The sequence below is a fragment of the Periplaneta americana genome, chromosome 7 (assembly GCF_040183065.1).
Source record: "Periplaneta americana isolate PAMFEO1 chromosome 7, P.americana_PAMFEO1_priV1, whole genome shotgun sequence".
Taxonomy (NCBI): Eukaryota; Metazoa; Arthropoda; class Insecta; order Blattodea; family Blattidae; genus Periplaneta; species Periplaneta americana.
The window spans coordinates 130178862-130467219 of NC_091123.1; the positions used below are offsets into that span (position 1 = coordinate 130178862).

General features: G+C 35.3%; 1 protein-coding gene across 1 annotated transcript; it reads right to left on the reverse strand.

Annotated features, from left to right (window-relative positions):
* Positions 1-43970: 43970 nt before the first annotated feature.
* LOC138703448 (serine protease inhibitor 88Ea-like) lies at positions 43971-172828 on the reverse strand. Its single transcript, XM_069831311.1, has 6 exons — positions 172553-172828; positions 67515-67820; positions 58357-58656; positions 56898-57033; positions 53873-54099; positions 43971-48265 (listed from the first exon to the last, which is right to left on the reverse strand). Exons 1-6 carry the CDS (start codon positions 172565-172567, stop codon positions 47978-47980), a joined length of 1272 nt encoding a protein of 423 aa, XP_069687412.1. The 5' UTR covers positions 172568-172828; the 3' UTR covers positions 43971-47977.
* Positions 172829-288358: the final 115530 nt, after the last annotated feature.

The window sequence follows — 288358 nt, forward strand, 5'->3', positions numbered from 1 at the left end:
ATCAATAAAATAAAATTAATTATCCATTTTTTTATCTGACACTATATCACAAAACCAATTTATTTGTTATTATGTATAATATACTCGTATTTTATTGTTATCGAGACTTAATGACTGAAGCATTTTTGAGAGTACATTGTGCCTTCTTCACATACGTCTGCAGTAACATAAACCAATGTATATACAGTATTATTAATAACTAGCCGTATCCGTGCGCTCCGCTGCACCCGTTAGAAATAAATATAAAGTAATTACATCATTAAAATAGAACATTTGATCCAGCGAACATTCGTGTTTGATAGAAGGATAAATCGTTTAATACGTTACTTAATTTAAATTGCATCCACATAATTAAAATGCGATCATTTTTGTCCAGAGACCACTCATTTGGTGCAATGACAATTCCTTTAACATGTTTCTTAATTTTTATTACATGCAACCATAGTTTAATGAACATTGACATCATTTAGAGTTAATGGGTATACTTTATTTTACTCGTTATATGTTTCCATTTAATTATGGTAATAATTTCATTTTAACCCTTGTTTTCTACGTATTCAGTAAATGGCGCTTGGCCCACTATGGTTCTGAACCCTTCAAATAACTTAAATTTTATTATATAATATTACATTACATTATAAATTATATTATATTATATTACATTACATTACATTACATTACATTACATTACATTACATTATATTATATTATATTATATTATATTATATTATATTATATTATATTATATTATATTATATTATATTATATTATATCAGAAGTTACTGTAATAACATTATAGCATTATGTCCATCTAGAGAAACTACACTTTCCAATGGTGAAATAATAATTAATTATACAAATCGGTTAATTTAACTTCCGATATTACTTCATACAAACACAGAAACATTCTCTGTAGACTATCTTTCATAGCTTTCGAGTGTTGCTGTCCAAGGCCCCTTATAGACGAAGTCATTTGTTTTTTAATTCATTACACGGCCTTAGATGGCAGTTATTTTTATTTTAAAACTCATTTATCTCATTAAATATCAGTCCTATCAAATTTTTTCAAGGAATAAAACTTATCGCAAATTATTTTTAAAGAAACTGTTGTTATGTAACATTTTTCACAAAAATCAATAATAAGCGAGATATTTCGATTTATTTAATTCAGGCCCTCTTATAACCCCCCCCCTTTTAAATAATATATCTTGAATGCTATATAGCCTAAAATCTAAGTTACAACGAAATTTTTATTCTAATTTTCATCGAAATCCGTTCAGCCATTATCGCGTGAAAAGGTAACAAACATTAAGACAGACAGACATACAAACAAAAATTTCAAAAAAGCGATTTTCGGTTTCAGGGTGGTTAATTATATATGTTAGGACCAATTATTTTTGGAAAATCGAAAATTACCAGAAAAATTTCGGCTACAGATTTATTATTATTATAGATGTGTGTTAGGCGGAGATTCTGCTATTAATATTTTATGACATTATTGAACCAATATGAATTCACTTGTACCTCATTATGGCTTACTTATATATATTACGTATATTTTAACTAGTACACTTATTACTCTAAAATCCACGCACATCTAGCAAAAAGTGATTAACACATAATTTGCATTCGGGTACACGCTATAGTATACCATTTCCGCGACCACTGCGAAATAATTGCGACCGGTTCTGATAATAAAATTGCAACGTTACCGTATCCGACACCACATGGCTAACCTGTACGTCGCGCATGCGCAAAAAAAGCGTCTTCTGGTGCCAGATTTCCCTCGCTACTTTCATTTACTCTCGTCTTGTCCCCATTATTGTCTTGTTTGGATAATGAGAACGGCTATCAGGCCTTGTTTAAAAGTAAGTAAAGTAAGATGTAAAATGCTTAAACGATATGTACAAGAAAATAATTACACATTATAAGTTAGCCTAGGTAATGGAAACTTGATCTTAACAAGAACTAAAAGTGACAGGGGATTTGAGGAAATTTCTGTGATTAAGTGTAACGTCTAAACAGGTACTAGGTTTATGGAATTAGAATAAATGAATACACTGAGACAAGGATGTGAGATGTCCCCATCTTTATTTAAGATCTATTTGGACACAGCTTTATCACATTGGAATGATTCATGTCGAAATGTGGGAATTAGAGTGGAAGATCGATTTATTCATTCATTACTCTTCGCCGATGATCAGACAAATCATTGCACAAGATCGAGATAATATTAAATTTATGATGAGAAAACTGATTGTTATAATTCGGCAGGCCTTGTGGTAAATTTCACAAAGACAAAATATCTAGTAAATGGTGGGATGGCAGGAATTTGAAATTCTCTAATGGCATAGTGAGATCGATTTATTCATTCATTACACTTCGCCGATGATCAGACAAACATTGCACAAGATCGAGATGATATTAAATTTATGATGAGAAAACTAATTGATTGTTATAACTCGACAGGCCTTGTGGTAAATTTCACAAAGACAAAATATCTAGTAAATGGTGGGCTGGCAGGAATTTGAAATTCTCTAATGGCATAGTGAAGTCAGTACATCAATTTAAATATTTGCGGTCGGTTCTCCATCAATCTGGTACATGCTTTAAAGATGTGGAAAGTCATATCATACAAGCAAGAAATGCTATAAAACAACTTAATGGTGTGCTTTGGAATAGAGATGTTAGAATGGAGACAAAGAAAATGATACTTGATGTAGCCTAATTGTAGAGAGTATCTTGACTTATGGAGGAGAGAGCTGGACTCTGAAAGAAAGACAAAACGACCGTGTTAGATCTGTGGAAATGGATGGACTAAGAAGGCGTCTATGCATATCCCGTCTCCAGAGGGTCAGAAATGACACGATTTTGGAAAAGTGGAACATACAAGAAGATGTGACCGACCGTTTGGTATGTCGAAGACTTCAATGGTTTGGACATGTTCAGAGGATGACCGAGGAGCGATGCCTAAAAAAAGTTTTGAATTGGTCACCCCCAGAGAGGAGAAGAAATGGACGGTCTAGACCAGGCCTGCACAAACGGCGCTCATCGAGTGCGGCCGCTCCTTCGGAGCGGGAGAGCTGTCCAAACAGCTCGCCAGAAAGTTACGTCGGAATGACGTATGCCTGCTATAGGTAGAGGATAGTCCACGCAGCTATCTGGTGTAGTATGTATTATCAGTAGCTATTTTACTTTGCCTATCTACGGCTACATAATGGAGGAATCTAAAAGAAGGAAAAGTGATCATCCGGCAAATTCTTTCAATATTGCATGAGAGAATGCTTATTTTTTCACAGCAGCTGGAGTCAATACTTATCTGCCACGAAAGTTTGAAAGAAAGAGGAAAACATAATATAATGCGTCATTAATAGTCCACACATAGAGATACGATGGTTTGTTGGTGAAGATCGCAGTAAAAATGTTCAGGAGTTGAAAGTTGCATTATTACATGAGGTAGGCCACGTTAGAATTTATTAACCTTCAACAATTTATAAATATCTCTCTTCAGGGAAAAGGCCAGCTCATTGTTGATGTGTTGAATAAATTACGGGATTTCAGTCGTAAACTTGCACTTTTCGTAAGTCAGTTTCGGGAAGGTAATATGGCTCACTTTTGAACGATAGAATCTGCTCGTGATGAAGCCATGTTAAACGATTATGTTCAAATATTAATTGAAATTCAAAATGAATTTAATTCTAGGTTCCAAGATCTTGTCTTAAATGGAAAGAAGTTTAAAGTTATAATAATAAATTCCTTCAACACCAGTTGAAACAGTGTCATACATAACATTTAAGTGTGTTTAAATGCAACAGGCTCAAAATTCCGGCACACGGGCGACGCTGATATAACCTTGGCAGTTGCGAGCATCGTTAAATAAAACATAACATTTAACGATTTACAACTTGAACTTATTGATCTTCAATGTGACCTAAGGGCTAAAGACCCTATGAATAATACCCGTACCACTAGCCTGGTTGAGTTTTACAGGACTAAACCTTAGCAATAATATCCACGGCTACACAGGCTGGCTGTGAAAATAATTGCTATGTTTGGCTCAACATACGTATTTGTGAGCAATTGTTTTCTATAATCAACTTTAATAAAGGCAGGCATCGAACATCTGTAACTGGTGTTTCATTATGATCAGTAGGCTACTGTTCCTTTCATGTACTGATAAATAAAAATATAACAGAATGATATTGCACATTTAAATAGCTATAGAATTTCTATTATTTCTGTAAAATAAATATTTCTTTATTAATTAATAGTCCAAGATAGTTTTGTAAACACTGAACGGAAATTCATTTCATGAACACCTTGTGTACATTTTGTACGAGATCACCCCTTCTTCCAGTCTACCCTTATACAGAGCGCAGCCAATATCTGCATTCCGCTCATGAGCTGTGAGCCGGCTCGGAGAGCGCAAACCTTGTGCAGGCCTGGTCTAGACTTACATGGAGAGGAGGAGTTGCTGAGGCCATGGAAGCTAGAGGGTTGGAAAATGGATCTAGGGATGACCGACTACAATGGAAAAGGAGAATAAAAGGCAACTGCTGAAAGTGGAAACGCCTATAAAAGTAAAGGATGTAATAATTGAATACAATTTTCTGTATGATGGAATTGTGCCTAATAAATGGAGTGAAATAAGCTACGATTGAATAATACTCAATCCAAATAATAATAAAAAAGCATTAAAATTTAATTTAATATTCAAACAGCACAAATAAAGAGCCACAGACAATTAAAAATGATAGGTCGCTACTACTTGCGGTATATCTTGAGCGATAGCAATCATTGTATTGTCCACGGTCACCGCGTCTGGCCGCGAAACCAGGTGGCCCGGGTTCGAATCCCGGTCGGGGCAAGTTACCTGGTTGAGGTTTTTTCCGGGATTTTTTCTCAACCCAATACGAGCAAATGCTAGGTAACTTTCGGTGCTGGACCCCGGGCTCATTTCACCTTCATTTCATTCAGACGCTAAATAACCTAGACGTTGATACAGCGTCGTAAAGTAACCCAATAAAATAAAAAATCATTATATTAATATGTATACCTATATTTATATTTAGAGTTATTGAATTTCAAATAGTAAAGTACAAATATAAAATAACACAAAACTCAGCACAATAATAATAACCTAAAAATAAGAAAATACACGATCCTTTCCCTAAAGGTTCCAAATGATACTTAAACTACATAATATATTCGGAAAACATTTCAAAATAAATAACATTACAATATTGAAGAGCTCCACTTTCACAAAGTTGTGGAAAACAACGGAAACATTTTTTAAAATTCAAAGTTGAACTAAGCTCCTTTCCTTTTAGTATCTCGCAGGTACCTAGGAATTTGATTTTATCATTCACTCATTTATTACAATCTGCAATTTAGGCGGGTTAAATATAAACATATAATGGAGCTGCTCCGTTTTTTCAATACGTAATGTCATTAAATTTCAGGGGGTTACTCTCCGAGATATTTCAAACAAAAAAGTTTAATACAATTTTGCTAGTTTTTGCTTCCTTTCCGAGATTGTTTTTCTATGAAACAGTACATAGCGTGTTTTGGGAAAGTCATTGATTTAATTTCCAAACTGTTCACTCAATTTAAGAGAGCGGTGTATATTATAAATGTTACATTTGTTCGGATCGAATTTCAGTACGTTTAAAGGACAAAACTAAAATTCGTTCAATCATTTATTATCATAATGCACAGCTCTCTTAAATTGACTGAGCATATAGAGAATTAAATTGATGGCTTTCCCAAAACACGCTATGAAATATTTCATATAGAGCAATTTTTATCTCGGAAAGAATGCAAGATGAGTAAAATTGTATTATACAGTTTTTTAATGTCTAAAAATTAACCCCCTCAAATTAATTACATTATTTACGTTTCATTCTGTATAGTGGGTTTTTGTAATACCGATAGGGCTGTGTAACATTAGATATAATGTCGATTTTCGTCACCATTGGCTTGATTTTATCATCGCTTCAATAGACTGGGTTACATCATTATTATTTATGGAAATGTCGGAGAAAATCATCGTTCACGTAAAGAAGGAAAGGTATTTGGGACGAGATAAGTGGGCAAAGTTTCCACAGTGATAACGTCGGGTCTCTAAAGACAGTGAGCTGTGCTGCGTAAAGGATACAAGTTTCACAGGTAATAATTTTCGTGAATAGTCCTTTTCTTAATTGAGGAATGACTTTATCAATGCTAATTAAATGTGAATTGGTGTAAAAAATTAAAAACCATAGAAATATTAATCACTTTTTTGTGACAACTGAAGTACGAAACTATTATATTTCTATTCTGTCGAAACCTCACGGTTAGATTACCCTCTTTAAATATATAAATAATAGTATAACTCTCATGTTATAACAATAGGGTAAACTTGGTAAACGTGACTACAAGGTAATATGGGCACATTTAAGCAAATGCCCATATTTCAGAAAAAGGTAGTGATTTAGAACATCCGCACCGCGGCGTTGGCAATGCTCAAGTATCATGGCGAGTGTGTGAGATGCTTGTGTTGTTGTATGGTGCCATCGGAAGAGCAAACAGACCAAATATAACGTAAGTACAACTATTTACAACTTAAATTTAGGGTTGTTGCTATATTTTAGTTATCTCACATAAGATTTAACAAGCAGAATTAATCAATTTTACCTTAAACTTACAAGTGATTGAAATCTTATATCAGTGTAGAGTCCGTTGGCGGGAGGGGCGATCTCGTTCTTTCTCGGTTCAATAGCAGTAATACCAACTACTGAAAATTGTCACTAGAGCAAAAATGGGCAGGGGTATTAAAGGTAATACAGGCAGTATCGAAATGATGCGATATTTTCTTTTCGTGAGGGAGTTAGAGTGTAGTTTATTATTTCACTGTCTTGCACTAATCATTACGTTATTTTATACCGTTGAATTATTGCGTTATACTGCTTCAAAATAAGTTAAATATATATTTTTTTTCAGATCATGCAGAAAAAATGTGCAGGAGGAGGGACTACCCGCCAGAAATGGGACGTAGTTAATATGTCTAGGGCAGTTATGTCAGTTAGAAATGGCGATTGCAGCCAATCACAAGCTTCCAAAGTTTATAATGTGCTACGCCAAACTTTGCAACATTATTTATTGAAGGATGAATTGAAGGTGCCGAAACTTGGACGAAAATCAGAAATAGGGGTGGAAGCAGAAAATGACCTAGAAAGATACCTAATTTTGCGTCAGGAATTTGGGTTCGGACTCACACGGACCGAGCTAAGGTGTCTGGCATTTGACTTCATGGAGAAGCTAGGAGTTGATCACAGGTTTAGTAAGGTCAATAAAATGGCAGAATGGGAGTGTATGTACTCATTCTTAAAACAACATCCCCGCTGACTGTTCGGAAAGAAGAGAACTTGTCGATAAATAGAGCTCTAGGCATGAACAGAAATAGCGTGAGGAAGTTTTTCGAAATACTCGAAAATAAAATGACGGAGCTAAATCTGCGAAACAAGCCGGATAGATTTTTCAACGCCGATGAATCCGAACTGCAAATGAATACAAGGGGTAGTCATGTTCTGTGTCAGAAAGGAAAGAAGAATGTACACTCCATTAGTCCAAAAGAAAAGGGGGAAACTGTTACTGTGCTGGCATGCTGCAATGCCAGTGGAAATTTCATGCCACCCAGTATAATTTTTAAAGGAAAAAGGATTCAGGTTGAATATCAGGTGCAACTTCCTCCAGGAAGTCACTTTTACACAAGTGACAGTGGCTACATTAATTCGGAGATATTTTTCAATTTCATCAAAGAGTTCATCACTTTTTTCAAAATAAGTCGTGCTGATCCTGCAGTACTTGTGGTTGATGGCCATGATTCACATAGTAGAAATATTGACATGCTTGAACACTGTGTTGACAACGGTCTAATCCTGCTATGTTTGCCTCCACACACAACACATTGGTTGCAACCCACAGACAAGTCGTTCTTCAAGCCATTGAAAAAATATTATTACGAAGAAGCAGCTGCTTTTGTGAGAAACCATGGTCGCTAATTTACGAAAATAGAATTCTGTTCCATCATCTGCAAGGCCTGGATGAAATCAGCTACAGCCGGAAGTGCTGTGAACGGCTTCAGAGCGACAGGCATTTGGCCTACAAACATGGGTGAAATCCCTGATTGCGCTTATATTGGGGACTCGATAGCTAACCCTGACCAGAATCCAACAACTCATTCAGCTGATGACCCTATTCCAGGACCATCCTCTCGTCCTACACCACATTTCAGTTCATCTTCCTTCCATGAACCTGTTACATGCAACATAAGCAAAGTCACAGCATCAAATGCCTCATCTTCCGTCATTTCTGAACCCTCGCGGTCAACAGCATCGCTTTTGAAGGAGCTAAGTCCAGTTCCAACATTGAAAACAACCTGCAGTAATCGCGGGAAACGCAAGAACATTGCAAGAGAACTGACAAGCGCAGAAAGTCTGGCTTCTGCAAGGAAGAGAATTGCCAACGGAAGTTCTAATGTAGGTGTTGGGGCAAAACGCAGAGCAACAAAAAGTGCCGGCAATTCCAGCGTATCCTGCCTTTGTCCTGTTTGTGGCGGTAACTGCTATGACGAAAATCAAGGACAGAAGTGGGTGCAGTGTTGTGGCTCATGTTCATCTTGGTTCCATGAGGAGTGTGTCGAGTTGGAAGATAATTCCTTCTATTGTAATGAGTGTAGAAAATGAACCATGTCCAAATCCTCATTATTTGTTACTTTTTCATTAGCTGTAATGTGTGTAAATTTAACAGTTTATCTGATGTTCACCAGTCAAATGGTTTTGACTTTTTTAAAGGAAAATAGGACACTTTTTTCGTGTGATACAATTAGTTCAATTACAACTGTTTCATTGTTCTATTTATCATTTGCCAAACAAGTAATTTGTGTTAAAGTGTATCTGTGATTGGAAAAGATAGACACAAAGACGTCAGTTTTTCTTATTTTTCTTTTAAAGCATCCTGCCCATATTGTCGGGAATTGTGCTCATATTACCTAAGTTATTAGTCAAATATGGGCAGTTGCAGCATCTGCTGCGGAGGTGCTTCATACCCATACTTAGAATCATTAGACGTTTGTTCATGCACCAATAGTAGGATCATAGTCACAAGTTTCAAATGTCATAATTTGAGCAAAACAGATAGTGTTTTAGTGTGTTTTACTTTCATTTTAATGTTTTTATGACCATATTTGCCAAGCTTACCCTATATTAATTTATAATTACATCGAATTCACGAGTTCCTTTCTGCAAACTAGTGATGGAGCACGGTCGACTTGATGCTCCCTTCGCTTCTTTGTATACGGCCTTGACAATAGTAATATTATTTTGAAATTGGTTTGTTTCTCAATTCCACCACAAGGCGCTGTCTCCAAAGGTGTAGTGTCTACAGCAGAAATAATCAATATGAATTAAAATAAATGATTAAAGAGTAATAATAACATTTATAAATAATAAATAAGAATAGTAATATACGTTACAAGAGCGGTATGTTGAAGTTTTCATGGTCGAGGAAAAGATTGAAAAAGCGAAACGTAGTTAAGCTTTTTTAATTTCCGAGAACATGAAAACAAACATACCGCTCGTGTATCGTACATTATTTTGTGCGAAATCGTTTATTACATACCTGAAAGACTAATTTCTAATTAGTTGCAATGAAATCTCCATGTTGGATTCTGTTTAATGACGGCAACTTCGGAAAACCAAAATGCCTTTCTTCAACATTGTTGCTATAAAACGTTTTCTGTGTTTACTATACTCCAGCAGGTCATGATATACATCTGTCTTTTTTCCCCCCCAGTCTAAAAATGCGAACTTAAAACAAACGGTAAGGTTATGTAATGATTTGTTTTTCATTTTAATATTTTAACAATATTATTTATATAACATATTGCAGTAATAACATCCGCATCTGGAATCTTGTTGATTTTTTCACGGCTTCCTTAATGTTACTTGAATCAGGAATGCAATAAGTTTCGTGGAGTAGTAGACTTTACTTAATTTTTGCAAATATTTAAAAACAATAATTAACATTGCAATTTAGGTGAAATTGCAGTGGTAAGTTTCCAATTTATAATTATTACTATGTTAAACGTCTCTAAAAATAATATGTTAAAAGTCTAAAGCAGTAAAATGAATGTCGCGCTTAAGCGGTAAGAAGAGGGGAAATGTTATGTGTGTTACGTTGGGAATACTGAATGTGGTATTTCACACTTACCGCGCATTGGTACTGTGCGGAAAACAAGCAAATACGCACGATCTCGCACAAAATAATAAGTACTATTATGTTTATTTCTCTTAATTATGGTAAAAGCGTGAGTTTAAAAGCAGGGAAGGTAACACATAGTAACCTGTTCAGTTTAAGTAACATGATGACAGAGGCATAATTTTGTAGTTCATTCGCTGATGTTTCAAAGTAATCACTTGGATAATTATTTACAATAGCTTGTACTAAGTTTTATAATTTCACTCACTGCACTGATACATTCCACTTGATATTGCAGATTCAAGAATCATAGTTTCAAGATTTTGCGACTCAGTGGATTATAAGCCGCATTCTTCGAAGGAACAAGCTTTTCAGTTAAAGCTGCTTCAATGTTATCTAGAAGTGGCCAAACAAATTTCACAGTAATGATATTAGCAAGTCCGTTTTGGCCGTCTTCATCACAAATTGGCATTGCAAGAGACGGCATCTACACAATAACGGCTCAATTTCTGAACACAAATTTTCTAATATATTCTTGTTTGGTATTCTCCTTCATTGATTAAGCAGCTGATCTAGAATAAATTTTGCATGAATACTGCCTTCATCGGTGTCTTTCTTTACATTTTCCAGTTCTTTATGTAACCGATCTCTTTCAATTAGTTGGAGTTTTTCCGTTGTTTTCGTTATCTCATCTTGCTTTTCTTGTAACACCTGATTAAGTTGTGTAATTTTCACATGCAATCTGTTAATGATTTCTTTTTAGCTCCACAAAGTTGACAACGTCAGTTTGTGTCGCTTTAGGCCATTTTCAACTGGCAATAAGGGAATGTTATTAACTGATGCTGAGCCACTCGGAACATCTTGTTCAAATAGAGACCAATATTACTAAAAGATTTGCGTTTCTTGGGTGTAGGGAGATCAGTTTTAGTAACTGTTCGTCATGGTCTTTTGATATGTCACTTTATACCTAGGAATATGAGGGAATATTGTTGTAACAGCATTGGTTTTAAAATTCTAAATTTCCTATTATTAAAACAATCTTCTTCCCTAATGGGGAACAAGTCTTGGCGTGAAATCACTTTAAGCCATTTTAGCATCTTTCCCTTACTTACTTACTTACTTACTTACTTACTTACTTACTTACGGCTTTTAAGGAACACGGAGGTTCATTGCCGCCCTCACATAAGCCCGCCATTGGTCTCTATCCTGTGCAAGATTAATCCACTCTCTATCATCATATTCCACCTCCCTCAAAACCATTTTAATATTATCCTCCCATCTACGTCTCGGCCTCCCCAAAGGTCTTATTCCCTCTGGGCTCCCAATTAACACCTTATATACATTTCTGAATTCGCCCACACATGCTACATGCCCTGTCCATCTCATAGGTCTGGATTTAATGTTCCTAATTATGTCAGGTGAAGAATACAATGCGTGCATATCTGCGTTATGTAACTTCCTCCAATTTACTCTAATTCCATCGCTCTTAGCCCATATATTTTCCTAAGAACCTTATTCTCAAACACCCTTAATCTCTGTTCCTCTCTCAAAATGAGAGTTCAAATTTCACAACCATACAGAACAACCGGTAATATAACTGTTTTTATAGATTTTAACTATCCGACTTTTTGACAGCAGACTAGATGACAAAAGCTTCTCAACTGAATAAGAGGCATTTCTCATGTTTATTCTGCGTTTAATTTTTTCCTGAGTGATATTTATATTTGTTACTGTTGCTCCAAGATATTTGAATTTTTGTCCACACCTGTGGAGTAACGGTTAGCGTGTCTAGCCGCGAAACCAGGTGACCCGGGTTCGATTCCCGATCGGGACAAGTTACCTGGTTGAGGTTTTTTCCGAGGTTTTCCTCAACCCAATATGAGCAAATCCTGGATAACTTTCGGTGTTGGACCCCGGACTCATTTCACCGGCATTATCACCTTCATCTTATTCAGACGCTAAATAGCCTAAGATGTTGATAAAACGTCGTAAAATAACCTACTAAAATAAAATATTTGAATTTTCCCACCTCTTCCAAAGATACAACTCCAATTTTTATATTTCTATTTCGTACAATATTCTGGTCATGAAATATCATCTTTCCTTGTCACTCGGAAATTAGTGGAATGATATTGCTCCTCCACTCTTTTTTTCTATTCGAAGTACACAATGGTACACAACAATATGTCATTTTGAATCATATCACAATAAAGTCACACACCAGTAGAAAGAAGCGCAATATTACTAATTATAATCGTACAAGAAACCATATACACATCCTTCAGTGAACCTTAGCAGTCAGTGCCATCTGGCGGGAATTTCATATTTTCTCGATTACAGCTTTAACACAGGGATCAAAATGAATTGTCAAGGTCTGTAAAGGAGAAGCGAAGCGAGCATCAAGTCGGCCGTGGATGGAGGAAATAAATTGAATACGGATATATTGATATTGCAATATATTGCAAACCTAATTTTGATAAGCAATAAATATCACAGAAAATATGTCGATATATCGAACGATTATCGATATATCGCTATTCTATAACCAAATTGCATCTTCAGGCTACATTTACTGTATTACAATAAAATTACTTAAATTTTAATATTCCTTTTTACCATTGAAATTAACATCATAACAGTCAAAAGCATAAATGTAAAATTGTAAACATTAACAATACATTTTCAGTACCATATGATGTAGGTCCTAACCTAAATCAAAATTACAGTGGAGGGAAGGGAGCTTAAATGACATAATGGGAAAGAGTTAAGTGAACTCTGCATGGTTAAGTATTTGATATTGGAACACGATTCAATTATTCTAATTTTATGTAGGATTCAATCCAGGACACAGATTAATGCGCTTTTCTACCTAACAACGAAATAATTTTTAAATATAAGTAAATAGAACTTGTAATTGTTTTTAAATGCAAGTAAACCGTACTTAGAATGTTACAAGTTTTAACAAACTTCACAGTTGATATAATTCTTCTACCTGTATAGTAAATTCCTATTGGAAGGTATTGTTACACTCCAACATTCCAAACAACAATGGTGATGATTATAGGGATAGAATCTTTATGCATTACTCGTAAATGATATAAGAAAACAATGTCAGCACTAGTTTGTGCATAGAAATCATATGTCACATCGATATTAAATCCTTGTTTCTGTTTCCATTTCAGAATATAGAAATAAAAGTTTGATACCTGTTTTGAGTTCAGACGGTTCCCTTTCAGGATGGGAGTTGCTCCTGCCTTGGAGAACATTAATAACAATATTAAAACAGTAGTAGATAAACCAGTAAAGCGATCGGTTTGGAAGTAAATCCCGAAAAGACGAAGTATATGATTATGTCTCGTGACCAGAATATTGTACGAAATGGAAATATAAAAATTGGAGATTTATCCTTCGAAGAGGTGGAAAAATTCAAATACCTTGGAGCAACAGTAACAAATATAAATGACACTCAGGAGGAAATTAAACGCAGAATAAATATGGAAAATGCGTGTTGTTATTCGGTTGATAAGCTCTTATCATCCAATCTGCTGTCCAAAAATCTGAAAGTTAGAATTTATAAAACAGTTATATTACCGGTTCTTCTGTATGGCTGTGAAACTTGGACTCTCACTCTGAGAGAGGAACATAGGTTAAGGGTGTTTGAGAATAAGGTGCTTAGGAAAATATTTGGGGCTAAGCGGGATGAAGCTACAGGAGAATGGAGAAAGTTACACAACACATAACTGCACGCATTGTATTCTTCACCTGACATAATTAGGAACTTAAAATCCAGACGTTTGAGATGGGCAGGGCATGTAGCACGTATGGGCGAATCCAAATGCATATAGAGTGTTAGTTGGGAGACCGGAGGGAAAAAGACCTTTAGGGAGGCCGAGACGTAGATGGGAGGATAATATTAAAATGGATTTTAGGGAGGTGGGATGTGATGATAGAAACTGGATTAATCTTGCACAGGATAGGGACCGATGGCGGGCTTATGTGAGGGCGGCAATGAACCTTCGGGTTCCTTAAAAGCCATTTGTAAATAAGTAAGTAGTAGATAAACCTCCTATCTGTCTTACGTTCGCACACGCCTGCATTTTGAATTTGGTGTTGCATATTAAACAGTTTGAATTCGAATTCCAATCCAGCCAATTAGAACAAGATATTGAGTGAGGTTGCACAATTATGTAACTGTCCACCTTCAGTGGCGCCATCTCTCGGGAATTATCGGAGTTGTCTATTGTGGATTTTGTTGTTGATAATGATAATAATTCCACAAAAAATCTATAAATTTATGAGAAAACCGATATGTTATACGATATATTGAATCAAAATTTCGATATCGATATATCGCTATATCGAAACGAAAATATGATTATTTCGTAAAAACCGATATATCGTTCCCATCTCTACTGCAAACTACATTCCGTTGCAAAAAAGCACGGAAGTTCCTAAATTATTTGTTGATATGGCATATCTCCGGAGTGAAAATAAATGATACAGAAATCCATACGCTGATTCCATGAGATATCTAAGAATAAATTAAATTTAAAAAATTATGCAAATTGTCAATTGAAATTTCGGTATTTGTAAGGACAATGAAAGACACTTGTTAGACAAAATAACAATAAAATTAATTTATCTGAACCGCTTAAAATATTAGCTATAAAAGTAATTTATAACTCATACCTGTTAATTAATTAATTAATTAATTAATTAATTAATTAATTAATTCAGTGTTCTGCCAAAGAGTGGGTCTTTCACTGCAAACCCATATTTCTAAAATCGTTTATATTTTATTCCTTTCTCTTTGTCCCCGCATATGAGCTATGGATTATCTTAATGTCGTCTATCATCTGATACTTTCTTCTGCCCCGGACTCTTCTCCCGTTTACCATTCCTTCCAGTGAACCTTCAGTAGGCTGTTTCTTCTCAGCTAGTGACCCAACCAATTCATTTTTCTCTTCCTGATCATTTTCAACATCATTCTTTCTTCACCCACTCTAACACAGCTTCATTTCTTATTCTGTCTGTCCACTTCACATGCTCCATCATTCTCCATATCTACATTTCAAATGCTTCTATTCGCTTCTCTTCACTTCGTCGTAATGTCCATGTTTCTGCCCCATACAATGCTACCCTCCACACAAAGCACTTCACTAGTCTCTTCCTTAGTTCTTTTTCCAGAGGTTTGCAGAAGACGCTCCTTTTTCTGTTAAAAGCTTCTTTTGCCATTGCTATTCTCCTTTTGACTTCCTGGCAGCAGCTCATGTTACTGCTTATAGTACATCCCAAGTATCTGCTCTGTCCACTTGCTCTGCTGCCTCATTTAGAATTCACAATTTTACCTTATTAATTTTCCTTCCTATGGCCATGGTCTTCGTCTTATTTGCATTTATCTTCATCCCATACTGTTCACAGCTGTCATTTAGATCCAGTAGCATATCCCTTAGCATCATCTCCTCTTCTGCTAACAACGCCATATCATCAGCAAATCTTATGCATTCTATTCTTCTTCCTCCTACTATCACTTCTTCCATATTCTGGAAACTGTTTTTCACTAAATTCTCCAAGTAGCTGTTCAACAGGTTAGGTGATAAAGGGCATCCTTGTACTCCTCTCCCTATTTCATTTTTTTCTGGCATTTCTTCTCCTATCCTGACTTTGACTTGTTGTTTCTTATAAAGATTACTGAATAGCCTTCTATCTTTCCAATATATCATCATCTGGAATCTTTTTCCGTGGGAAGACTCGTCATGCCATGTTTGCAGTTTTTCTTGGAAAAGGTAAATGCGGTAGCTTCCGCACATCACTCTCTCTTTTGCATCTCGAAAGATCCCAGGGAGCTCCAGCGTGGAGGTGAGGAGACTGGATTTGACTAATTTGACCCTCCGGGCTTCACCGAAGTTCATCGCAAGAATTAAGTATCAATTCTATCAGGGTTTTGACCCGATCAGAGATCGGAAAATCCCAGTTAGCCTTTGTCCCAGGTCCTAAAATGGTGACTTTCTTTGCAGAAACTAGCATTATTCTTCCAACATCAAACATTACAGGATCCCAACGACCTTGACAACATTTTTAAATTGTGGCTATGTCTAGATGAAAATGTTCTCCCTGTTCATCACTAATAGCACCCAAATTTTCAGAAAAATATGTCTCAGTGAGAATAGAGAAAATGCACTTTCAGTGACATTCTATAGTTCATTTTTATAACATTGTATTAATATGCCTACTAAATATTTATATTGCAAAGAAATATTTCCACCGCTGCCTTAAAAGGATGCCAGGCCACCAGTATTGCATTTGTTAACTTACTTCCAAAAACGTCGTCTTTCAAAAGCTTCCTTATCTATGGGCCAATGAAAATATAAGGACCTTTTCGTATTAATTCTACAAAATAGAAGTAACATAGCCTTAGTATTTACTGTATTTGATACTAATTTTACCATAGTCAGGAATCGAATATAAGTGAAAACTGAGACCAGACAGGCTAATTTGAACAACATATTCGGTTTCTACATATAAAATTTGACAACAAACAACCATTAGTTTCCTGTAGATAAAAATCGTGTTTCCTAGTGTTATCAAGAGTAATCTCACTAGAGGTTTTGAATTATTCGGAGAAAATCACAACCCGAGTGCGATTTAATTGACTATTAGCCTACACGATTAGAAGAAAGTATATAAAAATTAGAAGAAATAAAGTGCTCTAATACAATAAAATATTAGTAGACTTACTAAAATTCTATTTCACTAATGTTAGCTTCACCAAAACGTTTGAACGGAGCCACCATTTTCGGTTGACTATCTATGCGGTAAACAAATGACGATCGCAAAGGATGTTTTATAGTAACATAAAGAATTTTCAGTTTGAAATGTTGGAAGACAAAGAAACAAATCCTAGGTAAGTGATAAAAACAAACAAATGCTAGGGAAGTGATAAAAATAAACAAATGCTAGGGAAGTGATAAAATTATAGCGGTAAACAGTCATGATTGTTTGAAACACATCCTTTCGTACCGTTTTATTGGTCAAACGTAGTGTGGCGTAGTAAACGTGTAATAGTCAACTTAAAATAAGATTATTTTGTCGCTGTGAGTGTTTAAAAATCTTTCTACATTGCTATATCAGCAATAAAATTTCATATTACTCGCTAAGCTAACACGAAAAAAATCTAGATCTAGCGGCAAAACCTGAATTGGGAACACTATTCCCAGCCATGTGCCGGTTGTATTATCATCTTCGTTCCCCTAGCACTTATCATATCATTCAGTTTCGAGGTTTCATGGTTCAAGCTCTCTTAAAGTAAAATAAAGAATAATGCGATCAGAGGAACAACAATAATAAAAACTGCGGATTTTTGTCCCCCGTTACTCTACTAGTAGTAGTGGTAATAGTATTATTAATAGCAGTAGTGGCAATAATACTAATACTAGTAGTAGTAATATAATTATTAGTAGTAAGAATGTTAGATCTAGGACCTAGTAGTATGAGTAGTAGTAATAGTACTATTAATAGTAGTAGTGGCAATAGTACTGATACTAGTAGTAGTAATATAATTAGTAATAATATTAGCACTAACAATATTAGATCTAGGACTTTGTAGTTTGAGTAGTAGTAATATTAGTAATAATGGTAGTAGTAACAGTACTATTAATAGCAGTAATGGCAATAGTAATGATACTAGTAGTAGTAATATAATTAGTAATAGTATCAGTAGCAACAATATTAGATCTAGGATCTAGTAGTAATATTAGTAATAATAGTAGTAGTAAGAGTACTATTAATAGCAGTAGTGGCAATAGTATTAATACTAGTAGTTGTAATATAATTAGTAATAGTATAAGTAGCAACAATATTAGATCTAGGACCTAGTATTTTGAGTAATAATATTAGTACTAATAGTACTATTAATATCAGTAGTGGCAATAGTACTGATATTAGTAGCAGTAATATAATTAGTAATAGTATTAGTAAAAGGGTGTTTGAGAATAAAGTGCTTAGGAAAATGTTTGGGGCTAAGGGGGATGAAGTTACAGGAGAATGGAGGAAGTTACACAACGCAGAACTGCACGCATTGTATTTTTCACCTGACATAATTAGGAACATTAAATCCAGGGCATGTAGCACGTATGGGCAAATCCAGAAATGAATATAGAGTGTTAGTTGGGAGGCCGGAGGGAAAAAGACCTTTGGTGAGGCCGAGACGTAGATGGGAAGATAATATTAAAATGGATTTGAGGGAGGTGGGATATGATGATAGAAACTGGATTAATCTTTCTCAGGATAGGGACCGATGGCGGGCTTATGTGAGGGTGGCAATGAACCTCAAAGTCCTTAACAGCTAGTAAGTAAGTATTAGTAGCAACAATATTATATCTAAGACCTAGTAGTTTGAGTAGTAGTATATTAGTAATAATATTAGTAGTAACAGTACTATTATTAGCAGTAGTGGCATTAGTACTGATACTAGTAGTAGTAATATAATTAATAATAGTATTAGTAGTAGGGGAGACTGTTGTACCTTTATCATAGTGTACCTTTGAACATTTTTTGTTCTTAAATTTTTGCTGCTACCTAGAGGACTCAAAATGAAGTAGATTGTAGAGAAAGCCGCTAAGTTGCTCTGATCATAGTTTCAGTTTGATTTACTGCAAAGTGTGAGTTCTGTGGACAAAAGAAGTTTTTTTAGTACCAAAAGTAAACATTTCGTTCATTGCTATATGTTTTCTAACACAAAACCAGATTGTATTTGTTAATATCTTTCAAGTACGGTGTGTTCCCTATCATCTGGTGAATAATAACATATTTTAATTTCCTATGATTTTTTTTTTCGAATCTCTAGTTTGTTTAAAAGTGCACCCTCTTGTACCTTTGAACACAAAACATCTTGTACCATGGAACATGTTCCAAAGTAAACGATACTATCAGTTTTTCTTCTTCTTTTATTTTAAGATCATGTCACGAAGTAAGTCTGAAGTTAAGAGGTCCCCAGTTGATCCGGATGCCTTGAAGAAAGCTTTTGAAGCAGTTATTGCTTCTCCAGGAAATAAAATCTCAATCAGAGAAGCCTGCTCTGGTTTATGATGGCAAATACATTTTAAATATTATTGTCAGTTTTTACAGCTATATTCCCACTATATTCCATGTGTTCCAACTTGCAAGAGGGTATGATCCAAGGTACATGAGCCTGTTGTACCTTTGAACACATTACACATCCCTACATTTTATTTTTTCAATCCTTAATAGATCTGTAAAACAGGAAAATACATACAGGAAATTGTAAAGGAATCTTCAATAATTATTTCAAGCATTTTTTCATTTAAAAATTTCATTTCCCAAAATTAAAAAAAAAAATAAAATTTGAAAAATGTTTAAAGGCACAACAGTCTCCGCTAATAATTTTAGAACTAGGGCCTAGTGGTATGAGTAGTAGTAATAGTAATAATAGTAGTAATAGTAGTATCAATATGAATAGTAGCAATACTCGGTCCTGTTGCATAAAATTTCTAATGTCATTAGTGTTAATCCTGTGGGAATGTCACTAGATACAGTAAAATACTGCAAATAATGATGTTCACAAAAACGTTACAATTATGGTTGAAGAAACTGTGATGTTCATAGGAAACCTGTACTAACATTCTCTCCGTTCACTGCAGAATAGAACTCTTCTAGATCTTAAGTCATGATATTCGACATGGAAAACAGACGAGCTATCCGTGCGTTGAAAGTAAATAGGGCACAAGGAATAGTTGCAGATTTGATTACTCTTTCTATTAATCCTATGCACATCTCGAGCAACTGTTAGAAGAAAGGGTAACAGTCGTGGACGTTAATGGGAAAGTAGCAATGCAGCTGTAACTTAGATGCGCTTTGTTGTGCAGCATAAAGTGCGTTCTCTAGCTTCATCGAATGAGAAGGGGCAGCGATTGTCTGTCAGTTGTTCTTGTATTCAATAGCAACGTCAACAGTTTGTTAGTAGAGCATGCTGCTTGTGAAATGCATCTAGATCTCATTGCTCGATAAACAGAATGCACTTTTCTGAACATCCTTTCGTTATTAAACAATGATGAAAGCTTTTATTTAATATTTGTCTCTATATGAAAGTAACTTCTGTAATTGATCTAAATTCCAAACAGTTTAGCTTGTGTACAAAAGTTGCGTAAATAATTATTATTTTCATGCTGTCTTGTGTTGTTGCATACGAGTATGTACATATTATACAGAGTGTTCCAAAGTGGTGATCAATAATTTACAGATGAAAAGTACAAACTAAAATAAACAAAAAAGCTCCACGCAAATTAAACGTTAGGCAGATGAGGGCCTGTAACGTGGCCTCCTAGATCGGATTTAAATTCGGTGATCTAGCCGCATTGGTTTTGTACATCCCTAAGCGAAATAGAAACGAAGTTCTTCTAGATCAGGCATGTCAGAAATCAGACTCTAAATGTGCAGTTATGTGCGCGGATCGCCGGTCTGTGCAGGTTGCATCAATCAAGCGTTGCTCTTACCCGTTCTTAGCTGGAAGGGTGTACAATAATCTATTCTGCGCTTCTAGGGTTGGATTAAATAGACACTTGGACATTATAAACATAGTTAGCAGAACGAAAAAAAAAAACACAGTTATTATCAGTGTCTATATTTGACAATTGTAATACAAGAAACTTTAGGCTTACTCAGTTATACTTCAGAAAGAAGTGATTTGTAAAGCATAATTTATTAATATGATTTTATACAGTTTTTCAAGAAAAAGAATATTGCATTAATTTCGAAAAACAACAAGAAAAGAAAAAATATTTCATTTTACGTAGTAGGTACTAATTATTTTAAAGTAATAGACCCTACTCTTTCATTGTTCCTCAAGCATTATTATCTACTGTGACCATTGGTGCACAAATGTTGAAGAAAATATTATACTCCCAATTAATTACATGCAGTAGGACATTGTGAAGTTTTTACATTGAAATCATTTCTTTGCTGTATGTCAATATAAATTAATATTAATATTAATAAATATAAATTAAGCTTAGAATTTAAATTCACATATAGTTTATTTGAAGACGTTGAGAGCAAGTAACGAAAAGTTGGGAGCGTTACTCAAAGAAATTAAAAGTGTAGTTCACAAGCTGTGAAGCGACAGTATTCTCTTTATGTCAGATTTAAATATTTATTAATATAAGTATACTGAATTAATATTGTGACGTGAGATGGAAAATTTGCCATTATATATTTTTCCAGAAAATTTTTCCGCCTTCCTAATAGTTGTTTTCTTTTCTCCTTACAACCTCAAGAGCCTCACATGTATTCCTCACAATATTCTCATCACTTACCAGTTTATGAAATGAAAGTCGTAAGTCGTCTAACCTTTGATGCCTGTGTTAGTATAGACTCCAAAACAACGTCATTGTCAAGTACGTTTTGCTGTGAGAGTTCTGATTAAGAAATAAGCGTTGGCAATATCATATTTTGAGAACTTTACTAATCTGATCTAAATTGTCACCTCACAACACTATTACCTCGACAGAGGCTGATGAAAGCCTTTCATTTTAAAATAATAATTATTGTTGGCTGAGAAAAACATTATAACAATTATATGATTCGTAATTTCTCTTCTCCGTTATCTGTGAACTCCTCGCTTTATTTATCATAACTCATTCACAGACACAGCCAAATCGGCACTCGTACTGAAACTGTGTTACTGAAACAAAAGCTGCTGCAGGTATTGTATAGCCCTATCGCGTTCCCCTCCAAGGCGATACACTCCCTCCAGGTAGGGGAATAGAGAGTGCACATCGCACAGAGACAGTTGCACAATGTGCAGGGTTTTGACATGCCTCATCTAGATACTCGTTGATGTAAAGACAGCAGCTACTTCCGAAATATTGTGGAAGGAATGAAATCAATAATCTATACCTCCCCTCCCTTATGCCCATGCCTGCAACAGGTGACATCATCCTATATTGTCTGGAGTCTCTTCATTTTCCATTCGGACAATATCCACTATGCTAATGAGCCACAGTATACGAATATATGTATTATCGCCCTCTTGTTCCTACTCCTTTTCCTATATCTGCTTTTGCCCGCCATTTAACTCTCCCCCTCTTCTTCACCTTCTCTCTTTTCCTACGTCTCCTCTTACAATTCCTCTAATATTCTCTTCCATTTTTAGCACTTTTCTCTCCCACCCCTCTTTTCCCGCTTCTCTTCTTCTTCTAGCTCTTTCTCTCCCTGCTTCTGGCCTACATTCTTCTGCTTACCTTTTTTTCATTTCTCATAATCCTCTTTCATCAGTTACTCTTCTGCATGCTCTTCCTCTTTCTTTTTTACTCTCCTTGCTTCTCTTTTGTCTTCTTATTCTCTTACTGATATGCATCTTTCTGTTTATCCTCTTATTCCCGTTTATTCTGTTGCTCTTTCCGCTTAAGGAAGCAATGAATAATTTATAAAAGGAAAGGAGTTCTGAAATACCTAATAAGAGCGTATAAACAAGAAAAATTATGTAAAGAAGAAAATATGTAGAGATGAAAGAATATAAAAATTTAACGAAGGAAATATTAATATGTGGAAGGAAAAAAGATTGTAAATTGGAAAATAATATAATACCTAGACCAGAGTGCTGCATTGGAGTTAAATCGCTCGCTTGAACTCGGTCGAGTGTCGCACCCTCGAGTGAGATACGATCGGTCGTGATATGCTCGTAATAAATAGAAGCACAGTACAAGGTCATCTCACCGATATGTCTTATCTTGTATTGAAGGTGACAGATAAGATACACATATGTTTTGCTCACACGGTAAAAATAACGCTTTATTTTCTGCGTTTATGACAAACGTTTAATGGAACAGTCAATGGAACGTACCAAAACAGGAACATGAAGTTATAAATAAAATAGTATGAAAAAGTTCGACATACAGTTATTATTGCTAATCAATAATTATTCAATATTTGATTTACCACATATATAATATGATAGGTCCATACATAGTGTTCCGCCTATATACTGCGACAATGTAGAAACGTTTTACAAAATATTATTGATATAGCAGGAGATTAATAACAATATTAGTACAGAGATAACGTCATAGAAAATATAATAAAACGAATAATCATACTGCGCAACTGTTACAGACGCAAAGATTGATACACTAATTATTTATTAGAGATTATTATTATTATTATTATTATTATTATTATTATTATTATTACTATTATTACTAGAAAACTTGATACAGTTCTTGCATTATCGTGATTGTGTTCTCCGTTTATGATAATTACATTTACATCGAATAGCATCTATCAGATGTGGCAAAAACAAAATCCTGTGGGGGGGGGGGGGAAACATTTACGTACAACATTTATATTACATTTTAAAGCAAGTTTTGTAGTTGTACTATGGAGAGGTTAGTTAATCACTGCAAAGTTTTGAAATTATAAAAATCTGTGATGTTACTACACAGTTCATCACTGTAACAAGAACGAATGTCTAACGCTCGGCTTATACCGTTCGAGCATTTATCGCTCGTGACAATTTTACCCATCATGCATGTGCGCTACCTATCGGATTATGCTATGAACTACTTGGCGCTCGAGCGAAAACGTCCGATGCAGATCTCTGACTTAGACGTAACGAAGAGAGCCAGTGCGGATTGAAACAAGGCTGTACGGAAGAAAGCACAATAGATAAGAATGAAGAAAGTGCACGATAGAAATATGAAGTGCAGAAGAAAGGATACACAGAAGAAACTGCGGAAGTAAGGGATTGTGGATTAATGTGCACAAGGAAGGTGTTATGGATTAAAATACAGAGTTAAGAAATTTACTGATTAAAGTAAAGAATTATGGAATACGGATTCAAATGCAGAATTAAGGGAAAAGGGAAAAAAGTGTAGCATTCAGGGAAAGCGGAAGAAAATGCAGAAGGAAAGAAATACGGAAGGAAGTGCAGAAGAAATTGAATACAGACAAAAGTGAAGAAAGAAGTGACTACAGAAGAAATGCAGAATAAATTGAATACAAAAGAAATTGCAGAAGAAATTGAATACAGAAGAAAATACAATACAGAAGGAAGTGCGGAGAGAAGAGAATACGGATGAAACTGCAGAAATAAAATAGAGCATAAACTGCAGCCAAGAAGTTAAAAGAAGGATAGCAATGGCCAAGGAAGCTTTTAATATAAGAAGCATCTTCTGCGGACCTCTTGAAAAAGAACTAAGGAAGAGACTAGAGAAGTGCTTCATGTGGAGTGTGCCATTGTATGGGGGGCAGAAACATGGACATTACGACGAAGTGAAGAGAATCATTTGAAATATGGATTTGGAGAAGAATGGACCATGTGAAATGGACAGACAGAATAAGAAAAGAAGCTGTGTTGGAAAGAGTGGGTGAAGAAAGAATAATGCTGAAACTGATCAGAAAGAGAAAAAGAAATGATTGGTTAGGTCACTAGCTGAGAAGAAACTGCATACTGAAGGATATACTGCAAGGAATGGTGAACGGGAGAAGAGTTCGGGGCAAAAGAAAATATCAAATGATAGACGACATTAAGATACATGAATCATAAGCGAAGACTAAGAGGAAGACAGAAAATAGGAAATATTGGAGAATGCTGAATTTGCAGTGAAAGACCTGCCCTTGGACAGAACACTTATGTATGTAATGTATGTATGTTTGTATGTGTGCATTAATGTTATGTTTTATTTAACGACGCTCGCAACTGCCGCCCCTGAGCACGAGTTCTGCTCTTTCAGGGGCGATCTAAAGTTTTTCTGTATATATAATATTTTATGTTACGATTATTAGAAAAATAATAAATAAATAAATAAATAAATAAATAAATATCAGCGTCGCCGGATGTGCCGGAATTTTGTCCCGCAGGAGTTCTTTAACATGTCATTAAATCTACTGGGATAAGGCTGTCGCATTTAAGCACACTTAAATGCCATCGACCTGGCCCGGGATCGAACCCGCAACCTTGGGCATAGAAGGTCAGCGATATACCAACTCGCCAATCAGGTCGACATGTATGTATTAATAGAATAGAGAAGGAAATTTGTAATGAAGGAAATACGGGGAAAAAAATGCAGAATTGAGGGAATACGAATTAAATGCAGCAGGAAAGTAAGACGGAAGAAAGTTCGGAATTAAGAGAATACGGAAGAAATTGCAGAATTTACGGCAATAGGAAGGGAATTGCAAAATTGAGGGAATATGCAAAGCAATGTAGAAAGATGGAGCTAAGGAACTAAAGGCATACAGCAGAATGAAATAAAATATAGGATGATACTGAAGTTGAAGTTATGATTAAAAATATAAGGAACTGAAGTCGAACTTCATACAGAAAAAAAAAAAAGTATTTTCGCCCGAATTATTCTCGTTCCTTTAATTTGTCTTCAGTTACATATTTACTGTATGCATCCAACTTTTTCAACTGATTCGCTTCATCTTCCCTACCTTCTTTCTCCCCCCCCCCCTCTCTATCAGTAAAGTAGGTTACGAGAACACTCAGCTAACGGTGATGAGTGGACGCTTAAATTGTGTATGGTCCTGCCATCTAGCGGACACTGTTCATTTTTGCTGGCCTTTGGTGGGATCGATAATGGTGGTTCAGTCGAGTAAGAACACTGATACTGGCCGTGCCAATGAAAATTTATTAGGAATCTTGTCATAGCTCCCACCTAGCACCAGAGGTGAAAATTATTCCACCACTATTTGATAAGGCAAAAAAAAAATGCTCTTTCCTTTTGGAAATTCCATTCTTGCATTATAAGAAAGATTACACTTTTTACTGATTGCTGAGACGTCACCCATGGTTGTAGATTGCAGGGAATGACGTAAATGATTATTGTAATTTTGGAAATGAACCCCGTAACTCGCTTTCTGAAAAAAAAAAAAAAAAAAAAAAAAAAAAAAAAGACAAAACAAAATGTAAGTTGTAGATTTCTTGAAATAACACTTTATTTATAATATTTTATTCAAGTATTGAAATTTCGAGTTCAGGAGTATACAGGGTGATTCAGACTACCCGTAACAGTAATTTATTTCGGAAACTAGTGCAGGAAAATTTTCGAGGCAAAAATATTTACAACTAAACCACATGTGAACTTTCACTAGAACTTGATTTCATCAATCAGCTCTGACAGGAAATAGGGTCAGTGGCGTATCACTTTAACATTTCAAATGGGAGTCGGGATCAAATAAGGTATCATTTGATAGAGCTCTTCAAAACAAACAACTTTCACAGGAAACGTTTTTATTACCGTAATTCCTACTCTCTCAATGAGAAAACGTCCGAAAATGCAATGGGTAATTCGGACCAACCGTAAGTCATTTATTTCGGAAACTAGTGCATGGAAATTTTCGAGACAAAAATATTTATAACTAAACCACATGTGACCTTTCATTAGAACTTGATTTCATCAATCAGCCTTAACAGGAAGTAGGGTCAGTGGCGTATCACTTTAAAATTTAAAATGGGAGTCGGGTCAAATAGGGTAGTGTCAAAGAGTGTGTGTATTCTGAAATTGAGTTGTGTGTTGAGAATTTCGTTGGGGTGTGTTTTCGTGTGTCTGTATATTTCATATTGACACTACACTATACCACATGAACACACCCTCACATGAAACAAAACAAGAGGCGCCAAGACCAACAACGACCAGTTCTGAGGATGACCCATAAATAAGTCGAAATATGTAAACAAGGTATGTTAGAATTTAACACAAGAAAGTCTTATCATACATATTCCGAAGTGATACAGTGTTAAAAGTTGCGTAATTAAGATGTATTACATTTTGTCACTCCAACATTTTGTCACCGATTCACTTTGGTCACCACCATATATTATCGCCAAGTCACTTTTGTCACCACCATATTTTGTCACCAAGAAGCTCTATCAAATGGTACCCTATTTGACCCGACTCCCATTTTAAATTTTTAAGTGATACGCCACTGACCCTACTTCCTGTTAAGGCTGATTGATGAAATCAAGTTCTAATGAAAGTTCACATGTGGTTTAGTTATAAATACTTTTGTCTCGAAAATTTTAATGCACTAGTTTCCGAAATAAATTACTTACGGGTGGTCCGAATTACCCATTGCATTTTCGTACGTTTTCTCATTGAAAGAGTAGGAATAAATAAAACGTTTCCTATGAAAGTTGTTTGTTTTGAAGAGCTCTATCAAATGATACCTTATTTGATCCCGACTCCCATTTGAAATTTTAAAGTGATTCGCCACTGACCCTACTTCCTGTTAGAGCTGATTGATGAAATCAAGCTCAAGCGAAAGTTCACACGTGGTTTAGTTATAAATATGTTTGTCTCGGAAATTTTCATGCACTTTTTTCCGAAATAAATTACTGTTAAGGGTGGTCTGAATCACCCTGTATTAATATTCTTTCCATATCATATTTCTACTCGAGGAAAATTAATGTTGTAATAAAGAAAATGGTGGTAAATAATTTTGTAAGAAAAGATTAGTGTGTAATTTTTACCTGCACATTCCAATTTTCCAGCTTCTCTTTAATGATACTAAAATCAATATAATTATAAGAAAGGAGTCAAAAAGAAATGTGAAACTTGCACAGTTATAACCAGACATCGGATTCTAGGGCAAATGCCTATTTTGTTTCTTTAGGAGAAAAGTAAAAATAATTATTAATATTTGTGTTTCATGGAAATTGAAAGGTATTCAAAGAGTTTTATAGTGCCCTAAAATGCCCTAAAACGGTTATTAGAGCCTAATTTGTTAATATTCGCCTAAAAATGCCTAACTCACTGTAAAGTTTCGCATTTTACTCTTACTTTTTATAATTTATACATGCATTCACTGCGAAATTCAAGGCATTTAAAAAGTGGAAAGTTTGCTTCACACCGGCCATGAAACCATTGATAAAGGAAACAAAATGTTTTGAATCTCACGACACTCGCAATAGATTTCACCGAATTTAACATGTTTGGAGGCATAAATTCCGACAAAGAACCAACCTTAGTTTTGAAGCAGGCAACAATCACAACATGTGCTGCTACCGATTCAGAGATATACTATACTATAAAAATGACTGTTTTCGGTCTGAAACCGATTAGCTGTACTGCCCTTCAGAGTGTCATTAAATCACAATTTTTGGAGAAAGAGTGTTTTTGAAATATTTATGAAAAGTCGTAAAACTGCGAATTAGTAGGGTAAACCGTTACAAAATATTTAAAAGAATGGCCTTCCTAGTGTTAACACTACCAGGAAATGCAACAATAAGTGGAACTTTGTATTTTTGTCCAATTGAATCTCAATAACAACGGTTCATTTGAATGCTCGTTAACAGTTGCTCTTTCCCTCACCTTATTTGTGTTGAGAAGTTTTGAGTGGTAGGACGTTTTCCTGTGAAGTTTAACGCGATAATGCCGAAAAATATAAGTGCAAAATCTACATTGATCCGGCAATGGCTAACAGAATATTCAGAATTCACTTATGATGGAAAAATAATATTCTGCAAGATTTGTAGCAAACAGGTATGTAACAATAGTTGAAATATATAAATTCTATTAATTTTAATGAGTAGGCCTATAATATTTATACATTGACTGAGCTATCCTGAGGTATAATTCTTTTTAAGACCACTACACTTTAACCTTTTAAATTCCGATAGTTAAAGTATTTGCAGGTCATTAAAATTTTGATTGTTCGAACCCACTAACTTTGTGATAGAAATACGGCAATACAACAATTAGGATTTTATTTTAATTCAGTTTACTTTACATTTTTAGATTTCGCAAGAAAAGAAGTGCCACCTAAAGCAGCATGTGCAAGGAGCGGCTCATAAGGCTAAAGCTCAGCAGAAAAATCAACTGCAACAAACTTTACTAACACAGCCTACTTCATCCAATCTCAGCAGCAATTTCTATGCTGATTTAACCAGAGCGTTTGTTGCTGCTAACATTCCCTGGAATGCAATTGAAAATCCGGTTTTAACACAGTTTTTACAAAAATACTGCAAACAAAATATCCCATCTGAGTCGACCCTAAGAAAAAATTACTTAGACAGAATATACAATGAAACTTTAGCTTCCATTCGGGAGGATATAGGCGATTCTTACATATGGGTCTCTGTGGATGAAACCTCAGATCCTATGAATAGGTATATAGCAAATATGGTAGTAGGAAAACTTAGTCCTGATGGACCTTCGATTCCACACCGCGTATGTGTTAAGGAACTTCCGAAAGTGAATAGCCAAGCCATTGCTTATTTTGTAAATAAAGGCCTACAGTCTTTATACTCAGGTAATATAGACGATTCTAAAGTTCTGTTGTTTTGTACTGATGCTGCCTCATACATGGTTGCTGCAGCTCCACTTCTTAAAACATTTTATCCTAACCTCACGCATGTAACCTGTCTAGCACATGGCCTTCACAGGGTTTCTGAAACAATCCGGAATGAATTTCCTCTTGTCAATTCGTTTATTTCTAACACAAAAAAATGTTGTTGTAAAGCCCCATCCAGGATTTCAATATTCAGAGAGAACTTTCCAGATATCCCACTCCCACCTCAGCCGGTTGTTACACGATGGGGAACCTGGATTCAGTCAGTGGTGTATTATTCTAAGTATTTTAAAGAAGTGGTCACAGTTATTGATAAATTACCTGAAACTGATAGTGCAGCGTGTGTGAAAGCAGTGAAAGATTGTCTGAATTACTCACGAGTGAAAAACGATATTGCCTACATAACATCAAACTTTTCTTTCATACCTGCAAGCATTGAACAATTAGAACGTGAAAAACAATCTCTTTGTAGCCAAATAGCAATAGTAAAGGAAGCTCAAGTGAACATACATTCTGCTTTGGGCGAAACTGGGAAAAAAAAAAGTTAAAAATAAGTGGGACAACGTATTAAATAAGAATGTAGGGTTTTCATTGTTGGAAAAAGTATCAAGAGTGATATCGGGGGAAAGTGTAAATGTTCCAGTAAGTATTGATGTTTCTATTGCACCTAATTTAAAATTTGCGCCTCTCACATCAGTTTCGGTTGAAAGAAGTTTTTCTGCTTTCAAAATGATTCTCAGTGACAAAAGGCAAAGGTTAACTGTGGAGAATTTAGAAAAAATTCTGGTGGTGTATGTGCAGATAATTATAATAAAGTCTGAGCATGGAACTGAATTTCAATAACTTAAAATGAGTAATCTTGATATCAATAATCATTATTTCATTAGTTTCAATATATTAAATTTGTGCAGCTCTGTTGATAAATATAATATAGTATTCTTTTTTAATGTTTAAACATACGTTTTGTGCGTATTTTAGTGTATAACTAAAAATTTCAGTGAAAGAAATAAGTATGATACCTTGATGTGCCTAAAATGCCTATTTTCATTCAAATAGAGCCTAATTTTACAAATTTTGAGCTTAATTTAGGCGCCTAAAACTGCAATTTTTAGTGCCTAAAAATCCGATGTCTAGCTTATAACAAACAATAAATTACCACACTTTTACTCTACTGAACCACCATTACCGATCCCACCAAAGGCCAACAGAAATGCACAATTCTACAGTGGAGCAAAAAAGGTTTTCGACAAGGACGTTCTTCTTCTGATAGACATTTCACTGTGAACATTTTAATAGAAAAGCACAGAGAATTAAATGTTGAAATTAATTGATCATTCCTTGACTTTGTTAAAGCTTGACAACATAAACAGAAACATTCTTTTAGAGGTACTGTACCATGATAATACACTTATTTATGGCTTTTAGAGAACCCGGAGATTCATTGCCGCTCTCACATAAGCCCACCTCGAAGATTGGAGTTAGCTCATCCATAACATTTTATATAGGTATCATCAAGGGCAGCGACACGAAGGGGGGAAATTGTGGAGGCGAATAGTGATGACTGATGAGGAAATTAAATTGGTGGCAAAATATGGTGGTGACAAAAGTGATTTGGTGATAAAATAAAGTGGTGACGAAAGTGAATAGGTGACAAAATGTTGCACTGACAAAATGTAATACATCTTAATTACTCAACTTTTAACACTGTATCACTTCGGAATATGTATGATAAGACTTTGTGTTAAATTCTAACGTATCTTGTTTACATGTTTCGACCATTTATGGGTCATCCTCAGAACTGGTCGTTGTTGGTCTTGGCGCCTCTTGTTTTCTTTCCTGTGAGGGTGTGTTCGTGTGGTATAGTGTAGTGTCAATATGAAATATACAGACACACGAAAACACACCCCAACGAAATTCTCAACACACAACTCAATTTCAGAACACACACACTCTTTGACACTACACTACACCACACGAACACACCCTCACAGGAAACAAAACAAGAGGCGCCAAGACCAACAACGAGCAGTTCTGAAGATGACCCATAAATGGGTCGAAACATGTAAACAAGGTACGTTAGAATTTAACACAAGAAAGTCTTATCATACATATTCCAAAATGTAATATGTGACGAAATCACCGGGTGACGAAAAATTGATGAAAATTCCGGATCGCGACATTCTTTCATTTTTCATTCTGTTCGTAGGAGTGTTTTAAACTTTAACTATATCATGTATGTACGTGTAACCATCGTTGTCAAATATTAACAGATTTCCGAAAAGAAATGTAATTCACATGTGGCATAGGACTTTCTTGTTGAATTAGAATTTTAAGTATACATTTTACAGTAAATGGCTTATTATTTTTTATTTTGAATTTATGCAACTACAGGGACATCATTTTATTTTTACTTCAATTTTTATTGTACCTGAGTTTTTGAATGTACTTCACTCCAACCCCTCCTACTAGTAAACTTCCAACCGTTCACCACACAGAGCCGAGGGCGCGTAAGCAGTATTGAGTTAGTGAGTATAGTACGTTCCAGAAATATGTTCGCGTTTTCCAGTCACGAAAGAGCTTTCAATTTTGAATCATATTTTCGCACAGGTACTGTCGTCCGTTTGCCTACGTCGTATCCCGGTTTCCCACACCTGCTTCTGTTCGCCCCTCTGTAAAGTCTATTAGCTGGGCTATCTTAGCTCTTTTCTGAAAACATTAATTTCTGTTAGGAATTGAACGTCTACGTAATATTATACAAGTGTTTAAAATAACTTAAATAAAAGGACCTCGTTAAGTAATTAACTGTCACATGATCCCCCCCTTTTCTATGACCCTGCGACAAAACCACTTGAACGGACAGTAGATATAATTTCTGAGTAATTTTATCTTCTCGGATCGATCAGAAGTGAAGATTGAATTTACAGTACGTAAGGTACTCTTTTATAGAGTAGGTACAGAATTATTTCAACATGAGTTACTCGCACGAAGGACGAAACTGGTAATTGGAATTAGGTACAATAGTCTACAGTGTGATAATACACACAAAAGAACTGAAGCCTGTATCGAAATGAACGGCCACCATTTTCAAAAATGTGTTTAAATATCCATATTATGATTATTTTTCAATTTAACTTCATTCCCTATATTGTACGCTAATGTGCTGTAACAGTACAATATACATTGCATAATTAATACGTCCGAATGGATAGCTCAGTTCGTGAGTAAAAACACTAAGTGTTGATACAGTACCGTATTTTGATTAAACAAAAACCTAAAGAAAATGATCAAATTCAAAATTGCGATATTTCCTAGTTTACATAAATGGATAAACTACTTATCTTCCCTCCTTCACCTAGTAAAGTGATTTGTATTTTACGCCAGTATCATCGAATTCCAGACGTGGAAGGGGTAGCAAACGGTGTTTCCTATTTCAATCGTTAATAGAAAGGTATAGCCAGATTAATATTAAAAATGTTAGTAAAAATAAAATGATGTCCCTGTACTTCTTCAGAATTATTTGCATGGAAATACATAACTTAATCAGACACAAAATTAATATTGGAAAGCAACGTAGTTTATTCCAACTAGTCTAACTCCTCAATTTCTCTGAATTATTTTGCATGGATGCACATGTGAGTAATTAAACACAAACGAAAATATATGTAATGCTCGGGAAAAGTGGCACAAGTCAAAAATGTTAATTTTACAGGAGAAGAAAGAAAACTGTCTTCACACTGGTTCATGTCGATTTTGTTTTCTTCTGTACGAATTATTGTAATGGGAGAAATACTTATGTCTCTTTTCCCAAGTGAGCAGATGTTCAAGTTGTCAATAAATTACCTACCTACTTACTTACTTACTTACTTACTTACTTACTTACTTACTTACTTACTTACTTATTGGCTTTTAAGGAACCCGGAGGTTCATTGCCGCCCTCACATAAGCCCGCCATTGGTCCCTATCCTGAGCAAGATTAATCCATTCTCTATCATCATATCTCACCTCCCTCAAATCCGTTTTAATATTATCTTCCCATCTACGTCTCGGCCTCCCCAAAGTTCTTTTTCCCTCCGACCTCCCAACTAACACTCTATATGCATTTCTGGATTCGCCCATTCGTCATACATGCCCTGCCCATTACAACTGATTTTATTCTTTTATGAATAAAGAATCCTGTTCCTAATTGGTGATTATCGTTTCCTTTCCCATAATACAACAAATAATCTCCTATTTGTGTTATGCCGTTCCCATCTGACCTAACCTCCTGTACTCCCACAAAGTCTATTATCTAGCTAATTCTTTTGCTACTAATGTTACCCCTCCTGTTCTGTGGTCGTGCCAGAGAATCAGTCCCATTCCGAGGCTTATTTGAAGGATTCGTAACAAGTTTTTTTTATGGTGATGGGTTGTTAGCCCTTCGCCCAACCCCCAAGCTGGAGGACCACCACTCATCGGCTGTCTGCCACTGCTTATTCAATATATTCACAGCTACCCTCCATATCTGGAGGCCGTCTCCTCGATCCGCAACCTGAGGACGCGCCATGCCTTGGTCGTAGGGACGCATGGAGTCAATAAATTAATAAAAAGTATTTGTGGGAACTGACTTATGCCACTTTTCCCAAGCACTGCAGATATCTGAAGGCTGCCTCAACGACAGTAACTCCTCAATATTATGTTAGTTCATAGTGGTATCTTCAGATCTGTCACCTGGTCGTCTGATTCACTATGGGAATATAGGGGAATAGATCTTGAATATCTTTGAATTTCGAAGGATTAAATCAGAGCTGTTATGAGTATTTTAGTCCCAATGGGATTTGTTCACATGATCGACCACGTTTCTTTAAAAGAACCTACTAGGAAATCATCATTGCAGGCGTACTTTACAAACATAGTATCTGAATTTCTCTGCGTGAACTTAAATATGTAAACAGTCGAAAACAGAAGTCCAGTCACATCATCATGTTTAGTTGTCTTTCTTATCAACTTAACTGGTTTGTACACAGTCACAAAGTCATCTTTCGTCATTACTATAATATGAAATAGCTTCCTTTTTTTTAAATTTGAGTAAAATTCGAATCGCCATCCTTCTGGATCGTTAACAGCTTAGGTTCGATTCCTTGCAAACTTTTAAATTTTAGCAAATTCATGATCAGAGGGCAGGTGTGTGTGTACTGATTTGAAAGCGGTGCTCAATATTCTCAACGAACGAGGTGTATCCACAATGCAGTTATGTTCCAGTTCTTGTTTCGCCCTGGACAGTAATCTGAACAAACAACAAGGTAACACATGAATAATAGAATGCTCTCTTACATGTGAGCTACAAATTCAGCATCAAAACAATCCTATGCCACAATAACTATTTATTATCGTTATCTTACATCCAGATTATTACATTGGAACTCCACAAATAGACGCTAAATCTCGTATACTTCACGATACAAGGAAAGTCAACGCATCCTGTTCCGTGCTGCACAGGGCTAACCAGTTGAACCAGTGCAGAAGTGTGCAGATACTCGTACACGTTGGCAGCACGGCAGGGAACAAAAAATGTGTAGGCTACTTATGTTGAAGCAGAAGTTATAACTATTGGAACGATTTAAAAAAGGTGAATCAATCAGAGCCATCCCTCAAGAATTTGACATTTCGATCAGAACAGTGCATAGCATAAAACAAAATTCATCTAATTACGAGGCATTCTGTAGTGATTATAAGAAGCTTTGTTATTATCAGTTGATTGTAGGTTGAAAACAAAGCTTATTTTGTGTATTTCCTAAATTTAATCAATAAGGATGATTTATGTTCTCTCTTGAAGGGTGTACACCATTTTAAAATAATTTAATACATAAACACAACTATTACAAGAAATGCTCAATAAGTTTTTGAAGCTTTATTCTCTTCGGCTCTAATCAACAATAGGCCCTAACAAAAATTCAGGTTACCAGGCGACGATAGAAAAGAAATGAATGTGGTGTATAAACAATCGAATGTTGTTTCATATTCAATAGTATAAAAATACAGGGGTGCCATTTGAAATTTCAAAGTGGGAGTGGCTGGGGGTGGGAGGTGAAATCTAAAATGCAATTAAGCCTTCTTTAAGACTTCCCCCTTGATACCTAAAATTGCGTGTTTTTTTTTTTAATTGAATTCAATTAATTAACTAGTTATTTAGAGTGGGAAGTTTTGAAATGAAAGCCCCGTATGTAGATATATTTAGAGAGTTTTTCCTCCAGAAGTTTGTTTTATGTTTCAGATGTATCACGTATATATTATACTTAATCACGGATATGTTTTGTTATATATTTTGCATATACTACAATATATTATTTAAAATTATGTACGTTAATTATTTATGTTTCGGTCCTCACACCATAAAAAAAACATTGTACAGCCCTTATGTTTACCAATGTCCGCAGTACTCCGTAGGAAGACAGAGTTCGTACCTCGTCTTGCACACGGACCATTGCTGTGTCTATTTGTGGAGTTCCACTGTACTCTGTTAGTTGCAGCTGTGTCTTCCCATTCATTTGGTACGAATTCACCTGAACTCTCTGCATCAATATCAATAGTTTCTTCATCATTTCCACACACACATAACTTGCTTTCATAAGGTCGCAACTTTTTCTACATCGATCCTCATTCCCCGCCATCTTAAATCGAAGTGGCATAGGATTATATAAATCAAAAAGTATCAACCTAGTACAGGAATCTAAAACAAACAAAACTGTTTTGCTACGCAATCTGTTGTCAACACTATGAAGGTAGCAAAATCTCAATTTTTGCCAAAATGTGGCATAGGACTATCTGATCCCAAGCCCTTCAATTGCCGTCACAAATTTTTTCCTAAGTCCCAGTTTTATAAGCATAGGAAGGTGAATATATCGTGTGATCAAAATATATTTTCGGTCTTTCCCACCAGAACGGTTTTACAATAAGTCCAAAAGATGATAAAATAATTCAGAAGCTAATATGCAGTGTGAATCAAGTTGCGTCTTACAGATCTGCAAATATGCTATAGGGGGAGTTGTTGTTTTTATTGTTGTTGTTGTTTAACAGTTCTGAACTTCACAAGTGATACCAACAAGGCACCACTTATAAGGCAACTAAACTATAAGATAATGGGGTAGGGATGACCAGTTCCTTTCCCTCTCCATTGCATACATCGCTGACTAGCTACTGTCGGTGACTCAGGAGAAGACGAGAGCGGACTGAGGAGGAAGGGATGTGAACAGATAACGTACGACAACACGTGCAATATTTGTACTGCAGTAAGCGGAAACATTAGGTCTCCTTCAGTTCAACTTAGCTTTAATTTCCATACGCATTGTTACTCATGTTTCCTGCACGAGTAATAACCTGGCTACTGGGATGCTTATCTGAGCGATGTTTATAATAATCAACAGCGATAGTCAAGAAAGTTACACATTCTTTCCGCTCGTCTTCTCCTGAGTAACGGACAGTACATATTACACTAATCAGACTTCAGATATATACAAACAATTGTTCTTCCTCTGACACATATCGTCAAGTGAGATGTGCTGACTGATAATAATAGATGTAGGGAGAGTTATTAACAGGGCCCGTATTTTGATGATGTCGTTTGTTTTTTTTTTTTCCCTCATGCAGTATGCATTGCTGTCAAGTATTATAATCCTGAACACGAACCTCTGGTTATAAAAATACTAATTCTGTTGTGCATTTTTTCGTCCTATTTTCTATTTTTGATGTTTTAGGTCTTTTTTGGTCATTGTTTTCGCATTTTACTTCCTTTTCTGGTCCTTCTCTGTCTTTTTTGTTTTGTTTTTTTTTTTTTTTTTGCAAAATATTAAATTAATTAAAATTATTAAATTGTTTAAAATTTATTTTTAATCTAATGAAATAAATGGAAGTTTGGTCAGTGGCTGAACAATGTACATGTTGAGAGTCTGTGTCTTACCTATACTTACTGTTGTCGCTCCAACCAATTCTCCCATTTCCAACCTAAAACAATATGCCGCTCGACAATATAAATACATGTTGAAGTAGTTATTTTAGATACTTTCTGTCGCGTCAAGCGTTTGATTCGTTATTTTCACTGTCACAGATTTTCAGAGAGGAATGTTTGGTGTTCAGGTTTCATAGTTTCATTCAGCCATGCCTTAAAAAAAAGCCATCTAAATCTTGTCATTTAAGGTAGGCCTATATGTACGCCTTTACATACAAAAAATTTTGTTTTGTATAATTTTTCTCTGTAAAATTTTTATACAATTGAGAATGGTACCAGAAAGAGACTGAAGTGAACAGATCCCTTGAAATTATGTCTGAATTGTTTTTAAAATTATTTTGTTTATAAGTTTGACATGCAACTTGAAACATGATAGCTCATGCAGTTTTTAAGATAGAGCCACAGTTTTTTCACTGTCTTATAGCTAAAACTATTCTTTCATGCCTGACATAGAGATATTTTTTATTTTTATTTACATTAATTAAATATTACCATATATGTAACTTACAATAATACTTTATGTTGCATAAATCATGTAAAAAATCCATAGATAATTATTTATTATATTAATGTTATTTTCCTTATTATCAGGCACTGGGGGACATTTCAAGCTTCAAAATGACACCAATATCGTCTTGTTATCACAATATTTGGTTGAGATATCGTGTTTGAAAGAATTAAATATTCTAAAATTACTATTTACAGGAAATGAGCCACAAACTTTCAGAGCCTAGAAGACTTCATCATCATATGTCACCCCTTAAGCAGCTTCATGTCGGTCCAGTTTCAGCTTCTTTCTGCCTCTCAAATACCTCCGCCTTGTTTTAACTTCAGGTGTTGAATGTTTTTTTTTTTTTTGGCATTTTTGTCCCTATTTACATTGATGCATCAAATCCAGCGATGGTGTTTGTCCCAGGGTTTATGCCCATCCTCCTCAGAATTGTAATTTATACTTTTGGACTCTTATTAAAATGACGTACAACATCATTGACACACAAATTTACAGTTTTATGACTAACAGTAAAAGATTATAAATTACTTCATTATGTAAAAAAGTTTTTTCAATCTAATGAGCATGCCCAGATATCTATGCATCTATTTCGGGACTAGAAAGAAGTTTATTTTACAAGCAATGCTGGACGAGGGGATTGACTGCTACGAAGATCACTCCAAAAGTAATGCACTTCAAAATTTCAGTAATTCAGGCCCAAGAATATATAACAAATTTATATTTAAATATCCTAATCTTGTCAATTCTAATAGTTCTAGTATTAAATTTAAAAAGTTATGTATGGATTTTATAAAAATTGAAAAATTGTAAATTTAAATTTATGTACTATAATTGCAAATTGTATTGTATAATTATTAATTATAATTGTATTGTATAATTATTAATTTCAATTCAGGAATCCGCCCCTGAGCACGAGTTCTATTCTTTCAGGGGCGAGCTAAAGTTTCTCTGTATATTTTATAATTTATTTACAATTATTAGCAAAATAATAAATAAATAAATAAATAAAAAGTAAGTGACCGTCGCTGATGACGCAGCATTTTGGAAAATGGGACTTATCTGAAAAACCATAAGGCGTAAATCGAAAATTCTTATATCAAATTAAAGAGGAGAAAATTCTCTATTAAAATAGTTATATTTTGAAAATTCTAATTTTTCATCATTTTTTGCGTTTTGTGGATGTACATATACCTTAAGACAGATTGTATCTGAATTTGGAGATGATGTCTTCTCTACGGACGGTGAAGTATTATTTTGTAAGTTGTGCGAAACAAAGGTATCGGCTGAAAGAAAATTCACTGTTCAACAACATGTGGGTCGCGATAAGTATATGCGGGCAGTGCAACCCGCAAGTAAGAAGAAATCCACGCAACTTTTACTGCAACAAAGTGTAACCTTGAAAGAGAACAAATCGTCAGATTTTTACAGAAACTTTTGTGAAGCATTTGATACAAGACCGATTATTTAGTCCTGACAGCTCAGCGACGCGAAAGAGGGGAAGTAATCGGAGTAGTGGGGAGAGCTCCGGAGTAGAGATAGGGGCGAGCGGTCGGTAAAGGAATGCAGTAGAGCTTAATTGTACTAGAAACATACCGCTCTACAGCACGCATGACATCCGATCGCTCCGAATACAAGCGAGTGACTAACCCAAACACCACTTGGGGGTAACTAAATGGACTCGCCTGACCCAGGCGCACATCTCCGGCGACTGTCAAGAATAAATAATCGTACTGTACTTCCTGCATTGAAGAAGATCTCACTGCCAGTAATTTTGCGCATTTCAAGTTCAAGTATGCTCCAGTTATATCAGCGGATGTGGAAAGGCGTTTCTCACAGTACAAAAATGTTCTTTCCGACAACTGGCGTTCCCTAAATTTCGAGAATTTCCGCATGCTGGTGGTTACCTATTGCAGTAATTCTGAAATAAGGCAATATTTTTTATACGTGCTCTTTGCTACAACATACAAATTCGTGAGTTTAAATTAATATTAATTTTTAATTTCAGTTCTAACATTACAGAAGTAAGAACTGTGCTGTACTGCTTTATCTTAAAATGAAGACAAAACTTTTAAGTCATTTTTAGATCATTATATTGATTTTTAGATAATTTTTTAGATATTTTTAGGTCATCAAAATTCGGGTCCTGGTTATTAAATTTAATTAAACTGCGTTAAGTTCTGTAATCCATTTATTATTACTGTTACGCACATAAGATATTTCATTACAATAGATTAGATCATTTTGCAATTCGTTTTTGTGTTTGTAGAAATTCTAGTCGTAGTTGTGTACAGTATATTATCAAATTAATTAATTAATGTACATGTCAATTACAAATAAATTATGTTTACGTATTGTTCATTAAAATTATTTTAAAATTAATTGTTAAGATAGGAGATGGGTGAAATTTTGGCCATTTTTGGTCAAAAATTTGTTCTTCATTTTATTGCATAAAATTAATCTATAGATCCCATGTATGAATTTTAAAAGTTTCAGCCCCCTCTGACGCTTGGAACTGTCACTGATTACGCCATCTTTAAATCGCTGCGCTCTTTAAATGCCTAGCACGTATATTTTAAAAGTGATTTTTCTCAAATTAAATTTTTTGCTCCTTTCTGTACTACAGTATATGAAAAATCCAAAGGTTTCTACAATTTTGAAGTTATCATGCTGAAAATTTTTCTGCATGTTCTATAAACTATAGTTAATAATTTACAGCTTCAGATTTGTGATGTGTTAATTACTTTTTAATTAAAGAATAATTTGTATAACAATTGGTACTAGAAAATTAAAAAATAACTTTTAATAAAATAATTTTCTTTTATTCTAAGGATACATTTCTAAAATATGGATCCTTTGTGCTTTTGTAGGTACAGCAAAGATACTGTAACTTTTTTTTCTAGACCGTATAGGGGAGAGTTGGGTAGTATCGGACATCGGGTAATATCGGACAGTGAGTTTCTTTTATCTACCACCAGATAATAGTACCTGAATGACATGGTTACGTTTCTGTTATGTCGCTACAGAAACGTAACCATGTCATTCGGTTCTACCGTCTGGTGGTAGACGAAAAAAACGCACTATCCGATATTACCCGATATCCGATACTACCCAACTCTCCCCTACTTAAAATTTGTACGAGGAGATAGTGCGTCAAAAAGACAGTTCTTACCAAGAACGTCAAAAAGACAGTTCTTACCAAGAACAGTAAAGTAACCCAATTTTAACGATACAACAGGCCAACACAGCCAACCATATATGTGAAAAAGTAATATAGTGTATACAGTGTTTTACAGTGTTCTTATAGTGTATATATTTATTTGTTTTTTATTTGTTTATAATTATGTGTTATAATGTTTTTAACATAATTTTATTGTCCTATACGGGTTTTTCAAAAGATAGAACTTAACAGAATCACAATAACCAACCACATACTGCTTATAGTAAACTAAGAAATCATGAAAGGCCATACACAAGTGAACAACCCACAACATAATTAAGAAGCTAAGGCCTCACAACACACAATGACATAGGCCCCATATCTGAAGATGACACACACCGAGTGTCGAAAACGTTCATATAAATCCAAATATTAAGATAAGCACAGGTGGTAAACAAAAATTGATATTATAATACAGTGAGCTTATCGGCATCTCCAAAATGAAACTAAATATCTGGTTTATATGCAAGAAAATTTATAGCATGTATTGTATATATCGTATATGGAATACTGTATGTGGGCCAAAAGTGAACCAATTAGCCCAAAAACTACAGAAGTTGGAAATTTCACCCATCTCCTCCCATAATGAAAGAAACCATTCATAATACATAACGTGCTTAAAAATATGTAGTAATTACTGACAATTCATCAACCACTAACTCCGTAAATTAAACGTTTCTCCTATTCTATACCATTATGTAAACCAAAGATTTATTGACAATGATAACTCAAGTCATCCGTTTTGCTTTATTACTAATCCAAGTGCAAGGAAAATAACAGCTACTTACACGGTTTAATATTTGCAGTATAACGCACACTCATTCTTATACTGTCACGTATGATATCGCCATTGGACTTCGTAATCCAAGCGGAGAAAACAATTTGCTATTACAATGTCACAACACAGAATATTTGAGATGGGTTTCCAGAACTATTCAGTCTTTATTTTTTCTTAAATTAACGTTACAATAGTAAAGCTATTTACTGCTGTATACTTACACCCATTACATTGAATATTTGAAACATGTAGTTACTGGAAGGATGTGGTACTACCATCGCACATTCATACAAAACACATTCATTCAGCTGCCTAATTTTAGTGTTTTTGTGCATGTATAAGTATCTATACGGTTACGTTTCATTATACTAAAATGTTACAACATTCTTAGGGAGTCTGAATAAACAGAATTTTGACTGCAAGATCTTATATTTAACTAACTTCTTTTCTTTATTTCTGATTTGGGATGTAAGTGGTATAGAACGTATAACTTGTTAAGTAATTGTATGAGTGTTAGTGACGTACACACTTGGACAAAAACTTAACGTTGCTAGACAAAATACCTGGTGTAATTTTATCGATAATGTTGCCTGTAGTACATTTTTATTTTGATTAGGATAATTGAAAATATTGTGTTGACAGTAACTAAAGTTGTAATTGAAACATAATGTACTGAGAACAATTAAAAGTAGTAGCTAACTGAAGATACTGTATAGAGAGCAACTAAAAGGAGTAACTGAAAATATTGCAACGAAAGTAAGAGTAGCAACTGCAGATAACTGTGTTAAGAGTAGTAACTGAAGTTACTGTACTGAGAGAAACTAAAAGTAGTAACTGAAGTTACTATATTGAGAGCAACTAAAAGTAAAAACTGAAGTTAATATATTGAGAGAAACTAAATTTAGCAACTGAAGTTACTTTACTAACAGCAGTTAAAAGTAGTAAATGAAGTTACTATATTGAGAGCAACTAAGATAGTAACTGAAGTTACTATATTGAGAGCAACTAAGATAGTAACTGAAGTTACTATATTGAGAGCAATTAAGATAGTAACTGAAGTTACTATATTGAGAGCAACTAAGGTAGTAACTGAAGTTAATGTACTGAGAGCAACTAAATTTAGTAACTGATGATACTGTACTGAGAACAATATTAAAAGTAGTAACTGGAGATACTGTGCCGAGAGCAACTAAAAGTAGTAACTGAAGTTACTTTACTGAAAGTATAACTGAAATTGTGCTGAGGGCAACTAAACTTAGTAACTGAAGATACTGTACTGAGAGCAATTAAAATAGTAATTGAAGTTACTGTACTGAGAGCAAATGAAAATAGAACTGAAGTTACTATATTGAGAGAAACTAGGCCTAAATGTAGTAGACCTGACTGAAGTTACTATACAGAAAACAATTAAATTTAGTAACTGAAGATACTGTACTGAGAGAAATTAAAAGTAGTGACTGAAAATCCTGCAAATAAAAGTAGTAACTGAAATTATTATACTGTGAGCAAATAAAAGTAATATAAGTTACCGTACTACATTGAGGGCAACTAAAACTAGTATAACTGAAGTTACTATATTGAGAGCAACTACAAGTAGTAACTAAAGATACTTTGCTGAGAGTAACTGAAAGTAGTAACTGAAATTTTATTATTGTACTGAGAGCAACTAAAAGTAGTGCAGTTAAAGTTACTGTACTGAGAGAAATTAAATTAGTAACTGAAGATACTGTGCTGAGAGCAACTAAAAGTAGTCTACTAACTAACATTATTGTACTGAAAGCAACTAAAAATAGTAACTAAAAATCTATCTCTAAATCCAAATTATGTGGCCAATACCAGTGAAGAAGTTAAAAGGAAGGTGTAGTTCTTGAAGGAAAAGTGTGAAAGTGTGAAGGTTCTGATGTAGAATATATTGCAGACAAAGTTGACAAAAATATATGAGGTAAAAATGACATATTGTATTTTGTCCAAATCTGTACATGTATTGAATAGGAACATATTGTATAAACTTAGTTCATGTAAATCTCACAAAATAACAATTCTCAAAAACAGATTATAGCAAGTTTGAAAGTAAGTGGAAAAAATAAGGAATTGCTATTATTTGCAGTTACACAGGATGAAAGGGAACGTGTTCTTTCCTTTTTTAAATATGATTTCTACATGCATGATGACCTGAAAGAATAAGAGAATTTTGTTACTTCGCAGACGGTTAAAAATATACAGTTTTGATTGTTATGTAAAGCATTATTTTTTTAGGTAGTGTATAGTAAGCTATTAGCGACCATGTTTTAGTGATCTCTAATTCGTGTGAATTAATACGTTTTCTTCCATCCTGTCTAAAATGTGAAGAATAATGTTAATTTTAATCATGAAACTGAATATCTCTGTGGAGTTACAGAAACATAACCATAAAAATCAGTACGTTGTTACATTTCTTTATTTATGAAAGAATGGAATAAATATTTTTCAGTTTTTTACGTTATTTACTCCTTACCACAAATTTGTGAAGTTTGCTTTTCTGCTTAAAGAAATTAAACATTTCAACTGTTTTATTAATAATGTGTTTCGTCTACATCGTCATGGGATACGGTATCTGATTTAAATGTAAGTTAAATGAAATTTAGTTTTCCCCCCTTAAATTATTCAGTAAATTGAATATTATTGTTTACTAAGAGTTTAAAAAGTGCTTTAGAAGATTACTAATGTTTCTATTTCATGCAAATAAAATTGCAAAATATATTAAAGCTGAAACCGAATAAAACAGTGTTTCTGATGTCGCACTTGAAACAGCACAGAAAGAGCTTCCTTGTAGGTGCTTTCATCTTTAATATACACACTTTACAAGTAAGCACCAATGTCTTAAGGAGGTAACAATAAAATACAAACAGTCGAAGGGCGACACATGAGCAGAAGCGAAGCGTATATTAAAAACCTGATCACATATATAACAGATTGATTAGCCTAATGGACTTTCAAGGCAACCACTTTTTATACATTTCACTATGCTGCTATCTAGCGGCTGCAGAAGAAGTCACGTTATAACCCTTATGAAACTGCATGGAGCAACTACACTTCCATCTAGCGGTCATTACCAAAATATACCTTTTCGACGGTGGAGGCTCTGGTGGTTGTTCTCATTTTATGTTGCTATTTCATAACATGGGAATGGCCAATCTGATATATATGTGATCAGGGTTAAAAGCTATTAAATTAATTATATTTACTAAAAATTATTAATTAATAATTTTAGTCTTATAATTGTTTACACAAATATATTTCTTAATTTATACATTTATTTCAAGAAGAAGTGATTTCGCTGTAAAGCATACTCCAAAGGTTCGCTGTTATTTGATATCAGAAGCTGTATACAGATAACAACAACTTTAAGGGGAGTTGGTTGTAACAGAGTCAAATACTGCAATTTTTTATTTGCTTATATTAAAGAGAGTTCTTTTCTGAACAAATTCATATTTAATTTATGTATATTCCGAGAATTTTGAAATAATAAATGTGCTTATTCAAATTGGGCACCATAATGACCAATAATATACATTTAAGTTTAAACGTTGTTTTTCAAAACTTACATTGTCCAAATTATTAGTACACTTTATAGAAAAACAGCTATTTGAACTAAACTTATGAAATTATCAGGCTAGCTCTCAAGATGTGTAATAGGTGCTACCTTTTCAAAATTATTTTAAAATATTACAATTATTCTGAGAGAAACAAATTTATATTATTTTAAAAATCCAAATATGTCCCACGACCATTCGTTTTGGTGAAGAGTGCCTTCACTACTACTTCTAAGTCTATGTTATTAAAGTTCATTTGAAATCTGGAAAGTAGGAAGAGAGAAAATTATTTACCAGTGCATATGCATGTACTGTAATTATTAATGATAACTTAATTTTATTGTGTTAATCATGTTTGTTTTCCAAGAACTAAAACAATGTATCAGAACTTTTAGTACAGAGAATAGCTTTTAACTGTCCCGGAGAGTTGCCGTTTCTCGCTCCCAGGCGACCTTGTGATTAACACGCTGATGACGCAGTTCCCGGTTGGCGATCTCAGTGCTAGACTGGCTACCGTACGGGGTGGATGCTTACTCCAAGGCTCTTTAGTGTCTGAGGTGTGCTTAATTATTTGTATGAAGTTAATGATTAGTGTCAGAAGTGTTTAGTTCCAATGCCATTTTCATTACTTAAGCGCGTGTATATTTATAATACTAACGCCTACATAAAATACAGGAAATCTTGTGCGAAAACGCGATGCAAGATTCGACAGAAACTTCCAAACAGGACCGTACCTTGTGTAAAAACAATAAAAAAAAATCTAGCTAAAAATTCAGAGACAGGTTCAATAAATGATCGTAAAAGACTGCATATGAGCTGAAGTGGAGTCAATCAGTGCTGCTGAACTTGTGAAAGTTAATAATAATTTTATAAGAAGGTGTCAGTAATGTGTAGCAGTCAACGGGGGACATTTTGAGCATAAAATATGAGCTGGGCAAGTGCAAAGAAATATACATTGCTTGCCTGCCAGGTGGGAGACAGTTGCTCTAAGGCCGCGACCAGGAAATTCCAAATCTCCGAGACAGTTAAAAGATATTCCCTGCATAATATTTAAAGAGTAGAAAGAGGATATAGTAGACAAAAAAAGAAACATTGGTTATATTATAACCTAAACTGTAACAAAATAAAATATACAATAATTACATTTTCACAACTTTTGCATCGCTTACCAACCGACTCCCCTTAACGAAGTTGCATAAAGAATGACGGAATAACAAAAAAATGTTTATATTTTAGACTTTCATGTAGGCTTGAACGAATAATAATCTTTATGCTCGACCATGCCGAAATGTAGTAATTACACACCTGGTAGCAGCCCTTTAATGGACCTCGTTAAAATACAACTATTCATTAAAGTTCAGTTCTTCAACCAATCAGAAAACACCATTATACCAATATGAAAGCGCAAGTATCGATTATTCTCGGACATGCAATCGAAAGACAACTAGCGAAACGTCACGGAGGCTGGAAATCCAATACTGTCGCAGAAGGTTAAGTTCTGTTACTATAATAATTAGCGTTAATTGTGAATAATATTCAAATAAATTCAATTTGTCATCTCGTTTTTCAATGTCTAAATCAATTTCAAGGTATATCAAGATTAATGTTCATTTTACTCTCTAGATTATATCAATGTCAATGACATTTGCTCCTCGGAAAAAATCAGTACTTTCGCGTCTGCGCACATCTCACAATTTACGAGATATTGCACAAGGTCAGTTCCGCTCCCCAGTCAGACAAGAATAACATGAATACATATTAATAATTTCAAGTTAGAAATATGATCGAGCATAAAAAGCCGTATGAAACTTGCCTATAATGGTAATTAAGACGCTCGTATGAAAATTATGAAACTCGCTTGCGCTCGTTTCATAAACATACTCGCGTCTTAATTACTACCATTATAGGCTCGTTGCATAATGTACTATTATTTAACTGTAATCTACTTCTTAGCGCCTTCCAGCATATACGAAACAAATGTTAGGAAAATTAATGCTCAGATATATTTTGTAAATCTAATTGAGTCGTATATTTTTGTACTCCCTAGTAAATGTTTCTTCATAACACCGCTTCGTCACTGCACATGAGTCTTACAACTAAAATAGATATAAAAAAATCTGTCCCAGACAGATAATTCACGTTTAAAGTTTTTTTGAGGTATTGACCCCAAGTTTTCTTGGTTATAAATTAAATATGAACATTGAACACTTCGTCCATTTCCAGCTTTCTGCACTCTCTTTCGCGAAACAGTCTCTTTCAAGTTTTATACTCGTACTCTCGTCACTTTGAGAGTGTTCTTCTCTCAAGTGAGCTTCGTCTCCTGATTGTAGTCTCTCTGAAAGCCTCTTCGGAAGACACGAGTTGGAGATGATTAATTGTATGGAGACCTATAGACGCCCATAAACAGGATGTTCCTCGCAGTCTTGTCGTAGACGAGGTACACGAAGGGATGGTTGGCGATGAAGCGGGCAGGTGTCAGAGGTCGCGAAGAGCGGAAGGAGAAGATCGCAGTGGCGGCAGCTGCAACTGTGCCCTGTTCGTCCAATGCGATCTTGGCCTTGTGCACAGCGTCGTCCAGACGGGGGCCTGCGGTGCCAGTGAAGCCAGACAGGTCAGATGTGGCCTGGAACAGGTCTCCAACTCCCAGACGTTCCAGGATCTGTAGAGAAAAGAGCAGATATAGACATACATAATATTTCACGATTGAACAATTTCTGCTTGGGTGAAGACAAGACGCAAATTCTATTATTATGCAACGAAATATATGAGAAAGGTGAAGGGCCTGGAGATTTTACGGAGGCAGTGTTGATTCCAATACCGAAGAAAAATAATGCCAATAAATGTAATGAGTTCAGGACTATCAGCCTAATATCGCACTCGGCGAAAATTTTCTTGCGAATACTGAATCGATGTTTATATTTTAAGCTGGAAGAAGAGTTGGAAGAAGAGCAGTTTGGCTTCAGGAAGGAAAAGGTACAAGAGATCCAATTGGACTGCTACGAACAATCGGCGAAGATACCTAAAGATTTTTTTTTCTATTGCAAGCAAAAATTACATACAATAACAAAGATTTTACAATACTATTGCAATACTCTTATATGAATATTCTTCAAAATTCGAAATTGATTACAAATCTGATAGTCAAATAGTCTACATATTACAAATTATTGTATAATTACAAGGTAACTGGGTCACACCCGAAAAAGCAAGATGCTTGAGGTCGGGTGTGACCAATAATGAAAAGTGGATAAAAGAAAAAAAAAATAAATAAAATAACATTAACAATAATAATAATATAATAATAATAATAATCCGATTAAAATTGTTAAATGTAATTACACATAAAGTTTAAAAAGAATAAGAAAAAAAAACAAAAACACATAAACAAAAACGGTACCATAGCCTATACATGAACATACTAAGTTAAGAATACAACATTGTTAAAGTGACAGAAAAAAATAAATAAAGAATAAGATTTTAAAGGTTTATAATTTTAAAAACAGTTCAAGCACTTGTTTTTCTGAATAATGTATTGTTTAATAATTTTATTTTAGGATTCCTCTTTATAAAATCATTAATATAATCTTGGACCGTAATTAGAACTGTGCCTTAGACCTGCTTCAGTCTTACATTTTGGTTCAATGAGGGGAAGCGAAATATTGTATCTTCTTGTGTTGTGACCATGATCGGATGATATAAACTTAGCTTGATATTTATGGTAGTGATTCAGAATAGTGTGCAGTACATATAAATTTGCTTGATATTTAAAACATTAAATTCTTTATATATGAGATGAGTTTAGAGAAGAATAAAGAAGTGTATGTAGTATATGGAGACTTGGAAAAGGCTTTTGACAGAGTGAATTGAAATAAACTGATGGGGAGCCCAAAGAAAATTGGTGTGGATTGGAAAGAGAGAAGACAGTTCAGTAATCTTTATATCATACAACGAGTCAAAGTCAGGATAGGAGAAGAAATGTCAGACTGAAGTAAAATTGGGAGAGGAGTAAGTCAAGGATGTCCCTTATCACCTACCCCGTTCAATATCTACTTGGAGGATTTAGTAAAGAATTGTTTTCAGTACATGGGAGAGTGATAGTAGGAGAAAGAAGAATAAAGTGGATACGATTTGCTGCTGATATACCGTCGTTAGCAGAAGAGGAGATGATACTACAGCATATGCTACTGGAGCTAAATGAAGTTATGAGCAGTATGGGATGAAGATAAATGTAAATAAGACGAAGCGCATGGTCATAAGGATAATACAGAAGATAAAGTTGCGAATTCTAAATGAGGCAGTAGAGCAAGTGGACAGCTTCAAATAATTGGAGTGTACCATAAGCAGTAACATGAGCTGCTAACAAGAAGTCAAAAGGAGGATAGCAATAGCCAAGGAAGCTTTCAATAGAAAAAGGAGCATCTTCTGCGCACCTCTGGAAAAAGAACTAAAGAAGAGACTAGTGAAGTGCTTTGTATGGAGTGTGGCACTGTATGGGGCAGAAACATGGACATAACTACGAAGTGAAGAGAAGCGAATAGAAGCATTTGAAATGTGGATAAGGAGAAGAATGGAACGTGTGAAGTGGACAGACAGAATAAGAAATGAAACTGTTGGAAAGAGTGGGTGAAGAAAGAATGATGCTGAAACTGATCAAGAAGAGGAAATGGGATTGGTTGGGTCACTGGCTGAGAAGAAACTGCCTACTGAAGGATGCACTGGAAGGAATGGTGAACGGAGAAGAATTCGGGGCAGAAGAAGATATCAGATGATAGACAAATTAAGATATGTGGTCCACACCTGTGGAGTAACGGTTAGCGCATCTGGCCGCGAAACCAGGTGGCCCGGTTTCGATTCCCGGTTGGGGCAAGTTACCTGGTTGAGGTCTTTTCCGGGGTTTTTCCTCAACTCAATATGAGCTAATGCTGGGTAACTATCGGTGTTGGACCCCGGACTCATTTCACCGTCATTATCACCATCTCATTCAGACGCTAAATAACCTAAGATGTTGGTAAAGCGTCGTAAAATAACCTACTAAAATAAAAAAAATGAAGATATATATGGATCATACGAAGAGACAAAAGGAAGGCAGAAAATAGGAAAGATTGGAGAAAGCTGGGTTTGCAGTGAAAGACCTGCCCTTGGGCAGAACACTAAATGAATGAATGAGAACGATTTCAGTTATCATTGCAAATTTACATACCGTATTTACTCGGAAATAAGACCCTATCGATTATAAGACCCTCCTAATTTTTTAAGTATTTTTTTATAAAAACATTTTGTATTCTAATACTAGACCCGTAAGAAAATACCGATAATAGAGTTCTAGTGTCGTATTCTAAGTGAAACAGAAACTGTAAGTTTTCCAGAAAATCGTTGTCAAGAGAATACAGTAGAGACGCATTAATTGTACAATGAAAAGTATGCTCATCTTCCTGAAATTAATTTTTCACTAGTCTCCTTTTTAATTGTCCTAATACGTGTCCTTATTTTCCATTACCTTCCGTTAACGCCCAATTCGAATTCTATTTTTATCCCATTCATAAATGTTCATATATCATACTACAAGTACACCCACAGGTAAAATGTGTCTGGAAATTATGTTTATATTCTCAAGAGTCTCCATTTTTAAAGCTTCACTTGGTGACGCACATAAGTCCTTTTTCCTTTAAATGGAACAACTGGATCGAGTAGCAGAAGGAACTCTTGCACGTATCACTAAAACAAGATCTTGACACTTGTCTGGCACAAACTCTGCAAATACATACAAGAGACTGCACTACCGCTCCTTTTAATTATGTCATGGACCGGTCTCATCTGCTTGCATGCATCGATCCTCTGTCTCTTGAAGAATCCGCGGCTGGAGTTGTTAATCAAGCTGAATTAGAGATCCAGATTTGCATGTTTGACTATATATCGGGGAATATCGCCATCTTTCACGGTGGACGTTTTGTAACAAGTCAATTGAATGGGCTTCATTGTCTAAAAGCGATGCTTGTCTACTTCAAAACCCAGTACCGAAATTCTTTCACTAGAGAGCAACGAATACCTAACACATCTGGCACTTGCCACTGGACTTCCACTACTAGGAGAGATATATGTAAACATTTCTTCTATTCTTCATTAACATCAGTGCTTCAAATTCAGGTTATTTTGTATTTCCTTTTCCAGAAATTACATTAACAATGAATGACATTTTACAAATAGCTGAATGTGATCGAACATAAGAATTAAATTCCATGCAAGAAAAAACATGAGACTAATACGAATACAGTTAAAATTAAAGATTATATCGACGTTGTAAAAATATAATCTCCATATAAAGTGCAAATACGAAAATAAATACAACAGATGATGGCCTAAACAAGTCTGACGCATACAATAGATGAAACTTGTTAATAAAAACACGAAGAAAAAACATCATGAAAATGACACCGAAGAAGAAACAGGAAAAGGATAGTAATGTATCTGAAGGTACACAAAAATAAACAATGATGAAAATCAGAAAGAAGAAAAAGCAGGAAAAGGTTGCTAATGTATGTGAAGGTTATCGGGAAGACACAGTAATGAAAATGAGAATGAAGAAAAAGCGGGAGAAGAATGATAATGTATCAGAAGGTACACGGGAAGAGACAATAATGAAAATTACGGGAAAAAAGCAGGAGAAGGATGATGTATATCAAGATAAACGGGAAGAGATAATAATGAAAATGAAAATGATGAAAGAAGCAGGATAAGAATAATAATGTATCTGATGATAAACGGAAAGAGAAATAATGAAAATGAGAATGATGAAAAAGCAAAAGGATGATAATGTAAGTTATATTAAGATAAACGGAAAGAGATAATAATGAAAATGATAATGATGAAAAAAGAAGGAGAAAGATGATAATGTATCTGAAGATAAACAGAAAGAAACAATAATGAAAATGAGGATGATGAAAAAGCAGCGTAAGAATGATAATGTATCTGAAGATAAAAGGGAAGAGACAATAATGAAAATGATCGATGAAAAAAGCGGGAGAAAGATGATAATGTATCTGAAGACAAACAGAAAGAAACAATAATGAAAATGAGACTGATGAAAAAGCAGGATAAGAATGATAATGTATCTGAAGGCAAACGGAAACAGACAATAATGAAAATGAGAATGAGGAAAAGAGTAGAAGGATGATGATGATGTTAATTAAAATAAACGGAAAGAGGCAATAATGAAAATGGGAATGGTGAAAAAGCAGGAGAAAGATGTTAATGTATCTGAAGACAAACGGGAAGAGACAATAATGAAAATGAGAATGATGAAAAAAGCAGGAGAAGAATGTTAATGTAGGCTATATATGAAGATGCAATGCTGAAAATAAGAATAAAGAAGCAAGAAAAGGATGATAATGGAGAAACTATAAAATATATGAAAATTGTGAAGCAAAGAGGGATGAAGAAAAGTAATGGTAATTTGGAGAAATTTTTAGAATTCTAATATCATGTAATCTCTAATATTCTTTTACCCTTAAAACTCAAGAATAATGATATTTTACAAACAATTTTAAATTAGTATAACTCTGAAAATATTGAGATTAAGACAAAGGTTTATATGACATTTTTTGCTCAGAATGTCTTCGGAAATAAGTTCCGTAAGGGATGGTAAATCCTCTTGAATCACCCTGTATTATTTCATTCTATTGTGTTAGGGTTAGTGATTGATTGTATCCTTTTTCTCGGTATGATACAAACACATGTTGTCATCAATATCACTGTTTTGTTACCTTACATAAACATTGCAGTTTAATTATCTATTATTTACACGTGCATACATCTTCTATTTTAAAGTCAATTTATTTCATACTTTGTACTTATAGTTGTCCCCTCCAGTTGACGTTACATTTTCACTGCGCTTTTCCTTTGAATTGAATGCCGATAAACTCTGCTATAATTAAGTGCTAACAGAGGCCCAGAAAGAAGTAGAAATGAGGTGAGATGTCACAGTGTTTCTGACTTGATCTGTGAGTTCAATATCTTAGAAAGCATGATGACTGAATATCAAATAAAACAATATATTATTATATCTGTGAGTTCAAATTCAGTATTAAATTTGATCTTAAAAGTTTCACTTTGAACAACTCTACTTTTAGTTACGAAATGTCCTGAAGAATAAAATGAAAATTACGAGAAGTTTGAGAAAGACGAATAAGAGGATCAGGAAAAGGGTAGAAAGAAGTCATGTGACGCAGAATTCTGTGAGAATGATGGTGTGATTTGTGTTGCTACTTACTGGTCTGAGCTCCAGAGACTGCTCGACGGTGAACTTGGGAATAGAGACTTCTACAGCACGGGGCAGGTCGTCTTCGATGATCTCTTGCAAGCTCTCCACGGACAGCTCCTTGACGACGGCCTCGATGCCGTTGGCCTTTGCGTAGGGTGGAAGGATGATAAACATGCTCACTTCGTTACCCTTGTAGGGCAGCTCCAGCACATGGGCGCCCAGGCGCTCTGACACGACTGTGAACACGAGCATTCAAACACATTACACTCTATTCAAATATGTTAACTCCTCTTCTAAAGTAACCTACACAGTAGAGATGAACAACGATCGAGAAAGCGAGACTAACAGCGCCCGCAAAGCCGAAAACCCGCACGACAATGTTGTATTACGTCGCGTCTTGACGTAAAGACTACTGAGTCTTCCGAGACTCAATATTGATCATCTCCCGAAGTCCCGAAGTCACGCAGCCTTCAAGCAGCCTTCAATCGCCACAGCTGTTTATACCTGACTGAACTTTTATCTACTTTTGCAACTGTTGTATATGTATAAACAATCAAGTACCCTATTTGAAACATCTCTACCTTTCAATGTATAATAATCCGTTCCCAAGTCTTTATCTAATTACTAGGCCCTTATTAAAAGGCTAGGAATTTTCTTTTCATATGTTTAAGATCAAGTGTGCAATCTCAATAAAAAGATATTAATGTCATGTTTTATGTTTCTTATAAATGCAAATTTATTTGAGAATTTTTTTTCTATTTATATAACCATAAATAATATCATATAATAGAACCAGAACATTTTGATAACTAAGATACTGTTCTGTTTTGTCTTTTTATCTCATTTTAAACATTTATAATGTTATTTATTTCAATGATGTATGTTATTCAAAGTTACAAAATCTTTCCACGCCGACCAAATGCTATTTCGAGAATAGCGAACGAGACTCGAAGCGCACAAGAGTTACGAGCCGAGACTCGAAAGACAAATGCAACGAACACAGCGAGCGAGAGCGGCAGTTAGTTTTATTCATCTCTACTACATAGGCTCTGATTTTACTGTGTCTGTCGTACACGACACTTTGATTTGTTGTGATAATAGTCCTCGTCGTCATTTTAAGATTGGTTCTTTGGCCCATTCGGATGTTCTTATTGTGATGATGATAATAAATACAGGATGTATATGAACTATCTCCTCAAACTTTGTAGAGTTGTAGAGGACTTGAAACTAAACAGGTTTCCTAAATACTGTACAGTCTGAAGCGAAATATTATGAAGTTGCAGAATAAATAAGAAAACACGTGTCAGAGAATATGTATTAGTCGTGCTTCAATTTACACATTTACATTGTTTGTTTAGTCAACTGTCCGAAGATAGGTTGAACCTCATGACACCAATAAGGCATCACTAGTGAGGGCAACTAAGCCAGGAGATAATGGGGTAGGGTGGCCAGTTCCTATCCCCCTCCATTGGATATTTCGCTGAGTAGTAACATATTACACTAATCAGACTTCACATGTATACAAACAATTGTTCTTCCTCCAACACATATTGTTCAGTGAGATGTACTGCCTAAAGGTTCAAATTTACGATCACCAGTCTCGTCGCAAGAGACTATTTAGTGTGTGCTCGAAGACACTAACATTGAGCCTAATACACGCGGCTGCAGTAATTCTGTCGATGAGGATACTTTCTGTCTCAATAGATGTTTTATAAACGAGTATTTTCATGTTGTTCAATAAGAAGTCTTCTGGTGTGAGATCCGGCGACCTAGGAGGCCATGATACAGATCCACCTCGTCCAATCCAACGATAATCGCAAGTAATATCCAGATGAGTTCGTTTCTGCTGAGCAAAAATGAGGAGTAGCTTCATCATGAAGAAATCACGTATAATTTCTAAGTACAAAGGCCATATATTCTAGTATTTCTGTTAATACGTCCTTTAGGAATGAATAGTACTTCTGTGTGTTGAATGTTGTATGGTTCGGACACGCACGATCAAAATAAATTTCCCGATAAAGCCTTCGAGCTTCTCTACTCTTCCCCCAAGCAGCTCTGTTAGAGAGTAGAACATCCGTGTATTCAGCTGAGGTATGCCGTTCAATTTTACCGTACGGACACAAATGATTCCCAAATCTTGGTATGTTACGCTTTAAACACTGTGATCAGCAACGATTGTAATTATTGGTTTCCTAATGCGGTACAAGGAACCACATAACAGTTGAGTAAGCTGTTCATTTACTTTGAACTTAATTCTGTAACTTCGTAAGAACGCACTCCCGACTTATACAATATTTGCAAAACTTGTTTAGTTTGAAGTCCTCTACAACTCTAAAAAGTTTGAGGAGGTTGTTCATACAAACCCTGAATTCAATTCGGCCACCTATCTGGATTAAGTATGACAGCCGAGAGGCTGTAAAACATTAGGGGTAACCATTGACGAGGTGGGGATGCCGTGAGAATATACGAACCTTCAGAAGAAGCTGAACTCTCTGACCATGTTGTCGGTATGGTGTAAAGTCATTCACTACAACAGCACCAGACAACACAAGACGAGGGATATTCATTTCCTCTGGAAGGGACATATCTCTGCTTTTCAAGGCTTTTAGAAGACAACGAGTAACGTCCAAAGTAATTATAAATAACAAGATTATACAACAGATGTGTTTCTATTGTCAAGTTTACACAACTGTACCTTCAAAATTAACAGTCTATGACTTAATTGGTTCTACAAATAAGATCGATTAATTGATAAAACTGAGATCTTCACTAAAAATCGTCAAGTATTTCTCACTCAAGTATTTATTATTAGCATATTTTAACGTAGATCATATTCCCCAACGTGTAATCTTGATACTTCAACTTAAGTTATTGATTGGTATAATGATTTCACCATTACTCCATTATCCAGTAATCACCTTACTCTCTGAATAACTTTTTTTAGTTTGTCAGACATGTACAATAGAAGCTTAGTTTATTAAAAGACAGATTGGGTTGCTAAACATGTGTATCAATTCTAGGCTACAGAACTTACTGTGATTGAAGGTGCCCTTCTGCTTCATCATGTCGACGAGAGTCTGCTTGGAGTGTGACACGTAGAACACTTCCTTGTGCGTGTGCTCAGGCAAAAACTGCGATTGCCACAGTCCCTTGAAGTAGGCAGCATTAGCCTGAAATCGTAATTTCGTTTTAATGGACATGGAAGATGCACACTTAATTTATATTTGACTACATGGTGAAAATTGTGGATATATAGGGGAAGGTCTCCCAATACCGGACACTTAGGCCTTTTGAACAATTGTGGAAGATTTAAGTAACTCTTTGCAATAAAAATACTGCAGAATGATCGATTGACTTTTATTCTTGTAATCTTGATGAATTGAGTGATCTAAATTTAAGACAAATTACATAAACAATTAAAATTGAACAACCCTGATACAACAGTACAGCAAAAAATGGATCCCAGTATCGGACATAGAGTAAACATTATTTGTCATACTATTTAATACAAATACAAGCAACTAAAATTAAGGAATCACTGGCATGAAAGTATTTTCAATCGTAAGTGAACATTTTTTTATATTTATGAACAAAAAGGAAGAACATAGGCCTACGCATATTGAATATACACACAATACAATTTATAAAACAATCCTTTGCCACACTATCTCAAGACATTGATATATATGGGACAATTATTGGATTTACTAACAATGATGACAAAACAAAAAACCAATATTACCTGAATCGGTACAGTCCACATACTCCCAAATGGTTATCTAAATGTGTTAAATAATCTTTATCTAGTTCCTCAGAAAATGTCACATCAAACCTTCCCATTTTGGCAGCACAATAATTGAATTCTCTGATTTTAGTTCCTTAACTCCCCGCTGAGGTACTTAGAAACAGAGAAATGAGCAGCCGCCTTTCTGATGGTCATTCTCTCTTCATCACTTTCTGCAATGTACATTTCATATCCTCCCACTTCCCTCTCTTATTCGTTTGCATGTCAGAACAAAGATTTAGAAATAAGAAACAGGCCATAAAATCTTATTCTTAATGATATTCTCTTGTCCGATAATGGGTGAACATATACTGTCCGATACTGGGTAACTCGCGCTCTAAAGTAAAGCTTCTGGTTTCCACATCATACTCACTCCAAAATCAAATCCAATTATATAGTACGTAGCCCTTTCAATATACATCTCAAGAACTATATATAAGAAATGCTACATTCACCTCAAGATGTAGTAGCGAGTGTAGAAACTTACACACAGCACTTGGAAAACATATATCCATCGCAGGAAAACACCCATACAATATACTGTAACTGTTGAATGCAGTGAATCACAATACTCTGTAATGATTCATAGAAGCCGTCTACCATCTATCGGGCATAGCAATAACTACGTTTGTCCGATGCTGGGAGCTGTCCGGGCTGGGGAAAAATACAGACAATAGGACTGTTGTAAAAGTATAGTACATCGTCTTACCAGCACGAGTTCAGTGTCGTGGTTGATCTTCTCCTGCGGGATGAGGTCCTGAATCTGGCGCTTGGTCTGTGTCTCTACCCAGTTGTTGATAACCTCCCTCGCGGCCTCGGGGTCGGCGTGGAAGTCCAGGCTCTGAACCTCGTCCTCGAACAGATGCGCCAGGCACTCCCTCAGTTTGAGCGTGTTAGCCACGAACAGCTTGTTGGCGGACCGCAGTTCGTAGCTCTCCGACCCGTTGATCTGCCTCATGTTTTGGAAGTACTTCTCGAACTTGTACGCCATCATCATGCTCATCTTGTTCTGTGGAACACGCGTTATTGTTATGATTATGACTAGAATACTACTACTATTACTGCATCCACTCCTCAGACATATACGATACACATTTGGAACCACAAGTCGTCGGTATACAGAACGGTTTGTAGCTTTCGGGGCCGTCAGAACACGGATCCTTACTGTGAGAACTTAAGCATAATCGCGGAGTGAAACAGACACCGAGGAACGATGAGTCATGCCAGTCAGTCCATCATTATGCATTTAGTTTAGAATTAATTTACAGAGTTCACGTGTTATTCAGTTCTGTGTTAAAACTGTTACCATTGTGCTCAAGGCTCATTGTAACTTATGCCACGATATATTATTTATTTATTATTTATTTATCTATTCTGGTGTAGTTAAGGCCATCAGGCCTTCTCTTCCACAACACTAAGAATACAAATACAATAATAGAAATAAACAGAAAAAAATACACTATATACAAAGTAAAGCTATACAAGAAATAAAGAGAGAGAGAAAAAGCACTATAAACAAAGTAAAGCCACACACAAATATACACAGGTTGCAGTCACACAAACTTTAAATGAGTGATTAAGTATCATAATTAATTTTATCCTAACTAATTAACTAACGTAAACAAGAAACTTGCAATTTTAATCTAGATTAAAAAAGAAAAAAACACAAATCAATACTTCTAGCAATACCTAAAAACATTAACTAAGACAAAATTTTCCAATTTAATTTTGAATTGTGATAAAGTCCGGCAGTCCCTGACGTCATTAGGTAACGAATTCCAGAGGCGAGGTATTTCTACAGTATAGGACGATGAGTATAAAGACGTTCTATGATGAGGGATAGAAAGAAGTGCTTGATGTCGGCTTCGAAGAGTTGTAATAAATTGAAAGCGCGATAACAGATAATTCGGAGTAGAAGTATGCATGATTCTAAACAGAAGAGACAGTGAATGTATTGTTCTTCGTTCTTTCAGACGCACCCATGAAAGCAACTGGAGGGAAGGTGTTATATGGTCAAATTTACGAGTATTGCAGATGAATCGTATGCACACATTATGAACTCATTGTAGTCTCTCAGCTAAGAGTGAACTTACATTAGTTAGCAAGGAATCGCAATAATCAAAATGGGGCATTACAAGCGTCTGAATAAGATTCTTTTTTAGACTAAGTGGTAGAAATTCTTTCATATGGAACAAGGAGTGAAGTTGAGAAAATATTTTTTTGCAATATAAGACATAGTCTAGAAAGAGTTTTCATGTACGATACATAATATGTGGAAACGAGGTCGTACAGAACAGTGGTCTGTTCAGTTTCCTCGTGTACAGTTCGAAGACTTCTTTCAACGCCCACTTAACAGATTTACGCCTTTCTATCCAAGCAACTCTGACCACCTCCTCAAGTGCTGAACAATTGCCACATTTTTGTCAACTTTCGACCCCTCAATGACTGCTACTTCATTTTATTCATAGATGTGACAACTCTCCCTCCACATGGATATGAAGGAAAGCGTCAGTTTTTCTAAACGAAGGTATGACTGGTAAATCTGTATTTGCAACTCTCACCAAGCTTAAATTTTTACCACGATTTATAGTAGTTTAGAGTGCAATACTGAAGTTGTGAAATAGTTTTCGTAATCTTTCGGTCTAACTAATAAAATCTCTTACACAGATGTTTAAGTGACTTATACAGTGGATAGCTCGTTTATAAGTGAAGTGCAAATTCCTGTCTAATAATCACTATATGAGCTGTTGTGAGCAGAAGTGGTGTAAGTCAAAAATGAGTAATGAGGGTTAAAGTAAACATTCCGTAAAATACAGCGCAAAATAGCAATTAATATTGAATTTATTTAAACTATTAGTAGTCAGTGGATAGCATGAAGGACGTATTAATTGCTTCTTTGCTCTGTATTTTACAGAATTTTTACTTTAAACCTCATTACCCAATTTTGACTTACACCACTTCTGCTCTGAACGGCTCACATTATGTCGTCTATAACAATACCATTGTTATAGAACTACGTCATAGTTTCGTCATTATTTTTTACGAAAGGCAGCAGAATAACTGAGATGCTTTACTGCATCCGATAGTGTGCGCTAGCGTACCGTGACAAGTATCGATAATACAACTGGGCCAGATGGATTACCAAACTATATTTTGATCAAAGAGTACAGTAATATTATTCTAATTATTCTGTGCTCTTTGATTAGTTGTTCTGTGGTTACAAGGCAACCATCATCATAAAATGACAAATGATACGAACAGCTGTTAGCAACCCCGAGCCATAAGGTTGAAACGGTGGAACCAAAAAGGTGTACTAGTATGGCCGACAAATTACCCATAGTTCATCTCTTTTTCCGGTGTGTTCATCAGCTGTTTTGTTCATATTATTACGATTACAAATTGTTTCGTGTTGTTGTGAATATTTCAGAAGCGTAGTCAAGCTCAGCAGATGTTTTTTTTTTTTTTTTTATAAATAAGCAAATATTCTGTTCAGCTCAACTGTAAAATATGTCCGTTGATATGTCTCCCTATGCTTTAATGTATAAAGGAATGCCAAAATCCTTCTTGATAAACGAATGTGGAAATGAAGTGTTCAGTCCATGTCACAACCATAACACTTTTAATAAATATACAATGAAATGTACATTGATATAATAATCTGCTAGTACTCCTGTTACCTCCATATCCATTCTAAACCGTTTACGTATGACCGAAACCGATAGTAGCATTTTAATATTTTACAATTGGCTGTATTTCGCGGTGGATTATGGGACATAAAAGGTGTAGTTTGATGTAATATCCTTCGCACCGATTTCAAGCATATTTGCCTGGATTACTCCCTCCTTTCTTTTTATCCTCTCAGACTTTTAGAGAGGTGGCCATTTTTTTTCTCTATATACAGCGCTTAAAGAGGGTGTTCCAAGTGTATAACTACAGCAAAGCAATTCCCATGTATAGTTACACACTGCTTATACATCTATTGCTTATGCATGGTTTATTAGTAATGTTTTCTGTCTCAACTCTGCATAAGTCTCGTATAAAAATTAGACATGGTTTATTAGTAAAACCGTTTGAGTGTACCAACATTTATAATTATTTATTTATTTTTATTTTCTAATGTTATTATAGTAATTACGTGTTATGTTCTCTTTAGTGAGGTTACCATATTGGCTGTAGTTTTGACATTTCATTTTAGTTTAGAAGTAAATAATAAAGTGGCTAATATAATTTTATTGAACAGTGTTTACACAAAGGACTATATTTCATGAAATTGAGAACACCTAATATATCAGACAAGACAAACTCTCTTAAGCTTTGGATGTAATGCAACAACACTGTACTGTAGTTACAGAGGTGGGACAAGGAACTGTTTCTATGCTGTTATATAATAATTATTTATCAGCCCGCATGGCGTAAAACCTAACGGGCAATGAATCCTTGCTCTTGGGTCGCGCTTCCGTAATGTAAAACAAGTGAACTATCTAGACCATTTGCAAACTCATTTTCTTATATCTAGACTTCGACATCTAATATAGCCAAATGACGATCTCTTGATAAACGTACCGGGCCTGATGTTTCGAAACTCTTCTTGTGGTTCTGTTGCCAATCCTTCATTATCATCGTATATAAATCTCATTCTATCACAATCAGGGTTGGGCTAGTAAATTGCCTGTATGTATTTTACGTAAAATACGTAATGTAGAAAACTTTTATACACGGAGTAATAAACTAACATTTGTTGATTTTGACAATCTAAACATCAATTACTTCATTCCTTTTAAGTCCTGATAAGAAAAATGTCTGTTTCAGCAGATTTTTTTTTTTTTTTTTTGTAATTTTATACTGTAGTTTTTACGTAGATTATAACATTTGTTCATAGTTACATTCATTCACTCATACTTAGAAAAACAGCAATGTTTTGCTTACTTTCAGTTTGTTGGAGAAATCGTATAACATCCTAACTAATTTGGGGGGGGGGATCTTATATATACATTATGAAACACAACTAATAATGAATAAACCTAACATTTAGCAACTAATATCACTTGTTAAATACATTTTGATAATAAAAATACAAACAATTAAACTAAATAGTTTTTATTGATTTCCCGAAAGTTTTGTTTTTGTCACTTCTGGGGTTTTAAAAATAAACTATTCTAGCGATAAAGGCATTTTTATAGTATAACAGTTTAAGATAAATATTATGATTTGAACATAACTATTCATTAAATGTAATAATTTTCCAAATTTTATGTGGTAAATGACTAATCATCAAACAGGTAGGAAGCATGGCTGAATAGACTTTTTGTATGTTAGAACATTAATAAACTTAATTTTTCAATCTTCGCTTCCACTGGCATTACTATCTTTGTTGGTCGTAGGCTATGTGTACAGTTCTGTGTAGAAACTTTAGACTTTATCCGGTATGAATTGCAAAATCTTTTTAAGGTCTCCAATTTTTTAACATTAATTGGTAGCCTCGAGTTGTATGCTATGTTTGTTGGCAGTTAACGGTAAATTTTCATCACAAACTGAACAAAGAAGGATTAAAAATAAAAGTTCTTCAAGTTTTTTTTTTTTTACGATTTTACATTGATTACGTCAATTACACATTATTCACGCGTATTTTACTGCAATATAAATAACCTTATTTTAAGCGTAAATTTCTAATCCTGATCTAGTACTTTTAGGGAGTTAAGTAGAAATTAAATTGCACTTGAATCAGTTATTTGTAATACCTTATTTCCAATAATTTTCTTTGCACTTGGTATGCACATCAATTCTGGATGTAGAAGTCTCCTTGTTGATTCTTGTTAAAACAACACGACTCCAAAAATAAAATAAACATTATGAGTAAATTCGCGAGATAAAGATAAATTACGTTTATAACTAGGCACATATACATCTAATTTCAAGGTTACACAGAACTAATAAAATGGTTTTTCATCTATACATGTCAAAAAAGCACGAATCCGAGAATGAAAGAATACATTATGATGAAATAAATTCATTCAATAAAGGTAAATTATTTCTATAATTTAGGCACTGATACACCTAGCGTGATGAGTAAACAGCGCTAATAAAATGGTTTTTCATAACAACACTAGTCCGAAAATAAAAAACATTGTAATGAAATTAATTCAAGTAATACAGATAAATTCTCCTATAGTTATAGGCTACACCCATCGTATGTATCTTCAAGATTACACAGCGCTAGTAAAATTGTTTTTGTCGATACTTTTTAAAACAACACGAATTCGAGATTTAAAAAATATGAGGAAATTAATTTTGATAATACAGATAATCTTCTTCTATAGGCCTGTTAGGTTCACTGATAATACATATTGTCTATGTTACATAGCGCTAACAAAGTTGTAGTAATGTACACTTTTTAAAACAACATGAGACCAAGAATAAAAAATAAAAAAAATGTTACAAAGAAATAAGAGGAGATAAAAGTTAAAATGTTTGTGTAATTAAAGGAACTTGCTCGTGTTTCTACTTTAAAAGTCACACGTGTTAATAGAGTTCTTTAAGTTGTTCATTATTAGTGCAGTTTAAAAAGCAATTTGAGTCCGAGAATAAAGAAACTAATTACTAAAAATGAACTCAAATAATGCAGATGAATTACTTCTGTAATGAGAGACACACGTGTTTCTATTGTCAAGGTTACGCAGCTCTAATGAAGTTGTTTATTGTTACTTCTTCAAAGAACATCGATACCATAACAAAAGCTAACATATGAAAAAAATAATTCAGGTAACAGAGGAAAATTACTTCTGCAATAACGGATATTACCTGCGTTTCTTGTTTCATAGTTTTACAGCGCTAACAAAACAAATATTATTTATTACTGGTAGTGTAGACGATTTTTTCCTCCCTCAAAACTAACATTGTGTGACTTAAGTTGTTCTACATACTGTAAGGTCGACTCACAAAATAAAAGGGCGGTTTTGACTTAAAATCGTCTACCATGTGCTCTTCTGAATTTATCAATAGTAATCTCACTAGACGTTTTGATTTATCTAGAGAAAATCAAAACTCGAGTGCGATTTAATTGACTATTACACGATTAGAAGAAAGTATACAAAGATTAGAAGTAACGAAGTACTCCACTACAATAAAATATTGACGTACGAAAATACAACTGTCTTCAAATGTATTATTGTACCATTTCAACATTACAAATATTACGCTAGATGCATGCTAGATGGCAGTAGTGAGCAATGCCTTCTGGTCGAGAAGTTCTCGATCTATTATACACGATGGCAATGTTACTAGTCATGAAGACTTTGTTGATTCAGTTTCATTTTTATTAAAATGCAACATTCCACTTCAATTATCCGAATCCCAGTAATCAACGTCACTTGACAGATGATTTTCAATAAATCTTAATATTAAACAATCTCTGATACGTGACTATCCATAATATCATATAGCAGAAGCTATAACATAACCTAACGAATATACACAAGTGTTAGAAAAGTTTTAATTAACGACGATGACATAAAAAATAAACATGAATAATTTTAAAAGGAATAATTATTGAGTGTACAATTTTCAAATTTGAATGTGGTTGGTGGTTCAATTGATGTTATATTGGACGTGTGCGTAATAGAAGTGGAACTCGTTGATTTAGGCCTACATGGTGTATTCAACTTATTCAGGATTTCCGAATGGTGCTCTTCATTTATTTGTAAATCGGATTTCAGAAGATGCATAGGTATGATCAGTGATTTTTATTAATTCTTGTTCTTGAATGCCAATGCGAGTCATATTTGAAACTTTTGTGCATCGACTGGAGTGGTTTGTAATTTTATATACATATATTTTTTTTTTACGTCCAGACCAGCGCAGTTTCAAATGTTGGCAAACAAAGAAACAAATGCTAGGGATGCGATAAAATTAAACAAATGCTAGGGACGCGATAAAATTAAACAAATGCTAGGGACGCGATAAAATTGTGCGATAAGCAGCCATGATTGGTTGAAATACGCCCTTTCGTACCGTTTTATTGGTCAAAAGTAGTATGACGTAGTAAGAGTGTAATAGTCAACATTAATCTCACTAGAGTTTTGATTTATCTAGAGAAAATCAAAACTCGAGTGGGATTTAATTGACTATTACACGATTAGGAGAAAGTATATAAAGATTAGAAGTAACAAAGTACTCCAATACAATAAAATATTAACTGACTTACGAAAATACAACTGTCTTCAAATGTATTATTGTACCATCTCAACATTACGCTAGATGGCAGTAGTGTGTTATGATTAGGTGTTTTCTTGTTATCAGTTGTGCCAACTATGGAATCTTCATTGAACTCTGTGGACGGTTACTAGTCAAGAAGGCTTTGTTGATTCAGTTTCATTTTTATTAAAACAGTTGCATTCCACATCAATCATCCGGATCCCAGTAATCAACGTCACTTGACAGATGATTTTCAATAAATCTTGGTATTAAACAATCTCTGATACGTGACTATCCATAATATCATATAGCAGAAGCTATAACAAACATAACCTAAATAATATAAAGGAGTGTTAGAAAAGTTTTAATTAGGGATGATGAAATAAACAAGAAACGTTTTAATTAACGATGATGAAATAAAAAATAAACATGAATAATTTTAAAGGAAACAATTATTGAAAGTACAATTTTCAAATTTCAATGTTTTAGTGGTTGATGGTTCAGTTGATGTTATATTGGACGTGTGCGTAAAAGAAGTGAACTCGTTGATGTATATGGTGTATCCCTCAACTTATTCAGGATTTCCGAATGGTGCTCTTCATTTATTTGTAAATAGGGTTTCAGGGAAGATGTATAGCTATGACCAGTGATCTTTATTAATTCGTGTTCTTAATTGCCAATGCGAGTCATATTTGAAAGTGCTGTGTATCGACTGGAGTGGTTTGTAATTTTCTGTTTTTTGACGTCCAGACCAGTGCAGTTTGAAAAGTTGGCAAACAAAGAAACAAATGCTAGGGTATTGATAAAAATAAACAAATGCTAGGGACGCGATAAAATTAAACAAATGCTAGGGACGCGATAAAATTGTGCGATAAGCAGCCATGATTGGTTGAAAGACGTCCTTTCGTACTGTTTTATTGGTCAAAAGTAGTATGACGTAGTAAAAGTGTGATAGTCATAACATCTTACTGTTATTATTTTCAACATGAAATATATTTCATTGATGTATGCAACCTGGATGCTGGAGAAGACATGAAGAAGAATGTAGAGTGTGAAATGGACAGATAGAATAAGAAATGAAGCTATGATAGAAAGATTGGGTGAAGAAAGAATAATGCTGAAACTAATCAAGAAGAGAATGAAATTGATTGGGTTACTGGCTAAGAAGAAATTATCTATTGAAGGATGCACTTGGAAGAAATGATGAACGGTAAAAAAGTACGGGACAGAAGAAGATATCAGACGATAAATAAGATAATGAAGGTATATGGCTCTTACACGAAGACGAAGAGGAAGACGGAAAATAGAAAAAATTGGACAATGCTGCGTTTGCTGTGAAGGACATACCCTTGACCACAAAACTGTGAATGAATATATTAAACCTTACCTTCATTATTCCGCACCATTTGATGGTGACTAAATAATCTTTCTAATTGAAAAATTACATTGAAATATTTTTATAGTTCTCAAGAAGAGGAAGATGATTTTTTAGACATGTCAACCATAGAGAACATCATAAATTTCTACTCCCGCCACTAATCCTTCAAAACTATTCAAAACTTTCCCCTATGCATTTATTGTATTCTGGACAGTAATTTTTTTTTGTATTTTTTGAGAACCATTGAATTAAGCAACTGACATTCCCATAATCTTTGCTAATATATTTTACGCACTAACCTGAGTCTCTGGAATCCTCAAAGCCTTTTTGAGGGACGCTTCTGTCTGATTTTCAGCCCCGAAATACGCGAGCAGAAGGGCGTTGTAGACACTGAAGGGTGAGAAGAACACGTTCCCCGTCGGGGTAGCTGCCACGGCCTCCCTCAGCATATCCATGCTAAACATCTGCTCTCCAGTGAACAGATCCTGGCGCGTGTTAGGGCTGTTGGAGAGATCATTCCCGAAGCACTGCTCCACGCCAGGGTCCGACACTGCTTGTAGTCCTGCCACCAGCACCGTGCCCAATATCGCCAGTTCGAAAATCATCTGCAAACACAACAAACATACATTCAGTCACCGCTCAACATTTAATTCAGTATTCATGTACTGATTGCTAATATTACCTCCATTCGGCTTTTTGCCATGTTCCAGTTCCTCTCCTCTGGGCATTTTTAACCAACATTAAAGCCTGCTCACTCATTTGATCCCCAAGCTGCTTCCTTTGTATTATTATTCAAGTTTTATATTGGTTAATACCGGCGGATAAAAGGGAAGCGGGTTTTCTTTCAGTAATTAACAGCGTCTGAGGGGATGGGAGTTTCTAGTTATGCGTTGTTATGTCCCTCTCCATTGTTAAACAATACAATCGTATGTGCCTAACCTATTACACAGGGTGGAATTGAAATACTCCTGCAGATTGAAAGGTACTGTAGGATACATATAAATGAATAGAAAACTTTGTTACGTTTTGTTATTAAATGCACGGTTAATTAGAAAATTACAGCAGTCTGGCAACATCGCCGCTAACATACTCCTCTCTTCTCGTAAGACTCATGTAAGAGGTCAGCGAACTCAGACTGTCTGCGTAGGTGAACTACCTCCACCTGCCTCTCTGCTCTGGTTACAACGTTGTAATTTTGTCGCGTTGTTCAGTGACTTGAAATTATGTAGGTAGTTTATAAATTAAATTTACACGAAATACGCCAGAGGGATAAATGATTCTTTATTAGATTTTCTTTCAATATGAACAAAAATGACGATGCTATTCGTAATAGTTACAGAATAAGGTGTTAGACATTTGGAAGGGGGGGACTTTTTTTGTGAGAAAACTATGCATTTCCCACTAATATGGTATTACACTCTTTTGTTACATACAACATGAGCTATTTGCTCTAAAAATCTGCAGGGTTATTTTACTACCATTCTGTATAAACAGAGCAGAAGAGAGCATGTTCCAACGTACACGAATATGTTGTACCATGAAACATTTTACATATCCCTTCATTTATTTTTTTTCATCCTTAATAGAACCGTAAAACAGGAAAATACCTATAGGAAGTTATAAAAGAATCTTCAGTAATTATTTCAAGAATTTTTTTCATTTAACAAATTAATTTCTCAAAATTAAAAAAAAAAAAATGTGAACAGTGACTCCGGGTATAAAAGTCTCCCCTAAAGTATACTACGTGCTCAGAACTCAGGAGGATAAAATAAATGCCCAATAATATGTAAATGTACGGTACATAACCTTCCGCCCCACAGTTTAGGAACTTCTGGTTGCTTACTGGGTCGTGCAATGAATTTATCATTGTCCTGGATTAAGGGAGTCGATCGATAGACACCGGTAGAGATGTGAGGCCGCACCTGGGCAAAACCCTGACGCAGAGAGTAAGTTGTCTGCAGGTATTGGGGTCAGCACACCCACATGGCATGACCTGCCAGCCCCACATCACAGCTGGGCCTTGCGACATACGTGCACTTGCATAAAATCCCCGCGCACCCGTATGGATCCTTCGGACGTAACACAGCCTAACCTAACACAATGCTCTTCATTTATCGTAACCTCTGATCTAAACACCTGTTCCAAAAGTGACGAACGTTGAACGTAGGTATAGTCCGGGTCAGCTTACTTAATACCGTAAGGGCGAAACCTAACTATTTTTCCCCCATTACTACATAAGCTAGTGGATTACGCTGATTTTCTCTTGCCAACTTCGTTTCTAATTTAGGTACTGAGAAATACTACAACTGGTAGTGATTTTATAACTGTTATGTTGGCACCAGTGACACAAGTTGTCAGTAGTTTAAATTCTGAAAATTCAACTTGTTCTAGATTTCTGAGCCCATTACTGGAAGCTAGTGGAATTTGAACATACTAATATTTAATTAATATCAGTATTAATATTAATACATAATAGTTATTGTGTGTGTTGCTTTGTGTTGTGGTTACAATTTCAAGATTAGAGTCAGGTAGGCTAAGTGTAAATAAATATAACATATTTCGTGTGATACACGCCCTTGAGTAATCGATAGAAATGTCATTTCACATTTTAATTAATTTCTTTCGTGTTTAGACTTTTATTACAGTAATGGAGTAAATATTCTAAGGCACACATTTCAAAATGGCGTTCGTTTTCGGAATTGATGCTAATCATTTCACGTGATCAAACAAAATACATTTTTAGGTTAGGTCTCGTGATTCGTAAACTATTTAATCAAAGCAATGAATTTCATGTTGTCAGACAAAATAAATTTTAATATTAGATCATACACTAATCTACTAACTACTAACATAATGTGCGAGAGTTTCAGAAGAAAAATATACTCTTTCACAAATTATTGAACCTTTTAGAAAACACCTCCCCAACATAAAGATGAGAAGTGGTAAATAAGCAAGACATCGTTATTGTTAATACTATATTATTATTATTATTATTATTATTATTATTATTATTATTATTATTATTATCATCATCATCATCATCATCATCATCGTCATCACCATCGTTATCATCTTGCTTAGAGGATTGTACAGCACAACCTGTATAAGTACCACAGAATACATAGTTCACACAGTAAATATTTTGGAATTTCATGGTTGGTATCAATGTTTTCTCCTCACATCGACTACTACAGTGACCTTGAAACCTGGCCGTCATGCGAAAACGAGATGCATCGTTTTCGAGTGGCTACCGAAGGAACCTTCTTGTCACAGACACCATCAAACTCAGTAACTAATGTTACGCCTTTTATTACAATTCGGCTGCCCTATATAATCATAATTTATGGGTGTTTATAGCTTCACAGTCTGTGGTGGTTTCGAATTCTGATAGTTCTCCGCTGTGATTCAAGAGGTAACGTTTTTAGCTAGAAATACTGCAGAATTGAGTTCGTTCTCCAGCAGGGAAATATTCATCTGCTTCCTATATGGACAGAGATTGCGCCCAGATTTGTCATACTTTAGTTCTGGCATATCGGAAAAGATTTTAGACACTGTTCTCTAAAATGTACTATGCGTGAAGAAGGAGATACTGTACATGGAAGATGAGTCACGTTCGTTCATATTGTGTATTTTGTAACTTTAATTTTGTATTCAAACACAAACTGCAGTATAAAACATATTTATAATGCGATAAGATTAATTATTTTATATTTAGGTTTTCAAGTTATTCATATTTTTGTGATATAGTACTATCAAATTAACTTAGTAATTTATTTCCGTGTTTCAAAATTATAAAATTCAGTGTAGTAACGTCAGGGGTTGTTTGGACATCAGATCAATAACAGTTGACATGAATGACTGACTGACTGACTGATAACCAACTAACAGGATTTTTTTGTCTTTGTTAACCTCCCCTGTTGTAGGTGCATGACAATATCTGTAGAGGATGAGATGATTCTATGCACCACACAGTATAGCTAGGTGGACACATTTTTTGTGGGCCTCCCAAAGCCTGGAGTCAGCAGAGTTCAGGGACCTCCACAGAGATACTCACAGAACAGAACGTTAACAAGGGACATCCATTCTTGTCTGAGGCGGGATTGGAAGCCACGCACTTTCGGTCGCGCCGTCTGGTCTAAGAGGAGCGCGCCTTAGACTTTGTGGCCACCGGGCCCGGCGTAACATAATTAATTAATCAATCGAATGTTTGACACACAAATTATACCGGTATCGAGAATCTAATTCTCAGTTAAGGGATATTCAGAATATTCGTTAGAATCTTGAAATTAATTTTTGGAACATCACAATAGTTGATGAATATATATCCTTAATGGACAAGCTGTAATAAGTGGGGACCGTATTGTCCCAAGGCGTACGCAGATAAGGTTAATTGTTCATAGACTAGCCTACAGTCCGCATTTCACGAGAAGATCCGAGCAAGGAATGAGAGTTTTTCCTCCACTCTTATAACCTATCCCCGACACTGAACCGGCCAGCCTTTGACTGAGCCTCATTTGTCCCAGCCGGCCAATGAAACCACTCCCATCCACCTGCGCCTTCAATAACGCTGAGTTACTGCTTACTCCCCTCTTACCCCGCAAGGACCATACTCTCCTCGCAGGGATCCTCTCGTGAAATTTGGAGAGTACGTATATTGGCATGACGTCATGCTTGATGTCAGGGAACACTTGCATCTTTTTTGTGCTGCAGTTGACGTTCTATTCATAATTAAATACTGGGCGTCGAAGACTGTTGAAAATGTATTTTAGTGAAAAAGATTGATACTACGATGGCCTTTCTTACAATTGAAATTATTTGTTAATTTATTTATTTCATTTATTTTTACGAGTACTGGCAGAGTTATGACCATAAGACCTTCTCTTCCACTCATGGTCTATAAAAATACTCTGCAAATATAACATCAATACAGAAAACAATGGAATAATAATAATCATCCGTGGCGTTACAGCCCATGAAGGGCCCAGACCGACCAACCGGCTGCTGGCCTCACCCCCACATGCCGAAGGAGAGGTGGACGATCATCCAACCAGAATGAGGTATCGTGTGGTTAGCACGATGATCCCCCCAGCCGTTATAGATGGCATTCGCAACCGAATTTCGCTACCTATCGATGCTGAGTGGGCACCAGTTCCATACACTGGTCGAAATTTCATGAGAAAATTTCTTCCCCCATGAGGACTCGAACCAGCGCGCATACCGTAGCGCGAGTCCTAGGCAGGATGCCTTAGACCACGACGCCACGGCGTGGGATTACAATGATAATAATAGTAAGAGTAAAATGTAGATGTGTTTAGTTACATGTGATTCTGAAAGTTGGACACTTCTTAGAATTCAGTGTTAAATAAGACAATTTAGATCGAAGGAATTGTATTAACATAATATAGGAAAACTGATGTAAGCTTATTAAAAATAAATATTCTACAAAAGTAATATTTGAAGAAAGATCATGCTCTAGAGACGAAAAGCAGTCTTTCTGATAATCGTCATTTGAAAGTAGCCAATGTCTGACAGTCGTTTACACTATGTAGGCCTACCCTAGATTACGCTATTCACACATTGATCAAGCATTAGTTACACTGTTGTACACAATTTATAAAATAAGTAGGCTATAGTATTATAAAAAAAAACCTTGCATTACAACACACAACACTGTGCATAAGCTTAATATTGTAAATAATGTTTGATCAATGTAGGCCTACATTCTTTATGATAGAGTAAATAGTAAAAATGGCGTATTCGATTGTACATAGTGTAAATAATGTAAATTGTAAATATTAGTGTAGTTGTTAAAGTGGTCCATGTTTTGTTCTGCCTCTCTTTACGAGACAAGTGTCGCGTGAGCCGTCAGTAAAGTACTTCGCTTGTTGGATACGCGCACGGTCCACTTAAAAACTCCAGTAATAGGTATTTAATCTTTGTAGTCCCCTCAGGCAAAGTACGGTCCCTAGCAATGAGAAATACGTTGCAACAATTTTGATACAGAGACGCTAACCTTGACGCGGGAGAGAGTAATCTTCTGAAGATGAGGCAATTCGTGTATTCGTGACACATAAATTTAGTCCAATAAACTTTTATGAGACATCCTATTCGTGTGGACGGCTCCAAGACCTTGGCTCTAAGTCACAACTGTTTCCGGTTCCTGTAAAATAACCCAGAGTTGTGTAATGTGTGATGTAACCGGTACTGGATGCACTGATGAGAATCTCTCTCGTCAGACACAGTCATCTCCCGGGAATCAAACCAGTGACTCCTACAACATTAGTGAATGTATATAATCAACCATCTTTTGCAATAAGCTACCAAAAAAAATACTATGACTTTACACAGTGTGTCAAGTTTCAGTCGATACGGTGGCTGATCAAAGGCTCCTTTCAAATAAAAACCCGCACCTAACGTAGAATGATCCACCCCTACCGAATTGAATATAGTCTAAACCGTTTATAGCGACATCGCTTTTAACGACGTATTGGCTATAACGGCGAAATCTAACGGTCCCATCTAAATCCTATATAAACACTGTATTTAAAAAATCGCTTAGTATGATATCGCTTATTACGACGTATCGTATAAAACGACGTATTTTTATCACATTTTCGGAGAAATTTATCGGGTATAACGTCCAATGTTTATTTTTGTTTGTTACGTATTAAGGGATTACTGACAACAATGTAACGCTTATTTTGAATCTCTTGTTTCCAGTTAGATGGTTAAAAAAACAGTCGTATGCATCTTGCCTATAATAGTAATTAAGACGCTCGTATGAAAATTATAAAACTCTCTTACTCTAGTTTCATACACATACTCGCATCTTAATTACTACCATTATAGGCTCGTTGCATAATATACTATAATAGTGTGATTTTATTTCTATTATTGTATTTGTATTTCTGGTGGTGTGGAAGAGAAGGCCTCGTTAACTACTCAAAATAAATAAATAAAATATGTATTTTCTCATTCGAGGAACTTAGTTTGTATCAAAACATGTAAATTAAAAATTTAAATAGACTTTAGAATAATTTGAGTTAATTTTCAATGATTATAAAGTATGTTCCTAAATTTATTTTAGTAAATTCTGCACTTTGTTAGAATTGATTTGGCGTGGAACACCAAAATATGAGTACTTTTAAGCCCATTTGTATAAAACTCCCTGACTAAAGATCAACTTTGATCGAAGATCGAAAAGTGAACCGAGTTCAGACACTTCTTCTATTGTATAAAACATTTCTGCGATCAAATTACCTTGGTTCAAATGCAATCTAAGTTCACGTGAAAAGGATTTGGCAACATCGCATAAACAGGTGAAATATGTGATGCGCGGACCATGTTGTACAGGTTTGTTCAGTGTTGCCAATTTAGCCACTTTAACTCTTTTTCAACAACAATTTCTTTTAACTTTTATATTGTTTAAATAGGGATTTAGCGACCTTTTTAGCACCCCATAGTGACAAAAATTTAATCTTTCTTTGTTGATAATGAGAAATCTAGCGACTTTACAACTACTTTTTGGCGACTTTCCGTACACTCTGTTGGAGACACTGGTTTGTTTTGTGCATTGTAACTAATGGAGGACAATAAGAAGGAGGTTGACCGTTCTCCAAATTGTTATCATGTTGTGGTGTTTGATACTGCTAAACATAATAGAGCTTCATAAAACGACAGTTTTCGTTTAGTAATACAGTTAATTAAATATTTATTAATGTACCTATCATATCCATTAATAATTAATGGTTGTTATAAACATAATATAATTATAGGTTATGTCATTTGATACTGCTGAACACGATAGAGCCTTATAAAATATAAGATTGTTTGTGTATTAAGGCAAGACAATGAAAAAAAAAATATATATATATATATACTGCATAAATATACATACCATATTTATTAATAATAATAATAATAATAATAATAATAATAATGGATATTTTATTTGCACAATCTGTCACTCGTATATTGAAACAGAAAAGAAATAACTGAACTTGGATCATCTAACTTAATCGGAAGAATTTCTTCAGTCAAAGTTGACATTAGTTTGAGACAAATTAATCTCAGATTAGACTTTATACAACACAAAATTCCAAGTTCAGCTAGAACAAGGATCAATTTAACCTCTGATCTAAGATTAAATGGTTTATACGATCAGCCCTTAATAGCATATCCCACAACTATAAATCTGGCATGATGCAGTAGAAAACTCAGTAGCGGAGGGTTATTCCACTGTGTGACGTATTTGATAGACACAAAGTGTTAAAAGTTTGAATATTTGAATACACGTAGTTTGACGTCAGCAGCGACGACAAACGTTATTTTCTGAGGTGGGGTAATAGCTGACTAGGCGAGAGATGTCAGGTTCCTTGCTGACTGTTGACTTCTCCCAAGGTCCCGCGAGCTGGAGAAAGCTGAACCTCGAGCATAGAGCTACGTATCTTCCATGAAAGGAATGTGACCTGGATACATCAGTCTGCATTGCGTACAGAGCTTTCCAATAACAATGCTACGATGAAGTGGGATAAGTAAAGACTCTCGTTCTTTAAATAATGCTTCGACAGGTCTTCTTTTATTGACCTTTTCTAACAGATTCATTTCACAGTGAATTAGATTATGATAAAGCAGTAACTGCCATAAATTTTGGAACTAAAACCGGGACATAATTAAAACACCCGGTCATTGTGCAAAATTCGATTTTTATTTCAGTAACTCTCTAGTGAGAGAGATAGTGACAAGTACAATCAAGTGTATTTCTTAGCATCGCCACAGATACACTTGATTGTACTTGTCACTATCTCTCTCACTAGAGAGTTATTGAAATTTATATTTTCCCCGCCATTCATAAAATATTTTGATATGATACCTCTTGCACAAAAGGGGAGATCTATAACTGAAACTTGATTAATATATTTCAGTATTATTTGTATTTATCCTGGTAATAATGAACAGATTGACTCGTAGACACTTTTGTTTTTGCAGCGATAACTTCCCATGATTGTATGAGAAGATTCGAAGAGAACGGCAGTTACGTAGACTTTCAGCTCCTCCCTACTACCATTAATGCATAGCACAATGTCAATACGGCGGTTGCTGTCGTATGCGATACATCGAACTTTTCTGTTGATTTTTGAGTTCGTCATTTTTTTTCTGGTTATTATATGCTTATTTAAGTTGTGTTAACTCTCGCTAGTGCTTTTATATTTTATTTTATCCGTCTTAGTATTTATTTTATTATTGTAAATATTTTTGTTTTATTATTATTATTATTATTATTAATGAATTAATTTATATTACTATCTTTGTATCATCTCCGTCACGGATATTCTATTATTATTATTATTATTATTATTATTATTATTATTATTATTATTATTATTATTATTATTATTATTATTATTTTTCTTGTTGTTATTGTTACTATTATTTCTAACATCAACTTTATTATTGATCCCTTTAAAATTTATGTAGACTATTGGACTGTACCCGAGCACGAGCATATGCTCATTTCGGGTATATATTCATATGTATCATTTCAAATGTAAATTTTGAATAAATTTGAATTGAATTGAATTTGAATTGGAATTAAAATAATTTTGCAAAGAAATTAACACAATATTACTTGCTTCTTTTTTCATAATCATACCATTCATATTTCTGAGATTTGCTTACAGCCCGCATGATGCATGGATATCTTTGTACCTACTGTACACGTAAAATTCAGAACTTGTGTTCAAATTGTAGTGGCGATGCAATATGCTTTCTTTAGTGTCTGCGCTTAACCGATTTCTTTCACCAGTCCATTGTGCTGCCATCAGAGAAAATTTGCGTTCAAGATTTGCATTGTGAGCAGGCACAACGAAAATATACTGACTGATTTCCAATGATTCTGAATACTGTTCTGTATGATTTACAAAAAATTTAAGCCACTTGTCTTGAATTTTTCCGCTTTCCCAGTCATGAACACCAAAGTTATTGAACCAAACAAACTGATCAAAAGCTTCAGATTCTGAAAGCTGCAAGCTGCACTTTTTTTTAGGTAAGTCAAGGTCTCTTCCATATCACTGTATCACTTCTATATCACTATTTAAAGTTTTCAACAAATTCGGCTAAATCACACAATCGATATATTGTAATAACCCTAAAATACAAAGAAGCTGTAAACCAACTCAAAATCGGGACATCTGACCGTCCATAACAAATTTGTCGGGACACCGGGACAGTGGATACAAAAGCGGTGACAATCCCGGAAAACCGGGACGTATGGCATCCCTGGGCATTTGTGGCTTTGTGGTTTTGTTAAATAAGCTTCCCACGTTACAACAATGCATTGTATACTTATTGTTTTCTATTTTTGTTAGTAATATTGTTTAAAAACCGCCTGGGGTAGTCCGATTACCCCGCTTCGTATGGTATGGTAAGTTTACTTCCTCTTCTACGAAATCTGTCACATTATTCCTAAATTGTATTTCAGTTGTTTTTATGTTGTACCGAAGGTTAATTGGGATTTCTCTGTCTCTGATCGGGTCAAAAAACCTGATAGAACTGATTAATTGATATTTAACCCTTGCGGTGTATTTCGGTCAAGATCGGAGGGCCATATGAGTCAAATCCACTCTCACCTGGGGAACTCTGGGATATAAGATGCGAAAGAGAGAGTGGTGTGCGGAAAGCAACTGGAAACAACCGCATTTATCTTTCCCAAGAAAAACTGCAAACATATAGGAAAAATTGGAGAATGCTGGGTCTGCAGTGAAAGACCTGCCCTTGGCCAGAAAACTATGTACTGCATATGTATGTGACCGATAGACGGAGAGACGGACAGACGGAAAGAGGGGCGGACGGATGGAAGACGGACAGAGATACAGAAGAACAGACAGAGACGGACAGATGGATGGACGGACAGACGAACAGACAGAGAGACAGGCGGACAGGCAGGCAGACAGACAAATAGACAGGTAGATAGGTATTTAGATATGAACAGATATACACAAATAATTTTGTATAATACATAAATAAAGATCAATCTGACTGATATTGTCCATGGTTTCCCTCAGTTACAAAGGCAAATGCAGAATTCGAAATGTACATACTTTGATTTAACACCGCCTTAATTACTATTATCATAAGTAAAGCCCGGATTTCTAAGCACAATCGAACAGTAAAATAAGCCAGTAAATAAGCACGAAAATGGTGAAAATAAGCACCAAAATAAGCAAAAACGAATACACAGAAACAGTAAAATAAGCACGAAAAATTATGAAAATAAGCAAAAACGAATATACAGAAATATATTATTCGTTTCGTAGAATGCTGATTGAGAGGTTTTTATGAGTGGCATTCCTTAACTACAACAGCGAGCAATCACACACACCTAATTGAACCAACGCGTGTTGCACAACTTGCACACTGCAGCTTGGTGCTCGGGGATTCACCATCCATCCACATAATATCATTCCGATAAGTGCGATAATCGATCGACTTGCCTAGTCGCAGAAGCTTGGCGGGGGATCCCAAGGTTCTCTCCTAATTAGAACTACGCAGTATTATTTCACAACATCCTGGGTCATATCCTAGCATTGCTTTCTTACGCATTCGACTGAAGTTAATTTTTTATTAGTCAAAAAAAGGGGGAATCAGTGATAAATGACGGCTAGGAATGAAATATGCACTTTTAAAATTACAGTTTTGGGTAAAATATGCTGTTTTAGTTAAAAATCGTAAAATAAGTAAGCAAAAACGTTTTCCTGCGAAATAAGCATTTATAAACACTAATAAACATAGTTAAAAATGCTTATCTACAGGGACATCATTTTATTTTTACTAACATTTCTAATATTAACCTGGCTATACCTTTGGACCAACGGTTGAGAATCGAAAACACCGTTTGCTACCCCCTTCCACGACTGAAGTTCGATGATACTGACGTAAAATACAAACAAAGTACTTTACTAGGTATAGGAGGGAAGAAAAGTAGATAAAATTACTCAGACATGCTATCTACTGCCCGCCCAAGTGGTTATATCCAAGGGTCGTAGAAGGGGGGGGGGGAAATCACGTGACAGTTAATTACTTAACGAGGCCCTTTCACTTCAGTTATTTTAAACAATTGTATAATATTACGTAGACGTCCAATTCCTAACAGAAATTAATGTTCTCAGAAAAGATCTAAGACAGCCCAGCCACTAGCCTTTACAGAGAGGCGAATAGAAGCTGGTGGGGGAAACCAGGATGCGACGTAAGCAAATGGACGACAGTACCTGTGCGAAAATGATTCAATATTGAAAGCTCTTTCGTCACTGGAAAACGCGAACATATTTTTGGAACGTACTGTTTACTATGGCCGTAAGGCTACTATGACTGTATATGCGGTCTTGGATCTGTGTCCAGGACGGTTGAACTTCATTAGTAGAAGGGGTGGGAGTGAAGTACATTAAAAAAAATCAGATACAATAAAAATTGAAGTAAAAATAAAATGATGTTTCTGTAGGTGTGTCTTACGAAGTATAACCAAATGTATAACCTTCCTGCTTACCTTAAAAGTGTGGAAAAGAATATGCATTTTGCTTAGAAATCCGGGCTTTAATCGTAGGATTAAAATAAAGTCTAGATCGGTTACATGAACACAAACCAATATGACACATGACAGTAGAAACATAGGCAACGACCTACCCAAAGATCCTACATACGTGATATGACCATTGTTGTTAAAGCGAGTATAAATAAGCTTAAAAAAATGTATGACTTTGGCGAAGAGTGAAATCTCAACCAACATTCTGAATGCACTTTGCCCTAAGTGACGGTCCGTTGCATTAAACAGTTAAGTCATTTCGTGTACGACTCGAGTTTCGCTTTCACTTGACCGAGGCTCTACGCTCTGTCTCCCGGGCCTCAATGCTTAACTCAGTGTCACCTTCTCGACATTGACTCGACTGCGTCAAGGGAAAGTGATTCACGCTCCGACAAACTCATGAGAAACGCTCTGTTCCTAAATAATGCTATACGACTTGGTGTTCTCTTAACTGCAAATATTTCGATCCATTTCCAGAACTCATTATCATCCTCTATTTCTTTTATACGTCATAGTGTGTCCACCGCTGTGGAGTAACGGTTAGCAAGCGTGACAGTGAAACTAGCGGGCCCAGGTTCAAATCCTGTTTGGGACGAATTACCTGGTTGAGATTTTTTCCGGTGTTTTTCCTCAACCCAATAAGAGGAAATGCTGGGTAACTTTCGGCACTGGACCCCGGACTCATTTCATTGGCATTATCACCTTCATCTCATCAGACGCTAGATAAACTTATAAGTTGATAAAGCGTTGTAAAGTAAACTAATTAAAGATCAATTTAGAGGATTAATTTACTTACTGCTGATAGTTTATGTGCGATTAACCAGTGTAATTTTCCGAACTTAAGATCTAGTTGTTTTCGTTTAGTCCAGACGCGGTTATTCCAACTTAGCCGACGATCTAAATGCATTCCTAAATATTTCACATCTTCACTTTTGGGGATAATTTGATTGTTGAGTTGTACAGGCTGACAGGAACTTCTTGGCAGTGTAAATGTCATATGTTGACTTTTGTTTTCATTGATTTTAACTCATTTCTTGAGCCCACTTTCTTATTAGATCAAATATTCTTGTACCTGTTATGACTCGATACTTGGATTATCGTAAACTGTTAAAGTAGTTGTGTCGTCTGCAAATGTGGATAAGATTGTGTCTAAACTAGTAGGCAGATCAGCAGTGTATAGGATATATAGTATTGGTCCAAGAACACAACCTTGCGGAATTCCTAATTATCCTATTAATATCTCAATTAGAAATTTGACTCGCTTTGCAAACTTACACAGGGTGCTAAAAAAAAAGTATCAAATATTTTAGGAGGTGATAGTATGCATCAAAACAAGAAAATAATGTATAATAAACATGGGTCCTACAACACATACTTTATGAGATCTGAACACTTGTTCATAGAAGGTGCTCAATGTGACGTTCATTCATGGCAATTCATTTTTCTACCCTACAATATAGCAGACTACCCCTGGTATGGAATACTGATACGTCGCAGGGAATACCGAAAACAAAAGTCTGGTTGCGGATATGAGCGGGGTTCATCAGAGATGGTGTTGTGAATTTTCGTAATCAGCATGTGTAGGCTGATGAAAATCCCCATGCAGTTGAAGAAACAAGGCATCAACACCGATTCTCAATCAACTTATGGGCAGGCGTTCTTGGTGATAGATTAATAGGAACATACGTACTACCAAAGAGATTAACTGGGGATAGTTATCAGGACTTTCTTATTAACGTATTAGAACAAATTTCAAAGAGTGCGTGATTCCTTACGCCGAAGGGCAGATAAATGCATATGAATGGACGTCACATCGAGCACCTCCTATGGTCAAGTGTTCAGGTCTCAGGAAGTATGTGTTGTAGGATCCATGTTTATTAGACATTATTTTCTTGTTTTATGCTTAGTAGCACCTCCTAAAATATTGGATACTTTTTTAACACTCTGTATAGGCCGCCTCTATTCTTTACTGGTCTGTAAAAGACGTAATAAATATTTTCTCTGATGAGGAAAGAACCTTGGGGCACTGGATGGACCTTCTAGTCCGAGTTTACAATTACAAGAACTGCTGGAATAACATGACTAATATTTGAGTATAGTGTCAATATTGCGTAGTTTCTCTTTTAATCCAACAGCGAATTCTTTGTCAGTGATTGTCAAGGAAGAACGTCCTCAATTTAAAAATCGACTCTTTATGCATATGAAGACCTCCCTCAAAGAACGTTGTATATCATAAGCAGGGAAAGGATTTATATGTAAATACATATTTACTTATAAAGCTAATATAATTTATATTTTGCATTATCTTTATGTTTCACAATGTGTAGGGTTGAAAAATCCTACTTTTATTTTCCATATTTTTCCATATTTTAGAGTTTAGTACATATTTTCGTTAATTTCCATATATTTTCCATATTTCATATAAAACAGTCCATATTATATTAGGTTTAACAATAAAACAAAACAAAATTCCATTAACTTTTAAAAATACATTTCAACAATAGAGATTTAAACACATGTTCAGTAATCCCTTTAACATCAGAGTTATTTGAAAATTAGCAGTCCTATCAACAATGGGAAAGTAAGTTACAAAACTGTATTAATTTAATTTAAAATTTTTAACAGACTTCAGTTGTGCAGCTCAACAGTTAAATGCCAGTCAGAGTACACATAGGTTCAGTTTTGTAAATCATACTATAAAGACGGTAAATATGCCAAAAGTACGTCATTCAGTCAATTTAAAATCAAAACTAACAAGTTACATTTCAGAATTTAAAGAAGATGGTTTATCAACTGACAATAAAATATTATTTTGTAATTTGTGTCAGTGTGCAGTATCATCTACACAAAAGTTCCTGGTGCAACAACACATTACAACTAGTAAACATCAGGCCAACAAACAACTAAATTCCAAGCAGAGACAATTGTTTTTAACACAACCAACAACATCGAATGTAAGATCTGAGTTTAACATCGACCTGTGCCGTTCTCTCATCTCTGCTGATATTCCTCTCTACAAACTAAAGAATAAGGTCTTCAGGGAATTCCTTGAAAAATATACTCAACATACAATCCCGGATGAGTCAACACTTAGGAAGACGTATGCTCCATCCATCTACGATGAGACAATACAGAAGATAAGAGATGAAATTAAAGATAGTTCAATTTGGGTTTCCATTGATGAGACTCCCGACAAAGAAGGTAGACTTGTTGGTAATGTAGTTATCGGTTTGTTAAGTGAACAATATTCTTTTACATTGTGATGTTCTAGAAAAGTGCAATAACAAAACTATAGTTAAACTGTTCAACGAAGCTATGGGTATCCTGTGGCCAAAGGGTATTATGTACGATAATGTGTTATTCTTTATTAGCGATGCTGCCCCTTATATGGTCAAAGCTGGACAAGCATTATCTGTTGTATATCCTAAATTGACTCATTTTACTTGTGTGGCGCATGCATTTCATCGTGTGGCAGAAGTGGTCAGAGACAATTTCCCTAAAGTAGATTTGTTGATTTCATCAGTGAAAAAAGTATTTCTCAAAGCTCCCAGTAGAGTTAACGTGTTGAAAGAAATGTACCCTGAAATTCCATTGCCACCAAAGCCAATTTTAACTAGATGGGGTACATGGCTAGAAGCAGTTGAATATTATGCCGAACATATAGACTCTATTAACAATGTTCTCCTTGCATTGGACTCTGAAGATGCAGTCTCAATTGATACTGCGAAAACAGTTACCTGTGACATAAGTGTGAAGAATGACTTAGCTCACATTCAGCATACATTTTCATGCATCATAAAAACGCTCAAAAGTCTCCAAAATAGGCACCTTTCACTATCTGAAAGTTTTGAAATTATAAATAGTACTGTGGAACAACTGAATCGTGGTAGAGGTAAAGTTGCAGATGCAGTAAGAGCTAAGGTGGACACTGTACTTTCAAAAAACCCTGGATATGAAGAACTACAAAAGGTTGTTGCTGTGATGAGTGGTGAATCAACAGTGAAGATTAACTTGGACTTATCCCCAGCAGACATTGTGAAATTGAATTATGTACCAGTTACTTCTTGTGACGTCGAACGCTCTTTTAGTCAGTATAAATCTATCCTCAGAGACAATAGAAGAAGATTCACTTTTCAGCACTTGAAAGAAATGTTTGTAACCTATTGTTATGGTAACAGACAATAAAAATTGTGTTTTGTTGAAACTACATTGGAAGATAAGGTACGTCCATTATATTTTTTGTTTAGTTTGATTAAAATGTACCAATATTTAACGTACATAGTCATTTTTTTATAATTTTAAGTCCATATTTAATTCCATATTTTGGTAAAAATCCATATTTAATTCCATATTTTGGTAAAAATAACTACATATATATTTACATATTTCATATATTTTTAGTCCATATAAATCCGTTCCCTGATCATAAGCAAAAGCTGTTGATATACAACGTTCTTTGAGGGAGGCCTTCATGTGCATAAAAGAGAATGGTTCACATAAAATTTTTTTCTACATGTAATGATGTATTTTTCAGTTTTATTTTCCTCCTGTCTTTTTCCTTACAGCTTAGTGACAATTGAGTTCAAGTATGTGTATGTTGTGCACGCAATCTTTATCTGGAGTCAGTTTCCCTCTACATGAATTAGTTGTAATAAAATACTTTTCGTGTCTTTTAATGCTTTTAATCCATGATCGTTTAATAATACCTACTTACCCACACGTATTTCATCACGGTGAAGAGATTGATTATGAGTCTGTGTGTAGTAATCAACCGATATGAGCAATTGTTAACATACTCAAATACCATAAACGTCACTGCATGTTAGTTTTAGTAGTTGATAACAAAAATCTAATACATGGTCCTTCGTCTTTCACATTCTTCACCAGCACATTTACCAGCTCATGTCTTCTACAACCACCAGTTAATCCAATAATTAGTACAACCTTTACCAATAAAAATTCATCATCAGCTTCTAAAAAGATTGTAAACTTCCTGCTTTGTGAAAATGTTAGATTTCTTTATTCTAAATCCGTCGCCCTTTCTTTCTAGAAATACAATTACATAAGAGTATTGACATTGTTTTTGTGGATGTCACATTCCGTAACGTGGAATAAATAATACGTCCACAGAGATGAACGTTTAGGCCTATAACAGACAAATACTCAAAGTAAGCTAGCAAAACTTTCTCATTTGTAATTTGTTGTAGGCTGCCTACAAAGACAAAGTATAAAATAAGAAACAATACAAGTCTATATACAAATATAGGCCTACAGTACATACATATATTCGAAAAATGTTGATAAAAATTAAAATTAATAATACAAATCAATTTATCTTTAAGATAATAAACTAAAATTTGCAATTAAACTAACTCAAATGTTTGACAATTGAAAAAGAAGCTCAAAAACAAGAGTACTGTCTATGAGTGGATGTAAATAGATTGGGAATAAGGAATTGTAGGGAGTTGGCGATGGATAGAGAAGGATGGAAGAGAGCCGTAGAGGAGGTTAAGGCCCACTTGGGCTGTAATACCAAATAAGAAGAAGAAGAAGAAAACAAGAGTAGGGAAAAAAAAAGAAATTTACATTTTATTACAACGATTCTTATAAATTTGGAAAAGACCCTTTATGACTAACAAAGCTGTAATTTTCAGGTTCTGGAGATCTAGCTGGAAAAGTTTCCAAATCTTCAGCTGTTTCGATATTGTGCTCCTAGAGCCAGCTAACATGCCATAGATATGACTCTTTTTGATGTGGTATTTTTCATGATAATACGGATTAATTGTAGGCTCATATATATATATATATATATATATATATATATATATATATATATATATATATATATATACCTATGCCGTTTTTCGTTATCTACATCTTTCCGTTGACAACTACTTTGCTCAAATCTAACAGTACCTAATTTCTTACCTTCGCACTATTAAAGAAGCGATTATACGCCAGTTCATAATTGCCTCTCGACGTTTCTGGTAAAAGGGATTTTCTTCGGAATCACTCACTTTAGGGAAAGAATAATTTGACTTGTAGCTAGGCCTATATAAATTTGTAAATATCGTAAACAGTATTAGGTTGCAATGTCACTCAATGTCATTTCAAAGTCTAGCCTATATTGAATTATTATACCTTTCTTTGAAAAAGAAACAGTAGTAAATATAAATTAATATGATTGTCCTATTTGAAGAGTTTTTTGTACCTATGACAAGTTGCATTAATTAGAATAACTATATATATTTTATATGAGTGTAAATAGTTCTAAAACCCCCTGGATACATTTTGAAAATGGTATATGTAGCTTATATTACATTGTGTTATTATTATTATTTTTTTTTATTTTTTTTATTTTTATTGTTTTAAGAAAAATTTTTGATTTAAGATTTATGCTATATATAATACATTTTTACTTTGATATTTCAATATTTCTTCCTTCATTTATTCATGTTTCTGTATTTATACAATATTTGCCTTTATCTCCACCTGTTGTACATATATGGTGCATGTATTAAATATCTATTGTTACAATTTATAAATTAATATAAACAAATAGATGTGTTAGATATTACATACATAATATTTTTTTAACATTACATTAAGATTAACTTTTTAACATTTCATTATAGGTATTGAATCTCAAGATTTTTTCTTTCAGATTTTTTATCTTGTTACATTAAAATTAATATTTAGTGTATATTGCTACATACAGTACAAATAAAATAGGCTATGTATTACTAATGTAGCGCACACCCATTTGAGCAAGCTCGTGTTTTGTAGTACTTTATAAATTTCATAAATAGCAATATAATATATTTGTAATTTATTTTTATTAAGTAATTAATATTGTTGTATCTTGGAGCAACAGTAACAAATACAAATGACACCCGGGAGGAAATTAAACGCAGAACAAATATGGGAAATACCTGCTATTATTCGGTCGAGAAGCTTTTGTCATCCAGTCTGCTCTCAAAAAATTGGAAAATTAGAATTTATAAAACTGTTATAACTTATTACCGGTTGTTCTGTATGGTTATGAAACTTGAACTCTCACTTTGAGAGAGGAACAGACATTAAGAGTGTTTAAGAATAAGGTTCTTAGGAAAATATTTGGGGCTAAGAGGGATGAAGTTACAGGAGAATGGAGAAAGTTACACAACGCAGAACTGCACGCATTGTATTCTTCACCTGACATAATTAGGAACATTAAATCCAGACGTTTGAGATGAGCAGGGCATGTAGCATGTATGGGCGAATACAGAAATGCTTATAGAGTGTTAGTTGGAAGACCGGAGGGAAAAAGACCTTTGGGGAGGCCAAGACGTAGATGGGTAGATAATATTGAAATGGATTTGAGGGAGATGGACTATGATGATAGAGGCTGGATTAATCTTGCACAGGATAGGGACCGATGGCGGGCTTATGTGAGGGCGACAATGAACCTGTTGGTTTCTTATAAACCATTTGTAAGTAAGTGGTCAATATAATAAGGTTCATTCTGTATATGTTCACATTTTGGAAAGAATGAATTATTTAATTAATTAATTAATGATCGAACGAACGAATGAATGAATGTATGGATAAATAAATAATGTTGAAACAGAACTTAGAGTTACCGGTGTTTGAAAGAAAATGTTTGTTGAATTGAAAGGAAAAGTTTGTCTTCAGCATATTTTGAAATCAATTATTTTCTCTCCTGATATATTCGAACTGATACGATTTTGTTTTGATTGTATCTTCAACTTTCACTATCTTAAAATAATCACGATGTTAGCAAATCAGCATCGCGGGCGTGTTCGTACTTCACTGCACGCGTTTTCAGTGCCTATGTTCTAACGTAGGAGTTGAATTCAACAGAGCGTTACGAACAATAAAACTAGAAAGTTTTACGATGTACGATGCACTATTGCTTTATGGTACTAAAGAAATTGTGTACAAGAGGAAATAGAAGCTCAGTGCAAGTTTATGTGCCGTGTAGAGACAGTCATTACACCATCACCTTCCCCACGCGATTATTTCTGTGAGAAAAACTTCACAATGTGCCGCAATAAGAGGGATTTTCGGTTCAGTAGACACTGGGTTGAGCTTAGGATGTTGCTGCATTTTTATGATAGCATTCTTCAAATGTTACCCACTTCTTAATGGGCATTGCCGTGAATGGTTCATAAACAGAGCAGTTTCTCGAGCACAACTACAGGGTGACCGGACTAAGGGAATCCATAAATAACAGCGTATAATGCAGAACTGTACATCATAATTTTGTAACGTAAAGCGCAATCGATAAAAAATCTCTCGGAGATTTATTCTTTACACCTGAAAGGTCATTGTTGCATCATCTGCCGCACAAGCGCAGAAACTGAATGAAAACAATCTTTACGAGATGAATGAAAACAGGTTATGCATCAGTCGTTTCCTTGTCAGTCGCGATGTGGACGCCACAGCGTAAAGTGCAGTGCGTGCTGACTTTCGTCGATATGGCGAATAATCTGAGCACCGAAATCAACTATATTTTGGCTATCGTCCGGTTTAAGATGATGGAGTTGAAGTTTGTAAGCGCGCAGACGGGGACGTTTGTGAAGAATGTCTTGAACTTTTGAACTATAAACTTACAATTCTCTACTAGGTAGTCTAATTGACTTACGTGCGCTTCTAGTGAATGACGGACGCACCTGAACCACAGCCTCTTCGGTCGCATGGTTTTAGGATGTTTCCCTGTTTTTTTTTTTAATCAAGCTTCCAGTCTCTCGCAGAGTTTTATTCCATTCGTAAATGGATTTGCCTGTTAGAGGTTTCGTTTCGTGCACGCGGCAGAACACGTGTGACTGATTAAATTATGTAAACCAGAGCATGCACCGCACTTTACGCTGTGGAGTCCATATCTCGACTGAATGGTGCATAATCTGCTCTCTACCTTGAAAGTGTGGCAGAAAAAAATCTTGGAGGGATTTTCTATAGATTGCGTTTTACGTTACAAAATTATAATGTACAATTCTCGCATTATACGCAATTATTTGTTTACCTTTAACCCGACCCTTTGTATTGTTGAAATATTTTGTGGATAACTGCAATCTGGTTAAGTTTATTGACCTCGTGCGTATATACAAAACTAATACTGTATGCCCTCTATGGGCGTATCTCGTAGATATCGTTATTACCGTGAAGGGTAGACCATTTAGTTCATCAGAGACTCTCCAGAATGCAACGTAGGCGGAGGATATGTATTACACTTTTAATGATGACGATGATGATGATGATGATGATGATGATGAATAAGAATTGTTGGGATGTCACAGGGAACCTGAAGTACCTGAAGAAAAGAACTGTGTTACCAAGACCACAGTCTTGGCCAACTCAAATTATAAATTCAGTGTGGATAGACCAGGATTTGTTCCACGCATGCGCTGATCCCTGAGGGGTTTTAAATTATCATAGGGCCAAAATAAGCACAGATTTAGGAAACTGAAAACAGAATTTCTATTTTTAATGGGTTTTTCGTTATTTTCACTGATCCATTAGCCTTAAGAATCTCGTATGATATTGATGAACAAGTACTTATATCTTTGAAAACATTAATTTTAGAACCCATGTTTATTAGACAATTCTTTGTTTTGTTTTGATGATAGTACCACTTTGTAAAATACTGAATGCTATCTTTTTAACACTGTGTAATTTATAATCAACGATGCCTTGGTTACTTACATAAAATAAATACAGTTTTTTTTTAATTAGTGTCATTCTTGTAATATATCAAATGTCGGTATTATATAATTATATAGGCTACTATCATGAGAAAATTCATTTACACATATTCGCTAACAAAATGAAACATCAACAGCAATAAGAGTGCTTGAAAACGGTCCTTCAGTTGCGTGTCTAGATAATTATTGGTGCTTCCGTGTTTGCTAATTAATTACAGAACACTCGTTAACAGAGAGATCAGTTTCTTCGTGGTTTGTACGATCGTTTCGCGTGCCCGACTCTTAATTAAGAAGCTTTACGTAGCAAGTTAATTTATAATCTTCTTTCACCGTATTCTCTTATTAGAAGAGAGACCAGGAAATATATTTATTGCAAGGGACAACAAAAAGCGATCGTTAACATATAGATAGACTGCCGTTAAATTTGTTACGTCTGTTTTAATGATCGGGATTGACACCTCCGTGTACAGACTCGTACATAAAGAAATGGCACTGCACTGCGTTCACAAAAATCTATAGAGCTGACGTGATACTATAGTCCTGTCGCTCTAATTTCCGGCAGCCAATCGCGTTGCAGGTCGGCTACATTTAAACGTGTGCGTCTTGTGATTCGCTGATTCATTTCTTAAGGCTCGATAAATACTTATTATAATCGCCATTTTAGCTCTTTTTTTTTTTGGCGTTCGCAGAAAGCATACGAAGACGTTATTTGCCGCTCAATTATTTGCTGAATTACATTGCGTTTGATTTATTATCATAGGAGCTACGACATGATAATGTTTAACGGTGTGGCAAATAGATTCCTCGTATGGTAGCTCGGCATTGTGAGAACAAAAATGGCGAACGATACTACATACCTACTACTACTAGTATATTTTATAGAGCCTTTACTTTCTAAGACGTAAGCAAAGGGACGGAGTCACGCCGAAAATAACAGCGTCGGGACTATAGATGAGTGGTTTGCGGTGTTTTGAATTGACGCTGTAATGAAGTTGTGATACAGATTGTTCGAAATTTGTAAAAATTGTCCGAGCGAGGTGGCTCAAATCGTAACGTTTGAGACTTGCATTCGGGAGGTTCCGGGTTCAAACCCCATGGCCGGTCAGTCTGACTAGGGATTTTCATGGTTTCCCTCAGTCAATGCCGGATTGGAAGTTTATATATTATGATCCATCACAGCTATAATCACAAATATCATAAACATTAACTCTAAATCTGAATCATTTAGTCCACACCTGTGGAGTAACGGTCAGCGCGTCTGGCCGCGAAACCAGGTGGCCCGGTTTCGATTCTCGGTCGGGGCAAGTTACCTGGTTGAGGTTTTGTCAGGGGTTTTCCCTCAACCCAATATGAGCAAATGCTGGGTAACTTTCGGTGCTGGACCCCAGACTCTTTTCACCAGCATTATCACCTTCATCTCATTCAGACGCTATATAACCTAAGATGTTGATAAAGCGTCGTAAAAAAACCTACTAAAATAAAATAACAATAAATCATTTACATCAGAGGTCGACATTTCTTGACTAGCGAGTCAACTCCTTAATACACAAGCAAGGTGGAGGGATAAGACATGATCTCCCTCTTTTAGACATCACTTGTTCGTTCAATGTTAAGCAGTTTGGGTATCTCGCACTCCTACCTTCCCCTTTGCTGTGTATTGTGAGTTGCATTTTATATGACGTAATCTTTGCCAACCACTGATTTACATAACACAAGCCATCTATAAAACATAATAGAACAGCAACTCAACAATAGTTAACGGTCTGCTGATATAACTTACTCAAAGATCATATACACGCGATATGTCCATAGGGAGGTGATAAGAATAAAGAAATGCTAGAGAGGTGATAAAATCAAATGTGATAAAAATTGTAGGATAAGCAGCCATCATTGGTTGAAACATATCCGTGCCGTTTTATTGGTCAAAAGTAGTATGACGTAGTAAAAGTGTAATGGTCACCACAAAATCACATTCCTAATTAATTATTTATTATTATAACGTCCCGCGCCGTGGCGTCGCGGTCTAAGGCATCCCGCCTAGACTCGCGTTACGGAATGCGCGCTGGTTCGAGTCCTCATGGGGGAAGAAATTTTCTCATGAAATTTCGGCCAGTGTATGGGACCGGTGCCCACCGAGCATCGTGATGCACTTGGGGAGCTACGATAGGTAGCAAAAATACGGTTTTGCAAACCAGCTATAACAGCTGGGGGGATCATCGTGCTAACCACACGATACCTCCATTCTGGTTGCATGATCGTCCACCTCAGCTTCGGCACGTGGGCGTGAGGCCAGCAGCCGGCTGGTCGGTCTTGGCCCTTCAAAGGGCTGTAGCGCCATGCATTTACTTTTTTTACTTTTACTTTAATTATTATAACTTCAAAAAATGACCTAAAACAGGGTGCCTAAATTCTTTTGCACTCCATGACTTTGTTCTTTATCTTAGATTCGTGGCATTCTATGAGATTTGTTTAAATGCATCTCAACTAACATATTTTTCCAATCATATAGCCTATCCATAGGCGATGAAGTAATGATAATGGGGCACTGGTGTAATGAAAGGCAGGACAGTTTAAAGCACAGGAAGAAAACCTGTCTCATAGCCATTTTGTCCAGCAAAGATCTCTGTCTGTCGGTCCGTCCGTCCGTCCAAGGCAGAGCATCTTAAACTGAAGGGAACAAGCCACAACATCCATGCCAGTTGCTAACCTTAGCACCTCATTCCAGTCAGTGGGAAAGTGAAATCGCTGTTATACGCGGGCGTGTGTGTGTGGCACACTTCACGAGTTTGGGGCACGCATTGTCGCTTGCCTACGCATTGCGTGCCCTAGAAAACATACAGAGTCTGTAAAATGCTTTCTCCCTTTGCTTGTATTCGCTAGAGTATGAAATTCTCATGTGACAAATTTTCCACATTTTCACTCAAACCAAGAACTGTTTCAAAGGACACACATCTTCTACGCTGTGCAAGTCATGGTCATGGTTTCAAATGTGTTTGTTACGTCTTAAGTAGCCCTACATGCCTATATAAGCGATTCTTATATTTTGAAAATATCCTCTTGTACTCCGTGAAAGTAACTGTTCAGCTTTTGAGAACCGAACCCAGGACGGGTCCTTGAACACTTAGCCATGCTTTGGCCCATTGTGCGCCCTTACATATGCACAGCTTGGAAAGCCGAGAACTTCATTTTACGTACGATATAATACCATCACAGTGTTCTGTTTGGTGCGAGGTTCTTCGATATTTGCACCGTGCTATAGATGTAAAGACGTCCGAAGATTTCGACCTACATATCCGACCAAACCTGAAGAATAAGTTTTCTTAGATCTTGCTAACGGACGCGACAGAGAAGTTACTGTTCGTTCACTGAAGTTTTAGTCATTGGGGAAGGGATAGTATCTGTACAGGTTGCAACCAGTGAAGCGTATCGATACGCGACAGTTACAAGAAACGAAGGGCCGCGAAACCAGGTGGCCCGGGTTCGAATTTCGGTCGGGGCAAATTATCTGTTTGAAGTTTTTTCGGGGTTTTCCCTCAACTCCATATGGGCAAATACTAGGTACCTATCGGTTCATTCATTCATTCATTCATTCATATTCCATAGACCTTACATGAGCAATGAAGCTTTAAGATGTGGAAGCTTTAAGATGTGGAATTTTACAATATTACAATTACAATTTTTACAAATTTTTACAATATTTTACAATTTTTACAGTTTTACAATTTAATAATTTTCTACAATGATGAGGTGAGGTCCGAGGATTCGCCAAAAGATTAGGGTACCCGGCATTTGCCTTTTGGTTGGGGAAAACCTCGGAAAACCCCAACCAGGTAATCAAATCAAAGGGGTGAAATGAAGTGATGCCGAGAACTCGCCGTAGACCTCGGACTCATTTCAACGGCATTATTACCTTCATCTCATTCAGACGCTAAATAACCTAAGATATTGATACAGCGTCGTAAAATAACCTATTAAAAATGTATTCTATTTTAATTTAAAACTGTCATTCCATTTTGAGCAAAGATCAACATTTTCTTCATTCCTCTTTGCTATTTTCTCTGAAGTCATATTTCTCCAAGCAAGAAATTTGATAAAATTAAGTATTTCATACAGGTCAAGCCCATCTGCATTGGGAGAAATAGTAATATACGTTACAAGAGCGGTATGTTGACGTTTTCATGTTCGAGGAAAAGATTGAAAAAGCGAAACGTAGTTGAGCTTTTTTAATTTCCGAGAACATGAAAACAAACATACCGCTCGTGTATCGTACATTATTTTGTGCGAAGATCGTTTATTACATATCTGAAAGACGAATTTCTAATTAGTTGCAATGAAATCTCCATGTTGGTTTCTGTTTAATGACGGCAACTTCGGAAAACCAAAATATCTTTCTTCAACATTGTTGCTATAAAATGTTTTCTGTGTTTACTATACTCCAGCAGGCCGTGATATACGTGTCTTTTTTTCCCCCAGTCTATAAATGCGAACTTAAAACAAACGGTAAGGTTATGTAATAATTTATTTTTCATTTTAATATTTTAACAATATTATTTATATAACATATTGCAGTAATAACATCCGCATCTGGAATCTTGTTGATTTTTTCACGGCTTCCTTAATGTTACTTGTATCAGGAATGCAATAAATTTCGTGGAGTAGTAGACTTTACTTAATTTTTGCAAATATTTAAAAACAATAATTAACATTGCAATTTAGGTGAAATTGCAGTGGTAAGTTTTCAATTTATAATTATTACTATGTTAAACGTCTCTAAAAATAATGTTAAAAGCCTAAAGCAGTAAAATGAATGTCGCGCTTAAGCGGTAAGAAGAGGGAAATTGTTATGTGTGTTACGTTGGGAATACTAAATGTGTTATTTCACACTTACCACGTATTGGTTCTGTGCGGAAAACAATCAAATATGCACGATCTCGCACAAAATAATAGATTGTCTCTTCAAAATTTTCTAGTTGTGGAAGACGTCTCAGCAATACAGATCCAGCAGATATGTTGTGAATAAATACCCCAGCCACTGAGATATTCAACATCTTCATAAAATTATAATAATTAACACTAAAAATTGGGGGATATCTGGGGATTATTAAATTCGGGGACATTCCGGGGACGAATTTTGTTCGGGGACAAAAAGCAAAATTCCGGGACTGTTCCCGGGAAACGGGAATGTCTGCTAACGTTACTTTAATCCCAACACGAAACTTAGTTTCAATTTGTAAGTAAAGAACTAACTAGCCTGTTCTTCAAAAAACGTGTTGCAACAGCGTTTGGCTTCTTAAGTGTCGTGTGCCGATACGCTTCACTGGCTGCAACCTATACAGAGACTACCCCTTTCCACTGGCTAAAACATCAGTGACGTGTAACTCCGAAACGTTGGATCTCTCTACATCTCTGACATAGAATGAATACCCGAAAACCTCGCACCATCTCTATTTCACTATTACCAGTCTGTAACTCTCCGAATATGATTAGTATTTCTGTTTGCAATTAGATATTAATGATTTCCAAGTCTAATCGGGATTATGGCTAGCTGATTTTGCTTTAATTTACTCCAACAAGGCAAATGGATCCTTTATCCTCAGTTCTATTATTATGCTGACTTGTTCATTGTCCTTGATGTAGGAAAAACAAGATGGTGTAATGGTTAGAACGTCATTTCATCCAGGATATCGCAGAGGATGAATCTGGTCAGAATGCTTGTGCAGAGATGAAGTGAAAGGTCTATGTTGAGGCAAACACTAAATTATTTTGCTTCATCTGTTCGTTTTTTAAACATCTGTTTAAATCATCCTGTCAGACATTCTACATCCAGCGTATTAAATTAGTATTAATGGAGTGAGAAGTAACATCTTTCACAGAGTGACGCACTGAAAGCTATAAGCAGTCAAGAAGGTTCAATAAGAGAGCATTTTCAGCTTAGGGTAGTGATTTCTTTGGTTTGTATTTTCTCCAATTGTCGTGTTTGTTGCTTTTCGCTAGTGTATCGCTCTTCTCATCGAATCTGCCCGAATTCGATCCCAGGTATTGTCACGGTGAAATTTGTGGTACACAAATCAGATGCAGAGGGCTATTCTTTGGGCTCCTGTTTACCTCTACCAACTGTTTCCACCTTCCCCTCATATTATCTATGTCTGCAATACAAGATGGGTCAAACGTTACTTTCCCCAAACTCTTCCTTACATTTAATTACATTCAATTTACATTTGACTACACATTCCTTTACATATTTTGTTCAAAATGGAGGCCCTGTTTCTCGATACACAATTTACAACGTTTTAGACACTGATTTACAGATGGCAAAACATAACTCACGATTTTCACGAATGACTGTTCGATTAACTGTTGCAACTGATGCAGATCCTGCGATTTCTGAGCAAAAACATAATTTTTTAGGATACCCTACATCGAAAAATCACATGGCGTCAGGTTGCATGATTTGGGTGAGCATTCTGTTGTGCCACGACGGCCAATCCATTCAAGAAATTGCTGGTCCAAGACGTCCCTCACTCCTACACCAAAATGAGATGGTGCTCCATCCTGTTGCCATGTTAAATGAATTTGGACAAACGAAGGCTGATTTCAAGACACGACATTGGGAAAACAGTTTACGCGCGAACATGGTTGTCAACCCACCACTTATTACATGAGCTATTCGTTCAGTGAAGTTATGACATATGTATATGTGTACAAGTATGAACCCTAAGAACGAATATTGAGGAAAGTGACTTTTGACCCACCTTGTAGTTCCAGCTGAAGTGCACTTGAAACAACAATCGATGTGTTACATTTGAAGGTGCAAAGTAATATCCCTTCCCCTCTCTTAGTGGCCAATGCAACGCTATCAACACAGCGACAACGGGGGTCAAAAAGAGATGTACTAGTCTATATATTTTGTCTTGGTTGGCGACTGTGTCTGCATTATTGTGAAGATAAATGTACTTATCGAAGGAAAAACATTTTTCTATAAAGATGTATACTTTTACAGACATTTATACATTTTAGACTACATATTTATTACGAAAGGAGTGAAGTATAACTGTTAACTCATAGTACAGAATGTTCAACGTAAATTTTAGAACCCTACTTCTTTCCTTCATATAATACACTGTAACGTCTTGTGGTATACATACGTAGACATTTGAAGGTATAAAACATCATTCAGAAACTGACACAAAAATTCTACTGAGGAAATTTGCTAATTATATCCATCACATACTATGTCTGCAGAGGAAAGGGTAAATTACTCTACTATTATGTGTATACTAATATGATCAAATTCATTACAATTTCATATTTCTTCTTCTATTCCTGAACGTAAAAGTACGCTTTTCTTGGTACACGTTCTATTGCATTTCTTTTAACATGGCATTGCCACGCTTTCTCACATAGCCTATTTGTAGCTCTTTCACTACATGCTTTACTCTTAATTTTCCATTTATTAAAATATCCTTATCTCCATCTAATTGTGTGAAAAATCTAACTTGTACCGCTTCAACCCTTTGTGTCTGTCTTACAATCATAGTGTCCAGTTTCGCTTCCATTGACTCCGTCTTGGGCATGAAAGGCAAAGGCAAAGGAAAAGGAAAGGAGATATCCCACCCATGTTCTTTTCACTTACACCGCTTTAGGAACAAACACACAGTAACGCACTGTGCATCAGTGGTAGATTTTAGGCGATCAGAGAAAACCGAAAGCTATGATGCCTGCCTTATACAATCCGTCACTCAGCAATGCTTGCCTTCCTTTGTACGCGTATCGGTCCGAAACGTAACTGTCTCTGCCAGAGAAGGTGGAGTGGGGATTAAGGGGTAGTCTGCAGTGACTCTGTTGAGTTATTAGCGTGCAGGCCTGCATTAACCAGTATTGGTTTTGGGAAGAAAAGAAAGAGAGGAATCCTTTGACATTGCGTTTAAAAGTTTAAGGACCTGGTGGAAGAAGAGCCTATCTCACTCTTCCATCAATTTTTTTCTGCAAAATATGGCAGCAGGCATAATCTAGAGCAGTGGTCGGGCAAAGATTAGGTCATATTAAAATGCAGCCTACAATACACAGCAAAGGGGAAGGTAGGAGGGGAGGATACCCGAATTGCTTAACATTGAATTAACAAATGATAGCTAAGGAAGATCATGCCTTACCTCTCCGCCCTAATTATGTATTAAGGGGTTCACTTGCAAGTCAAGAAATCCCGACCGGTGATCTAGAATGTACGTTCACGTGTTTTTTTTTTATAATATATGTCTAAACTTGTTATTTTTGTTATTGAAGAAGAGGAGTTAAACACATTGCTTCTCTTCTTTTTTGTTTTAGTTTGTTTATTTAATGACGCCGCATCAACTACTATGTTATTTAGCGTCGATGGAACTGGTGATAGCGAGATGGTATTTGAGTAGATGAGGCTGAGGATTCGCCATAATTAGCTGACATTTGCCTTACGGTTGGGGAAAACCTCGGAAAAACCCAACCAGGTTATCAACCCAAGCATGAATCGAACCCGCGCCCAAGCACAACTCCCGATCGGCAGGCAAGCGCCTTAGCATTTTATTCTATGTAGTGGGTTTTTAGGGTCTTTACATATATGCAAGAAGAGAAGTAATACATTTATCTTCAACCCACGAAATTGGATGTCTCTTATATATGTTATCCTGCATTATCTCACCTGTGGCTCTGTACCGTGCTAACCACAGGCTCAGGGGAGTCTGCAGTGTGTGCCTGCCTAGTGTTGATCAAAAGATACTCGCATACCCTCCCCTACACCGCACTGGACTGCAAATCAATAGGAAAGTTGGAGGTGAAACATGACTAAGAATGACTTTATGTACTATACATCCGAGCTACAATAATGAATGAAGTCTTCGCGGATGAGCCATTGTGTCTGTTAAATACGTTTCCACTTGATGACGAATGAGTCTTCGTCGATTTAGAAAGCTTCATTCTCTCTTGCTGCAATGTCTGCCAGCTGATGGGAACACGATACGGATAGAAAATGTAGTCTTTATGTGTCTTCAAATCTTGTAATGCAATACTGAGTTGAAAGAATGATGTACATGCCCTTGGAGGTTCATCATGGTCCGCTGTATAAATATCGTTACTGGAAACTAAAATGACAGCAAATGAGGTAAATTGTGGAGATGACAAGACGTGATCAGCGTGTTCAATAGGCAGGTATTCCCGATGCCGCAACACAATGCTCGTGGCTTATTAATTAATGGACGTGCAACAGTATTCTGCGATGAGTAAATGGCTATTGCATTCATCTAGCGCCTTTCACACCGCTATTCAACAGTAAAACGAAGTCCACATTGAAGAGTCGATAATTATTCACCTTGACATTTGAATAAGTTATATTATATCCTATTTAAATATCCCTTTGTATAACACTTTCAGGATAACACACTTTTAATTCCGTATAATAGGGGCTTTAGTCATGATGTACAGCTGAGGTATTCTTTGCTTTCTCTTGAAGAGAGCTTAGTTAGCGGATTAAACCCCGTGTTTAAATTTTATTCCTCAGTAAGCTGATTCGACAATAATTTTAAAATGGCCCCAGTCCGAAACTGGTTAACAAGATAACTTAATTAACGCGTGAAAGCATATTATATATTCCTAAGTAATTTGATATTTATAGAGATATCTTGGTTGTAATTGGTGAAACCACTGTATGGCAACTAATTTGGAAAGAAACGCATTTTTAGTTGAACGGCTGAGGCATTCGCTATCCACGCAGGTAACACTTAAGCACACTTAAATGCCACCGACCTGACCCGGGATCGAACCCGCAACCTTGGGCATAGAAGGCCAGCACTATATCAACTCTGCCAACCAGGCCGACTATAGTAACCTGTTCTCCAGTCCTAAATTGAAGAGTATGATGCCAAAACTCTCATAGTCCATTCGGCCATTTTTACGATTTATAAATTTATGTGATTATGTTTGAGACTTCTGTCATTTTTAAGCTTCTTTTCTTCCAAAACAACGCCAATTTTTGTTTAAAAGTTTATTGTCCTATGCCAGGCCAGCAGAACTCGCAAAGTAGGGGAACTACGACGTCAACCTCACTCCACTTCTATTGGGGATGATCGACTTCCGCCCCGAGAATGAATGTTGATGCAGCCGAGCGTAACAAGAACGCCGTGACCGCACAGGTAGATAAGGTGGATGGGGTAAAAGAGGGGAGGAAAGCAGTCGCTCTCAAGAGCTACAGTTCTGCAGGCCTGTCCTATGCCATATACTTATCTAAATTTATTATTATTATTATTATTATTATTATTATTATTATTATTATTATTATTATTATTATTATTGTAAAATAGTAATGTAGTTCTGAAGGATCCATATCAAAACTTTCGTATACAGAGTGATTCATGAGGATTTACCGTCCCTTTCGGAGCTTAGTTTCGAAGACATTCTGAGCAAAAAAGTCTCATATAAACATTTGTTCTAATCTCAATATTTTCAGACTTACACAAAATTTGAAATTGTTTGTAAAATACCATTATTCTTTAGTTTTAACGGTAAAAAATATTACAAATAAAGAATGAACTATTTAGGAGTATCATTCTTTAATTAGCTAGTATTCTGAAGCTAAAAATGTGTTGTGAATTCCATAGTTGCTTTCTACAGAATTTTTTTTCGATTTTTAACTACAAAATTATATTTTCTTACGCATTTACCACAACAATTGTTACAAATCACGCCACTCTTGTAAATTCTTCAAGACTGTATATAAAAATAAGATAAAGATAAAGATAAAGATAGCCTATTGTGTCCTATGAAGGGCAAAGGCCGCCTTAAATAAGGGCAAGCTCTATTTGTCTAACGTGATGAGCTAGTTCACGTTAGACGTGATATTTAAGTCTAAGAACTTTAATTTCCTTAACAATGATTCTCTCACTGCCTTTCACAACTTCTTATCTATGCACAAATGTCTCTCGAGTAGTTTCTACTTTCTTCTGTCTCTTGCCTCTCTGGACCATTGTTGACCTGCCTGTTCTCTGAAGAAGTCTGCCCATCTGTGCCGAGGTCTGCCTTGAAGTCTCCTTCCTATACGGGGGTCCCACATGGTAGCTCGGTATGTCCATCTGTCGCCTGGTAGCCTGGCCACGCGTCCACCCCATTTCCATTTGGATGTGATGGCTGCATGTGTGATGTCCTGTGTATCTGCCAGTTGGTACAGTGTCGCATTTGGGATTTTCTCCTTCAGTGATACGCCCATAATTTTGGGCATCATTTTCCTTTGACACGTTTGTAGTTTGGTCCTGTGTTTCCCTGTTAGCGACGATGTTTGGCACCCATAAAGTAATACAGGGTAAAAACAGGTCTCCAGTGCCTGTATTTTAGAGTTTCAGCTTAAGGTTTTGTCAAGCAGAATGAATTTAAGGGCCCAAAATGCCTTCCAGGACAGGGAGATCCTTCTATTTATTTCCTTTTTACTGTATATAAGACTGTATATAAGGATGCATAATAAAACTGTAAAGAATCAAGTTCGTAAAGTCCTATGATTTGTAACAATTTCTAGAGCAGCTAAGTTACAAGGATAAAAAAATAATGAGGTTAACAAATCCTAAGAATTGTTAATAATATAAAAAATGTTTTTATGGTTAAATATTTTTGTATAGACCTACACGTAGACTGACCATAAACAAATAGGATGGTGTGAAAATCACTTTTTTATATAGTGGTTTCGATTGTATGCCTTAATGCGTCGAAAAAGATATGTAAATTTGAGGTCGGATATAGACCCTACCAATAATGAATATGGTAGGCACGGATTCCAACGCTCCTACGGCCACATTCTGCTAAGCAAACGTAGGTAGCACGGTGACCGGGGAATTCCAAGCCAGTACTCGCTAGCATTCGCTATGAGAGAGATTTTAATCTGCTATTCATACCCACATATTTATGTATCCGTATGTGGAATGGTAAGATTAATCGTTTTGACAGACTGATCTTTGTTCCGTTTATTCAGCAGAACAATGTGAGCATTGCAATGACAACGGTACTCATACTGATAAGACTGAAGGGGTCACTGCGACATAACACTGCGACTTTGTGAATTATTATTATTATTATTATTATTATTATTATTATTATTATTATTATTTATTTTTTTACCTAAAGAGAATATCACATCCATAAAAAATATTTTCATGAATGAAGTTCTAGCAAGCCTGGTCTGGATTCCTCAGGTATCCTTTATAGAGGTCTTCCTTGTCGCCTGGAACCTTTCGATTTGCATTCTAATATTATTATAAGTATTCCGTTCTTACATTCTTAAAACGTGTCGAATCTAATTTTATAATTTCTGTATGTCTTGGATTGTATCAGTGACTAGCTCTTCTTTAAGTTCTTCAAAAATTTCCTCATTGTATCCATTCAAGTAGTGTGTATTTTATTGTTTATTTCCAAACTATCTCATTTTATTGAATAACTGTAAGGTTAATTAAATAATTACAACTTCATAGTTTTTCGGTGATATATGCTTTAAAAGAGTGTAATCAGGAATGAAAATATCTCATTTTAGGTGTTTGTTTTCTTGTTTGAGGACGTTTAATACATATGAAACTTTCAAATCTACTGTGGGCATAATTTATTAAGAACGAAGTCATTTGACAATTTATTTATTTTCAGAGCTATTTATTTATTTATTTATTTATTTATTTATTTATTTATTTATTTATTTATTTATTTATTTATTTGTTTGTTTGTTTGTTTGTTTGTTTGTTTGTGTGTTTTGTTTTGTTTTGTTTGTTTCTTTGTTTATTTAAATTCACACATTAAAATTTACTTATGTCGAGATGAACATCACTAAATTAAAAAATGAAATATACTCCACATGAAAGAACAGATCATGTCCAACCAATGCAGAAACTGACGAATGAATTACCGGAACAGTCATAGTTGCCTATATCCATGAAAATATTATTATTATTAGTAATATTATTATTATTATCATTATTATTATTATTATTATTATTATTATTATTATTATTATTATTTTATACACATAGTTCCGTGATGATATATAGAAACAAATACAGTCCGCGTCACCGTTTTTGGCGTGTGAAATAAGTAATGGGAACGTAAAGTGCGAATGTTTTACAATTGCCGCAGTCAGTCTGACAATTGTGTTTGGAAAATGGCTGATGTGACGTGTATAGGAAGTGGTACCATTCTCAGCTGCACTAACAACATGCTCACAAAATGTGCACTATATATCTAGGACACACGCCAAAAACACTGACGCTAGCTGTACCGGGTGATTCTTCTCAAAATTTAAAACAGAGTATATTTTCCATTTTGTTGAAATATATTCATATTTTTTTCATTAGAGATGATTTTGTAATTTTTACTTCTGAATGGAGAAAGTATTGCGATGTTGAGAAAAATAGATTTAGAGACCGAGATTGACTTGGATATAAATGTTTCTAGCAGCTCTGATATCGAAGGAGTAATTTTTGACTTAACCATCTGTCATTTCGTCTGTGTATAGCCATTTCTCCTGGACTGCGAGACAGATTTGGTAATATTCAATGTCTATCAGCCAGTTTCTTTTCATTATTCTAAAAATGCCTTGGAACTTTGTTATTTTGTTTGTTATTTTTGACCGTAATCCAATTAAACGTTGCAGGCCAGGTAGTTAAAAGATTTTACTTGTTCTACAATTTTATTTCCTATTATATTATTCTCTTTCTTTTCGTGGATATTTCAAGATAGTATTGATTACACAGATTTTATTCTATATAAATCAAATATATTATTTTGGGTTTCATCTACCGAAGGATTTGGTACAATAGCTTGATCTTCAGCACAAAATATTGGTTTTTATGTGTGCATTATTACGTAAATTTATTCCTCCCACAGTTAAGTCCCTCCATTTTATTATCTCATTATACAGGTTCAACCGTAAGTAAATAATTTTATGGGATTTTTCTTTGCGATATTTCAAACAAAAAAAGTCAAATGCAATAACATTTTTTTTTTTTTTTTTTTTTTTTTCGTTTTTGCTTCCTTTTCGAGATAAAAATTGTTTTATATGAAACATTTCATAGCGTATTTAGAGAACGCTAAGTCAATTTAAGAGAGCAGTGTATTAAGATAACAAATGATTGAAAGAATTTTAGTTCTGCCCTACAGATGTGCAGAAAATTGATCCGAACAAATGTAGTTTTTCGTTCTGAAAAGGAATTTTAAAATATTACATTTGTTCGGATTAAATTTCTGCGCTTTTAAAAGACAAAACCAAAATTCTTACAATAATTTATCAACAGTAATCTCACTAGACGTTTTGATTTATCTAGAGAAAATCAAAACTCGAGTGCGATTTAATTGACTATTACACGATTAGAAGAAAGTATATAAAGATTAGAAGTAACGAATTACTCCAATACAATAAAATATTAATTAACTTACGAAAATACAACTGTCTTCAAATGTATTATTGTACCATCTCAGCATTACAAATATTACGCTAGATGCATGTTAGATGGCAGTAGTGAGCAATGCCTTCTCGTCGAGAAGTTCTCGATCTATTATACACGATGGCAATGTTACTAGTCAAGAAGGCTTTGTTGATTCAGTTTCATTTTTATTAAAATGCAACATTCCACTTTAATTATCCGAATCCCAGTAATCAACGTCACTTGACAGATGATTTTCAATAAATCTTAATATTAGACAATCTCTGATACGTGACTATCCATAATATCATATAGCAGAAGCTATAGCATAATCTAACTAATATACACAAGTGTCAGAAAAGTTTTAATTAACAACGATGACATAAAAAATAAACATGAATAATTTTAAAAGGAATAATTATTGAATGTACAATTTTCAAATTTGAATGTGGTTGGTGGTTCAATTGATGTTATATTGGACGTGTGCGTAATAGAAGTGGAACTCGTTGATTTAGGCCTACATGGTGTATTCAACTTATTCAGGATTTCCGAATGGTGCTCTTCATTTATTTGTAAATCGGATTTCAGAAGATGCATAGGTATGATCAGTGATTTTTATTAATTCTTGTTCTTGAATGCCAATGCGAGTCATATTTGAAACTGCTGTGCATCGACTGGAGTGGTTTGTAATTTTATATAACTTATATATATATATATATATATATATATATATTTTTTTTTTTTTTTTTTTTTGACGTCCAAACCAGAGCAGTTTCAAATGTTGGTAAACAAAGAAACAAATGCTAGGGACGCAATAAAATTAAACAAATGCTAGGGACGCGATAAAATTGTGCGATAAGCAGCCATGATTGGTTGAAATACTTCCTTTCGTACCGTTTTATTGGTCAAAAGTAGTATGACGTAGTAAGAGTGTAATAGTCACCATAATACACTGTTCTCTTAAATTGAAGGAGCATATTGGGAATTAAATTAATGACTTTTCCAAAACACGCTATGAAATGTTTCATATCAAACAATTTTTATTTCGAGCAAAATTGTATTAAACATTTTTTGTTCCAAATATCTCCAAGAACAACCCCCTGAATTGAATGATATTACTTACGGTTCAACCTCTATATACATTAAATAAAACTGGACAAGGACTACATCCTTGTTTCACTCCTTGATTGTTTGCACGTAATTTGTGCTTAATTGATGTCCTGTTTCGGAAGGAAAAAATCATGATTTTATATGAACTTTTAATTGCTTCTACAAGATACTTAGGAATTTCGTTTTATTAAAAATACGTTAATAATTTTATGTCAACTTCATCATAGTCTTCAGCATAATCTATGAATAGTCTACGTGTTTCGTTATTAAATAAAATCTACAGTAATCCATGCTATCTTCAGTTATATTACTCTGCAGTGATAGCTCTGAATTAGTATATTTTATCACCAGCACGAGGCAAAATCTATTCATGCTGGAATTATAGACGTGTTTATGCTTGAACACGTTTTAGACCATTGTTCCCGAATATGAAAATTAATCTTGATAGTACCACTAATTGGAGTCGTAACGCATTGTGAAACACAATACGTTTGGTACGTGAGCGGTCATATTGTCTACGTTAGCTAAACCAAGCAAGCATTGTTATGGAGGAATCGCTGACAAGAACAAGGTAAACGTCAGTTAAGTTTCTGACGTAGAACATCCATTGTGGTATTATTATCCAAGATTCCGTAACAACCTTCAGCTATGAATGTGGTAAATGTGACGAAAGGATTTGTGAATTAGAGGAACAATACATTGATAACAAAGCGAACATTCCGGTAATAATATTAAATTGATGTGATATTTTTTCTTCTGAATATAGAAATCTTACATTTAGAACATGATAGATCACAATTTTTATTCCACTAAATTTTAAATGGATATAAACACTGAAAATTAAATCCAAGCTGTCGCGATGTGAAGTTAGACGAGCAAAAATTTAGTTGCGCAAGCCAAAATCGCCTCTAAAGCCTTGGTTTTTCTGAACCGACGCATGCGAGTTGCGAGGCTCGCCTCGCACAAATCCGGACTATACAAGAGACAGTGAGTGGTTTCTATAGCTGCGAGGTACGCAGACCTCGCACCTCGCAGCCGTAGAAATCACTATCTCTCGTGTAGTCCGGTTTTGTGCGAGGCGGGCCTCGCAACTCGCATGCGTCGGTTCAGAAAAATCAAGGCTTTAGAGCAGGGCTATATAAAAAGAGTCAATGACTTATTGTCAACTGTTCGTTATTAGAAAATACCCCAATTTAGTTGAAGATAATAACGAAACGTATTCGACACGATTTGCAGACAAAAACTGTGGAAATTATGAACGGTAAGGGAACATGGATGGAATTACTGGTTAACAGATTTTACTTTCCCTTAAGGAACACTAGGACTGAGTTATGAAATTTTTACAATTTTAATCTCATTTATTTCATTAACTGTTTGTTAGGTGCGTTAAGAATAAGATGTGTGCAAATTTTGAACTCAATCGGACTGTTGTTTCCAAATTAATTTTATTTTAATTATGCAAATTAGTGATAAAATCAAAATGTTCCGTGCGCATTACATTTATATATTAAATATTAAAAGTATTAACTACCTCTTTTGATCTCATTATGTACCTAAATTGTATCAGTATGTAATTACTTAATTCTGATCCAGTTTTATGTTCAACTGTGTAAGCAAGTTTTAATCCTGGTTCAGTGTAAGAGAAGGCCTTGCGGCCTTAACTCTGCCAGGTTAAATAAAGCCATTATTATTATTATTATTATTATTATTATTATTATTATTATTATTATTATTATTATTATTATTATCTTTGCAGCCGACTGAGCTACGCCGGTGCTTCCAAATTATTGAATCTACTTGTTAAACAAATTTGTAATTCGAACTTTTTAATTCTAGGAAACAGTACAGAGATTCTTATCCACCTAAGGAAGCCTGCTGTAACTCTTTTAACACCTTCCCACGCATGCATTAACCGCACTTGAAAAGATCAGGTGTACCTTCGCACGGAGATGTAACCATTACGGTATGTTTGTGGTTTCAGAACCTTTCACGTGCTAATAAGATGCAAATCTTAAGTGTGTTCCCCCACTCAAATCAACGTGAGGTGGGATTCCCCAGCATTACTGGAGCCTGCTGCGGCTGCTGCAACCCTGCAGATCTGTTTGAGGTCGCGCTAGCCTTGAGGAAGGATCAAAGTCGTCCGTAGAACGAAAGCGACACGTACAATCCACTTACAGCTGCGTTCGAATTCAATTTTCGAGCTTTCTACGTCACACGGGGATTTATTTGTGGTTAATTTAAGTGTTACGGCTGAAGGATGAAAATCAAGGTGGTGATATGAGCTACTTTCAAGGCGCCGTGAGTTTGCCTCGTTATAGTACAGTTCAGTATGTTAATAATAATAATGAAGGGTACACGGGAATAAAGAACAGGGTCCATCAAAAACCGAAATTGAGTTAATAGTGCCATCTGATAGTAGAAGGGGAGTACTTTCATGTGGCTGCATTGGTTTTATGTAAGAACGAAAATTGTCCTCAATATTCTGTGTTAAAGTTTCTGTATACTTTGGAAGAATGAACAATGTCACATCCATCCCAAGAAAGAACGAACAATGTCCATTTTAAACACAGAAACTAATGCAGACAATTAAAATTTATTTCATGTGCCGTCTATGCTTATCCTTATTTAACAAGTATATTGGTACTTGTTAAATAAGGATAAGCATAGACGGCACATGAAATAAATTTTGTACTTGTTAAATAAGGATAAGCATAGACGGCACATGAAATAAATTTTAATTGTCACTAATAGTATATTAGCTTATCGGTCCCATCATGCCTTTTAAATTTTAATGCAGACAGCTGTTACAAACTTGATCTTAGAGTCATAGCACATTGCTGGTTAGTTTATTTTTACATATGGCAATACGATCTGTATTATGCAATAATAATATTATTAAATATCTGTATGATGTTTAGTTGTTATTCCATGTGACAATAAATTATATTAATTTTCATTAGAACTTGTGAGCATAATACAAACAGCTGTACTATTCCAGTGTTCAGATGTCTGTGGTAGGGTATCGATTATTTCCTTTATTATACTTTTATGGTATATATTATAGTGTTCGTGGTTAGTGCAGTTTATTTTTATAATGTCTGACGTTAGAGAAAATGAATTATCCGGACCCATTCCATGTTCTGTAAATTCAAGGAAGAGAAGAGTTACAGGATGTGTTACAGATGCATAAAAAAATTCCTGCTATGAGTCATTTTATGGGAGAAGACTGTAAATGTTCTCGTTTTCCGTGTTTTCAGAAAATAAGCCAAAGTGAAAGAAGCGATCTTATTAAACATTTCAATGAATTAGCTTCATATGACACTCCAATGCTCACCTTTCAGGACTAATTTCGGTACTTCCTGTGCAAAGAAGAAGATCCAGAAAAATACACAAGCCGAAGCTGATTTTCATAATTTTTCTTACGGATATAAAATGCGAATAAACAAAGATGAGCAAAATACTGATGTTCCCGTTTGCTATAAAGCATTTATTGCTCTACATGGAATAACAGGCAGACGTTTAGTCACTTTGAAAACGTCATTGGCTACTACTGGAAAAGCCCATACAGAAACAAGAGTTAAAATCTTCCAGAGGACTTGAATATTTCTAAGCTGCTTAAGTTACACAATTGTCATCACTTCTTGTCAACTTTTGTTTGTTGATCTTCTTCAGTTTGCCTTCTTTGTCCATTATAACAGTCTTGTTTCGCAACATTGTACTCCTCATACGTAATGATTTCCTTCTTTAACTTCATATTATGATTACCACTTCTTCACTTTTATCTTATTCCTGATCATCATCACAATCACTTTTTGACTTTTCTCCTATTCGTGATCATCATAATCACTTATTGACTTTTATGTTATTCATGATCATCACATAACACTTCTTCATTTTTATACCGTTCATGATCATCACATTATCACTTCTTCACTTAATTACTTATTGACTTTTATCTTATTCCAGAATCATCACATAATCACTTTCTAACCTTTATTCTGTTAATGATCACACTTTTATTCTATTCACGATCATCATATAACTTAATCACTTCTTGACTTTTATGTTATTCTTCATCAACACATATTCAAGTCATGACTTTTATCCTATTCATTATCATCGCATAATCATGTCTTGACTTTTATTATATTCATGATCATCACATAATCATTTCTTCATTTTTATCCTTTTCATGGTAAACACATAATCACTTCTTCACTTGTATCTTATTCATCATCATCACATAGTCACTTATTGACTTTTGTGTTATTCATTATCATCACATAATCATTTCTTCATTTTCATCCTTTTCATGGTCATCACATAATTACTTCTTCACTTTTATCTTATTCATGGTCATCACATAGTCACTTATTGACTTATGTGTTATTCATGATCATTTCTTCATTTTCATCCTTTTCATGGTAATCACATAATCACTTCTTCACTTGTATCTTATTCATCATCATCACATAGTCACTTATTGACTTTGGTGTTATTCGTGATCATCACATAATCATTTCTTCATTTTTATCCTTTTCATGGTAATCATATAATCAGTTCTTCACTTTTATCTTATTCATGGTCATCACATAGTCACTTATTGACTTTTGTGTTATTTATTATCATTTCTTCATTTTCATCCTTTTCATGGTCATCACATAATCACTTCTTCACTTTTATCTTATTCATTATCATCGCATAGTCACTTATTGAGTTTTGTCTTATTCATGATCATCACATAACCATTTCTTCATTTTCATCCTTTTCATGGTCATCACATAATCACTTCTTCACTTTTATCTTATTCATGATCATCATATAGTCACTTATTGACTTCTATCTTATTCCATAATCATCACATAATCACTTCCTAACCTTTATTCCGTTCATGATCAAATATTTCGGTCTTAATTTTTATTCGACTGTATTTACGATCATCACATAATCACTTCTTGACTTTTATAGTATTCGTGATCATCACACAATCATGTCTTGACTTTCATTCTATTCATGATAACCACTTATTCATATTTACTCTATTCATGATCATTACATAATCACTTCTCCATATTATGTATTCTGTTCATGACCATCACATTATCATTTCTTGACTTTCATCTTATGCAAAGATCATCAAATAATCACCCCTTAACTTTCATCCTATTTATGAACATAATCACTTCTTGACGCTTATCCTGTTCATGATCAACAAGTATCATATAATCACTTCTTGGCTTTAATCCGGTTCATGATCATCACATAATTAATTCTTCACTTTTACCCTTCACATGATCATCATACTCGTACTATCACTTCTTAGCCTTCATCCTATTCATGATCATCACACAATCGCTTCTTCACTTTTATCCTATTCATGATCATCAGTCATCACATCATCACTTCTTGACCTTCATCCTATTCATGATCACCAAATAATCACTTATTCACTTTTATCCTACTCACGATAATCACATAATCACTCCCTGACTTCAATCCCATTTTATTCATGATCATCATCACTTCTTCACCTTTAACCTATTCATTTTCTTCATGTTTTTCTCCTTTTAATCATTATTATCATCTTATTTTGTTCACCATTATCATCATCACCATCACCACCTCATCGTTTTTATCTCCGTTATCTCCTCTTCATCATAATCACCTTTTTTGATCTTTATCATCGACATTCAGTTTTTAATTTGAATATTTGTCTTATTCAAATTCATGATAATGATCATAATCATAGTTTTTCTTTTCCCAAATATATTTAATTTTGTATTGTCTATTGTCAGAATAATTATTAACCATCACTAGGAAAGAACAACTCATTGGTCAACATGATATAAATTTCAATTCTTTAAGATGGCAATAGAAGAAACACAATAATAGAATATATGCCCAGTACCTACTTGATTTAATCAAGCTTTACTTAATGAAAAAGAGCCTAATTCATACAGTTCTGTTAAAATTGCTACTAGTGGTATAAAAAGTATGTCAAGTTAATATGTGTAAAAGTAGATAATTCATTTCGTCCTATACATACAAAATTACATTACTTCTTGTTTTGTCGTTCACGCACAACGCTGCTAAAGGTGTAGTTTGGGTGGCACTGTTTTATACAGAATGTAGAGTAACCTCTGCACCAAAATAAAACTGGTAATAGATCATGAGGAGAGATTTGAAAAATCGGAATAAGTTTTTTTCTCTAACATTCTCCGTTTTAGAGGAAATCGTTATGTTTCTATGAAGCATTTGGCAACATCACGGCTACTGAAGTAATTCTAGCAAGTGCAGTCTGAACTTCTTACATTCCCCCTCCCCTCTGCTGTACGCGACAGTGCGCTGTGTTGCAAGATTTATTTTAATGTTTTTCGCAATTATTCAATTTAAATTCATGGCTAAACGGTTTAATTCAAAAAAAAAAAGTTCAAGGCTTCAACTGTTCAGATTATTTTTACCCATCTGCTTGTATAGTAATCAGTCATTTCTCTCGGGCCATTACCGCAATAGAGCGCTGCAAACATTGGGGAAATACTATTTTTTTTTTCCTGCTTAACGGTAATTCATCGAAGGAAAATTGTACAGTAAAAGTTTTTTTTATATTTAACATGTAGAATCACCTCTTAAATTTTGGTGCATCGGTCTCCTTACACCTTGTAATAAAATTCCTTACAAGTGGGAGCAAAATAAATTGTTTGCTTCAGAACAGCGGCTTGGAATACACGCTAATGTAACCTAGGAAATGGTCAGGTTTAAAATTCTTGAAAGGTCCTTGAGTCGCGTTTCTTATCTGCATGATGCATTCTTTTAGGTTGCGTGAACAGAATGTCGAGACACTCAGGATTTATCGACAGCATGAAAAGTTATAGCTACACATGAGACCTTCAAACGTACAAAACATGCAGATCATTGCCGCGGGCATGTTCGAACGAAGGAAATTATTACAGAATAATCAGTCGTAATACGCACAGCTGCGAAGTTGTTACAGGTTTTCCATTTTTTTTTTTATTTCATAGATACATCAGCATTCAGGCTTTGAGATGTGAAACAAGTCAAAAGTTACACAAAAAAACAATACCGGTACATACATGCAGATTAATTCAATTTACAAGCGTGAACAATTTAATCTCACCAGCTCTCTGAGAGGGAAATTATTAACTAAGCAAATTAGAGAGGAAAGGTAGTGGGAGGAATGCAGGTTGTTACGTAGTGGCGGAATTAAGAACTGCTATAATTGATATACTTCAATTATCAAAACGGTTTTAAATTTTATAGACTCCTAGTGACGTGTTTATTTTCAAATTATCAACGTTAACATTGATTATTACAGGTCAATGCCATTTACTCAGGGCACAAAATAAATTATTATTTACTCAATTTGGCTTCAGGAAGGGAAACGGTATGAGAGTTGCAATTGGACAGCTAGGAACAATCGACGAAATATGCCTAGAGGAAAACGAAGTGTATCTATATAGTATTTGTGAACCTGAAAAAAGCTTTTGACACAGATGATTGGAATAAATTTATAGGAACCCTGAAGAAAATTGGTGAAACAACGAGTCAAAGTCAGGATAGGAGAAGAAATGTCAAAAGGAAATGTAATGGGGAGAGGAGTACGACAAGGATGCCCTTTATCATCTACCCTGCTCAACATCTACTAGAAGGATTTAGTGAAGAACTGTTTTCAGAACATGGGACGGGTGATAAGAGGAAGAAGAATGAAGTGCGTAAGATTTGCTATGACATGCCGTTGTTAGCAGAAGAGGAGACGATACTAAGGTTTATGCTACTGGAGGCAAATGACAGCTATGAGCAGTATGGGATGAAGATAAATGCAAACAAGAGGATGACCATGGTTATCCTGAAAAAAACTAAAGGAGGTAAATTTGCGAATTCGAAATGAGGCAGTGGAACAAATGAACAGCTTCAAATAATTGGAGTGTACTTAAGTAGACAGGTAACATGGGCTACTGTCAGGAAGTAAAAGAAAGAATAACAATAGCGAAGGAAGTTATTAAAAGAAAAAGGAGAAACTTCTGTGGACCTTTAGAAAAATAACTAAGGAACAGACTAGTGAAGTAGTTTGTGTGAAATATGGCATTAACTTATATGGAGCAGAAACATGGATATTATGACGAAGTGAAGAGAAATTACAAGCATTGGAATGTGGGTATAGAGAAGAATGGAGCGTGTAAAATGGACATGTTGAATAAGAAGTGAAGCTGTGTTAGAAAGAGTGGGTGAAGAAAGAATAATGCTGAAACTGATCAGGAAGAGAAAAAGAAATTGGCTGAGTCGCTAGCTATGAAGAAACTGTCTATGGAGGATGGACTGGAAGGAATAGTGAACGGGAGAAGAGTTCGGAGTAGAATAAGGTATCAGATGATAGACAACATTAAGATATAATATGGATCGTATACAGAGACAAATTAGAAGGCGGAAAAGACAAAATATTGGAGAATGCTGGGTTTGCATTGAAATACCTGCCCTTGGGACTGTGAATGAATGAATACTAGCCCGCCATATCTCTTTGTTCTTAATCTGCCTTATAACTTAAGTACTCTTACATTACAAATTTCTGAATTGGCGTTGGCTAATCTAATTTGTTTGGAAACCATTCGGCATATTGGCATGCAGTCTTAACCAGTGACGCCTTCGGACAGTCAACAGTCTGCCATGATGCGCAATTGAATTATTATAAACATGCCACGTGTGTTGCATACTTTACAGTGATTCACAATACATTGCAACATGCTATTGTTCGATTACAACAAAACGGCTTGCTCCGAGTTGGTTCGTGTGAGTTTAATGGCGAAAGTATTTGCTTAACAGCACCATTACTCAATTTATTTCTGTTCATGGGATATTCAATCCATATTTACTTAGATTTACTGTAATGTCTCGCCTGACCCGAAGAGTGTATAAAGTGCTCACTACTAAGATTTATTTCAAATCATCCGTCCTCAAGTGAGGTTGACCACTGGGATCCGGAATTAACAAACATAAAAGATAAAAGGAAATGAAACAAGCAAAATAATGATTCGATTTGTACATTAAAACTAATATTAATATATAGATGACAGTGTAGAATTTGAAGAGAGGCCTTCAGAATTTCCATTACAATCTTCTGAACCTCATAAAAGGGAATTTTGAAGGATTTAAGGATATTACATGTAAATTTTGATAAACAACCCCTCGCTCCAAATAGTAAGCCTGTAACATCCCAGTTGTAAAGCGAAATGCCATATTTTTCACTGAGGTATGGAAGACAAGGTACGTAGATATTTAGCTCGCTTGTTATCATTTAACTGCAGTGCTTGATTCGTGTCTCGTTCAAAGCAAATCGTAGGGTCTAAGACCATCGCTTTCTGGGTTCTTCTATTGATGGCAATTATATCGACTCTTCTATGAGAATCATCTTCAGACACACAATGAATCTCCTCATGTACTTCCCATCCTCTGTTTCTTAGCAGGTTGGCAATTGTTGTACGGGCACGATGGTGTCTGTTGTTTTTAATACTAAATACAAGTAATACTTCAATATACAACCTTCAGTCTAAAATAATAGACTAATAATAACAATAAAAATAATCCCAATCATCATCATCATCATCATCATCATCATCATCATCGAATTGATTTTTGTTTTATATTAAATATATCAAAGAACCTTATTTTGGGATTTTGTAACAAGCTATTTTTTACGGTGATGAGTTGTTAGCCCTTCACCCAACCCCCAAGCAAGTTACACAACGAAGAACTGTACGCATTGTGTTCTTGACCTAACATAATTAGGAACATTAAATCCAGACGTTTGAGATTGGCAGGACATATAGCATATATAGGTGAATCCAGAAATACATATAGAGTGTTAGTTGGAATACTTGAGGGGAAAAGACCATTCGGGATGCCAAGACGTAGATGGGAGAATAATATTAAAATGGATTTGAGGGAGGTGGTATATGATGATAGAGACTGGATTAATCTTGCTCAGGATAGGGACAGATGACGGGTTTATATGAGTACGGCAGTGAACCTCTGGGTTCTTTAAAAACATTTGTAAGTATATGAAAGAACCTAATCATGAAACTTGACATTTAAAGGTATATTTTAATAATAATATTGATCCTTATTATTAAATTTTAGGAAAAATACTAATACAACGAAGATCATGATCACGATCGTGGTGATCACTATTGTAATGGTAGTGTAGGCTATTAATGATGAAGCGTATAAACCTAGATAATATATATCCAGATTGCTCGGCCTTACAGGCTTTGACGGTAACAATTTTGTCAGGTTTACTATGCTGCCAACTAGTTGTTACATAAGGAGTCACATAATAACTCCCATTTGAAATGCATTAACGACTATTCTGTTCGTTTACGGCGGGCGGGTGGCGATCCTGCCGGTTGTTCTCTTCAAAGTGCTGCCGATTTTAACACAGGGATGAGCAATCTGTTACATATATGATCTAGGGTATAACATAACGGTGCCACAGTAACAGCCAGGTAACATTTGGACGCTTCACACAAATTCGTTACATCCCTGTAGTCTAAGTAATGATGATTGGATTTCTTAGGACTTGAGGCCATTACCTTCTTTATAGGAAGGTAGAATCGTTCTTGATTGGATATCAAAACCAGCGCGTTACACAACTTTACACGACTCGATCACGTTCTGTGTACTGAAGGAAGAAAGTTCGAACCTTCTGACGCCCTACTTTTCTGTATTAGAAATCTCATCATAAAGGCCGGAACGGTACGACCATTTTAATAGGTAAACCACGAGATGGACGAGTTGAGAAATGTATTACATAACAGAAACAGTGAATCTATAATATGTCCGAAATATCAACGGGAAGGAATATTGCATCCTTTTCTGCTTCAAACTAAAGCTTTAATACAGACGTGCAAATTATTTATTAGACTCAGCCCCACATTTTTTATATTTTCATAATTATCATGAATTACTGGCCACAAATAATTCTGTAGGACTCTATGCGACTGGATCAGTACAAAAAAGTCCTAGAAACCCAAATTTTTCCACAAATGAGGGACTGGTTCCCTGATGGTGAATGTGTCTTCATGCAGGATGTAGCACCCTGTCGCAAAGCCAGATCATTAACTAAAGCCTGTGTGAAGAATCTTGTCTCACTGTGAAAAGAGAAAGGAGATATATCGTACTTCGTCTGTGTTGTTATGGCATGGGGGGAGTGGAGCGATGCCGTCCATCCAGCCAGTGGCGGAAGGGACTAGTTGATACATTCTGTAGCATGAAATAAAATAACAAAATATCTCTCTTCGTACTGTGTTGTTCCGTCACTGAGCTTGTCTTTTAAGAAACTGAGTTCCGGTAATCTGTACAATAACAAGGTTTTGAAAGGAATCCTGAAAATTTACAACCCTCTTATAATCTCCACCCTCAATTTGAAGGGACTTGGTTTTATTTCTACTGAGACAAGATAAACCAAACGAGGTATAATTTTCTGGCTGAAAATAATGTAGACGTCCTTCCGTGGTCAGGTAACAGCCCAGACGCAAATCCAATTGAAAATCTTTCATTTATCGTAAAGAGGAAACTAAAAAATGACGATTACCACCAAGGTGGACCTCATAGATAACACTTATCCAAATATGGCGTAGGGATGAAAATACCAAAAAAAAAAAAAAATGTGAAAATCTCATGAACAGCATACCAAACCGCATAAAATTGATAATTAATTAATATTAATTGTTACAAAGGTGTAATGAATGAGTTTTGTAGAATAAATGTTACCTGAATCATATATATTATCGTTTGAGTCTAATAATTTGCACACGTCTGTAAACCGAAATAATTATGTGCTTTTATTTTCTTGTTATACTCCTGGCATTATGTTATTATTATTATTATTATTATTATTATTATTATTATTATTATTATTATTGCCATTAATCTTCAGTCCATTAGTCCATTCAGTCCGCTCTGGTAATTTCTATTTTTGACGTCAGTACGTTTCTAAAGTTCGGTCAAATACTGGAGTGCCATAGTCGTCTGACACATTTTTAGGCTAGTTTTGTTGCGTCTATAACTTATAATTTACACGACATATTCCAATGAAGTAAACGACGGTCGACAGACGAAGGATAAATGTGACCGTGAGTTGGCGAGGGTATCAACATCTAGCGATACGTGGAAGGGTGGAATTTGAGGCACGAATTCACGGATCGCGCCGCAGCCGAGACCGTGTAACTAGAGAATGCGAAGCGATAGAACGTTCGCATTGGTGTCAAACGATTCGTATCGAATCAGGCTACAATCTCAATATTGTGCAACACTAAGCAGTCTACAAGTTAAATTGAAAAAAAAATTCGCGAGTGAAATTGAGTGGAGAGAAAATTTGCAATGTCGAGGCATATACAGCGCAAATGGGAGCGAGCGTATAAGTAACGGATATCTTGCATTCAATATCTCATCCTGAAAGACATATACACGCATAAAACTTACGGCTCTCTTTCCGATACAGCCTACTTCGATTGTTTTCTACTTTGTTAGATAAATCTATGCTCTCGCAAGACGTCTAGCAAACCTCACCAGTCTCAATCGATATGTTGTCATGTTGAAACGCCTGTCCTTATAACAGGAAGAGAAATAGTTGCCAGTAAAGTTTACCTTGATCCCTCTCAATCCGAGACAGACTTCTACGTCCTTCATATTTTAGACATGAGTCCATAGATTTGTTGTCCTATAGTTGGTTCTGACACACTCTTAGTAAGTGGATTAATTTGTGGTCTTTCTTCCAACGGGATGAATCGAAATATTAATATCAAATCCTGTAAAGTTGTATCCGAAAATAATTGTCTGTCAGCTACACATATGATTCTTCCTCAATGACGAGAGGTCAGATTACTTCAAAGTCTCGTCTAGTGAGAAAGCTTTATCCCTGTGCAATCGGGGTTAAAAACTTGCATCGGTTCATTCATCGTCTGGCATTCAATTAGAGTTGTTTTCTTCTTTTATTGTAACAGTAAATGTGTGTCACGTAGCAACTGACATGAGCGTCCGAGTTGTTTTGACAAAAAAAGAAAGTATTTACGAAGAAACGCCATTTCCAAGTACGTTCTCAACCAGCCGTGGAATCCATTAACCAAGGCAAGTTTCTCCGCTTGAGATAACACGGGTCATAAATGCTGATGTTCATTAAGGCTTTTAATATAAACCATGGCCACTTCATTGTGGGCCATTCTTAGTAGTTAACACTTAAATTGATTTAAACTTTGTATTTTAAAAGAGTTAAATTAAATTCAAAATACATTATTGGCACATATCCGTTAGGCCCTATTGCTCCTTAATGATATGTCATTAACTTATCGAATTTAATCCCATTCAGTTATCGTTACAGAATTCTATAGTCTTTCAGCTCAGTGGTGATATTGTAATAGTAGATTGTGTGGGCGTCTTTCATTACCAAATTGAAGAGGTGGATTCGAAACTGGCCTAAGTCCAAGTGGCAAGTTATGAGAAAATTGACAAAAACTGATAAAATTATTTTTACGCTCTTATATCAGTTTGAAAAAAAAACATGTGCAATCACTAAATCAGGACTTAGGAGAGTCTGTTAAATAAACTTACACAGTTATATACAGGGTGTTTCAGAAATACTTTGACAAATCTTGGGGGCATGTTCCTCACAACAAGTAAGAAAAAAAGTTCATATACACATACGTTCGAAAATCCTTAGTTTTTTTAGTTATTAATGAAAGAACATAATGAAATATTGGCAGCAAGAGTTGCAACTTTAATCAATTCAAAAATTCCGACATCTCTCACCATTCCACGGTTCTGAGTCTTAAACAGAGTGTTGTCTGGCTGACCATTTCCAGCAGATATAACTAACATTTGTACATCACTGTGAGTATTATTTTTTTTACTAAATTAAGCAAGAGGAACGGAACAGTGAAACAAAAGGTTGGTAGAATTATTTTTTTTAAGTTGAGGGACACAGGAAAACCCCAGAATTAACACACGTTCACTCCCCTTCCAGTCAACGCCGCAGATGGAATTGGTATTTCACGCTCTAGCACTGAGCTGTGAGAAGATCATTTTGCATGAACAATTTATTATTGTCTGTTATACTAAAAATTAAAGTGCGTAACCTTAACACTGCCAGGAATGTGTAGTTAGCGGGTTTAAAATTCGGGTAGAGCATGGTTATTTTTCTATATATTATGTAATATTAGTTGGTTATTTAACGACGTTGTATCAACTACGAGGCTATTTAGCGTCGATGAGATTGGTGATAGGGAGATGGTATTTGGCGATATGAGGCTGAGGATTTGCCATAGATTACCTGGCATTCACCTTTCGGTTGTGGAAAACCTCGGAAAAAACCCAACCAGCTAATCAGCCCAAGCGGGGATCGAATCCGCGCCCGACGTAACTTCAGACCGGCAGGCAAGCGCCTTAACCGACTGAGCCGGTGGCTGATCCGATATATAGACGTCACCAGAGTCCTAATAATGTCCCATCGTGTGTCTATCTAATTTTAGTTCGAAAAATCCCAACAATAGGATAATCATAAAACCCTTGTAGAATTATGGAAATCACTGAAATATTTATATTAGCCTATATATTCCTTAAAGTATTATTTAAAAAAAAAGCTTTTATGCCATCCTAGCATTATAAACAGGTTGTTACTACGTCGAAAATCGTGCGTAATTGCCTTATTATAGCACGCGTACCGATAAAACCAATGACGTTTTTGAAACCAATGACATTTTTGCTATGACGTAATACCGGAACGTTTGCTATCTTAGTTATCGCTTATAGTGCGACATAACAAGAAATGAAATGCAGGACACAAGGTAACTTATCATTTATTTCCAATCTTTAACAATTTTGTATCACTTTTGTAATATCACATAAAACATTTCTGTGGTTCAGGGAAACTAAATTAATAAAATAAAGGAACATTTGTAACATAACCTGCAAGGTCATCCATTCCTCTTTACTCAATGCCAAAGCTAGGCGCAACTAATCGATACGAACTTATGAAGACAATTTGTCAGCTATGGATCCCGAATTGAATTTCTTTCGTAATTTCTTTCCTACAATTTATAATGCTAAATTGCCATAAAGTGTTGTATTCAACTCGTAGATAATCTTATTATGACACTTGTGAAAATTGCCACACGAACGATCTCATACCATAATCATCAAGGTTATCCACTTGATGGATAAATAATTTTTCTGCACTTAATGTAAATCTCTATGGCCTACATTATTATCTAGTTACACAGCTCTAGAGGTGTGGAAGTCAAAGAAGTACAGAGAAGATATAATAGTTTTTCTTGGTATCCACGTTCAAAGAATGAGTATTATGTAATTCCTCATTGCAACTAATAGCTGTTCTTGTTACGTGAATCGTTTCAGAAAAAAATAACACTGCATTTCGCGTACTGTGAATACCAAAAGGTGCGATTTTTCAGAAAGATGGTAATATTTCTTAATTGCTGAAGTACATAGAAAAGTATTTATGATTGCTCGTAATTGAAATGCAACCAACCAAAGAAACCACAAATTAACAGTAGCCTATTTCTGGAAAGTGGGGCTTTATTTTCTCAATCACACCAAATAAGAACACAAGACACAGCTGGTATGAACAAAAAGACAAAACCACTAGTACAGGGGAAAGACTTGAGGTTTGTAAACGTGTCTGAAAGTTGGTACGTCGTTAATCTGGGGACTGGGAAGGGGAAATAAGGACAGACTTAACATTATACTGACCGAAAATTAAAAATAATAAATATAATGATTTAACGAAATATTTTAAGACATTAACAACCCCTTAAATGTAGGCCTACAACTATGCTAAACTGAAATACAGATTACATATTATAATAATTTATATTTCATATAAGCTTTTCTTGGAATATTTTCGTAATATAAAGCATATTTTACTTACTTACTTACTTACTTACTTACTTACAAATGACTTTTAAGGAACCCGAGGTTCATTGCCGCCCTCACATAAGTCCGCCATCGGTCCCTATCCTGTGCAAGATTAATTCAGTCTCTATCATCATATCCCACCTCCCTCAAATCCATTTCAATATTATCCTCCCATCTACGTGTCGGCCTCCCCAAAGGTCTTTTTCCCTCCGGCCTCCCCAACTAACACTCTATATGCATTTCTGGATTCGCCCATACGTGCTACATGCCCTGCCCATCTCAAACGTCTGGATTTAATGTTCCTAATTATATCAGGTGAAGAACATAATGCGTGCAGTTCTGCGTTGTGTAACTTTCTCCAATCTCCTGTAACTTCATCCCTCTTAGCCCCAAATATTTTCCTATGAACCTTATTCTCAAACACTCTTAGCCTCTTGCTGTCTCAAAGTGAGAATCCAAGTTTCTCAACCACATAAAACAACCGGTAATATAACTGTTTTATAAATCCTAACTTTCAGATTTTTTGACAGAAGACTAGATGACAAAAGGTTCTCAACCGAATAATAACAGGCATTTCCCATAATTATTCTGCGTTTAATTTCCTCCCGACTGTCATTTATATTTGTTACTGTATAAAGCAAATTACATGTAGCTAAATATTAGTCCCCTATTCAACATTAACACTGATGAAATATTACTGCCCTGTAATTCCAGAAATATTATAATTAGTAAGTTACCATCTGAAATCTGTTCAAGCTCTCCAGAATTTCGTTATGTGATTACATGTGTCAGAATGAAAGGATTACCAAGAGATCCAGGATGAAGATAGCGTTGTTATTATTCACGTATTGTGGGTCCCTATCACCACGGCATGGCGCGTCCTCAGGTTGCGGATCGAGGAGACGGCCTCCAGATATGGAGGGTAGCTGTGAATATATTGAATAAACAGTCACGGACAGCCGATGAGGGATGGTCCTCCAGCTTGGGGGTTGGGCGAAGGGCTAACAACCCATCATCATAAAAAACAGCTTGTTACGAAACCTCAAAATAAGCCTCGGAATTGGACTGAGTCTCTGGCACGACCACAGCACAGGAATAAGATTATGAGATTTGGTACTTGGACTATGGGCTTACGTGAGGGTGGCAATGAACCTCCGGGTTCCTTAAAAGACAGTAAGTAAGTAAGCGTTATTATTATTATTATTATTATTATTATTATTATTATTATTATTATGCCTATATTATTATTGTTATCGTTGTAGTATTATTATATTATCATATCATCAGCAGCTGCGAGATAAAAAATGGATAATTCTCCTGAAGAACCACACTAAAGGTGGTACATCTCATTTCTCCCTTTACTAATTACCAAGAGGTCCAGGATGAATTAGTAGTAAAATGTCCCTTTCCATAGTATTCCATCCTGGATCTCTCGAGTGTAGGGTGGAAGGGCTGCAACCAGAATAAACAAGTAAATATCAAGCGCTTTTAAAATGTTAGAAAATTACAACCACATGTCTAGTTAGATAATAATTATTGTCGTGAGCATTAGAACAATGTTACAGACATACCAAATATATATTATACATATATAACAACCATAATAAAATTAGTAGCAGTACATACAAAATATTAAAATTCATTATCCAGAGAAGGTGCCTAATTCAAGAAATTTGTTCATATAATAAAAGGAATTTTTGTAAGCCAGGTATAAAAAACACGTTTGCATCTTTTGGAAGTAGAACATGGTGATTATTGAACATTAATGACAGTATATGTAACTAATTGTTAGTTTTAGTCATTCTTACATGTGGTTTAGAGATTATCACTATAGACAGTATCCCATAGAAGTAGGGTTCCCAGACGTCCCGTAAAATACGGGATCGGCCCGTTTTTCGCTAATGCGTCCCGTTGTCCCGAAAAAAGTCTTCGGGACAGCTTTCCGTCCCGTATTTTAGAGTTCTAAATTGAGAAAAAAATGTTGCAATGTCTATTCTATATTACAAATTACAAACATCGCACTTCATCAATGCAGATGACTGTAGATGGGCTGTTATGAAACAATATTATTGTGAGTTAATTTCTCAAGGCGAGTGATGGCAACACCAAACGTTTAGATGAATCCTGTGTAGATTTTTTTTATTTTTAAATACTGAAGGAAATCTCTCAAATTTGAAGACGGTAGTGGAGTTCATTACGTGTATCCCTGGAACAAATGCGTGTGTCGAAGGATTATTTTCTCGCATGAACTCTCTATGGACTCATGAGAAAAATACATTTTCTGTAAAAAACAGTAAAATCGATGTTTGTTGTAAAATGATTCTTCATTGAGGATTGTGTTACTTTTCATGACATGATTCTTCAAAATAGACAATTGTTAAGTGAAATTCATTTTTCAGAGAAATATTGCAAGGCCAAGGCGGATTGATTTATAAGAATATTGTCACATGAGTAGAGTATTTTGTAGCTATTTCTATAATAACTTAGTAAAAGCAATTTGAAGGCAATTTAAATAAAGAAGCTTAAACTTAATGCAAATATGCTCCTAAGAATTTTGTTTACTATTTCTTTACTTAGTCTTAGTAAAGTGTTTCTGTAGTAAACTTTACTACACATACACTTTGAAAGATTGGCATATTTGATGAATGCGCATACTAAACTTACGCAGTGATAACACTGATAAGTGTCCCGTATTTTGGTGAATCTTTCTTATGTCCCAGCACTAACAAATAAATAAAAACTGCCTTGGATTTATAGTATTGATTAGTAGAAATTGATGTGATCACTGGGAGAGCTGTAAGCCCACCCAACCCGCCCTAAATACGTATCTTACTTATATATGAAAATCGTCGTGCGTTAGCGAAGAATACCCCCATATTTCTTTACTGTAACAGTGGGTTTCAGTGCTGCCAACAAAGTAATAATACTACACACCTAATCATACCTAACCTAACCTTTCTCATAATACTACACACCTGTAGTAACGTACCTCACATTTAGTATCATTTCGTTGTCATGTATTGCCGGCTCTGCCAATCGTATCGGTTTCCATCTAGTGGAAGTGGATCGTACTAATACTACTAATTTGAAGAAGAAGCCATGACGACTTTCATAATAATTACATTTTACATGTTTTGTGATATACTAAATGTAAATACTTCTCTATACATGGCACAATAAGAATTGAAATGTGTTGTTGTTGTTGTGATAAAATTATTGAAAATTGGTTTATATTGCCAGATTGGCAGTAATAAAAGTGTGCGATATTCCTTCAGTGGCTGGTGGATGCTCTAGTTTGACCCGTTTTTTTTTTTCCAATATGTCTGGCAATCCTACATAGAAGCCAGTCAAACAGAAAATAGTCTCTCTTTTAGTGTAGCTTTTCTGGAGAATTACCGAAAAGTAATTTTCTGTGGACGTTTTCTTTCTTTCCCTTTCAAGTTAGCGATCTAGTCTCAAATTGTTAAATACGATGGCAATAAAAATTGCGACGCCGCCACTGAAATTCATTCTGACTGAAAAACCAACTCACCTTCATCAGCAGAAGTCTGTCGCCCAACGTGTAGTAACTTGTAATGGAGTTTACACAATTTGATGTCACAAATATTTCACTGAACGAGAGAGTGCCGCCACTGTCTCACAAGCCCAACTTCTTCGTCCGCGCTCTCCGCGAGTACTGCTGATGTCACAGCCAGAGCCAGCTCTCCTTCACCTGCCGGTCGCTGCCTGCCTTCTTCACTCCGCGCCGGATACGCGATACGCGCGTGTGCGTGAAAGTGTACCAAGTCCACTCACCTCATCGCTAAACCTCTTATCTTTGTTAACAGTACGCTTTTCTTTATGACGTCTGTCAAATTACTCGCATAGTGTGATGATATCACAGTCTAGTATATACAGTCACATTTTACATGCTGACATTTTACTGACTGACCTTTCCAGCGACAACAAAACGAAACTTCAACGTGCTCATAACTTGTGTGTACGTTTTGTAAGCAATGTTCGTAAATATGATCATATTACCCCATCCCTGGAAACAATAGGTTGGCTTAAACTAGATAAGAAAAGACATTTACATTCACTTCTCCTTCTCTTCGAAATCTTGAACTCTTCTATTCCTTCGTACCTGTCGTCTCGCTTCACTTACCTTTCTTCCCACCACAATCTGAACACACGCTCTCGCCATGAAACAATACTAACAATACCATCCCATCGCACCTCCTCATACTCATCCTCTTTCACATTAGCCCTGCCAAGACTCTGGAATTCGTTACCTGCTAGCATCAGGGACTGTCGAAATAAAACTGAATTCAAACGCAAACTTACTAGGCACTTGGTCAGTAATTGAGACTCGTTCAGACATGGTTTCTTGTAAATAGTTATCTTAATCTATCACAAAATATTTCAATATCAGGTAATTTCATTACTATAGATTTTTGTTATTGTAGGTTTAATTTTTAATTCAGTAAATACAAAAATATTCTTTGTTCTTAACTTCTATGATAAAATGTCTAGCTTACATTAATCAGGTAATCTTGTCGTACTTTAATTTTTATTGTAATTGTAACTGTAAATTTAATGTTAATTGCAATTTTATTGTTCATATTATAGTTGTAATCCCCTGGTAGAGGGGCAGAGAAGGCCTGACGGCCTTATCTCTACCAGGTTAAATAAATAAATACTAAATACTAATACTAAATACAGTCACGAAGCTCAATATGTAGTAAATATGCATCCATAGATAGTTGCTAACCACTAGGATCGCTAATATCGCCTCATTACAGAAATGCGAAATAGTACCGGCACAGTCTATTGTTCCTAGCACCCTCACAACTCAAGCTTCGTGACTGTATATACTAGACTATGATTATACATTGATTTTCCTCCTTTTATTATCATCTTCCGCATCGACTTTACTTTTCTCTGTTTCTTGCTTTTCCTTCCATTGTTTTACACGTCCTTCCCCCTTCTCTTATTTTTCTGTTCCACACTTCTGTTATCTTTTTACATAACTTTCTTCTTCGTTCTCTTATCCTTCTTTTCCTCTGTCATATTTTCCTTCTTCAAAGTGGACCAAGATTCCGTTTCAATCACATAGCAAAAGCCATCTACCCATCCTCTTCTTGGCGTCCTACATCTCGACGTCCAGTACATATACTCTGTTTAAATCCATTCTCCTTGTTTTTTTTTTTTTTCACTTCATTTTCGTTTACTTATTTCATTTACTGTACTCCAACCAGGAGAAAATCTCAGAGGAATGAGACGCAGCGGGGTAATGCTATGAATGAATGTTGATGTCATAAGATGTCATAAGGTTACACACGTGGGTACACGTATCTCCATTGGCTAACTCTCAAATCACAAACGATAACACTGATACACACATATTTATACTACCCTAGTTACAAAATTAGATCACGGTTAATCTCCTGGTATTTTTAACCACTCCTTACAGGAAATAACATATGCAGGAGAGCGCATGTTTTTTTTTAAACTGACGTTCTAACGGTAATAATTATTAATCTATCTATTTCGCTCCAATAGATGACGCAATATTAAGCACATTCCTTTCACGGTTGATCTCCTGGTTGGAGAACAGTAACTTTCTTTAGAAATCTATTATTTATTTACAAATGGCTTTTAGAGAACCCGCAGGTTTATTGCCGCCCTCACATAAGCCCGCCATCTGTCCCTATCCTGAGCAAGATTAATCCAGTCCCTACCATCAAATCCCTTCTCACTCAAATCCATTTTAATATTATCCTCCCATTTAACCTCGGCCTCCCCAAAGATTTTTACCTCAGGCCTTCTAACTAACACTCTATATGCATTTCTGGATTCACCCATACGTGCTATATGCACTGCCCATCTCAAACGTCTGGATTTAGTGTTCCTAATTATTTTAGGTGAAGAATACAATGCGTGCAGTTCTGCGTTGTGTAACTATCTCCATTCTCCTGTAACTTCATCCCGCTTAGCCCCGAATATTTTCCAAATCACCTTATTCTCGAACACCCTTAACCTTCACAAATACATCTAAATTAAGTTTATAAATAACAGACGAAGTATTGTTTTTTTAGTCGGTTATTTAACGACGCCGTATCAACTACTAGGTTATTTAGCGTCGATGGGATTGGTGATAGCGAGATGATATTGGGCGAGATGAGGTCGAGGATTCGCCGTAGATTACCTGGCATTCACCTTACGGTTGGAGAAAACCTCGGGAAAAACCCAACCAGGTAATCAGCCCAAGCGGAGATCGAACCCGCGCCCAAACACAATTTCAGACCGGCAGGCAAGCGCCTTAATCGATTGAGCCACGCCAGTGGCTACGAAGTATTGCGTTGAATCTATCTTTTTTGTTCTCTTCAGTATAAAAATTGAGTTACCTAGAGTAGTACCACAGTCTAGTATATACATTCACGAAGCTTGAGTTGTGAGGGTGCTAGGAACAATAGACTGTGCCGGTACTATTTCGCATTGTCTGTAATGAGGCGATATTAGCGATCCTAGTGGTTAGCAGCTATCTATGCATGCATATTTACTACGTATTGAGCTTCGTGACTTGTATACTAGACTGTGGTAGTACTTGCATTCAGGTGAGGGTTTGATGATGCTAAAATCTTATTAATTATACAGATATTGTATTTCATTTTGTATCATATTAAATGTAAACTAAATCAGTAGTGTCTATAGGATTATTTTGTAAACAATGTTGTAAAAGTTTCTCCAAATGGTTTAGGAACTAGGATATTTTAAAATTGAAAATATGTATTTCATATTTTTATATGTTATCAAAATAAATTTCATATTTGGGGGGGGGGGGGAATCTTCTACCTGTCTTTAGTCATTATTACACTTAACATCCACTGTTGTATATAAGAAAATACAAGGAATTTCTTTACATACATTTTAAGTGTTGTAAAAGACGTAGATATGTCGGCCTAATTCATACTTATTTGATTTTAGTTTATGTAACTGCCGTGTTTGCTTATTTGGATAACTCGATATAATTTTCGGAGATGAAGGCAATGCGAGTAGATAGATGACCGTAACTTAGTCAGAAATCCCTACGCAAGAATAAGAACAATATCAGTACAAAATTCAACATTCCGGAACAAACAACGCTCTCACCCGAGAAGAAATGTGATTTACGTTAAAAGAAAGTCGGGATTTCCTAAGTAGGCTAAAAGGGAATTAACACATCTATTTGCACCTAAACAAGCTGATGGACATGAGAGGCAAAACTCGAGGAACTGTAATTAACGCAAATCCTTCGGAACTTTTGTTGTCACACCGTTACAAAGGTTCAAGTTTGGTACCGTTAAGGAATTGATACTTGGCACTGCTGACTCCTCGTGGGGAATCCCACCGCATTGTCTAACGTTAATTCCATACCACATCCAGTGTCTATGTTGCTATAGTTGTGATTGGAGTTTGTAAAGTGTTCTGCGTAGGTTGAATTTTTGTATAGTTTGGTCATGCCTGTGATATGTTAAAACACGTTACACGGAATATATCACACACAATTACAGCAACATAGACACTGACATGAAAATACTACACATTCAGACAAAAAACCAAAAACTTGATACTCTAGAACAATATGAAATTTACAAACATACAAAAAACCCCAGCACATCCTGAACACTCGACTCAATTTCAAAACACACACCCTTTTCGACACAATCATGAAAACACCCCACCACAACAAGAAACCAGAAGATAGCGCAGGATCTTCACTAGGCTTCGGACAATGAATAATATCACTTCGAAATTAGTCAGCCAGGTTATTCCCTAACGTTAGCACAGTAAAGAAGTTATAAAGTTAATCAGTGATTATATAAGTTTTAAAATTATATATAAAACAACGAAAAATAAATTAAAGAGCACAAATTTAATTTTCTTCTTGACTTCCTACAGATATAGCCATAAATTACATTTCATATATATACCAATTAAAACTTTAACAACAAATAGATTATAGTTAATACCAAATCATAAATCGAGAATGGTAATTTATTTTTGTCAATAAATGTTTCATATCCGGTCATAGCGGGACTAGTACCGTCAGTGGGACACGTTCTGTCAAAAAATTGTCTTATAGACACCTTTATTGATAAACAGTAGATGAGTATGAGGTTTGTTGCTCGGTACTGAAAATGAGGAAAGCAAGGGACTAGTAAAGTGCTTTGCGTGGAGTGTGGCATTGTATGGGGCAAAAACAAAGACATTACAACGAAATGAAGATGAACGATTAGAAGCATTGGAAATGTGGATATGGAGAAGAATGGAACGTGTGAAGTGGAGACAGAATAAGAAATCAAACTGTGTTGGAAAGAATGGGTGAAGAAAGAATGATGCTGAAACTGATCAGAAAGAGAAAAAGGAATTGGTTGGATCACTGGCTGAGAAGAAACTGTCTACTGAAGGATGCACTGGAAGGAATGGTAAGCGGGAGAAGAATTCGATGCGGAAGAAGATATCAAATGATAGACAAAATTAAGATATGTGGATCATATGAGGAGACAAAGAGGAAGGCAGGAAATAGGAAAGACTGAAGAATGCTGGGTTTGCAGTGAAAGACCTGCCCTTGGGCAGAACACTATGGATGAATGAATGAATAAATTGAATGTGTAAATTTCATATTTTAAAATACTCTTTTAAAGTGGAAGGAATCATTTATCGTCTCCAAAATCTGGGCTGTTAAGACTGAACACGTTACACTGCATTGTTTGCACTCCGCCTACATCTCTAGTATACTGGGCGGTCCCCGTTCTTCGCCTTGAAGACACAGCTGTTACGTAAGCATTTAGCCTTGGCACATAACAAGGGGCAGGTTATAATAATTTAATGCCAGGTTCCCGGGTTAACACTGTACATTCCCGCTTTCATCACTTCTTACGGAACTGAAATAGTAATATGCGTTACAAGAGCGGTATGTTGAAGTTTTCATGTTCGAGGAAAAGTTTGAAAAAGCGAAACGTAGTTGAGCTTTTTAATTTCCGAGAATTGAAAGAAAACATACCGCTCGTGTATCGTACATTATTTTGTGCGAAATTCGTTTATTACATACCTGAAAGACGAATTTCTAATTAGTTGCAATGAAATCTCCATCTTGGTTTCTGTTCAATGACGGCAAATTTGCAAAACAAAAATATCTATCTTCAACATTGTTGCTTTAAAATGTTTTCTGTGTTTACTATACTCCAGCAGGCGTGATATACGTCTGTCTTTTTTTCCCCCAGTCTATAAATGCGAACTTAAAACAAACGGTAAGGTTATATAATGATTTATTTTTCATTTTAATATTTTAACAATATTATTTATATAAGATATTGCAGTAATAACATCGGCATCTGGAATCTTGTTGATTTTTTCACGGCTTCCTTAATGTTACTTGCATCACGAATGCATTAACTTTAGTGGAGTTGTAGAGTTTACTTAATTTTTGCAAATATTTAAAAACAATAATTAACATTGCAATTTAGGTGAAATTGCAGTGGTAAGTTTCCAATTTATAATTATTACTATATTGAACGTCTCTAAAAATAATATGTTAAAAGCCTAAAGCAGTAAAATCAATATGTCACTTAAGCGGTAAGAAGAGGGAAATTGTTATGTGTGTTAGGTTGGGAATACTGAATGTGGAATTTTATACTTTCCGCGGATTGGTTTTGTGCGGAAACCAAGATAATACGCACGATCTCGCACAAACACATTTTGTTAATGACAGTCTGATACCTTCAACAGTATTACCTTTTCAAGCCCTATTGTAGGCCATTCCTATACGTGCGAAATAACATTTTCTTTAAACATAAGCTATCCTGTAAATAAGAACAGAACATTCATTAAAATGCCTGTTACTCAAAACAAGAGGCATTAGCGTGTTCTAAAATAACGAGCGGAACTCATGCACCGAGTGAGTGTTCGATTCCCACTTCGGTTGATCACGTGGTTAAGCCTTTTTGATCGAAATTTTCCCAAAATGTACGGCGAAATTCAAATAATATCATGATTAATTGAACTCATCTCACTACCACTAGTTCCAACGATTCTACATAACCATGCAGTTGATACAGCGTCCACTGGTAACCGATAGAAAATATTCAGAATATGCACTTAATTACAGTTGACTTCTTACAATTTCAGATGTTGTCGAAGACTTCTTTGACTCTTCTAGATCATTGTTTCTCAGTTTTCGTCTACCCCGGGACCCCTTTCAACTTATAGTGCAATCGGGGAACACTTGTAATCCATTTTCTTTCTTTTGCTACTACTATTACTACTACTACTTACTTCTATTACTACTACTTACTACTATTTGCTGGGTAACTTTCGGTGCTGGACCCCGGACTCATTTCACCGGCATTATCACCTTCATCTTATTCAGACGCTAAATAACCAAAGATGTTGATAAAGCGTCGTAAAATAACCTACTAAAATATAAACAACTTACCACTATTACTCCTACTACTACTCCTATTATTATTATTATTATTATTATTATTATTATTATTATTATTATTATTATTATTATTATTATTATTATTATTATTATACAAATGGCTTTTAAGGAACCCGGAGGTTCATTGCCGTCCTCACACAAGCTCAACATCGGTCCCTATCCTGTGCAAGATTATTCCAGTCTCTATCATCATATTCCACTTCCCTCAAATCCATTTTAATATTATCCTTCCATCTACGTCTCGGCCTCCCCAAAGGTCTTTTTCCTTCCGGTCTCCCATCTAACATACTATCTTAATGCATTTCTGGATTCGCCCATACGTTCTACATGCCCTGCCCATCTCAAACGTCTGGATTTAATGTTCCTAATTATGTCAGGTGAAGAGTACAAAGCGTGTAGTTCTGTGTTGTGTAACTCTCTCCATTCTCCTGTAACTTCATCCCTCTTAACCCCAAATATTTTCCTAAGAACCTTATTCTCAAACACTCTTAATCTCTATTCCTCTCTCAAAGTGAGAGTCCAAGTTTCACAACCGTACAGAACAACGGGTAATATAACTGTATTATAAATTCTTTCAGATTTTTTGACAGCAGACTAGATGACAAAAGCTTCTCAACCGAATAATAACACGCATTTCCCATATTTATTCTCCGTTTAATTTCCTCCCGAGTGTCATTTATATTTGTTACTGTTGCTCCAAGATATTTGAATTTGTTCACCTCTTCGAAGAATAAATCTCCAATTTTTATGTTTCTATTTCGTACAATATTCTGGTCATGAGACATAATCTTATACTTTGTCTTTTCGGGATTTACCTCCAAACCTATCGCTTTACTTGCTTCAAGTAAAATTTCCGTGTTTTCCCTAATCGTTTGTAGATTTTCTCCTAACATATTCACGTCATCCGCATAGACAAGCAGCTGATGTAACTCGTTCAATTCCAAATCCTCGCTGTAATCCTGGACTTTCCTAATGTTATATTCTAGAGCGAAGTTAAAAAGTAAAGGTGACAGTGCCTTTCCTTGCTTCAGCCCGCAGTGAATTGGGAAAGCATCAGATAGAATTATTATTATTATTATTATTATTATTATTATTATTATTATTATTATTATTATTATTACAGTATTATTACTATTATTATTATTATTATTATTACTGTTATTTACCTCGTTTCTTCTGCTTGTATTTTTGTTATAATCGTTCTTTAGTGTTCTCTTTTGATCCTGCATATCCTCTATTACACGCTTATGTGATATGCATTATTTATTGTTACTGTTTTATTTGTATGTGTTACGTCGTTATCTGGTAGGATGGAAGAGAAGGCCCTATGGCCTTAACTCTGTAAGATTTAAATACATAAATAACTGGAAGATGAACGTGCAATTTTTGTGATAGAAGATGAAGCTGTTTCTCAACCTTTCATAGTCCTCGGCACGGTAAATTCTTTTTCCATAAGAAGAGAGCCCGAGCTCGACTAATTTTCTCGTAAAATACCTTTCCAATTTTTTTAAAGTTCATATATTTAACTAATATAAGTATTAATAATTAAGTATGATATAATTTTAAGACTTTAACAGTGTTAGTACAGTAAGAAAACCGTGTGACTGAGGGAGCCTAGCGAGACGTTTGTTGCTCTTTTCTGGGTCATGATACTCGTGTTTTGAAACAAGCACTTACACACTGTAATGAGAACTTGCGAAGAGACAGTATTCATTACGATTAATCAGTATCGAGAACCGGATATAGACTGCATTAATATTCAATGTAAGTGAAAAAAGTTTGCTTATACTTCTCAGCTAATTGGCCACAGACATAGATGTCATTTCGTTTAGCTTTGAGAATTTTTATGACCGATCATATACAACAGGATTACTTTTCCCGAATGTTGAAAGATTTCCGATCATTAAAAAATTAGTGGTTGTTCACTGAAATTTGCTGCACATCTTCGACCCAAGAACTACGATGAAACATCTGAAATGTAAATTAGAATCATTATCTTCTTCTCCGCTTCTCCAGTCGGACCAAAAATTCTCGGCCCTTAATTCTTCAATCTGTCATTTACCCTTTCCAAACGATTCCTTTAGAACGGATTCCCTTCAAATTCCTAAAAGACTCAGATAAGATGATTCGGAGTACACTTAAAGAAATTCTACAACTTCCTTCCGACCTCCCAGACAGCATGATCTATAGCAGTCATGTCAATTGATGCCCATAGGAGCAAGCGCCGCTTTAGAGCTAAGGAGAGCCTGAGCGCTTTACAGCGGAAAGGAAAGAGACAGAAGAAAGATGTAGTATATGCCGCTTGGTCGAGCTATATTCAGGGATGGCCAGCACTGATTCAATAGATGAAGGGAAGAGAACTTATTAAAACTGTATCCATGTTAAGTTTTAGATTTGTCTAAGAAGTATAAGTGCATTATAAGAATGTAGGTTTTAATTTTAATGCTCATTTTTCACAAGTTTGATTTTTTTATTCAAAAGAAATAGTTTATCAGCTTTTATTTATAGAAAAGTGATATTTTCAGATATAGGCCTATTTATTTAGTAGCCTTACACAATGTTTTCATAAATATAATATACCGTAAATAGGCTACGTATTACTGAAGATAGTGTATTGAAAATTTTGAAAATTTTCGCATCGAAATTGTTTGTAAGGAAATGAATTAACAAAGCAACTACTGTTACATCATAAGCAAAAGATATGTGCCCATGTGTTGTAAAAATGTCAGCTCTATAACTTCAACACGTTTCGAGAAAATAATTTAATATTCTGATGATAGGAAGTTGCTCACCAGTATCACCTTAAAAGCATAATGCAATAAGAGTTTTGTTATGGAATATTAGTTACACTTAAAACATATACAGCGCCTAGGTAACTTTGCTTTGTACTGTAATGTTGTTTTCATTAGATTATTGATTACTTTTATAAGGCTAAAGGTACCATCAATATCAATTCCAACTTGCCATGTCATACTCAATCTCTCTCTTTTGGGGGGAGGAGATATCACTTTCTTTATGAATGATGAACTGTATTTCATCCATTTAGTGCAGTATAGTTGTACTACTATGAAATTTTTATGTGAATATTCCTTCTTAACTCTTTATTATGTTATTAACATTTAAAACACAACTGCAATATTAAGAAATTGGTATTAGTACTTTTATTTTACAGGCAATATTTATAATATCAAACAGAAAGAAGCCATATAAAAATAACGACATAAAATTTCACGTTCCGTTTGAAGTTTGTGCACCACAGTTTTCTTAATCCAACAGGCTGCTTATTCATATACACAACCCTTCCTCTTTCCATACTTAGCGCTTGATGCCCGCGGACGACGTCAAGGTAAAAAAAAATGCGCTTGCTTTGACATCACTGATCTATAGTCACAGGAAGCTTAAAGGTCTCGGACTCTTTCGATCTCGATGAGAATCTGTACTACAACATCTCACGCCAATTCAAATAGGCCTATATTAACTAACAGAGATCTTATTCAAGAGAGTGCAGATTGCCTGAGCAGACTCCACCCTCTACCGGACGACACCTTATTTAATCTTAAAGAGGATTTCCTCGATGTACGGAAAGTTAGATCAAGATTACGATATCTCGAATTCAAGAAATGGTATGAACTACCCACAAAGGAAAGGGCGTTGAACTCTTAGAAGAACATCTCCCTGCTAATCGCTGGATAACTCATCATAAAGACTTAACATGACGCTTTGAAGATGGCTGGTAACGTAGCAGCAGTTCGTGCCATACCTGGAAGGACCGTGTACAACAACTGCTGCCGTCATTGCGGCAGCGAGATAGAAACTCTCCCACACGTCCTCGGTTCTTGCCCGCATGGCGAGACTTTGCACACTACCAGACATCACAAAGTAAGAAGCGCCATTGCTCAAGAACTACGTAACACGGGGTTTACCGTTTTCGAAGAGGTTCATGGTCTATCAACCACCGGGAGCACTCGTAGGATAGATATGATCGCTTTCCAGGACCATCGGAGAGTTTTATAATTGACTCTACAGTTCGTTTCGAGACTTGCAAGACCCAATCGCAAGATTTCCATAAGGAAAAACAATTCATCTATGAACCAACAATTCCTTATTATGAAGATAAATATAAACTACAACAGAGAGACGTAATAGGCTTGATGGTCGTAGCAAGAGGATCCATCCCGAAGCAGTTTGTTGATTTTTGCAAGACTTTTCATTTCTATTAATTACCAATGTTTGTTTACTTGCGTTGAAAGGTTCGATTGCATTGTTAAGAAATCATCTCAGATAAGATATTGAACTGTAATTTATTTTTTTCTCTTTCTTGCATTGGTTTTTATATTCATAACAAATTATCCATGTAATATGTACTATTCAAAATGTTGTTTTTGTAAATGGTATAATTTGTCTTTTAGGCAATCCCTGTTTAGGGAAAGTGTTCGATAATAGTAATAGTTAGATTTTAGAATTTAGTAAAGTTTAGACACAATCTGGATCTGTGTTTTTGAACACAGTCGCGTCGAAAATTAGCCTATTCTCCTAAGAATATTTCCACTACAAAATATTTATTCGTGAAAAATACTTAAGAGAAGTAAAATGACAAATTACAGGAGAATATCTCGCGGGCCGGTATAATTGATGCCGGGGGCCTGTACCAGGTCGCGGCCCAGCGGTTAAGAAACACTGAATTACACCACATAATCATTTGTACATTTAGAGAAACAAATGAAACTTTAGCGATGACGTCATTCAATTACTAATTATTATGAGTAGCATAAATGGCTACAAGGTAATGAAATCAATATAATTCATTATTTGGCTTCAATTTTAACACTTAAGTACTCGCGAACTATTTTGTGACATTAGTACCATATAATACTGGAAGTCAACATGACCCACACAGAGATAATGTAAAAATTGCGATTACACATGACTCTTAATTATTGTAATTTGTATTGTTTTGTCTAACACGAATCGAACAAATGATTATGCTGTAGATCAAACCTTATTAGTTTGTTATGAGCAGGGAAAGGATTTATATGTAAATACATATTTACTTATAAAGCTAATATAATTTATATTTTGCATTATCTTTATGTTTCACAATGTGTAGGGTTGAAAAATCCTACTTTTATTTTCCATATTTTTCCATATTTTAGAGTTTAGTACATATTTTCGTTAATTTCCATATATTTTCCATATTTCATATAAAACAGTCCATATTATATTAGGTTTAACAATAAAACAAAACAAAATTCCATTAACTTTTAAAAATACATTTCAACAATAGAGATTTAAACACATGTTCAGTAATCCCTTTAACATCAGAGTTATTTGAAAATTAGCAGTCCTATCAACAATGGGAAAGTAAGTTACAAAACTGTATTAATTTAATTTAAAATTTTTAACAGACTTCAGTTGTGCAGCTCAACAGTTAAATGCCAGTCAGAGTACACATAGGTTCAGTTTTGTAAATCATACTATAAAGACGGTAAATATGCCAAAAGTACGTCATTCAGTCAATTTAAAATCAAAACTAACAAGTTACATTTCAGAATTTAAAGAAGATGGTTTATCAACTGACAATAAAATATTATTTTGTAATTTGTGTCAGTGTGCAGTATCATCTACACAAAAGTTCCTGGTGCAACAACACATTACAACTAGTAAACATCAGGCCAACAAACAACTAAATTCCAAGCAGAGACAATTGTTTTTAACACAACCAACAACATCGAATGTAAGATCTGAGTTTAACATCGACCTGTGCCGTTCTCTCATCTCTGCTGATATTCCTCTCTACAAACTAAAGAATAAGGTCTTCAGGGAATTCCTTGAAAAATATACTCAACATACAATCCCGGATGAGTCAACACTTAGGAAGACGTATGCTCCATCCATCTACGATGAGACAATACAGAAGATAAGAGATGAAATTAAAGATAGTTCAATTTGGGTTTCCATTGATGAGACTCCCGACAAAGAAGGTAGACTTGTTGGTAATGTAGTTATCGGTTTGTTAAGTGAACAATATTCTGAACGAATTCTTTTACATTGTGATGTTCTAGAAAAGTGCAATAACAAAACTATAGTTAAACTGTTCAACGAAGCTATGGGTATCCTGTGGCCAAAGGGTATTATGTACGATAATGTGTTATTCTTTATTAGCGATGCTGCCCCTTATATGGTCAAAGCTGGACAAGCATTATCTGTTGTATATCCTAAATTGACTCATTTTACTTGTGTGGCGCATGCATTTCATCGTGTGGCAGAAGTGGTCAGAGACAATTTCCCTAAAGTAGATTTGTTGATTTCATCAGTGAAAAAAGTATTTCTCAAAGCTCCCAGTAGAGTTAACGTGTTGAAAGAAATGTACCCTGAAATTCCATTGCCACCAAAGCCAATTTTAACTAGATGGGGTACATGGCTAGAAGCAGTTGAATATTATGCCGAACATATAGACTCTATTAACAATGTTCTCCTTGCATTGGACTCTGAAGATGCAGTCTCAATTGATACTGCGAAAACAGTTACCTGTGACATAAGTGTGAAGAATGACTTAGCTCACATTCAGCATACATTTTCATGCATCATAAAAACGCTCAAAAGTCTCCAAAATAGGCACCTTTCACTATCTGAAAGTTTTGAAATTATAAATAGTACTGTGGAACAACTGAATCGTGGTAGAGGTAAAGTTGCAGATGCAGTAAGAGCTAAGGTGGACACTGTACTTTCAAAAAACCCTGGATATGAAGAACTACAAAAGGTTGTTGCTGTGATGAGTGGTGAATCAACAGTGAAGATTAACTTGGACTTATCCCCAGCAGACATTGTGAAATTGAATTATGTACCAGTTACTTCTTGTGACGTCGAACGCTCTTTTAGTCAGTATAAATCTATCCTCAGAGACAATAGAAGAAGATTCACTTTTCAGCACTTGAAAGAAATGTTTGTAACCTATTGTTATGGTAACAGACAATAAAAATTGTGTTTTGTTGAAACTACATTGGAAGATAAGGTACGTCCATTATATTTTTTGTTTAGTTTGATTAAAATGTACCAATATTTAACGTACATAGTCATTTTTTTTATAATTTTAAGTCCATATTTAATTCCATATTTTGGTAAAAATCCATATTTAATTCCATATTTTGGTAAAAATAACTACATATATATTTACATATTTCATATATTTTTAGTCCATATAAATCCGTTCCCTGGTTATGAGGCATTCACTTTACAAAGATTAAGAGATTCCGGAAATTCCAGATTTAATTTTAAATCTTCTTAACAGTATTAGTCCGCTCTTGCATGCATGACGAATTTATGACTCTCACCTATAGACTGTCTTCTATCTCTTTCTACCTCCTGTTATTGTCCACCTCAACTCTCTTTAACACTTTCTCTTTCCATCCCGCAAAAACTAAAAAGAGTTCCGCCTGAGCGAAACGCCCAACATATCAGTGTAAGAAATTCCCAACGATGAGTCCGCATTCCTGCGCCAATTGCATGATTACATTGCTGCCACATTCCGTCGTCTTCGAATATTTGTAAGGAATGAAGGAACACTTAAATTGTATTACAATACATTTGTTATCGGTATGATCAGCTGAATCATGCATTCAAGAAAAAAAAAAGAGAGTTCAATCCCAGTTTTTATTTATTAGTGGTGGTGGTGGTGGTGATAGTAGGTTAGTGTTTAAGGGTATATGTACGTGAACGACCACGAATATTATCAGAAAATGCAGGCTCTAAATTTCTAAAATTTTATAAGAAAATGAATACACAATTGGACAAAAATTACAAGGTAGCATAACAAGACTTATTAGAAACTAAATATCTGATAAAAGTTTAAAAAAGGTTACTAAAAATATTTTCCAAACCAGTTTTATCAAAGTATGAAAAAAAAACACAAAAAAATTCTGTAGTTATTTCATTTGGTAACCATAACATTGTTATGGTCTCTCTGACATCTTTAATATTTTCCCGCATATAATAAAGACTTATTTCTGAAAAGTAGACTACTCTCAGACATGTAGAGTTGTTTATTTTAATGCAATTAATTTTTTAATTGTCCTATATAAAATACCGTATATTAAAAGTTACAAAATGTATTGTGACCTAATTTTTATGTTTTCAAAGAAATGGGCATTATTGTAGTCTACCTCTTGCATAAATGCGTGTTAAATCAGTGTACAAAATTTCAGAATTCTAACTCTAATGGTTGTGGAGTTATGACATAATATGTGTGAAAATTTTCAAATTTTGTAACATTTAATTTAAAGTAAAAAGTGAATTCTAAAAAATATTATTAGTAATCTTTCTTATACTTTTATCAGATATTTAAGTTCTAATAAGTGTTGTTGTGTGGTACCTTGTAATTTTTGTCAAATTGTGAGTTCATTTCCTTATAAAATTTTAGAAATTAACAGCCTGCATTTTCTGATAATATTTGTGGTCGTTCACGTACATATACCCTTAAGTTCGTGTGACACTACGTTGTTAGGAGATTGTTTATCGTTTGTCATTTGTTATTAAATTTGTAGTGTTATCACAGTCTAGTATATACAGTCACGAAGCTTGAGTTGTCGAGGGTACTAGGAACAATGGACTGTGCCGGTACTATTTCGCATTGTCTGTGATGAGGCGATAGTAGCGATCCTAGTGGTTAGCAACTATCTATGGATGCATATTCCCTACTTATTGAGCTTCGTGACTGAATATACTAGACTGTGGTGTTATGCTTGTAAATAAGCCTTGAATTTTGCGAATTTGAAGAACGTTTGTGCTATTTGTGGGCTAAAGGACATGGGAATATCAAGTGGAAAAAACGACCACTTCCGACATATTCTTCTGTTTGAGTTTAATAGAGAAGAAAGGGTAGCGGAGGCGGCTCGAAAAATGTGTGCCTTGAACGGGGAGAATGCCATCTGAGAAAGCACTGCAAAAAAATGGTTCTATCGTTTCAACACACAACATCTCGTACAAAATTAGTGTCCATCCCAAGAAGATAATGTTATGCCTCTGGTGGGATAAAGAAGGCGCTAGTGTACGACGGATTGCTTCCTAGGAATCTAACCATAGCTCCAGACGTTTATTACGAACGCAGATGCCTTGCGGCCGTAATTGAATAAAAACGACCAGGAAGACTGCATCAAGTGCTGCTACAACATTATAATGAACGCCCGCAACAATACAGGAGCTTGGTTTGAAGGTAATTCCACATCTTCCATATTCTCCCGATCTTGCGCCCTCAGATTTCCACTTTCTCCGTCTCTATTCAACAATCTTCAAGTGAACACCTTAGATAAGGATGATGTTTTACAAACTTGGCATGACGACTTCTTTAACTCCAAAACAGCAGATTTCTTCAGACGAGGAATCGAAAAACCATCTCAGCGTTGACAAAGAGTTAAGATAATGTAGGAGATTCTATTACTTACTTACAAATGGCTTTTAGAGAACCGGGAGGTTCATTGCCGCCTTCATATAAACCTGCCATCGGTCCCTATCCTGAGCAAGATTACTCCACTCCCTACCATCATATTCCACCTTCCCCAAATTCATTTTAATATTATTCTTCCATCTACGTCTCAGCCTCCCCAAAGGTATTTTCCCCCTCGGCCTCCCAATTAACACTATAATATATATTCGCCCATAGCTACGTGTTACATGCCTTGCTCATATCAAACGTCTGGATTTAATGTTCTTAATTATGTCAGGTGAAAAATACAATGCGTGCTGTTCTGCGTTGTGTAACTTTCTTCATTCTCCTGTAACTTTATTCCTCTTAGCCCCAAATATTTTTCCTAAGCGCCTTATTCTCAAAGTGAGATTCCAGGTTTCACAACCATACAGAACAACCGGTAATATAACTGTTTCATAAGTTATTACAACTTTCAGGTTTTTTGAGACAGACTGGATGACAAAAACTTCTCAACAGAATAATAATAGGGATTTCCGATATTTATTCTGCGTTGAATTTCCTCCCGAGTGTTATTTATATTTGTTACTGTTGCTCCGAGATATTTAATTTTCAACCTTTTGAAACGACAAATTTCCGTTTCGTACTAAGTTTTGGTCACGAGTCATAATCAGGAGAATTTATTAGTAACTAGCCGTACCCGTGCGCTCCGCTGCACCCATTGGAAATAAATATAAAGTAATTACATAATTAAAATAGGACATTTGATCCAGGGAACATTCGTGTTTGATAGAAGGATAAATCGTTTAATATGTTACTTAATTTAAATTGCATCCAAATAATTAAAATGCGATCATTTTGATCCAGAGACACTCATATGGTGCAATGACAATTCCTTTAACATGTTTCTTAATTTTTATTACATGCAACCATAGCTTAATGAAGATTGACATCATTTAGATTTAATGTGTATATTTTATTTTACTTGTTACAGGTTTCCATTGAATTATGGTAATAACTTAATTTTAACCCTTGTTTTCTACGTATTCAGTAAATGGCGTTTGGCCCACTATAGTTCTGAACCCTTCAAATAACTTAAATTATATTATATTATATTATATTATATTATATTATATTATATTATATTATATTATATTATATTATATTATATTATATTATATTATATTATATCAGAAGTTACTGTAATAACATTATAGCATTATGTCCATCTAGAGAAACTACACTTTCCAATGGTGAAATAATAATTAATTATACAAATCGGTTAATTTAGCTTCCGATATTACTTCATACAAACACAGAAACATTCTCTGTAGGCTATCTTTCATAGTTTCCGATTGTTGCTGTCCAAGGCCCTTTATAGACGAAGTCATTTGTTTTTTAATTCATTACACGGTCTTAGATGGCAGTTATTTTAATTTTAAAACTCATTTATCTCATAAAATATCAGTCCTATCAAAATTGTGCAAGGAATAAAACTTATCGCAAATTATGTTTAAAGAAACTTTTGTTATGTAACATTTTTCACAAAAATCAATAATAAGCAAGATATTTCGATTTATTTAATTCAGGCCCCCTTATAACCCCCCTTTCAAATAATGTATTTTGAACGCCATATAGCCTAAAATCTAAGTTACAACAAACTTAATTTATATTCCAATTTTCATCGAAATCCGTTCAGCCATTATCGCGTGAAAAGGTAACAAACATACAGACAGACAGACACAGACAGACATACAAACAAAAATTTCAAAAAAGCGATTTTCGGTTTCAGGGTGGTGAATTATATATGTTAGGACCAATTATTTTTGGAAAATCGAAAATTACCAGAAAAATTTCGGCTACAGATTTATTATTAGTATAGATTAATTTCTCTCCTATATCCATTTCAAACAAAAACTTTTGCACAGCGAAAAAACGCTACAAACTTTTACACCAACCCAATAGTAGTAAGCAGCTGCAGCAGTAGGTGCTTTGTCGCCACTGAAATCAAAGCCCAATCCCGTATAGTGAAGAGCTATCAATTACTGGACCTGGACGATGGAGTACATGGCCTAGACATGAATGTTCTGTTACTGTAAATGCTGAACTTATTATGACTGCAATGCTTATTTCCTGTTTGAAACAAAAGTGGACGGTTAAATTGACCGTGGTTCCAATGCTACAAACATCACTTGCCGTGCGTGAAGCGAGGCAGGAGAATCCCATAATTTCCTTCTAAGAACTCCGAACAGCACAAGAAAGAACTCTGTAATTCGCGACACTTTGTCACCACCGCTAGCACGCTAAGGCGTCTTTCACAGTGCAGAACCTTAAAACGTAAATTAACGTTGGCGTGAAAAAGAAGACAACCATTCACAATACGCTTGTGTAGATGCAAATGACGTAAACTTAGCAACCTTGTATCTCCAAGAAGTAAGAGAACAGACGATCAAAGCTAACACAATATCAGGATTTCTAAGAGACGTCATTTGGAAGAATAAATTTATGACCATACAAAGCAAAATTTGAATATACAAGACATGTGTAAGACCAGTTCTAACGTATGCAACAGAAACCAGAGCAGAAACAAAAAAAAACGGAAAAGATGATGACAACAACAGAGATGAGAACGCTCAGGAGTATTACGGGATACACAATACATGACAGACAAACAAATGAAGAAATTAGAAGAAAATGTGGAATACAAGACGTGGCAAAATGGATTAAAGGAAGAAGAAAAGGATGGAGAGCTCACGTTTCAAGAATGTCAGATGAACGACTTCCAAAAATCGCAATTGTAGGAAAACTAGACACCCCAAGACCTTTGGGACGACCTCCAAAACGTTGGAGAGAAAGCTGGTCACCATAAGAATAAGGCAACGTTGAAAGAGACAGGATTTACCCTGCAGTACGAAGAAGAAGAAGAAGAAGAAGAAGAAGGAGAAGGAGAAGGAGAAGGAGAAGGAGAAGGAGAAGGAGAAGGAGAAGGAGAAGGAGAAGGAGAATCTCCAAACAAGAGAACACGTCTGAACAACACTAGGGGCGAGGTATGACATCTAACATCATACAACCACAGTCTAGTACAGTCATGTCAATTGATGCCCATAGGCGCAAGCGCGCGCGTTAGAGCTCAGGACAGCCTGAGCGCTTTACAACGGAAAGGAGAGAGAGACAGACGAGTAAGGTAGTATATGCCGCTTGGGTCGAGATATACAGACGTGGACAAATTATTAGCAAAATTGAAGATTTTTATTATATATTTTTACAAAATATGATTCTTCAATTTAGGCTACACTTGACATTTTTGTGTATTTCCAAATTATTAGTAAAATTGAAAATTTGTATTGTATACTTTTCAAAATTTAACTCCTTAATTTGGACTACATTTTATATTTTTGCATATTTACGAATTATTAGCAAACCTGAAGGTTTTTATTGTATATTTTTACATAATTCGATTCTTCAATTTGGACTACAGTTGACATTTTGGATATTTCCAAATTATTAGCAAAACTGAAGATTTTTGTTTTATATTTTCACAAAATTTGACTCTTCAATGCAGTTAACATATTTGCTAATTGACAAATTATTAGCAATATTGAAGATTTTTATTATATATTTTTACAAAACTTGACTCTTCAATTTAAACTACAGTTGACATTTTTGCATATTTCCGTCTACTGTAATGATGGAAATATCCAAAATTGTCAACTGTAGTCTAAATTGAAAAGTCAAATTTTGTAAACAGAATTATCATAAAAATCGTCAATTTTGTTAATAATTTGTCCACGTCTGTATACAGGGATGGCCAACACTATTCAATGGATAAAGGGAAGAGAACTTATTAAAACTATATCCATGTTAATTTTTAGATTTGTCTGAGAAGTATAGGGGAGAGTCGGGTAGTATCGGACATCGGGTAATATCGGACAGTGAGTTTCTTTCATCTACCACACGATGATAGTACCTGATTGACATGGTTAGGCTTCTGTGATGTCGCATAGAGAAACGTAACCATGCCATTCAGGTACTACCATATGGTGGTAGATGAAAGAAACGCACTGTCCGATACTACCCGACTCCCCCCTAAGTGCATTATAAGAATGTAAGTTTTAATTTTAATGCTCATTTTTCATAAGTTTGTTTTTTTATTCAAAATGACTATTTTATCAATTTTTTATAGAAAAGTGAAATTTTCAGATACAGAACTATTTATTTAGTAGCCTTACAGGTACTGAAACAATGTTTCGTAAATCTAATATACCGTAAATACGTATTACTGAAGATAGTGTATTACAAATTTTGGAAATATTCGCATGGGAAATTAATGTTTGTAAGGAAATTAATCAGCAAAGCAACTACTGTTACATCATAAGCAAAAGATATGTGTCCATGTGTTGGTAAAACGTGAGCTGTATAGCTTCAATAGATTTCGAGAAAATAATTTAATATTCTGATGATAGGAAGCTGCTCACCAATATCACCTTAAAATCAATAATGCGATAAGAGTTTTGTTATGGAATATTAGTTATACTTAAAACATATACAGTACCTAGGTAACTTTGCTTTGTATTATAATATTGTTTTGATTAGTTCATTGATTACTTTTATAAGGCTAAAGATACCACCAAGATCAATTCCAACTTATCATGGCATACTTAATCTCTTTTTTTGGGATATTATTTTCTTTATGAATGATATATTTCATTCACTGAGTACAGTATAGTAGTAGGTACTACGGAATTTATAGCAATATTCCTTCTTATTCCTTATTATGTTATTAACGTTGAAAGCACAAGTGCAATATTAAGAAATTGGTGTACATACTTTTATTTTACGGACATTATAGATAATATCAAATAGAAAGAAACCATATAAAAATAACGACATAAAATTTCACGTTCCATTTGAAGTTTGTGCGCCACTGTTTTCTTAATCCAATAGGCTGCTTATTCCTCCTTCCATAAGTAGCGCTTGATGCCCGCGCACTACGTCAAGGTCAGAAAAATTCGCTTGCTTTGACATCACTGGTCTAGTACAGACGTCGTCAACCGATCGCACAGTCGTTCTGGCTGGAGCAGCACAGTGCACAAGTCTACACGTGAATCAGTGAAGGAGATGGGAGGGGATGATAGTTGAAACCGGCTCAGTGGCGTCTACCAGTACAGTCATTCAAGCGTTGTCCGGTATCCCTTACACTCTTATAGCCTATTGGTTATGCACCATTCCATGTGTTTATATTTGAAATATACAGTACGTAATAAAATTTATCCTCTAACTTAAAGAATTTGAAACCTGCAATCATTAATTTCTTCTGGCAAATTAGTAAACAAACAAGCACATTAAATATGCTGAAATCTTCCACATAATATACTAAGTTTAACGACACATTTTGTTCCTAAAGCTAGAAACAGTTTCTTCAATTTTATGTTTAACATAAATTATTCCTTCTTTCAACAGCCGTAAACTAAAGTATTAAATGAAAATAAAGGCCACAAATATGTACAACTAATAAAAATTAATAAACTGTATTCACTACTTATTCTCCATCAAACTAAAGCCTATATAAGAGAATTGTTTTCATGTACAGTATATCTAAGAAACATTTTTCCTTTCTAGAAACGTAGTAAATACCAAATGAGCTTATTAAACGTACTTTAAGATAACGAATTGCAAAAATTAGTTACTTTTGTGCCGATAGTGTTAGGGAAAGAATGTGTAATGTTTAGTTGATGTTTATTATTATTATTATTATTATTATTATTATTATTATTGTTGTTATTATTATTATAATTAGTAGTAGTAGTAGTAGTAGTAGTAGTAGTGGTAGTAGTAGTGGTAGTAGTAGTGGTAGTAGTAGTGGTAGTAGTAGTGGTAGTAGTAGTGGTAGTAGTAGTGGTAGTAGTAGTGGTAGTAGTAGTAGTAGTAGCAGTAGCAGTAGCAGCAGCAGCAGCAGCAGCAGCAGACATTAGTTATTAATAATTTTTGGATGAGAGTGGTTCGTTCTTCACCCTAATATTTTTCATAATCATTTGAGTAATAGGACGAATAATATCGTTGTAGATTGAAATTCCTTCCGTTATTTAGAACTTTACCACAAACCAAACACGTGGGCACTCCCGACTTTTTCAGAAAATAGAAATGACTCTTCCCATAATAACAAATTCAATGGCGCGGATGGATTATCGGTCATCCCTTCTTCTGACATTTCTGTTCCGCCACTGTCTACTACAGAGAACGAACTGTGTCCGTGCGCCTGCACAGACATCGCTACACAGCAGGCGAGGCGCTGCACGTAACTAGCGCCACGGTCAGTTGAGGACGCCTGATCTAGTATATACAGTCACGAAGCTTGAGTTGTGAGGGTGCGAGGAACAATAGACTGTGCCGGTACTATTTCGCATTGTCTGTAATGAGGCGATAGTAGCGATCCTAGTGGGTAGCAACTATCTGTAGATGCATATATACTACGTATTGAGCTTCGTGACTATATATACTAGACTGTGATATATATATATATATATATATATATATATATATATATATATATATATATAACCCTAGATCATTTATGTAACAGATAACTCCTCGCTACGTTAAAATCGGCAGCACTTTGAAGAGAACAACCGCCAGGATCGCCACCCGTCCGCCGTAAACGAACACGAGATGGCAGCACAGTCGCTAATGCAATTCAAATAGGAATTATGACGTGACTCCTTATGTAACAACTAGATGGCAGCGTAGTAAACCTGACAAAAGTTGTTAACCTCAAAGCCTATAAGCCCGACATATCTGTTACATATATGATCTAGGATATAACTAAGAAAGAAACATCCAGATACCGATACTAAATCGTAATACAATGTTCTACTGAACAATAAGAGGGCAATGTTTTCAAGTGTGATATAGCCTCGCTCACACTTTTCAAGTAACTTGAATTCAAGTCACTTTATTCGACGAACTTGAAAAGTGTAAACTATGTATCAAGTTGACTTGGAGTCAATTAACAGCTTGAATTCAAGTTTCAAGTGAAGTTGAATCCCTTTCTGCTTTTTACTTGACTTGAAAGAACACTTGAAACAACTTCAAGAGTGTGAACGTCACTTGATAACCTGAATTCAAGGGGAAAAGCGCGGGAATTTAAATTAACAGTTGTTTTAATAGCGTTAAAGTTAAATTAACAGCTGATTGTTTTTCTGTTCTACTGGGAACGTAAAAATAATAGGGAACAGTAGTAAGTGAAATAATGGTCAAATATTTGAGTTTCTGAAGTTGTATAAAACTCACGAAGGCCTGTGGATTATAGAAACTACAAAGTTTCGTGACAGAAATACAAAGGAAACTGCCAAGGAAGCAAGAGTTCATTGAAGAATTGAACAGCAGAGATTTTAACGTGGACACAGATGATATGAAAGACAAAATTAAAACTATTAAACTGTAGATAGAGAAGAAGTGAGGAAGATAGGTGGGATTAAGAAGAGTGTTGCTTGAAGGATGACATTTATCGGCCGAAACTGGCATAGTTCAATCTGGCTGATAGATTTTTTTTGAACTGTAACAGCTTCAAGAAAATAATTTTCAATTATGGTAAATGTATGTATTTTGTTACATTTACATTAAGAATTCTTAAATTTGCTTGAAGATTTCATTTATTCTATTTGTAATGGTCAATGGTCGTGTATTTTTCTTACTAATCCAATTCCTAACCCATACTGAACAACGCATCTTCCATTTCTTCAATATATTTATCATTTCCCTGGCCCGTAGCCTTGCTACTACAGAAATTCCTAATTGCACAACTTCCATCGACGCCATTTTATCCTACTTGAAAACAAAATAGCTTGAATATGTCTGAACGGCGACTTGAATTCAGGTTATTTGAAAAATGTGAACAAGGCTATATACTTGAGAGGCTCGTCTTATCGCCGACCAATCACAAATCTAGAATCTACTTGCCAACGATAGATTTCGCTGCACGCCACTCCGCTGTCGCACAATAGAGAGACAGGAAGGGAAGTTACGCTCAAGGAGTTTCTCCACTAGAGTTCCTGTTGGTGGCGATTTATCCTCTCCATAAAGCTGAACAGTTCCGTCTTTTAGTTTCTTACACTAACACGAAACAGAATAGAGCACTTCAATGCGGCAAAAGGAAATGAACAACTTATTAAACATAAAAAATAAGTCACTCTGCGCTGCAGAGTACACAAGGAAATCAAGACTAGCATTAACACCCTTCAAACTTGAAGCATTTAGTGAATAACTGTTTTCAGAACATAGGAGGATTGGTAGTAGGAGGAAGAAGAATAAAGTGTATAAAATTTGCTGATGATATGGCGTTGTTAGCAGAAGAGGAGATGATATTAAGGGATATGAAGAGTCCACTGCAAGAATGATGGATGTCATTTGGAATACATTTTGCAGGAGAAGCAATTGAAAGTGTGAAATTCTTAGCGCTCAAAGCTTAACTGTGATTTTCCGATCATTACTGGACAATGGCTATCAGTGTTAATGTCATATAACTCTCTATGTACATTCTATATGAAGAGTCCACTGCAAGAATGATGGATGTCACTTTCTTGTCGAAAATGAACCAAGACTGTCAATGCATAGCTTAAGACATATAGAATGTACATAGAGAGTTACATGGCATTAACACTGATAGTCATTGTCCAGTAATGATCAGAAAATCACAGTTAAGCTTTGAGCGCTAAGCATTTCAAACTTTCAATTGCTTCTCCTGCAAAATGTATTCCAAATGACATCCATCATTCTTGCAGTGGACTCTTCATATGTCTTAAGCTATGCATTGACAGTCTTGGTTCATTTTCGACAAGAAAGTGACATCCATCATTCTTGCAGTGTACTCTTCATATGTTACTGGAGCTAAATGACAGCTATGAGCAGTATGGAATGAAGATAAATGGCAACAAGATGAAGACCATGGTCACCTGAAGAAAAGTAAAGAAGGTAAACTTACGAATTCTAAATGAGTCAGTAGAGCAAGTGAACAGCTTCAAATACTTGGGGTGTACAATAAGCAGTAACATGAGCTGCTGCCAGGAAATAAAAAGGAGAATAGCAATGGTAAAGGGAGCTTTTAATAGAAAAAGAGCATCTTCTACGGACTTCTGGAGAAAGAACTAAGGAAGAGACTAGTGAATGCTTTGTGTAGAGCCTAGCACTGTATGGGGGAGAAACATGGACATTACGGCGAAGTGAAGAGAAGCGAATAGAAGCATTTGAAATGTGAATATGGAGAAGGATGGAGTGTGTGAAATGGGCAGACAGGTTAAAAAACGAAGCTGTGTTGGAAAGAATGAGTGAAGAAAGAATGATACTGAAACTGATCAGGAAGAGGAAAAGGAATTGGCTGGATCACTGGTTGAGAAGAAACTGCCTTCTGAAGGATGCACTGGAAGGAATGGTGAACGGGAGAAGAGTTCGGGGCAGAAGAAGATATCAGATGATAGACAACATTAAGATAAATGGATTATATGAGGAGATAAAGAGGAAGGCAGAAAATAGGAAATATTGGAGAATGCTGGGTTTGCAGTGATATACCTGCCCTTGGGAGAACACTATGAATGAATGAAGGTGACGCAGTAATGAACTGACCCTGAATTAGGTTGAATCTATGTGGGAAGTGTTGGGTCTAAAATACAGAATGAACCCTAAGTAATGTCATTAATTTAAAGGAGTTATTCTTTGAGATACTTCAAACAAATAGTTTTATACAATGTTGCTCATTTTTGCTTCATTTCGAGATAAAAATTGCTTTATATGAAACATTTCATAGCGTGTTTTGGGAAGGCCATTGATTTAATCCCCAATATGCACAGTCATTTTAAGATAGAATGTATTATGATAGTGAATGATTGGAAGAAATTTAGTTTTGTCCTTGAAATATGCAGAAATTTGATCCGAACAAATGAATTTTGCAAAGTTACATTTATTCATAAAATTACTTTTAAGTCTAGTGGTGAAAGTAATCAAATATGCCAAAACAATCTGCTAAGTGGGCTACTGTACACAGCAATTTAAGTGATTATATGAACATTTTGAATCTGTAAGAAAAATTCGTGCTTCATGAATGAAGTTTTTCCTTGGGATTATTGCTACGAATCCTCTGCAGGAGTTACACGGACCCCGTGGTATCAGCGGACCACTAATTGAATCGGTTATTTGAGAAACCACATATGTCCTAAACTATAAGTTTTGAGAAAACTTAAAAAAAAAACTGTCTGCAGCTGATAAATATTGGACTAGATTCTTATAATTTTAATGTGAATTTTTCATCTGAATTGCAATATTTTCACATATTTTAAAGAAACGTTTAATTATATTCGAGGGCACCAGGGTGCCCTAAAGTTCGTGGACATGTGTTGTTTCCCAAATACCCGACGTGTTTACAAGAAAGAATTATAATAGCTTGTACTTATTTTCCATGTAAATTAATGAGAAATAATAAGTACAAATTTAGTAGATAATGTATTGGGCCTATTGTCCTTCATATCACGAAATGGAAAGAAAAATTCTAGAATATTTTATTCATATCCTTTTGAAGCCTCTCAGATGCGTCATCTGTTACGACTAGGCCAGGGAAATCTCTATTCATAAAATCTCTCGATTTCACCTTCTTCAGTGAAATATTATCATAACATCATCACTTAAAATAAGTCGGACATGTGTATTTTCTCCTACAGACGTGCAAATGTTATGTATTAACACAATAAACTGGTATGGCTAAATTTGGACTTGTGTGGTTTCTCTAATAACAGATTTAATTGGTAATCACTGACCTAGGATATTGTAGGATAGTTTATAACATTGAAAACGGACAAACATCCTTGCTCTAGCCTGGATTGAATATTACGAACCGCTCAGCGTCAAAGCGTCAGATTTCCTCATATGCATTACTAACGCCGCGGTTGGGTTTTATTAATGTCATTATTAGCAGACGATGAATTACAGGGAAAATTATAGTGGAAATAAAACACTCATAATTATAAAGATAATCGTAGGAAAACCCAGAGTGCTAAGAACACGTATTTACAGACGTTTTATTTCTTAAATACTTTATAGTAACTGCTGGAAATAAAACTTGGGTCACCGGCGGCGTAATCTAGGAATTAGCCAACTAGACTCGTGCTCCAACGCTACACGACATGAGTTCGAATCTCACTTAGATTCGTTACTTGATTGTTTATATTTTCAGAGGTTTTCTCAAAATATAATACAAATATTTTTAAGTAATATCACAGTCTACTATATACAGTCACGAAGCTTGAGGTGTTTTTTTGCAAATCTCGTGATAAAGCGCTCCAAGCGGTTAGCTACTAGAAACAATACACTGTCCATGGTCGACTTTGGACTGTGTCGTATTTCTATCGAGTGCTAGCTCGTTGCGTATTTCACGTTGATGCTTGTGAAATGTTCGTATTGGTTATAATGAAAATGTTAATGGCTAAAATAATAATATGGGACAAGGAGGAGACGTTTGTAGTGCTATAAATTTTAGCAACAGTAAGAGAAAGAGGTCAGAGTTATCATTTTTCTCATTTCCAAAAGATTCAGAAAGGTTCCTGGGTTTCCACAAGAATGCTGTGCAGAAACAAAACTGTTAATTTGAAGTTCTTTGTGACTGTTAGAATACATTATATCCTTAAATTTCACAATGAAATGTTTCAGTCTAACCGAAAGGACATTAGATACCGGTTAAAGTTCTGTCACTTAGGCTGCTAAATTTCCAGAGAAATAAAGGTTAGGTCTACTTTTTTTTTCAAAGGATATATTTTTAATTGTAGCTATTAATTTTGTTATTATTTTTATGTGTTATTTTACTAAAGACGTAGAAAAATTAAGTTTGTTTTAATGAAATGTATTGATCACGTTTTATTTTCAATTCTGGTGGGATTATTATTGCTTAGGCCTACTTTTTTCTTCAAAGGATATGTTTTTAATTATAGCTGTTAATTTTGTTGTTATTTTTATTTGTTGCTTTACAAGAGACGTAGAAAAAGTCTGTTACAATAAAATTTATTGATCACGTTTTATTTCCAATTCTGGTGTGATTATTATTGCTTAACCTCATCCCACTTTAACTACGTAAGCATACACTACAAGTACTGGTACACGTAAGTTACTCCATTAATTCATATTTCCATTATTATTGTTGTAAAGGGAAATGCGAATTAATATTTATTGGTTTCATAGTTAATTATCGCTATCGCTATAATCTTGAATGAGTGAAGCTATTATAGTAAATTTCAGTTCGTTTTGCACAAACAAAAATTATATTAACTTATTTCTTGCAGGTATCTTCGAGTTTATGGTGGAATTTAATATGCATTCATTAAAATAATAAATTAACTTAATGCATTTAATATTTCAACAATGGAAGGAAGGTGTTAATTTTTTCCAAAAGAACACGACAACGAAAGTGTAACATATTTTGTCGGCTGCTAGGAGAGAGATCTGCGATGATGAGGCGATAGTAGTGATCCTAGTGGTGGGCAACTACCCATGTTTGCATTTTTACTACATATTGAGCTTCGCGACTGTATATAGTAGACTGTGGTAATATCATTGCGCTTCGCGTCTGTGGCTGAGTATTAATGCGTTGATTTTCCGTCCAGACGAATTAGGTTCGATCCTTGGCCTAGTCTTGAAACAATTTGTGGCGAATAAAGCAATTATTTCTAAAGTGTATTTTATCCGGTGCTCCCATTTCCCTATAACATTTCACCAATACTTTCCACCTCCCATAATTTGATCTACCATCTGCAATATTAGAAATAGGCCGCAGCAAGTTTTTGACGTAGTAAGAGTCTCCACTACAACATCAGCTAACCATTTTTTGGTTCCTCTTCCTATCACCATGGCTAATTATAGTCAGTATTTCAATTCATTCTACTTTTTCATGATTAATCCCTTGAAAAACCATTGTTATGCAACTATTCTATGACGCCTAAGCTTTTGTTTACACCATGGCCCCGTATTCTCCACAGTAATAAATTGACATACTGCAGTATTTCTCTTAGTTATGTAGAAATACACGGAGACCATAATTTTGAGGCGATTTTTTCAAAATTCAATAGCAATAAGAATTACTGCCTGGAAGTTAAATGGAGGACAGCAGTGGTAAAGGAAGTTTTTAATAGAAAAAAGAGCATCTACTGCGGACATCTGGAAAAAGAAGAAAGGAAGAGACCAGTCAAGTGCTTTGTGTGAAGTGTGGCAGTGTATCGGTCAGAAACATGGACATTACGACGAAGTGAAGACAATAGAATAGAATCATATGAAATGTGGATGTGGAGAAGAATGGAACGTGTGAAATGTACAGAGCCGAGAATAAGAAATGAAGCTGTGCTAGAAAGAGAAGCTGAAGAAAGAATAATGCTGAAACTGATGAGTAAGAGAAAATGGAATTGGCTGTATATCTGGCTAAAAAGAATATGCCTGCTGAAGGATGCACTGGAAGGAATGGTGAACGGGAGAAAAGTTGGGTGCAGAAGAAGATATCATATGATAGACAACATTAAGATACAGTATATGGATCGTATGTGGAGACTAAGAGGATCTCGAATAGGAGGGAAGAGTGAGTGGAGAATGGTGGTTTTCGGCCGTTGGGCAGAATTCATTCATAGTTTTCTTCCCAAGGTCAGGTCTGTCACTGCAAGCCCAGCACTCTCCACTCATTATTTTCCGCATCTCTCTTAGTCTCCGAATATGATCCATGTACGGTATTTTCATCTGGTAGGTACCTTCTTCTGCTCCGAACTTTTCTCCTGTTCGTCATTATTTCCAGTGAATCTTTCACTAGGTAGTTTCTTCTTAGCCAGTGACCCAACGAATTTCTTTTTCTCTTCCTGATCAATTTTGGCATCATTCTTTCTTCACCCACTCTTTCAAACACAGCTTAATTTCTTATTCTGTCTATCCTCTTCACAAGTTCCATATTCTTCTCTATGTCCACATTTCGAATGCTTCCAATCGTTTCTTTTCACTTCGTCGTATTGCCCATGTTTCTGCCTCATGATGCCACACTCCACACAAAGCACTTCACTAGTTTACTCCAAAATAATTGCTTATAAATGATAAAATAAAAATGATTTTGTACGTTTTGAGACCTGAAGAATCCAAAAACGGACAAATAAATGAAGCCATTAAAATATTGGGAAAATCCTATTAAGCAGAACGTAGAAGTTCCGCCCACCACCTCTTCCAATTTTTCCCTACTAGTTCACCAGACACTCTACGTGATAGGCGACTGTTGTGTCGAATGCACATTTCATGTGGGTGGGGATAACTTCCCCTACTGCCGTTCTCTTTATTGCTATTTATCCGGATGAATACACTTATCTGGGACAACTAATCTCTTTCAAGGACAGAACAGAAAAGGAAATAAATAGAAGGATCTCCCTGTCCTGGAAGGCATTTTGGGCCCTTAAATTCATTCTGCTTGACAAAACCTTAAGCAGAAAAACTAAAATACAGGCACTGGACACCTGTGTTTATCCTGTATTACTTTATGGGTGCCAAACATGATCTCTAACAGGGAAACACAGGATCAAACTACAAACGTATCAAAGAAAAATTATGCCCAAAATTATGGGCGTATCACTGAAGGAGAAAATCCCAAATGCGACACTGTACTAACTGGCAGATACACAGGACATCACACATGCAGCCATTACATCCAAATGGAAATGGGGTGAACACGTGGCCAGACTACCAGGCGACAGATGGACATACCGGCTACCACGTGGGACCCCCGCATAGGAAGGAGGCTTCAGGGCAGACCTCGGCGCAGATGGGCAGACTTCTTCAAAGAACAAGCAGGTCAACAATGGTCCAGAGAGGCAAGAGACAGAAGAAAGTGGAAACTACTCGAGAGACATTTGTGCATAGACAGGAAGTTATTTAAGGAGGCCTTTGCCCTTCATGGGACACAATAGGCTATCTTCATCTTATTTTTATTTTTTATCCAATGTACAGGGACATCATTTTATTTTTACTAACATTTTTAATATTAACCTGTCTATACCTTTAGAGAACCGGAAACACCGCTTGCTCCCCCCTCCAAGACTGGAGTTCAATGATACTGGCGTAAAACACAAATCACTCTACTAGGTATAGGAAGGAAGAAAGTAGTTCATCCATTTACGTAAACTAGGAAATATCGCGATTTTGAGTTTGATAATTTTTATTAGGTTTTTCTTTAATCAAAGTACAGTACTGTATTAAGAATAAGTGTTTTTACTCACGAAGTGAGTTATCCATGAGAACGTATTCATTATGCAGTGTATATTATACTGTCTACAGCACATTAGCGTACAATATAGCGAAAGAAATTAAATTGAAAAATAATCATAACATGAATATTTAAACACAATTTTGAAAATGGTGGCCGTTCATTTCGATACAGGCTTCAGTTCTTTTGTGCATATTATCGCACTATAGACTATTGCATCTAATTCCAATTGCCAGTTTCGTCCTTCGTACTAGTAATTCATGTTGAAATAATTCTGTACCTACTCTACGTACTGTAAATTCAATCTTCACTTCTGCCCGACCCGAAAATATAAAATTACTCAGACATGCTATCTACTGTCCATCCAAGTGGTTATGCCGCAGGATTGTAGAAAGGGAGGAAATCACGTGGCAGTTAATTACTTAACGAGGCCCTTTTATTTAAGTTAAATTAAACAGCTGTATAATATTACGTAAACGTCCAATTCCTAACAGAAATTAATGTTTTCAGAAAAGAGCTAAGACAGCCAGCTATTACAGAGGGGCGAGCAGAAGCAGGTGGGGGAAATCGGGATGCGACGTAGGCAAACGGACAGTACCTGTGCGAAAATATTATTCAATATTGAAAGCTCTTTCGTCACTGGAAAACGCGAACATATTTCTGGAACGTACTATACTCAGTAACTCAGTACTGCTTACTATCTGAGGTCTTGGTTCTGTGTGGAGTTGCAACTTCCTTAGTAGAAGGGGTGGGAGTGAAGTACATTCAAAAACTCAGGTACAATAAAAATTGAAGTAAAAATAAAATGATGTCCCTGTATTTAAACAAGACTCTTGACGTAGGTCCCCCTTTATAAGTAAAAAAAATAAACAACTTAGTTTTTGAAAACATGTTCAAAATATTCCTTTTTCGCCCCCTATAACTTTTATACATAGAACTTATTTCTAAAAAAAAAAAAAAAAAAAAAAAAAAACTACAAGCGTTGTTCCATATTTTTACTCACCTTGTAGAATAAGAAAATAGATGTTACAGCTATGATACTTCATTTGGTATAATATGTTCTTTTTGTTTCGTAACTTGTCTAATACGCACAACAATAATTATTCAATAATAATAATAATAATAATAATAATAATAATAGTGTTGTTATTGATGTTATTTTTGTTACTATAATTGGGATAACTCCATCTGTGTAGGTATTCCTACTTTGAGGAGAAATAATAACAATTGAAGCCGTAAATGAGGTCAATATCGTTTGTGATGCGGACGCGACCCTGAGACAATTTGATCTATTTAAAGCTGGCTGGCTATAGTATGTCATTATGTGCTTCTGTGGCCTTTGTATCGCATGTCGAAGTTTATTTAAAATCGCGACATGTTTTGCGAACGTCGTAGTACATCAACTTGACATTCGTTCGTAGTCGGAAAAAAAAAGAAACAGTCGGTCCGATGTTGGGAGGACAATGCAGTACAGTTTTCTGGTCTGCTGACAATGAATTATTGGGCGGTGAACAAGGGAAATCCCTCAATCACTGTCAAGGCAGAGTCATTTACCAATTCAGCAGTAAAATTACTTGCAGTGTATTCAATGAGGCAATTCCTATTGTATATTTTTTTTATTTCTTTACGAGATCCCCTGGGATGTTGCCGTAGTAAATTTTCAAACGAAAATGTCGCTCACAACGCATTAGATAATTTTTTGTTTAAGGGCAATTGCATTCCGTTTTAAGATTTATTTGTGTGTCTCACTGTGACATTTTATTCCATTTGTGTTTTGTTCGCTAGCCATGTGATGTAATAATTTTAACTAATACACACAGTAGTTTACACTATTTCGCTCATTTACAATCTATTTCATTAATGCCGTCACGTTTTGAATTTCGATTACAGCCAGTACCTACTTCATATCAGCTTCTTGTCTATGCGGATGACGTGAATGTGTTAGGAGAAAATCCACAAACGATTAGAGAATACATGGAAATTTTACTTGAAGCAAGTAAAGAGATAGGTTTGGAAGTAAATCCTGAAAAGACAAAGTATATGCTTGTGTCTCGTGACCAGAATATTGTATGAAATGGAAACATAGAAATTGGAGATTTATCCTTCGAACAGGTGGAAAAATTCAAATATCTTGAAGTAACAGTAACAAATATAAATGACACTCGGGAGGAAATTAAATGCAAAATAAATATGGGAAATGCCTGTTATTATTCGGTTGAGAAGCTTTTTGTCATATATGGGTAGTCTGCTGTCAAAAAATCTGAAAGTTAGAATTTATAAAGCAGTTATATTACCGGTTGTTCTGTATAGGTTGTGAAACTTGGACTCTCACTTTGAGGGAGGAACAGAGATTAAAGGTATTTGAGAATAAGGTTCTTAGGAAAATATCTGGGGCTAAGAGGGATGAAGTTACAGGAGAATGGAGAAAGTTAAACAACGCAGAACTGCACGCATTATATTCTTCACCTGACATAATTAGGAACATTAAATCCAGACATTTGAGATGGGCAGGGCATATAGAACGTATGGGCGAATCCATAAATGCATATAGAGTGTTAGTTGGGAGACCGGAGAGAAAAAGACCTTTGAGGAGGCCGAGACGTAGATGGGAGGATAATATTAAAATGGATTTGAGGGAGGTGGAATATGATAATAAAGAGTGGATTAATCTTGCACAGGATAGGGACCGATGGCCTAGTAAGTTATATACAAAACACACACACACACATAGAGGAAGTCATTCATTCCTCTGAGATATTGGCACTATTGCAAACCAGTTCTGATCTAGCTACTACTCTAGCATGAACACTACTGAAAACTGGAATACAAAATATTGGCGAGTCAAGCCGCACGTGCAGAGTATGGATGGAGGTAGAAGACACAGTTTTCAGTGTCAATAAGACTAAGAAAAAGAGATGGCATTCATTGAAACTAATTTCCCGATTCACAAATGGTGTGCTAGAATCCGTTGAATTGTAAGCAATCAGACCCATCTATCACTGTAATATATTGATTTGATTGTTATTTTTGTCTTGTTGCTGATGATGCACTTACTTACAAATGGCTTTTAGAGAATCCGGAGATTCATTGCCGCCCTCACATAAGCCCGCCTTAGGTTCCTATTCTGAGTAATATTAATCCAGTCCCTACAATCATATCCCACCTCCCTCAAATCCATTTTAACATTATCCTCCCATCTACGTTTCGGCCTCCCCAAAGGTCTTTATCCCTCTGGCCTCCCAAATAACACACTATATGCATTTCTGGATTCGCCCATTCGTGCTACATGCCCTTCCCATCTCAAATGTCTGGATTTAATGTTCTTAATTAGGTCAGGTGAAGAATACAATGCATGCAGTTCTAAATTGTGTAACTTTCTCCATTATCCTGTAACTTCATCCCTCTTAGCCCCAAATATTTTCCTAAGCACCTTATTCTCAAACATCCTTAACCTCAGTTTCTCTCTCAAAGTGAGAGTCGCATGAGCAGATGAGACGAGATCATGGCGCTATAAACTAAAACGACGAAACTCGCGCCTATTAGCCTCAAAACTGTCGGTTTTTGTAAAACATTTCAATTACAAAAGCACTTTGTGCACCGCGCCACATTTCTATGATAACCAAATGTCATTATATTAGCAACAAAATGTGCGCGCACTTGATCACCCCTAAACTGCGCTGAGAGAGATATATAGTCCTTAAAATCGACCATCCCTCTTTAGTATTAACACTGGATGACTCTAATAGTTTTCCTATATAAATATTTTCTTTTTTACGACTGTAATACGCCATACTAGGAGATAAATTCTCAATAATAGTATGCGTTACTCTTGTTATTTTATTAATTATGTATTTGACGTACGGTTGCGTAGGACTTAATTGTTTAACTGCGACAATTCCGAATTTTTACTTTAAAAACCCTGGAATATTTTGTAAAAAAGAAGTGTTATTAAGAAACTCGATAATAAATTACCACATAGCCTATGTTTCGTTTTAGGCAAGACAGTACGCACATATTAACATAAATTCTACCTTTAATAAAGTATAAATCATTGCCGTCCTCACATAAGCCCGCCATCAGTCCCTATCCTGAGCAAGATTACTCTAGTCTCTGTCATATCCCACCTCTCTCAAATCCATTTTAATATTATCTTCCCATCTACGTCTCGGCCTTCCCAAAGGTCTTTTTCCCTCCGGCCTCCCAACTAACACTCTATATGCATTTCTGGATTCGCCCATACGTGCTACATGCCCTGCCCATCTCAAACGTCTGGATTTAATGTCCCTACTTATGTCAGGTGAAGAATACAATGCGTGCAATTTTGTGTTGTGTAACTTTCTCCATTCTCCTGTAACTTCTTCCCTCTTAGCCCCAAATATTTCTATTTGTAGTTCTAGGTACAAGATTATATTTAAGAACGAATTAAAATTTGCAATCCATAGTTCTATTTCAGGACGGATACTTAAAAAGCAGATCAGTTGGAATAAATTCGGGACACAGAGACTCTTTAGAAAAGCAGGACTATCTCGTGAAAAACGGGACGAATGTGGTCCCCAATATTGTTCGCGAAAGTCTTATTAAATATAACGCGTAGATTTCATTCCATTTGAATAGGCTAAATTCACGAAAGATTCGACGAAATGAAAACCTCTTGTGATATTAGGCCTACCTATGGTAATATCATATATATTTTGTTGACAATGAATATATGAATGGTGAATTTGCAAAACGACTTAAGTCCACATTTTGGGGGTTCTGAGTTGAGAGCATGATTATGTTACTGTGTACAAGGAGCATCGTTTAGTAGCAGAATGACTTTAATCTATGACTTTTGTACAGCTTTTCTTAGCAGCAGAATATTTGGTCAAGGGGTAAAACGACTTTAGTCTTGGACTTAAGTTGTTTTGCCTGTCAAGTAGGTACTGAAGAAACTTACATAATATATAATTTTAATCATACAATCAGCTGACAAAATGTTTTTTTGTCTATTGTCATTGGTAATTCTTTAGTTGTGAAAATTTATTACGTTTCAAGAACAGAGCATGAAAATGAAAAGCAATATGCTCAGTAATCGTGCTAAACTTGTAGCTGAGTAAAAAAGTATTGCAGAATGGATCAAAGTTAAGCATTGAGAGAGAGGACTTTCTTGCTATCACATTTGACTACATGAAAAATGTATGCTTGCCTAAACACCAGTTCAGGATATGTACTGCTATCGCCAGTTTACCGTCCCAGCTTTCTCTGTGCACAACATTAAAACTAGTGAAATGTCCTTTTGTTCTACCATGAGGGACAGGCCAAGAAAAGTATTAAGGAGGTATGTAATTTTCTCCTGCACACTACTTCAATAACTGTGTCCATCCAGTATACTAAGTATTGTGGTTGTTTTGCGACAGTTATCTGGGACAAAATAAGAACAACACACTGATCAAATTCTTAATGGCAATAAATGCTCAGAAACATTCCTTCAACATCATACTTTTCTCCATCAGAGGTGTGTGCTCTTGTGATTAGCAAATTGTTCAAAATTATGTTCAATAATTGTAATAACGTTATTTTATGACTTTGGTATAAATACTTTTAGTTAAACATGTTTATGTGTCAATAACATTATAATTATGACGCAGGATTGAAGTTAATTTGCAGAACAAAGTCCTGAAGATAATAAAATTTTTTACGAACTGAAGAAGAGTACAAAAGTATGAATTTTTATACTAAAATTTTTTTAATACAGCGACATCATTTTATTTTTACTTCAATTTTTATTGTACCTGAGTTTTTGAATGTACTTCACTCCCACCCCTTCTACTAATGAAGTTCAACCGTCCTCCACACAGATCCAAGACTGCATACAGTCATAGTAGCCTTACGGTCATAGTAAACAGTACGTTCCAAAAATATGTTCGCGTTTTCCAGTGACGAAAGAGCTTTCAATATTGAATCATTCCCTTACAGGTACTGTCGTCCATTAGACTACGTCGTATCCCGGTTTCCCCCACCAGCTATTATTCGCCAGCTAGTGGCTGGACTGTCTTAGCTCTTTTCTGAGAACATTAATTTCTGTTAGGAATTGGACATCTACGTAATATTATACAATTGTTTAAAATAACTTAAATAAAAGGGCCTCGTTGAGTAATTAACTGTCACGTGATTTCTTCCCTTTCTACGACCCTACGACATAACCACTTGGACGGACAGTAGATAGTATGTCTGAGTAATTTTATCTTTTCGGATCGGGCAGAAGTGAAGATTGAATTTACAGTACGTAAGATACTCTTTTATAGAGTAGGTACAGAATTATTTCAACATGAGTTACTAGAACGAAGAACGAAACTGGTAATTGGAATTAGGTACAATAGTCTATAGTGCGATAATATGCAAATTATAACTGAAGCCTGTATCGAAATGAACGGCCACCATTTTAAAAATGTGTTTAAATATCCATATTATGACTATTTTTCAATTTAACTTCATTCTCTATATTGTACGCCAATGTGCTGTAGACAGTATAATATACACTGCATAATGAATACGTCCACATGGACAGCTCGGTTCATGAGTAAAAACACTCATTGTTAATACTGTACTGTATTTTGATTAAACAAAAACCTAATGAAAATGATCAAACTCAAATGTGTGATATTTCCTAGTTTACGTAAATAGATGAACTACTTTTCTTCCCTCCTATACCTAGTAAAGTGATTTGTTTGTATATTACGCCGTATCATCGAACTCCAGTCGTGGAAGGGGGTAGGAAACGGTGTTGATCCAGAGGGTTAGGCAAGTTAATATTAAAAATGTTAGTAAAAATAAAATGATGTCCCTGTATATCTCTTACATATAAAAAATTATATTGTAACAATATATGGTTCAGCGAGGTCAAAACAGTTTTCTATAATTTTCTCAAAACTACTTATAGGGACTTAAGTCGTTTTGCAAATTCACCATTCATCTAGGGGATATTTTGGCGACATATTATTTCCTCATTAGGGCTATTAAGCTTCAATTTAGACTAATTACTAGAATTTCCGTATTGGTATGTGCGGAATGTTATCTATTGATTTTTTTTTTAAATTTCCTGCATAAATTTATTCTTTTCCATCTATAATTTTCGGTTGGTAATGTCTGTATAAATTTATTCCGTTCCATTTACAATTTTCGGTTGGTAACGTCTGATAATAAATAACATAAATGAAGCCATATACAGCCCTACTAGAAAAATCCATTTGTCAACCATGTGTTCTATGCATTTCTATAGACGTGAAGTTCTGTCAGGTCGCACGCGTGTTTGTCATGGAGCATTTTTTTTAACTCGAAGCGAGCTTCTTCTCTTCACTTTCACTCAGTAAGGAATTATTATTACTACTAGGGGCCTATTATTGTTTTTGTTCTTCGTTGCTTTGAAAATTGCCGCCATATTGCTCGCTTTGGAATTCGCTGCATCCACCAGCGGTGCTGAACCTTTTGACGTCTCCGTATTGTTCAAGGCTCGACATGGCACAAGAAATTCGAGACGACTTGACTATAAAATTCGTTACAGGCGGTCGCTCAGCATTCCTCAGCACAATAACGCATTTCCCCTCCTTCTACAGAGACTGACAGCACAGTAAAATACGATGTACTTTGCGCATGCATACATATTCTTCTCATAACCATCAGCCGAAAAGGAATTTGATTTTCAGAATCTCTATGCTACGTCTTAGTTACAACTTTCTTGTTATATTTCCAAAGAATAGGAAACAATTCTTTGTAGTTCTCTATGAGTTACGAATGACTGATGAACGGTTTCTGGAAAAACAGTTACTTGTACATATAGAGTTACCTACGATTTAACGTGCTGATAAGTGTAAAATGAGTTTCAGAAACAACAGTTTATTGGCTTTATTTATTTGTTTATTTACTTATTTGTTTATGAACATAACAGGCAAAGCCCAATTACAATGTTCAAGACATATAATTTACATAATTTATAAAACTTAAACAGTGAAAACGAAATATACCCTTATTAAAAACAGAAACGAAATAGAAAAGCGAGAAAAGAAAAAAAGAAATTGAAAATAAGCTGTGAAAGTTGTCTGAAATTAACTAATAACAATATTCTGCAAAATATGATAACTAGGCTTTCATCTATATTAAGTATTAAATTACATAACTGTAATCGTTGCCTTATACCAGGCTTGCAGAACAGGGCGACAATTGTGGCGTTACGTCACGCATCCCTTCCTTCTACCCCCGCGTCAATGACTTGGTAGGAGAGGGGATTTGTATTTAGTGTCTGTGTTGTGATTGCGTACGGGTCACAATGACGTCATTCAACGCCGGTGGACTCTGGACGGGGAACCAACGCTTTCCCCACGCTTTCCACCCCTCTCTCGCCAGTTCTGTAACCCTGCCTTATACAGTGTAAATGTCCAATTACTAAGAAGTCCTCTGAAGTTAAGTATTTAGACATAATTTTCGACAATAATTTAAAATGGAACCAACACTTAATTACCTTTGTAATAAATTACGTAAAATAATATATTACTTCGTTTTAACGCGGAATTACATGTCACTAAGTTTATTACGCACAATATACTTAACTTTATTTCAATCGGTAATTACTTATGGATTATAGGATAGGGTAGCTTACATAAATCCTATTTTAATCCACTTTATTTATTACAGAAGAAAATAATTAAAATATGTCTTCATAAACCTATTGATTTTCCATCTCAAAAATGTTTTTAGACTTTAATCTTCTTAAAATAAGGCAAATTTATAATATTGTATTAATAAAATTCATACATAAAAATCGAAATAATTTTGAATTGTATTCTCATACCTATGAAACAAAAGGTATGAATTATTTAAGATTGACTGAACCAAACTGCAACACTTCGACAGTATTTAATCATAGTAGTAATTTAGGCACAAGAATATATAATAAATTTATATCTAAATATCCTAATCTTGTCAATTCTAATAGTTCCAGTATTAAATTTAAAAAGTTATGTATGGTTTTCATAAAAAAAATTGAAAAAATTGTAAATTTAAATTTATTTATTCTTATTGCTCATATTTCGTTACGGACTCCTTTCTGTCCGGGTGAAATCTATGTTTCAAGGTCTGAAAGCCATTTCCAGAATACAAAATTTGTAAATCAACTCTATGAATTATACCATTAAACTTCTGTTTGATGTTATCGTTCCACGGAATCAGTTGTGATATCGTTGCCCGATCTCCTTGTGCAGTGACCACCATGGTTGAGAACAGGATTCGAAGTGAGGATAATGTAAAAAGAAAGAGCTGTACATTGCACCGTGACGGTTGTCATCACAGTGGAATAGCTGTCGTGAGGTTAAACAAAGGTATAGAGTAAACGCACGCACACCTGTTATTAGTCGAGGTATTGTGCAGTAACTGGATCACCCACTTAAAAGCAGATAAAGGCCTGGCAAGCTGTGACCCTATCTGTGTACTCTGCTTCACAACAAATGCAGATAAGATTCCGATCAATAACATTCGCGCTGTTCCGGACGAGATAATTAAGTTGTCAGGCGGTGCGGAAAGCGAAAATAGGGTCAGCCCACCTATCTGCATGAGAAAACAGGCTTCGAACAGGAAATCCGCTGAAAGGCGTCGATTGATTGCTTTTATTTATATTTTGTTTCATGGCAAAGCGACTATAGTGTAAATCGTCCGGAAATACATGAACTGTGCCCATTAATTCAAACGAGATACAGATCAGGTTATTAAGTGCCAGAAAATGTTTAAACAATGTTTTTGGCACGACTAATAACATTTTGAGATTTTTTAAGTTTTTCGAGAAAATTAACATTTCAGCGCTCACGTTTATAATAATCGCGTTATTTCTCGCGTGGACTACTATTGTAGCCCATTACAGACGTAGACAAATTATTAGACTAAAACGTTTTTCTTGAAAACACAATATAATTCGTCATATCAACTATCAGTATAATTCACAGAGTCTCTATTATTGTAAATATGATTGTTTACATCTTCTGGTATATTTTTCCAATGGTTAAGTATATTTTGTCTGGCTGTGTTGATGCTACTGGTGTTTTAATTATATACTGCAGAAGATATTCAACAGTCTGTTCTCCTATGGCCTGCAAGAAGACCGGACGTAAACGAAATTGAAAATCTGTGATCTATACTGAAGAAGAAAGTGAACAAAAAGAGGCTTACAACAAAACATGGACTCATTTAAGCACTGTCTGATATCTGGCTAAATGATGCTGATATTCAAAGAAAGTGTCAAACTTTGGTTTCCAGCATCCCTGACAAAATCATCGTGTTAATAAAGAATAAGTGAATGTTCACAAAATATTAGTAACCTCCAGACTCAATTTTCTGTTCATTATTTCTGTGCAAAATACATTTTTGTTCATCATTTCTGCCGATAAATACAGCTTTGTTGCACATATAATTAATTTAGTCTAATAATTTGTCACCGTCTGTACAATTTTTGCCTTTATTTTAATCTGCTATAAAATTTGTTCATCACATTCAGCCAACCACTGCTGAATTTGTCTGTCAGTCATAACTTATTTATTTTAATGACTCATACAATGTTTAGGAATTAAAACATGAAATTTGTGAGAAGATGCTTCGAAAATAAAGTTGCTGGTTTAATCGTTGTGGGCTACAACTGCAGTCCAAGGAATAATAATCGCTCTCACTCTGAACATCTGGTGAAGTCATGAAGTATAACATCACTGATGCATTGTTACAAATGTGCCGGAGAGGTATACAAAAGGAAAATATCGCCGCTTGATTCGCTAAAACATGACATTTATGAGAACTTGCTTTGAAAATAAAGTTACGGGCAGTGTTGCCAAGTCAAAGGTTTTGTAGTTAAATCTGGTGTTTTTAGGACTACGGTCAGTTACAGAATTTTACCGTCAGCGGCTAGCTATTTATTTGGCGTTTTTTTATGATTCCAGCAGAAGTAGACGATATTCTTAAGTTTTTTTCTTTTCTGTAAAGATATTATATTGTTTTTATATGAATTTGCGGACAACAATGTTAGTTAATCATAAACCAGAGTTTAATATGGTATTATCACAATTTTTCATTGTGCGAGTATAACATAGCAACGTTTTATGTTAACTCGATTTGGTACAACCACGTCCATTTCTTGCCTCATCCATTGTTGTTGTACAAATAAGGTATGCCACATTCGTTAAACTCTTAGTCTAATCATGTATGCATTTTTTTGTAAATAAATTGATTTATTTAACCATAAAAAGCGGATAATGAACTGAATTATTATTTTCATTTATGATAACTTATATTATGATGAATGTGATTGTTTCCGAAGTGTCCAGAGTATTCTTGAGCTACTTCAGTCAATTTTGAAGAAATATGCCGCGTAAAATTCCATACGTACTAAAGTTTAGAAATGTGTGAAAAAACCATAATGTGTTGAAAGATTGGGTGGAAGAAGTTGCCGATGATAGTTGGAAAACTCGGTGTAAGTGGTGTAAGGTGATAATATATCGAATGCAAAATATTCAGGTTTAAATGTCCATATGATTTTGCATAGAACATTGAGCTACAAAGTGATACACACTTTCCATAATTTAGTCCACATTTTTATAAAATTCTTCAGTTTCAGTGTTTCCAACTCGATTCTTAAAAATCCGCTGTGATGCCGTGCAGAAATCGCTAAATTGATATATTGTCAATGTAAAATTATATTATTTTGCCGCTGTGAATGCTAAAACTACCCGCTAAATCCCTATATCAGCAATGCAAATTTCATAAATTTTACCCGCTAAACTAACGCCGAAAAACGCTAGATCTAGCGGGAAAACCGTTGAATTGGCAACACTGTTCAGTTTCTAAAACTGTATAGTTTGTATTTCAAATTTTGGAAGTGTTGTTTAAAAGAAATCTGGAGTTTTTCAACTACAGTGTAGCGGTTTTTTTAAGCTTGTTCAGCGGTAAATGGAATTCTGAGTTGGCAACACTGGTTACGGGTTTATTCGCGTGGGTTACAACTGTAGCCCAAGGAATAACAATAACTTACTCTGAACATCTGGTCAAGTCATCAACCATAACAGCACTGATGCATTGTTACAAGTGTACAAAAAAGGCATACAAAAAAAAATGTCGCCGCTTGATTCGCGAAGACGTTATAGCACTACAAAAAAGAATGGGCTGCAATAGTTGAATGCAAAATTTAGCAACGCTGCAGAACGTTACCTTCCAGTTTCAGTCTAGCGAAATCGTTACTTAATTGGTCAGTTACGTTGTTGTTTAGTCAACTGTCCGAAGACAGGTCTGGACCCCACAAGTGACACTAACGAGGCATCACTCATGAGGCAACTAGGCCAGGAGATATTGGGGTAGGGTGACCAGTTCCTTCTCCTCTCCATTGCATACATCGCCGATTAGCTACACATTACACTAATCAAACTTCAGATGTATACAAATTGTTCTTCCTCTGACACATATCGTCAAGTGAAAATAAATTAATTTTAGTGGTTTATTTTGTACGACGTTTTATCAAGTGCTGTGTTAATCTAGAGTCTGAAAGATGTGAAGGTGATAATACCAGCGAAATGAATCCAGGGTCCTGTGCCGAAAGTTACCCAGCATTTTCTCCTAAAAAACAAACTAACATGAGGTATTACAGTAACCACGAGTACTGTTTTTGAGCAGTCGTATTCAAGGGGATTAACTCTTATTAATTTAGACGTCGGATTTTAGGCTCGAATAGGATAGGTTTAAAAATTGTATGTAAACATCGTTAATTGTATGCAACACGAGAAACTCTCGAGCGATGGTATTGCCTAACACTAGGTGCATTAAAGAACGTATGTTTCAACAAGCCTAAAAATCGGAGGTCTAGGTATGCCAAGGTGTATTCTCATATAAGTTCCTTAGTTTGACGCTTTATGAGTGTGCTTGCTGTGTTCCGATGGTACTGATGGGAAGAAACTGGTTATAAGTCTTGCCAAACTTACAGCTTTAAATAGATATTGAATAAGAGTCTGGCTAAGCGGAAGAGAAGGTCTGGTGGCCTTAGCTCTGCCAGGTTAAATAAATAAACAAACTATTAGGGGTCTATTGTTATATGCATATTATTTGCAGAGTTTGTCAGTTTTATAACATTGATAATTTTACACATATATACATTTGTTCAGTTGGTCAGCAATTAGACGTTAACAATCCTGTTACATTTGAAACTATTAAACACAGACCGTTATTGCGACTATTACATTTTTACTACGTAATACTACTTTTACCAATAAAACGGTACGAAAGGATGTGTTTTAACCAATCATGACTGTTTATCGCTACAATTTTATCACTTCCCTAACATTTGTTTATTTTTATCACTTCCCTAACATTTGTTTTTTTGTTTATCACTTCCCTAGCATTGGTTTCTTTGTTTGCCAACATTTCAAACTGCAAATTCTTTACGCTATCATAAAACTTGCTTTGCAATTGTCATTTGTTTACCGCATAGTCAACTAAAAATAGCGGCTCCATTGAAACGTTTTGGTGAAGCTAACATTACTGAAATATAATTTCAGTAAGTCAGTTAATACCTATTTTATTGTATTAGAGTACTTTATTTCTTCTAATCTTTATATACTTTTTTTCTAATCGTATAGTAGTCACCCACTCGAGTTCTGATTTTCTCTAGATAAATCAAAATCTCTAGTGAGATTACTGTTGAACAGATCGGTAGCAGACGGAATATTTTGTGAATGGTTTTCGGTTTAGTGTTAATCACTGTATTAATAGCCTATGCATTTGAAGGGTACAGGGGAAAAACTATGTATGTCACATTTCTGTTAAAGGTCAGATAATGATGCAAGTCAGTATATTACTGCTAAATTTATTGCTGTTCTTTTTTAAAATTAAGAAAAGGATGATTGCATTCGTGGTTATGATAATAATTCTCCTTTTTACCAGTTTTGATAAGAACGACACTAAAGTTTGTAGTACCTATTTAATTAGATAATGACACCATCCTTAATGGAATTGTGAAATTCATAGTTTTTCCGTGTACCCTTTAATATTAAACCAAAACCCACATTTCGTATGAAATCATTACGCGCTCCTTTGCGAGTAATAAGAAAAATACTACTAATAATAATATTGCTGGTTTAATGGATGTTACCTGAAATACCGATCGCGCTGTGTAATATGAGATGCAGTTTCTATTTTTATTGCCAGTGGCTTTAACATTCGCTTATAAATTTCAATAGTTTCTCGAAAGTATGCAATGAGTTGGAGGTATTTATATGTTATTTGTCTATGGCTGGAATTATGTCATAGATGTAGAGCCGGGGAAGGAAGAGAAGAGTTCTTCCTCTCTGCATATATACGGGATCCTTAGAAAGAATAGAATTTGCATAACTAAATTAAAAAGCAAAGAAGCCAAACCTGTAAATTTAGAGTGACCTTATCTGTTGCTTATCTTGTAGAGATTGTTCGACGACTCATCTTAGAACTCAGACTTCCCAATGTTTCATCATCAAATTTCCATTAAGTTAGATGACATTGATAACACTTTACCACACTCTTAATTTAACTTTGTGAAAAAAAAAACCTGTCGATTGGATTTCCATCCCTGATAGCCTAAGAGTTGGGAATTTTATTTGTTCCTGCCCAACTACTTGTCAAATAACATCAGTTTCGTGATGTATTTGTTTCTTGAGGCATATAATCTTTGCTAACCAAAGTAAGAAATAGTAACTTTGAGTCCTTTGGTAGGTAACTCACTGTCAGCTAATGCAAGATTTAACATAGCAGACATGTGATAAATTGAAGGACGATGTGAAAGGCTCAATTCTTATCAAATCTTTAGTTATCCCTTAACGGGCACAACACATACTCGTCGACTTCAACTAAAATACTACGTGACGTAATCTACCGTCCAAGAAAGCCAGTCAATGAATTTGTAGGCCAGGCATCCAAGTTAAAATTCCTGCACTAAGTAACATTTAAAATGTATATTAGACAGAAGTATGAAAAATTAAAATCATTATGATGGTAAAGGATGAAGTTATAAAAGAAAGATTTGATGTTGGTGTTGACAAAAAGGAAAAGATGATGGCAAATAAAGAGAGGATTATAAAAAGTAAAGATAATGATTATGATGTTAAAGGCTGATGAAAAGAAAAGGAAAAAAGGTGATAATGTAAAATACAAAGATGATGAGGCAAAACAAAATGATGATGATGATTATGATAGAAAAGATAATGATTATGATGTTAAGGATGGACATAAAATGAAAAAAAAAATGATTTTGGTGGTGACAAAAAGGCAAAGTTGATGACAAATAGAAGATGAAGATGATTATGATGATAAAAATAAAAGATACCGGTAATAGTTGTTATGATAGGGATGGACATAAAATAAAAAAGATGATGTTGTTAATGACAGAAAGACAAAGTTGATGACAAATAGAAAAGGATGATGGTAATGATGATGAAAAGAAGATATAATGATTATGACTTTTTTAAATCATGTTTTATTTAATGACGCTCCCAAATGCCGGGGTTGTATCAGCAACCGGTATGACGGAATTCTGTCCCGTATGAATTCTTTTACATGCCAGTAAATCTACTGACAAGAGCCTGTCGCATTTTAGCACATTTAAATGCCATCGACCTGGGTCGGGATCGAACTCGCAACCTCGGACACAGAAGGCCAGCACTCTACCGACTGCGCCACTCAGGCCGACGATTATGATGATTAAAAAGACAAAGATGATGAACATGACAAATAGGAAAGATGATAATGTTGACAAAAAGAGAAGATAGTGATTATAACGTTAAGGATGAAGATAAAATGAATAAGATGATAATGACAAAAAGGAAAAAAATGACGAAGATAAACAGAAGAAGTAGAAGAAAAAGGAGAAGATAATGATGATGACAAAAAAGAAATGAAAGTAACGGTAAAGTTTGAATTTTGTCCCGTATGAGTTCTTTTACATGCCAGTAAATCTACAGACATGAGCCTGTCGCATTTTAGCACACTTAAATGTCATCGACCTGGGTCGGGATCGAACCCGCAACCTTGGACACAGGCCAGCACTCTACCGACTGTGCCACTCACGCCGACGATTATAATGTTAAGGATGATGTTGATGATGATTAAAAAGCAAAGATGATGACCATGACAAGTAGGAAAGATGAAGATGATAATGTTGACAAAAAGAGAAGATAGTGATTATAACGTTAAGGATGAAGATAAAATGAATAAGATGATAATGACAAAAAGGAAAAAAAATTATGAAGATAAACAGAAGAACAAGAAGAAGAAGAAAATGATGATGATGATGATGATGATGATGATGATGATGGCAAAAAAGAAATGAAGATAACGGTGAAGTTGTCAACAAGAAAAGCAAATGATGGAAAAGAAAACAATGATAATGCGATTGACTATGTGATTGAGGGGTTCTTCTGGGTTTAATAAACTAATCTTACCTTAGTGTACTGCATGCTTGTGGTACGATGTCTTCTCTTTGAAACTTGATTCTTCTTCTGTAACTGCTTGCGAAGACGATCACTAACTCTGCTCTTCGTAACCACTTTCTCTGCTTTTAAATTACACAGGAGGTTGGTTCGTATTGGTTGTTGCCTAGCTTAATAGTAAGTTAGGAATCGAAGCTCTTATACAATATCACGACTGCCTCCCGGAAATTGAAGTCTGTGTGACGCAAGAAGCGGGATGGCGGGCGGCACTGTTGTGTGCGGGCAGCGACGGTCCGCAGTTTTATATATGCTATCTATCTCCCACACTCGACGCTGCCGCTGAATGAGATGCTGGTGCGGGGTTCTCCTGGAGTAGGGGGTGGGGCCACGGTGACTCATGTTACGTGGACGTCAAGAAGCGCCATGACTTGCTATAACAACAGTTTCCCTTTTAGCTTTAGCCTTCATATCATTATTGAATGTACTATCACAACTTCAAAGATCTTGCTCTGAATGGCTCGCAAATCAGCTTACTTAGTACCTTAATGCCCACGTGCATCAATGTCGGTTAGTGTAACCTCCGCGCACCTGTTAAAAATGCCACCTAACCCCTGGTTAAACATTTTTACGGTGCATCGACCTCAGTTAGGACTTAAATAGGGGGTTAACCACGGTAATCTTTAACCGGCGGTTAAAGGAGATAATCAGTGACTAGTAGACTAATGGCAAAGTGCATCAACATCGGTTAAAAACGCAGTAATCATAGATTACGAAATGACGGTTAAACAGTAACCGTGGTTAAAATGTAATTTTTGTGCACCATTCACAATCACCGATTACTTAAACATGGCTAGCTGACACCTCATTTAACCAGAGTAAAGTCTATGATGGTGCACTGTTTCTACAAAATGACTAAAGGAAAGCATCCATACCGCTGCAAAGATAATAGTCAACGTCTAAAAACGACTATGCTCACTCTGTTCTACATCGAAATGAACGTGTCCTACATTTTCGCGTTGCATTTGTTTGCCTTTCGGGAATGTTATATTTGCGAGTTCCATTTCTTTGTTTTTCAGTGTTGTTAGGTTAAAATCGTACAAAATGGAAAATTGGATGCAAAAATGATTATATCCCAATGTGAGGTTGAAGTATTGATAGACTTACTTACTAGATGTAAATATATTATATAAAAAAGAAGTAATATCCATAAAGGAAAAGGATGCAAAAGATGAGTAGGAATGTGTGTACGGTCCAGGACCCCATTTGCACCAGGGAACTGTTCATTATCCTAAGATCCATCCATAACCTCTCTTTCTTCAGCCAGTGACAGAGAAAGAGATATTAGAGTATTCCCTCTTAAAATACAGAAAATAATAGTTACATAGAATCGTAACATAAGCAGCCGATCCATAGGAGAAATATGACTGTTTTTGTGTTATATCAAGTGATCCATTTGTAGATTTTGATAAACGAAATCCCTCCTGAAATTTTCTGTCACCTAATTCCTCGTAAAGATTCTCTCTTTCCACTAAAGAAACTTCACGCTCACGCTCTATCCAAGTAATTCAAGTACTGTACAATAATAATCGTCTTCAAAATAAACATCTGTGGCTCTGGCCACCATTTTGCTTTACTTGGTCTACTAATCACTGGTTTTCTCCTTTAACTGCTCGAATATGATCGGTTAGAGATTACTGTGGTTAACCTCCTATTTAAGTTGTAACCGAGGTCGATCCACTGTAAAAATGCTTAACCACAGGTTAGGTGACAATTTTAACGGGTGGTTACACTAACCGACGTTGATGTACGTGGGCATAAGTAAAACAAAATGGCGACCAGATCCACAGCTGATTATTTCGAAGACGATTATTACTGTATTTGAATTACTTGGATAGAGGCAGTGCTGTCAGAGGGGGCATACGGTGACATTGGCCCGGTTCGCACTGGTTCGTCCGAGATGTTTGTTAAATTTGCCTCAGTTCCTATAGTCGCAACGCTGTTATTCCCGGCGTGACTCCTCCTCTTTGCTTACGTCTTAGGAAGTGAAGGCTCTATAAAGTGTAGTATCGTTCGCCATTTTTGTTCTTTCGTTGCCGAGCTACCAGACGAGGAATCTATTTGCTACACCGTTAAACATTATCATGTCGTAGCTCCTATGATAATAAATCAAACGCACTGTAATTCAGCAAATAATTGAGCGGCAAATAACGTCCTCGTGTGCTTTCTGCGAACGCCAACGAAAGAGCCAAAATGGCGGGCGATTATATTAAGTATTTATCGAGCCTTAGGAAATGTGTGACATCATCATCAGCGAATCACAAGATGCACACGTTTAAATGTAGCCGACCTGCAACGTGATTGGCTGCCGGAAATAAGAGCGACGAGACTATAGAACTGGTTCTTAAATGTTTGTTTTTAAGTGTGTGTTTCCTACCCATTTTAATTACGTGATTCGGATTCCGCTTATTGCGGATAGATGGCAGGACTGTGACTCATTTTTCAAGTCGCACACCACTTAGACGGGCCACACTGTGCGTGATGTGTATCTGTGGAGATTTATGTCGTGTACTAGGCTGAGTGTTTGTGTAAGTGTAGTGGAGGGAATGAATGAGGAGGGTGGTAAAGATGAGGAAGTGAGAAGGGGAAACATGTTGCCGGCACATAGCCTATTTCTGTCGAGTAACACCAAGGGAGCCGCCAGGCGTAATGTCCCCGTCCGACGGCGGCCGGAGACCATTAGCCTAGTTCCCACTTCGTCTCCCGGCAATGTTTACATCGCCTGTCAGACGTTATGGATCGCAGTATAGAAAAACTTTAAATGGGATGAAGCTGATTAACAAATAATAGATGAAGACGAATGTGTTACTATTATTATTATTATTATTATTATTATTACTATTATTATTATCATCATCATCATCATCATTATTAAAACTAGGAAGTTGGTACCAAAACAGTTAAGTTGTGTGAGCTTGGACTATATCTCTACTGAGTGAAAAGTAATAGAGCGTCTCTCAGTGTCAGTGAAGCAGGACGACTAATATGTACAGCAGGGTGGTAACCAAACATGTGTTCCAATCGTCCACAGCCTTAGAACGAGAAAATAATATAAAAGAAAATAATTTGTAATTACGAAGTTCGTAATTCCCAATTTGAATTAATTTACCCATACATATAAAAATACCATAAAAAGTATACATTTATGATTCTAGTCTCATTACAACAAATAACAATGAACTTTTCATTTTATCAAAAGAAATACTCTTTTAGGTTCAGAAAAAAAAACAAACAAAATTTATACTCCGAAAATATTCGTTCTACGTCACAAGACGTCACTTGGGCATAATATTATACAGTATATCTTGCTATAATCAGGTGAACAACTACTTTGTGAATGTAATAGTGTATCTCGTATGTGACACATAATATTAAACCTATAATTGTTTTCAAGAAAATTTTTCGCTTCTATTGTAATGACAGCTAGGAAGTTCGTTTCGTAATTCCGATGTTGAACTTGGACTGTAACGCAACCGAATGCATAGCAGCACAAGATGTTAACATTTAACGAAGAATAATCCGGAAAAAAACAAACGTGCTATACACTCCTGTTTGCATACGAGTAATTATTTTAATAACAGATGAGTTTACGTTTTTGGAATCATGCATAAATTAACATTAAGTAAATAATACAATAATAACAGAATAGCTCACTTTGTTCAGAACCTAAAATATTAAAATAAATGAACAATATTCTTCAAACTATTCACGACTCTACACAGTTCCACAGAATGCCACTATGCGTTGTTTATGTGCACATACTTTGTATCGTCTGTAGCGAGCGGCAGCACGGTGAGGCGCGGGTGACATCTATACTCCTCGCTGTACTCAATTCAAATCTACTGTTTTGGTACGAACTTCCTAGCTCTGGTTATTATTATTATTATTATTATTATTATTATTATTATTATTATCAGCATTGCTATCGCTATTGCTACCATTGTCATTATTATTATTATTATTATTATTATTATTATTATTATTATTACTATTATTATTATTGTTATTATAGTTTATTAATATTGATGTTACTGTTATTAATATTATTTTTATTGTTAATGTTATTGTTATTAATATTGTTATTATTGTTATTGTTATTGTTGTTATTGTTATTATTAGTGTCATTATTATCATTATAATAATTATTATTACTATCATTATTATCATTATTATTACTATTATTATCATTATCATTATTATTTTCATTACTATTACTACTATTATTGGATTTGAGGGAGGTAGGATATGATGATACAGAATGGATTAATCTTGCTCAGGATAGGGACTAATGGCGGCCTTATGTGAGGGCGGCAATGAACCTCCGGGTTCCTTAAACGCCAGTAAGTAAGTACTACTACTACTACTATTACTACTACTACTACTACTATTATTATTATTATTATTATTATTATTATTATTATTATTATTATTATTATTATTTATTTTATTTTTTTTTGTTTTTGCTGTTATCGTTGTTGTTATTATTATTGTTATTATTATTTTTTATTGTTATTAATATTGTTATTATTGTTATTGGTGTTATTATTATCATTATCATTATTATTATTACTACTAATGAAGGATTGAATGTTATTCCTTACTACAAAATTCCATTTCCATAATTCCTATGTAAACGTTGCATGCATTCATAGGAATTCCCTAAAGTCTACGATCACTTTTTTTTATTTTAACAATGCGATCATTGTTTGTGGTATTCTGAAGTCGAAAGGCTAAGAGCCGTAGATGTGTGTGGCCTGTAGATCATTTTGGGTGGAGCCCAGGTTCGCGCCATCAAGCTGTCATCACGTCTGTCAAGCCTGTAATCTTTGCTAAATAATATTTTGCATTCCTATATTCACTTCACAACAACGCAAAGTTACGACATGTGGTTACAGATAAACTGTCTTATACAGTACACAAGTGAGAAGTTAATGATTTCTTACGAAGAGTCAGTCAACTGTTATTTCACAGAAGATACATAATTTGAGGAGTGGTATTATGTTTTAACACTCGCTTTTCAGGCTGTCAGTTGATTGTATATCAAAAATTTAATTTGATTTAGAGAAAAATGTACAGCATAGGGGCACTGACTGATTTCCTGTTAAGTATTTCTGCTATTAAATCTTATATTTCTTTCTCTCTTAGGCTCAGAATAGTGAATTGTGCTGTGATTCATTGTAAATGCGAGTTATGCCCTCTCTGCCTTCTTTGTTAAAACACACATTTCTGTTCCGTATATTAAAATGGTGAGAATTATCTTATTTTTGTGATCGTACTAAGAATTTTGGAAATCTTCACTGATTTCAGAGCATAAAAGCATCTGTTTGCTTTTGTTATACGATGAAAAATTTCGATTTCCATTACATTTTATTTGTGATTTGTTGTCCCAGATACTGTACTTCGTCAACTTTCTCAAATTCTTAATTACCTATCTTAATTGCATCCTTTCTGTTGTATTTTCTCCATACTTTCATGTATTTGGTTTTTCCTAGATTTATAATTAATTCTTTCCTTAAAGTGTGGACCCCGTCTTTTGTTCTGCTTATTAGTAATATGACATCGGCAGAGGTTAAAACCCATAAGAAATTTGTCCCGAATTGTACTCCACATCTGCTACAACTGACTGTTTTCAGAATTTTTTCCAAGACTATTGCATATTTACCACGTACTACTTTTGACCAATAAAACGGTACAGAACGATGCGTTTCAACCAATCATAGCTGCTTATACCACACTTTTTATCACCTCCCTAGCATTTGTTTGTTTTTATCACCTCTCTAACATTTGTTTGTTACAATAATTGTACCTTTTAAAATGATTCATGTTTATTTCATTATCCTTAATTAAAACTTTTCTGCCATTTATCTTGTTTAAATTATTTAGGTTATGTTATAGCTTCTGCTGTATGAGAATATGGATAGTCACGTATCAGAGATTGTTTAATATATTATATTGATAATTGGAGTGGAATGCAACTGTTTTAATAAAAATGAAACTGAATCAACAAAGCTTTCTTGACTAGTAATCGTGCATAGAGTTCAATGAAGATTGTATAGTTGGCAGAACTGGTAATAAGAGAACAGCAGATCATAACACACTACAGCCATCTAGCCGTATTTTTGTAGTGATGAGATGGTGCCATAATATATTTTCAAAACAGTTTAGTGTTTTAGTAAGTCAATTAATATTTAATTGTATTAGAGTACTTTATTTCTTCTAATCTTTATACACTTTCTTCTAATACCGTAAACTGGGGTTACTTTGAACACAGAGGAAACTGTGAACATTTTTTTCAGAAAATCATATTTAGGTTTCTACATGCTGCTCTTGTTACAGATAGAGGTACATTTGGTATGAGAATGATTTTATGATAATTTGCCTTCATGTATAACAAGTGCAGCATGTAGAAACCTAAATATGATTTTCTGAAAAAATGTTCAAGATTTTCTCTGTGTTCAAAGTAAACTGGGGTGTTTACGGTAGTGTAATAGTAAATCGAATCCCACTCAAGTTTTGATTTTCTCTAGGTAAATCAAAACCTCTACTGAGATTACTCTAGACGAAATTAAAAAGAAGGGTTGATAATCCATCATCCTGGTATACACCAGTGTTAACATTAAAATTCTCTGATAATTATCCTCAAAGTTTGACTTTACATTGGGAATCTTCTATGCACAATTTTATTAAAATGGTTAGTTTTTCCGGTATTTCATTTTCTCTTAAAGCACTCTGTATTTGAATCCTAAATGCACTGACAGAAGGTTTTGAAAAGGACAGATATTAAAAATCGAAAGTACCAGTGTACAATAGTGGCAAAAAAAACCGGACCGATCCCTCTAGCTGATGTGAGAGCCTTGTTCACTCCAGAGCACGATAAACTGGTAACTAAGACTTTCGTGGTTCGAATCCTCCCTGGGAAGGAAACTTTTTTTTGTTCCTTGTTCAAATTTATTCCCAATACTTTTCCATTACTGGTAAAATCCATGTTCTGAGAATAATAAGTTAATTAAGTAGTAAAATATCGCTGCAATCAAAAAGTATTGGGAATAAATTTGAATAAGGAACAAAAAAAAAGTTTCCTTCCCAGACAGGATTTCGAACCACGAAAGTCTTAGTTACCAGTCTATCGTCCTCTGGAGTGAACAAGGCTCTGAAATCAGCTACAAGGGTCTGTCCGGTACAATATATCTCTTTCGTATCTGCTTTTTCTGCTGAGCTACATATATATATATATATATATATATATATATATATATATATATATATATATATATGGATTCTTATTATTTCGATTGAGTAATAATGCGATTTGTGAACTATAATTATCTACAGTAAATCAGTACTTAACAATTTTCCGCGCTGCTGTCTGGTTTCATAAGACGCCTGCTCGTTAAATTTGTTTCATGGAATTGTTGAATACAGCGATGTCTTATCAATAAGGGCAACAAGATCTAGACGTCAGATGATTTCAGACCTCGCAAGACGCATCGCGTGAATAATCAGTACGAGATTTTAATCGGCTGTCAAGAGCGCAACATTAAGCAGTAGATTACAGAGAAAATAATGTATTCAAAGTATAGTATTATGAGGATGCGAGTTTGATTGGTCTTAGTCAGGACGTGATGAATGTGGCCTTCAGTAAGAGAAAGACTTGACAAGGAAATATACAAGTCGTTTGCAGAAAAGACGTGGGAATTTTAAGATACATGCAAGCCATTCGTTATCTCGTGAAACGTGTGCGCCGTAGCTCATAGTAAGAACCTTAAGAACTTATGTTGGGTTAGTTTGCTAGCTAGCTGAAATGGAAGCGTAGCGAGGGAAAAAAGCTTCCCAATCCACTTTATTCTTCCTCTCACGCGCAAGTTGGTTTCACAAGATAACGACTGATCTATATTACAGCGTATTTCGAATTTCATCGGACCGGTGGACAACAATGACGTCACGCTGAAGCGAATTAGGAACAAAACTGCTGGAAGGATTGCGACTGTACAAGTTGTTGTCTGTGCTACGCTAGCAAAATTTTGCGAAATTTCCGTACTGCCATCTCGTTCAAAGAAAAGAGCATAAACAATTTATTTCTTGAACCAGTAGTAATAACTGGTCCGTTGACATGTTCGCTCATAAGCCATTAACATATTGTTTTTATGTTGTGTTCATTACAAACAATACAGCAGAACTAAAGCAGAACACACCGCCATGACAAAACAGTGCACGATGTCATTCGTCTGATAATTCCCGCCCTATACAAGAACCAAACAGATTCACTGATGGCGGCTGATGGAGACTGCCACCACCTCTGCAAGCTGATGGCACCTGTGCGACACCGGTGGAGCATCAGTGAAGCCATCGGTGAAATTCGAAACACCGTGATGCCATCAGATTGCTCAGCGCTGAGATTCGGAATACGCTCTTAGGCTGCGGTCACATTGGAGGCACGTTTGGACAAGTAAAATGAAAGCGCCTGCGTGCCCAAGCGTGCCTGAAGGAACAAAATTAGTGAATGTCTGTTTGAAACTATTGGTGGCGCGGCGAAGGTGTTCACACTGGAAGCAAGTTACAAGTGCAAGTTTGTGCACGCTTGTTCACCCGTCTCCGCCGATCAAATAAATTTGCATATTGATTACACAATTTTTAACACTGTATCACTTCGGAATATGTATTATATGACTTTCTTGTGTTAAATTCTATCGTATCTGGTTTACATGTTTCGACCTATTATTGGTCTTTTTCAGAACTGGTCCTGGCGCCTCTTGTTTTGTTTCCTGTGAGGGTGTGTTTGTGTAGTGTAATGTGGAGTCAAAGAGTGTGTTTATTCTGAAATTGAGTTGTGTGTTGAGAATTTCATTGGGGTGTGTTTTTGTGTATCTGTATATTTCATATTGCTAGTGTGTTTAGTTTCTCATCCAATCAAAAAGCCAGAATGGCAGTGGAGTAAGTCACTTTTCACAAAAATGAGTTGAAAGTAGCCCTACTTTCATGTACTGGCTGTTATCTTCTGTTTTTTTAGATATATTTTATTGTTGCTGTTTAATTTTTCCAACGATTACAACCCTGGTTTTGTTACAGAGTAGTTATCCCATTTCGAAACACAATTTATTCTTAAACTTATGGATCGGCGAAAATAGCGAAAAAAAAGCATTAAGAATGGAAATTTTGTTTTTTGACTCTAAAAAATATGTTTCAGTTTTATAAATCTGTGTCTATTTTGCCTCTATGACATTTTAAAGCCCCTCAGAACGAATTTAAAGGGACCAGCGCAAGCGTGGAGCTGCAGCCCTGACACTCAGCTGTCATTCTGACAGACTTTGTTCTTTCTAACTAATTTTGCTTTTCATTCAGTTCATTTTTCGGGCTGTTATGTAGGAGAAAAATGTGTGGTAGATCTGTATAGGAAGGAAGGAAGGAACCAGGTGGCCCGGGTTCGATTCCCGGTCGGGGCAAGTTACCTGGTTGAGGTTTTTTCCGGGGTCTTCCCTCAACCCAATATGAGCAAATGCTGGGTAACTTTCGGTGTTGGACCCCGGACTCATTTCACCGGCATTATCACCATTTCATTCAGACGCTAAATAACCTAAGCTGTTGATAAAGCGTCGTAAAATAACCTACTAAAATCGATAGTATATATCGAAGCTTGTATTCTATGGAAAAGGTTTCCAAATAGGTGTTTGGATCCTTAAAAACAGATTTACATACCAGTATACTTCCGCAGTTAGTGTATTCAGTGAGCTCTGAAGTAACTGTAAAAGTGAAAAAAGGTGTGACTGGACTGGACAGTGCTAAGAAATAAGCCAGGCAAGGGATAAGCGTCGAATTCAACGGAGTGAGTTCTCCAACAAAGCAGCACATAGATCAGCACGTAAGAGGCTCAGACTGACCAAAATAACTGTAGAGCAACAAAAGAAGGAAGAAGATCCAACATATGGTGCTGGGCAGTTTTGAACTATAGAATTTTCTGTATATGCATATTGTAGCTTGACACTCGTTTTCTCCATTTTCCAATTTTAAAAATTGTGTAACTTTCAGAATGCTCTAATGAATGCAGTTTTTCTCTAATCTCAGTGAAATTTTGCACAGAAATCCACAAAAGTATGTGAAGTAATCTGAAACATGTTTTTTCTGCTATTGAAAGTATTGAAATCATCATGTGTTGAGGTTGTGATAAGTTAAAAAAAAATAGGTAAATCAACAACTAGAAGGGTATATATTTTTTTCTCAAAAAGTAATTGGAAGAATATGAAAAGCATGTGTCACATTTTACTTACATCTATCCGGAATAAGTTAAATATAAATCTAAAGAAAAATTATGTAAACTTTGAAAACTGGGACAATTATAATTCAATATTTTAAAAAATTACAAAAATAAGTAAATTAATTGAAATATCAAAGTAAAAATCATCATTGTAAGAAATATGTGATAAAATTTTCAGATTAATTAGTGTAAAAACGTAGTAGTTCATACAGGTATTTACACTTCCATACATTTCATTCACAATAACTCATTTTGTCCGAGACTAAGGACAAGCACAACTGTACATATCTATAGATATCTAAATATTACCGGTATTTCACTTTGGAAACAATCAGAGATAGTTACATTATTTCAAAGAATTCACTGCGAATTTGATGTTTAGGTACAATGTAACTCTTCTTGAACCATCTGGTATTAATCGGTCGGATGGTAAACGACCTGACGGCTTGACATTAATTTCTTGGTCCAAAGGCAAATCACTTAGGCCTATATGGGATTTTACATGTGTAGATACATTAGCCCTTTCTCATTTAAAATCTTCCTTCAATTGTGATGGATCTGCTGCTGAATCCGCTTATCATGCTAAACGACGTAAATATGAACATTTAACATCAAATTACATCTTCGTCGCTTTTGCAGTTGAGACCTTTGGTCCGTAGTGTAGAGACGTTAAAGATCTACTGACCCAATTTGGTACACGCCTACTATCCTGTACCGGCGATCCTAGAGGTATCAATTTCCTTAGTCAACGCATTGGAATAGCGGTTCAGCGAGGGAATGCTACCTCCACCCTGGGATCATTTCCTAACTCCATTTCGATGAATGAGATCTTTCTCATTTAATATAAATTATGAAATGTTGAAGTAGTTCATAATTAATATCTGATTTCAGTATGCAACACAGATTTACTTTTTCGTGGCTAAAGAACACTTCAGACTGAGAAGTTTGTTCTATGTGTATAAGGGTATGTGATGTGTATGAGTGTAATTTAGAAAATTGCTGCCTCACAAAATGTAGAATGTAAATATTTCATTTAATAAAAACCTTAACCCTTAAATTGGCAAAACTTCATTTCTCACACTAGTTTATTAAACTTTGTCGGATTGTAAAGAAAAAAACTATCGCAATGTCCATATTTTATATTATAGTATTGTGAAATTTTAATTTTCCTACCAATTTCTTTCTATTGTCCTATTAAAATTATAGCATATAGCCTATTACCTGTTGTATCCTATAGGATACTTTGCCTCACAAAATGTAGAATTTAAATATTTCATTTAACAATAACCTTAACCCTTAAATTGGCAAAACTTCATTTCTCATACTAGTTTATTAAACTTTGTCGGATTTTAAAGAAAACAACTATAGCAATTTCCATATTTTATATTATAGTATTGTGAAATTTTAATTTTCCTACCAATTTCTTTCTATTGTTCTATTAAAATTATAGCATATAGCCTATTACCTGTTGTATCCTATAGGATACTTTGCCTCACAAAATGTAGAATTTAAATATTTCATTTAACAATAACCTTAACCCTTAAATTGGCAAAACTTCATTTCTCATACTAGTTTATTAAACTTTGTCGGATTTTAAAGAAAACAACTATCGCAATGTCCATATTTTATATTATAGTATTGTGAAATTTTAATTTTCCTACCAATTTCTTTCTATTGTTCTATTAAAATTTTAGCATATATAGCTTATTACCTGTTGTATCCTATAGGATACTTTGCCTCACAAAATGTAGAATTTAAATATTTCATTTAACAATAACCTTAACTCTTAAATTGGCGAAACTTCATTTCTCACACTACTTTATTAAACTTTGTCGGATTGTAAAGAAAACAACTATCGCAATGTCCATATTTTATATTGTAGTATTGTGAAATTTTAATTTTCCTACCAATTTCTTTCTATTGTTCTATTAAAATTATTGCATATAGCCTATTACCTGTTGTATCCTATAGGATACTTTGTCAATTTAAGGGTTAAAACGTCATTTACTGCACTACCTTTCTAAAACCCATAAATTTACATGGGTTCCTCAGGAGTCAGAATACTGTGATGTAGATCACAAGACACTTTCTCCTTGCATAAAACAGTTTATATTCTATGTCGCTATGCCAGAGTTACGTTCCTTTTACTTAAGTATTTGTACGAGAATCCAGAAATTTGTCGCGCTCTAAAACCTGCTGCCTTGGGTAATTGCCTATTTTGCCAGCTTCTAAATACGGCCTGCCGAGGATACAAAGTGTGAAAGACCTGATGGATTTCATAGGGTAATTAAGAAATTAAAGCCGAGAGTTTCGTGCCATTTATTCAAAATATGTAAAAGAAGCCTGTTCCTGACAGAGGGTCCCAGATAAAACTTTTCTGCCATCCTCGCTCACCTCAAATTTGAAATTTGAATGCTGAATAACGTCTGCATTTGGGGAAATGTCGTTGCATAAAACATGAACTTCTACATTTTCCTCCTTCAGATACAACATTTGTACATACAGAGTCTCCTGTGATGAGGGGTCAAGGCTGAGCCTAAACTCCTCCTAAAAAAACACAGAATATCACAACACAAAAATATTCGTCCCCGAGGCTGGATTCGAACCCAGTCTGTGGTTTTCAAACAACATTAAATTGCGCGCCTTAACCGCTAAGTAATCCGTGGTCATCGGATTTTTTTTTTAATTCGGGGAAGTCTAACAGAATTAAGACTGACAGATGCTTGTCTCATAATACTAGGAAACTCAAATTTGCATTAAAATCAGAACAAAAAGATCACGTCGTCAAGGTTTGCGCCGCTGTGACCGCACCGAACGTGTTTTAGGTGTTGCCTCGGCTCATTACCAGCTAATGACTCTCTTCAAAATTAATAACCCAGATTCTAGCCCGTATATGTGCATGGCTGTCAGCGTCGATTGCGTCATCCATTGACTTTTATTTTGAGGCGTTATATAGATCTGACAGACTAGATCAGGTATGTTCAGCGCGGGCATTTCTAGCCTCTAAACGAGATGCAACAGTGACGTAGAATCGCATATAGGCACACGCTTGTAAGATATTCTACGTCACTGTTGTACCTCGTTTAGAGGCTAGAAATTCCCGCGCTGAACATGTTAGATAACTGTTAGGTATGACTGTGGATAACTCTGCTATCAAACAGAAGAGAAAATATAATACCGGTAATACAGTAAAATGTATTTATAACGAACGCCAGTATTACGAAGTATTCAGTATTGCGAAATTATTTTTTGTTCCCTGCCTTTTTCGCCCATAATTTAAGCTTGAAATACACAGGTTGTAATTTTAATAATGGAAATTATTTATTTATTATGAATATACAAGTGATACATCTGTGAAAATTCTACAATTCTTCAATGTAGTAACCAGTATTGTCATAGTTGCCAGCGATGTGGAAGTCGTATCCCTGTAGCAGCTCCTGTTCTGTGGATGTTTCTGATGGACCGCCCTACTGCCTGCAGAATATCGGGAACAGTCCGGAATCGAACGTCACGAAGTGGTTCTTTCATCTTCGGGATTAAGTCATCATCACAGGGGCTCAAGTTCGGTGAATGTGGTGGATGGAAAAGCACTTCCCACCCCCAGCGACAGTACAAATCAGCTATAGGCTGTGCCGTGCGCGACCCTGCAGTATCCTGCAAGATGATGGGACAGTTCTGCAAAACGTGTGGGCAACGCTGGTCTCAGATTATGCTAAAAAAAATGACGGAAATACTGTGCATTAACATTCAGCCAAGATAGCTATTCCTGCTTTGTAAACATGGCGAAACACAACCGCTGAGAGTTGAAACTAACAGGAGACTAACTTCAACTCTCCACAGTGCATGTGCTGTGAGTCGGACTGAAGAGTTCTTTTGGGGGGGAGGGGAGGGCAGACATAGACTAGCATGTGGTAGAAGTGACAACAATTAACTCCGTCTCGTTTCGCTTTTAAATCAGTGTTGCCACTATTAAAGTTACACCCCACGTATTTCAAGTGTAATTTAGTTATGAGTGTCCTGTTTCAAAAACCAGCTATAACGGCTGGGGGAATCATCGTGCTTAACATACGATTTTCCCGTACTGATTGGATGATCGTTCACTTCTGCTGAGACACGTGGAAGTGAGGCCAGCAGACTGCAGTTATAAGTTGTCGCGTCACTGATTGTCATTTAACTTGAGGAGAATGTGAAAATTATACAGTGAACCTAACCTATCCTGGCACAAATTTCGTTAACCGTTATCTAACGCTAACCATGCCACACCCTAGCACTGTTCGTTTTTCCACCTGTCTCCCAATTTGTAATCAAGCCCTGAATACTTCACTGGGTTAAACCATTTGCATTTGTTCCAATTTCTATGTGAAGGTCTCAAATTGCTTTATTAATATTCATTGTCCTACAATTCGTCACATTGTGGTGACAGTTTGAAAATTATAATAATAATTCTATCAACATAATATTGATGGACGGCAATATTGTTTATTTAGGTCTATCGGCTTTTACACATCTAGAGGCAGTTGAGCTATGAGAATGCGCTATGGTGAAATCAGAATGACAAGAAAGTCGAAATATTGGGATAGAACCCGCCACACAGTCACCATAGTCCACCACAATTCTCGTTATTATTATTATTATTATTATTATTATTATTATTATTATTATTATTATTATTATTATTATTACACTTGTACTGTATTTTACAATAATGTTCTCCACTTATCAATTTTTAACTTACTCTCTGTCTTATAGTCGGCCTGTTGGCGCAGTTGGTATAGCGTTGGCCTTCTATGACCGAGGTTGCGGGTTCGATCCCGGGCCAGGTCGATGGTATTTAAGTGTGCTTAAATACGACAGGCTCATGTCAGTAGATTTACTGGCATGTAAAATAACTCCTGCGGGACAAATTCTGGCACACCGGCGACGCTGCTATAACCTCAGCAGTTGCGAGCGTCGTTAAATATAACATAACATTTTTTATCAATATAACCCCTGAAGTTACGTAAGCTTAACTATGTTGCCATTATTTTTCCCTAGTATCATCTGATATTTTCTTCTTCCTCGAACTTTAGATTATTATTAGGTATTATTATTATTATTATTATTATTATTATTATTATTATTATTATTATTATTATTATTATTATTATTATTATTATAGTCAACTATCCGAAGACACGTCTGGACCCCACAAGTGAAACCTACAAGACATCACTCACGAGGCAACTAGGCCAGGAGATAATGGAGTAGGGTGGCCAGTTCTTTTCCCCCTCCTTTGTATACATCGCTGACTAGATACATATTACACATATAGTCAAGTGAGATGTACTGTCTGATAATAGATGTACATATCAGCCGGAACTCAATTAGAGGTACATTATTATTATTATTATTATTATTATTATTATTATTATTATTATTATTATTATTATTATTATTATTATTCGCTTCAAAGTCATGATACTGTTTACATCTTTCACGTTTTCGTTATCTTTCTCATACAAGTTACAAAGAGTTTAGGAAATTCCGGAACGTTTGATCATTGTTGTTTAAAGACATGATTAGGGGGATATCAGCTCTTATGAAGTCATAATTAAAACAAGTTGGTGTAATAGGCAAGTCTGAAGTTCACGCAGTCCAAACGCCATTAAAGAATCTTTTTTGTAATGTAACAACTCACTATTACCGTAATGGAAATCCTTTCCGAACCGGATAACGCTTTGCGGTGCATATTATGCTAAAACGTTCTTACTTAGTTAATAGGAAAAAGTTTCCTTATTTAGTGAAGCAACTGACGCATCATGGAAAAGAGTATCTTTATGCAACAATATTCATGTAGCAAGGTTCAAGTTTGAATTAATAAACGGGACTAATCAGAAAAGTCCAGCTAATAAATTGCACTTGATGACTACTGTGTATGAATATGATTATCTTTTATGATACAAGTTTTATATTCGACTCTAGGTTTTGTACCATTACCCCACTTTTTTTTTACGTACTAGCGCATAGGGAATTCGTTTGCACATGTAGAGATTTCTTAGCATCCTAGTTATTGCTTCCAATATTCTGATCATTGCCATCATTGTCAGAATCATAATAATTATTCGCCTTCGCCTTCGCTTCCTCTACCATTGTCATCATAATCGCCGTCATTTTAGTCCACCGTAATGATCGTCTTAATATCGTCGGGGTACTCCCGTTTCCCTTTGTCATTTCACTGGTACTCTCAACATTTCCACAACACTCTCCATATTTCCCTAAATTCTTTTATCATTTGCTGGAGTGAAGTCTCGGAAGTAGTAAGGGTTTCCATGCTGATATAGGAGCAGTTTGGGGCTCCGGGACTCTATGGCGGCTTATCAGGTTACTTGTCTGCTGAAGGGCTGACTCTATTAAGACTAAGAAAAATGGCACATCTGTCAGCATTGGGTTCATGAATGTCATCCGGACCACCTGTCGGACTTGTACAATCATCGCATAAACTTACATAGGACAAGCAATTGGTCAAAGCAAAATCCACGTGCAAAGGCCAAGCCAAGTCAAGCCAAGCCAAGCCAAGCCAAGCCAAGCCAAGCCAAGTCAAGTCAATACAAGTTAAACGAACCCAAGCCAAGTCTAAGTGCAAAGATCCGTTCCGGGTTCGACCTTCGAAAAACCAGGCCAAGATCGTAAATATTCGTACGCTGATCGTTTAGTTGGGCAGAAAATATGCCCCGAACGAATTTAAGATTGTCTCTTCGTTACCAACACCTGACAAGGAAATAGCCTATTTCTAGTTGGTGGCATTGAGAAGAATATCATCGTGGCTCAAAGTCATTTTATTATTTTTTTGTATATTTTGCGAAGAAATAGTATATATTAATATATATATATATATATATATATATATATATATATATATATATATATATATATATATATATTTATTTAACCTGGTAAAGATAAGGCCATCAGGTCTTCTCTTCCCCTCTACCAGGGGATTACAACTACAATATTTATAATGAATATCAAATTTACAATTACAATAAAAATCAAAGTACTAAAAGATTACCTGATTAATAATGACTAAACAATTAATTATAGAAGTTAAGAACAAAGAAAGATTTTGTCTTTACTTAAGTACAAATTAAACCTAGAATAATAAAATTATATAGTGATGAAATTACCGGATATTGAAATATTTTGTGCTAGAATAAGAGAAATATTTACAAGAAGCCAAGTCTCAATTACTGACCAAGTGCCTAGTAAGTTTTTGTTTGAATTCAATTTTATTTCGACAGTCCCTGATGGTAGCAAGAAGCGAATTCCAGAGTCTTGGCAGGGTTATTGTGAAAGAGGATGAGTATGAGGAGGTGTAATGGGATGGTATTGTTAGTATTGTTTCATGGCGAGAGCGTGTGTTCAGATTATGGTGGGAAGAAAAGTAAATGACTTCCAGGTTAGCCTAAAAATATTATGAATTATGACCATCTTTCTATATTTTCCCCCTAAAGATTTTTCTATATTCCATCAGTGCAACAGTGGTCTACAGAATGAGATAAATAGCGAGCAGATTTGAAGCTCACATATGTTTTTTACACATTATCCAAAAATTCCTTGAAAGGACGTGCATTCGCGCATCTTTCAATTTATCATTCATTCTTCATACCCTTCTCAGTGACTCGACTCTCCGAATTGATGATAATTTTATCATTGTTTCATATAATCACCATAATCGTCGACCTTATATTTCCATCCGAATTAATTTATGACTTTACACATTATAATTGTATTTATATGATAGTACGAATCATCTTTGTGACTATCATATTCATTCTCAACATTATCATATACAATGATAGGACGATATTCATAGCATCGTCTTAGCTCAATATTCGAGAGCTTTGCGTTCGAGTCCCGAAATAATTGTTTAAACGTTAATTTATGTTGATTCTCAGTGCCTAGACAAATATTAGGGCGATATCCATCAACTGACCATTAATTCTTACTTATCGTAAATTATGGATATGATACAGGCTGGAAGAAAACGTATTATACAAATTTATACTAATTATACGAGGTCGGGCCTTTATGAGGAAATGTTGACAAATAATATTAGCCACAGGCATAACTCAGGCGGTAGCGCGTTTGCCAGATGATCCCGTGTTGCGGTCGGGTGTGGGTTCGATCTCCGTTTGAGTTGATAACCTGGTTGGGTTTTTCCGAGGTTTTTTCTTTTAACGTAACACGAATATCAGGTAATCTACGGCGAATCCTCGGCCTCATCTTGTCAAATTCCATCGACGCTAAATAAGCTAGTAGTTGATACAGAGTTGTTAAATAATCAAGTAAAAGGTAAAGGAAAAGACAAATAATGTTCTTGTTACAATCAAAACTTTATTGAGAATTTTGAGATTCTAGATAAAATTAAATACAACAGCTAGCAACGCTGTAGAGCAGGGGTCGTCAGCACAGGGCACGCTGGGGCTAGTCTCTCTTATCCGCTGAAAACGCAGTGCACTATAGTGCACTGCGTAGCTGCTAGCGGGTATGCTCTCTATCTCTCCCTGCTGCACGACGGTGTACATGGGACGGCACCGTGTACCCGTTGCACATTTCAGCGAGTGCTGACGACCACTGCTGTAGAGGATAAAATTAATAGCAATACGTATGACTTCACTGACTTGCAGGTGGGTGGATATAATTCTAATGAATGCACCCAGTTTGCACTGTTGCCAGCTGTCCTCAGTCACGTTGCTATACAGCAGACAACTGAAATTTGCATTTTTTCTTTTTCACTTTTTTTTTCTTAATTTCATTTATTATATTCCAGAGATCTTACATTACCAATGAAGCTTTAAGATTTAGAACAAGTCAAAATTTTACAATATTACAATTACAATTTTTACAAATTTTTACAATTTTTACAGTTTTACACTTTTGCAATTTTTTTGCAATTTTCCATATTTTTTACAATATTTTGGCGAGATGTAGTGAGATGAGGTGAGGCCCGAGGATTCGCCAAAAGATTACCTGACATTTGCCTTATGGTTGGGGAAAACCTCGAGAAAACCTCAACCAGGTAATCAGACCAAAGGGGTTAAAATGAAGTGAGACCGAGGACTCGCCATAGACCATCCGGCATCAGTCCCACGGCGATAAATCGAAACTTGAACTTCTTACGATTAAATTACTATTAAAACAAGGTGGTAAATAGTATTATCCAGACTTACTTACAAAAACAACTCGTACGCTATCTTTAATAATTTCATGGAACGCATAATATAAGTTTCAATACAAAATATATTCTTTTTCTTCGAAAACCGTCCTCAGAGGAACAAAATATCGTTATACTTTTTCATCCGCCATACTTCTAGGAATTATACCCGTTAAGTTTTATTCATTACCTTCCAATCTGTATATTCACTTACCGTCACTTTTCGGAAACATATCATAGAGTTGTAAGTGATAATATTTTACCAAAGGCCTTTCTCACCACAGACCTTGAAGATTGCCGGAGATAGAATCCAACTTCTTTGAGTGAGGATCTGTCAGGTTTTCTTTTAACGTGAAACATTTACGCGTTTCACAATCGAGAAATTGGTTACACTTCATTAATTAGAGCACGCTTTGAATGACTGAAAATATAATCAGTATAAAACAAAATAGTTTCGAATCCAGCGAACCGTGATAAAACATAAAACGAAGAAAATAGTGACGTCATAATAATTTCATTACTTAAACTGTGACTAATAACACGATTGAAATAAATATGGTGTTATTCGATCAGGTATACGAGAACGATTTGAGCATGACTTTGGTTTGGCACCGCGGATGCGCGAAGTGTGTGTAAGGGGCCGCGGCGACTGGCAGCCATTTTAGGCATGAGTGAAAATTTTCGATCAGCATACCTCGTGACTCCGGTGTGCTAGCGCGCTTATTTTGATGCCAAACGAAAAATCTCGTCCAGTTCTGTCGATTTAAGCCAGACATATTTTTACCGACAATGTGCTATTTTTTTTCTTCCTTTGACTTGATGTGTGAATTTTATATAATTCCATATATCAATGGTTCACGTGGGTTAAGAACAATAACCAAATAGAAAAAATGATCAGTATGAAAAATTATTTCAGAAAAAGAGTTTAGGAGAAAATGATGAAGAAAAATAATTATTAGGGAAAATGATTCATTATGAAAGTTATTTGAGGACATGATTTATGAAAAATTTCCGGGAATGCATATTACACTGAACAACAAGAATTTTGCTTTGACTTAAAACAATGTGTCTTTATGGTTTGGTGTGCGCTGAACCCGAAAATCCATCTGTGTTCTTCATATCACGTAAGGTTTTTAAGATGTATTATGATTTAACTTTTCGATAAGCGCTCTCCCAGGAAACATCTGGCGCAAGTTGGGGCTGTAAACCCAAACAAAACGTAATACATTTTATGAATATATGACCTATTTCCGGTTTCTTATGGTTGTTGAAATGTTTTTTTGTACTTCTAATAAATGAATAGATATTGGTCTCCTCTGCGTAATGAGGTCTGCGTAATGAAGAAACAAGGGTGTGATTTTCAGTATTTAAAAGAAACGTTTACCAGTTTTGAGTGAAGGCATAAATTCGCAAAGTTATGGCTGACTCTTTGTTTGGGGATAAACTTTCCGTTACAGAAAAATGGCATAGAGCACTTTCAACGATGTTTGCTCAAAACTCCTTGGAAATTCAAGGGCAGATAACTATATCGAACTTGTGCAAACCATGTTAAGTACATATGAGAAAATGGGGTGTAATATGTCTCTGAAAATACACTTTTTACATTCTCATTTGAACTTCTTTCCTCCTAACCTTGGAGTGGTAAGCAACTAACACGGGGAAAAATTAAATCTGTAAATATCTGAAATGGAAAAGCGATATAAAGGAAGGTCATCATCAGCATGCTTGCAGACTATTGTTGGTTCCTTGTAAAAGACAGTCCCGGGTCTAGTTATAAACGGAAGTCGTCCAGAAAATCCTTTTAAATAGCAAGTTCAAATTCCAAGATTTTTCTCATTGTACACATGAAATATTTTTATTGTGTTGTGTTTTTTTTTGTGTTTTAAACTATTTAAAATCATTTTTGTATTCAGTACAGATTTTTAAAGTTATGTGAGGCATTTTGAATTCTTAGTGTGTTGTAATTTTATTAGTAGCAGTGATTAAAAAATTAAAATAACTTTCCCCGGAAAATGGTACGTGACAGGACAATTTGGATTTTAAATTCAGATTTAGGGCACACATATTAGTAGTATTCACCTATTTTTATTTCGGTGCAAGACAAAAAGTAAAAATTTGTTGTTCAGTGTTAATATTCACTACAATTTCAAATAATGCATTGGTTTCATATTGGTATTTGAAACGTTTGAACTAACCTAGCAGTTGCAAGTTCGTCTCGAGACAAGGTCTCATGAAATGAGGAAGCAACAATAATGAAGTAATTAACGAGAAGACATGTCCTTGTTAAATTTAAATGCAGGAAACATAAAGACAGAAATGAAAGAAAGAAATATAAACATTTTATTTCAAATCCCAAACATCGTGCAGTCCCAACCATACTCGCAATAATAAGAAATCATGATTCTGTTAATCCCCTTTCATTTGCCCGGATCATAAAGACGGATGATGCGTAGCAAATTGCAAGTGTGACGTCATGTGAAATATGTTCTGATTAACATGATGTGCTGTGGTGATACAAGACGTTGAGTACTTCTAAGTAGCTCGAAGACTTGTAGGGCGGAATTTCCAGACGCATTTTCCTCGCAAACCCTTGTTTGGAAGGAAATACCGGAGTGATTGTCCACGCTGAGGCCAGAGTGCCACAATCCTCATTTCGAGGGTGGGGTCTAATGCACAGCAATTTTAATAGTTCGTGACGTCGCCAGAGGAGGCAAGGCATCGACCTTCGTGTGTGCGAACAGGTCATAAATCAGGGGTGTAGAAAATAATTATTGTCTTTGTATGGCAGGAGACAGTCGTCTGCTATGTTTAGTGATTTGTCATGGTTGCCATCGGATTCGAGGTTCATTGTTTGTAACCCGGTAGACTGGATTTAAAAAAATGAAGTCACGGGCAATGTACCTGTGAGAAAGCCGCATTGTCAATTCGTCTGGGTGGTTCTCTGAGATAGAATGAGACTGCTGTCCGTCGAAGTGATTATGTCGTACGGTCATTAAAAGGGACAGATCATGTGACGGGGCCCTTTTCTTTAAATTATTTTAAACAGCTGTATAATATTACGTAGACGTCCAGTTTCGAACAGCAAAGGTTTTCAGGAAAGACATACTGTAAGGCAGGTCTAACAGCCCAGCCACTAGCCTTTGCTAGCAGAAACCGCAGTGAGACATAACCAAACGGAAGCACAGTACAGTATTCGTTGTTCACAAGATTTTATATATAATTGACAAGCTTTATATTGGCTAAGAGAGGTCTGCTATATGAGGCGTCTAAATGTAAAACTAGCCAAGTTTATATTATACAGCGGTTTTCCGGGCTAGTGTTACTAACTTTCAGGGATGATGGGGAAGGGCACATTTATCAATTTGAGATCAGGAACCCTAGCCCGGAAATGACTGAGTCCAAAGTTAGAAGCAAAAATAGTTGTGTGGAAATGAAATAATTTTGGAATATGTATGATAAAAACTTTCTTGTGTTAAATATTAACGTACCTTGTTAACATGTTTCGACTTATTTTCGGTCATCTTCGGAAATGGTCGTTGTTGGTCTTGGCGCCTCTTGTTTCCTGTGTGGGTGCGTCCGTAGTGTAGAGTCAAAGAGTGTATGTGTTTTGAAATTGAATTGTGTGTTGAGAATATCGTTGGGGTGTGTTTTCGTGTCTCTGTATACTTCACATTGTTCTAATGTGTTGAGTTTGTGGCTTTTTGGTTGGATGTGCAGTATTTCCATGTCTGTGTTGATGTCTCTGTAGGTGTGGTTGGCATTTGTGATGTCTTATGCATGCGTAGAGGTGTTTTGTAATTTTGTTATGGCTGTGATGTGTTCTTTGTAACGTGTTTGAAATGATCTGCCTGTCTGTCCTATGTAGAAGTTGTTGCAGGGGTTACATTTGAGTTTGTATACGCATGTGTGGTGATATTTGTTTGTTTGTGTTGTTTGTGTGTTGAGATGTTTTTGTAGAGTGTTATTTGTTCTGTATGCGATGTTGTAGTCCAATTTCTTGAATGAGGTTGCAATTTTATGTGTGTTTTTGTTTTCGTATGTTAGTGTGATGTATTTTTTGTGTTCTTGTGTTTGTGTTGTCTTCTTCTGTTTTTTGTGGTGTTGTTTTGTCTTACGTATTATGTTGTCTATTATGTTGGGGTTGTATCCGTTTTCTTTTGCTATGTATTTGATTGTGTTTAGTTCTTCGTTGCAATCCTGTTGGTTCATTGGTATGTTGAGTAGTCTGTGTACCATTGTTCGGAATGCAAATTTTATTCCTCTTATACCTTATTTATGTGTATTTATCTGTATATCTTACACATGCTGTATTCATCTGACGTTGTTTACGTTGTCTACTTACAGTATTCCGTTCAGTGCGCTGTCTGAGGGGTGGGGACAGGAAACTACACTAAAGCAATGCAGATGGCGTAATGTGTAACGGACATGGACGGTCCTGATATGCGCGTCTGTAGACAGCAGTGTACGTGTACAAGTTGCAGTGTCTAGTCTAGCAGTCCTAGTGAAATGGAGGAGTACACGAGAGCGGAATATGCACACATGATTTTCGAATACTGATAAGCAATGGGAACAGTAGACAAGCTCACAGATTGTATGAGGCCAAGTACTTACGTAGGAAACATCCGGACCATGCCATCTTTCCACTACTGTTCCAAAGGTTAAGGGAAGGAGAGCACGTGGTGCCAAATTACAATTTCATTTCCACACAACTATCTTTGCTTATAACATTCTACTCAGTCATTTCCAGACCAAGGTTCTTTATCTCAAATTGATACATGCGCCCTTCTCCATCTTCCCTGAAAATTAGTAACATCAGCCCGGAAACACCCTGTGTATATTTTTTTTTACAGGAAAGGCAAAAATATTTCATATACTTGCCACTTTGTATATACAATACATGTTTTACATTAAGAATAATTAATGAAGATCTTAGGAATCACATAATTGAAAAGAAAATCAACAAACAGTTTCTAGTTTTTCGGTAAATATTGATGATTATTGATTCATATTTCTATGATACAAACTAATCAGTTGTTTCACATGTATAATCGAATATCTTGTGATATAATATGCTATCATTTGACAAATAACTAATATAAAAATATATAACTTTTTTGAATTGAAAAAAAATTAACATATTTATATTCCTGATTAAGAGCAAACAATTATTTCTAAACTTTTAGGTAGACACACTCCCTTCCATTCCTGTCACAAAGAGCTCCATCTTTCACTTCAAACAAATTCTCGTTGGGAGTATCAACAACCTGCCTATAAAACCCGAGATTCTCCACACCTGTGGAGTAACGGTTAGCGCGTCTAGCCGCGAAACCAGGTGGCTCGGGTTCAATTCTCGGTCGGGGCAAGTTACCTGGTTGAGGTTTTTTCCGGGGTTTTTCCTCAACCCAATATGAGCAAATATTGGGTAACTTTCGGTGTTGGACCTCGGACTCATTTCACCGGCATTATCACCTTCATCTTATTCAGACGCTAAATAACATAAGATGTTGATAAAGCGTTGTAAAATAACCTACCAAAATAAAAGAAATTCAATTTCAAATTGCTTTTTCAGTAGATTGTCTACATTTTTTTAATTTTTCCTTCGTCACCGTCACACCAACTAAAAGCACACTTAGAGTTGTGTTTCCTAATCTCTTTTTCTTCTTAAGGACACTTTTGGGAACATCCAAGTTACTGCAGTAGCTAATGAGCTTCACAGTAAAGCCTTGTTTTTTTCTGAACCGACGCATGCGAATTGCGAGGCCCGCCTCGCACAAATCCGGACTACACGAGGGATAGTGAGTGGTTTTTGTAACTGCGAGGTGCGAGGTCTGCGTACCTTGCAGTTTTAGAAATCACTCACTATCTCTCATATAGTCCGGATTTGTGCATCGGTTCAGAAAAAACAAGGCTTTACACCTACATTTCCTTTTCTCATTATTAATCTTTAAACATGAGAGAACTTGAAATGCCATGAAGACGGTGATTTGTGATATTCTTGGCTGAATTTTTTGAAGTAATGAATTTTGAAATCACGGTTAATGAAACTGACATTTCCAAATGTTGAGTAGATCTCATGACACTCTTGAAGGTGTATTATGATGCTTTTTCTTTCCTGACAATTTTCTCAATTTGACCAAATACAAGATCAGCTGGTAGAAATGAGTATTCACTTAACTTTTCAAACAAATTATTGACACTCCGTCTTCTAACCTACTGCTACTGCATGAAGCCAGCTGCTGAAGGTATATGGGGAATATGGCGCGAAAAGCAACATGAGACAAATATTAAACTGCTATTGGAACCCATGTACTTGGAGGCTTCTGCATGCCACAGGCCAATGGACTTGGCAGTATTTGCAAGCCAAATTTCAACGTAGAATTACGATACGAAATGGAGGTTTTTGAATGACACTAACGGAACAAAACTAAATAGCTCTTTATTGTGTATAAAATTATGTATACAGCTAAATAAAGTAAAAAAAAAAAAAATGGACTTGGCGGGTTTTGCATCTAGTCGCCTCATATAATCATAAGTATATGCTTCGACATTTCACTGAAACTATAGTAAGTTCCAGATGTGAATTTAGAGGAACCGTCAACATTTCTGTCTTTACTTTCTTAGTAACCGAGCGCTCTAGTTGGCTACTTGGTAGAGGGGACTATGTCCGTGTAAGCTCACTTCACCCGTGCTCGTGACAGCGATGCAAAATTTTGCTTTGTATTTGTGGACGCAGGTTGTGCTACAGTTTTACATCGCATTTACCGTGCTCTTGGTAGAGATAGACAGCGATAACGCTGCAGATGCAACATTTTTATAACTGGCATTAACATATAGTCCTAATAACACGAACGACATTCAATGAACACAGCTTTTGTCTTTTTTTTTTTGGGCCTAACTGTTTGCAGTATCTGTGGCTTACTACTAACGTGCTGGCTTTCTAACCAGGCGCCATAAGTTCAATCCCCGGTCAGATATTGATTAAATGTATCGTTGCATGTTATTTCCAGTACTGTTATTTCCAATACCTTAAAGAATGTGGGTATTCCGTGTCATTTCCGATACCAAACATAATTCCCGTTCTCAATTAATTAATTCCGTGTCATTTCCAATACCACCCTTTTGGACAGGGCGTGACGTCACAGCTACTTCCTGTCAACTCATGCGTTCTGCTGTCCAATTGTTCTGTTGTTGCCTAGAGGACAATGTATACAAATACCAAAGGTTGTAAAAATGGACTTTGAAAGTACTGTGATACAAGCTTGGTGTAGTGTCTTTCCTGATACGCGAGTGAATGAACGCAATTTTTATTTTAATCAGTGTTTCCGGCACAAGGTACAACAGTTAGGACTTGCAAAAGATTATACAAGAAAAACGGAAACACGCCTCCATGTTAGAACGTGTGCTTCCTACATTGAAGATGCATGGCTCATCATAATGGGAAAATTGAGTCAAAATGAAAAAATGACAAGTTTTAACAATTACTTCGTTGAACAGTGGCTTGAAAATGACACGTACGGACTCGTGAGGAATGTGTACGGTGAAAAACATAGATCTAATAACTCCACTGAAGAATGGCATAATAAGTTGAATCGAATGGTGTTATAGCCCCATCCTAATACCTCAAAACTCATAAAATACCAGTGTTCAACAAGAACTTTTAGTACTTTAAGCTTCATACATAAACTTGAATAATTGTAATAGGAGTTCCACATGCATGTTTTTTTTTTTTAATTTACACTAAATAATTTTTAAACTATGACAAGTCTATGTCTGCTATGAACTTTTCACCACACCTATGTTTTTAACGTAGTCTCCAGTCTATGAAGTGGGAGAGAAAGTTCATTTTTATTGTTTCCTTTTGTTAAATAGTAGTCTATAGTTCTGCCTTGTTCTAGATTATCTTTGTTGTAATTATTATTTACCATTTATGACGTATGTATCAAAATATATGATCATTGCGATAAACAGCATATTGGAAATGACAGTAGTGGCAGAACCATAAACAGACAGTATTGGAAATGACTAGTTTTTAAGTAATGTTGGAAATGTAAATATTGGAACTAACATAAATTCAAATTTATGATGGACAAAGCAGATTTTGCAAAGAATTTTTTCAAGTATTCCCGTTTCCCTCTATCATTCTACCAACACACTCCACATCCCTATCATTTCGTCTATCATCTGCATTATTTAAAAATAAGTTGGAATGAACTCTTGGATGCTGCACGTCTTTTCGATGCTGATATAGGAAGTGCTTGGGGCTCCAGGCCCTCGGGCTTATCAGGTACTCGTCTGAGAACTGGACCCGGTCTGTCAGTACTCAGGAAGGATGGCTCACATATCAGCATCGGATTCACGAATGCCACTCGTGCCATCTATCGACTTGGATAATCTTCCCATACATCGGGCGCACAATACGCCATAGCAAGCCTAAGTTCAAGAACTCTCCCTGGGCTAGCCCTCGAAAAGCCAAGCCAAGCCTACACTTGATTGCGTTTATATTCTAAAATAATGTATCTACGAAGATACTTTGCGTTGGCGAATTTGTAGCCTACATCAAGTTGTTTCAAAAGCGTCATTTGATGATGCAAAGGAGCAATTATTGTCCCCCTGAGTTCAAGATAAAGTAACTAATAATTGAGTAGCACTAGTGAAAAAAAAACTGTTAGAACTGTACTTTTAAAATTAAAATATTCCACTTTTATAAACTTTTAAGGAATAAAAGACGAGCTAGTTAATGACTGCTCAAAAGAAACCGAAGCGTTATCCTTTGGTGTATTAGTGGTTGTTGCTTACCGTAAAGAAAAATACTTTTTTTTTCTTTGATTCAAATTAAAATTTCTTTGCTAATAAAACTGGATATTCATTTGTTCGCACCTACGTCATATTAACACCAGTGGCTTGTAAATTACGTATTGTTAAGTAGAATAAGATGTTAAAACTAGGCGTATGTATGGAAACTTGAATTGCACTGTAAAGCTGGTTAAACTTGGTCATAGAACAAAAAAATTAAACCCTGATGTCAGCCAGCTATATTTATGATTTAAAATAATAAGAACTGGAGAAAAAATAATGAACTTCAGAAATATGTTCACCGTGTCTGACATCATGGATGGTCAAATTTACACCAGCAACCAAATTTTCCTCAGTTTACTATTTGGAAAATAGTTCATTTCAGAGAAAATAGGAAGGGAATACACTAAAAGGACTTGCCTAAATATGTTGCTTCTCCTAAAGCAAAAATTGAAATGACGTCTCTGAATGGTTACGACTTTACGTGATGTATAATTTTTTTTTATTACAGATAGAAATAAGTCAGGTATTTTGTTTTTGAAATTACAATGAATGCTTTTCTTTATTAAGAAAAAAAAATACATATCTGGGTGTATAGTAAATTATGTACATTTTTTAGTAATTCGAGAATTGAACTACGAAATGTAATACCATTTTCAGTGTGGTCGACCTGGTTGGCGAGTTGGTATAACGCTGGCATTCTATGCCCAAGGTTGTGGGTTCAATCCCGGGCCAGGTCGATGGCATTTAAGTGTGCTTAAATGCGACAGGTTCATGTCAGTAAATTTACTGGCATGTAAAAGAACTCCTGCGGGACAAAATTCCGGCACATTCGGCGACGCTGATATAATCTCTGCAGTTGCGAGCGTCGTTAAATAAAAACATAACATTTTCAGTGTGCTACAAGAACTGAATTATTGTTGTCGCGAAACTTCTTAAAACTCATAATGAAAAAATACGGTATATTCGTGACACTAGTTATTTTGACAACAGGGCAAGTGAAAATGAATGACTGTTTCCGACTTGATTGCAGGTTTGCGCATCCATGACAACATGGTTAGGTTAACTTTTCCTTATATTACGTTCTTGACCACTTATTCTCTCGTAACTGCGCAAAATATACTTAATGCAACAATAATGGGTGCTAACTCTAGCTTGCCTAAAGCTGGATACTCATTAGCGAGGCGTTGCATGCAATGTAACGGGTATTTTTTTTAAATGTAGACGCCTTGCGAACCAAAAAATTGTCGAGCGCGCTCTGTATCACGTGCTACGAGCGTAAAGGGGCCTTAGTTATTGTTGCATGCAGTACCATAATTTATCGCGATATAGGTAGCTTTTTTAATTTAAAACAATCTACGATAATGCCTATATGCGATAATACGTAAATAAATATACCATTTTAGTTCGGTTATTTAACGACCCTGTAACAACTGCTAGGTTATTTATAGTCGAAGAATTTTATGATGGCTATATGATGTTTGACGAGATGAGGACGAGGATTCGATATAGATTACCTAACATTCACCTCATAGTTGGACAATACCTCGGAAAAAAACCAACCAGGTAATCAACCCAAGCGGGAATCGGACCCACGCCCAACTTCAGCCTCGGATCAGTAGAATAACGCGCCACCGCCTTAGCTATGCCAGTGGCTGATAAATATACCGACCGATAATTTTGAAATTAAATTTGATTAGCTTTTAAAATAAAAGTAATAATAGGTAGTGAATTTTACTTTAGTCTGAATCTAAGGACGATAATTACAATACCCTTGTAACGAAACGGAAATTATTAATTCATTTAGTATTTTGCCCAAGGGTAGGTCTTTCACTGCAAACCCAGCCTTCTCCAATCTTTCCTATTTTCTGCCTTCCTCTTTGTCTCCTCATACGAGCCATATATCTTAATGTCGTCTATCATCTGATATCTTCTTCTGTCCCGAACTCTTCTCTCGTTCACCATTCCTTCCAGTGCATCCTTCAGTAGGCAGTTTCTTCTCACCCAGTGACCAATTCATTTTCCTCTTCCTGATCAGTTTCATCATCATTCTTTATTCACCCACTCTTTCCAACACAGCTTCATTTCTTATTCTATCTCTTCATTTCACACGTTCCATTCTTCTCCATATCCACATTTCAAATACTTCTATTCGCTCCTCTTCATTTCGTCGTAACGTCCATGTTTCTGCCCCATACAATGCCACACTCCATACAAAGCACTTCACTAGTCTCTTGCTTAATTCTTTTACCAGAGGTCCGCACAAGATGCTCCTTTTTCTATTAAAAGCTTCCTTTGCCATTGCTATCCTTCTTTTGACTTCCTGGCAGCAGCACATGTTACTGCTTATAGTACACCCCAAGTATTTGAAGCTGTCCACTTGCTCTACTGCCTCATTTAGAATTCGCATTTATCTTCATCCCATACTGCTCAGAGCTGTCATTTAGCTCCAGTAGCAGCATATCCCTTAGTATCATCTCCTCTTCTGCTAACAACGCCATATCATCAGCAAATCTTATGCACTTTATTGTTCTTCCTCCTACTATCACTCCTCCCGTGTTCTGAAAACAGTTCTTTACTAAATCCTCCAAGTAGATATTGAACAGGGTTTTATTTATGCATAATTATAGCATTTTTGGTTAGGATACCTATATTTTTAGTTCATTTGTGATTACCAGACATCGGATTCTAGGGCAAATGCCTATTTTGTTTCTTTAGGAGAAAAGTAAAAATAATTATTAATATTTGTGTTTCATGGAAAGTGAAAGGTATTCAAAGAGTTTTATAGTGCCCTAAAATGCCCTAAAACGGTTATTAGAGCCTAATTTGTTAATATTCGCCTAAAAATGCCTAACTCACTGTAAAGTTTCGCATTTTACTCTTACTTTTTATAATTTATACATGCATTCACTGCGAAATTTAAGGCATTTAAAAAGTGGAAAGTTTGCTTCACACCGGCCATGAAACCATTGATAAAGGAAACAAAATGTTTTGAATCTCACGACACTCGCAATAGATTTCACCGAATTCAACATGTTTGGAGGCATAAATGCCGACAAAGAACCAACCTTAGTTTTGAAGCAGGCAACAATCACAACATTTGCTGCTACCGATTCAGAGATATACTATACTATAAAAATGACTGTTTTCGGTCTGAAACCGATTAGCTGTACTGCCCTTCAGAGTGTCATAAAATCACAATATTTGGAGAAAGAGTGTTTTTGAAATATTTATGAAAAGTCGTAAAACTGCGAATTAGTAGGGTAAACCGTTACAAAATATTTAAAAGAATGGCCCTCCTAGTGTTAACACTACCAGGAAATGCAACAATAAGTGGGACTTTGTATTTTTGTCCAATTGAATCTCAATAACAACGGTTCATTTGAATGCTCGTCAACAGTTGCTCTTTCCCTCACCTTATTTGTGTTGAGAAGTTTTGAGCGGTAGGACGTTTTCCTGTGAAGTTTAACGCGATAATGCCGAAAAATATAAGTGCAAAATCTACATTGATCCGGCAATGGCTAACAGAATATTCAGAATTCACTTATGATGGAAAAATAATATTCTGCAAGATTTGTAGCAAACAGGTATGTAACAATAGTTGAAATATATAAATTCTATTAATTTTAATGAGTAGGCCTATAATATTTATACATTGACTGAGCTATCCTGAGGTATAATTCTTTTTAAGACCACTACACTTTAACCTTTTAAATTCCGATAGTTAAAGTATTTGCAGGTCATTAAAATTTTGATTGTTCGAACCCACTAACTTTGTGATAGAAATACGGCAATACAACAATTAGGATTTTATTTTAATTCAGTTTACTTTACATTTTTAGATTTCGCAAGAAAAGAAGTGCCACCTAAAGCAGCATGTGCAAGGAGCGGCTCATAAGGCTAAAGCTCAGCAGAAAAATCAACTGCAACAAACTTTACTAACACAGCCTATTTCATCCAATCTCAGCAGCAATTCTATGCTGATTTAACCAGAGCGTTTGTTGCTGCTAACATTCCCTGGAATGCAATTGAAAATCCGGTTTTAAGACAGTTTTTACAAAAATACTGCAAACAAAATATCCCATCTGAGTCGACCCTAAGAAAAAATTACTTAGACAGAATAAGTATACAATGAAACTTTAGCTTCCATTCGGGAGGATATAGGTGATTCTTACATATGGGTCTCTGTGGATGAAACCTCAGATCCTATGAATAGGTATATAGCAAATATGGTAGTAGGAAAACTTAGTCCTGATGGACCTTCGATTCCACACCTCGTATGTGTTAAGGAACTTTCGAAAGTGAATAGCCAAGCCATTGCTTATTTTGTAAATAAAGGCCTACAGTCTTTATACTCAGGTAATATAGACGATTCTAAAGTTCTGTTGTTTTGTACTGATGCTGCCTCATACATGGTTGCTGCAGTTCCACTTCTTAAAACATTTTATCCTAACCTCACGCATGTAACCTGTCTAGCACATGGCCTTCACAGGGTTTCTGAAACAATCCGGAATGAATTTCCTCTTGTCAATTCGTTTATTTCTAACACAAAAAAAATGTTTTTGTAAAGCCCCATCCAGGATTTCAATATTCAGAGAGAACTTTCCAGATATCCCACTCCCACCTCAGCCGAAGGGGAATCTGGATTCAGTCAGTGGTGTATTATTCTAAGTATTTTAAAGAAGTGGTCACAGTTATTGATAAATTACCTGAAACTGATAGTGCAGCGTGTGTGAAAGCAGTGAAAGATTGTCTGAATGACTCACGAGTGAAAAACGATATTGCCTACATAACATCAAACTTTTCTTTCATACCTGCAAGCATTGAACAATTAGAACGTGAAAAACAATCTCTTTGTAGCCAAATAGCAATAGTAAAGGAAGCTCAAGTAAATATACATTCTGCTTTGGGCGAAACTGGGAAAAAAGTTAAAAATAAGCGGGACAACGTATTAAATAAGAATGTAGGATTTTCATTGGAAAAAGTATCAAGAGTGATATCGGGGGAAAGTGTAAATGTTCCAGTAAGTATTGATGTTTCTATTGTATCTAATTTAAAATTTGCGCCTCTCACATCAGTTTCGGTTGAAAGAAGTTTTTCTGCTTTCAAAATGATTCTCAGTGACAAAAGGCAAAGGTTAACTGTTGAGAATTTAGAAAAAATTCTGGTGGTGTACTGTGCAGATAATTATAATAAAGTCTGAACATGGAACTGAATTTCAATAACTTCAAATGAGTAATCTTGATATCAATAATCATTATTTCATTAGTTTCAATACCGTATATTAAATTTGTGCAGCTCTGTTTATAAATACAATATAGTATTCTTTTTTAATGTTTAAACATACTTTTTGTGCGTATTTTAGTGTATAACTAAACATTTCAGTGAAAGAAATAAGTATGATACCTTGATGTGCCTAAAATGCCTATTTTCATTAAAATAGAGCCTAATTTTACAAATTTTGAGCTTATTTTAGGCGCCTAAAACTGCAATTTTTAGTGCCTAAAAATCCGATGTCTAGTGATTTCCTAAGGCCCATGTAGAAGCTCCGGTTGAATAAACCTATACGAATTTGACACCCATTATTTAAAATTGCCAACAATGCCCTAATTGATTTACCATAGGTGATAAGGACATCCTTGACGTACTCATATCATAGATGGTGCCATATGCCTAGAGTCATGTTTCCGTATTTCAGTTTTTGTCCCATCTATTCAAGTCGTCATCACTGAGTTTATGGACCAAGAAAATGTTCTGTGCGACTTTATTTATAGCTAGCATTCTGTATGTACATCCAACTTTGTTATCTCTCATTGAGTCTGTACTGAGAAGACTTCGTGTTGTACAGAGAACAACAGTTCTGCGCACAATTTCTGGAGCCGATTACATAATACTCGATAAATATTTCTATTAAATTTTTGGACATAGCATCAACTGAAAAGTTTCGAAAAAATTTAAAGCAGAATATTTTATGAATACGATGAAAAATCATTAAAACTTCTGATAAAAAAGTAATCATTAAGCTCAATTAGAAAAGCGTTAGTTAAACAAGCCATACCTTTTTATGAAATTATGGATTAAGTGGAGCCTGTACACTGAATTTTGACAAAAAAAAATGATTTTTATCCTTTTTTTTTTGTAATTTAATACGTGTAAAATGATAATATAATTTTATTTTTTCTAATTGTCAGCTTCTAGCCCTACCTGCAGCAAAAATATTGTAGTACCTAAATTCTTAATGCAAAAAAATTTATCAATGAAAAAAAAAATTTTTTTTTTGCCAACCGCTCAATGAAATTTTAAATTTATTTAGCCGATTCTATACATAAAAGTATGTTACATATGCCCTATTTTGTCTACATTAGCATCTTTTATCACTTCTGACACCATTTTTCTGCACTTTCTTATTTTTGTGACATTGGTTCATTTTTCTCAGAAAATACTGTATCGAGAAAGCTGAAATTAATATACAATATCACAGCAAAAATAAAATATATTTTGTAGTAGGCCTATATTTCTTAATGCAAAAAATATTATCAATGAATTTTTTTTTGCCAACCCCTCAGTGAAATTTTAAATTTGTTTAACCAGTTGTATACATAAAAGTATGTTACATATGCCTATTTTTCTACATTTGTATCTTTTATAACTTCTGAGAAAAGTGCACTCAAAATTGAGGAATTTGACACTGTAAGATATGGAAGTACAATCTCCCATTAACATCAAGAAATGAAAAACTGATTCATATAAATTCAAAGGAACTCGTAAATTTAAATAGGAGACAAAATCAAATCAGCACGATCTGCGCTCTTGTGGACTTTCAGCGAAACAACATTTTTTGTTGGTTGCTTTAATCTGTTTGTTTAGCTTGTTTGGTTTGTTTTTTGAGTTGTGGTTTGCTTGGTTTGGTGGTTGTTTGATTGGTGTGATTGGTTTGGTTTGTGATTCAATTTCATAATGTTGACTTTTTAAAATTTACTCATAACTAACCTTAAAGTTGTTGTTTTCATTGTACTTGTCATTCTTATTGTTTCCCATATATCGGAAAATCGGCGCGCACATACGAACGGTACAATATTACCACTCTTATCAGTACACAGAAAGGTAGCTTGCAAATACATGTACAGCCCTGTTTTAAGTGGTAAAATCAACTTATTATAAAATGTAAAAATCGTCCCATCATGTGGACCCACTTTCCTTGTAACAATCGTGACTCGCTTTGCTGATATATATAATTGACATTAACATAAAACTTCCATTACCGAATATTAAGTTGAGTTATCGGATTGTCCTTCAAATGACAAGTAGCTTCAGTATCCATTTCGACGTTTTAATGTTCTTACAGGAAATGTTGCTGTCAGTTTTCCTAGGTATTACTTGTTTCGAAAGTGTTTTGGAGGTAGTGTATAGCTAAAACGCTCTTGAATTGCACTGCATAACTTACGCTATGATGTGCTATGACGTTATTTATTCATTTATATACAGTAGAGTGACGAAATATTCGCTGCCCAAGTTGATAAGTATAATAGAAGAGACCAGAATAAATGTTTAAATTACATTGCATTAAAAGCCTCCTTGTAGCTAATAAACTATTTGGTTTGAAGTATTAATATCTGACGCCTGATGTGCAATATCTGACATCACTCTCTGGCATCACACAGCAAACAAACAGTACATATATCAGTAACTCGCTAATCTGGAAGGTGTGTACAATGTACACAACTCTCCATGTATAGACACATCAAAATCCATATACTTAGTGTTCCCATACATCCCATAAAATACGGGAGAGAACGTCTCTTTCACCGCTAATGTGTCCCGTTGTTCCGAACTTAATGTTCCCATAGCCTTGTAAAATACGGGAATATTCCTTTCCTTGCTAATATGTCCCGTTGTCTCGAACTTAAGGTTCCCATAGTTTCGTAAAATAAGGGAACGTCCCTTTCTTTGCTTATGAGTCCCTTTGTCCGAACTTAAGGTTCCCATAGTTTCGTAAAATAAGGGAACGTCGCTTTCTTCGCTTATGTGTCCCGTTGTCTCGAACTTAAGGTTCCCATAGTTTCGTAAAATAAGGGAACGGGACGTTCTTCGCTTATGTGTACCGTTGTCTCGAACTTAAGGCACACGAAATTTCAATCACATTCCTCCTTCCACATCTCAGTGGATGAGAGGCCTGCTGGGTGCCTTTTGCATCTTTTTATGGCAAATTGATTTATTGTCAACGACTCAGTCGCAATTTAAGAAAACTATTACTACATAAAGTGATTTTGCTGTATGATAATGCCCGTACGCATGCTATTAACATTATAAAAGCGGTTTTTAAATAATTCCAGAGAAGCAGCGTTTGGAGAATGCAATATGGTATTAAGTACTTGGGAATTGGACGATGAGTTTGTTCTGTTTGCACATCACAAGTACCGTACCGAAACACATGGTAAAAATTATATGATTTTATTTCTTCTAAATGTTTATTGTAGTCGAATATCAAACAATCATCATCACCGAATCTCACCTGGCTCGTAATTTTGATAAACATAAGCACTCAGAATTCTCTTCATAGTCTATCTGCAATATTATTTAGGATTTCATACTTGAATAACTGGTGTACGCTTAATTTTGAGAGCCACTGTATAAATAGTTACAAATTCCAAACGATTGTGCTCATTCCTTCAGAAAGTATTAAATTCGTGTGTCTACACCAGTATCTATCATAGGTTTCGAGGTTCGATGCAAAGAAAAGAAATTATGAAAATTTACCCATAGTCTCGTAAAATACGAGAACGTCCCTTTCATTGCTAATGTGTCCCGTAGTCCCGAACTTAAGGTTTCCAATAGGCCCGTAAAATACGGAAATATTTCCTTTTTCGCTAACGTGTCCCATTGTCCCAAGGTTCCCATAGTCCCATAAAATACGGCAACGTCCTTTTCTTTGCGAACGTATCTTGTTGCATGAAATGAGGTCTTCGAACATGTTTTCGTCCCGAATGTAAGAATTAAGGACTGAAAAAATAAAACTGAGGATATAACTGCTATTTTATTATAAATATCACTCTCCATCATTATTGGTGACATAGAAATTCGCTATATTGGAAACATTTGAGGTGATACTGAACGTACTATGAAGAAAACTTTACCAAATCGAATATTGTTGATTTCACTTGTCTGATGAAATCATGATTGTGTACGATGTTCTGAATTCCAAAGAAGATAATAAATTGAAGAAAAATTCTTAAATCAAAGCAGTTTGATGAAGTCTGGGTGGATCTGTTAAAAACTTTTGATGAAAGCTCCCACATTTTAAGATGTGATAGGGTTCATTATGTGTATCTCTGGTGCAAATGCAAATGTTGAAAGTTTGTTCTCCCGTATGAACTCACTGTAGAGTAGTAAGAAAAATAAATTCCGTATAAAGATAGTAAAATCAGTGCTTATTGTGAAATTATTTTTCAGCGAGGATTGCGTTGCATTTTATGACAATGCTTGAAAACAAACATTATTACAAGAAACCATTCTTCAGAAAAGTATTGTATAAGTGACTCTGATTTATTTTATAACAATTTATTTTCAAGTGAACCTGTTTTGTAAGGCGTACATTTTCAATTAATTTTGTTTAAATCATTCTTTAAAATACTTTACTTTCAATAATAGCGTTTAATTTAATTTAATTGTATTGTTTATTTTTTTCGAAGACAACATGGATAAGCGCGATGGAAAACACACACCAAAGCTGTATTTTTAAAATCAGTCTTGAGTGTTTTTTCTGATGTTTCTGGGGACCTTCCTATACTATAGCTATGAACGTCAATCAGCAATGTTTTGCTGTCAACATATGAGTCAGTATCGTCAGGACTTCCTTAATGGGTCGTACATATGCCTCCTTGATTTAGTTGGCAGATTTAAAGGGAATTTTTCGAGGTTAACTTGCCGGAGTTGCTGGAGGAAATATCATTACCTGTCAGGAAAGAGATGTGGTTTGAACAAGACGAGGTTCCAGGTATTTTGGTGACCAGTCCGCGATTTCCTTAACACAACTTTCGGCAATATGTGGATCGACTGGGGAGGACCTGTGAATTGGTCAACAAGACCAGGGAATTAGTATGTTCTATTATTCTTCAATTATTGAAGACTTCCTCGGAATAAGTATGTGACCAACAAAACTGTGATTCATGTTTCAGGAAAAAGGATAATAATTTCAGGGGCGTATTTAATTATTATAGCCATTTGGCTCAACAACGATACAAGCTTATTCAGCCATTTAACGCAATAATTTATTGTCGTAAATGCTATAAAATTAATTTTTCCACATCACAGGTTGAAAGAATTCGGTGTTACATCATTCTTCTGGGGAGGTTTTCCATTTACTCCAGTTTTTGTCACATATTATTTTCCTTTCAAAGTAAATTTCTTTTATTTGATTGTGGTGAATTAACAATAACTAAGCAAAACATTACGTCAGCACCGTCATCATCATCTTCATCTTCGTCATCACCACCGTCACGAACACATCACCATCATTTTCTTTGCATTTTCTTAAGAATTAGTTCCGTGTTCAATTCCCTGTATACTAACACTTCACATTCACTGGAAAGCGAAATGCTCAGGAGTTAACTACAACCACAAAACCAAGATTTATAACTGTATTTTGTCTTTCTACCTACTGACAGTGTGAAAAAAAGGTCATAAAGCGTGCAAAAATGCTAAGTATAGGTCCGACATTTGGTTTTGACGAGTTTCGACATGCTGTTGTAAAGGAACTGTAAGGTTAAAAAATTAAAGAATAACACAGTATGTAGCTTGAATAATGCAATTTATTGGAATGTCTTCATTTTTTGAAAATTACACATTTCAAGTGATCCCCTTGGTATCTCATGACCTGTTGTAATCTTACTCGAAAATTGTTCATGACACTTTGCAATAAACCTGGGGTGTCGTTGATTTCTTGCACTTCAGCCTGTATCCTGTTCTTCAGATTCTGGATAGAGTGTGATCTGGTTTGGAACACTCTTGCTTTGAGGTGTCCCCACAAAAAGAAGTCAGGAGCTGTTAGATCTGGGGATCGAACCGGCCAGTTGAAATCTCCAAAACGAGAAATTATGCGTCCTGGGAAGAAATTTCTCACCTATCGCAGTGTGTCTCTGGCAGCATGGGCCGTAGCCGCATCTTATTGAAACCACATGCCATCCCTGTTTAAATTGTCTCTGGCATTAAACATGTTAAACCAACTCACTACTGTGTTCCTCGAGGGAATCCTACCGTGTCTCAGAACATAGAACTCGCGGCGAAATCGATGTTATGTTTGAACGATGTACTTACTTTCAGTTATATACTGATACCACAGAAATGCGTACGTTAACTGGCCAAGCATCCATGATTAACAAAATTGCATGTTTGGAAGTTCATGTTGCCTTGACAACATATTTCATTTTCGCTACTCTCATTTCATTTTACACCTCTACCAAACTAATCAGAACCAACGGCCGGCTCCTGTACAAGTTGTGATGCGTTACTAATAACTTCAACCAAGCAATAATTAATGTAAGTTAACTGATAATTTATCTGCGATCTCGTACTTGATCGCAAATATTTTTATAAGTACAGGGACATCATTTTATTTTTACTTGCATTTTTATTGTACCTGCATTTCTGAATGTACTTCACTCTCACCCCTTCACTAATGTCCTTGCTCCCGTCAGACACACAAACTTACGGCCGCTGTTGCATTCAAAGTCTTCAAGCAATGAAGTAAACACTGCAGTGTATAGTGTGTTTCAGAAATATGGTTGCGTTTTCTATAGAAGAAAGAACCTATATTAATAATAACGTACTAAAACATTATATTGAAGAAACGATAAATTAAATTTCAGAGAATATGCTTCAAAATGTTTTTAATAATATGCGTAAAGAATTGAAGCCTGCATTGTAATGAACGGCAACCATTTTCAGCAACTTGTTTAAAAATTCAGATTAGCTTATTTTGAATTGAGGTGGCTAGAAGCAAAGGAATGCTAGTGACATTTGTAATAACGTGAGTTAAGTGCATCCAGTGTAAGCTAAAGTATCTAAAATTTTAGTGGCAAAGGGATATTTTAATCGCATCACACATTAAAATTTAAATAAAAATTTCACCGGTTTTACGAAAGCTTAAATATGTAAACCCCATTTTCTCAAAAGTAACAAGTGCACTTACAGCCCTTTACTTATGAGCCCCTCAATTTAAATGCACTCTCTATATTGTGTGTTAACATCAATAATTAATATGATAAATAAAGTAGACATTACATAACGAACATAGCCGCCTAAAAAGTTGAGTTTTTGAAAAAAAAAATGTTACTACTCTACTGTATTTTGATAAATTCCGTAAAAGTGATGATCAAACTGAAAATCGTAATATCGTATTTCTCTACAACATAAATGGATACACTACTTTTCTCTCCTCCTATACCTAGTAAAATGATTTGTTTACATATTGCACTAGTAACATCAAACTCCTGTAATGGAAGGGGGCAACAGTGTTTCCGAGTATAGCCAGGTTAATGTTAAAAATGTTGGTAAACATAAAGTGATGTCCCTGTATATATTAAGCCTGGACACTAATACCTCAACCGAGTCTCTGCAGATTTCCCCTTAACCGCCCATTCCACGTTCCCCGGCTGAGACAAGTAGACAGGAAGATAACCATTGCTCAGTGACGGATCAGGGAGGCACCATAACTTTTACGAACTTTCGGCTCTCGCTGGCTGCCTGAAATCCATCACTGATACACAGAGCCTACTGGGCGTTTCTTTATAAGACAGTGTAAGTGAAAAGTACATGGGGGGGGGCTGTTTCTGAGTTTCATTTCACTTCCCCGTTATGCCCAGAGCTGGTTTATAAGGTTTTCCATTCGCTTTCAGAGATTTATCAAGAGCGATTCGTTCTGAACTTTTAAACTTCTCTCTCTACACAGTCGGACTCTAAACTCTTTGCTTAATTGTTTACCTTTTTGTTGCATACATACCTAGTGTTCTGCCCAAGAGCAGGTTTTTAACTGCAAACCCATCATTTTTCATTCTTCCCAAATTCTTTCTTTCCTCTTAATCTCCCCATAATAATACATTAACGTTGTCTATCAGGTGATATCTTTTACCCCGAACTCTTCTCCCGTTCACCATCCCTGATATGTACCATATGTGTATTATATTAATACTAACTAGTCCCTTACAAATATAGCAAATCAACAAATTAGGTATACACAAAATAAAAGGAATCAGTCACTGAACTCACACACCTACTGGCACTTACGCCAGAAATAGTTTAATATTTGTAAATATATTTATATGGTTATTTATGTACAATGGCTGGAGAGGGCGTCCTGCGCGTATAAGACCCTAAAACGGTCTCTGGCTCAAAGCCAGAAATGTCAATAAACAACAACAACCTTTTGTTTTGGTCTGTTTATATATGACTTTTCTACTTCTTTATTTTCTCACTACAAAATGTTGTGATGCTGCAAAAAGGATCTCGCGAAAATACTCGTTTCAACATCCCTGATGTCACAAAAATAAGCGGCTGGGGTCGAGCTGTCTATGTGTTAATGCACAGGCAACTGTGCACAGAGAAACACGTAAACACATAGCTCGACCCTAGCCACCATTTCTGGCATCAAGGATGTTGAAAACGACTATCTTTACATTCAGTACCTTCGGGTTACTTTAATCCGGAATAATGCATGTAAAATATACCTTATTTCAAAATAAAAGCAACAACTGATATTATTATTAAGTAAGTATCAATGAGAAATTAACATTCTACACGTCTTTTGAAGATCAAGACTTTCACAGTTTTCAAGTTCTAAGTTTCGGAAAGTTATTATTTCTGTTACCAAGGTAGACGTTATTTAAAAATTGTAACTCCACAACATAAATCTTTTGCGTTCAGCAGCTCTAAAAAACAAAATCAGTAATAATTGCACGAAGGTTGTTTCTTAGACATTTCCGAATTTACCATCTACCACACTGTTAGATTGGAAGTGCTACCGCTCCTGGCCTCCAAGTTCACCAGACTTGACGCCATGTGACTTCCTTTTTGGAGATAGGCTATGTGAAGAATGCAATTTATGTGCCAACTCTCCCATGATCTTGAAGAAGTAAGACATCGGATAATTGCTGTGATTGCATTCATAAACAGATATATGTCGGAGAATGACAAGAAGTTCATTACCGTGTTGATGTTTGCCATGTAAAAAGGGGTTCTCATCTTGAGCATTTATAACGTTTCAGTAAAAACTTAATTTCTTAAGCAAATTTTATGCACAAAATTATTTTCTCACTAATACTTACATAATAATCACATGAAACTGTTACCATAATTTTGAAACATTGTGTCTTTTGAATAATAACTGCGTATAATGTACAATATTCTATGATGATTTTGTGACACTAATTTGTTTTCTCATTGCTTATTTGATTTTTTATTTCTATCTTATTTCTGTTTAATTAGTTTCCTGAATACCAGTAACTTCTTACATAAAAATGTTAACAATGCATAATTTATGGGATTTCTTCTTGACTGGATCTCTCTGACTATTACTCTTTCTAGGAAACGTCTCTTACTCTCTGCCTCTGTGGGTGCGATGTTTGCCTGTATCGGGTTTCTTTATCACTAAGTATGTCGAGATTTCTACGCACGTTTGAAGAGCTCTCCAGAGTACAGTGTTTAAACAGGTATGACTGCCTGCACCGCGACTTCCAGGAGAAACTTGTTCACTGTATCAATAATACAGCGTGATTCAGTTGCTGCCGCATAAATCCAACAAAAAATAACTTCTCTTTTGCAAGGCCTTCTGTTAAGTTACGAAGACGAACATCTTAGTCATAATTAGGGCTAAGAATTGTATGCCGTTACATTGCACTTCATGCGCCTCTGACTTTAGGTACCAGTACGTAGTTGCGTTGGGGTGGGGGATTTCAGTGTGTTTCGTTCAGCAGTGAACTTTAGTTGATCGGTTACATTACGACCGAATACTGCTATTCGTAACAGGCAACATTCAACGTCCTGTAAACAAGAATAATAGCAAGATGCCGAGGACGAAATTTGTGACTTAGTTTCAAATGAGGAAATTTGTAATAATGATGCAGATTTTGAGATAAATAATGCTTGTGTAAAATATTTCAAATACTGTTTGTCCTCATTGTTTCTGCAGAAGTGGAACGAAGTTTCTCTATATACATAAGGCTGTGTTTTCTAGCAACAGGCTATCATTCTCCTTTGAAAATTTGAAAATGTGGTTTGTTATTCACTGCAACAATATATGAAATGAAAAATTATGTAAAACAAAACGTAATACACCATCATATAAACATAGTAAAATAATAAGACTGATACTGTCAATGCCGTATTAGGTGTATTTTCTACAGACAGAAAATAACATGTAGTCAATAATATTGTGACGAAACTGAATACGAGTACTTTGGAAAACGAAACAGGAAAAATGTAGAAAACAAGATGAAAAAAAATACTGGATAAACATTATGAATATTTAGCTCTATGTAAAATTTGTGACAATTTCAAAAGAGGAAATTTATAATAATGATACAGATTTTGAGATAGATAATGCTTGTGTAAAATATTTCAAATATGTCCTCGTTGTTTCTGCAGAAGTGGAACGAAGTTTCTCTATATGTAAGGCTGTGTTTTCTAGCAACAGGCAATCATTCTCTTTTGAAAATTTGAAAATGTGGTTTGTTATTCACTGCAACAATATATGAAACGAAAAATTATGTAAAACAAAAACGTAATACACCATCATATAAACATAGTGAAATAATAAGGCTGACACTTGTCAATGTTGTATTAGGTGTATTTTCTAGCCTACAGACAGAAAATAAAATGCCTTTAAAATAGTGCAATTTTTCTTTAACAAAGAAAATTATGTCTTTAAATTTTTATTTAGCAGATAGTTGTGTTTCGAAGTCAAAGGAGTGGCTTTCAACACCCAAATGCTGAGGACTAACTACCGTGATGATAAGCATGAGTTCAAACGAACGAAAGACACTGCGTTAACTAACCCGAACACTGAGACGTACTCAAAATTAGAGGCGCTCGAAACATAAAGGGATATATTTCTCAGGCCTAGTCATAACAGTTAATCCTGAATAACTATTTTATTTATTTATTTATTTATTTATTTATTTATTTATTTATTTATTTATTTATTTATTTATTTATTTATTTATTTATTTATTTATTTATTTATTTATTTGTTTACTTCGTTCATTCATTCATTCATTCATTCATTCATTCTTTTCTCAATATCGGTGTGCAATGAAAGTCTAGCACAGTGATACAAATTCATACAATAATCTAATAAATTGAACAACAATATTACAAATTAACCATAATATAATAGTGACATAATAAACAACAAAAAGAAATACGAAGTTTACAGTGGTTAATGTGAACAACAAAGAAAAACTAATAAATTCTAATCAATGATACCTATAGTAAGAAATGAAATAATACAGAAAATAATAAAAATACAGGTAGAAATTATTTCCAAATAATAGACTACAAAAGAATATGACATTGTCGTGAACAAGTCTCTACAGTGAACGGATCGAAATCACATCCATGTATGTTAGCAATTTAAATGCATCAGGAGACCGGAGAGAGAGATTTAGAATTTCTACAGTAATATAGAAAAACTTGTGAAGTCTCATGTCCTTCATCGGAATATGAGAGCTGACATTGAATAAGAAAGATTCACAATTAATTTAATGTCACATTTAAGGACCTTACATGAGAATAGGTAATCGAATTCTTGATGTCTAGCACACAAGCTTCAACGTTTAAAGTTCTCATATTTTATCTCATAGCTGTACCCAGAGTTATTAGGCAGAAATCTGAACGGACATAACGATATAAATTTCCTTTGAATATTTTCCACTTTTGCCGAACCAGTAGTTGTAATAGAGTTCCAAACTACAGACGCATATGTGAGTTTCGATCTCACTAATGTATAGTATAGCACTGAAAGAGAATCAAGTGTAGAAAAGGAATAAATAATTGACCATATTATTTCTTACATTCTTATTGCATGGTTATTGTGATTATGAAAATATAATTTATTATCGATTTATACACCAAGGGTCCACACCTGTGGAGTAACGGTCAGCGCGTCTGGCCGTGAAACCAGGTGGCCCGCGTTCGAATCCCGGTCGGGGCAAGTTACCGGTAGCTGGTTGAGATTTTTTCCGGGGTTTTCCCTCAACCCAATATGAGCAAATGCTGGGTAACTTTCGGTGCTGGACCCCGGACTCATTTCACCGGCATTATCACCTTCATACCATTCAGACGCTAAATAACCTAGATGTTGATACAGCGTCGTAAAATAACCCAATAAAATAAAAATATACACAAAGGTCTCTAATGCAACCATTTCTGTAGAAGTAATAATAATAATAATAATAATAATAATAATAATAATAATAATAATACCTGTAACAATAAATATAGGAAAACCAATGTTAAAATAGTCCATTTCAGAGGACAGCCCACAGAGAGTACCATATTCGCATTACGAAATTTATCACGAGAGTTTGCAATGAAAATATCACCGGAAAAATAGTCTGCATTGCAAAAAAAAAAGCAACAAATAACAGATATTTTCAGAGAGTTTTAACACTTTAATTGCTTCAGATAAATGTGATTTATCTACAGCAATTTCACCAGAGATGAGAAAATAAAAATTCGAGTGGGATTTAATTGACTATTATATGATCAGAAGAAAGTATATAAAGATTGGAAGAAATAAAGTATTCTAATACAATAAAATATTAATTGCCTTACTAAATACTAAACTGTTTTGGATATGACTGTATTGTTGTACCATCTCATAATTGCAAATATTCAGTTAGATGGCAGTAGTGTGTTATGATGAGCTGTTCTCCTCTTACCAGTTGTCCCAACTATACAATCTTCATTGAACTCCATGGACGAGTACTAGTCAAGAAGGCTTTGTTGATTCAATTTATTTTTTTATTAAAACAGTTGCATTTCACTTCAATTATCAATATATATTAAACAATCTCTGATACCTGACTATCCATAATCTCATAACTTCACCGACTCACCACGCTTCACTGTTACAATAGTTCAAATAAGACAAAGAATTACATCCTTATTTATACTTATAAACAGAACTAAATCAGAGCTATTCCATCTCTAATCTACCGAAATATAGAGAAAATTGACCTTACAATTTCTAAATACAATAAAACTTTTTTTTGTACGTAGAGAACTGTGATACAATGCTTAATGCAAAGTTTGAGGCATCAGAACTTCATAGTGTTTAAATTAAAAATATTTAAATTTATCGTACTTTCATAAAATTAGCAACTTTAAACTCTTGCAGCTCTAAAAACCCTTTCACCCAATGATCAAAATCATGGTTTCTTTTGATGCTGAGAAATTAAAGTTTATATTTTATTTTTTATTTTTATTTTTTTTTTATTAATTTGTTGTTGAATATAACAGGCAAAGCCCAATTACAATGACATATAAACAGATTTTCTTACTTTTTACGGAAATGGCGAAATTTAGATTTTTCCTCATTAAGATGCCTTTGCCAAGGAAAAAATATTTTTAAAATATATGGTTATATTCCGCATTGAAAGTACAAATAAACACATATTTTTTTACTGATGGCACGTTGATAAGAAAGTATTGAAAATATCAAATAAAGAAAATAAATAGTACGCGCATGAAGTAACCAGCTGACTGTGAGGCGGGAGCGAGCCGAGACAAGCAGCGCATGGCTGAACTAGCTTTATCACAGGTTTTCATAAACACAGGAGTAAAATGACGCCCAACACTCGCTTATCTTCAGCTCTCGGCCAGTGCGTGCGGTACTGCGCCGTTCAAGTCCAGGCGTGTGAAAATAATTTATTTAATACCCTCGAAACTTATTGCCGTACCACTAAGCAAACAATGTCGAACCCCACTTAATAATGGAAGGTTTTTTCTCAATATATTTTTTTTTATTTTTACAAATTGGCAAAAAGCCTAAAAGTAAGTAAAATCAGATTATCTGTCTCTCTGTGTACAATAAAAATAAGGATTACTTCTTAACATAACCTACCAAATGTCAGCTTCAAAATAAGCTCTCGTTCAATGTTCTGCAGTAAATGGTTCCAGAGTTCTGAGCGCTGAAAGAGGCTTGTTTTTATAAAATACGCTAAATTTGTAGCTCAATAATACGAAAACCGTTTGACTTCGATAGTATATTTTTGAAAATGCACTCTCCTCAGCATCTTGTATAAATAGGGAAAAAATTAGAGTATAAAAAATGCGAGGTTTTTACTGATCGATTTCATATGGAATAGCCCATTAAACTGAACATTAGTAGTCTAAGACCCTCTTACAAGCTATCTTAAAACAAGTTACAATTCAAACCAAGGGAATAACTCGTCTGGCCAAGTAAATACATGTCACCTTAAGTAATTTAACGTCTTTCGTTTTAATTTACACTTTATACACAACTTCTTAATTTATTTTTGAATCTCCTTAAGGAAGGACAGCCCTCAAAGACCGCTACATGTAGGTCATTTCAATCATTTATATGAATCATTTCAATCATTTATAGAGGTCATTCCAATTATTTTACCCATTCACCCGTTTCATGTCTTTTAACAATTTATTAACTTTGTTTCGTGGACTTAAAACTTGAGACAAATAAGTATGTAAAATCATGTTGAATAGGCCATAAAACTAAACAAAACACTATGACTAACCAAACTTTATCACAGATGCTTAAAATGAGAACCATTCACAGCCAAAAAATATCTCAGTCTATCACGAAAACAGTCCATTGTCTTCCTCACAGTTATAGGACTGTTCTGTTCCATCTCTTATCTACGAGGATCATACTGAAAGTCGTGAGCAATCCATTCTTATAAATCTTTATTTTTATTTTTTAGACAAATCAGTTACACCATCTTAATCTACAGACTTTTCTGTCTCTTTTCAACATGGTCTCCATTTCTTTGCACTCATTTTCCTGGTGTTCTGTAAGTTTGAAAATTCCATTGCTGTAGAAATCCGTTTCATCTTCCCGAAAACACTGACGCACTGCTTTCCGGATGTCCTCCAGCGTCTCGTAGCGTTGGCCTCGCAGCTGCTCCTTTACAGAACCGAAAAGATGATAGTCTGAGGGTGCCAAGTCGAGACTGTAGGGAGATTGCGGAAGAGTTTCCACCCAAATGTTCGATTTTCTCCACGGTGACACAATCAGTGTGAGGCCACGAGTTATCGTGTTGCAGGATGATCTTTCATAGGCGTTTCTCGCGCAATGCACGACGGAGTTTCGAAACTGTGTGAATTTAACGAACAGCATTTATGGTCTGTCCAGATTCAAGAAATTCAACCAAAATGCATCCCAGAATTCATTAACTCTTTCCTTGTTGCGTTCCGTGGAGGCAGTTCGAGGGCAACCGCTACGAGGCTCATCTTGGATGCTCGTGTTCCTATCTTTGAAATGTTTCACCCGTCTCCTAACACTGCTGGCGCCCATACACCCATCTGCGTATGCGTCTCAGTTTTCATATTATAAAATAAAAAAGTAGATTGTACCAAATTATATCGAATTGTACCAAAAGTCAATTGTACGTAACAGTGTACAGACCATGAAATTGTACCAAATCCGTACAATTGTACCAAAAGTGGCAAACACTACCATTAAGTTTCTATGGAAGGAAAGTAAATATTCACTTGACTGCAAGGCCCAATAGAACCCGGATTCACTGGATTGTAACCACAAAGGCATCCTCTTGAACCGCAGCGAAAGAAAGGTTGCCTACAAGTCTAACAGTTTTAATTGCTAGTGAACTCCCGCAGGAGGATTCCTTCAGAGTGAAGTCAGTAAAGAAGCCGCCAGGCGCATGTTTGCGGTTTGTCCGTGACTTCCCCAGCTCTGCAGGACGATGCCATAGCCGCGGTCAAGTCCTCACATCCATCACCTCGACGCTGCGGGCCAATTAGCTAGAACACGCGTCATTAACAAAGAGCTGGAGCACTGAAGTGGGCACGACTTTATCGGCATACCGCAAGAATCTGTTTCAGTCAGCTTAGTTTGTGACGAGACTACTCATGGCGAGTTTTCATAAAGAGTTCACTTTTTATTTAATTATATTGATATTGATATTTGTCAGTCAACTTCACAATATTTCATAGTTATGGCGGACCTTTAAATTTCTGTTTTTCGAGTTAAACTATATAAACAGCCCAAAAAGACTGATGATCGAGCATAAATTACTGAACAAAAAGTCTAATGACATTTTTCTCTAACTTTTGTGATTTCCCTAGAAAAAAAGTTATCTGTGAGTCTAATGTTTTTTTGAAATGATAGTAGACCGTCATTATTTACTTCGGTCCGCAAGATACACTGCAACTGTTTTGATATCCTTGTTTACAAATCATGGTACTCTGTTGTCTCTCTATATTGCAGTTGTATTAGCGTATGTTGGACGGAAGGTCATTGGCAATGACGTTCACATTTACCCAAACAGTAAATATTAGACTACTATCAAACCTAAAACCATGATATTTTATGAATTAAAACAAACAAAGAAGAAAAAAACAAAATTTCATTAGGGCATATCATGTTTAGTAGACCAAGCTGTACAGTAGTGGCAAAAAAAACCGGACCGACCCTGCCTTGTAGCTGATTTCAGAGCCTTGTTCACTCCAGAGCACGACAGACTGGTAACTAAGACTTTCGTGGTTCGAATCCTGCCTGGGAAGGAAACTTTATTTTGTTCCTTATTCAAATTTATTCCCAATATTTTTCGATTCCTGGTAAAATTCATGTTCTGGGAATTATAAGTTAATTAAATAGTAAAATATCGCTGCAATCGAAAAGTATTAGGAATAAATTTGAATAAGAAACAAAAAAAAGTTTCCTTCCCAGACAGGATTCGAACCACGAAAGTCTTAGTTACCAGTCTATCGTGTCCTGGAGTGAACAAGGCTCTGAAATCAGCTACAAGGGCCGGTCCGGTTTTTTTTTTTTTTTTTTTTTGCCACTGCTGTACAGTCTACAGTACATAATTTTGGCAGTTTATGTCGTTTGCACCGTGTATACGCACATAACTCCCTTTTGTGTTAATATATTCATTTGCCAAGCATTTCCTGTTGACTTCCTATTCTTCTGTTTTAACTGATATTATTTGATAATCTTATATAATCTAATATGATTTCATATAACGTAACTGATCTAATTTAACGTAATCTCGTATAATAAAGACCTTTATTTATTTCAATTCAAATATTACATCTATCCTATCCTATTCTATCCTATCCTAGCTCGTCTTTTCTTGTCTTGTCTGAACTGTTCATACCACATGATCTGATCTGACCTGATATGATCCATTCTAGTCTATGATATTTAATTCTGCTTGTCTTTTTCCGTTTGCCTTGCTAACTGATTAGGTTATATAAAGCATATTTATTTTCAAAAATGTTCCATTAACTTACAAATCTACAGATAAAAGGACTCAAAGACATCCTAACTAAATATGATAATTTCAAGTACGACATGTTTAGGCTATGAATGATAGGTAATTTGTGATTCCATAATATGTCTGTACATTTTTTTTTATTTACAAGTTTTATTTTTTATAATGTACAATAATTGTAAACTAACAAATTAACAATTATTGTTAATATATCTCATTAAAACTTAAATTTTAATATATTAATTGGTTTTCATAATATATTGAAGAAAAAAATATTCCCCGAAATTAAAAATACGAGTTTAACAATAAATTTTACAATTTGAACAATACATTATATAAAACTAAATACAAATACAAATATTTATATACGGAATACTAAATAAATTTTACAAGAGAAGGAGTTCATCCAAAGGGCTGGGCTCGGGAAGAGTACCCAAAATGCTCATTGCATTTCCGCGTTGAATTGCAATACTTAAACGTTGACGCAAATAAGTAGTGCAACGACGATCACCAGTAATGGAGATCAAAATTTGGCCTATTTGAGATACCAAAACTTTAGCGTCATGACATTTCATTCATAAGTAAAAAAAATGAATTGTAACCACAACCGTGTTAACAGGAAAAAAACCGCCATATACATTATGTTCATGATGAGAAAATTAAGCATAGGCCAATTTTCGTGAAAGAACAACTCCATAATATTTTCATTGTTCTGATACACACACAAATTATCAGGCTCTCTGTTGCGTGACGTCTACAGCCTCAGGCGCGTGCCGTTTCAAGGTCGATTCTTCGAGGAATCGTCCTGCACAGAACAAAAGGCGCCATTCGATGGTGCGTCTTGTGATCTAAAGAAGTGAATATTTGAAGTTCATCATCACCCTCCACCATCATGATGATGAAGGTGATGATTTTGGTGACGATGGCAATGATGATATGGTGATAGAATAGGTTGGAGCTTAAGAAGTTTGGAATTAGTAACAATAGGCCTATAATTTTTTTTTAATATATCGTCGTTATGCACTTTAATGGTCTGTATCATTACTAATGCCAGGATTCATATGCAAATACATATTTTTGCTGGTCAGTTGAAAGTCATGCAAAAAAATTGTTTTGAACGTCTGAGATTAGCGAACATACAAAGTTAAACATGCATATATTTGCATATTCCAAACGTTCCTGCAGATACAGTAATACGTAGATTATTGTGCTTATATTGTAGCATATTTGCAGGATTTTGTTTTATAAATCCCCAAACTTGCATAAATTGTAATAATTGTGGAAGATTTTAGGCCTGAAAAAACGTTGTTCTGTATTACTAAAAGACACTGCGAAGGTTGTAATTATTATAAGCCTCATTTTGATATTCGTATGTTATATTACATATCGTAAGCAATTAAAATGTTTAACTTCTTCAAAATATCTGCTGTTTGCTGTAGTTTTGCTTTGTAATGGAAGCTCTTTTCAGGTGATATTTTTGTTGCAAAATTATCTGATAAATTTAGTAACGCAAATATGACTCTCCGTGGATTGTCTTCTGAATTGACTATTCATCGTTTCCCAAACTCTGTTTTCACCCCTAATGGCAGATTTTGAGATTATTAAGTTCTGTTTATTGTTATACTATAGTATTATTACAAGTTACATCTGGAATATCGAACTGCAGTAGCTATGACTCCATAATATTTTGTAAAAAAAAAAAAAAGTAAGATTTTGGATTGTTTGGTTGTCAGCAAGTAATATTTTTTGGTACACTGTATTCGATGGCTAGAAATTCCTTGTATATGTTATATGTTATGTTTTTTTTTTATTTAACGACGCTCGCAACTGCAGAGGTTATATCAGCGTCGCCGGATGTGCCGGAATTTTGTCCCGCAGTAGTTCCTTTACATGCCAGTAAATCTACTGACATGAGCCTGTCGCATTTAAGCACACTTAAATGCCATCGACCTGGCCCGGGATCGAACCCGCAAACTTAGGCGTAGAAGGCCAGCGCTATACCAACTCGCCAACCAGGTCGACTCCTTGTATATGAAAGATAGCTATGGAAAAAGGAAAATAAGCATTCCCTGGTTTTGTTCCATTAACCTATTGCACAATAAGAAGCATTCTCAAACTTTCCTACCTACTTGAATCTATAGCTACACCACAGTCTAGTATATACAGTCACGAAGCTCAATACGCAGTAAATATGCATCCATAGATAGTTGCTAACCACTAGGATCGCTAATATTGCCTCATTACAGACAATTCGAAATAGTACCGGCACAGTCTATTGTTCCTAGCACCCTCACAACTCAAGCTTCGTGACTATGTACTAGACTGTGGCTACACCTCCTAACCGCCTTTTCTCTCTCACTCGTTGACAGTAGATACGCCAGCTGTTTGAGTGTCATGTTTGTGATTTTGCTATATTTTGTGTGCGGTTTACATGAGTGCGTTCTTCGTAATATCTCCTGTAAAATATTATTAAAGTAGTAAAATCTCTAACACAACACATTTCCCACACACAAGAGCTCATTGATGGGGTTATCTACAGTAATCTCATTATAGGTTTTGATTTATCATATTCACCCAGGTTCCGACTCGCTATGAGCCAGCCCTTCTTTCTATAGCCCTGATATTCACCAACGTTTTCTACCGAATTATCTAATATTCTTCTGTAGGCCTATTGATATTAAATTACTTTTTCCTTCCTCCTGAAAAAAAATTATGCTCTGGACTGTCAAAAAGAAGGTTTCTTAAAATCAACGAGTTATTTATTTATTTATTTATTTATTTATTTATTTATTTATTTATTTATTTATTTATTTATTTATTTATTTATTTATTTATTTTATCTTGCAGATAGATATATTGTAGGAATAAAATTAATTTGTATTAACGTTGCGTCAGATTCACTTTATATAATGACTTAACAACTGTTAAGTACCCATTCCAGTATGACCGATTTTTTTACTGTCCATAATATTTCTTGACTTTCATGCTCTATCTCTCAACATGATGCTTGCCGATTGCAGGGAACTTGCCCCACATGTTATATCTGCTGTAAGTAGATAAACATTGGCTTTCTTCTATATCGACGGAACAGTGTAACACAAAATATCTTCAACTGACTACACAAACGTTTTGAATCTGTAAAAAATATTTAATGAAAGGAGTATGCCCTTGAGAATAGTGCCATGGACCTTCTGAATGGGTTACGTGGACCCCTTCTCGTTTTTTTATTTTCTTCACTTTTTTCGTTTGTTTTTTTTTTTCTTTCTTATTTTTCTTTTTTGGTTTAACCAAATTCCTTTCGTATTCTTTCTTGTTTTCTTCGCTGAATTATTTTTCATTCTTTATCTTTTTGTTTTCTTTTTTCACTTTTTCTACGGTTGTCATTCTCTTTTATTTCCTTCACACTGTCCCTCACGTGTCATTCATTTATTTTCTTTCCCTTTTTGTTGCTTATTACCAATTGAAAATCACTGCCATAACAGATCGACCATTGTCGTGTATGTAGATTATGTTTTTCAAGCACTTACAGTAAAGGAAGTAGCCTAAAGGAAGTACCATAAATAATAATAAACTATTATTGCATCCATGGAAACCAGTCTCGCTTGGTAGAAATCCTAAATTTCTTCACGCGCATGCGGCTTTATTTATTTTTAGTTTACTCAGCTGTTAAACGAGAGCTCTGATTTTGTCATTGACAAAAAGCGAGCAGCGAGTGTTTACGTACATCACTAACAGTTAAGTCTTGTGACGGCAATGCAGAATAATTTGCACTAGCATCTACCATTACGCAATATTTGACGTCATGGGAATAACTCTCCTCGTGCACATGAGAGGGCATGTTGCCCCAGGGTTGTCTATTCATGTTTGAACAGTTATTCCTCGTCAGTTTCTTTGAATGTGATATTATCTGATTACTACATTCCTTGAAAATGTCGGTCATTTGTTTAAACATCTATGAATTTCAGTTACAAATTTTTGTAATAAATTGTTACGTATAATGTTGCACATAATAGTTGAAAGACTCGAACATTTTCAAAGTCAAAGAATGCCACGCTGCGCTTGCTCCGAGCCAAAAGCTTTGGTTCATACGATGACGAGGTATTCGCTTCGCTTTTCTGTTTAAATATTACGTATCTATACTGAGGAGGAATTAAACTTAGCCTCTTATGGGCTATGCTACAGATCTCGAAACATTTTCTTTCGCTCAACAAAAAATTATATCTCCCAACTGTGATGTACAGTAGTGGCAAAAAAACTTGACCGACCCTTGTAGCTGATTTCAGAGCCTTGTTCACTCCAGAGCACGATAGACTGGTAACTAAGACGTTCGTGGTTCGAATCCTGCAGCGATATTTTACTACTTAATTAACTTATTATTCCCAGAACATGAATTTTACCAGCAATCGAAAAGTATTGGGAATAAATTTGAATAAGGAACAAAAAAAAGTTTCCTTCCCAGGCAGGATTCGAACCACGGAAGTCTTAGTTACCAGTCTATCGTGTTCCAGAGTGAACAAGGCTCTGAAATCAGCTACAAGGGTCGGTCCAGTTTTTTTTTTTTCGCCACTACTGTACACAGAATTTTGTCAATGGGGTCGGTTATTATTGAAATTGTTTGCAATTTACTTTATCGGTATTTTTTAAATATTTTGTTTATTATTATTATTATTATTATTAATATTATTATTATTATTATTACTATTGTTGTTGTTGTTACGGTAGGCCTATATTTATTAGGCGCGAGATTTCCACTCTCCTAGGCACCCCTAGGCCCACTGCTAGTGATGTTATACTGAAGTGGAAACGTATAGGGATGTGTACAACCCAAAAGCGTGCAGGCCGACCATCCATGACTTCCAGAGACCGTCATGTGTTGAAGAGAGTCGTACAACGCAATAGTCAATCATTCACCGCCACCATGACACAGGAATTCCGAACTGCATCAGGATCTTCTTCAAGCACCATGACTGTTCGACGCGAGGTGCGTAAACTTGGTTCCCATGGCCGAGCAATTGCCCATATCCACACATCAAACAGGCAAATGTCAAACGCCACCTCGCATGGTGTAAGGAGCGTCGAAACTGGATCCTAGAAGAGTGGAAAACCATTGTGTGGAGAGATGAATCACGGTATACAGTGTGGCGATCCGATGATAGGATGTGGGTGTGGGGAATGCCTGGTGAACGACATCTACCAGCCTTTATAGTGCCGACTGTGAAATTCGGGAGTGATGGGGTTTCAGTGTTGTCATGTTTCTCCTGGAGCAGGTTTGGTTCCCTCGTTGTTTTACCTGGTAATGTCACGACACAAGCTTACGTTGACATTTTAACTACTTTCATGCCGCCTACCGTCGAAGACCAGTTCAGAGATGACCATTGTGTCTTTCCTCAACCGAGCACCTGTCCATACTGTAGGGGCTTGTCGGGGAGTGGTTTGACGATAATAACGTCGCACTAATGGACTGACTTGCGCAGAGTCCTGATTTGTATCCGATGGAACATCTCTGGGATGTTTTGGAACGCCAACATCGGCCTAGACCACACCGACCCACATCAATACCTCTTCTCATTTCGGCGCTCGGAGACAAATGGGCTGCCATTCCCCAGGAAATCTTTCGCTGCCTGATTGAGAGTATGCCTGCAAGAGTGAAAGTTGTCATGAAGGCTAAGGTTAGCCCAACACCGTATTGACTGCGAGTGTTCCCAATGAAGGGCTGCTCAAACTTGTACTTCATTTTGAGGTGGGTGTCCGGATACTTTTGATCACATAGTGTGTATAGAAATATCTGAAATATGCAAACATATGCACTATTAACTTCACATATACGTCATGACAGACGTCCAAATCATGTATAAAAATATTTTTGTGTGCCTTTCAACTAATGAGTAAAAATATGAATTTGCGTACGAATATTGGCATCGGCAAAAATTCAGTATTACTCAACTCGTGAGTCTATGTGGCCTTTATCTGATATCCAGTGTTACAGCTCTTCATACTTCGACAGGTGGGAAGGAAATTCAGTAATATTAATGATACCTGCTGTCATTTTATGAAATACAGTTCTGTAGGTTAGTAGGTTATTTTACGACGCTTTATCAACATCTTCGGTTATTTAGCGTCTGAATGAGATGAAGGTGATAATGCCGGTGAAATGGATCCGGGGTCCAGCACCGAAAGTTACCCAGCATTTGCTCATATTGGGACAGTTCTGTATAAAGATAAAATATTATGCATTGTTTCCCAATCGTTGGTAGCTCTGAACTTAAAATATCATACTGTACCTCCCATCATGCTACAGTACAGCACCAGGAGGTCCTATACAATTTGTTGTAGTTCTGAGTTCGGCCGCTTTTCTCTCATGTACAAAATCTTTAAAATATGGCTATATCTCAAATTCTGGTCCAAGGAATCCAAAAATGAAACAGATTATGGTAGGAAAATACTTGTGGGGATTTTCCATTTTCTCCTAGTGCAATCATTTCACCAATTCATAATTCTGTGTCCGTATCGCTATTGTGATTGCCAAGAGACTTTTCTCAAAAATTCTCAGCGTTGCTGCCTGCAAGAACCAACCATTACTACATAAAAAAATTGTCGAAACCTATTATACACTTTATAGCATAACACCTAAAGTGCTCTTCCGTAAACCAGACTGCACTGTATATAAACATGGTACTTGAAAACTAGCCATAAGAACACTTGAAATCTTCAAGAGATAAAGACACCTGTGTTCCAAAGGTTAGTTTTGTGCTCTCTACGAGGTGAAGCACGTTCGTCTGGTAGAAATTCAACAACGACAGGACGTTACCACGATAACGTAAACAAATCCATGTAACATGAAAGGAAGATCAAGTTCTGAAAATTTCTTTCCTCTACTTTCACAAGAGCCGTTAGATTTGTTTCCTGAACGACAGAAGACAACGAACCAAGACTTTGCTGCATTTCGACATTATGCGTAAGAGGCCGACTCTCGACGCTATTATATTAGAAGATTGTTACGTAATACGCTGTGACGTTATCTACAGATAATGCATCATGTAGTAGCGAAGCAAATGTGCCGAGTACATATGCGAATATACTGTACTATTTAATTTAAAAAAATATGTGTGTATATATATACGTAGGCCTGTATATACACATTCCGAAATGTTATCCAACGGTTACTGGAACTCGAGGTTCCGCGTCACTTTTTCCGTTTCATTGATAGTCACTCCGAACAGTGTAATCCAATATACGTATTTGCGTTATTTACCGCTCTGTAACGTGTATTAATTTTTGTAATTCCACCTATATGCCAAAACAAACACTGGGTGATGTAAGGCAGTAAGGCTACAGTCTGTCCGAATCCACGCTATCCTAAGCGACGACGTTGCAACGAGTTGTGCTTGAAGAAGCGGAGTGTTTTTCATTATTCAAATGTAATGTTATGCATTTTTTATTTTATTGGGTTATTTTACGACGCTGTATCAACATCTGAGGTTATTTAGCGTCTGAATGAAATGAAGGTGATAATGCCGGTGAAATGAGCCCAGGGTCCAGCACCGAAAGTTACCCAGCATTTGCTCGTATTGAGTTGAGGGAAAACCCCGGAAAAAACCTCAACCAGGTAACTTGTCCCAACCGTGATTCGAATCCGGGCCACCTGGTTTCCCGGCTAGACGCGCTGACCGTTACGCCGTGTCCTAAGTAAATGCGAGCACGAGCGATGCAGGTACCGCGTTAAAACACGCATCGCAAATATCTGCGAGGAAAAGCGAAGGTGTCCAATGTAACTGCGTACGGCAGTTTTTAATGCAAAATATCCATTTTTAATGATCGACGTGGACGCATATGGAAAAGACAATTATGCATGAATATTTCATAACTCAGCTATTTATGAAAACATAGAAAATGACTCTTTACCTTTACGAAAAGTTGCGCAGGTACCTAACTTCGAAAAAAAAAAAATACTTAATTTTTATTCATAGGAGACAAAGCTTATCCTTTAAGAACATATCTAATGAGACCCTATACTAGAAGGGTTAAAAACAAGATAACGGCCTCATATTTCAATTACCGTTTATCACTTTGAAGAATGACTATAGAATGGAATGTTGTTGAAATATATTGAAATTATTGTAGAAAATGCATTTCATATTGTAAAATAATTTTCCATAGCGCTGTAATTGACAAAGAATAGGATACTTCTACCAATATCTCGGAAGATAATGTGAAACAAGGATATCATAATTTGCAGCACTCGAAGGCAAACAATCGTACGTCGAGAGCAGCAGAAAATGTGCGAGACACCTTTTATCAATAATTTTAATTGAAAGTAATTTAATGTTTAAGTAATCTCATTATCACGGATTTTGAAAACAATAAACATTGATTAAAACCTATATAATTACATATTTACTTATTTTAAACTTAATTGAATATCCCGTAATATCAGCTATAGAGTTCCATTCCTTGTCAATAGCTAAACGATCCTTGTGCTGAGGGTTTTTTTGTTCCACAATACATTTCTTGTTTATACTTCGGAAATTAACACTTCAATTGCTATTGCTTGCCGGACGACATCTGCGGTGAAAATCAAACCGTTTTAAATTCCAAACATTGCGTGCGGTGCGGCTTCACAGCATCGTATGAATCGCACGCGTCTCGTGTTCACGTTGGACAACTCCATTTATTACACACAGATTGATTGTGAACGTCAATCGCAGTAAACGCATCGCACCGCACGCACCGCCTTAACCTTGGAGATGGCGTTACTCAATGTTATGTATGTATGTATGTATGTATGTATGTATGTATGTATGTATGTATGTATGTATGTATGTGTGTATGTATGCACAAACATTTCCATATTATTCGGTTTTAATCTTAGTCCATTTATTTCACTTTTCCAATCGATATTATTCTCGAACATTTGGCGATTTTCCTGTGGTGTGGTCAGAAGAAACCAGACTTCCATTTAACACTACACAGAATGTCACTTCGGCTATGGATAACAGTCACACCCTAATACTGTAGACGGAATTTCAAACCACGATCTTGTCTTCCACAAATCTTTCAAGTAGATTATCTTAGTCCTCGTGTACACCGTTGCCTTCTGTTAAAAGCGGATACTTAAGAAACAAAGAACTTATACGTGAAAGACAATAATTGTGAGTTCATTAATAATTTCAAGTTTAATGTAAGGATGCTATCCGCTGTGTCCACGTACTGGAAACTCATGGGGACTTCCTATTCATTACTGGGGAATCCCTCAATGAGTCCAAGTCGCAGGCGATTCACTCCAGTGACGCAGAACGAGAAAGCTTCATAGATAAGGAAACAAGGAGCTCATTCACTGAACCATAAGCTCTTGATGTTGATGCTTGTCCTTCACGGCCAGACGCAAACCTACCTAATACTGTCACTGCGAAGAATATCTTGGGTGTTTCCATCACTATAAAAAGACAGAAATTCACTTGTATTCTGAGTGTCTCATATATCATAGATTACTAAAAAATTACACTCCGGCGAATATAAGAAACACTGGAAGACCAATGAAGAGACGTCTCTACCTCTAATATGAGACGGGCCAAACTGGGGCCCAACTTCTTGAAAGCTACATGATGATGATGATGATGATGATGATGATGATGATGATGATGATGATGATGATGATGTCTCAAGTTATCTTAATAGAACAGCAGAGATCGAAGTGTGACAAACAAAATTTGCCACCGATAATTATAAATATCATTATTTCATACAAGGAATTTATGTGGATGGAATGAACAAGTGAATTATACTTCCAAAAATATATTTGGTTATTCATTCATTAAAGCTACTGAAGTACAGGGACATCATTTTATTTTTAGTTCAATTTTTATTGTGCCTGAGTTTTTTAATGTACTACACTCCCACACCCTCTGCTAGTGAACTTCCACCCGAGGCCGCATATGCAAAGTCGTCTTACGGACACAGTATATACCGGGACATCACTTTATTTTTACTTGCATTTTTATTGTATCTGTGTTCCTGAATGTACTTGACTACCGCCCCTTTCACTAATGTTGTTGATTCCGTCGGCCACACAAACTTACGGCCGCTGTTGCATTCGAAGTCTGCTAGCAGTGAAGTAAATAGTACAGAGTATAGTGTGTTTCAGATATATGGTTGCGTTTCCCATAGAAGGAAGAGCCTATATTATTGAAGCTTATTTTCAGGGAGGTATTTATGGAGATTAATTTTATCATTTGTGTTTTTTAACATTGGTGTCGGCGGAGATTGTTGGAGTTGATTTGTACTCTTGTTGGATATTAATGGAAATTTTGGAAAATACAATTATTTTGAAATTGGAGTATTAAGTCAGTATGAATATTAGTTTCCAAATAATTAACATTAAAGGTTCATTGGATTCTGGTAAAGGTGCGGTATGGCCAATAGACAATATTTGTTGGATTGAGACTGTATTTAACACACATTTATTAAAAACGAAAAAAAAAAACTTGCAGCCCTCAAATTAACACTTTCAAATTATTAGTGAAATGTTGAATTCTCCGTCTTTTGAGTTCACTAATGTAATCAGAACACCTGGAATACCATGTAATGCAGCCTACTTGAATGTGCAACAAATTCAAATGAAAAAAAGTCCGAAAAAAGAACTCAGAATATGAAATTCGCTATAAAACGACACAAATAATAATAATAATAATAATAATAATAATAATAATAATAATAATAATAATAACAATAATAATAATAATAATAATAATAATAATTCGCGAATGTGTTCACATTTCGCTATTAGAACTCTATTTCGCGATTTGTCGTGATTGTTTTGTCCGCATATTATTAATCACAATCGCTTAATTCGTAAAGATTAGTAAAAATCTATTGTTTATCTATTATGTCGTGATTTTCGCGATCTCCGGAAATACCTTCACCTGCTTATTTCGCACAGGTACGGTGTATAGCATGACTGATAACTTTATTTGTGTAGACTGAGCAGAAGTGAAGATTAGAGTTACCGAAAGTACGGTAATATGCTGAATAAAGAAGCCAATATATAATGAATAAAACCGCCTGAAGAGTTGAGTTTGTAAAAAAAAAAATGTTACTACTCTACCGTATTTTGATAAAATATCGTAAAAGCAATGATCAAACTAAAAATCCTAATATCGTATTTCCCTCTAACATAAATGGATACACTACTTTTCTCTCCTCCTATAGCTAGTAAAATGATTTGTTTACATATTGCACTAGTAACACCAAACTCCTGTAATGGAAGAAGGTAACAGTGTTTCCGAGTATAGCCAGCTTAATGTTAAAAATGTTGGTAAAAATAAAGTGATGTCCCTGTAGTATTGAGTGAGTGAGTATAGTACGTTCCAGAAATACAGTCGTATTTTCCAGTGAATGAAGTGCAGTCGTTATTGAATCATATTTTTGCACAGGTACTGTGCCCGTTTGGTTACGTCGCTTTCCGGTTTCCCCCACACGTTTCTGCTGGTCCCTCTGTAAAGGCTAGTGGCTGGGCTGTCAGCTCTTTTCTGAAAACATTTGCTGTCAGGAATTGGACGTCTACGTAATATTATACAACTGATTAAAATAATTTAAATAAAAGGACCTCGTTAAGTAACTGTCACGTGATTTCCCGCCTTTCTACGACCCTGCGAGTAAATTTATCTGTGCGAGTCAGGCAGAAGTAAAGTGATTACAATGCGTAAGTAAGGTACTCTGTTATAGAGTAGGTACAGAATTATTATTTCAAGAGGTACAGGATTATGGCGTCCCCATGTCGACTGATGCTTTACATTACTTCTTTTGGGGTTACTGTAAAACAGTTATTTGTTAAACATCCTACAACAATAGAAGAGTCCACGCCTGTGGAGTAACGGCTAGCGCGTCTGACCGCGAAACCAGGTGGCCCGGGTTTGATTCCCGGTCGGGGCAAGTTACCTGGTTGAGGTTTTTTCCGGGGTTTTCCCTCAACCCAATATGAGCAAATGCAAGGTAACTTTCGGTGCTGGACCCCGGACTCATTTCACCGGCATTATCACCTTCATCTCATTCAGACGCTAAATAACCTAAGCTGTTGATAAAGCGTCGTAAAATAACCTACTAAAAACAATAGAAGAATTAAAGAATTATATTTCAGAAGTAATACATTCAATTTCAGAATATATACTTAAAAACGTTTTCAATAATATACACACAAAAGAACTGAAGCCCGTATAGAAATGAACGGCCATTATTTTCAACAATTTGTTTAAATATCCAGATTTTGATTATTTTTTAATTTAAATGCACTCTCCATATTGTATGTTAATGTGTTGTAGACAGTATATATTATATTTGAATACGTCCGCCTGGATGGTTCAGTTAATGAGTAAAACGCTTATTGTTAATACTGTAACTTACTGTATTTTGAGTAAATAAAAACCTAACGAAAATTATGAAACTGAAAATCGTAATAGTTCCTAGTTTACGTAAATAGATGCAATACTTTTCTTCCTTCCTATAACTAGTAAAGTGATTTGTTTGTATTTTACACCAGTATCATCAAACTCCGGTCGTGGAAGGGGGTTACACAGTGTTTGCGGTTCTCAACCGTTAATCCAAATGGTATAGCCAGGATAATATTAGGAATGTTAGTAAAAACAAAATGATGACCACGTAATTTCTTCCTGATAAACTAAAAGGAATCCTTGTACAAACACTCGTGATGCCACACTTCGACTACTGCGATATTATATTAAGTAATCTAAATGCAAATCTGAGCAGCAGGTTACAACATGTGCATAATGCGTGCGTTCCTTACATTTGCAGTACTCGTAAGTATGATCATGTCTTCCCGTCTTTCCAAACTCTGTCTTGGTTAAGACTAAGCGATCGACGAGCCCTGCATTCTCTTAATATCCGATTTAAAATTCTACTCACCGCTACCTCAATCTACTTGGCTTTTCGTTTTATAAATTCATCCCCACATCATCAGCTAAGTATACCAGGTCTCATCACTAAACCTTGCTCATTATATCCTGCCACAAAACAGCTTTATATTATTTATCTTATGCAGTCTCATTTACTAGAAATCTAAACTTCCATCAGAGCGAAGTACGAGACCGTCGAGCAATGACTTCATTCAGATGAAATTATATAAATTCTTGAATATAGATTAATTAATACTTGCTACTTATAATGATATTAACATCTTTCCATTATTATTATTATTATTATTATTATTATTATTATTATTATTATTATTATTATTTACTTAGGCTTTTAAGGAAACCGCAGGTTCATTGCCGCCTTCACATAAGCCAGCCATCGGTCCCTATCCTAAGCAAGATTAATATTTAGTCTCTAACAACATATTCCACCTCCCTCAAATCCATTTTTATATTATTCTCCCATCTACGTCTCGGCCTCCCCAAAGGTATTTTTCCCTTCGATCTCCCAAAAAACACTCTATATGCATTTCTGGATTCGTCCATACGTGCTACATGCCCTGCCCATCTCAAACGTCTGGATTTAATGTTACTAATTATGTCAGGTGAAGAATACAATGCGTGCAGTTCTGTGTTGTGTAACTTTCTCCATTCGTCTGTAACTTCATCCCTCTTAGCAACAAATATTTTCCTAAGCACCTTATTCTCAAACACCCTTAACCTCTGTTTCTCTCTCAAAGTGAGAGTCCATATTTCATAACCATACAGAACAACTGGTAATGTAACTGTTTTATAAATTCTAACTTCCAGATTTTTTGAGAGCAGACTAGATGACAAAAGCCAGTCAATTGAATATTGACAGGGATTTCCCATATTAATTCTGTGTTTAATTTCCTCCTGGGTGTCATTTATATTTGTTACTGTTGCTCCAAGATATTTGAATTTTTCCACCTCCTCAAAGGACAAATTTCCAATTTTTATATTTCCATTTCGTACAATATTCTGGTCACGAGACATAATCATATACTTTGTCTTTTCGGGATTTACTTCCAAACCTATCTCTTTACTTGCTTCAAGTAAAATTCCCGTGTTTTCCCTAATAGTTTGTGGATTTTCCCCTAACATATTCACATTATCCACATAGACAAGCACCTGCTGTATTATTATTATTATTATTATTATTATTATTATTATTATTATTATTATCTCTAACATTAATTTATTTAAATAAAATACAAAAACTCTAACGCCTAAATCCCATTACGTTCATATTATTCCCATTATATCGATATATTTTATATTTAGATTTTGATCGCTATAATATAGAGGCATTAACTACTATTCAATTAATTTTCATCATTTAACTATCTAACTCAACTTAATTATAATTCTCTTTATATATTGCATTGGCTACATTTTTATTGCATCATATTAGTTGATAAATTAAGTTACTTCTTATTCCCATAGCCTTGATCTCTTAAATAGATCTAAATAAAATAAACATAAAAATAACTCAAAATTACCGCTATAAAATCTTTAATGTATTGTAAATAATCTTAATTTATATATGTATGTCACTACTGTATTGATTAGAGCTAGTTCAGCAAAAGAGAAGGCCTTATGGCCTTAGCTCTGCCAGCGAAAATAAAGCATTCTACATTCTACAAAAGATTTCTTTCTCGGGACTAGGAGAGGTGACGGTGTACAACTTCTGATCACTAGACTGTGATATGTCTGGCTTAAATCTCAAATCTCTCCACAGTACATATGAAGAGAAGGCATAATATGTCACTGTTGTTGGTGATTCGCCAGTCGGACGGGGACGATAAACCTGGCGGCCCCCTTGATGCTATTCGACAGTAGTAAGCTACGTGCCGGCACCAGGTTTCCCCTTCTCTCTTCCTCATCTTCATCATCATCATCATCCTGACCTTTTCCCTACACTACACTTACACGAACACTTACACATACACTCACTCACTCCCCATTTCAGTTTGGTTGATAGGTCTTTCCCCTCTACTCACACTCTCTATCATCAGTGAAGGGGAAGATGCTACTGTCCATCTTACTAACGTTCGACTAATTCACTTTCAATAAACTGTTGTGACAAATTTTATTTTTGAAAGTGTTTACCTGTAATCTATATTTCGATAGTCTATACTAAGCGTTTATATTTCATTTTATTGCTGTTTATATTAACTGGCATGTTAAAAAGCTACTGACAGCAGAAGATAAATTTAATGTTTTCTTCACCGCTTGTTGCTACTCTACAGCACACACAATGGGGACAACTGCACTGTGTCACACCCCCCCCCCCTCACTTCATAATACAAACTAACATTCCTTACTATAATTATTAGTTGAAAATATTGTAAGAACGACACTAAAATATACTCTAACATGTAATTGTCAAACATCTTTGTCATTGTATTTTATATTCACTAATGTACAGCTGTCAAAAAAAAAAGTGGCCGCACTCGTGAACAGCGAATATTTTCAAAGTCCACTTCGGGTCGCGGCGATGTTACACGATGCATGTGCTTGTAAAGCAGTTCTCGAACTATGAAAGTGTTCCATATCTACGCATCGTAGACCAGCGGTAGAGTGCTTGTTTAATGATTCAAAGGTCGTGGGTTCGGGCCTTCTTCAAGTTTTCATTTTATTTTTTAATCTTTCTTTAGCGATGTAAATGATATTCAAATTATCATTTATATCCAGTTATCGTTCTTTATGGATATCACGTTATTTATATTTTGTTATCGTTCTTTAGAGATATGAATAAAATTCAGGTCATCATTTGTATTCTGTTATCGTATTATAACGATATGAATAATAATTATTATTGTATTTCCAATGGGGGTTAGCCGTATTTAAATATGTATGTTAGGGCTATAGTTTTATACACAAAAAAGATAAGCATAAAGAGAAATGGAAAAGAAAATTAAATTAGCTTACGCGATGTAAACAAAACATAAACAATCCGTAAATTAGGCATTGCGATTGCAAAACAAAATTTGTAACATACAAAAACATTAACAACACACATACGTAACACTTCTATAACACAAATATGCAGCTTTCCGTACCATACATCATAAATTAATACACAATAGTCACACAAACACAATCAAACCATAATTACGACATTGCGACATCAAGCATCACATAACTGACTCACATACATAACAAATCAAGCATCCGTTACAACACATACACTTCAACATAGTAACCACACTTTTAAAAGTTACAAATTTGGCTCCAAGAAGAATAAATAGGACACTGTTACTAATTACTATTCTTCTACAATTTCTTAAATACATCTGTAATAAATCTGTGAAATTCCGATATGAATAATATTCACGTTTTTTATATTGTTATCGTTCTTTAGCGATTTAAATAATATTCAAGTTATCATTTATATTCTGATTTCCTTCATTAGCATTATAAAACAATATTCAAGTTATTTATATTGTTATTGTTCTTTCGCAATATATTAATTAAACAAATCGATATTTATCATTTATATTTTGTTATCGATCTTTAGTGAGACTGTATAAATATTATTCAAGTTATTTATATTGTAATCGTTCTTTAGCGATATAAATAACATAAATTTAATATTAGGTTCGGAAAAATCCAGTTGCATAATACTGGTATTAGTTTTTCTTTTTGTATTATTACATTATACTATCTTGAACCACAATAAAATGAAAAGGAGTAACGAGGAATTGAACCTGAGACGTTGACATCTAAATTCCGACGTTCGTCCGCTGAGCTACGAGAGCAAAAGTGTGGAAACATTTTTGGAAAAATTGGCCCAATCACACTCTAAGATCTTCTGATGATTCGTAGAAGCTAGTCCAGGATGCGGGGGGCAAAGGCTAATTGAGATTTCCCGGTCTCTGACCGGGTCAAACATCCTGATAGAATTAATATTTAACCCTTGCCGTGACTTTCGGTGAAGTCCGGAGGACCCAATTAGTCAAATCCACTCTCCTCATCTCCACGCTTGGGCCCCTTGGAATTTAATAAAATGCGAAAGAGATTGTGGTGTGCGGAAAGCAACGGGATGTTACCGCATTTAGGCCTATCCTTCCTAAGAAAACTGCAAACATGAACAAAGAAGCTTTTAATAGAAGAAGAAGGATCTTCTGCGGACCTCTGGAAAAAGAACTAAGGAAGAGACTAGTGAAGTGCTTTGTGTGGAGTGTGGCATTGTATGGGGAAAGAACATGGACATTACGACGAAATGAAGAGAAACGAATTGAAGCATTTGAAATGTGGATGTGGAGAAGAACGGTGCGTGTAAAGTGGACAGGCAGAATAAGAAATAAAATTGTGTTTGAAAAAGTGAGTGAAGAAAGAATGATGCTGAAACTGATTAGAAAGAGAAAAAGGAATTGGTTGGGTCTCTGGTTGAAAAGAATAATAGACGACATTAGGATATGTGGATCATATGCGGAGACTAAGAGGAAGGCAGAAAATAGAAAAGATTGGAGATTGCTGGGTTTGCAATGTAAGACCTGCCCATGGACAGAACATTTATGTGTGTATGTTCAGAATGCCTGGAATATCGTGTCTAAGAACAGTCGCTATTTGCAAAGACTAGTCAATTCCATGCCCACTCGACTGCAAGATGATCGAGATAAGAGGAAGATAGACTAAATATTGAATTGTGGCCTTTTGTTTTGTTTTTTGAACGATTAATTGTTTGAGTGTTTTAAGGCCGACGCCAGTAAATTTGTTATGTTTATGCCACGAAAGATATTTTATTGAGAATAAAATCTTTTTTCTTTCCATTTGCAGCCACAATATCATAATGATAATGATAAAGTCATGGCATAATATATTAATGAACCTGATGTTAATTACTAAAATAATCATCAAAGAGAAAGGAGCCATTATGTCTAGTTTGTCTCTCCCAAAAACAGAACAAAAAAGGACATAAAAAGCACGAGGTTGTAGTTGAACGCAGGACCTCATGAATAAGACGCCTGAACGCTACCATTATGCTATCGAATAACACACAGTATACTTGAATTATAACTGTAGATATCAGGCAACGTGGTCCAACAACATGTAACATCGCCTGTCTCCGAATTGTAGCGAAGATACCCGAAGGGAACTTTGATACAGGAGAGCGGCCACTTTTTCTTTTGACAGCTGTACAGTTTCCCTAGAAAAGGATGAGACGATTGAATATTCCTAAGTCTCAGATGTAAGACACTGCGCATGACCGGAGACCAGAGCACTGATACACAAGATAACGAATATTGAATTATTTAAATTCAGGCTATTTGGTTTCTTACTAGCATCGTTCCGAAATTCACTTCAAAAGCTGCAAAAATATGATAATATTACGTAAATAAAAGATAAATATATACATAAATCGTGTAGTTAAATCGACAATGGACCTTCATGACTAGATCGACACTCCGCACAGAAAGGAAAGCTTTCGTGTCGTTTCCATAGCTCAGACTCTAAGACTTCTGCGTCTCGTGTAGAAGAGTGCGAGTTCGATTCCTAGTCTACACAACGATTTTTTTTTTTTGTTTAAATAACTTTGAAATAGAGTTTTACAAGTTTTAAGTGTTAATGATCACAGACAATACAAAATTACAAGTTATAATATTGTAAACGTTAATCTAATGAATGCATTTATACATACACACATATAATATAAATGCATATATATTAAAAACTAACAATTAAAATGAAATTAAAAAATATTCCTAAGCCACACAGACAAACGTTTACAAAGGTTTAGAGTCCTTAGGTTATGTCATATGTTGAGTAGTTATTACAATATTTTATTAGTAGTTTTCAGTAAGAAATGCACTCGCACAAAACAATTTGTGTTAAAAGTGTGGCTTTGGATTATTTCATTCTCACCCCTTCAGTTGATTTTAACTATTTTATCTACGTGTTTGCAATAGTGTTTAATTTAATGTTCATTCAATTTTATTCATGTTATGATTGAATGAAAAAGCACTGTTGCAGTTATTGACTAATTACATATATTAATACTAATTATTAAATGCATCTCTTAAATAACCAATTGCAGTATCTTTTGCAAAATCTTGAATGTTTAAGTTGTCAATAATATTTATGTACTATATACTATAAGACATTAAAAGAATTTGCAATAGATGTGGGGTCCTCTAGTTTATAGTCACTGGTTTTAATGAAAAAATATTTTCTTTCTTAGAATATCTACAAGTTTAACTTCAGTAATATTCCGAATAGCTTTAATTGCATTATCTGAATGTTGTACTTTTCTATTCGATTGTATTCTATTTCCCTCTTTCATAATTTTTGATAAATTACACTGTACTTCTTGTAGTATTTAAGAACATGAGGATCATTACATTGCAACTCATTACATAATAGATTCTTCTTTTTAATACATTAGATTTTTAAGTCCCTGCGTTATCTACATGTTTTTACGTTTGAATTTTTCACAACATTGAGTGGAGAACATCCACTAAAGTGATTCTGAAATTAAAGTGAAAAATACAATACATTTCCTTTTAATATCAGTAGTACCAGTATCATATAGGCTACGTTTTTCCAAGATTCATTTTGTAGACATAAATGTGAATAGTCACTAGATACCGCATTTACGACCCTTTTTTATTTTTAAATTAATATTTTGAAATTGTTCAGTGACATTGAAAACACTTAGGATTTATTTATCATGTTCAGACAAGCCATTGATTATAGGTTCTGTCGAATAGGAATTCAGTCTAATTCTGTGTACAAAACTTTTATCAATGGCTGTGCTACTTCAGATTGTATGCAGGTGGGAAAATGGCTCTACGACTAAGGTTTCCAGTTTCAAGGAGTGAATTTAATTTGCTTTTACGGAAAAGTTCCGAGAGATAATCTATGTTTATGTCACTACAGATCACAAATTCCATATGAGATTTCTAAAGACTTTTCTTTACATATTCAATGTTGGCTATAAATATTAATAAATAATGTAAGAAATATGAATGATTGTAGTTAGAAATCTGATTTACATTATAAAAAAGCAAGAAGTTACATTCCGCGGCAACATTTGAACTTTCGATGTTTGGTTTTGTCGTCCAACGCATAAGCACGGACCTATTCAATGCTTATGTTAATAACATAGAATTTAGCTGTAGTAATGTGGTGTCATAACTTGGGATTTGTTTACTTAACGTAATTAGATTTAATTTGATTAGTTTCGCAACAATAATTGGACTTCCTGTTATATCCTGTTATTTAAATGTTTAATTTAGGGTTGATTTATTAACTCTTACTGTGCAAGATGCCCCTTATTTCAATAATTCTATATCACGCTAAATAGTCATTGTCTACACTAAAGTATTATCGTCATCCCTCATTTCTCCACATTTTTCGACAAATTATACAGTCGAGGAACTCTGAACAAATTAATTACACCTCAATAAAAAAAAAGAGTTTTACCTGGGATCGAACACGAAACATTTCAGTTATACGGTGGAACCGACACGCTACTATATGAGCTACCGAGACAAGACAGTGACAGCAGCAGTCCAGAATGTAGATCCGATAGCAGGCATTTGCCATTCGGTACAGAGAAACAATGATATTTTGTTACCCGAGCTATGTTGTGAAATCGTGGCCTTAAATGGCTGTCTTCTTCGTGATCCTTATTCTGATCCTTGTCCTTGTTGTGGTCCTTGTAACAATTCTTGTTCTATTTGTCGTGGTACTTATCGTTATACGTCGATATCGAGTGAACCGCGCTGTAGAACTTTAACTTCCGACAACCAAGAATCGTCTCATTCTTTTTAAGGGTAACTGTACTTTATTTAATATTTCATCTTTAGTTTGTACAGTTTAGGGGGTGCAGGTATAAGAGGTAACAGCTACCGGTCTGTCACTGACGAACTCAGGGTAAGTAGAAGGGGAAAGAAATGCCTTCGCATCCTCTCAACTTGTATGAAATGCAGTAGCGGCTCGCCGTAAAAAAGAATAGGTGAAGTGCTGTTCACATACACAAATGCATAAACAGTTTTTACCTATATAATGAGTAGGCCTACTATTCGTAAACTGCGTGCAATTTTAATAGGTCTAGAACACATGCAAACAGTAAAATTAATTTATTTAGGACTCACTCAATTTCTTGCATACCAAGTCAATCCTCCTATCTTTTAAAGCAGCAAACCTGTCGATGATGTCTTCATAAAATGTCTGACTTTAACTGCGGGTGGACAGTATATCTCTATGCAAAGCTACGGGGCTAATGAGGAAAATCTCTCTTGTGATGTAGCATTCCGAGTGAAATTTTTAATCTCTTCAAACAGAAAATATTCTTTCATCGAAAAATTGTTTTAAAGTTATTTTATACAACTTCTCTGTTTTCTTAGCACTTTTTAAAACAAAGAACAAATGGAACTGTAGGTCGTCCAGAATTTAAAACATCTTTCTTATCCTCATATTTAAGTCTACAAAACGGCATTTCTAATAAATAATAAAACGTGTCATTTTCGGGATACATATTTCGCACTCATTTATCAATATTTTCTATGTACTGGTATCTAAGTATTTGTATAAGAGCACTGTAGTGATTAAACATATAATATGCACTAAGATGTAGGATTAATACACTATATACACTTATCACTAATATACTCTAAATACATTAATAATAAGTTAATATATACGTACACAGTATTAAACTATATGTGTACATTTACGCGCTCGTTAAACTTTCAAATACAAGAGCTAGAACAAAACTGGCAAGCTCATGGTAAGAAATAATACACGCTGCGGAAAACAACTTTTAAACTTTGCGAATGTATTGTGGATCTATTTCTGATAAAATAACATAGAGCTAGCTAATTTACCACAGCAGGGGTGGCTGCTTCCACATAAGGAATGAGGATAGTATTCTCGAGTCAGGTAGTACATACTCTAAAATTTCGCAGCCCTTAAACAATAGCCCCCGGCCTTGGAGACCAGCTGCAACCCTTCTCTACCGTTAGATCTGCAAACTGGTTACTCCACCTACAACAAGTCTGACAGTTCTCCGTAACTGAAAGACTCAGAAACGCATTTCACTCATACAATCTTTCTTTAGTGCGTGACTTCACGTTACCATGGAAACCAAGTGCTGTATGAGAATGGGAGCCCAAATAATTTCACCTTTACAGTATTGTAAGTTCCAAAAGACACCGCTCGGCGCTCGTAACAGTTGACATTATTCTAGTCAGCGGACGGTTACAGGTACTATTTATACAACTAAACACTATTCATAAGGACTGAAAATAAAGCTTTTTTTATTTTAGAAATATGGTACCGGTAATAACTATAATTAATTATTAGTACGAGATAAAATTGTGTGCGTAAATAGGTGAAGTCGCACTTCACCCACTTCACCTGAATAAACGCCCCTGATGAAATGTCGTTTAGTACATGACATAACTCTCCACAGATACACATCGTGCATAGTGTGGCCCGCCGAAGTGATGTGCGACTTGAAAATGGGTCACAGTCCTGCCATCTGTCCACAAGTGAAGTGGGTAGGCATTAGATACACACACATTCTGCAAATGAATAATATTTCACCAGTGGCTTTCTTTCTAAATATTCTCAATTTCCATTCGTCTTTGCTTATCATTGCCAATGTTTCAGATATTTGTCACACTTTGAAAAGCTCTGTTCAAACAAAAATGTTATCACATGAAACTGATAATAGCCTGACTCATAGGTTTTCCTTACAAAAATATAGCGCAAATGTTAACGAACTATTATGAAACGATGGAATGAATTTTTTACCAGCCCTCATCGTGTTGCAGGAAGCTGACACTCTGGTTCTCTGTAAGATGCTGGCCGGTGTCCAGGCTACCAGCATCACCGCCACGTTGATTTATTAGTGGCAATGTTCGTGACAGTGGAATATCCCATCTCCGTCAGCAAAGCGTTTCATAATTCATTGATAAATACACGTTAGGTCTTTGCACTCAGAGGATTAAAATTATTTCAAAACAGATTTCTGTCCTTTATTTCTGGAACAATATCAAGCGCTTTGGCCTCATATTGGAATCAGATGTAGTGAATATTTCTGCTGTTGGATATCCAATACTTAGGAGCATTTAATAACATTATTATTATTATTATTATTATTATTATTATTATTATTATTATTATTTATTATTATTATTATTATTATTATTACCTTCACCTTCGGGGAGGCCGAGACTTCACTGAGAGGATAATATTAAAATGGATTTGAGGGAGGTGGGATGTGATGATAGAGGCTGGATTAATATTGTACAGGATCGGAACCAATGGCGGGCTTATCTGAGGGCAGAAATGAACCTCCGGGTTCCTTAAAAGCCGTAAGTATTATTATTATTATTATTATTATTATTATTATAGTAGTAGTAGTATTATTAGTCGCCCTCGGTAGCGAAGTCGGTATAGTCCTGGCCTTCTGTGCTCGAGGTTGCGGGTTCGATCCCGGTCAAGGTCGATGGCATTTAAATGTGCTTAAATGCAACAGGCTCATATCACTAGATTTAGTGGCATGTAAAAGAACTCGCGGGACAAAATTCTGGCACACCGTCGACGCTGATAACCTCAGCAGTTGCGAGCGTCGTTAAATAAAACATAATTTAGTAATAATAATTGAACATTTTGTGGACAGCAATGCAGTGTCTTCAAGCACTTACTTACTTAATTACTTTACTTACAACTAGCCGTACCCGTGCGCTCCGCTGCACTTGTTAGAAATAAATATAAAGTAATTACATAATTAAAGTAGGACATCTGCTCCAGGGAACATTCGTGTTTGATAGAAGGATAAATAGTTTAATATGTTACTTAATTTAAATTGTATTGAAGTAATTAAAATGCGATCATTTTGGTCCAGAGACCACTCATTTGGTGCAATGATAATTCCTTTAACATATTTCTTATTTGTTATTACATGCAAATAATTAAAATATGATCATTTGGTTCACAGAACATCCGTTTTTGATGCAACGATAATCCGTTTAACATTTTTCTAAATTAGTCTTGAATGCATCTTTAATAAATCACTCCAAATTAATAGAGTGGATTGTGTACGAATATAATTTTTCTGTGCGTAAAGATCTATTTTCACCTTACCTCATTCCTTATAATGTAGTATTACATCCAGCTAGGCAAACTACAAATTTCAAATAGTGAAGGAATTATCCAAATTAGCTTCTGAGATTACTTCATACAAACAGACAAATTTAATATTCTCTGTATATTAATATTGATAAACGTCAAGGCCCCCTTAAATAGACGGAGTCATTTGTTTTAATTTCATTATAGCCATCGATGTCGTTCCTGCAATAACTCCTTTGTGATATATCGATTTTTAGATTTTTGCTCTATTAAATAACTTAAATAGTTATACAGCAAATAATACAATCTCCTATATGTAATTATATTTATTTCTTTCGAAAATGTAAGAATTCACGATCTCCTATGTACCACTGCCATAGAATGAATAAATATGTTTTTTTTCTTCCTACTGAAAAATTTTATATTTTGCATATAGGAATTACGGAACGACGACGTTAATCTGAGGCAGCGTTGAAAATGTATTGTATTGTTATTTTAAAACTCTTGTATATCCTTAAATATCAGTCCTATCAAAATTTTGCCAGGAATACAACTTATCGGAAATAATGTTTAAAGAAACTTTTGTTATGTAACATTATCACAAAAATCAATAATAAGAGAGATATTTCGATTTATTTAATTCAGGCCCCCTTATAACTCCCCTTTCAAATAACGTATTTTGAATGCCATATAGCCTAAAATCTAAGTTACAATGAACTTAATTTACATTCCAATTTTCATCGAAATCCGTTCAGCCATTATCGCGTGAAAAGGTAACAAACATCCAGACAGACAGAGACAGACAGACTTAAATATCAGCCCTATAAAAATTTTGCCTGGGATGAAACTTATCGGAAATCATTTTTAAAGAAACTTTTGTTATGTAACATTTTTCACAAAAATCAATAATAAGCGAGATATTTCGGTTTATTTAATTCAAGCCTCCTTATAACCCCCCTTTTAAATAAAATATTTTGAATGTCATATAGCCTAAAATGTAAGTTACAAGGAACGTAATTTATGTTCCAATTTTCATCGAAATCCGTTCAGCCATTATCGCGTGAAAAGGTAACAAACATCCAGACAGACAGACAGATAGATAGACATACAAACAAAAATTAAAAAAAAAGCGATTTTCGGTTTGTGGATGATTAATTATACATGTTAACACCAATTATTTTAGGAAAATCGAAAATTACCAGAAAAATTTCGCTTACAGATTTATTATTAGTATAGATTGGCTTTAAGGAACCCGGAGGTTCATTGCCGCCCTCATATAAGCCCGCCATTGTTCCCTATCCTGTGCAAGATTAATCCAGTCTCTATCATCATATCCCACCACTCTCAAATCCATTTTAATATTATTCTCCCATCTACGTCTCGGCCTCCTCAAAGGTCTTTTTCCCTCCGGCCTCCCAACTAACACTCTATAGGCCTATGCATTTCTGAATTCGCCCATACGTGCGACATGCCCTACACATCTCAAACGTCTGGATTTAATGCTCCTAGTTATGCCAATTGAAGAATAAAATGCGTGCAGTTCTAGGTTGTGTAACTTTCTCCATTCTCCTGTAACTTCATCCCTCTTAGTCCCAAATATTTTCCTAAGAACCTTATTCTCAAACACCCTTAATCTCTGTTCCTCTCTCAAAGTGAGAGTCCAAGTTTCACAACCATACAGGAGAAGCGGTAATATAACTGTTTTATAAATTCTAACTTTCAGGTTTTTTGACAGCAGACTAAATGACAAAAGCTTCTCAACCGAATAATAACAGGCATTTCCCATATAATAATAAATTAGCCACCGCACAGCGTGCAATTTAGCGAGTCTAGCCGGCCAAAAATCATTTCTCGAAAACTAATCGCTCAATTTTCATAAAATTTGGTATGTAACTTCAATTATTGAAGTAGATAAGTTTTCAATAATGAAAATGAAAATAACAACTATTTTTACTGAAAATAAAATTAGTAATGTTGTAAAAAATCGATTTGAGTGAAAAAATAAATTAATGCTCATAATGTGGAATGCGCTTAAAATTGAAAGCGTAAGACGAAGGAATATTGCTACATATCTTATTCGTTCAGACGTCGGATGCATCCCCATCAGAATCTGTATCCTCGCTGCTAGTCTCTCCTTCGACAGCAGCGAGTAATAGAGGCTCGGAGAGAACAGCAGCACTACTATTAAAATCGACAGCGATTTTCTCTTTTTAATTTCTTTAAGCTGATGATGTAAGTGTCCAAAGAAATAAGTAGCCTCAGTAAAAGATCGGTATTTGTGTCTTTCTTGATGTTTTTCTTGCGAAGACTTCTCTGAAAAGTCTAATATAATATTTGTTCCTCGTTTCCTGGGCTTCCTCAGATAGTTTGCCAGTAGGTATAATAGTGTCATGTAACCGTCTGTCCATGAGCCAAGAGTTTGTAAAGGGTTGTAGGCATATAATACTATTTGTGCAAGCATAAATATAATTCCCTTGTCTCCCTTGCATACATGTCAAGTGCCCGTTCAACAGTATTGCAAAACCTCAAGAAAAAGGTTTCTGATAGAGTGTAAAGGACTCATTAAATTTCCATCTATTCCCGTAATATATGCGAAAGTGGAAACCTCCCTGAAAAATATTCTTGCGGTATTTGCATCATTTTTATTGCGACTGCTTTGTTTTATCATGTCAACAAGGTAGTCCCCTTTCCTGCCTGACCCTATCCTATCTTCAATGTTTCGCAATAAATAAAACGGTGGGTCTAAATTAACTTTTACAAGATTTTGCATTTTTCTTAATTCTTTATATTGATTAGAGGTCAACTGTAAATCAGTAATCAAAGCGAGATCCTTATTAGGTGACAATTGTTGGTCGTTCCTGCAAAATCAATTTTCGCGTTTTTTTCTCGATTTTGTCGCACGTTGAAGTGATGCAAGTAAAAGCTCTGCTACAATATTGGCCGCATCTCTTTTCCTAGAAGTTCTGAAACTCATATGGGCAGCAGAAAGCTTTTCTTCTGGTGATCTTTCTTTAAAAAGTGGACTAAATTTTTTTTCCGTTTTGATCTTTCGCTCAGTTCTCCGAAAAGTTTACGTGGACGTCCCGGAATGCTTGTACGGGCAGAATCAAATTGGAATTGTTTTGTAGTAGATTTCAAAGTATTATATATTTTATTCTCAGACTTTGCATCTTGGTTCAAACAGAGCACATTATATTTTAAGAAAATTTTCTCATTCATGTTATATTTTTCCCAACGTAATGGAATTTTCGAGCATAGAAATTTAATTAATTTTTTATTGACTGTAAAATGTCTTCAGAGTAATCTTTGAGACCAAAATGTTCAATTATATTTGAGAATTTCACTTTTTTCTCGCTCTTTTTCATACCTGGAAAACAGCTCTCCGGATTACGGAGCGCATGGTGTCTGAAAATAATTAATAGTTTTTCTGTCTGCATCTGGTTGCAGAAAAATATCACGACATCTTGCTCAGAAAAGCATAATGAATATCTCCACAAACTTTTAGCGAGGTGATAGAGGGCTACACCTTTTAAAATTCAACTCAAAGTAATGTAATAAGATAGAACTTTGACTCTCTACACATGTATATTCAGACACATATTCTAGACAATAAGATAATCATTTTTAGCAAAAGAATTAGTTTATTTATAATATGTCCACCCTGTATATTAAAGAAAAATATTATATTAACTTCCTCACTTTGCATCATCAAAATACAAACTGCGCGCCTGCCTCTGCAGCGTAAATGATCTTATCGGAGACATGCAACTTTCGCTCTGTTGTGAGGGTCCCCTAACAGATGTAAGCATCTGTCTACACTTGGATAGTATACTTTGGAGCGTTATAAACACGTCTATATAAGAATTTAGAATTAAAGATGGGGTGTGAAAATTGATTTTTGGCCGGCTAGCTGCTTGAAATTACACACTGTGCACCGGCGTGGCTCAATCGGTTAAGGCGCTTGCCTGCCGGTCTGAAGTTGCGCTCGGGCGCGGGTTCGATCCCCAGTTGGGCTGATTATCTGGTTAGGTTTTTTCCGAGGTTTTCCCCAACCGTAAGGTGAATGCCAGGTAATCTATGGCGAATCCTCGGTCTCATCTCGCCAAGTACCATCTCGCTATCACCAATCTCATCGACGCTAAATAATCTCGTAGTTGATACAGCATCGTTAAATAACCAACTAAAAAAATAATAATAATAAATTATGTTCATGAACGTAAAATGTTAGGCTTAGATAACTTATTAATTTACGTTCATGAAAATAATTTATTCGCGTAGAAAATCGTCTAAAATTAGTTTTCCTACGTGACGTAAATTACATTTAGTGTTATTTATGTAAAATTAGTAGCTATAAAGTAATTTACGCTCCCAATTCTGACTGAACTACTGTTGGACTTTAGCATAGTGAAACACCCTTACACGCATATTGTATAATATACAATATATGCATATACCGGAATCAGGATTTTTATCAAATGTACTTTTTCCCGGTTGATTCACAACGAAGACTTTGATATTCACGTCACATCTCACCGCATGATACAGCATGTAATATACCGGCTTTTGAGCAAGTACTGAGCAAGATATCCTGTATCTCATACCAGCCTAACGACCTGACATAAAGCTTGGGATGATTACAGCGGCAATACAATAGCATCTTGCGGTTTCCTTCACAACAAAACCAAAATAATATCTCGATACGAAACACGTGACTTCAAGTCAGCATCCAACCGCAAGGCATGTGTATGCAACACGCATGCATTTCATTACGGCAGAGAGGTTTAGAGTGAGAGTGGGTTAACCCGCTACTGAAATGAAAGATTTAAGTTTTCCAGGACGTTCATTACTGCTGGTAGAATGTGGCTTACTCATTCAACGGATGACTTATTACCAGAGGTAAGAAGTTAGTACCAAAACTTTTAAGTTGTGTGAGCTTGGACTATATGTCTACCGAATGAAAAGTATTAACGCAACTCTCAATGTCAGTGAATCAGAACGACAAACACATACAACCGGGTGGTAACCAAACATGTGCTCCAATCGTCAACGGACTTAGAAAAAGAAAATAATAAGCGAATAATATAAAAAAACAATAATTTGTAATTATAAACTTCGTGACTCACAAACTAAAATAATTTACTCATACATATAAAAATAACAAAGTATACAATTATGATTCTAGCCTAATTATAACAAATAACAACGAACATTTTCATTTTTTCAAAAGAAATAATACTTTTATGTTCAGAAAAAAATAAAAACAATATTTGTACTCTGAAAATATTCGTTCTACGTCATAAGGCATTACTGCAGAAAATCTGATATATGATACAGTATTTCTTACTGTCGTCAGGTGAACAACTACTTTGTGAATTTAATAGTTTCTCTGCTATGTGACACATAATATTAAATCCATAATTGTTTTCAAGAAAATTTTTCATTTCTATTGTAATGACAGCTAGAAAGTTCGTATCGTAATTCCGATGTTGAACTTGAACAGTAACGCAACCGAATACATAGCAGCACGAGACGTCAACATCTAACGAAGAATAATCGGGGGACAAAATAAACGTCTTACGCACTTCTGTTTGTGTAATTATGTAATAACAGTTGAGTTTACTTTTTTGGAATCGTGCATAATATTCACATTACGTAAATAATACAATAATAACAGCATAGCTCACTTTGTTCAGAACCTAAAATATTAACACACTGGTCTCTTAAATTGACTGAGCATTCGGGAATTAAATCGGTGGCTTTTTCCAAAATACAGTATCCATTGTTTAATATAAAGCAATTTTTTCTCGAAAAGGAAACAGAAACGAGCAATATTGTATTAATTTTGTTGTTGAAATATCTCAAAGAACAGCCCCTTGAAATTAATGACATTACTTACTGTTCACTATGTGTGTACATATATATCTGCTATGTCTTGTGTTGTAGTTTATGATATTCGTAAAATAGAGTTGTGGTCAGTGCAAAATGGAGCTAATTATATCCAATGTTATTGCAAAAAGGGATAACTCCATTATTTGTCCATATTTTACTTCCCCCTCCCTAAATTTCTGATTATAATAAATGATTGAGTGATGAAATGGAACTCCTTTGTATCTAGGAACAATCTTAAAAAAGAAAAGGAGCTAATTGTCAGTTAAAATTTGAATTTTTATAATGTTTCTTGCTGTTTTTCACAACTTTGTAAAAATGGAGCTACCTCGTTTGTGCAGGGAGTCCTTCAATTATACTTCTTCCCTCCCTCCCTCCCTCTCTCTCTCTCTCTTTCTTTCTCTTCCGGCAATGTTTACATCTCCTGTCAGACATTGTGAAACGAAGTATAGTTAAAATTAATGCAGTTATACTCCTTTCACTCTGTATAGATCTAACTATAAGTAGATAATAACCGCAGTTACACAGCGTCCTTAAGTAACCAATTAAAAATGCTGACGTGCTAGGAGAAAACCAGCTGAACGGTCAATTTTTGCAGTACAGATCTTAAGGAATGTGTGTGAAATCGAACCCCAACCCATTTAATAAGAAACTGGCACGTGACTAATGTAGGCTGGACCACAAGTTTAGTTTTAAAAGATATTCAACTGACCTTACAAGTGTTGCGAAAATTCCACACAAATCCGCAGAATCAAGTGTTTCAGGGTGTACAGATACCTGTGGTGTATATCGTACATGTGCTTCTGCAGAGAATTCGCCGTTAACTATAGATCTTACGGGAACAGTGTTTTACGTAGTAGCGTTCATTTTCTCTTTCACTGGTGATATCTTCAGGAAAAGTAAAAAACAAAGAGTAAGAAGCAGTAGGTATTTATTTTCAGAATTGATTGACAGAAAGTTGTAAGGTGCGTGAGCGTGATTTCTTTCTGAGGGGTTTAAATCAGACTTTTGTTCCTATTGATATTAGGCTTATATATTTATTATATAGGTTCTCAGTGTATTTGAACCCCAACTTTATACCGTAACATTGTTTTCCTAATAGGTGTCACTCGTCTATTGTTATTAACAGGGTTTTCTTCAACTGTAAAGCGAATATCAAGTACTCGCATGGCGAATCCTCTGTCTCATCTCGTCAAATACCACCTACAGACGTGGACAAATTATTAACAAAATTGACGATTTTTATGATAATTCTGTTTACAAAATTTGACTTTTCAATTTAGACTACAGTTGACAATTTTGCACATTTCTATCATTATAGTAGACAGAAATATGCAAAAATGTCAACTGTAGTTTAAATTGAAGAGCCAAATTTTGTAAAAATATATAATAAAAATCTTTAATTTTGCTAAAAATTTGTAAATAAGCAAAAATGTCAACTGCAGTCTAAATTGAAGAGTCAAATTTTGTAAACATACAATAAAAATCTTCAGTTTTGCTAATAATTTGGAAGTATCCAAAATGTGAACTGTAGTCCAAACTGAAGAGTCGAATTTGGTAAAAATATATAGCAAAAATCTTCAGTTTTGCTAATAATTTGTAAATATGCAAAAATATCAAATGTGGTCCAAATTGAAGAGTCAAATTTTCTAAAAAATATACAATACAAATATTCAATTTTGCTAATAATTTGGAAATACACAAAAATGTCAACTGTAATGTGAATTGAAGAATCATATTTTGTAAAAATATATAATAATTTGTCCACGTCTGTAGATATCGCCGATTTCATTGATGCTAAATAATATAGTACCGGTAGTTGTTACAGCGTCGTTAAATAACCATAAATTAAAACAGGGTTTGGTTAACAAACAAGAATAAAATTGGCATTTTGGTTTCTTGAAGACCACCTTAATGAATTTTTATTTCTAATCAGTTACACAATAAAAAATTCTGCTTTGTGTCAGGAATACACCGGCACTTACTGTAGAATACGTCATCCAGTTTTGTGAATGAAAATACTGTCGTGTTGGTTTGAATGTTTTATTTTTATCTCGGTTTAAGATGGAAGGTATAAGTCTATGATAAGAGAAGTAATTAATGAAGAATGTGCAATATTTTTCTCTTCATGTGAGGCGAGATTAAAAAATTAGAACCAGTTTACAAAAAATGTTTCACTTGGTTTATTCAAAGTGTAGGTATTGTGCGTATCTATTATAACTTTAATATTACGTTACTCGCGATTACAAATCAAACGAATGTAAATAGATCTGTTGCTAATGTCGATGCTGAGATATTACTGAGACAGTCCGCTAATTTTATACGCAACTTCGACGCTCTCATGTCCGTAGCGAGGACCGGTGGCGTCATTGGGCACAAGTTACGTTGGTTCACATTCATTCATTCATTCATTCATTCATTCATTCATTCATTCATTCATTCATTCATTCAAGAATGTACAGCCCATAGGAGTCCACATTTGAATCGCTTATTTCTAAAAACCCCACAAGTGACAAAAATAAAACTTTTGGGAAATCAATAAAAACTGTTTAGTTTCATTACTCTTACTGTAATTGTCTAAATGTATTTAACGAGTGATATTAGTTGCTAAATATGATGTTTATTCACCATATATATAATATAGAAAGTCCCCTCAAAAATTAAATTAATTAGGATGTAATGGGTTTTTTCCAACAAACAAACTGAAACTAAGCAAAGCATTGCCTTTTTCCAAGTATCAGAGTGAATGAAAATAAGTATGAACAAACTTTATAATCTATGTAAAAACTACAGTATAAAATCACGAAAAATTAAAATTTTTTCTGTTGTGACAGACAATTTTATCAGTACTTAGGCTATTATTTTTTAGTCTTCGCTTCTACTGTGATTACTATCTTTGTTGGTGGTAGGCTACGTGTACAGTTCTGTGTAGAATCCTTTCACTTCATCCGGTATGTAATGCAAAATCTTCTTAAGGTCCTCCATTTTTTAACATTAATTGGTAGCCTCGAGGTGTTATAAGCTAGGTCTGTTGGCAGTTCAAACGGTAAATTTTCAGCACAAACACTTTTCTCACGAATTCGAATGGTGAATACTTCTGCCAGTACAATGCTGTCCATGAACACTTTACAAAGAACTTTACCTTTTTGTTCATTGCAGTGAAAAAACTCATTCCTGCAATTAAGATAGATTGAATAATCAATACTTTTTTCATGCAACCCAAATGTTATATTTAACTACTAGCCTACCTTCGAAATTTTAAAATGTACCTTTTTATCCTTTGGTACACCACGGCCATAAGATGAATCAGACATGCTAGATAACTTATAAAATTTTCGCCACCAAGCTTTGAAGTTAACCACATCATTAGCTGTGACTCGTTTTACCTTGAACTTAGACAATGAGTTCTCAATAATCCTCATTAGCAACATTTTCATCACTTGAAACAAAATACTAAAAACAGATAATAATAGTAAGAGCAACACTTTATCAGCATAGACAGAACAAAACACTGATCTGGCTGTGACTGAAATCAGCTGTTGTGTGCGACAGTGCTGCTGTCAGCTAGTGTGGCAGACTAGTTTATTGGAAAAACACCATATGTGAGGTTAGTTGTGGGTTTTTTTTACAATAATTTCATACATTTTGTCCGATTTTTTACATGTTACAATCATGCTAGATATAGGGTTTTATATCAAAAGATGCGCATTCATGCTGACGATCAAAATCCACAAAAAAACGTATTTTGTAAAAAAAAAATGTCGGTTGTGGTGTTTTTACAATAATCAATTCATTTAGTATTAATCTATTTATTTATTTAACCTGGTAGAGATAAGGTCATCAGGCCTTCTCTTCCCCTCCTCCAGGGGATTACAACTACAATACGAAGAATAGGCTCCAGCCATCGTCAACTGGCTGCATACTAGTTCGGAGCGCCGAAACGCTGGCTGAGGAGGTAGTAGTGTGCAGTGTGTCGAGCCAAGCCAACGCATCCTATCACAGAAGCCAACTTTCTGACCATAATTTACAAAGCCTTCTTCGATTGTGTTCTACACGAGCATTGACACCTAACATAAACCAGTTAGTGAGGGAAAAATGAATTCAAAAATCGAGGAAAACCAATGCTAATGATCAGCGAAAATAATTTTTATAATTTGTTATTTACATTGTAATAAAATAATTTAGACCTACTTCAGTCTTGTAACAGAAAAGACAATATGTTCTCTATAAAACTATGGTTAGAAGTAAGCTAGAGTATGCGTCTGTAATATGGTCACCTCAGTTCCAGTCCCATCAGATGCAAATAGAAAGGATACAGAAAAGATTTTTACGTTATTTATATTTTAAAAAATATCACGTATCGTCTTATGACAAGCAAATTTCATATAATCAGTTGATTTTGGAATTTAATTATAAAACTTTAAAATCTCGACGATTAATAAATAGCCAAATTTTACTCTATAAGACTGTTAATGGTATATTGAATAACTGTGATTTTCTTAAATTGCTTCAGTTCAATGTAAAAAGAACAGAATTACGTCATAGGCAACCTTTTATTATTCCTATTCCTAGAACTGTTTTCTTCCAGAACTCTCCATTGTTTGTTATGTGTAATACTTACAAACCCTCTGCCTTTAAACTGTGATTCTCGATTGGATTTCAGTTTAACAATTGAAAAATTTCATACAATATTAAAAAGCATTGTATTTCCTTAGATATTTAAATTATGAAGAAGTGTTTTATAATGTTTTACTCAAGTTTTTTAAATAATTTTGCATCATTATATTGACATTTGGCACTATATTAACTGTAATATTATAATATTCTAGCATCTATTACCATCATGTATTTTCTTTCTTTTGTTTGTGTTGTTTGTTTTGTTGTTTTTTTTCTCTCTCTTATTATGTATTTTGTGTATAGATCTGTGTAAGCCACCTGTAATTGGAAGCATGCTTCTGTTGGTGGTGGATTTAAAATAAAAATAAAAAATAAATAAAATGTTACACATAATAACAAATAATTGGTTTTGTGATATATAGTGCCGGATAAAAAATGGATAATTAATTTTATTATATTAACGACACTTAAACAAAGGAATAGGATGACAGGATTTAAATATTAGTAATGGATTCCTTTAGTTTAATATTTTGTAACAGTGAAAATGCGTTATAGGTCTGTAAGTTCTCAATTACTTTAATATGAAAAAAAACTATTTGCTTTCAAAACCGCTGCAATACATAACGAAAAAGTACAACTTGCTTGTTGTCTTAAACTAAAAAGTGATTTAAAAATCTAGGAAAACCAATGCTAACTAACAGCGAAAATAAATTTTATAATTTGTTCTTTACATTGTAATAAAATAATTTAAGCCTACTTTAGCCTTGTAACAGAAACGATAATATGTTTCATATGTTATACATAATAACAAATAATAGGTTTTGTGATATATAGTGTCAGATAAAAAATGGATAATTTATTTTATTTTATTGACGACACTTGAACAAAGGAATAGGATGACATGATTTAAATATAGGCCTATAGGTCTGTAAGTTCTCAATTACTTTAATCTAAAAAAGAACTATTTACTTTCAAAACCGATACAATACATAACGGGAAAATACATATTGTTTCTTGTCTTAAACTGAAGAGTGGTTTACTTATTACACCGTTCCTCTTAAAATAAATGAAGTACAGGTTTCTTCCGTGTTTATTATGATTATTAAAGACTGATTAAAAGGATTGAACAAGTGAACGGACGCCACTGCCATCACCCTATTCCTTCCCCCCATCTCCTGCTGCACAGTTGATATCTAAGGGATAGAACTGAGCAGCGAGCAAAATGTGCCTGCACCATAGTGCACTGAAATGACGACTCTTGGGCCTATACAGTCTTCAGTTAATTGTGAATTCTCTACAGATGCAAGGACAGTCGTTTCAGATGAGCAACGAAATCATTACGACACATGCTGAAGTAATATTTAACGATAAGAGCTGCTCATCCGTGTACTTAGAATTATGTCATAAATTTTACTTAGATATAGGGGAATTCTAGAGCAAAAATAATCCGCTATAATAAGAGCAGTGATTCCCGTGCTTTGCTCCACTGGCGGATCTTTTTATATCGATGAGAAACGAAGATTCAGAGAGAGCTTGTGTCAAAACAGTTCCAATTGTTAAGTAGCAGTGGCGGCACGTGAAGTTAAGGCGTGAAAGGTCTCATTTATGGGAAATCAAAATGTCAGTCACGGTAAAACTGTGATATTTTAGAGTGTTGTAACAAGATTTGAATATGCAGCGTCATTTTCAAGTTACGCAACATTTCGCAGACCGCTTAACGGCGACTGTAGGTTCATCTGCCTCTGTGTAAAAGCAGACAAGATTGGATAATACGTCAGCGGCAGTATTCACACATTTCAGAGTAGTTGCTGCCTGCATATAAATCATAACTGATACCTCCGCAAAAAATTTACGGTTTTCAAGAATAAGTTCACGGGAACTTGAGAATAAAATTTCCCTCCGATTGTAGTTTTTCAGCCCTTCTGAAATATACTACGTAAATACAAATAAAGCACGTGGTTTGAGATGGGGAGAGAGATTCTGTTTCATTTAACTGTAACGGTGTCTGTTTTCTTGTTTTTTGTTAGTATTAAAGCAAAAATTCCGTAGAACTGTTGGGAATTGCTCATCAAGGTATTTCTAGTGATAGGTTATATTTTTCTCTTACGCGGATTGGAACAAACTGATGGACATCCTGAAGAAAATAAGTGTGGATTGGAAAAACAGAAGGCCGTTCAGAAACCTATAACCAATATGAAACAACGAGTCAAAGTCAGGATACGAGAAGAAATGTCTGAAAGAAGAGAAATAAAGAGAGGAGTACGACACGGATGTCCTTTATCATCTACCCTGTTCAACATCTACTTGGAGGATTTAGTAAAGTACTATTTTCAGAACATGAGAGGAAGAAGAATAAAGTGCATAAGATTTGCTGGTAATATAGCATTGTTAGCAGAAGAGAAGACGATACTAAAAGATATGCTACTGGAGCTAAATGACAGCTGTGAGCAGTATGAAATGAAGATAAATGCAAACAATACGAAGACCATAGTTGTTGCAAGAAAAATAAAGAAGGTAATCTTACCAATTCTAAATGAGTCAGTAGAGCGAGTGGACAGATTCAGATACTTGGGGTGTACTAAAAGCAGTATCATGACTGCAGCCAGGAAGTCGAAAGAAGGATACTAATGGCATAGGAAGTTTTTAATAGAGAAAGGAGCATCTTCTGCTGATCTCTAGAAAAAGAAGTAAGGAAGAGACTAGTGAAGTGCTTTGTATGGAGTGTGACATTGTATGGGGCAGAAACATGGGCATTACGACGAAGTGAAGAGAAACGTATAGAAGCATTTGAAATGAGGTTATGGAGAAGGATTGAGTGTATGAAGTGGACAGAAAGAATAAGAAATGAAGTTGTATTGGAAAGAGTGGGTGAAGAAAGAATGATGCTGAAACAGATCAGAAAGAGAAAAAGGAATTGGTTGGGTCACAGGCTGAGAAGAAACTGCCTACTGAAGGGTGCACTGGAAGGAGTGGTAACGGGAGAAGAGCTCTGGAGCAGAAGAAGATATCAGATGATAGACAACATTAAGATATATGGATCATATGCGGAGACTAAAAGAAAGGCAGAAAATAGGAAAGATTGGAAAATACTGGGATTGCAGTGAAAGACCTGCCCATGAACAGAATACTTATGTATGTATTTATGTATGTATGTATGTATGTATGTATGTATGTATGTATGTATGTATGTATGTATGTATGTATGCATGCATGTATGCATTTTTATATGTATGTATTCATTATCATGGGGGCAGATAAAAGTTTTTTTTCTTCCATCATGTTAATAATGTCAGAACAAGTGCTTATACAAATTTTGGCCATTCGAGCACAATTACAAGCCCGTAAAAAAAATTTCCCTGGGGCCGTTTGCAGAAATAACGAATTTTGGAGTACAGATTGCTAAAAAAATTGTAGAGACATTACGGATAATGAAAGTTTAAAGTTATGACGTACTATTGGAATGAAGAAACGACATCTATAAAAAGAAGCTTGGGAAGATTATGAACAAAAGACGAAATGGAGATGAAGTGTTGTGGACGTCCTCACGTCTTCTTCAAACTTTAATGCCACATTCCACATTCCGTTACAGAAACTCTTTTCGTAGTTGCTTTTTAGCATGAATAATAGTGTTCACGAAAAACATGTCGAGCCTTTGAATTGCACGTGAGTTAGAATGAGCAATGCTTATGTTTTACTGTGTAAGGAAGTCGATGCCGAGATGTCTTAAAGGTCAAGTTGAACGTGATTTTCGATTCCAAACAATTCCTTTTGTGCCCAGCGTAACTGTTGTAATGATAATTCCCCAGTGAGTGGGAGTACGTCTTGTTCGTGACCTCACATTCGATTACTTCTGCGAGATAATAATGAGTAGAAAGAGGGGATTTTTCTTCGACCGTCCGGTCCTGAAAACTCGTTCCTCAAAGCCAGATCTTGATTTGTTCAGAATCAAATGTCTCGAGAATACGAATGTGGTGCAGGTGAAATAACGTTTTATAAAAACACTAACCCATCTGACGTTTCTCTATTGTTTAATCTGTTATTTAACGACGTTGTATCAACCACGCGGTCATGTAATCAATCAATCAAACTCCTGTATCTCCTCATGAAGAGCATAGGGCATTCACAAAGTGGTCCATCGGACCCTATTTGTAGCCAACTTCTTCACTTCACTCCATGTTTTCTCCTCCCTAGCAATTTCCTCCAAAACTATTCTCTTCCATGTATTTTTTGGCCTTCCTCTTGTTCTACTACCCTGGGGGTTCCAATCCAAAGCCATTCTTTCTACTGCTCCATCTTCTTTCCTGATTGTGTGTCCTATCCAATTCCACTTTCGTCTTTTGATTTCTATTGTGATTTCTTTCTGATTTGTTATCATCCATAGTTCTGAGTTTGTGATCATATCTGGCCATCTAATTTTTTTAATTCTTCGTAAACATCTATTAACAAATGTTTGCAGTTTATTTTGTATAATTTTACTTGTTTTCCATGTCTCACGGCCATATAATAAGACTGACTTCACATTACTGTTAAAGATTTTAATTTTTGTATATCTAGATATAATATAAGATTTCCATATTGGGTACAACTGGACAAATGCACTATTTGCATTTTTATTCGGTTCTTTACATCCTCAAAGGCTCCACCATCCTTGTTAATTATACTACCCAAATATTTAAATTCTTGAACTCACCAATGTTATTATTATTTATTATAACTTTATCTGTCTTTTTACTATTTAATCTCATTTCTTTAGTTTTCTTTACGTTTATTACTTCTAATAAAGTATTAACTTTATTCTGCATATCACCAAAACTATGGGAGAGCAAACAGATATCATCAGCGAAATCCAGATCTTCCAAGGTATCATTTAATACGCAGTCATGTAGTGGGTAGAATTGATGACGGCGAATCATCGGATTACCCACCACTAATCCTTTCTCAACTTTTGGAGGTCCGTAGTAGAAGAATAGAACAGAAGTTCTCAAGTTATCGTTGAATAACTTTATATAGTGTAATAATTTAATATTCATTCATTCATTCCGGCAGAACGAAGCCCAATAAGCTTTTATTCCGCCCTGCCAAGCTCTAATTGAATACAAAGGCTTAATTTACAGTAATAATTACAATATCTAGAACATGCAATTTAAGAGAGCAGTGTATTATGATAATAACTTATTGAAATAATTTTAGTTTTGTCCTTTAAATATGCATAAATTTGGCCCGAACAAATTTATCTATAGTAATGTCACAAGAGGTCTGAGATTTTCCGATAAATCAGACCTCGAGTGACATTATTAGGACTATTTTGTGAATAAAATGAAAAGGTAAATAATATATCCCTAAAATTCGCTCACAAAATGTTAATAATTGTATATTTATGAATACTTAACCTATTCAGACATTGTGAAGTCGAATAGATTAATAACGATTACTGTAATAAACAAATTGGATGTTATTCAGTAATGCCAATTGAGAAAAGCGAAATACAGGTTTAAAAATGTTAATTGCATGTAATGCGCTTTTCTCTTGTTATTATAACAGAAATACATTTTAATTGTCTGCTGAAATAATAATTTAATTAAAAATGTTATAGTATAATTACAAATAACCTGATTAACATATTAATTAAATGAACAATTGTTATGAACGAGTGTCATTTTCATTAGATACAATGAACATGGAATTAAAAGATGAAGATGAAGATGTAGATGTGGAAATAGGATTTCGCACTTTATTTAGTGCAATGGATTCATTCTCATCGATTTACGTGGAAAGAGTTGGTGACACTGACTAAACAAAAGAACGACCATGCGATAAATTGATACCGTAGTGATAAATCGAGCTGCGGAAATTATCGCGATGTATGACTGTGATTGGTTGGAATTCAAAATTTCATTACACTTCATTGGCCAAAAATGGAATGACGTCATATAAACGAAATATAGTCATTTAAAAATTCCTTTTCAGAGCGAAAAGTTACATTTCTTCGGAGATACTCTTTCAAACGCAGAAAGCGTCACCGCGATATTTGTTTTGTTATTTTTTAATTCATTGTTGAAGTTGTACTGATAATTCGTGGACACTCTTGTCTTATTGCGAGGTCTTGTCTTAAATATTTAATCTGTGAGGCTTAAGTATACCGGTATTTCAAAATATTACAATCCAATGATATTTTCATTTTACTCGATTTCCTTGCATTCCTGCCATATAGGAGTTTGAGCACCATTTTCTATACATTTATATTGTCACTTACAACATCAGTAACTATCGAGAATGAACCAGCAACAAAAGAAACCAGCAATACTTGACATCTGCACGACTTTAGATTAACAACAATTTCAAGGAATTTTACTTCACTTCGTGTTAAGATTATAGATCTTATGGTACTTCCAGTGTTTTCCCGTTTTCCTTTTAGGTCCGACATTCAGTACTCAGGTTTCCCATCCTCAAGCAAGAGCTGCGCAGTTAATCTCGGTTTATGAGCTCCGCCTCGTTGTTCCTACTCTCCAACACAACCATTGAATTTTCATGTTGGAATTTTCATTGTTTCTAAAAGATGACGTCAGAACTTAAAAACGGAGGTTACTGATGTGATGAATCGCGTCTTTTTAGAGAAATATGAAACATGGGGAATACACTGTTCTGCATATGAAGGCATGTTTTTCCCACATCACTCCATCTTGACAGAGTTCGATTCGCTATTGTAATAAAATTAACTTATACAGTGTAACCCGCTTGGAAAGATATAAAATAAAACCACTATAACACTGGCGAAGGATGTAATATACCTTTACATTCGTATCATTTTTAAATGACTATGTTTGCAAGTAGGAAATAATATAAATATAACTGCAAAATTAATCACATGTGAAGTATGCGCAAAAATAATTACTCTTGAAATAGATACTGTGCTCTCATGTAACTAGTAATTTTCAAACCGAAGTTAAGTAAAGCGCTTTCATAAACTGGAACATAAACATATTTTTGTAAAACAAAATTTCATGTTTACTGACGCCTTTTTATAAAAAAAGATATGTTTAAAATGCGTTCAGTTGTTTTCTATTCAACCTAGGAGCAGGTTTTTTTTTTTTTTTTTACTTGTTAGGAAGGAGGGAACATCCCACGCACTACGACATGAGGTCTATTGTACACCCCCTGATATGGAATGAGTTGCGTGTCCACCGATTCTCTACGCGCACCGACCTAACCACTTGACCCCATTAACGACCGGTCCCTATAGCCAACAGAGTCCATGTACCACTCCTGCTTCGACAACCCCCGCAATGCTCCCTTAACGGTCCGAGGCGGAAGTCCTCCCCCGGGTTCCGTTGCAGAAGTTATCCATCATCGCATAAAGACAATCCACGGCGGCAGGCCGAGAGAGCCAGCAGCTTCGGAGGGCCGCCTGTAGAGCAAAGTGAAAACCAGAAGAAGTAATGGGATGATGAATGAAAGGATGATAGGGGAGGAAAGGAAGTGGCGAAGATGAGTGGGGTTCCAATCGCCTGATAAAGTTACCTGATATTCATCCATAGGAGTGAGGGAAAGCTTCCGAAAAACACCTTACCCAGGCAACTCGTCCCGACCGGAGATGGAACCCGTTAACCCCTCAGCCATAACGGTGGACTTAGGAGCAGGTATACTCTACAAACTGTTTTTCCATTTTACCTCAGTCGAGAAATACCAGGCGAAATTCATAGCTGAAATAGAGGCAATACATTTTGCCGCTCAATTGTTAATACTAGGGTATTCGAAAAGTAATGGCAACATAGTTAATGTTCGACACTAAATTTATTTAGGGTACTTTTGACATTACATACTTCAAATATAGTCTCCTGCCATGTCAACAATAAGTTGACAAATTCTTGGAAGACTGCGAACTCCATCTGCAGCAGCATTTCTGAATATCTCTCTCACTGATCAATCTAAAGCTCTTCGGATATCAACTCTTGATTGAAAGCGAATGGCTCGCTTCCACCCAACTAGCAATAGTTCAATATGGTAGGACTTCTTCCCACAGGCTTCTTATAATGCCCTAAACACTGAGTTGCATATTTTTCTCTTACAACTTGGATTTTTATGAAGCACGTTTGTTTGTACCTTTATGGCTGTATTGTTTACTACAAATCAGAAACGGCCACTATATTTACAAAATATAGTTACTTCGACACTTTTAATATTGCAAATTTATGAAACAGCCCCTGCTCTATTACGCAGTACAAAATTTCAATGGTCACCACTAAGAGCACTGATTTACAGCATTGTTGCCATTACTTATCGATTAAAATAAACACATTCAAGAAAGTGGATTTTCTAGTCGATTCCAAGGCAGCAATCCAAGCAGAAGACCTAATAAATAACACCCAAACTCAAAGAGCAATCATAGAAGAAATCAGAAAAAATTAAAACTTACAAATCCTACAAAAAAAAACAATAATATTCCAGAGGTTACCATCACATGTTGGAATAATAAACAGAACAGCTGATCTACTTGCTAGAAATGGAACCAAACTACAACAAACTAGAGAACTTGACAAACAAAATATATTCAGCAGTTAGTTAAAAGAACAGCAGAGACACAATACAGCAGAAGTCTCCAAAATCAAACACAAGGAAAATCATGGAAGAACATTAATAATACTTGGAAAAATATAAAAACCAACCAAGGAAAGAAGCTACTGGTGCCTTCGGATTAGCCACAGAACGTACCTGCCTAGCTACTCATCTCTACAAAGTTGACATATATTTATCTGACGAATGCACCATACGGAGAGAACCCAACAGCAAAATGGACAACAACCACCTACCAGTCTGTTCCGATCTTGACGAAAAACTACTGTACAAGAAGCAGGGAGAACATCAATGCGCTCTTGGACTGTTAGACAACAAATGGACTTATCCTCCAATGTTGGCCATTAGAAGAAGAAGAAAAAGAAGAAGACTTTCTATACAAAAACCGTATTATTCGTCACGTTTATGTAGATTCTCAAACATGTATGAAAATAAGTTATTGCTCTAGTTGGTGAAAGAAAGCCACTATCTTTTTCCGCAGTTTCACAATAATTTATTGTTGTCAATAGATTCTCCATCAAGATGGATCCTTTTAAAATAACCCCATATGTAGTCATCGAATGGTGTAAGGTCAAGTGAATGCGATGGATAAGGTTATTGTGTGCCAGGGAAGTTATATAAGATTACTCAAAAGTAAGTTTTCATTTTGAAATGGTATTAAGTTTGTCAAATTTTTAGATTACACAAAAATGAAAACACCAATTTGTCCGTAACGATATGGGATTTCATTAAAACAAGTAAAAATTAAATATGAAAGACTATTTCAATACGAAATAGTCTTTCTTCTATGCTATAAACGGCATTAGTTAATACATTCCTATGAATGTTTTCAATGACATCGGATATTCACTATTTCAGTTCATAACGTGTAGTAGGTCTACTAAGAAATAACCCCATAACCAGTAGATTTGTGTCTGGTGACCTAGAAGGCCAACTGTTCGGAAAATACCTAGTAATTACACGATCACTAAATGTATTGCTCAATAGTGTTTTTACATTATTAAAGTGGAGCGTCGTCTTGCGTGACAACAGTGTTTTCGATTTCGTGATTCTATAATGCTGGTATTGCAAAATCTTGCAACATTTGAAAATATCGCTGCCTGGTTACCGTCACTGTTTCTGTTTGTCTATTTTCAATGTCTTCATAGAAATACGGTCCTATTATGAAATGTGACGTAAAACCACACCAGACAGTAACCTTGATATCATGTAAAGGTAAAACTATTGCAAAAAGTATAAAAATTCTCTCCTACTGCCGTCTGTATTCTGAACAGAAATTATTGTTTATACAAGAATGTCACAGTTACTATAGTATCGATAAAAAAAAAACTCAAACCTTCTAAACATTAATGGTACCTATATGAAACCAAACTGCTGATATGTACAGAAGATACAGCTGTTTCAAAATGAGGCGTGTAGTTGCAAAATCAGATACTTACATCACTTTTTTTTTTCGAAAATGAGTTAATGTTATATTTCATATCTTCACATGATTCTACAACTGCTATAGCACTGTTATGCTCCAAAACGAGATACATCACATGGATTTGTATGATTAAAGAATAATATTGGTTGCAAATCCAGATAAGTCATGTGAGTTTATTTCCAAAACCAGATAAATCAAGGATTTGCGCATACGTTCATTACGCATCAGTAGATATCCGGCTCAGAAACAGCTGAAATGAAAACGGCAAGATGTCATCATTAGCCCTAACGAGTATACAGATATTTTCTCTAATTTTGGAACAGTCATAACTTTGTCAAATAAAACAAATGACTGAAAAAAAAAACTGTTTGCAATACAGTGCGGCTATCAGCTCAGTGGCACTTTCCATGTAATAGTAATATGCGTTACAAGAGCGGTATTTTTAAGTTTTCATGTTCGAGGAAAAGTTTGAAAAAGCGAAACGTAGTTGAGCTTTTTTAATTTCCGAGAATTGAAAGAAAACATACCGCTCATGTATCGTACATTATTCTGTGCGAAGATTGTTTATTACATACCTGAAAGAGGAATTTCTAATTAGTTGCAATGAAATCTCCATCTTGGTTTCTGTTCAATGACGGCAAATTTGCAAAACAAAAATATCTATCTTCAATATTGTTGCTTTAAAATGTTTTCTTTGTTTACTATACTCCAGCAGGTCGTAATATACGTCTATCTTTCCCCCCCCCCAGTCTATAAATGCGAACTTAAAACAAACGGTAAGGTTATGTAATGATTTAGAGTTTACTTAATTTTTGCAAATATTTAAAAACAATAATTAACAGTGCAATTTAGGTGAAATTGCAGTGGTAAGTTTCCAGTTTATAATTATTACTATATTGAACGTCTCTAAAAATAATATGTTAAAAGCCTAAAGCAGTAAAATCAATATGTCACTTAAGCGGTAAGAAGAGGGAAATTGTTACGTGTGTTAGGTTGGGAATACTGAATGTGGAATTTTAGACTTTCCGCGGATTGGTTTTGTGCGGAAACCAAGGAAATACGCACGATCTCGCACAAAATATTTTTTCTTTCAGTCGAACAAAAAGAAGGATGACGTCCTAGTGAAGGATAAAGTTCACTACAGAAGTGAGTCTACTCAATACATGAGCATTTGTTAGAAGAACAAAAAAATAATAAATATTGCATCACCAAGCATAATGTTGCTAGGAGTATAAGTGTTACAATTAAAAACAAATTATGTAACTGCTTTGCTGACAAAACATTTTGGCAATACTTGGAAATCACTTCAAACATTATCCTACTATGCAGGAAAGTCAGGAAAGCTTGGATGAAAATCAAATTTCTTCTGTGAATGAAGAAAAAAATCTATGTGACCACGAGTGTGAAATAGATGATCTGGTTGTTTAATAATTCAGTTTCTTTTGTGATGAAAATGTAACAATTATGACCAATTAATTGTAATAATGTAACAGAGGGTTTAAAATAATACATTTTAGGATATAATAGAATGGTTTTTGCTTTCAAACCAAGATAAGTCCTTTTATTCATTTGCAAATCCAGATAGACCACAGAATAATTTTCAAAACCAGATACATCAAATATATTTTCTCTATTATCTACTAATTATTTAATAATGTCACCGCCATACGTCGTGGAACATTACAATATTCCATAACAAACGTATCCTCCAAGTATTAACGTTTTACTTCTTGGTGTATAGGAGATATCGTCGGTTTCTTGGTAAAAGTGACAAAGTCACATTCAAAGGCTTCCAAGCATTATGAAAATTTAAGACATCATTTTATATTAAAAACTAATAATATAGCACATTTACCTTCAAAATAACTTATTACTAATATCTAAAGAAGTACAGTTATCTTTGGATTGATCACTAAACCTTTAAATGCCTTTTCGCAACAATTTTGCATTTTAGACTTGGTCACTTTTACCAAGAAACCGACGATACATTTTTCTCTCATACTCAAAAATTATGTTTTAGTGATGTATCTGATTTTGCAACTAAATGCCTCAAATGGGAACTTACTTTTGAATACCCTTATACAGTAGCGCTCAAAAATATTTTGTGCGAGATCGTGCGTATTTGCTTGGTTAAAGTTATATTTTATTTAACGACGCTCGCAACTGCAGAGGTTATATCAGCGTCGCCGGATGTGCCGGAATTTTGTCCCGCAGGAGTTCCTTTACATGCCAGTAAATTTACTGACATGAGCCTGTCGCATTTAAGCACACTTAAATGCCATCGACCTGCCCCGGGATCGAACCCGCAACCTTGGGCATAGAAGGCCAGCGCTATACCAACTCGCCAACCAGGTCGACTATTTGCTTGGTTTCCGCATAAAACCAATCCGTGGAAAGTCTAAAATTCCACATTCAGTATTCCCAACCTAACACACACAACAATTTCCCTCTTCTTACCGCTTAAGTGACATATTGATTTTATTGCTTTAGGCTTTTAACATATTATTTTTAGAGACGTTCAATATAAGTTAGTAATAATTATAAATTGGAAACTTACCACTGCAATTTCACCTAAATTGCACTGTTAATTATTGTTTTTAAATATTTGCAAAAATTAAGTAAACTCTACAACTCCACTAAAGTTACTGCATTCGTGATGCAAGTAACATTAAGGAAGCCGTGAAAAAATCAACAAGATTCCAGACTCATCATAGACTGGAGGAAAAAAAAAGACAGACGTATATCACGGCCTGCTGGAGTATAGTAAACACAGAAAACGTTTTAAAGCAACAATGTTGAAGATAGATATTTTTTTTTTTTTTGCAAATTTACCGTCATTGAACAGAAACCAAGATGGAGATTTCATTGCAACTAATTATAAATTCCTCTTTCAGGTATGTAATAAACGATCTTCGCACAAAATAATGTATGATACACGAGCGGTATGTTTTCTTTCAATTCTCGGAAATTAAAAAAGCTCAACTACGTTTCGCTTTTTCAAACTTTTCCTCGAACATGAAAACTTCACCATACCGCTCTTGTAACGCATATTACTATTGTAGTCAAGGTTTTATATTGTCAGTACTGTTTGCCTGCAGTTACAACAACGCAAAACACACAGTTGTGTCATTCTATGAGTAGCATCACGTTGCTGTGGTTACGTATCTAGGAAACAGGCAAGTTCATAGAATAGCAATATAAATGCATATTCCATTAGCTCATAAGTGTTTTGTGGTTTGAGTTGGTGGCATGGTATACATTATTTAGCATAGAAGAAATTGGTGAGAGCGAGACGGTGTTTGGCGAGATGAGGCCGAGAATTCGCCATAGAGTACCTGACATTCGCTTACGGTTGGGAAAACCTCTGAAAAAAGCCAACCAGGTAATCGAACCCATGTCCGAGCGCAATTTCAGATCAGCAGCCAAATGCACTACCGCTTGAACTACGCCTGTTCTTTTTTATTCTAGTTAGGCAAATAGGATTATCTTGGATTATTAATGGACAGAGATCTAAATTGGAATAGTCAAGTAACTCACATCTGTAAGAAAACATTTTCATTGCTCCACTCTCTAAATCACTTACGAAACCGTCTGCCTCTTTTCATAAAAAGAAACATTATTCATTTTGACTACTGCGATTCTCTCTTGACAAATATAACTGTCAATTTAGCTGAAAGACTGCAACGTGTTCATAATGTGTGTGTCCGCTTCATCTGCAATACTCGTAAATTTGATCATATAACGCCATCTTTTAAAGTTCTTTCTTTGGTCCGCCTAAAGGAACGTAGAATAGCACATTCTTTATCTGTTCTGTTTAGAATATTGTTCACTTCTACTCCAAAATATCTGAGAACTCGCTTTGAATGTTTTACAACGTTACGGAATCAACATCAGGCTTTATTATAAATTCCTCGTCACCGTACCTCTTTCTATTCATTCTCTTTAACAGTGTCAGTTTGTCGCCTATGGAACTCCTTATCTCGTCATGTCTGGGATTGCCGAACGGTTAATCAATTTAAATTAAGAATTAAGAATTACATACTTTTACATGAAATTGATTTGTGAGTGTTAGCCGATTTTTATAGGTTATTCTGTGTGGATATAAATTGTCATTTAGGCCTATCATAAAGTAGAATTAGGATATGAATTGTATATAACTTAATTATGTATCATGTTTAGTTAATATTTCATTATAGCCCATGTAAGTTTGTTAATGTGCATGAAAATTATTTTTGTATTGAAGTATGACCTTCCTATTTTTGTTATTGTTTCAATATGTATTTCACTTCTGGTAGTGTGGAAGAGAAGGCCTCATGGCCTTAAATCTACCAGAATAAATAAATAAATATCCGCGGAAAAAAAAGAATCTACATGGATAATAATAATAATAATAATAATAATAATAATAATAATAATAATGGCTTTATTTAACCTGGCAGACTTAAGGCCGTAACGCCTTCTCTTACACTCAACCAGTGTGATGATATGGTCCAGGTTGAAAAGTTCTAGACCAGATATGTCGATGCAAAGAGAGTCAAAACAGTTTGGTATTCCATACTCTTGTTTATAACGAAGGGAAAGTTCAGAAATAAACAAAAAGCCAAATTAAGAAGAGAGGTGCACAAACTCTTCACTGTGTGTAGAATGAGTTAAAAACAAGACTAATTCGAATGGCTAAGTGAGGTTTTGGTCTTAAAAAGAAGAATGTAAGATCTGCTGCTTATGTGTTTACCCAGGAGAATGAAATTAAGTATAATTTCCCCTTTAAGCATTAGTGCCTTTCTTGTGTAATCCAAAAAATAAATAAAGTGCATTATCTTGTTTTGATCCATAGTAAATTATTTATGTTTTGAATAATAGAGCGAGTAAATAAACTATGAAAGTAGGTAATATTACTTCCAACACGATAAAACCTGAATTGTTGGGAAACGAGTAAAACGTAGCCTAAAGCACAATGTGTCATCTTTCTCAACATTACGTCACTACTAGGAAACTATTCAAGGCTCATCTCTTTCATTCTCCCACTAACATCATTTGCTGCATTTATGCTGGTTGAATTCCCATGTTTACCATAATATATACCCATTTTTGCAGACGAATCTAGAATGAAAAGCTGGCTAACTTTCGGTGAAAACACGGCGACACTCCCTCAAATAATTAAAACTGAAGTCACGCAAGTGAGAGTAATGACCTATGTGGCTTGGAGGTCGCATGTGTTTGCGACAGCCCTGACCTCTTACATTACATATTAAACGGGTGCTGCGGGCTAGCGTGCTAACTTGGTGTTCGGGAGGTCCGACGACACTTTTCAGTAATTCATGAAAAGGATGGGACTGCACCGCATGATTCTACGGTTTTATGATATTGCGGTATTTTAGCAGTAATTCTTAAACTGTGGTCCGTGCATCCCTGGGAGTTCGAGAGCTAAAACTCAGGAGTTCGGAAGTGAATTTTCGACCTGAAATTTTATTTGTTACTTCAGTATAAAAAGTATAATAAAAATACATTGCAATCCCAATAATAATAATATTTATTAATAGTTCACAAAATAGTACATAAACTTAATAATTAAAACTAACATATACACAATTAGTAATTTTACACAATAAATATACAATTTTTACACAATTTCTAAAATTAAATAATTAATATAAGTTGTCTTATTTTGCACTTACGTCTAGTTTTAGTGCAGATTCAACCACTCTAGTTTATTGTAACCCTTAATATTTATTTACTTGCCTAAGTTGTAATTGTCGTTTAACTCTACAATTTTCAGCCAGTATATATATATATATATATATATATATATAAATCATTCATTATGCTACTATCTTCCATTCCTCTTTCGCAACAGAAATATTTATACAGTTCGTAAAAGCTCTCTCTAGTTGGTAATCCTTAATTTCTTAATTCAATTTCACAGTATTCCTTTGATATTCCTTCAAAAGTATTAAATTTAGAAATAAAAAAGTTTACTAAGTAATTTCTAACTAAGTCCAAAATGTTATTTTCAGTGAGTCTTGAAAATGTATATCTGCCAAATTTGAATTTGTTTGTTAATTCTGTGACTTTACTATTATTTAATAACTCCTTTCTTTTACTTTTTATTTTACCTATTTTATCCGGGATTTTTGTTTCTGTATATTTGTTCATTATAAAGAGATGCTGGCTTGCCTCCAATTTCTTCATACTGCAACATTTGATTCTTTCTTCATGCAATCCCAATAATAAATGTATCTTCATTTTCACTTTAAATGTAATTATAACTTTTTTGCTATTAACAAAGCTAATATTTACAAGTTTATAAACTAGACTTGATATAACTTACATTAGTTTTTAGACTTTCACGGTGACTGTGATCAGAATTAGATACTTTACAGTAAGAAGGTGCAAAGTTCCAAATTTATGAACAGTATTTTATTAACAGACTTTCACTCTTGAACAATTATATATATATATATATATTTATTTATTTATTTAATTGAAGGTACATACAACTTTTCACCAACCTTTATCAACAGTTTGATGATACTACTAAAATTAACACACTGAGAGACGAACAAACTTCACAATTTATGAAAGGTGTTAAGTCCCATAAACATTCCGTAGGTAATATGATCCATTTATTATCCACAGATCTGCAAATAGTATTCTTTATTTTCTTTCTTAGCCTAATAGATAATCGTGCTCTTTAAATACTGTATTACTTCTTTTCATCTGACATAGAACTCGGCCAAAAGCTAACTTCAAACATTGCTGACCATAGATTTGTTGACGTCGTTGTATTGGTAGGTCCTATAAGGTCTCGCAACCACGGATTACCGACGGAAGGGATGCGAATCAAACCACTGCGATAAGGAAGAGCGGGCGAGAGGAAAGGTCACGAGATAACTTGAATGATATTCGAGGGTACAGTCGGAAGAGAAATGACATCGATAGAATCAGTCTTACTTTGTGATAGCTACATTACGACTTTAGTTTGTTCCATTGCATGTGAATACGTGTCTTGTATCGCACGGTATTATTATTTCATTCATAAACATATGTTACGCGTTTAATTAGCTTCGAATTTTTTCTCTTGCTACGTTCTTTATTTCCACAACGATGTCCTCATTTGTTCACCTTGGAAGAGACAGTACTTCTTTCGGCTCGCACCTCTCGCTTCTCGGCGTGCCTACTGCTAGGAGCTGACGAGAAGAAGAGCGGGGCATGAGGAGAGGGACGCGATTATCGCTGTGAATCCCCGCTGCACATGGTATTAAGCATTGAACTGCATTAATCATTCACAAAACTTGCGCTTTTGCTCTTGCACAGTCGTGTTATGAATCCATGCGTTGCGGTTACTAATATTGTTTCATTTTCATTACAGTGTTTATAAACATCGTGTTTTATTCGTCAAAATAACTAAGTTAATGGTAATATTAGTAGGTATATAGTTAATTTCGCATAGATATACAGTATTTTATAATGAAATCACAGAGGAAAAAAGGAAAAACAATACACAGTGAGGCCCAGGATATTTTTTTAAAGGTTATAGTTGGTTGTGATGAGGAAGCACGACAACGGAAACTTAGCCACAAGTAAATTTACAAATATCTCATTACAGTGGTTTTCAGTCAGTTCAGTAATAAGAATTCATAGAGAAGGTGCTCATGCAGGTGAGACTTCCCTTTCTACTTGTAGCGGTTGCCGGTGGTCGATCGTCGTTGTCAACGACGCCTTTCCTTGCCCTCGGCTGCCAGCTCCGTCTTATATGGAAAGTATCTCGAGGATGCACGTCGATGTCAATAATTAACTATGTACACTGATTAATTTGGGCGCCAGCCTCCTCGAGATTACTCCGGTAGAGGTATGAGATTCCCAGGTCAGCTGCAAAACTGTCGGGACATGGGGTTTGGGAGACGTGCTCGTAGGTTGAAATGATGTAGGCGCACACCAGAAGTTGTTGGTAAGAACTATGAGAACGTTTATTATTATTATTAAGTGTTCGTTTCAGATTAGCAGAAATGCGCGTCCAAGTGTATAATATCTCTCTCTCACTTCCTACAAGTTGGTATACTAATTTCTGAGTTCACGTAATTATATATTTTGTACTATAAAACACCAGTAATATAACGGAGAGTTGATAACTTGATGACAATTTATTCCGAATGTAATAATAATGATGAGAAAAGAATTCAGGCTTATAATAATGATACAACACACGACTTCTTACTAAACCCACTGAAAAACTCTAAGTCCGTAAATTGTTATCCTTCAGAGTTAGGTACGCCGAGAATATGTGGAGTGCAACCTCTCCGTACGCGTACTATATGCCTTCTGTGTCTCTGCCAAAACTATCCTCTACTTTCAACCACCAAACTTACAATTTCGCCCTCCTATCTATTAATCACGTGTCTCTATCAAGAATCCTGATTGGCCATGATTACACTTACGTCACTTAAGACGCGTTCTTCAAAAATTGTTCGTTAACTAGAACATCCCCTTACTTCCGGGGTTCTGACAATTCTCTGACATATACCAGATCATCTCTTTTGGAACCTGGCTTGGCGTCATCTTACTGACCACCCGCAGGCAAAGTCCATACATTCCCTCATCAGTCAACTCCACGCCTGGACACATGTTTCCTGTCCGCCTAGCTTTCCTTCGGCCTTCCTGTCCACCTGTTACTTCCGTCTCACATTCTGAAACTTACTTACACGCCCCATACTTACTATCCATATGAGAATATTAACACGAAATACTAATCTAATCAAAACCTCCTTATCCTATACGAGGAACCGTCTCATACTCCAGGGAAAAGCAGAAATCGCCAAGAGGAAAGAAATGTCCATTTGGACGATTTTGATAAGAGGGTAATTCGAGATATTAGTGAATTTTATTCAGTGAGAAAACAGGTGCCCACATGTCCAAAACTGTTCCCTGCATTGAAGGAAAAAATAAAGTTTCCATGCGAGGGGGGTACATTCTTTGAGAAGGGTTTTGAAAAATATGGGTTATAAATGGAAAAAAATGTTACAATGCGAGGAAAATAGGCTATTAGTTGAACGTCCACATATTATTGATTGGCGTTATGTGTATCTGAGAGCAATACGGCGATTCAGGGAGCAACATCGCCGAAAGTGATACTAGTGACTCGAGTGACTCTCAATCGGATGAAGAAAGTGACGACACCGAGCTTGCCCGTCCACTGTCGGACAGCGAATATGGAGCTCAACTTTCATCATATCACGTGAGTTAAATTAAATAATTTTTTTTTTTGTATACCAGAATTATAAGTAGCGTTTATTGTCGCTGAAAATCGTTACAATATAATATTAGTTTAATAACACTTCGCTCTTTTGTTTTCACAGATTACGTATTCATTGTTTGCATCTATTATAAAGTCGACATTAATTCATTAATATTTCTTTTATTTCATTTGATTAGTATTCTTTTATAATTCTGTTGTACAAACAATAGGGTATGAAACTCGTACAATATAAACTTATTGATTATATACTATTATTACATTAATGTACACAATTTTTTTAGATTAAATTATTCTTAAATTGTCGAATTCTTGAATAAAGTTACGTAATAAAATTAAATGTAAGTACTTAAATGCTTTGAGAATAACTTACAACTTAATGTATTGTTAACGGTTAAAAAAATTCTTTCGCATTAAAATGTTAAATTAGAAACGCGACTAATATTTTCAGGATACGTAGTACTAAGATGCATGCGATAAAAATGTTATGACCCTAATATTACGTCACGCATTCCTTCCGCTCTTCTCGTCAGCTCCTAGCAGTACATACACACGTCAAAACAGACAGCGCGAGCTATATGACAGTAAAAAGACCCAACAGAAATGTTTATACTCGTAGTGTTGAATAACCTTGGTCATAGAACTTAAGAAATAAAGCTATTTTCTACTCGGGTGTCAGTTCACTGTAATTTATTCTACATTTTCATGCCACTTACAATAGAGAAAAACGTGCTAATTTAATATTATATATCTCCCATTTTGCAGCAACGTTCGGAACTAGGCCTACATATATATAGGTTCCATCATCAGGACAGATAGGTAAGGCCAGAGGGGTCGGCTATTCTGTTGGACTCATTATCCCAGGCTAATCCGGACGACATAGCTTAAGCACACTTTCTCAGCCCGAACTCACTTGCGAGGACGCGATTCGCGTACCTTTTATTTCTCCTTCCATTTCTCTCTCTTCATTAAACCTTCGTTCAGTCGTCCGGATTAGCCCCGCGTAACGATTTTAGATTCCAAGTTCTTAATCGATCAAAACTACAATTTGGTATTGATTATAACTAGAACTCTACCATATGTAGGTACTGTAAAACAAAGTTAACGTCGTAAATTATAAGAGTCAATAATAATAATAATAATAATAATAATAATAATAATAATAATAATAATAAACGAATAATACACATATAAAATTAAATATTATTTTTGTAACATAATGCTCAGATTTTTTCTTCTCTGTTCTAATAATATTATAAATTAATTTTATTAATCCAGAAACAAATTTTATAGTTCCGTTCCATATACACACTGTATTATAATACATGTTCATGTTTCTATTTTCGATTATTTCATTTGACAGCAATGAGCTTCTTATACAGAGTGTTTCCGAGGTGGTGTTACAAACTTTCAGGGATGATGGCGAAGGGCACATGTATCAATTTGAGATGAGGAACCCTGGTCCTGAAATGACCGAGTCGAAAGTTAGAAGCAAAAATAGTTCTGTGGAAATGTAATAATTTTATTCCTCTGTACACCTTATTTATGCGTATTTATCTGTACATTTTACACATACTGTATTCATCTGACGTTGTTTACGTTGTCTACTTACAGTATTCCATTCAGTGCGCTGTTTGAAGGATGGGGACAGGAAACTACACTAAAGCAATGTAGATAGCGTAATGTGTAACGGACATGGTCGGTCCTGATATGCACGTCTGTAGACAGCAGTGTATGTGTACAAGTTGCAGTGTCCAGTCTATCAGTCCTAGTGAAATGGAGGAGTACACGAGAGCGGAATAAGCAGGCCTGATTTTCGAATACGGATAAGCCAATGGGAACAGTAGACAAGTTCACAGATTGTATCGGTACAAGTACCCACGTAGGAGACATCCTGCCCATACCATCTTTCCACGACTGTTCCAAAGGTTAAGGGAAGGAAGGCACGTGGTACCAAATTACAGTTCCATTTCCATACAACTATTTTTGCTTACAACTTTCGACTCAGTCATTTCCGGACCATGGTTCCTGATCACAAGTTGATACATGTGCCGTTCCCCAACATGCCTGAAAGTTTGTAACACCACCTCGGAAACACCCTGTATAAACAGCAGCAAATTAAAATCTTCGCTCAGCTTTGCGGTTTAGCCCAACATAACGATTTTAGATTTCAAATTCTTATTCGATTAAAATTGTAATTGGTATTGATTATAACGAGAAGTCTACCATATATGCTGTTAAGGTTGTAAATCATAAGTTTAAATAATAATAATAATAATAATAATAATAATAATAATAATAATAATAATAATAATAGTAATAATAGTAATAATAATAATAATAGTAATAATAATAATAATAATAATAATAATATACAAAGAGAGACTTTCTAATAACTAAAAATAATAATGGAATGGGAACGCCCACGGAAACCGAAACATTCTCATGAATCCTACCGAATATCACCTTACCTTTACCCAACACAAAAGCCTCAGAATCTGTGTGGAACGTACACTGCAGAACCTTTGGCGAGAAGTGAGGATTTGATCCGAAGATATTGTATAGTAAATCCTGAATGAACTGCAGTTTTTCTCTTTATATCGACCAGGTATCCGAAGGCTAGCACGTCGGCCCAAGGCTTATTGTGCCTCACCACTCCTTTAGTAGTAATGATTGTTGAATGCGAACAGCCGTTTTATTTGTATGCAATCATGACTCAGCTGTGAGGTCGATTCAGCCATTTAAACTCAAGGGTCCGATAAAGTCCTTCTACAGCAGTAGTGTCAGAGTTGTAAGCACCGAAACCGGTTGTGGTGCTAGAGACGTCCAGTCGGAGCGTGAACTTGCTTACGTCTGTGGAAGCACCGGAGCTCGCAACGAGTTATAGTGGAGCGCTCCGCTCCGTTTAGGCTGTGTCTGACAACGCTGCTCTACAGTGTCTTTTCACCCCCAGCCCCAAAGCGTACTACGCACCCTCAGACTGATGTCATCTGTAGGCCAAGTGCACCACTGCATGAAGTCGCAGCATTTTAGGTAGATATAGCAAGTGCCAGCGTTTTTTGGCGTGTGTCCTTGAGTAGAAAGCCAGTCAGTGAGCACTGTTGCCAGTGCAGCTGAGAACGGTACCACCCAAAACGTCACGTGAACAATTTTCCCACTGCGTCAAAGGCAAGACACTCGCACTTCGCGTTCCTGGGGTGTGTCCTTGAGTACTCTGTCCAGTCAGCAGCATCTGTTGCAACTTCGGCTGAGAGTAGTACCACCTCCTAAACAGATGTGACGTTAGCAATCTGCCAATCACAGTTGTCAGCTTTCTCGCCCATATTTTGTGGCAAAGATAAGATACTCGCACTCAACGTTCTCATTACTTATTTTACATGCCAGAAACGGTGGCACTGGCTGTACTACTGAAATTGTTATGGATATTGAAATGGATTTTTTAAGTTTCTTATTTAACGACGCTGTATCAACTACGAGGTTATTTAGCGTCGATGAGATTGGTGATAGCGAGATGATATTTGGCGAGATGAGGCCGAGGATTCGCCATAGACTACCTGGCATTCACCTTACGGTTGGGGAAAACCTCGGAAAAAATCCAACCAGGTAATCAGCCCAAGCGGGGATCGAACCCGCGCCCGAGCGCAACTTCAGACCGGCAGGCAAGCGCCTTAACCGACTGAGCCACGCCGGTGGCCTATTGAAATGGATAATGACTTTAAGGAAAATAGGATAACCTCGATAAAACACTGAGGAACCTTGGCTTTTTTTACTTGTTATTTAACATCGCGGTATCAACTACTGGGTCATTTAACGTCGAATAAATTGGTGATAGCCAGATGGTAAGTATTTGGAGAGACGAGGCCGAGGATTCGCCATAGATTTCTTGACATTCGCCTTATGATAAACGCTCCAATATTTTGGACATTGGTAGTAACAACAGTAGGAAAGTCAGTCCTACTTGTTTGCAGTCTTCTCATGGGTACTCTTTTCTATTTTAAACTGAATAGTCTCCAAAATAATTCAGCGGCGGAAGAGATTACATCAACTGAAAAAAAAAAAAAAAAAAAAAATCCAGCGATTCCATCCGGAATCGAACCTGTCACCTCCAACTTTGTATCGTACTATCTTAATAACTACGCCGCTGCACAACTGAGGGCTATTTTGCGTGCTGTAAATATAGTTATTGTGTTCCCGGTTTTAATATTATTTTCTAAAAAAAGCAAAGGTAAAATTGGTGTGTGGATAAGCTTCAGGGCTTCTACCGCGTTGTCTTGGTGTTATTGGCTGACGTTTCGACCGCTGTGTTGTGGCCATCTTCAGAGCAGTTGTTGGATAAGGAAATAGTCTGCCCAGACTATTTCCTTATCCAACAACTGCTCTGAAGATGACCACAACACAGCGGTCGAAACGTCAGCCAATAACACCAAGACAACGCGGTAGAAGCCCTGAAGCTTATCCATACACCATGTACACCAGCCGCGGAAGCCTACGCGAACACTAAAGGTAAAATTACTTAACGCCATTAAAAATCATTTCACTCCATAGAATTTTAACTTATCAACTTCATACCCATTAAAAAAGCGTGTGAGACTGAGCAATAAATTTCTGACAGAGATTAAGTGGGGAAAAATGGTTGTTTTTTTTTTAAGTACATCATATTTATTTCATAATATAATTTATCTACTCATATTTAAAAAATTAAATAAGATTTGTGTTTATATACCGTAGCCTATTTATTATTATAATCTCTACTTAGTTATTGGTGACAGCATTTGTCTTATTTTCAAATCTATGAAACAATTCGTTTCAGGATTACTACCAACGCTTGTCACCCACGCATTTGATTCCACAAGAAAGTGACGTCTATAATGAGCAGGCTGCGCATTGAAGTGAAAATAATTGAGGACATGATTCGTAGTAGTGGGTTAAGCATTCTGCTACACCTGTCCGCATATGGTAAGGTAAGGTTTAATTATCTCTTGTTTTAAACTATAGACACTTGGACAAAGTGGGTTGGCAATAAGATGATAATGAAGGAATGGCAGAAGGTCAAGATACTCTATTCACTAACCTTTCTGAAATGTTCGAATGACAGGGGTTCATAGAATCTCTGTAAATTCTTGAAACGTGTATGCTGTCGGTAGTGTTATTGATATATTTAGATTTTTTAGGAATTAATTTTTATTTATAAGGATTACGAATATGACTGAGAGTGAATGAATGAAATGTTATGTTTTATTTAACGGCGCTCGCAACTGCAGAAGTTATATCAGCGTCGCCGGATGTGCCGGAATTTTGTTCCGCAGGAGTTCTTTTACATACCAGTAAATATACTGACATGAGCCTGTCGCATTTAAGCACACTTAAATGCCATCGACCTGGCCCGGGATCGAACCCGCAACTTTGGGCATAGAAGGCCAGCGCTATACCAACTCGCCAACCAGGTCGACTGAATGAATGAATGAATGAATGAATGAATGAATGAATGAATGAATGAATGAATGAATGAATGAACGGGGAAATGGGAAGAGAAACATTAAATAGTGCGAGAAAACGCGTCCTTGCAAGGGAATTTGGGGCTGACAAAAACTGAATATGTGAGCTCCAAGATTATTGGCTATTTGTTTCACTGAGCTCCAAGCCTGTTAGCCACTTGTCTCACTATTTAAAAGTAAAATAAATTTGTGTTCTATATAAATGATTATTTTTCTTTCATTCCTTTATTGAATATATGTACAATTTATTAATAATTATATCGGTACAGGTATTTACAATTAAATTACCGTGTTTCGTCTATATTCTTTGTTGGAAAGCCGTTAGTGTGAATCCATATTTTGTGGACTCTTTTTTTTTCATAAAACTATCCGGATTTGGAAGTTGAGTAAGCAACATGTTTTACGTTTATTTTTATACCGTCAGAAGTTCATGCCCATTCTGTATAAGTGACTTTATCTACAAAAGTAAAGTTTGAATTGAATTGGTTCTAAGCCTAATTTCTATAACATTTACATATAAATGCACTCTTAAAATATTTTACAAATTATTTAATATAATGATTTATTTTCGGCAAATTTTCATCGTATTCGTTAATAAGAACCATAAAATGGGAGTGATAGGAGCAATGTATGGAGTAACGTTATTATAAATTAATCAAGTAGAGGAGTAACTTACCAATATTAATAGCTACAGTTTCTTGTGGAAATATACAAAAAAAAAAAAAAAAGTAAATTATGTTAAAATCACCTCAAGTCTCTGTCTATTAAACCTTATAAAATTATTCTGTTGACAAAGTTCAACACTGTCCCAAACTATAATTACAATTTAATTTTGTTCATTGAAATGTAAAATTCACTAGACTCATCAACTTAATAAGAATTATATAATGTGATATCAGTCTAAGTACAATATGTATGTTATATATAGGACTAGGATTTTGATGACCTATAAATATGAAAAAATGTCCTAAAAACAATGCATTTATGGCATAAAAATCTTTCAAAAATGCCCTTAAAATGCCCTAAAAATTGTTCGTACATATTGGCTTAGTAGGAAAAGAGGTTTTGTACTACTTAATATTTGGACTAGTAATTAAATTAAATTCTAGTACCAATATTTAGGTTTATTTGATTTTACATAATTTTTTCTAATTGTAAGTAGTACATTTTAATTAATTATTTTACTTGCTGTAGTATCCACGTAGCCCACCACAACGCCATCTTATCAGGAATTAGCAGGTATAAAGAAGTCTATATTGAAGGGGTGGTTGTAGTGTACTACATTAAAATGGCAATATTTGTGTAGAAAAAGGATTAAAATATTATAAAAAATAATGGGTATTAGCCACCGGCGTAGCTTGGTCGGTTAAGGCGCTTGCCTGCCAATCCAAAGTTGCGCTGGTCGCGGGTTCGATTCACGCTTGGGCTGATTATCTGGTTGGGTTTTTTTTTTTTTTTCGAGGTTTTTCCCAACTGTAAGACAAATGTCAGGTAATCTATGGCGAATACTCGGCCTCATCTCGCCAAATATCATATCACTATCACCAATTCCAACGACGCTAAATAACCTCGTAGTTGATACAGCGTCGTTAAATAACCAAGTAAAAAATAATGGGTATTAATGGAGAAAATATGTAGACAAAATATCAAAGGAAATAAATATTATTTTATATTAATAATGGGGATTTATGGCCGAAATTAAATGAAAATGCCTAAAAAATGTCCGAATAAAACAAAAGATGCTCTTATGAGTTGTAAGAGGCAAAAAATGCAAAAAAAAATGCCCTAACAAATATGTCTTAAAACACTCAGTTTATCACATAACACAGGCATGTCAAAACCCTGCACATTGTGCAGTCGCGCACATTGTGCACTGGTCTGCGTGCAACGTGCAGTTCCTATTCCCCTACCTGGAGGGAGTGAACCGGCTTGGAGGGGAACGCGACAGGGCTGTACATTACCTATAGTAGCAGATCAGCTTTTGTTTCAGTAACACAGATCAGTACGGGTGCTCATTGAGCTGTGATTGTGAATGCGTTATGAAAAATGAAGTGAGGAGTCCACAGATATAACGAAGAAGAGAAATCACGAATCATATAACTGTTATGATGTTTTCCTCAGCCAATAGTAATTATTTTAAAATGAAAGGCTTTCATCATATCATTTGGACCTAATAGTGATATGAGAATTTAAATCATATTAGTAAAGTTCTCAAAATATGATATTCGCCTGCTCTTATTTCTTAATTAGTACTCTCACGGCAAGACAAACATGACAATGATGTTGTTTTGGAGTCTGTACTAACACAGCCATCAATGGTTAGACGACTTACAACTTTAAATTGATAAGCTGATAAGTGATGAGAATATAGTGAGTAATACATGTGAGGCTCTTGAGGTTGTAAGGGAAAGAAGAAAGCAACTATTTTGTAAGGCGGAAAAATTTTCTGGAAAAATAATACGTAATGGCGAATTTTCCACCTCACGTTACTATATTATCTAATATACTTACGTTAATAAATCTTTAAACCTGACATAAAGAAAATGTCCTCGCTTCACAGCTTGTGAAGTACTCTTTTAACTCAATTCAGTAACGCTCCCAACTTGCTAATACTTGCTCTCAACGTTTTCCAAATAAACTATATATACTGTAAATTTGAATTCAAGCTTAATTTATCCAATTTATTAATAATAATGTGAATTTATATTAATATACAGCAAGGAAATGATTCCAGTGTAAAAGCCTCACAATGTCCTATTGCATGTAATTGGGAGTAAAATATTTTCTTTCTTAGCATTTGTGCACCAATGCTTGAGGAACAATGAAAGAGTATTACTTTGAAATAATCAGTACCTACTACGTAAAATGAAATACGGTATTGTATTCGTTTTTTGTTGTTTCGAAATTACTGCAATATTTATATTTTCTTCAAATACTGTATACAAATCATGTAAATAAATTATTCTTTACAAACGACTGCATTGTGAATTGTAACTGAGTAAGTCTAATGCTTCTTGTGTTACAATTATTGTCAAATATAGACACTGACAATAATTGTGTTTTTTCCTTCTGCTAATTATGTTCATAATGTCCAAATGTCAATTTAATTGAACACTAGAAGCGCAGAATAGATTCTTGTACATCCCTCCCGCTAAGAACTGGTAAGAGCAACACGTGAATGACGCAATCTGCACAGACCGGCGTTCCGCGCACATACACTGCACTATCAGTGTCTGATTTTTGACATGCTGACATAACATATAAATACTAGAGTAGCTATGTTTCTGGCTTACTAGAAAAAAAGATGCAATTTCATCAAAATCCTAGCCCTAGTTATAGCCTATATTTAGTCAGCAGTCCGAAGACATTTTACATAAGCGGTTTTGCGTTGCATCTTCAGACGTTATATTTTTTCATGAAAAAAAAAAAAAATTGTATAAAATTAAACTGAGCAATAGGGACATGATTACTACTCAAGTTGCTACTTACAGTACACCTAAAGTATTTGAAGCTGCCCACTTGTTTTACTGCCTCATTTCTAATTCGCACCTTTACCTCTTTTTTTTTTCTTCCGGTAACCATAGTCTTCATTTGCAACATTGTAAAGAAACTGAATTATATTAGAAAGTATGTGTCATCTTCATCGACACTCATTTTTAAGTTTTCTTGTAGTACAATAGTGAGGCGTAAACTACATGATCTGTTATTAAGTTCAAGTAAATTCCTCATTGCGGGTGAGGAAAGATTGCACACAGGCGGTCGCGCGAGGTCCACGTTGCACGTGGGTCATCACGACTCTGGGGTTGGATTTTCCTTCATCGGTATAGATCGTTACGTAATGAGTATTAATGGAAGATGCACGACTCTTTAACTGCAGAATCATCCCATCTGTGCGTTATTGGCCTTTATGACGATTACACGTTACTGAAATTCTTCCAATTGTGGTTCAGTGCAAAAACTCAACTCTAAATTATGTTATTAATACGGATCAAATTTTTTTTATTTATCATTCTTCTTATTATGACTTGTGTAGGCCTAAATATCAACATCTGAAATAGGAGAGAAATGACAACATAATCTACTGCAGGAATCGGCAAATTGGTCATCACGATTGGAAGAATGGTGACGTCATTACGTAAGGGTTCGAAGAGTGGGTTGCGTAATCAATAGTGGGGATGTAATACAAATGACATTCTCTAACACAATTTTGATTTTATTTATGTGTACTACATCTAATATTAATTCACAAGTATTTACTTTCAACAACATACAGCAAGTTTTTGTCTCTCATTCGCGATTTGCTTTTATATTTTACATTCTTCAGTTCGAAAGAAAATTGCTGACAAATATATGTTGAGGCAAACATAGGAATAATATTCGCAGCAAATGAATGGAGAGACGGAAATTTTGCCACATCAAGTAGTCTAAATAAATATAAACCAGCCTTATTTTCGAATTATGTTTGTGTGTAAATTCGCAACTTCTACCCTATTTGTAATTGTAGCCTCACTGTATGAATGTCCATAGTGAAAGAGTTTGCGAAAAGTTCAAAATCATTTTTCATTGCTTTGAAGTCTTGAAACCTTTGTCTTCGAACTCCTTTTCAATTTTTCTAACATACCTACCAATGAACCTCCGGGTTCCTTAAAAGCCAGTAAGTAAATAATAATAATAATAATAATAATAATAATAATAATAATAATAATAATAATAATAACTTACAAATGGCTTTTAAGGAACTCGCAGGTTCATTGCCGCCCCCACATAAGCCCATCATTGGTCCTTATCCCGAGCAAGATTAATTCAGTCTCTATCATTATATCCCACCTCCCATCTACTCTCGGCCTCCCCAAAGGTATTTTTCTCTCCGGTCTCCCAACTAACACACTATATGCATTTCTGGATTCGCCCATACTTGCTACATGCCCTGCCAATCTCAAACGTCTGGATTTAATGTTCCTAATTATGTCAAGTGAAGAATAGCCTACAATGCGCGCAGTTCTGTGTTGTGTAACTTGCTCCATTCTTCTGTAACTTCATCCCTCTTAACCCCACAAATATTTTCCTAAGAACCTTATTCTTAAAGACCCTTAATCTCTGTTCCTCTCTCAAAGTGAGAGTCCAAGTTTCACAACCATACAGAACAACCGGTAATATAACTGTTTTATAAATTCTAACTTTCAGATTTTTTGACAGCAGACTAGATGACAAAAGCTTCTCAACCGAATAATAACAGACATTTCCCATATTTATTCTGCGTTTAATTTTCTCCTGAGTGTCATTTATATATTTTGTTACTGTTGCTCCAAGATATTCGAATTTTTACACCTCTTCGAAGGATAAATCTCCAATTTTTATGTTTCCATTTCGTACAATATTCTCGTCCCGAGACATAATCTTATACTTTGTCTTTTCGGGATTTACTTCCAAACCTATCTCTTTACTTGTTTCAAGTAAAATTTCCGTGTTTTCCCTAATCGTTTGTGGATTTTCTCCTCACATATTCACATCAACCGCATAGACAAGGAGCTGATGTAACCTGTTCAATTCCAAAGCCTGTCTGTTATCCTGAACTTTCCTAATGGAATAATAATAATAATAATAATAATAATAATAATAAAGTATTTACCTATGCGCCACATACAATATTCCACCCTCTTATTCTACCCTTTACGTGCACCCTTAAGTCTGCATATAGTTACAATACCCCAGTGGCGTGCGGTGAGTGTATGGTCAGGAGAAGTAGTGAATTTTCTTAA

Bases quoted from the DNA above. Each gene is read 5' to 3' on its own strand.
- LOC138703448 (XM_069831311.1), bottom strand. The intron at 57,034-58,356 runs GTAAGACGATGT...TTACGATTTCAG, and splicing joins ACGACACTGAACTCGTGCTG to GCTAATGCTGCCTACTTCAA. The intron at 48,266-53,872 runs GTAAGTAGCAAC...TTTTCTCTACAG, and splicing joins AGTCTCTGGAGCTCAGACCA to ATCCTGGAACGTCTGGGAGT.